This window comes from Rattus norvegicus, chromosome 17, assembly GCF_036323735.1.
Source record: "Rattus norvegicus strain BN/NHsdMcwi chromosome 17, GRCr8, whole genome shotgun sequence".
Classification (NCBI taxonomy): Eukaryota; Metazoa; Chordata; class Mammalia; order Rodentia; family Muridae; genus Rattus; species Rattus norvegicus.
In genome coordinates this window covers 88,253,054-88,485,000 of record NC_086035.1, presented here as the reverse complement: position 1 = coordinate 88,485,000, position 231,947 = coordinate 88,253,054, and the positions used below count along the sequence as shown (strand labels likewise).

General features: G+C 44.3%; 2 protein-coding genes and 1 long non-coding RNA gene across 16 annotated transcripts in view; 2 read left to right on the top strand and 1 right to left on the bottom strand.

The window, feature by feature from the left end:
• The window catches only part of Prtfdc1 (phosphoribosyl transferase domain containing 1), a 105,238-nt gene extending 78,109 nt beyond the window's left edge, over nucleotides 1-27,129 (top strand). Inside the window, exons 4-11 of one of the 13 annotated variants that reach the window (XM_063276255.1) lie at nucleotides 2,239-2,355; nucleotides 3,803-3,868; nucleotides 20,416-20,433; nucleotides 21,761-21,843; nucleotides 23,026-23,072; nucleotides 24,827-24,937; nucleotides 25,278-25,354; nucleotides 26,698-27,127. In XM_063276255.1, the coding sequence (XP_063132325.1) occupies nucleotides 2,239-2,355; nucleotides 3,803-3,868; nucleotides 20,416-20,433; nucleotides 21,761-21,843; nucleotides 23,026-23,072; nucleotides 24,827-24,937; nucleotides 25,278-25,354; nucleotides 26,698-26,745 (567 nt within the window). In that variant the 3' untranslated portion in view covers nucleotides 26,746-27,127. Of the gene's footprint in view, nucleotides 1-2,238; nucleotides 2,356-3,802; nucleotides 3,869-20,415; nucleotides 20,434-21,760; nucleotides 21,844-23,025; nucleotides 23,073-24,826; nucleotides 24,938-25,277; nucleotides 25,355-26,697 lie in introns of all 13 variants that reach the window. The other 12 variants (XM_063276257.1, XM_063276256.1, XM_063276258.1 and 9 more) reach the window with 12 other exon arrangements.
• A 37,386-nt stretch (nucleotides 27,130-64,515) lies between these two features.
• Nucleotides 64,516-76,012, bottom strand: LOC102550154 (uncharacterized). Of its 2 annotated transcripts, none has more exons than XR_001841980.3 (3): nucleotides 75,890-76,012; nucleotides 66,189-66,504; nucleotides 64,516-65,056 (listed from the first exon to the last, which is right to left on the bottom strand). It is a non-coding gene; the product is annotated as an uncharacterized LOC102550154 (long non-coding RNA). The 2 variants fall into 2 exon arrangements; XR_005495706.2 differs by lacking the exon at nucleotides 75,890-76,012 and adding an exon at nucleotides 66,608-67,694.
• Nucleotides 76,013-104,522: 28,510 nt separating this feature from the next.
• On the top strand, nucleotides 104,523-228,040 carry Arhgap21 (Rho GTPase activating protein 21). The gene is made up of 25 exons (NM_001191693.1): nucleotides 104,523-104,597; nucleotides 156,283-156,462; nucleotides 158,369-158,393; nucleotides 181,957-182,049; nucleotides 183,509-183,587; nucleotides 186,317-186,371; nucleotides 191,402-191,431; nucleotides 192,711-194,604; nucleotides 203,287-203,445; nucleotides 203,557-203,659; nucleotides 207,200-207,236; nucleotides 209,261-209,386; nucleotides 211,051-211,335; nucleotides 213,997-214,061; nucleotides 214,140-214,276; nucleotides 214,772-214,914; nucleotides 215,368-215,523; nucleotides 215,640-215,718; nucleotides 216,297-216,370; nucleotides 216,447-216,536; nucleotides 219,480-219,605; nucleotides 219,787-219,828; nucleotides 220,139-220,244; nucleotides 222,099-222,130; nucleotides 225,592-228,040. The coding sequence occupies exons 1-25, from the start codon at nucleotides 104,523-104,525 to the stop codon at nucleotides 227,257-227,259; spliced, it is 5,859 nt and encodes a 1,952-aa protein (NP_001178622.1). The 3' UTR covers nucleotides 227,260-228,040.
• The last annotated feature ends 3,907 nt before the right edge of the window (nucleotides 228,041-231,947 follow it).

The following is a 231,947-nucleotide window of genomic DNA, read 5'->3' as shown; positions in this document are numbered from 1 at the left end:
GAAGGAAAGAAAGAAAGAAAGGAAGGAAGGAGAGAGAAAGAAGACAGACTCACTTATTTTTATAGTCACTAAACCAGAGGAGTCATGGTGCCAGTGTCACTTTCAAAAACAAGCCCCCAGGGACAGGTTCTTTTTCTGCTAAGCCCTTAAAGGGTCTACTGCCTCCTCCAAGCTGGAGACCACACTGTTAACATGGTGGCAGTGCTGGGGTGCTTGTCATCCAACAATAACATTACGTGTCTGATGGGCCAAAGGCTGGCCAAATGCAGCTCTCTGTTTCCAGTGTTCCATATCAATCAATCCATTTGATCTTCAAAACAACCCACTGAAAGGAGACAGAGCAGGAGCAAAAATAGCCAAAGTATAAAACAGAAATTAAAAAAATCAAAACCCCTACTATATGTTGGGGTTGGTCTTGTGCTACAATGTATTCAAATGCTAAATTGTGTACCCCAAGATCTAGTCGTCCCAAGAAGAGCAAATTTTCATGTACACTGGTGTTTAATGTATAAACCTTGCTCTGAGCATTGACTGGTCAACAAAAGCTAAAGCCTGTGATTGGGCAGTAGGGAGAGAGAGGACTTGAGGCCCCAGTGAGGGGTCTCAGGAAAGACCGAGAGAGAAAAGAGGCAAGGAGGGGAGGAGGAAACAGTCGTGAGAGGAGATGAACCATGAGTACGTAGCTGGAGAAACGGCGAGTAGCAAGGGACATGTGGCTGGAATGGAAGTTAAAGCAGCTCAAAAACAGCCCAATCTAAGCTTTCAGCTTGTAAATCTAATGTCGGAACTGTGTGTGTTTTATATGGGCTAGCCAGAGGACATAAAAATATCATTTACAACTAGATGCTAAGACACTTAAGAACTGTGGAAATTAGAAGAATAAAGTTTTAGTATGAGGAAAGGTTAATTCACTATTTCCTATTTATAACTAATTGGAACGTCAAATTAATGAGTGGGGCATATCGGATTGACTAATACTAGAACAGGCGTGTTAGATTGGACAAATGTAGGAACTGACCCTTCCACATGAGGATAAAAATTATGATTTTTTAAAAATTGGCATTTCTAGCCCATAGCGGGGAAAATAAATAATTCAGTAAAGGGTGTCAGGGTAATTGACTATATACACACTTGGAAGACATAACTTCCAGATGGGTTAAGAACAAACCTAGTATTAAAAACATATTTAGAAACTTGGACTAAGAAAGGCCTCTGTAAACGAGACTCTCTTGGCAGCACGCTGTGTGACTTTGAGCACAGTATCTAGCTTTCTGAAGGTTGTTGTTGCTGCTGTTGTTGTTGTTGTTGTTGTTGACAAAACAAATACAAAACCAATAGGGTAGAGATAAACAACAAGGTGGCTGTGATAACAGAATTGTTTCAAGACCTGCTCTGAGCCGCGAATCTCACTGCATTGCACTTCAGCAATTGCATCCAGCTAGCACATCCCTGATCTGAAATTGTTTCTCCTGAAGCAGGTTACAACGTAGCTGACTCTAATATGCAGATCTTCCCATGTTGAACCATGTGTCTCAGTGCCCCTGGGGGTGATAAGAAAGCATTCTCCCATAGGGCTGGAGAGGTGGCTCAGTGGTTAAGAGCACTACTGACTGCTCTTCCAGAGGTCCTGAGTTCAAATCCCAGCAACCACATGTCGGCTTACACCTGTGTGTAATGAGATCTGATGCCCTCTTCTGGTGTGTCTGAAGACAGCTACAGTGTACTTATATATAATATTTAAATAAATAAAAAATAAATCTTTTTTTAAAAAAAGAAAGCATTCTCCCTAGACAAAGATTTCTTAAAATTTTGACTTATGTGTGTATGTGTTTGCCACACGACTGCAAGTACCCCCTGGAGGCCACCGAGGGTGTCAGATCCCCTGGAACTGCTGACATGACCATCTGAAGGTGTGGTCTGAGAATAGAACATGGGACCTCTAGGAGTGTAGCAAAAGCAATTGGCCACTGAGATGGTTCTTCCGCCCTCATTTGACATTTTTTTTTTCAAAGTTCTTAGCCACTACCAGATCGGCTTGTGAATGTGGCTGTATTCACCAGTACAAAACAGCCTAGAATTCTGGATGTCCAGTGTCCTTCTCTTTCAGGGATCAGACAATTTAACTTAAAAGTTCACCTTCAAACTTTCCATCCAATGCTGCTCTAAGGAGAAATGTTTCAGCAAGTACAAGTGACCCATTCATTCGTTAATTCATTCATTCATTATTCATTTATTTAGGTTTTTCAAGACTGGGCCTTTCTAGGTAGCTCTGGCCATCCTGGAACTCATTCTGTAGATCAGGCTGGTCTGGAACTCATCAGAGATGCACCTGCCCTCCTAGTGCTGAGATTAAAGGTGTGAATATTTAAGGTCTCTCTTTCTCTCCACTTTTGATTTTTTTTTTCTTTTGGTCAAACAAAGGTACTTCACTGGCCAAACTGGCATATGGGTATTTTTCCCTTTCCCAGACAGCCAGTCCCCTGACAAAGGAATTCTGTATCCTAATAGAAAGTCCTACCTGTAGGCAGCAGAATCCAATTCAACCCAGTTCCAAGAAGTTCCTCTAGGAACTAGCTTGAGAGACTTGAAGTTCTAAGGCTGGGAGTAGCCTCCAGCTATTCTCTCTGCCCTGCCCTGCCTTGGGCCTGCCTTACCCTATGGGATGACTGTTTCCAGAACGAGGGAAAACCTTTTCAAGATAGGAGACTGCTACCCTGGCATAAGAAGGTCTGTCTGCGATAACCGAGGACAGCTCCTGCCTCAGACCTCCTGCCTCAGCACAGCACACATAACTACAACAAGGATGAGGACAGGGACGGGCTTCACAGGTTTATCAGTTGGATCAAGGCATTGCGACATCACCACATTCTTGCTTTGGTCATGAGCAGACTGACTGGGTCTGGCTGCTTGAGTTCCTCTAGTGTGTGCCTGTCATTAGACAGAGGCCAAGTTCAATTTCCATTTTGTCCCTAAGTGATTCTCGTAAGGTGCACTTTAAAAACAAGTATTTGGGGGCTGGGGATTTAGCTCAGTGGTAGAGCGCTTACCTAGGAAGCGCAAGGCCCTGGGTTCGGTCCCCAGCTCCGGAAAAAAAAAAAAAAAGAACCAAAAAAAAAAAAAAAAAAAAAACACAAGTATTTGCCTGTTTGTCTGTGGGCTTGCTTGCTTGCTTTTTGAGGTTTTCTTAGGACACAGTAATGTTCGATATTTAAACATTGAAAACACGAGTGATAGCTCACTTTTAGAAGATTAGTTTCAAAAAACTAATCTCCGTGGTTCTCACATTCTGGAGCCACAGAAGGCTTGCTCACTGGTGTCAGAAACCCGTGGTCTGTTGGGATTAATCCCATCATCAGATGAGGGGCTGAATTTACCACGACAACAATAGACAAGGGCTTCATTTCCGGGAAATTGGGGTTTGCTCGTTCTCGGGCGAGAGCTTACTCAGGGCCTCCAGCTCCCTCACCTCAGTAAAGTCCAAGGGTGTGTCTTTTCCTATTCATCTGCCTCAGGATAGGTATCGTCTGGTATATTAAGTTTGCTCTCCTCTCTCCAGCTGTCCATCCCCCTCCTCAGACTTTCCTGCCAGCCAGTCATTAGCTGGCTTTGTCTCAAGAGCCTGCAGGAAAGTGGCTCTTGGTAACCATAGGCAACCATGAGCCCTTGCTAGCTATGTGTGCTGTATTTGCAAGGCACAGTCTAGCCATTAACCAAAGAGATGGGGGGAAAAATGTGCTTTTAAGGTTCTCTTGTGCACTAAAATTATTGTCTTCCTTTTCTTTCCCCTCCTCCGTTTCCGTAGAACGATCGGTCCATGGGTGAGATGCAGATCATTGGAGGCGAGGATCTTTCAACACTGGCTGGAAAGGTTTGTTAATGTAACTTCTCAGTAGGCATACACTTCTGGGGACATCTATGTGACCTTCATGTCAGGTCAGAGCTCCAAATGCATTTCAAAAGCTCTCCCGGGTTTGCTAATTCATGCAAATAGATGTGTGAGGCCCTTTAATGATTTCTCCTGTCCAAAACACTGCCTGCAGAAAGCTTCTAGGACTTGCTGCAGACCAAATCCTCCCAGCTTCCAATTCCAGCCTTCTTCCAGACAACAAAAACCCCCAGGGCCGTTATGGCTTCTTTTCTATTTGCTCTGTAAGCACCCCCACCCCAAAACAAGCTTTCTCTTTTGTCTGCCCTTCTGTGTCTGTTGCTTTGCAGCCAGCACTGTGGGAAGACATTTAAACAGGTTTTTTGAAGTGTGCGACATGGAATGGGGGACACTTCTTGAGAGCACAGTTGTTAGCCTGTTGCCGAAGAGCTAACATCACAGAGAAGGGGGAGGGTGGGGGTGAAACCTACTAGATTTGGGGGAAATATCTTATTTTAACGTGGAGTTTCCAACTTGCCCTGACTATTATGAACTGAAAGGACATTTGGATCTAACTCAATGTCTAGGATTCCCAGGGAGGACTGACTGCTTTGCAAAGCAGGTGACCGTGGTAGAGTGCGACTTGAAATGTCGATTTGCTGGGAAGGACGACAGCAACTAGAAACTGCAGAATTCGGTTCTGTCCACGTATCCTGACCAATGCTGTGGTCGTTACCCACAAACACCTTCAGCTTTCTAAGTAGAGTGTGTCAGTCTATTACACACGCTTAATCTCTCATCCTTGGCAGTTCTTACTGTTACACAATCCCCGGATGGGGAAAAATAGAACAGCAGCCACATTTAATAAAAATACATATCCTAATATCTGACATGCTAACTGGGATGCACGGACTCTGACTAGTGAAAGACCCCCAGAGAGGACCTTTCCCTCAGGAGGAGTCCCAAGCGCCCAATGACCGAGCCGAGTCCACTCGGATGCAATCAGCAAGAGGGTTTATTGGAAAACACAGGTACCTGCGGGCACACAGTCTCTTCGGAGGACTTGCGCGCCCAGCAGCTCCAGCATGGGGCTTTTATAGGGATTGGGGAAGCAGAAGCGGGCGTACAGAAGCAGATGCATAGTTACGGGGATTGGTGGATTCAAACGAGGCACATAGACATGTTCACATATGATTGGCTATTTCACATGATGAGGTAATAAGGTATAGCTACACACATTGGCAGGTTTGGGGCATCCTGGATGTCGGGGGCTGGGGGCTTATCTCTTCCTGCCAGGTGGCCTGTGAGTGGTACTCCTGGTCTGTTCTGCATTCCTTTCCTTTTATGGTCTGTTAGTTTTCACGGTGACTCGGCCCTAGGTATCTGGGCGTGCCTGGGCTCGTTCAAGCCTGTTGCAACTCTGAGTTAAGACTCATGGGGTGGGTCTTTCATTTTCCCCCATTTTCTTTTAGACTTGAGTAAAATCCTTTACTCAAATCGAATTCTAAGGAATCTCTTCCTGTTGTCTTACCCTCTGGTATTGTTGGGTGAGAACAAGCGTCTGAATGACTGAGAGTCTGTTCTTTATGAACTGCATCAATCTGTTTAGAATGCAGGGGCCAAAGAGGAAGATTAGGAGAAGGATGATTAAGGGTCCCATCAAGGTGGACACCAGGGTAGCAAACCAAGGGGATCGGTTAAACCACCCCTCGAACCAGCCTTGTTGGGAATCAAACAGCTTCTGTCTCTGGGCCAAGCGTTCTCGGAGCTTAGCCATGTTATCTCTCACTAATCCTGTATGGTCTGCATAGAAACAACATTCTTTCAGTGTAGCACACAGGTTCCTTCTTTAAGGAATATCAGGTCTAATCTTCTCCTATTCTGAAGGACTACCTCTGAGAGGGAGGTTAGGTATTCTTGGAGGTCAGCTAAAAAGTCTTTCACTCTTTTTATATCTGAGTCAATGGCAGTTCTGAATTCTCTATAAACCTTGCATTGCAGGGCAATGGCAGATGTCCTTGTGCTGCCCTTGCAGCACCTAGATAGCCTTAAGTAATTCTCAACTCTTTTTTTTTTTTCTTACTAAGTCTTTAGCATCAGGATTCCAATCTGGACACTATCTAAACCTACACACCAAGGTCATGACTAGCTTTTAGAACTTCTAAACTTATACAGATTGTGATCCCTGAGGCACAGTCCCAAGAAGTGTTAGGAGTACTAACATATGCAATGTTACATCATTTGTAATAGAAATCAAGCCTATCCCCACACCTATCTTGATAAAACCCGGGGCAAACATGAAATTAAGTCTAGGGAGCTTTTTGAAGATCTGAGTTTCCCTCTAGGTCCCAGCTCTCAGCCCCAACAGCTAGTACACGGCTGGTGAGGGTTGAGAGTTGATGGCTGTCAGGGTGGTCAGCAGAACCAGGTACGGTCCTTTCCAGTGAGTATCTGGGTTCGGTGCCATCGTATGTAGCCGAGTCTCCGACCTGGAACTGGTGAGATGTCTCAGGGGTCCCCAGGGCATAGGCTGCTGCCAGCTCTGAGCAGATTTCTTTCTGTATCACCTGTAGGTCTTTTAGCCTGGCACACAAATCATTATTACTATGGCACTATGACATGTTGGTTCAGTAACATCATCTAATACAGTCAGTGGGGCTGAGGCCCCATATAAGATCTCAAAGGGGGTAAGGCTGAATCTGGAAGGGGTATTTCTTGCTCTGAAGAGAGCAAGAGGGAAGGAGTCTCACCCAGTCTGCGCCAGTCTCCATGGTTAATTTGGTCAGGGTCTCTTTTAGAGTTCTATTTATTTACCCTACCTGTCCTGAACTTTGAGGTCTGTAAATACAATGTAATTTCCAATCGACCTCTAAATACTTGGCCACACCCTGGCTTACCTTGGCAACGAAAGTAGGGCCGTTGTCTGACCAGATTACCTTGGGCATTCCAAGAGGAAGATTTCTTCCAGTATCTTCTTGATGATTGCAGAGGCCGTCTCTCGTTTGGTGAGGAAAGCTTCTATCTATTCCTGAAAAAGTATCTACAAGCACTAGGAGATACTTGTGATTATATTTTTCTGGTTTTATCTCAGTGAAGTTCACTTCGACTTTTCACCAAACTCTCTAGGTCTCTTTGCCCTGTTTGCTTGCTAAGCATTCACTTATTGACATACCTTATACTTTCTACTGCCTCTCTGGCTAAAATCTTAAAGTCTATTACATACACTTAACTACTTGGACAAACTTTTTATCTCCTAAATGAGTCCATTTCTGTATTTGGCAAAGTGAGTCTTTTCTTTGTTCTCTGGGGAGTATAGCTTTCCCCTCAAGTGTGCCATTGTCCTTTATCTTTTAAGCAATTTGGGCCTTTTCTAAGTGAGGCCATCCCTTAGTCCAATCCTAGTTCTCAGTGGCTGTCTCTTGCAGGCCTGCAACCAGGATGGGCTCCTGCATAACCATTTTTCGAGCCACTTGATCTGCTTCGTTATTGCCCCATGTCACTGAATCTCTTCCCTCCTGATATCCTGAGCAATGAATAGTACTCACAGTTGTTGGCTTCATCAGGGCATCCAAGAGATGGCAAAGGCATCTGCGGCACTGATGTACTGGGGGGTTGAGGTTCAGCCATCCTAGATGACATTGTGTTGTCCACCATGGCAGCACCCACTTATCTCTGACCTTCATGAAGAGAACTGTTCCCGTCTGTGGACAAGGTAGCCTCGGCTTTCAGCAGGGGTCAATCAGCCAGTCGCAGAGGTCTTTCCTCCACCCATGGGCTTCTGCCAGTGCTTGACACTCGTGCTGTGGTGGCTCCAGGTCGGATTGGGCAGCAAGGTGACCAGATTGCCCCCAACAGGTGGAGAATCTAGTCCATGGCAGCTGACCAGTGGTCCCATCTTTTGGGACACTCTATTCAAAGGCAAACATCAGCCAGTCTATCACAGTTTAAGTCCTGGATTGGGTGATAATTGTTAGTGCCCGGCTGGCAGGAGTGATATGTTCCAAGTAGAACAGCGCTAAGCCATTCATCTCCCAGCATCAGGTACTGGTGCACTGAGACAGGTCTTAAGCTCCGCATACACAGTCTGTAGATATGCATACACATGGCCTCACCCAGCCATTTCAGCCCACGCAAGCCATTTTGGGGAGCAATTTTCTCATGAGCAAGGGATGGGGGCAGTCAGGGATGACTATGAACTAGTGGGTTACCCGGCCCACACCAAGGTCCACTGTTCTTCGGGCAGTCCATAAGTATTGTTTGTTGCCAGCAGGCCCCTGTACCCAAGGTCTTTGGATACTGGCCCACTGGAGCATAGGAGCACAGAGCATTGGGTCCCTGTATCCACAAAACAACTGGGCGGGCTTCCCTTCTATCTCTGTGCATAGCCAGCACCAAGAGGCTCTCCAGTGTCCCCTCTTGTTCTTTCTGGGGCAGTCCCTGACCCAATGTCCTTTTTCTTCGTATTAGGCACACTGATCTTTAGCCAGGAATTCTCTTCTGTTGCCAGGTACTATCTTCCTAAGTTCCCTAACTACTGTGGCCAGTATATGTTCCTCTCTTGTCTTTTATCTCTCTTTAGCTCTCTAATTTCCTCTTCTTTTTGTCTCTTTTCTTCCCTAGCTTCCTGCTCTTTTTATCCTCTTTCTTCCTGTCTTTCTTTCTTTCTTTCTTTCTTTCTTTCTTTTTTTTTTTCAGTCTCTCTGCATCTTCTTCTACAGCTATTAGGTGCTGTCCACTTTTCTGCACAGACCCTGAACCACGCATCAACTTATTTTCTCTGCAACTTACAATAACTCTCTCAGTGACTTAGCTTTACCCTTCAAGTTTCTGTAACTTTCTCTTCATATCCTTTCCTTATCTTAGCCAGATTGGTGGGGCATTTTCCAGCCCCTAGGAGACCCACCCTCGGAGCCTGGGGGCAGACCTGGAGCACTCCCTACCTTCAGGGGCATTGAAGTCAACAGTCAGGAGCCTTCCATCCATGTCTGGAACATTCTTTCTGGCCTCTAGCAGGATTCTGTCTTTCCTCAGTGGTAAAGAAGATCTGTAACAGTTACTAACAAGCATCTCACGTGGGATGGTGAGAAAACAAGAAGGGAATCTAGAGGAGAGAGGTCCACTGAAGAGGACAAATAGCATTTAGTCACACAGCTAAACCAGGAGGCCTTTTTTTGGACAAAAAGGCCACTGTAAATATAAGCACAAGCTTTGTCTATGAAACAGAAAGGCGAGCAGAGAGGCAGCCTAGCTGTTACCGGCTGTCTCTCTGGGCTTAGATTTTCCCTTAAGGAGTACCTACCTCCCTTCAGTGTCAGCTTGGTGGCTTTGCCTCTCAAGAGAACCAGCCTCCAAATGACACTAGGCTTCTAGTAACAACTAATAACAAAAGGATGGAGAGATGGTTAGAACCTGGGTGCTAGATACTAAGCAGCTGACAAAAGAATTGTAACCAGTTCACCTGGGGCTTTCAGGACTTTAGTAACAGCCCTTTACCAAACTGTCTCAGTGGGCTATAGGCCCATGGAAAAGAAAACATTAATCCTGACTGGCAAAACAAAGTTCTTCACAGTTGTAGATTCTTTGAAACTATTTTAGGGGCTCTTTTTGTCCCCCAACCTGGGGCATTTTAACCATAGGGGCAGGAACTGGCTGCTGTGGGGATAGGACCAAAGGCACTCTCCATGTTAATGATGATCAGTGAGAAAAGTAATTTAATGTTGGAGACTGACTCCTCCCTTGGAATAAGGACAGCAGATAAGGCAGGCTTCCTTAAAGAACTTCTCTAAATGAGCGCTCTCCTACTGTGAGCAAATGTCAGAAATTCCTTTCCTGTTCTTGTTTTCCTTATAGCCCCACTTAGCTCTCAGCCTTTTTAGATCATTCTTCCTGTAGCATTTCTAACACAGCCTGTCCTTTTTTTATAGCCTGTTAACAGCATTTCTGATCTTTTAGGCAGCTATGCACTAAGTGCCATACCGGCTGAAACTCCGCCTTTAAGATTCCTTACTCCCAAGGAAAATTTAAATCTTTCCCAGTTCATCACAGCTGGCTGCGAGCATAAGCACAGATAAAACACTATATGTTTTTGTTTTGTTTTTCTTTCCTTTTTTCAGAGCTGGGGACCGAACCCAGGGCCTTGCGCTTGCTAGGCAAGAGCTCTACCACTGAGCTAAATCCCCAACCCCCAAAACACTATGTTTTAAAAATTAACTTTGGCTATCAACCAACACACTGCCACTAGAGCGGGGTCTACAAAATTAAGTTTCTTACTCACTAAGCGTTAAGGGGACCAAGTAAAACTCTTCGACGAACAAAGCAAACAGTTTCATGATTTCAAACACAGTCGTCGGTCCAAGATTTTAAACACAGTCGTCAGTCCAAATTCAAACACGAAACAAAAGTCAAAAAGACACTAACAGACACAACACGTCCAGAAAACCACAGTCAGGTCACAAAGAAGACAAACAATTCCAACAGTCAAACAAGTAACAAGCAGACGCGCCGCGCAGCTTCGGTACCAAACTGAAACCAAAAATTCAGACGGAGTCATCAAGGGTGCGGATCCCTCCGAAAACGGACGGAGGTGCCACGGATCCGGATCTCCCTCTCCTCCAACCACCCTTGGAACGTCTTCCAGGGCTGCGGGGGAGAAGTCCGAGCTCGTCAGCTCCTTCTCTGGCCCGCCCAGATAGTCCCCAGATCTGAGCCTATTGATCGATCGTTCACAGGACAAGACACAACAGACAAGACAAACGCCGGCCGGCTTACCTCCCGGTGGGTGGTCGGTGATCTCTGGGCGGAGGGTCTCCAAACCCCGGGCGAGCCCCCATAATGAAAGACCCCCAGAGAGGACCTTTCCCTCAGGAGGAGTCCCAAGCGCCCAATGACCGAGCCGAGTCCACTCGGATGCAATCAGCAAGAGGGTTTATTGGAAAACACAGGTACCTGCGGGCACACAGTCTCTTCGGAGGACTTGCGCGCCCAGCAGCTCCAGCATGGGGCTTTTATAGGGATTGGGGAAGCAGAAGCGGGCGTACAGAAGCAGATGCATAGTTACGGGGATTGGTGGATTCAAACGAGGCACATAGACATGTTCACATATGATTGGCTATTTCACATGATGAGGTAATAAGGTATAGCTACACACATTGGCAGGTTTGGGGCATCCTGGATGTCGGGGGCTGGGGGCTTATCTCTTCCTGCCAGGTGGCCTGTGAGTGGTACTCCTGGTCTGTTCTGCATTCCTTTCCTTTTATGGTCTGTTAGTTTTCACGGTGACTCGGCCCTAGGTATCTGGGCGTGCCTGGGCTCGTTCAAGCCTGTTGCAACTCTGAGTTAAGACTCATGGGGTGGGTCTTTCACTAGAAAACAGTTTCTGCTTCTGCTGAAGACAGCCTGGTGGGTTCCAAGAGTAGTAAATCTTGTTCTACGGCAACTGCAGTGAACTTGGTGGTGTTAACATATCGGCGGGCATCATTTGACATCACTGCACTACAGCAGGAAATAGCCTAGGAAAGCTAAAATACTCAAAGTGATTTTCAGAAATGCATAGCTTTTAGCACCCTAAAAGGGTTCTTTAAGTCATTTTAGCTTAGTTTTTCCATACAGTGCCTACTCCACAAGGGCCAGATCTTGTTTGAGCTTTTACTGAGAGGACAACTCTGAAAGGATTTCTACCGGGCTTCCTCTCCCCTACTTTACCGGTTTGTTCTGAAGTGATTTCCCTCATAGACACACACAGGTATGCCCTTCAGACACTGTGGGGGGAGAGGGAAGGGGTAGCTTCTTTCCAGTGCTGGAGTGAGCAGAAAGCATGGCAGGTCTTAGCTTTGGTAGACCCTCGCAGGGGTGCATTCAGGGGGAAAGGTGGGACCACTAGGCAGGAGCGAATACAAGCAGGAGTCAACATTAACTTGCTGCTGACAAGACAGTTTCTTTCAGATTACCCAGGGCTGTCTAATTATAGCTATACCCTCCTGTTTGTGGAGAGACATTTCTGCACGTTTAAATAGGTGCACAGTAGAACTCCTTGTGCCAAGAACATCTAGGATGAATCAACAATGACTAGCCACTCATATAATATACCAACTTGATTTTGAAGACTGAAGTCCAAGTGCCTTGCTCCCAGCAGAGGGGAAGGCTAGGTGAGCCAGGGCTGACCATCTCCCAACCCTCGTTCACCTTCAGCTAGTCAGGATATTTATCCTCATTTTACCTCCCTGGTTGTCTTCCAACTCTTGACCCTTCTACTCAAAGTATAGTGTAGGCAGGCAAGTTTTTCTATGAAGAGTCAAATATAAATATTTTAGGCAGTGCGGACTAACTATTGGCGCTGTTTGACTCCCTTGTAGCTTGAGAGCAACCAGAGAGGATGCGGAAGCAGATGACTGTGTTCCCATAAAACTTTATTTACAAAAACAGGGATGAGGCCATATGTGTCCCTGGGACTCTAGTTCATTGACATGATTTCTAGGAGCTTGTTAGAAATGCAGAGTCTTGGGAGCCACACCAGAGCTCTTGAGTTAGAATCCACCTTTGCAACCTCCTAGATGGTCTCTTCCAACTTCAAGGTTTACAAGGCACTAGACACCCCTTGTGGTGGTATGAATAGGAATGGTCCCCTTAGACTCATAGGTTTGAATGCTTGGCCCATGGGGAGTGGCACTGTTAGGAGGTCTGGCCTTTGTTGGAGTGGGTGTGGCCTTTGTTGGAGTGGGTGTGGCCTTTGTTGGAGTGGGTGTGGCCTTTGTTGGAGTGGGTGTGGCCTTTGTTGGAGTGGGTGTGGCCTTTGTTGGAGTGGGTGTGGCCTTGTTGGAGGAAGTGTGTCGCTATGTAGGTGGACTTTGACGGCTCATACATTCAAGCTGTATCCAGTGTGGCACAGTTTCTTTCTGCTGCCTGAAGATCAGGATTTGATCTCTCACCTCCTACCCCAGCACCATGTCTGCCTACATGCTGTGTTTCCCTATATGGTGATAATCGATGAGACCTTTAAAATATAAGGCAGCCCAAATTTAATGTTTTCCTTTGTAAGAGTAGCCATGGTCATGGTGTCTCCTTATAGCAATAAAACCCTAAGGCACCACCAACCCCACTCCCACCCCCACTGCATTTCCCTCTGAGCCCAACTTGCTACTCTGAACTTCAGCCTTCAGTTGACTCTTGCTAACCTTCAAACCGTTCTCCACAAAGCTGCCCAAGGGATCTTCTTAAAATACAAACTGGGTTACACCGCTTGCCAATTGAAACCTTTCAGTGGCCTCTTAATTAGCAGTTGCCAGACTCAACAAAAACAAAACAAAAACCCAGTAGCCCAGTCAAATTTGAGCGTCAGATATTGAATAGATGTTCAGTATGAGTACATAGTACATATTCACTGTAACTGTGTCTTGTGTGGTATTTTGGACATACTCTAAAAATTTACTCACTGATTACCTGACCTTAAAATATAATTAGGCGTTTGTGGTTTACCTTGCAAGCCTTCCCCCAGTGCTCTTTAAGTATGATCCAAATTCCTGACTCCAGTAAATCCTGCTTGATCCATCTGGCATCCCCACCGCATGGCCATACTTGATTGGCCTCATGGCACTGCCCTTCCCTAGCTAAGCCTTTCTTGCCAACCCCTTAAACAAGCTATGCCTTCTTCTTGGAATATGCTTTCCCCTGCCTTAGGACTCAGTCTGCTCTGTACAGCACAGCTTCCCTGCACAGCTGTCAGGGATGAGAGCATGGCCTGCTCTCCCTCCTACTGTCCACCAGTTCCAGTGTGCATCTGTCTGTGAGCCCAGCTCCCTCCGAGCCCTGTCTACAATTTACAGCTTAGCGCTTACTTAGGAGTCTTTTTTTTTTTTTAATCTGCCTTTCCTCCCAGAAAATCAGTGTGAAGTGGCCAGGGACCACTGGGTTCACCACCTCATCCCTAGCATGGTACACAGCCTGTTCCAGCACAAGTTAGAGTAAATACTGAATGAGCAGTGAGTGCATCATCCTACGTAGGAATCAGAGAAATGGTTTCAGTCAGAGCGAGGACACAGGGGAAAATGTTAAAGCCAAGCCAATTTGGCCAGGCCTCTGGTGGTGAGTGATGGGATCCCAAACCAAACGCATTTGCCGCTTCACAGAGGACGGTTTGGAGGGCAGCAAAAACTGAGAGTACCAATGAAATGGCATGTCCAAGTAGCTGATTCGGGTTAGGACTGAAGGGGGAAAGGAGTGTACGAGAAGGGTACAGCTTCCATATTAAGGAAAGTTAGAAAGGAAAGTGGGGACTGGAGAGATGGCTCAGTGGTTAAGAGCACTGACTGCTCTTCCAGAGGTCCTGAGTTCAAATCCCAGCAACCACATGGTGGCTCACAACCATCTGTAAGGGGACCTGATGCCCTCTTCTTGTGTGTCTGAAGACAGCTGCAGTGTACTCATATATAATAAATAAATAAATCTTTAAAAAAATTTTTAAAAAAGGAAGTGAATACTGCATGGCTAAGGGTGGGAGTGAAAAGGAGACAGAGTGCTTGCCTAGCTCAAGGGGGCGTAGCAGTGGGGGACAGAGTGCCTGTCTGACTCTCACTCACAAGACCCTGGATTGAATGGCCAGCACTACTGAAAAAGAAAAAGAAAAATTTTCATTTAACTTTAGAGATGTACTTTTCCTTATAAAGTTACTCAAAAATTTTAGCATTGTAACAAAATACCTGGGGGAAAAAAAAACAACTAAAAGGAGGAAAGGTTCATTTCAGCTTATAGTTTCAGGCACCGCAGTGCATGGCCATCTGACTCCAGGCCTGCGGGAAGTCAGAACATCATGACAGAAAGACATGGTGATTGGTGAAGGGCTGGCCAGGAGAGGCTGGGGGGTAGGGAGGTCTGCCAAACTAGACATAAATCACTTAGGGAAGTCATGCCCCAGCCACCTCTTTCATCGAATAAGGCCCATTTCCAAGCAGCAGAGACATGAAGTTAGGTCCTCTAGCCATGGCCACCTCCCAGTAGTGCCACCACCTGGGTGCGAAGCCTTCAACATGGGAGCCTTCAGGCAGGATAGTTTATGTTCAACCTGTAATAGCCAGCTCTACGGCCTCCTTCCTTCACCTGGTCAATCTTGTCTGCCCAGGAAGACTTGTCAAGACAACAAAGAAACCCAGTAGGCAGAATCTTTTCACAGGGAGTCAGATGCATGATGGGGAAGAAGCTTAGGAAGCGCTCAGCACTTACTGGGTCCCTGTTTGAGTGGTTATAGAAGAATCCAAACTGTAATAAACGTCTGCATCAGGCAGCAGGGTCGTTACAGGTCATTCTCTAACTTCTTCTTTCTCATACACTCACCATGCAAGCCAGCAGTCCAGTCAATAAATTTGCATTTTTTCATATTACTACCCTACCAGGAATTTGGACATGGCTTCTCTCATTCAGTGCTGAGCACCTCAAGAACAGCTCACCGAGTTTTTCCACAAATCCCCTTTCTTTGCACAAAAAGAAGGAGAGGGAGGGGGAGGAGGAGGAGGAGATGATGGTGATGGTGGTGGTGGTGGTGGTGATGATGATGGTTATTCTTGGAACTGCAATGATCTTAAGGAGAAGGTGGGGTTGTGGGAATAACACAGGAGAGCGTCAGATCTACAATGGGGGAGGAAAGGGAGAGTAGGGAACTAGACAGGGCTGGATCTGATGACTAAGGAAACAAGTCAGGAACTGAACAAGGAAATAATAAAGTACCTGAAAATGTAGTTGGGTTGGGTTTACAGAGTAGACTGATTGTCTCAATAAAGAGATGAACTTGCTGAATCTGAGCAGAGGTGACATCATGGAGCCGTTTAAGGGGGGAAAAATATAATCGTGATATGTTGTGCAAAATGCAGTCAATTAATTATGAATTTTATTTAGTTAATACAAATCTTTAAGAATATCATGAACCTGACACGCGGTGGAAGGGAGTACAGGAGGGAGGGAGGGCAGGGGCTGAGCCCTCCCCAGAGGGCTGAAGCCAAAATGAAGAGGGAGCCATAGACATGGTTCTTGCATCGTTTTCTGAAAGGAGGAGCCTCAGAAAGCGTCCGGAAGCAGCTCCCCCTGGTCAGCTGTGCCCTGTTTGTAACCTGCATGGAACCTCTGGGGGCCTGGGAAGATGGCTGGAGTTCAACTAAGAGAAAGGATGTCTCCCTCCAGGTCTTTCTCTGCGCCTTCTTTCACTTTCAGGGAAGGCTGGCTGAGTCATGGCTCTAAATAGGCCAGTGCTGTTGAATGCAGCGAGCCCTCCACAATTCTCTTCACTGGGCGCTCTGCACTTAAAAGCATTTACTCGCTGTATTTAAGCTGTCTGCACAACACACTCTCACTCTGATTTTTCCCCTCAAGTTGATTTAATCCTGGCACTTCATAAAATGTGTGTATCCACTAAAGCAGGGAGATTCTAGTCGTGTCCAAGGGAAGCCCCCAAAAGGCTGGGATAAAACTGAAAGCCAGCAGGCCCAGATCGGCCGTGAAGATACACAGCTGGGCAGCTTCTGTGCAAGATTTCCGGAGACGAGCGCCCCACCCCCAAACAAGTTTCTAATCGAATGCCAGAATGAAGCACTGAAGCCTGCCAAATCGCCTCACCGCCGGCACCACCGGCTGCCGGCTGCCGTAACTTAAAGCATTCCTTTTTACTGCCGCTGACTGGACTGAGAACAATGGTAGAAATGGCCACTGGTGATGACGATAGCAATTTTGTGAGTTATCACATAAAATAAAATGCTGAGCCACATTCCTTTCCCTCTGGGATTTATAAGCATACACCTCCTCACAGCCCGCAACTGCCGTCCAGCCCATCTTTGCCAGGCCAAAACCCCGGTGCTGTTGCAGATCGCTTTGTGTTTCCAAAGTTTAAAAGTAGCTTCTTGCCTCCTTTGTTAGGAAAATTCAGTGTGATGGGCTTTGCTGAGGCCTCTGAAGAGCAGCGAAACAACACTCTGGAGTCCAGAGAGTCCCTATAGAATCTTCGCCTACAGCCCCCGCAGACTTTTACTGGCTCCCTGGGAGGAAGTGAGCTAGGTGTGAGGGGATGACTAAGACAGTAATTGGCAAACACCTCAGATTCAGCGATCATGGTTATCAGATGGGAAGTGTTCTGGAGGCACAGAGTGTTCCGAAAAAAATCCCCCAGCATCGCCTACTCAAAAAGCGGGAATCTTAGTAGACTGCTCGGCACAAATGAAAGGCAGTAGACAGGAAAGGTTGGTTAAGGAAGAACTGCAGATCCTTAAAGATGGTGGAGATGGTGTCTCATGAGTAAAATGAGCTACAGAAAGTGAAAGCCAAAGTTATTCATTTATCACACAGAGTTCTTTCTTTTTTCTTCCCTATCTCTTCCTTCCTTCCTTCCTTTCACAGAGTCTTGCTATCTACCCAGGTGACATAGAACCCATGATCTTCTTGCTTCTGCCTTCCTAGGTACTCTGCTCACATGTGCACCCCTATAGCTGGAGCACAAGCCTTCCTGGGTCGCCTTTTCCTATCAGAGCTCTGTGCTGACCATATGAGGATGGGTTACTATTTGTCTCTTAGCCCCTGAGTCTAATCTTGGTGCACGGAAACCCAAGGATTGGTTCCTTTAGATATTAACACAAGTGCCTCCAAGGTTGGGGCAATTACAACTCCTATACCATCTTCCTTCATACTATATCATCCCATGGAAGAAAGTGGAAAGATAAGAAAGAGATGAGAGACTGACAGGGGACCTGCCTCATTTTTCTAGCAATCTGCTACTAAGGCAACTAAGCCACTCTTGTAATGATGGCAATGCTCTATTTCTGAGGGCAGAACACATGGCTGGGTCACCTTTTATTGGGCCCCATCTTAATGTTTATTGGTGGTTAATTTTCCAACTTAGGAACCCCTCTGAATATATTCAAAATACAGTAGAATTCAATGTCCAGCCTTAGGTTGAGCAGAGAAATTACAAAGCCTTTTACAAGACAGCTGGCTTTATGTGATACTAAGAATTTATCGTTTTTGATAGATGGGAGGTTTTGGTTATATAAAATAGAGAATGGTACTGTAAGCTTAATCCTTTTAAAAAGCACACACAAATACATTTGAAGTCTTTCTTTTAAATACATATCCAAAGTTAAGCAAAGTTCACGGCTCGGTGTAGCTTGGTGATAGACCAGTTCCTTACCTAGTATGTTTTCAGGGAAAGGGGAAGGAAGAGGGAGTGGAGAGGGAAATCTTCAGATTTTCTGTTTTCAAATATGCTTTGAATGCATTTAAAAACCAAATTAGCTTCATAAAACGTGTTAGTAAACATATCAGGCTGAGGCTAGAACCCTTGCCTGGCATACACGGTATTCAGTCTCAGCCTTGCAAAAAAAATAAAACCCTTTTTACGTTACGTGTGTAACTTTAGAAATGCAATGTAGCGGCGTGTACGAGAAACCCTCGCCCTATAGCCAGGAAGGCAGTGCAGAGGTCACGGTGCCTGCCCCTTAAGGCAACACCTGGGCATAGGAGTGGGAGGAGGCGTCTTCCTTAAAGCCTTTCAAGCTTAAAATATGTTGGAATTATTTTGACAATCTATCTCAGATGGATACCCATCCAAGTGCCACTTCCTGGTAACAGTCTTAAAATCATGCTTAATCTTTTCAGAGATGACACCTATTTTTACATTGTTTCTAAATGTAAAAGAGAGGAGGAGTCTTCTTTTCAGGACTTCCTACTTAATTAGACAAGTATGTAAACTAACATATTTTGGAAAGAAACTTTTGTTTACACAACTGAACCAAAAAGCGATTGTGAACAGGGAAATTCAATTAACCATAGCATTCTCAAAGCATCCTGGTTAGCTGAAAATACATGGCCAAGTCACATGCTGTAGTGTGAGGTCAAAGGCCACAGTAAGCCATATTGAAAGTGCTAAAGGGATGCCTGTCAGTGTGAGTCTTAGGGGACAGGATGGCCTGACCCTCACGTATGACATTAGTGTGCAGTGCTGTGGAGAGGACACATGGGCTTTGAGAGTAAACAATATATCCCTCCATCGTGATGATAAAACTAATATTCTTAATAAATGGGTTTAATAAGAATGTCCTACCTAGGAGAAAGCACTTCCAGGAGGGCATTTCTACATGTGTGACAGGGAAATACAGCTTTACCGCGGTTCTTTTATGGGTGGGTAACTTCTTAACATTCGTATTCATTAAACCTCTTTTGTCTTAGATATGAAGAAGAAATTTACAGTCTGATCTGATAAGTCAAGGATAAATGAATGATTAGGGTCCTGGCAAGATGCCCCAGCAGGTTTAAGCACTTACCCGCAGCCTGACAGCCTGAGTTCAAACCCCAGATAGCACATGGTGAGAGATAGCACATGGTGAGAGAAGCTAAACTACTCCATAATTTATCTTCTGACCTTCACATGACCCTCATGAAAATAATATCTAGAGTCATAAAGTAAAAGTGTATTACTTTCAAGGAGTATCTCCCCGCTTGGTGACTGGAATGGTATATTTACATAGTCATAATTTGATGGGACAGCATTCGGCATATTACTACTAATCCAATTGATTGGCTGATTTTAATTCATTAATAAGCATGCTAGTCATTAGCCTTTTAAAGAAAACAATCGTTGCTTCTATATGCAGGCAGTACGGGTAGGGCCTGAGAGCACAGTAGTAAGAGAGAAAAAAAAAACTCCCCACTACACGAAGTTTGGAATTGGTAGGTGAAGAAGCTGTCTAACAAGAAAATGGGATAAAACATAATTTGTGTGCTTGGGGGAAAATAGGTGAACCCCTGGTGAGCATTTAGCAAGGGATCTGGCCATATCGGTAGAAAGGACTCAGCAGGCCCCTTGCAACACTTTCAATACCCTGTTTCCTCTGGGTTGAAAATCTGAGGGTAGACCCAGTGGGGACTTGGGGGGGTCACATAAACATAGGTTTGTCACCGCTGAGGTTGTAATCATCGGGTGAGACTTCCTCTGTTACTGATAGAGTGTGTGTTGTAGTGTATGATACAGTGCTTGTCATCCCACAGATGGGAGACAGAGGGCATGGCACTATTGAGATGTCATAACGGTGTGCACAGTCCCTTCAAAAAGGCAACAAGGTCTGACATGAGCTTGCTCCTAACCTGAGTACAGGCAATAAAATTACACCATCAAGAAATTCCAAAGGGATATTAAACTGAATCTGCAATACTTAGGCTTCCACTAAATCAGTGATTCTCACCTTGCCTAATGCTACAGTTTCCTATGTTGTGGTGACTCCCAACCATAAAACTACTTTTGTTACTCCTTCATAACTGTAACTTTGCTACTGTCGTGAATCATACTGTAAATGTTTGATAGGCATATGGCCTGTGAAAAGGACCCAATGGGGTTGTGACCCACAGGTTAAGAACCACTACTCTAACCGTTGGATCCACAGAATGGGCAAGGCCCACAAAGCACCCTGTGAAACTGTAACTGTAAGCAAAGGTTGTATTCACCCTGTGACCCGGGCTTTGTTTGTTTGTTTGCTTGTTTTAAGCATGTTCTGAAATGTTGGTTTGTTTTGTTCTTTACTTCCCTCCAGAATGTTCTCATTGTTGAGGTAAGTTGGCCTTTTCCTTTTCTGTGTTTAGAAGTTCCAAGAATCCAATGGAGAATTTTAAAACGCTGGCCTTGTTTATCAAACTGCCCAAATACTGAGTCCCCACTCTGTGTGGCTCTTCAACTCATGGTGAACAGGAGCCAACTGTAGTCACTGGCTTTAACTAATTCAGAATCAACACTTGACAGTGGCTATTTGATTTATATCCAATCTCACATATTTCTCAATCCATTCTTGTGTGGATTTAAAAGCCAGACAGTTGTAAGGAGAGTAAAATAGCTCGTAGAACTAGTCAATAACGTTCACTGTTATTTATTTAACAGGAGAACCAAGGCTAGAACTCTTTTCACCCAATGACCTCCAATGCTTTTAATCCATTCTCAAGCTTCAGAGATCTTAAATTCAGTCGATTAGCATGTCAATCCAAGGGGAAGTTATGGAGTTTTGGTAGCAGTGGGTCTTTTGTTGTTCTGTTTAGTAAGAAACAGTAAGGCCATCTTGTGACTGCTATAGGCTCCCTAGTCAATGGCCATGCTCCCTCAAGACACTTGACTCACCAGCCCTGAAAAAGTCAAAGAACCTTGTTGTTCACAGTCTACAGTCTCATGTTTGCCAGTGTGGCCTTCCGTAGGCACAGCTCTGGCTTCACCAGCTCACAAGTAGACCAGCCAGCCAGAAGTCGCTGGACCCTGGCTTCATTCAGACCTTCGTGGTTATCCTCAGCTCCTGACAACTGAGTTCTGTCAGGAGGACAGTAAATCTCGGCAGCTGATTCTGTGTAATTGTGCATCCGCAGCTCATCAGAGGCAGAGACCCTGTGCTCACGGCAGCTGAGGAGCTCAGACCTCCTGACTGTCACCAGCTGCTGCCCAGACACATTTAGCTTCCCAGTCATGGCATCCCCTAAGGAGTAGGGAGGCTGAAGAGGTGTTTATCCGTTCAGTGTATTCAGCTATACATCCCATGTCCATGAAAATTCATGTGTCTCTTGTATTGTGAAATGTAACCTCCAGGCCAAATTTAGTCCCTGACTGTGCATGCAGAAGCCTGGGGACGCTCAGTGAGGAAGGGCCCACCTCCTCCCCAGAGGCTCAACTGAAGCCTTTGACACAGCCAAAGGAGTCAAGAACAGGATTTATTCACCAGCATAGTCTCTAGCTTCCAAAATGAAATGCCCGTGAATCCGTAAGTGAAGGTGCTTCCTGCATTGACTCCTATTGGTTGGCATTTGAGATTAAAAGTGCATTTTATTAAGGAATGGCCCTGCAAAGGTGAAGTATTACGATGTGCAGATTGCCTTGCCTCACTTGTCTGCTTTTTTGCAAAGGACGTCGTTGGAACCGGGAGGACCATGGAGGCCCTGCTCAGCAGCATTGAGAAATACAAACCCAACATGGTGAAGGTAGCCAGGTGAGTCAGACACCACGGCACTGTCCTCTGTCCTTCCAAACAAGACCAGGAAGGACCCTCTCAGGAGCACTGTTCTGAGCCTTGGCCCTGTACCTGAGAGGCTATAGTCTGACCACCCTGACAAATAGCTTGTCTGACTTCTAGCCTGAGAGAGAAGGGGGAGAGGGAAGCTGTTGAGATATAAGAAAAAATGGGGGTGCTGGAGAGATGGCTCAGCAGTTAAGAGCACTGACTGCTCTTCCAGAGATCCTGAGTTCAATTTCCAGCAACCACATAGTGACTCACAACCATCTGTAAAGAGATCCGATTCCCTCTTCTGGTGTATCTGAAGACAGCTACAGTGTACTTATATATAATAAATGAATAAATAAATCTTTTTAAAAAATGGGGTGTGGGGTGAAGGCTGTGTCAAAGGCACCATAGGGCCATATAGGACTAACCTTAATTTATCTCAGCTGTGGCTGGCTTCAGTGAGGCACCATACCACATTAGCCTCACTGTCTTCTGGCCCCAGCAGTCTCTCCACTCCCATTGCTACTCGCCCTGGCCAACCCTGGCCAGCAGGGAACTCTGGTCCCAGCTACCAGGTAAAAACAAGACTCAACAAACTGTAACCCAACAACCAGATTTATATGTTAAATACTCAATGTACAGTATATCCACACAATTAGCACACAACCAACTAATAAGGATATAAACCGCCCACCTAGATAAGATAAATTTGCCTACAGAAATCCATCCCAGCTACCTTGGCAATTCAGCACCACCCAGATCTGGGTCATCCTTCTCAGTCTCCATTTTGATTCTCCCTCCTTCTCCTTCTCTCCCTCCCTACAAAAACTTTGTCCCTGCCTTATTCTTTTACTGTCCAATCATGACCTTGATCTAACTTGTGCCAGCCCTCACCGGCATATTGACATCAACCTACAGAAGGCCTTTGACGGGAGCCCTGCTTGCTCCACGTGCTTCCGAGAGCAGCTGGGTGATCCTTGAGCAGTTGATTAGCACACTTCCTTCCCTCCAGCATGACACTGTCATACTTCAACTGCAACGGCAGAAGTAGGCCGTGGTGAGGATGTCGCTCCACAGGCTTGAGGAGGAGCGCACAGCTCAACGGTGTTTAATTCTCTTTGCAAATTCACAGCCCGATTTACTGGAGCAATTTTCTTTTTGCAATGACAGTTTATTGGTGAAGAGGACAGCGAGGAGTGACAGCTTCAGACCTGACTGTACGTGTTGCAGGGTTTGGGAGTTGGGGGGCGGGTTTCCTGGCGATGGTGTCTCATGTGGGACTGAAAACCCTACAAATTCTTCCACTCCATCACCTCGGGAAGGAGGCTGGGGCTCTTTGAGAGACCATTGGTTTATCTTTGCATCTTTCACAACAACTGCATTCTACGTGTTGGATTTGTTTGGTTTGGATTTGCTGTGTTTTAAAGAGCCTCACTGGTATGTGGTTCAGTCCAGGCCACTATACCACTCAGCTATGTAGCCCAGGCTGGCCTCAACCAGGCATCTAACTGTTGTCTCAGCTTGCAGAGTGCTGGGATTACAGCTGTGCACCACACCCCGGTGCACTGGGAAGCTTCTTCTGCTACATTTTATGCAGCTGATCAGTTTTGGGGTGGAGATAGACTTACTCCCCTAGACTGATTCAGACATTCAGGATCCCTGACTGTCAGCCATTCTTGCCAATCAAAGAGGAACTACAAAGCTTTAGAAGGATTCTCCCACCCCTTTCCTGACCCTGCACATTGAGTACAGCACCTCCCTGCTACCTCCAGCAAAACTTCAGGAACGCAGAACACGACCAAGCAGAGCTCTGCCCTTGTCCTTTTCATACTTGACTTCAGACATGGGCTCTGGGGGACTTTCCTTGTCCAGAGCACTTTTCTCTCCTCACAACAAGATTGACTCTGTTGCCAGGAGGATTAAACAAGCCACCAAATTATTTATTATTCTAAGCATGAGGTGATTTTTTTTCCCTTTACTTGCATAAGGCAGACTTCAGCTAAATTTTCTCACATTTGCTCTAAAACACGTAGGATACTTTGGCTCCAGTTCTCATCAGCAAGCTGAAAAAACATCAGACAGAGAGTAGCACGGATAGGCCAAGCTCTCTTCGTTCTAAACACGTTCTCCTCTGCTGGGTTCCTAATCCCACACCAGGTCACTTCTGGACAGACAGGGACAGCCTGTTTCTGTCAGTTACTGGCCATGGGATCTGGTCAGTACATCACTGATGTTATGGGAGGCTATTAAGCAGAAATTTTGTGAGGAAATTATATTAAATGATGTTTAAAAAGACAGGTCTGAAGACACGACCCAGTGGTTATAAATATACTGCTTTTTCAGGGGATCCAGGTTCTACACCCAGCATCTGCATGAGACAACTCATAGTCACCTGTCACTACATCTTCCTGGGGATGTGATGTTCCTGGCACACACACGCACACACACACACACACGCACACGCACACACACGCACACACACGCACACACGCACACACATTTCTAAGTACTTTAAAATAACTCCGACTAACACTGTAAGAGGCTCTGAAGTTCAAGGTTCTTACAGGCACGTGGGGGTTAATTAATTTAGTCTCCACGACTCTTTAGAGCAACAACGGCTGCTATTGCTGTGCCCGTTTAACAGGTGAAGAAATGGAACACAGCGAGTTTAAAGAGTTTGCCAAGGTCCTATAACAAGTGAAGAGGGCCAGGAATGAGCCCAGGTAGTCACAACGTTTACAGACACTGCAGGAGCTGCACTCAGTCGTGAGCGGTGGGCAGCTCTGATGACATTCTCACTGTGAACCGAGTACCTTGTCCTGTAGTTACATCCATTTCCTCTCATTCTGCCCTCATTGGAGATAAGGTGCCATTGTCCCTGCATTGCCAATGCAGAGATCAGAATGGAGATAACCCCCACCAGGTCTCTCCTCGGCTGAACAAGCTCCTTTCCTTCCATCCTGTCCCTCAGGTTTTGCTTTCCAGTCCTTCAAACAGCGGAAGGCAGTGGCGCGGTGGAGGAATAGCTTCCTGGCGACTGCTGCTGAACACCCAGCTATGTATGGCCGTGCCTTGGTGCTTGGTACCTGAGTGGTCCTTTGGGCTTTTAAGAGACTCTCCTTAGGCACATATTGCTCTCTTTGAACAAAACCACTGTGGCTAGCATCCCCACTTCTCGCCACCCACTGGGCCTCCTGAACCCTTCCTCAACTCTGAACACTAGAGGTCCGTTCTGCACACATGCTTACTTTTTCAGCTTGTGTCCCCAAACTGCCATTGTGGCCCAGGCACCCACTAGGCTTGCCCTGCATACTGCCTCTCCCTTCTGACTTCTGCCTCGCCGGTTAAGTGCCACAGCAGGATATGGTGATGGCCTGCTTACACGCTCGCTCTAAACTTTCTTCTTGTCTCTTTCTGGGAAGATGCTGGATTCGAGATCCCAGATGTCTTCGTGGTGGGCTACGCCTTAGACTACAATGAGTACTTCCGAGACCTTAATGTAAGTGTTGCATGCTAAACCCCAGTCCTCTTTGCCTAAGAATACATCAATTTAACACATTACTAAAACAGTAGTACAGTGATTAGGTACACCTGGCTTATAGGGAATTCTTCCAGAACTCTACAGGGCAGGTACCAGAACCGTGGAGGCAACCATGAGAATGGGGAAGCAGGACAGTGGCCTACACTGATTTTTCTCCACAGTTATTGATGATACCCAGCCAGTTACCATAAGCAGCCATTTCATGTCTGTGTCTGATATCTGACCACTTGGGATTGTGACATCGTAAGAGCTAATTTGGGGAAGCTGCCTCAGCACATAGAAACAGCCCTCCAGCGTGGTACCCAATGATGCGACCATGATGACCCTAAATGATCTAGGGGAGGAATCTTACTCACAGTCACCAACCAATGTCTCACTATTAGAAATGAGAAAGCCAGCCAGGTGGTGGTGACGCATGCTTTTAAGCCCAGCACACAGGAGGTAGAGGCAAGTGGATCTCTGTGAATTGGAGGCCAGCCTGGTCTACAGTTCCAGGACAGCCAAGGCTACACTGAGAAACCCTGTTTCAAAACAAACAAATAAACAAAAATGGAAAGGAAGGGGAGGGAAGGGGGAAAGGGAAAGGGGTTAGGGTTGGTGGGAGCGGGAAGGGGGAAGGGGAAAAGGGAAGGGAAGGGAAAAGGAAAGGGAAAAGGGAAGGGAAGGGAAAAGGAAAGGGAAAAGGGAAGGGAAGGGAAGGAAAGGGAAGAAGGGAAGGACTTTGGGTATATAAGCTCTCTAGTAGTGATCCTTAACACAGCAAGTTGCAGTCCTAGGACCATGGTCCTTTCCCACTGCTTCGCTCTTTCTGATCCTGACCTATTTTTTGTTACCCAAAAGAAGGTTCTCAGGGTAGTGCACACTGTAGTGCCCAGTGGGTTTTTTCTTCTTTCAATTAAACAGTTGTCATTTCACCAAGAAAAACTTGTCTCCACTAGAGATAACCATATGTGACCTCAACAATTTGACATTTGGGGGGCCTGGAAAACCAGATCCTGACTAGGGCCCAAAACCAAATCACCAGAGAACCTTTGTCAAGCATTGGATGGAGACTCTATTTCTTGTGCGCCCATAATAGACACCGTGTTTAAACGAAAAGTCACCAATCACAAGTTGTCAGGCTGCTGTTACCAACTCACACTTCCTGTGCCTCCTGTCTTGTTATGCAGCCGATACTGACGGGGGAGGGGTACCCCCAAAACACACTTGTTGAAAATATCACAAAGGCATCTAACACGTTATATGCAGATCTTTAAACCAAACATAAGATTCAGATGCCTTTTCACTCTCTCTTGTTCCAGCACATTTGCGTGATCAACGAACACGGGAAAGAAAAGTATCGAATATGATGGAGCAAAACTCGTCAGTGTCTTTCACGGATAGGGCGATTCTTCTACCCTGCTCTCAGGAGGCCACAGTGGAAGTCTGTCTCCTTAGCCGTCTTCATCCGGTTAGGTATAAAAGACTGTTTTTAGAAGCAAGCTCCCTTTTTTCAGAGATTAGAATGTAAACAGCAAAGGTTCGTTGGGAAGAGAAGACTACGCTTGCCTTTGACTCATTACAAATTAAATTTCTGCTCCCCCGAACTCCACCCACTTCATTGCTCCTCCGTGAGCACAGTCAGTAAGCTCCATGACTCTTCCCAGGAATACACCCACCTGGTGACTCAAATACTGTTCACTTAACTGTTCTAACGCTGTTTAAAATAATAATAATAACATTTTACCGTAATGACCTGCGGCCCCCTCGTCCTTAGCCCCGCGCCTGCACTGTAAGAATGCAGCTAGTTTCCCTTGCTAAAACAGGAGCAAAAGGACAGCTTCTCATGAGCGTCTGTTTGCCCCGTTCTGACAGGACATTATTATCTGCTTTGACAAAGCCTTTCAGAAGTGCGGGTACAATGGATCTTAATGATGTTATGAAATGAGTCTTCGCCGCGTGCGCTTGAGTTCTGCTTCCTGTGATGACAGCGTGGATGTGTGCATGGATGTACTCAACTGTGTTTAATACTCTGCATTTTAATTAGGAAAAAACACAATGGCAGCGAGGCCTGCCCTCCCGAGCTGAGCCATGGCGGGCGTGAGAGGTGGGGGTTTTTCAAAACTCAGTACTAAGCAAGTGTAAAGCGTTCCTCTTACTTGCATGGAAGGATAAAACAGACTAAATATTGCCCTAAACATCAACAGAGGTTGAATCATTTAGCTAAACGTCCTTACACGGCTTCTCACACAATCCACGGTGCCATAGGAAGCAAGCACACATACAGAAGTTTTTGCGTGTAGCGCACACATATATACACACATGTGCACACACACATATACACGTATGGCGTGCATGCATACCCGTTATCACCACTATATGTGACATTTCCTAATTTGTAGGGTTTTAATTAAAATTAAGCTCACAAGTCCAAGTTTCTTACCTCCTAAAAGAAACAAACGCAAGATAAACAACTAAACTGCCTTTGTTTGGTTCTGAACCATCAGATGTGGTATATTGTTATATTGGAGAGTCTTTTAAGCTAATAATAAAAATGATATTGTGTTTCATAGCTGCTTACTGTTTATATACTTCTAGTCATTGAAAAGTATATGAGCCAGCAGCCTAAACACATGACTGTGTGTGCCTATGCCATGGCTAACCTGGATTAACTCCAAAATATGCACTAAGATAAGCAAGCATCAGGCCAGGACGCAGGGGTTTCCTCCCCAAACTTGCACTGTAAGGACAAGGAATTTTACTCCTGAAAGATTTCCCCATGTATCTCTGTAGAAAACAAACCATGCCCAGATTCCCCAGGGGGAAGTCACAACGGGAGTCACTTCTGGCTTTGTCCCACACCAAAGTCACTGATTAATAATTGTGTAGAACTGAATTTATTCAAGCACATATTTTATATACACTTTCCCACTATGCTATATTTCTACCCATAGGCCTAGAAAGATAGACACATTTGGTTTTGAATAGAAAACATCCATGAAATACACAGCTTGAAACTGTTTTCCTAAAATACCTTGCATTTTAGTAAGCATCCTTACCATTTGTGAGGGCTGTGTTTATTCACATTAGAAAGGAAACTGATCTATTTCACAGATTGTGAGGGCTTGTAATATTTCAATATCAAAAAGAAAAAAAGTACTAAATACAGAGAAGTTTAATCATTTCTGCAATTTTTTCCTATCAGATGATTTTGACGTTGATATACAAAAACATCATCCTGGGAAAAACCGTATTTCCTTTTCTCTTGCAAAACTCTGTCTTTGGTTTGATATCACTCCAAAAACATACAATCCTTCTATAGATCCATGGATTTATTTAGCATTTGTGAGGGACTGTTTTCCTCACTTCTCCGTCGTGAAACCCTGACAAGAGCACCTTAAGGGACAAAGGATTTTAGTTCCCCATCCCGGGCTACAGTTTGTCCTGATGGAGAAGTCATAACAACAGAGCTGGTGACATAGCGTCCATGAGCAAGAAGCACAGACATGGACACACGCTAATGTTCAACTCGCTCTCTCATTTTATACAGTCCAAGACCCCTGGGCAGGGGTGACCCCACCCACAATTAACATAGGTTGTCCCACGTCAACTGATGTAATTAAGATAATGCCCTACAGGCATGCACGCATGATTCTAGATTTTGTCAGGTTGACAGCATTGACCGTTGCAGACTTGTAATAGAGCTGGAAATGAATCTAAGGTAGTGGGACCCTTGCCTACCATGCACAGCCCCAATAGCACAGAGGCAAAAGAGTGGTGGAGAATTGTATGTGTCACATTAGAAATTTAGGGCTGTTTAATCAATAAAGTTAGTAATAATTTGGGGTTTTTAAAAATGAATTAGAATGCCTAGGTTATAATCCTGCTGGAATTTATTAGAGTTTCAGTTTCTCAAGTGCGAGCTGCAGATGGGTGTGCCCGTGTTCTCTCGCTATCTCTGATTCTTTCTGGTATTCTAGAATGGCAAGATGGCTCGTCAGAGCATTCAGACATTGCCCAGGTCCTGCAGTAGACACCCATGTCTTCCTAGTTTGGGGGGTGCGGGTGGGGTTGTCACATGTCCCCTCCCAGGCATCAGCGAGCTTTTGGACTAGAAAGCCTTTAAACACGCTTTCCACCCAATTGTCTAATTTGGAAAGTTCAACATTTGAGAATTTTGCTTGATTGGGCTGGTCACAAAAATTTCTTCAGATCCCAAGACCATAGGAGAGGATGAGAGAGAGAGCAAGCTTGCTCCAGGACAGAAGGGGACTTCAGAAGGGATGACTCTACCTGATGCAGAGGTACGCAGGGATGAGAGAAGGGTACTCATGAGGGTGACTGCATGTTTACCTGGCCCTAGCCAGTCTTCAGAGTTGCATCAGAGCCCTGAGTGAAGAAGGCTTAGCCAGGAGAGTAGTACTCTCGACTTTTAGATGCACGAGGGCACCCATGGGCATGACAAATCTTTGGTACAAAGAGGGGCAGAGCAGCAGCTACACATGAAGACCCCATAGGGTCTGTAGGGCAGGAAGGATTGTGGGAGACAATCCCTACCAGTCACCAAAGTCACGCTCTGAGGACTTCACATACTACAGACCACGGCCCGAGGACCCTGGGGCAGGCCTGTTGATGGCCACCTTTGGGGAGAAAGCTCAGGGCAGCTGGGAGTACTGCTGTGGTACAGGCTGCCTGTGCTGCCTCAGGCTGCAGAGGACACTGGGCTGCTTAGATGCCAGGCTAGCCCAGTCAGGATCCTTGCTAAAGACTGCAGTGGCCCCAGGAAGGGTTTGCTCTTACAAAAGGAAAAAAAGAAAGTCGTTTTCTTAATTATTCAAAGTTGGGCCAGTTGGTTTGCTGTTGATATTCGCCATTTCCTAGCTAGAAGTAGATTTTTTTTTTCCACCACAGCATACTTGAGAACCTAGAAAGAGAGAATGGTGGCTATTTTAAAAGATAAGGCATGGGGTTGTGGTGTACTGTTATGGTGCTTAACCCTGCCTGGCCTTCTGTTTAAACCCCAACAAAGAAGACAGATAAAAAGGGAAAACAGGAGAGACATGTGTACTTTTTTTTTTTTTTTACCTCAGAGAACAACACAACTTAGAGAGGAATAATCAGTTATTTATTGCTTTGTGTGCTGGCCAGTTTTATATTAACTAGACATAAGCTAGAGTTATCTGAGAGGAAAACTTGCATAAGATCTGGCTGTAGGACAATTTCTTAGTGATGGGTGTGGGAGGTCCCAGTCCATTGTGGATTGTGCCATCCCTGGGCTGGCGGTCCTGGGTTCTATAAAAACACAGGCCGCACAAGCCATAGGAAGCAGCACTCCTCCACGACCTCTGCGTCAGCTCCTGCCTCCATCTTCCTTCCCTGCTTAAGTTCCTATCCTGACTTCATTCAGTGATAAGACTATGAGGTGCGTCTTAGTTAGGGTTTTACTTCTTTGAACAGAAACCATGCCCAAGGCAACTCTTATAAAGGAAAACATTTCACTGGGACTGGCTTACAGTTTAGAGATCTAGTCCATTATCATCATGGTGGGAAGCCTGGTAGTGTGCATGCAGGAAGCGAGAGTGACACTGGGCCTGACTCAAAGCTCACCTGCAGTGACACTTCTTCCATAAAGGCCACACCCACTCCAACAAGGCCACGCCCCCTACTAGTGACACTCCCTGTGGGTCTTTGGGGGCCATTTTCTTTCAAACCACCACAACTAGGGAATGAAAGCCAAAGAAAACCCTTTTCTCCACAACCTGCTTTTTGGTCATGGTATTTATTTCATCACAGTAATAGCTACCCTATATCCCTAGACTAAGGACTAAAACCAACGATGGGTATCTATTTAGCACGTCTTGTCTGAGAGGAGGGTGGTCTGGCTGCCTCTGTCCTGTGAGGTCTGATGCTTCAGAGAGAAAAACCTAAAGTTTGAGAGTTTCAACTAAACGACACCAAACTGTCCAGTAGGGCGTCCATTAACTCGGCATGACTGAGTAAATGCTGTATAAAAGTAGCAGTGCGCGTCCTCATTCCCGCTGCCTGAGCCACTTCTGCTCAGTAACCTGCTGTGGCCTGTGATACCACAGTGGGCAGGGCAACATGGGACTTTTCTCTCCTCACAGGAAATCACATTAAAAACCCTGACCTAGACGGTTCCGTTTCCCTGTTGGCAATCAGTTGAAGCCTTAGCTGGGGGTATCTCCCATGTTCCCTTTCCATGACCTCTCTCAAAACATGGCGGCTGACTTCTAAAGGTAATAGGCAGGGACCTCCAGTACATTTTATATGGCAGGCTCACATCTACCACATCTGTTTGTGTAGCTCATCCTTACAAAAGAAGGAAGCAGACAACCGCAGCTTGATAGAAGAATGGTAGCATATTATAAGTTATATGGGTGTATTATATGGGTGTATGTGATTGTGACTGCCTTCAGAAAATTAATCCCCCTCAGAGAAGTCGTGTCCTGCACATTTCTTAAAATAAGATCAGTGAAGAAACTGATCATTCAATGGTTATGTGAGTAAAAACACGTCTACATGTGTGTGTTCTTTGTGTGTGTATGCGTGTGTGTAAATATGTGTGCATGAATTTGTGTGTGAATGCAGGCACCTTATGTGGGAGTCAGCACAACTTGGAGGACCAGTCCTCAACTCCCACCTTGTTTCAAGGCAGAATCCTCTTCACTGCTTTTCTACTATGTATCCTAGGCTGTCCTGCCTACAAGTTGTGGGGGCTTCTCCTGTATCCATGTCTCTTCTCCCAGTAGGAGAGCCGAGAAGGATGCTGAGCTATGTGTCCAGTGGTTGTGTCAATCTGAAAACTCTAAGTCACATCTCCAGCCACCAAGCTATATCACCCAGCCATGTATATTCTAACTAAAAATAAAATAACTACAGAATTCTATTAGCCACATATGTAAGAAAATGTGAAGCAATGAAAAGAACACCCAGCAGTACGCAGACCTTAAAGATAGATATTTGCCCGCTGACAGTTTGTAGGAAACTGTGAAGACTCTGGGAGAGCAGTTTGCATCACTGGGTTACCCAAGTTTGCAGTATGGAAGCCGTAATTTCTGCCTTCCGAGAACTCTAGAAATGTAAATTCTTTCTGAGACTCCAGAGTTAGTTTTGATTCCCTTTTTCTTTTTATATTTATTGAGCATGTGCTCACATGTGTGTGTGTGTGTGTGTGTGTGTGTGTGAGCAAACATGTAGAGGTCAGAAGCAACTCTTCTACCACACGGGTCCCAGGGATTGAGGCCAGGAGGTCAGGTATGGTGAACAGTTTTACCTGCTAAACCATCCCCTCACCAGCCCCTGTTTCCATATGAACAAATTCCACAGTAATTTAGCCAATAAACTAGTACAAGGTAGAAAGGCTTTAAAACACAGTAATGTGACTAGTCACCCTATAAAATTTATACGTTTAAAGATTTTATATGAAATTTTATATATCATATAAATATGATATAATATACATGATCATGCTATTTGAACTATCAACCTGGTCAGGCTTAGAATCACTTGATAAGAGAGTACTAATGAGTTATCTGGATCAGATTGACTGTGGACTTGTCTGAGGTAGGTAGGAGTACATTGGTAGTTAAGTGATATAGGAAGATCCCACCCACTGTGGGAAGCACCATTCCCTAGGCTGGGCCCTAAACTGTGTTACGAGTGAAGAAAGCTAGCAAGCAAGCAAGCAGTAGGGAAGATGGCATTTATTTCTCTTTGCTCTTGACTGTGGATGTATTGTGGGGAGCTGTCTCAGTATTTTGCCTCTGACTTCCCTGCAGAGATGGGCTGTAGCCAGGAAATGAGAGCCAAAATAAACCCTTTGTCCCCTAAGGTTCTTTTTGTCAGGAGGTTTTATCACAGCAACACAAGTAAAACCAAAGTGTGTGTCTGTGTGTGTGTGTGTCTGTGTGTGTGTGTGTGTGTGTGTGTGTGTGTGTGTGAGAGAGAGAGAGAGAGAGAGAGAGAGAGAGAGAGAGAGAGAGAGATATTTTCTTAGTTAGAATTACTATTGCTATGATGAAGCGCTGTGACCAAAGATAACTTAGGGGGACGGCAGGGGAAAGGGTTTATTTCTCTCACAGTTCCGTGTAACAGTTCATCATCAAAAGCAGTGAGGGCAGGAACTCACACAGGGCAGGACCCAGAAGCAGGAGCTGATGCTGAGACTGCTTAACCCGATGTTCCCTTCCCCACCACGGACAGAAATAAACCCTGATGCCTATGCGCCCTCGATGAAGTACAACGTGGGACTGTCAAAATGCCTTCCAGGGTGTTTTAGATCTGGATCGGCCTAATTAATTGCTTGTTTGTTGATTACACCCTATTCACAGAGTTCTCCTCCACTCACCCAACATTTGCTTTCAATATCGTTCACGTTTATAACGCGGAGTTCTTAAATGGTTTGGTACGGAATCTGCTGCTCCTCGCACACATCACAGCGTGCTTTCACTGATGCAGCTAAGCCCGACTCCGAGGCCACTGTTCCGTGACGTATGAGCTTTTTTAAAACTTCAGTTCAACAACATCTGGCCGCTTATATAAGGAGAGAGGATGCTCTTCACAGTCGGTGATTTTTCTGGACGGCGAGCTTCTGCACCTGGCAGCCTTCCACTTCCCTCTGAGTGGCTGCTCTCTTTGTGTCCGTCAGACATCTTCATTCTCCCCGGTGAGGATGAACACATGCAGCAACTTGGGGCAAATACCGCACCGTAAACTTCTGCAGTGATCAATTCCTGAATCTCTGATGTTAATCTGCTCGGAGTTGATCTGATCTTAAGAAAAATGAAAGCCAGAAATAATTGGGAATCATTCAATGATGATAAAATCCTTGCGTTGTGCTTGTCAGTGTGGGACGCAGTGTGCCTTTTCGTTGGCTTTGGTTGGGTTGCGATCTTGGGATAGCATCTCACAGTGCAGCGCAGGCTGGCTTCAGATTTATAACCATTCTTCCGCCTCAGTCTCCTAGGAGCTGGGGTTGCAATTTACATACCTGGTTTAGAATCCTATTCCTTATAGAAACATTTCTACTAAGAGATGTTTGTTCTCTCTGATAACTACTACAAAAAGGTAAGACTCGTGTTTCCCAAAATGCCTTTCTTTTCTTTTTTTTTTTTTTTTTTTTTTTTTTTTTTTTTTTGGTTCTTTTTTTCCTGAGCTAGGGACGGAACCCAGGGCCTTGGGCTTGCTAGGCAAGCGCTCTACCACTGAGCTAAATCCCCAACCCCCCAAAATGCCTTTCTAGATAAACTTTTTTCTTCTGCTCTGCCCAGATGTGTTTCTCGTCCTCTCTGTCTCACAGTAGTCCTGCAGACGGGAACAAAATATGCATAATATTCATCATGCTGGTGGAGCATCTAATAACCTTCTGGGCTTTCCTTATATTCGTGGTTTAGTCTCCGCTCTCTTTATCCTTTGGAATAGCAACAGGGAAAGCAAGTTTGCTGCCAGGAAGGAATTGCATACATTCGTAAATGTAAACCTTTCTACCTTTATTACTCTGGCCAGAAAAGAAATAACACTAACTGCAGACCCCGCCCCCACTCCCCACAGGTCTCCATTACCATTTTCAGGGGGTAGGGAGGTGTGTTGGGGGGTGGCAGAAGGGAGCTCAGGAGTTTAAAAAAACAGTAATAAACTTGATATAACAATGGGGTGGTGACTGGCTCAAGGTATTTAAAAAGGTCAAAATGACTTTGAAACATGATAATGTTAACATCCTGTTCAGGATGGTCATAAGTTAGTATTGATTATAAATCATTCATCCCACAAAACTACTTGATACTTATCTTTCCATGGAACTAGTCTGGCTTACTAATAAATAGATGGGCCAAATTCGGTGGTCTTAAAAGACTTTGATAAATGTCATGTTTCTACATCCTTCGAAGTATTTATTACAGAATACTTCATTAAATACTAACCACTGTCAACAAGTCCAAAAAGGAAAATGATCTTGTTTAAAATAATTTGTTTGGTTTCTGAAGGAAATGGGCATACACACTGAAGATGCTTCCAACATTCTTTGAGGTCTTGGCATAGTTTGAAGTGTTAGTGATTCCAAGAAGCATCATGAGCACCTCTCCCCTGGGCCAGATCATTCTTCCCTGGGCCACACAGTAACTCAGCTGAAGAAAGTACCATTTTCTAGAACGTCCATATTCACAGCAGCAAATGTTCTAAGAAATACAAACAACCCAATCACCCGTCAAGGGTGTTGACGGATGACTAAGTAAACAAGATATGGGAGTCATACACAGATACATATTCAACATCTGGATTATAACAACAACAGTCAAAGATGGGGATGGTGCACAGTTGACTGTTTGCCCAACATGCACGAGGCCCTGGGTTTGGTTGCCCAGCACCACATAATGGGGGATGGTAGCACATACCAGTAACTCTAGCACTAGGAGTGGAGAAAGGAAGATTAGGCATTCAAGCTGTCCTTGGCTATGTAGGGAGTATGAGAACATCCTAAAAGGGCATCGGGGTGTTTGTGTGGGGGGGGGGGGGAGACTGCTGCAGGCTGCAACATAAATGAACCATAAAGAAAATATGCCAAATGGGCTGGGGATTTAGCTCAGTGGTAGAGCGCTTACGTAGGAAGCGCAGGGCCCTGGGTTCGGTCCCCAGCTCCGAAAAAAAGAACCAAAAAAAAAAAAAAAAAAGAAAATATGCCAAATGAAAGAAGTTATTCACAGCAATTCAAATACTACGTGACTCTATTCCTACGAGAAAACACCTAGAATGGTCATTCGTCAGAGACTGGCTGTGTTTATTGGCTATGAAGTTTCATTTCTGCCAATAAAAACATTCTAGAATTTTGGTGATGTATCCCTAATGCTGCACACTGAAAATGCTTAAGATGATAAATTTTGGTATGTGTTTGCTATCAGGATTATAAAGAAATATCTCCTCAGGAAGGATTTAACTCCTTAAGTTTATTTTGTTTTACATTTTCCACAGTGGTAAGAAATGACTGGAAACCTGTTGCCTCAGGGAAACCAAAAAACACACATATGGAACCTCTTCTTCCACTGCTGAATTTCATCAATATCAAACAATTCACCCTGCCCAGGTCTGATAGAATTCTATCAATTCCCAGTTTGGGGGCAGGAGGGTTCATTAAAATGAAACTGGAAAGAAATTGAGCACATTTCTTTAAAGGGTTGTTGAAAATATGCAGTCAAGTGCATATTCTTCCTCATCTGGAGAAGGATGACTTCTTGGTTTTCAGAAAAGGGAACAGTTGGTGGTTTAGTCCCTGGGATCTCTGGGGCGTCTGGTTGGTTGATATTGTTGTTCTTCCTATTGGGGTTGAAGAGTACACATGGAGGGACCCATGGCTCCAGCTGCATATGTAGCAGAGGATGGCCTTTTCTGGCATCAATGGGAGGGGAGGCCCTTGGTCCTGTGAAGGCTTCATGCCCCAACATAGGAGAATGCCAGGGCAGTGAGGCAGGAGTGGGTGGATGGGTAGGTAGGAGAGCACCTTCACAGAAGCAGGGGCGAAGGGGAGTGGGATAGGGAGTTTGCGGAGGGGAAAGCGGGGGGGGGGGGATAACACTTGAAATGTAAATAAATAAAATAACCAATAAAAAAAATTTTAAGGGGGAGGGGGTGCAGGAAGCTCACTGGTAAAGTGAGGCACGGAAGACTGTCCCAGGGTGCCGAGCGTCTCCGCTCTTCCCTCCCGTGCTGGCATCAGTCTCTGCTGTGTGGGCGTCGAGTCCAAGTGAGTAAGATCTGTTTCAGACGATCCCAGATGCATTTAAGAACCTGGCATTTAGCTCAGCGCCTCATCTGCAGCTGGTGCTGACAGACTCCAGGCAGCCGAAGGATCCTCTTCTGCGCTAGAGTCTGTGTGAAGAGAGGAGGCCAGAGGACTGAACCTTCTCCACCCTACAACGTCGATTCCCTAGGTAGCCAGCACCTCTTCCAGCCCCAGTTCCACCTCCTCTCCCCCATCCCAAGCCAATGCCTCTCTGCTTCCTGCTTCCCTTTGTTCTTCCCCTTACCTTCCTCCTCCTCCTCCTCCTTGTCCTTCTGCTGCTCTTCCGCCCGCTTTCCTCCTCTTTGCCTTTTGTGTTAGAAGCTGAATCTGGGGCCTCCACATGCTTCCACAGCCGCTACCCTTGAGCTACATACACTCCAACCCTTTTCATTTTTTTGTGATGAAGGAGTTAGGTTTCTTAGTTGCCAAAATATATTAAGTAATTCATTGTATAGTGTCCCTAGGTTCCTGGACGTTCATAAGCCTCCCAAAGTTTAAAATTAATGATGTTTTATATACTTAAAAAATTACAGATCTTCCCTCTGAATTATTTCCTATTTCTGTGTGTTATTTAATAGCTATAGGCATTAGTCCCTTTCAGGTAGAATAGTCCTTTAATATCTTAGATAGAGACCCTTTAAGACTGATGAGGATCACAAGATTATATCGAGTTTGATTTGTCATCTTGACAACCAACTAAATACCAGCTATCTAAGGAGGCCAAACATACACAGATTTTCATGAAAACAAACTAACCAACAACCATTCAAGTGTCATTCCCCAAAGCACATATAAAGATGTGTACACAAGCAAGTTCACAAGGAACCCACTCCTTCTATTCCTCTGTGCTCCGCTCTAGTCCAGAATTTGAAGAGCAAAGCACACGGTTTCTAATTGGCCTGCTGGATTTGGGTGACCCTCAGACAGCTCGAAGCCCTGGCTGCTGTGCCCTTTGTCCCACTGTCTCGGTACCACAGACACTTCTGTGTGTTTGCCTGACTTCTGAACACTTGGACGCTTGGCCCATCTCCAGAGGCTTCTTTGTAATATCCCAGCTTTCTCCTGACTTTGTTCTGCCTCCATACAACCCCAAGCTTAACTGTTGTCATGCTGTAAGTCACCCCTTCTGCTTCTGTGCCTCACCCAGTTCATCTGTCTCCCACACCACTTCCTCCCAGCACAGCAACCTCAGCAATGCTACACAGCAGCAAACTGACCAAGTCTCCCTTCAGCCCCACTCCGTGGCCCAGCCTCTAAGTTATTAAAGCATCATTTTGCCTCTCTAGAAGTCCTACTTACAATGAAAAACCTAAATCAACCCCTTTCTCCATTAAAAGACTTCCCAGTATTTTCTGGCATAGGATGTGGAGTCAAGGGCTTCAGAAACAGGCGTATGTTTGAGTCCAGGTTTTTCACTAACTAACTAGTGGTTTAAGCCCCGGGGCTTCAAATAAATGGAGCTAATTCCTACATCTGTGTTGGTGTTGGGTTAAGTGAGATAATACAGGGGAAGTCCTTGCTAGTTAGCATTAATCAAGGACATCACATAAAATATGCAAATATATGGTCCTTTGTAAACACTTCATTCTAGCATTTTCCTTTATTAACTCTGAGTGTTCTTATTTCAGTGTTGCATTTCACAAAATGTTTTAAATAACAATTAAGCCATTTCTATGAAGGTGCTACAGTTTCAGTTTCCGAAATGTCTTCCAAAGGCTTATGAAGGTATGTTTCTTGGGTTGACGCTAATACTAGATTCTGGAAGCTTGCAATGAGACCTGTAGTGAGAATAGTTAAATTTTTGTTTCTTTTAAAAACACAGAAATATTATAAGAATATGTTTCCATTTCAATCCCAAGTGTGGGGATTGGAGCAGCTCTGGATCGCAGCAGATGACTATGATTTTCCCGGTGCTCTAGCAGGGGATATGATATTGCCAGCTGCAGACAGTTTCTGCAACTGTTTGATGTTGTAACTCTGAGAACTTTTCAGAGGGAATATAAATGCTAGGACCCTGTCTTCGTTAGGGTTTTACTGCTATGAAGAGCCATTATGACCAAGGCAACTCTTATAAGGACATTTAATTGGGGCTGGCTTACAGGTTCAGGAATTCAGTCCATTATCATCAAGGCAGAAGCATGGCAGCATCCAGGCAGGCATGGTGCAGGAGGAGCTGAGAGTTCTACATCTTCATCTGAAGGCTGCTAGCAGAATATTGGCTTCCAGGCCGCTAGGGTGAGGGTCTTAAAGACCACACCCACAGTGCCACACCTACTCCAAAAAGGCTACACCTACTCGAACAGGGCAACACCTTCTAAAAGCGCCACTCCCTGGGCCGAGCACTTACAAACCATCACAGACCCTAAAAGGTGGGTTGTTGATTGGTGGTTTGTTTGTTGACAGTGGCAGCTTGTTAAGTAGTCATGCATAAAAAAGAAACAAGAGGAAATTAGATATCTTGATGGTGAAGATCAAATTTGCCCCAAGGAACTGGACACCCATAGTCAGCAGGAAATAGTTAACAATAAACCTGGCTCCCAAGGTTAACTGGTCAACAAAAGGCTGAAGCCTGTGACTGGGGCAGTAGGAAGAGAGAAAGGCAAGACTTGAGGATCCCTTTTCCATGACTTACTCAGGGATCTCTTTTCTCTCTATTCTTTTACCTCTCTTATCTAGTGTTAGGGGATCTAAAGGGTGGAGAAGGGTAAGGAAGAAGGGCCCAGAAAGTAGCCAAAGGCTGGCTACAGGGACTCTTGAGAGGCTTTGGATAATCAGGCATACCCTCCAAGGAACTGTGAGACTCATCTCTTTTCCTTTCTTTCCCTCCTCTCCCCTCCCCTCCCCATCCCCAACCCCCTCCAACCGTGAAAGCAGGCAGTAGGATCAACTGTCATGACCTGAAATGGAACTGAGAGCGGGATAAACATTTCCCCTTATAAGGCTCATTGTCACCGGTATTTTGCTACAGTAATGAGACGCTAACGAACACACTAAGTAAGATTTCTTGAACCTTGGTTTTGTCACTAAATTACAGAACTTAAACTGGTTAAAATAGTTGTGGGGGTGTTTTAATATGAACAGATGGCCTTTTTAAAAAAGTACAAGTTGTTTTGGCAACAGCTTTGAACAGATTACAATCTCTAACTTTTTAAAAGATGATTCAATTAGAAGAAATGTGTAATCAAGAACCCAGGATGTTTTGTTACATCATTTCTACATAGAGTAGAAGCCCTGGGTGGGGGCGGGATGCTGTCTGTCCTTGCTAGGTCAATGTCACAGTCTCAGAAATAACTATGTCCATAGAACCTTCAATAGGAAAGTGTGCAACTGACCACAGAGGAAAAGAAAAATTTTAAAAGGATTTTAGATGTACGCATTTTATTTTGTATATGTTAGTTTTCTGCCTGCATGTGAGTATGTGTACCACCTGTGTGCAGTGCCCACTGATGCCCAGAAGATGGCGTCAGATCCCCTGGAACTGAGTTACAGACGGTCGTGAACTGTAGGTGCTGGGAGCTAATCTTATTCTTCCACAGTGCAACATCAGTCTAAACTACTAAACCACCTCACCAGTACCAAGAATTTTAATCTCATCACATATCCTATAAACAGTTAAGACCCAACAGGCCCCACCCTCCTTTATGAGAGAAAAGCAAAGAAGTGAAATGTCAAAGCCAGGACTCTAAACCTCTACAACACTGACACCCAACCCAGGACCAGCAGATCCCTGCTTTTTTGCTCATCCTGCTTCATTTTATTTTACCTGGAAACCCAGACAGACAAAAGGCCCTTACTGTGTCACTTCAGGGCATAAGCAATTAATAGAACACAAGCTATTGGTAAGAGCAAACTTTAAGATGCCTATAAGTAATATGGGACAAATAAGTAAAGATCAAGAGTTTTCAGTGATGTAAGTTTTCTTCTAGAACTATTGTGACAAAACATAGTTGTTCTAAAAAAACAAACATCAACATCATCATCAACAACAACATGCCCACGGCCTACCGATCATGCCCCAGAAGCCCAGCGTCATACCCGGAATGCAGTAGAGCTCTCTTACCCTCCTACACTGATCTATGTCTTAGTCAATGCCTTGGAATCACTGGCAGTGGCCAACTGTGGACTTCTAGGAAAGCAAGCAAGGAATCTCTTTGTTTTACCTACATCTGGCCTCATCCCTTACCTATCAAACCAGGGTAGATTCTTCAGTGTCTCAAATGGCAGACAGTCCCTACCTTCAGGTATGCCAGGAATGTTGTAAATGTAGGTTCCTCTTCATGAGGTCATTCTCATTGCTTGTTAGTACATGGCCTGCAGCCCAGCCACACAGACCTGTTTGCTGCCTATGATCAGGGAGGGCCCCACTTGCTGCTGCTTTGACCCCACCACTATCACCCTTCCCCACCCCGGCATGAATGGTATTTGCCACTGGATGCAACTTGCTTCCTCCAGGCTCACCAGTCCCTTCTCTGTGTGCTTCTGAGTTTCCAATAACCAGGTAGATTATCCCACAGGTTGGGTTTTCTCTGTCCTTACACTTATGCCAGACTCATGAGGGAAAGGTCTGCCTGCATTACGCCCCTCCGTGCTGGCTTGCATCTACCTGTGCCTCCAGGTTTAAATGCAAGCTTCAGAACAGGAGGAATCTCATCTTTGATTTCCTTCCTATCACATCCCTGCCAACACAGGCCCTGGGAGGCCCTGGGAGGCCCTGGGACTCACTACAATTTAGCCAAGTTCAAACCTCAGGAGCTGAGATTTTTAAATGTGCCCCCAGAGGCCCGTGTGCTGTTTACATTTTGCTCCTAATGAATGGCTCTAAGTGGGTTTGCTCTTTTAGGGAGATACAAAGCAGACCTCAGTTCTAATTCTGGCTCCAGCGCGAACCACACCATGGGTGGTATTAGTCAGGACATAGTGATTCACGATCCTTAGTCTCTCAGGACAGTTCCTGTTCCAAAGCACCATTTCTGTCCCTGAAGTATCCCCTCCATCCTGCCTTCCCTCTTCCCACTGTCACTGTTGGACCCTCCAAGACTCTCCCAACATCTAGAACATTCTTGATCCATGTTAGCCGTTCAGATGGTGACAGCAATATGGATAAGTTGGCCAGTCAGCAGTCCCCTGGGCTCATGACTTTCGTGAGGGTTTGTCTGGAAGTAAACAGGCTTGTTGGGGCTACACGTTCCTTAGCCGTCTCATCTCAGACTAACTCTTAAAAGAAACACCCTGCTAGACTCTTGTAGACTTCTTTCCTGTTCTGTGAGATCACTAGGCTTCCCTATTCAGAGCTCTCTGACAGCGATGCCAGAGCTGACCATGTCATCATAGACTTGGGATGAGTCACCCATACAAGTAGACCGATCCTCAACAAAGCGCTTTCCTGGGAGGCTCTGGGTGAGTAGTTCATGAGGCTCTTGAGAAGTGAGTTTGGCTAAGGCACTAGGGACTGATGATGGTACACTCCCAGCACTCTTTTGAAGACTTCAGGAATCACAACTGGGCCAATGACACACACATGCTCAGCCAATGCTCCTTGGCATCACGCATTAGGGAGGCAATTCTACACCAATTCTCAAGAGAACCTTCCCTCGAGTGACTGTTGAGGCTCAGCAGGGCAGGGAGGAGAGTCATGTAGCAGCCCAGACTTACTGAGAAACACAGAAGCCTGGGGGGGCTCTGCCAGGATGTTTTAAGCAGTGATGGTGAATCATGAACGTTTAGTGTCAGAAAGACTCAAAATCGAAACAGCTTCTAACACCACTATAGTATTTTTACCACATAATTTTATGTGGGCATAAAAAATACCACATAATTTTTTGTGGGCTGTGGGCATAAAAAAATGCAGTTTTAATTACATCTCGTGTTGCAGCAGAAGAGAGGAGAGGAGAAGAGAGGAGAGGAAAAGAGAGGAGAGGAGAGGAGAGGAGAGGAGAGGAGAGGAGAGGAGAGGAAGAGACAGAGAGAGAGAGAGAGAGAGAGAGAGAGAGAAAGAGAGAGAGAGAGGAAGAAAGAGAGAGACAGAGACCAACCACTTCCTACCTCTTTTTCTATGCAAGTCTTTCACTCCCAGAAGAAAATGAGCTTCTAAAATCATGAGCCCTGGTGGAGGGGCTCTTAGTCAGGTGGAGCTGGCTAGCAAAACCCACTGTTGTCACAGGAAATGAGTGCATTGTGTTCCAGGATATTTTTCGCTCCATTGTTTCCCAGGCACGGGCCTGTGTGGGAATGTTTGTCCTCTAGCACACACAGCAGCCATTGTATCCTCTGCAACATCCTCCATGCAGCTGTGAACACTTGTGCCCGGGCCAGCTTCTGGGCTGTGGAATTCACTCAGAAAGGAACTCTGGGAGCTACATACCAAGGCCCTGCTTTGCTTTGGGACTGTCCAGCGATTTCCAACATTCCTCCTTCTACTTGGCCAAGGACAACAAGTAAATAGAAGGTCTCTTTGAAGTGTGTACCCTGGGATATTCAGAGGCAAGACTTCAGGGGAAGCAATTTCCAATGCACAAAGAATCTCCATTCACAACTTTCTGACCCAAAGCGGGCACTGGTGGTGCCCACGTGACCAGGTGTGGCTTTGGCCTGAGGCAAAAGAGTTTACAAAGCACCCTTGGTGCCACCATCTTTGGGTCATGTGGTCCCTAGCTAAATAGCAACTACAGGATGCTGGTCATTTGACACTATCCCAGTCAGGAGCCTAGGGTACCGTGTGTCTCTGAAAACTTTGCAGTGCTTTTCACATTTCTTCCAGCCCCTCTAGGAGGAGTCTCCCATTTAAATCACAGAATAAGAAGTACTGGTTTTCAGGGCTTGATATGTGTGTCCAAGAAGACAAGACTGAGCTACCGGCCCTGTGGATCAGCAGTGGCCGACCTGGGAATACTGGGCTATTCTTCTTCTTAAGCAGGACACCCATGACCTTAGTTGACAAATAGTGGTGTCTGAAGAACTGGTGGTTGTTATGCTCTAGACATGAAGTGTTTTCCCACAAGGCTCGTGAATTGCATGCTTGGTCCCCAGTTGGTTGTCAACTGAGAGGTGATGGGACGAGGACGTCACTACCATCATTCCTGGGCTATTAGGAAGGACACTGAGGGCCACTGAAGTGTCCCTTTGAACGTCAGATCTTGTCTCTGGCCCCTTCCTAGGTTGCTCTCTCTGCCTCCTGTCCACCTGCAGGTAAACTCCTCTGCTTGCTACATGTTCCCTGCCATGATATTCTGCCTCACCATACGTGAGTTCAGAAGCTCCAGAGCAAAATGACCATGGGCTGAAGTCTTTGAGCCTGGGAGTCAAAAGGACTATGACACTGCGTTAGTATTTTGTTAATTTGACATAAGCCGGGGTCATCTCAGAAGAGGGAACTTAAGTGGAGGAGTTGTCTCCATCATATTGGCTTGTGTGCACATCTGCGTTTTCTTGATAAATGAATGACATGGAAGGGGACTGCCACTCCTCTGAGATATATATATATATATATATATATATATATATATATATATATATGTGTATATATATGTGTGTGTATGTATGTATATATGTGTGTGTATTGTATATATATGTGTGTATGTATATATGTGTGTATTGTATATATATGTATGTATATATATGTGTGTATGTATATATATGTGTGTGTATGTATATATGTGTGTTCATATATGTGTATAGATGTATAGATAGAGACAAACAGAGATAGACAGAACAGATAGATAGATAGATACATAGATACATAGATACATAGATAGATACATAGATACATAGATACATAGATACATAGATACATAGATACATAGTAGATACATAGATACATAGATAGATACATAGATACATAGATACATAGATACATAGATACATAGATACATAGATACATAGATACATAGAGAGAGATAGATAGTGATGTAGATATGAAACTTAGCGGGCTGTGGGAAGCGATCCTAGAAACATCATCCCTCCATGGCCTCTGCTTCAGATCTTGATTCCAGGTTCCTGCCCTGCTTGAGTTCCTGCCCTGGCTTCTCCCGATGATAGGCTAGAATGCAGAATTGTAAGATAAAGCAAACCGTTTCCTCCACACATTGCTTTTAGTTGTGGTGTTATTACAACAATAGAAAGCAGGCACACGGGGGCTGGAGAGATGGCCCAGTGGTTAGAGCACTGACTGCTCTTCCTGAGGTCCTGAGTTCAAATCCCAGCAACCACATGGTGGCTCACAACCATCTGTAATGGGATCTGATGCCCTCTTGTGGTGTGTCTGAAGACAGTTACAGTGTACTTATACATAAAATAAATAAATAAAGTCTGATGGCTGGTCACCCTGGACCCCTGGGGAGACATCATAGAACTTTAAAAAAAAAAAAAAAGAAAGCAGGCACACACATACACACACACACACACACACACACACACACACACACACACACATCAAACTGCGAGTACATTCTCATGAGAATAACTAAGAATCACAATTTATCAAAAGCTGGCAGTGAATTTGGAGAAGACATTACTGAAAGCATAACTTAGGGAAGCGTAAACATGCAGATGGAGGTTTCTAGTTTTCACTTTAGATGTGACTGGTGCTCACTACCAGGGTGAGGGAGGATTGGTGTTCACTGAGTCCCAGGCATCTTCCCGAGGTCTGGGGCCTTTCTCAGGCACATGCTCAGCTTCCTCACAGCGCTAAGACATTAAAGGCTTTACCCAGTCCCCACTGCCGTGAGCGCACATAACCTGCTGACGCTCGCTGCTTCTGAACAGTGTTGTTGACTTTGGCCGTGGATCCTGAAAACTCCACTTCTGTACCGTTTCACTCAAAGTGCCTCTCCACCTCCAGGCCCGAATGCTAGTTTTTTCTGACCACCAGCAATGAAGGGTATAAGGATGTTCATGGAAAGTCTGTCCCCACGAGACACCTTCCTTAGCTCTCTCTTTTCCAGTTAGGAAAAACATCGCTTGATAATTGAGTTCTCCATCCTACCCAGAGCTCTTCCCCAACAGGAAAGGCTTCTGCCTGCTTTCCAGAGGGTGGATGCCCAGGAGACTGAACTGCTTATAAAAGGAAGGACACACAGGACAGGCAGTGCTGGCACACGCCTCTGATCCCAGCACAGAAGGCAGAGGCAGGCAGATCTCTGAGTTCAAGGTCAGCCTGGTCTAAAAAGTGAATTATAGGACAGCGGAGAGACCAGGGCTACACAGAGAAATTCTCTCTTGAAAAACAATAAAATAAAATAAAGTACAGGGGTGGAGAGTTATGCTGGTTTGAGTAAGAAGAGCTCCCCTAGACTTAGTCACCGGGGAATGAAAGTCTTGGAAAGTGGGGTTGGGGATTTAGCTCAGTGGTAGAGCGCTTGCCTAGGAAGCCCAAGGCCCTGGGTTCGGTCCCCAGCTCCGAAAAAAAGAACCAAAAAAAAAAAAAAAAAAAAAGAAAGTCTTGGAAAGGATTGGGAAGGCCCTGTTGAAGGAAGTATGTCCCTGGAGCCCTTGTCAGGCCTAGGCTCTCTCTGCCTGTGGATTCTGATGTAGCTCTCAGCTACCTCTCCAGCACCATGCCTGCCACCATGTTCCCCACCATGATATAATGAACTAATCCCCTGCAACTGCAAGCACAGCCCCAATCATAAGAGTTCCTCTGGTCACGATGTCTCTTCCCAGCAATAGAACACTGACGACGACCAGAATAGACCAAATTATAACTTGCTAGTCGTTTGTTTCATGTTAGAGCCCATACATAGCCTAGACTGACCTCAAACCTGGGATCCTCCTGCCTCTACCTTTGAAGTGCTTGAATTACAGCTATGCACCACCGTCCTTAACCTAATCTAACTTAGTTCTCTAAGATAATTATTCTCTTTCAGGTTTTTCAATAGAAAACAAGCCTACACAAATTCATGAAATGAAATATGAAACCCATTTGTAGAAAGTAATCCACTCTTCACCAGGCATGGGGGTGCATAACTTTAAATAACTGCCTGGGAGAGCACTTCCTAGTCAACTGTAAATACTAACATTTGAAAGTAAAACGGCCTGTCACTTTTACATGTCTCTGACTGTGTGTGTGTCTAGATCAATTAGTCCCCATTTCCACCTAAACATATACTAAAATGTACAGGAAAAGTATTGTTTAATATGTAGAGGTGGGATAGCCTGTCTTTTTCTCCATTCCGTTTTGCTCCAAATCATTTTTTTTTTCCTTTTCTATTTTTTGGAGCTGGGGACCGAACCCAGGGCCTTGAGAGTGCTAGGCAAGCGTTCTACCACTGAGCTAAATCCCCAACCCCTTGCTCCAAATCATTTCTATCCTAATGAAAATGATTAACATTCTTGAAAGTCCATTATTAGTCGTGATGATATAATTCCTTGCAACGAGATAGGTTTGTGAACTGTGTTTAGGGATGAAATTTGGAAGATTTAAAAGTAGATTGGCGCCCCTCACCACCCCGGGAAATTTAGTTCAGTATCGTGCTCATTGCTGGGACAAAGCCATTCCCTACCAGCTCATCAAGAGTCAGCATCTTATCTGGGGACAAGAAAGGAGAAGAGTGAAATGGAGAACGTTCTTAGCCTTGGAAGCTCTCTTCGAAACTTTGGGAGTATGTAGCAACGTTTCGCTGGCCTGGAGTGTAAGACTATGCCCTGGTGGCTACAGAAAGGTTTAGCCCTGGATTTGTCAGGCTGTCTTTGCACAGGGAGTCACAGACACCATGAGGCTGCAGCCTTGGGAAGCAGGAAATGGCTACAGCCACCAGACCAGCTCCCTCTCTGGTGGTAGTTGCCCCAGAAGGAGAGAGAGAATGTACCCTATAGGGAGCAGCTCCATTGGCAGGCCCACCAGAAGGCTTTGGCTGTCTCAGTGTGATGTTGGCACAGCAGCTCTGCATTCAGTGCTGGCCAGTGGCTCCAACAGCAACACCAGCTCAAAAAGTGACCAAGGGTCAGTGCCTTTGCACAGATGAGGAGCTTTGTTGCAAGTTCCAAGGGGACCATTTCTAAGGGAGACAATGCTGGAAGGAAATAGCCAACATTTATAGGTAGAGCCACAGAAAACACCAAATAGGCATCTCTGAAATAACTACCATACATGCCCAAGAGCCCCAGAGGTTCCGCTACAGAGGAGTGAGCCAGGACCAAGAAAGTGTGAACTCATTTATCAGTGAACTAGGAACTAGGAATTTTCTAGTATAGGAGACTGCCCAATCAAGTTAAGTGGACATAGAATTACCAAGAGTACAAGCAACAGAAGAAAGCAGGAACAGGCATGGCAAAGCCTGCATTCTAACTCTTTTTTTTTTTTTTCCAGAGCTGGGGACCGAACCCAGGGCCTTGCACATGCTAGGCAAGCGCTCTACCACTGAGCTAAATCCCCAACCCCTGCATTCTAACTCTTACACAATCAAAAGAGTGAAGAAAAGCCATGGTTGATAGACAACCCCCAGTTCCGTTCATCACCATCCTGGTTGAAGAATACTAAGAGGCCGGTTTTAGTTATACCTGCAGAGAACTTGAAGTTCATGAATGAGAAGCACATAGGTGTGTGGGAGTATTTTACTGATGTCTAGAGCAGTGCTCTCCCATGCTCTGAGCAGAATGGGGCCATGGGATTGGAGGCTGGAGGCAGACAAAAAGAGACTCTGGGCTCCAGAAAAGGGCAACACTACAAAACAGAGGCTCTACTCCCAGCAAATCCCTAAAGTAAAAAGCCACCGGCAGCAGAGCCTGAGATGGGAAATGATCGGGGAAGACCTGTGTCTGTGGCCATGGTGCCTTTGTTTTTGTTTTCCCGGGAGGACGAGAGTCCCTTTACTGAACTTCACTGAGCACCACAAGCTTTTGTCTCCGGAAGTCAGCGTCGATCCCAGAGGCTGCCAGACCCCACCTCACACTGACAGGTACCGCCCCACACAGGTGAAGAGAAGCGCCATCAAGCCCAAAACTGCAGCACAGCTGTGCAGACCCAGCCATCGGATTCCCCTACTGCTCTGAACTGACAGGAAACAAACCTCCAGACCGACGCCCACAAACCGGTTCGGTTCTGTTTTATTGGGGGGAGAGGGGGGATGGTCCTTTCGCAAATTTATAAAGTCTTTATTTCTTCCCTTATATCCTCTGCATTATCGAGGCCACTGGCCAGGGCGTAGCAAATACTGTTAAATCCAAGTCAGATACCGGTGATTCAATTGCAAAGCAAAACAAGCCACTCCCGGGAGTCACAACAGCCCTGAAGACCTTCCTTTCTGCAGCATCTTTCACAGGGAGCACACCAGGCTATAATTTCACAGGGTCTGTGCATCCTGCTGAGGCCTGGACCAAATCCCTCTTGTTACCATAAAGTGTGTATAATTAGAAAAAAAGTAGAGAAGGAATAAGGAAGAAAAGAAACGGGAGTAGAAAGATTTGGGGTTATGTCACATTTGCATTCGCTAAATCTGCTTTATACTGGAACTCCGAGAATGCTCCAGGTCAGAGAATCTTCCCAGAACACTGCAGGTCCCCCTCTGGGAGAGGAGTCAGGGTTAGGGTAGCTGAGCGTCTTCTAGTGCTCATCGACCTCTGGCCCTGAGTGCAGGTCCCACTCTCCCATCCCAAACCAACCGCCATCACACCCTCTGCTTTCTACTACCCTCAGTATTGAGCAAGGGCTGAGTGTGGCTGGTCAGCTAGAGCAGAATGGCTCACACACTGCCACGTTAGTTATGTCCTCCCAAGCATCTCTCATCTATTTATAGAGAAGGAACCCGGAGAGAAAGAGGGCTTCCTGAAGACAAGGAAGAGGAAGTGTGGGGACGCCATGCATTTATGTTGGCTCTTGACCCATCCTGTGCCCATGTAGAGGAGAGAGAGGGGGGCTTTGATAGGCGAGCTCCAGCTTCACCCTGCAAATATAGACAACACATACGTCATCAGAAAAAGAGTCCTTTTTATTGTGGTTTGCCAAGGAGTTATCTGTATTTTGATGCTAATTCCACTGCCCCAAGGACAGCTGCCTAGTCAATACTCAGGAATCAGGTGACTTCACCAAAACTTTCTCCCCATTGAATCTGTAAAGTACAGGTGAGGGGCAGGTACAGGATAGAAGGAGGCCTGTCATTGGAGGAGAAGTAAGGTGGGTGGGAGAGAAGTTTGAAGGAAGAGGAGGAACTAGGGAGAAGGAGAGAGACAGGAGACGGAGAGAGGGAGCGAAGCCATGGCAGGTGATGTTAAGATTCTGCTCTGTGTATTTATAGGTTGTAATTAATGTTCTCAAGGGATGGATGGTACTGGGCTTTGTATGTTCAGGTGGACAATTATATCTTATCAATTGGATCTAAGATTACTGTGTTGTGTGTTCTTTTATGTGATGGTTTGAATGTAGGAAAGTGTGCAGCGGCAGGAGACAATGGGCCGCCACGGAGTTGGGATGTGACTCCGCCAAGATATCTAGCAGATATCTTGGGGCACCGAGGTGCAGACCTAGCAGGATAAAAGACACCATTACTTTTTTATTTTTATATTTTTACAACACCTTTACGTGCTGCCTGAAGCCCGATTACTGAATGAGCCACCTGTCTAGTAATCTATCAATAACTAGGACTCCAGCAGTTCCAGGTTGGTTTTGCCTGCAAGGGGCTTATTGAAAACCAAAGCAACATTCCTAAAAAGCTGTCACTTAAGGTGGAAGCAATAATCATGATACACATACATACTACTTAAAACAGACAGGCATTGTTTTATCGTTATCTTCAAGAGTGTTCCTATTGTGCCCCCATTTCACATGAGAGAGTGTCTTGTACAAAGCCATACAACTAACAAGCAATGTAGACGGGACACAGATATAGGTGTGCTAGCTTCCACATCAGACTTAGAAGTAGTGACCCAAAACAACTCATAGGGCTGTATTCCTCAGTCAACCCAGACATGTAAATATTTAATAAATATTTACTTCTTATTAACCAAGGAAGATGGAGACCTTACTAGAGGCTTGGCCAGAAGGAAAGCTTGTAGTCTGTTGATATTTGCATCATCTCCTGCCAAAAGGAGGGAAATATATATATATATTATATATATATATATATATAATATATATATATATATATATTCGCCTGCTTTTGATGTGTGAACCCCCTTCCCCCAAATTCCTTGGACAGAAAATGGTGGCCATCTCTAACATCAAAGACTCACTCTGAAAGCCCTGTAGATTTTTGGTTGCATTTAATACAAGCCACATAAAGTCCAATAAAATATCCAATATAAAAAAAAATAAAAATTTGAAGTATCAAACAAATGCTATGCTAACATTTCTTCTTAAAGTGTTTTACTTATTTTTATTTTATGTGCATTGGTTTGTTGCCTGTGTGTGTGTCTGTGTGAGGGCATTGGATCCCCTGTAGCTGGAGTTACAGAGGGTTGGAGCTGCCATGTGGGTGCAGAAAATTGAACCCAGGTTCTCTAGAAGAACAGGTGCCACTGAACCACTTAACCTCTGACCCAACTCTCAAGCCCCAACATCTCTTAAGAAAACAAAAAAGAAATGGAGAAATGGAGAGGGGGGGAGGAGAGACAGAGAGACAGAGACCTAGAAAGTCACAGCTTTTAGAATTGCAAGGAGTGGGTTGGAGAGATGGCTCAGTGCTTAAGAACACTGACTGCTCTTCTAGAGGTCCTGAGTTCAATCCCCAGCAACCACATGGTGGCTGGCAGCCATCTGTAATGAGAACCAATAGCCCTCTTCTGGTGTGTCTGAAGGCAGTGACAGTGTACTCATAAATCATAAAAGGATTGCAAGGAACATTGGAGGTGGAAGGTTGATTGAGGTTGAAGATCCAGACAGGGTAGTATCTGAAACAGTACAGAGGACAGTAGCCTCCCACCCGGAGCCCCACTCTCTGTGGTTTCCCTAATCTGCAGCAACTGTGATCACAAATCATGAATAGACTGAGTAAACAGACACAGTACAAACGAGATCCTAAAAATTTCTAGGGAAAAAAAATCAGTTCACACAAAAGTATCAGGAATCGAATGGGGCACTGGTTTGTTCACAGTAACAGAATAATAGCAACAGTGTATGCCTTCTGATCTCTCGAAAAATCTAAGGGGACATTTTTTAGAATTCAGATTTCTAGATAGAGCCAATTTTAGCCAGTATAAGATAACGGATCACTTTAGATTTTGATAGTTTACCTCTTATACCTTTTTTGTTTTAGGGAAAAGGCTGAATATTGCTCTTTGGAAACTGAGACGATCTCTAAGTGGAAGGGAGTAGGGATGCATCAAACCTCGCTGTCTGTGAAGGAAGCTTGGATGGGAACCAGGCTCTATCACACAATGATGACGACCATCTCCAGGGGCAGGGGCTCTCAGATTTAAACCTACAGCAGCATCAGCAAAGCCCGATATGTTTGGCTATATGGTGGACAGAATGATATGGTGGACAGAACCATAGGGCACGTACAGAGCTATGAGAACAATTAATGTTGATGATTGCACAAGCTAAGGAAAAGGATATTGGGGTTAATAATTCTAGGAACATTTTGAAACGTAAACCAAAAAAAAAGAGACATAATTATGTTATGCTATTTACCTCAGGTCAAAAAAAAAAAAAACCCAATAATTTGCATAGTCTTAGCAATATAAACTGTTGATTTACCCCCAAATCACTGTGGCAATTAGGAAGAGTGGGAGGTAGATAGAATAGGAAAATGAGAAACTTATAACCTTGTGTGTGACAACAGGTGCTTAAATTTCAAAAATAGCAAGTCCAAAATGGAGGCTTACGCCCATTATTGTAAATTACAGAAAGGACGAAAGACAGACGTAGCTCAGAGACGGAGTGCTCGCCAGACTGATGAGTCCCTGGGTTTATCCTCAGCCTTCCAAGAAGATAAAACTTAGAAGGAAGAGTCACGCACCGTAGAATGCATCTGCAATCCCAGCTCTCTAGAGGCAGAGGCAGGATGCTCAGGAGTGGAAAACCAGCCTGTATTATAGGATGGGACTTTGTCTCAAAGAATTATGTTAAGTGATTTAATTATGGAGGAAAATGCCACAGGAAAGTATGTTGGAATAGGTGGGTCATATGAACAAAATTAATGCTGGGAAATTTTTTTCTGCTTTCTTAACTCGAATGTTCTTTTTGACTTGACAGGATCTCACTTCATTGCTGTCCAGGAACTCCTGGGTGGAGCCACCGTTCTGCCTCGGCCTCCTGAATAACGGGATTACTCCTTTTCTTAAAAAGAACTTTGGGGGTGGGGACTGGAGAGTGGGTAAGAGCACTGACTGTTCTTCCAGAGGTCCTGAGTTCATTCCCAGTGACCACATGGTGGCTCACAACCATCTGTAATGTGATCTTCTGCTGGTGGGTAGACATATATGCAGACAGATGCCTGAGACTCCAGCACCAGAGGATCCAGTGCTCCCTCCTGGCCTTCATAGGTTAATCATACATCCCTGCTCATATACAAACATACAAATAACAAGATAAATCTTACAAAAGCATCTTGGAAATACTATCAGATTCGTAAAAATTAATTGATGAGTTATTTGATAGAATGAAAATAAGTTTACTCTCCTAGGCATCCGGGACTCCCTGATGGTGTGTCTGCAACACATGCAAAGATCATTATACAAAAACCAACATCCAAGGAAAAGGAAGGTGACCAGCAGGCTATTCTTGGCTTCATTACTGAAATAATCAGGCAATTTGGTAGCGAATTAAAGAGACAGTCAAGGGGTTGGGGATTTAGCTCAGTGGTAGAGGGTTTGCCTAGCAAGTGCAAGGCCCTGGGTTCGGTCCCCAGCTCCGAAAAAAAGAAAAAAAAAATAAAGAGACAGTCAAGGTGATTTGGAGAGTTTATACATATATACTCTATATATTAGCATATGTCCATGCATACATATTTATGACAGTTATATTGCATAGGTGTGTGTTACACGTATTCCAAATATTGGCAGAGCCTGGTATGTGGTGAATGATGCGGATATCGTGAATGATCTTGGATTTAATCTCTGTGCTATAATAGAAAAACATCGTGGCTTTTAAATGAGCTCATTTATAATGACTGCATTTTCTGTTTGTAGTCCCTCTTGCACTTACAGAGTTATGGCACTTAGAATTGGAAGAGACAGGAGATTAGATTACAATGGTTAACAGGGCACAGATGCCTAAAATTGGCAGAAGAAGAGATTGTGTGTTTTAAACGATAACCTTATAGCATAACTGGAGAACAGCAAGGCAACGTTCTGTGTGGGTCAGAAAACAAATTCCCCAGGAAGAGAACTTAGACAGGATTGCATCAATAAAAGAAGCTGTTCTGAAAAAGAAAAAAAAACAAACAAACAAACAGTGTTTTCAAATCATCTACTCCACTGGTAAAGAGATCAACGCCACAAGTTCACGGTTCTCTCGCTTAGCAAACAAACAGCAAAGGGTGATTGTGGAAAGGAGAAATTCAGTCTGGATTGCTCTGAGCCTCCAATCCCAAGTTGGGGGTAGCAGTGAGAGCAATAAAAAATTGGGGTGGGGGGAGAAAATTACTAGGAATCTAGGAACTAACAGGACGACGGTATGATGGTGGTCACGCTAAGGGCCTTGGGATCCGATCTGCATTTCCCTGTATACAGACAAAACCCACTCAGCCACAGAGCCTGGTCACTCTCTTCCTGGACAGCTCACAATTATTAAGTCCCACAGTTCTCTCAGAGAGACTCTTGCCTCCCTGCCTTTCAGCCCTTTGTCCTGGGCCTATCCTTAGAAGAAAAGCAAGCCACTTTCCTTTTCCTTAAGGACGCCTTTCAAACATTGCTTTTTGCCTTCACGGTCTTGTCTCCAATCTAAATGACAGCTCATTCACCAGCTACCTGACAGGTGGCTTTCTGGACCTTATTCTTCTGCTAACTTTACTCTGAAACTCTTTCTAGACTCTCCTCGGTATCTAAGCTGCAGGCCCTCAGAGCAGGCCTGCAGCTGCTCAAGTCTCCAGATGTTCTGTTCTATTTTTCACAATTATATTATTACTTCCTCTGATTATGTAGCTACTATTAATACACGTAAGTCCACAAGAACGGTGCCTTCCTCGAAGAACTCCAGGAAATGAGTAAGCGGGTCTGTTTCTCTAATGGTTTGTGTTGGGTTCGTTGGCTTAGTAAATATGTATTGACTGCAAGTTATACCCCAGAGACAGGACTAGGTGCTATTGGGACAACGAAGGTATTTGAAGCAGAGTCCCTGCCTACAGGGCTTATGATCTAAGTGAAGATACGAGTCTAAATGATCCCCGACATACAGCACAATGCAGATACGAGTCGTCAGGCACACACACAGGCCAAAAGCAGAAACGCTTCCCAATAATCAGGATTTCAGAAGCCTGGGGTCTGGATGCCAGAGCAGACTCCTTCCTGGACTTGGATCCTGTTCTCCTGGCTTCCGGCTCCATCCAGGCGTGTCCCAAGTGAACGACCATTTCTCCTTCCTACTCTCCTGCACTTCGAGATCAGCAGGGACGCCTGGCATTCAGAATGAGCCACCCAGCAACCCCACTTCCTCGCATAAGCCCCCAACACACATCCCAAATTGTAAGGAGGGAGTTGAAGAAGCATGGGTGCGTCCACCTCATGAGAGAGCACATTCTTCCCGTGACGAAGGTGGACGCTCCCCGAGTATCCACTAACGGACAGCATGTGGTTTCACACACAATGCGGTATTGTTGTGTCACAGCACGGAGCGTCTGACACATGCCACAGTAGGAATTATGCTTCAAGATGTTACAGGAAGCGAGATGAACCAGTCACAAGATGAGTAACACCGAGCGGCTCCACTTACCTATTATCCTATTATCCTTCAGTTCCTAGAAAACAGTCACACACTGATAGCAGCAGCTTCAGGCCCTGGTGCTGCAGGGTTCAAGTTGGGAAACAAGCCATCAGATGGGAAGGGGCACAATATCTGTCATGAATAGTGCTCTATCAATTCCTGCTGAAAGAGGTTGTTGTATTTTTTTTTAATTTATTTATTCTATGTACGTGAGTACACTGTTACACATACTTCAGACACACCAGAAGAGGGCATCGGATCCCATTACAGATGGTTATCAGCCACCATGTGGTTGCTGGGAATAGAACTCAGGACCTCTGGAAGAGCAGTCAGTGCTCTTAACCACTGAGCCATCTCTCCAGCCCAAGGTTGTTGTATTTTAATTATCTATAAGTCACCATCCACTCTAGCTGTCTTAGTCTCACTCAGTGGAACTGAGTGGAACCTAGAGCTCACCTAGTTGGCTGGTCTAGCTAGGCCAGCTTGCTTCAGATACCCCATCTCTGCCTCAAAAGGACTGGGATTAACGTGGGCTACCATGCCCCCCTGGTGTTTACTTGGGTGCTAGAGGTCTGAAGTCTAGTCCTCACGTTTGCATGGCAAGCACTTTATCCACTGAGCCATTTTGCTAGCCCCATCGGTACATCATTCTCTGTTAAGACTATTTTACCACTGCCATAGACTCTTGGGCAGCTCTGTTCAGGCAGGCCCCATGACTTAGTATCACAGGCCGAATCCTGCCTCCTCGTCCTCTCAAATTCCAGTGTTGAAGAACTGACCCCAATATTCAGACATGGTTCTACTTGCAGAGAGAGACATCAATTAAGCATTATAGTCCATTGGAACAGATATAAGAAATGCTATTGATATAACGCCCTATAAACAACACAGTTTAAAATGACTAGAAAGTCCCAGGTCAAGGGGCTACAGATTCAGGTTATATGTTCTGGTTTTGCATAGTCTCTTCCTGTGGTGCTTTCCTGTGACAGAGGGGCAAGGGTGCCCACTCAGCAATCCTCTACAAGGATATTAATATTTGTGAGGGCTTGGTCCTCACAACCTAATTGCTCATGTATTACTCTCTTTTTTATTATCATCATGAAATGCCTGAGGCTGGATAACATTATGAAAGGGAGAAGGCTTTATTAAGTTTGCAGTTCTAGAGATGTAAGAGTACGGTAACTGGAGTGTGGTTATTCACGCCTACAATCCCAGCACTGGGGAGTCAGAGGCAGATACATCTCTGTGAGTTCAAGGCCAGCCTGGTCTACATAGTGGGTTCCAAGCCAGCCAGAGCCACTACTAAGTAAGATCTTATCTCAAAAAATAAAAGACTCAAAAGTGAGGATCTAGGGCACCATACCATTGCACTGGGCTCTGGGGCATAATACTAGTGTGCTGGGGTGTGGGGCACTGGGATGAGGAAAGGACCTCACTGCCAATGAAGCATAATGGTGAGAGTGCATTTAAGAAAGGAAGATCATAATATTGAACAGGAAGACGGGGCTTGCTCTCAGGAGAGCTCATCCTCTCCAACAGCAGTGCCCCAATGATAGAAGGACTTCGTGCCACTCCCACCCCCACTGCACAGGTTCCTTCACAAACACTGTAACACTGAGCAACAATGTATCCTATGAGTGCCTAAGAGACACATTCAAAACACACCCGATCCCATTGTTTCCTGAAAACCTCCAACTCCTGATTCCACCTCACTAAGAGTTAGGCTTGACCCTAGCAAGTTGAGTGTGTTCGGTCCTTGTGCAGATCACTTCTCTTACAGTGAACAATCCCATTCCGTTCCTCCTGTGACATTTCAAGGCACACATCAAATCTAAGATATTGGGAGTGAATTTGTTAAATTCATGAAGGAAACACACACGGGGGAGGGGGATAGATAGATAGATAGATAGATAGATAGATAGATAGATACATACATACATACATACATACATACATACATACATACATACATGGGTACATAGGTAGATAGATACATAGATAGATAGATAGATAGATAGATATAGATAAGATAGATACATACATAGATAGATGATAGATAGATAGATACATAGATAGATACATAGATAAATAGATGATAGATAGATACATAGATAGATAGAATAAATCCTCCCAGCGATGCAGTGTGCTTTAGGCCAGCAATAAGAAATGGCAGAGAGTGTGTGGGTTGCACCATGCTGCAGCTCAGCGAGCTGCTGGTCCCCTGGAAAAGCACATTTGGTTTTCCTCCCATTTCCTTTCCATGTAGGAAGGCTCACTGGAGCTGGAACCACTACAGGAAGCGCGCTAATGTCCAACACCCATCATTTACTCACTGTTCACAATTCGCCTCAACTACGGAGTTTTTAAAGAAGCAAGGACATCATCCAGATGACAGTTTACAGGAACACAGACACTCTCACTCTCGTCCCAGAACAAAGATTCACCTCTGGCGTTGAGAGTCTAGTGGTTGGCTCCATAGCTCTGTGCTCCCCTATGCCCTTTTCTCCATCACTCCCAGTCAGCAGCATCCCGGGGGTCCCAATACCTTCAAACTTGGGTGTGCCTTCTTCAGGAGGCAGCACAACCTCAAGGTTGAAGGATCGCTTTGGCCTAAGCAATCTTCTCATCCAATGGTCCCAAGATACTGACCACATTTCTTTTTTCAAGATTTTGATCTGTCTTGTCAGCTGACCTCCCAATTCTGGAGGCACGAGACTTGTATGCACCTCAGTCTGCCACAGCCCGGCATTCCCTGTTTGCCCATGCGTCCTCCACTTGGATTATTTCTGCTCTTTCCTGGATAACGTCTCATTCATCTGAGCAAGCCCGGTAAGTTGTTCTAGCTGAGGGTTATGAGCCACTCCCTCATCCCCAAACTAGTATGAACACTGCCCTTCTAGACCTATTAAGATGCCTCTCCCCACCGCGCCAAGCAAACTTTTTACAGGAACCGTCTTCTTTACAGTTCAAGTCTAGGCCGCACTTAAATACCTCTCCCTTGCTCTCCAGCTGCGGGAGGAACTTTTGCATTGCACTTGAAGGCAGAATAGCCGTAGTGACTATCGAAGCTGGACAGGGGATTTGCCCCTTGTGTTGTCTTCTGTCAGATCCATCGGTCTGGCAGGCTGACAATTCCCACCTGATTTCCCATCCAAGTACACGTTAGATGCGATAGAAAATATTACTCGAGAACCATGAAGTTTAGTTGGCCACTCTCAACTGAAGCTTGTGAGTATGCTGTGGGGAAGGGAAATGCACATGCATGTACACATGACAACATGCACACATGCACATGTGTTGAGGCCAGAGGATAAGCTCAGGTATCAATCCTCCTACACTGTCCGGCATTTGGGGGTCGGAGGTGGGCGGGGCAGGAATTCTCGATGACCGGGGAGCTCCAGGGACCTGCTTGTCTCAGTCTCACTAAATGATAGGATTACAAGCTTGGGCTTCCAATACCTGGCTTTTTTTTCCCCCCTGTAAATTGTAGGGATTAATTATACCTGTGTCCTCAGGATTTGTCCAGCCTTCATTTATATTCTTTAAATGTTTTCATCTTTTTTTGTTTTGTTTCAGAGATGGGATCTTTCTCGCTGTGTTACTCAGATTGGTCTCAAACTCTGAGCCTTAAGTAATCCTCCTACCTCAGACTCCTCTCTGGGTTTTTATTGTTGTATTCTGGGAGGGTGGGGGTGGGGTGGGGTGGGGTGGGGTCATTAATGGAGTCAGCTAAGCTGTGTTATTTTGCATACTCCTAAAGCCTTTACTGGCTCCTAGACTGAACAATACACTTGCTCAGCTCATCGTGCTGCCAGTTCTCGGCTTCTAGGCAGCCGCATGCAAGCTGCACCTCATACAATTGTGCGAGGGCTTTCTTTCCCCTCCCATTTCATCTTGAGCATTCTCACCCAGCGTTTCTCCCTGTTCAAAGCCAGAGCATTGTGTGTGCAGCGCTGTTTCTGCCTGGGGCTGTGCAGGGTGTGCTGAGAGCAGAGTGGACTTGGTAACACAGAGAACTGCCCTTGGGAATACTAATTGCATGGCTGATAAATTGGGGGGTGGGGGTGGAGGCAGCTTCAGGGACAATGCCAGACCCACCCTGGCTGAGCCCGGAATCGGGAATCGGGAAGGCACATCTGCAGAACCAGCAATCAAAGAAAGCAATCCTTTTTTTCCCTCTCTCTGAAATTTTCACTTCCTCTGGCTTCCATCCTCTCTTAGGCCATTCCAGGATCAACCATTTCAAGAGCCTGAACAAAGCAGAACCAGCCAAAATTTAAAAAAAAAAAAACAAAAAACTCAGAATCAAGGTCTCGGCTGTTTTGTCAAGTTCAGGATTAGCTGAAAAAGCCCTGCCTCTCTGGTCTCTCCCCCCCCCCCCCCCCATCATGAAACTCCATGTTCCCAAGACATTCTTGTGGTACGTCATCATTCACCAATCAGAGAGCCCAGTGGGGTGATATTTAATTCCTGTCTGTCAATCAGGACACAAAGAAAAGGCCTTCAGCTGGCCGGAGAGAATCCTGGGCTCACCAAACAAAGAGTCCGCAGGGATCTCTGGGCCCAGCCGCCAACCACTCTAGGGGAGCAGACTTCACACTACCAGTTCCTCATGTGGTTTCATAATAATTGTGTCTTTGGAAGCCGAGAGACAGATGAAAGAGATTAAACCGACCGTCCCTGCGACAGTCGGGATGGGATTGGGACTCTGGTATCTGAGCCCCTCTGTCGCGGATCAGTATGTCCTTGGCATCAGTCAGATCTCTGTGTCCTATCCAAATATTTGAATTTTAGAGACAAGGCAGCAGCCTGACCCTCCCGAGTTGCTCTGTGATTTTTAAACACACATATCAGCAAAAGCAAGTCGTTTAGATAAGAATCTCGGGTATGTAAAAAAAAAAAAAATTAAAGCCTCGATTCCATGCCAGCCTCGCTGGCATTGATCTTTGAAAGTTCAAGGGATATGAACAATTATAAATTAAATGAAACACTTCCATCACGGCTGCTGGCGACACAAGTACAAGATTCAAAGCAGCAGATGGGCAACAAAGGAAGCGGTCCTCACTTTCAAAATTCGCTTACCGGCGACCCCTCCCTTAAACAGTCGCTGGGAAGTGCAGCGAGACCTACCTCTTCCTAGTGCCGTGCACTTGACCCTAAAAACTGGATCCAGAGCTGCTGCTACACCGTCTGCAGCCCAATCTCCCCTTGCTTTTTACTCAGAGGACATTTCACACTTTTTCCTTTCTAATTGTGTTTACCTTGCTCGATCATGTTCGTGGTGATAACAAATGACCCCGAGTGAGGGAGGGTAGGTTAGGGATGAATGAGGAGTGGGTGTGTCGGGACTAGAGCCAAGGCAAATGTGTGCAGCCTAGAAAAGACCAGCTTTTTGGTTCCTTTTTTTTTTTTTTTTTTTTTTTTTTTTTGGTTCTAAAAGACCAGCTTTTTAATCTTAGCCCTCCCGACTTGTGGCTCTCTGGGACTGGCAAGAGCTTAGCAGCCTTGATCTTCAATTTCCTGTCTGGAGAAGTGGGAAACACCTACTCGCAATATTCTCATTACAATTAAGTGAGATTACGTGGGTGAGGGTTTTTTGGCAGGACTGGAGGTCTTAGACACCGTAGTTTCTTCCATAGCACAAGAGAGGGTTTAGAGCAGAGCTGAATAATCAGCCTGTCACTGGGATGCCCCTGGACCACCAGCTAGCTCAACTCACTGTTTCCAGGTAATAGGTTTTGCTGGCACCATTCTTAGGCTAATGCCCTTGGCTCTTTTCTTGCTTGCTGTAGCATCAGCAGAGACCGCGGTCACCATTCCAGAAGGCTCCCTCTTTCTTATTGCTGTTCATATGATCATCTGAGGCATGAGCAATTTCATGAACAGGTTTACCCTGTGTGACAGTTAATCTCGATTGACAACTTGACTGGATTTAGAATCACCATGGAAACACGTCTCTGGGTGTGTTGGTGAGCGTTTCCAGAAAGGATCCACTGCAAAGAGAAGACAGACAGCAGCAGCGATGGATTGGGGTCCTGGACTGAATAAGGTGGGAGAGTGAAGGCAGCACACCAGCATCCATCCCTCTCTCTCCACTTTTTCACTATGGACACCACGTGACCATGGTCCTCCACATCCCTTCCCCTCCATGATGGATTGCACACTCTTGAACTATAAGCTCGAATAAACCTCCCTGCACTTAAATTGATTCTTGTCCAGTGATCGTATCAGTAATGGAAGCATCTAACACACCCTGTGAGATTCGGACGGGGCCTTTTGTGCGCTCTCTTTGGCTATCAGCGTAGACTATAAAGTTTTAAACAGCTGTCGTCGCTGCTACTTGGGGGAATGGGACAGTAAGATTATTTGAGTCCATTCTAGAGCCAGCCTGGACAACAATTTTTTTTCTTATTAAAAACCAAAAGTAGTAAGTAATATTCGGGGTAGGCATATAGCTCAGTGAGAAAACGTATCAAGCAATAAAATGAAAATGTACTTCACCTTTCGACTGTATCTACTTTATAAAGAGGGAGCTCTAGCAGTAGTGTTAAGGGGACACCGGAAATCTCAGCACTAGGGAGGCAGTGGCGGAAGTGTCAGGAGTTCCGGGCCAGCGGAGACCGGAGACTATGAAGTCAACCAGCCCAACTCCCAAGTCTTGGAGTCCTCGGTTATAAAATGAGGCGTTTGACAATACTGCTGGATTCTGTGCGCGTTCTTTATGTCCCCTCCATTTTTAATTACTGTAAAATGCTGACAGGAATGATCCTCTCTTCTCTGCTCTCTGGCTCACTGAAATGTGAGCAAACGCTCGCTCCACATGCCTGCCTCCCCGGAGCCACAACCACCATGCTTTCTCCGCCACTCCCCGTGTCAAGCTGCTTCTCGATGGATGTTTGGTCACAACGTTGTGTGGGTTTTTCTTGTTTGTTTGTTTTGCTTTTTGCTTTTTAAAGTGGCTAATGCAGGAAATCGGGGCAGAGGAGGTGGGGCTGCTGTTAGGATACCCTAACTTTGATTCCCAGGCCTTGAGAGCCAGCTTGTGGAAGGAATGTGAAGAATTGGAGCTGTGGTCTAGGGAGGTGCTAGGACCCTGCAAGCAGGGTGTAGTGGGCCATGCGGACCCCAGCCTGGAAGGCAAGAGAGCAAATGGCAAGGTAGAGAGGGGGTGAGTACATTAGGTTTCTGAGGAGAACAAGGGCTCTACTGGGAATGGGGCCAGAGACCATTCAAGTTATATTCTGGCAAAGAATCTGTGCTTTGCCTGTTTCCTGAAAATCTGAGTGAGCCTGAATCCACAAGCAGTGGACTAGCTCGTTAGACCGAGGTAATTTCAAGGCAGCATAACAGTTAGGATATAGTGTGGGTTTTACTTCATTCACCCAGCTTACAGTGAGAGAGAGGGGGAGGGGAGGAGGGAGGAGGAGGGAGAGAGAAGGGTAAGGAAGGGGAGGGGAGGGAAAGGTAAGGGAGGGGGAGAGGAGGGAGAAGGAAGGAAGGGGAGGGGAAGGGAGGAGGAGGGGAGGGAAAGGTAAGGGAGGGGAGGGGAGAGGGGAGGGAGGAGGAAGGAAGGAGGGGGAGGGGAAAGGAGGAGGGGGAAGGAGAGAGAGAGAGAGAGAGAGAGAGAGAGAGAGAGAGAGAGAGAGAGAGAGAGAGGTAATGTGAACAATAGCTAAAGGAGGTTAGGACAGGACAGGTTCAGGAAAAGTGACTATAGTTGTTAGACAAATCAGCAGCATTAAGAAGAATCTCTGACTTCCTACCGGGCCCGGCCGAAGGGAAGGTGTCTGTATGGAAAGCCGTACCCATGAAGAGTCCCAGCATGCAATGGGGCAGTTGATTTGAAAGAAACAACCACGCAGAAGTAGAAACTCTGGAGTACCGTATCGTAAAAGTTGTCTAGTGAAGTGTTTTCCCAGACATCCGCAAAGGAGGTTGTTGCAGATGCAATGCAAAGAGAGCAGGCTGTATTTAACCAGAAGCAGAACTTGCTGGTGACATCCATGCATTTTATTTTGCAGGAATGCAGCTGAGAGGGTCAAGGATGCTTCCAGCAGCAAGTCACCGAGTCTAGTGACCCTGCGGCAATGTCAGATTCCTGGTATGGAAGTCCTGAGTGAGTTGTGCATAGAACTGTAGAGGAAAAGCCAGCATTTCAATGGAGACCTCAAATTCCTGGGAATGGCCAAGTGGTGGGCGTGCACGCCTTTAGTCCCAGCATTCAGGAGGTAGAGGCAAGTGAGTCTGCTGGTTTGAGGCCAGTTTGGTCCACAGAGCAAGTTCCAGGACAGCCAGAGTAAACCTGCCTCGATATATATGAATGAAATGCCAGAAACATGGCTTTCTACTGAGAGAAACTGCGAGTGTGGAGTAGAAGAAATGAAGCACCCTAGGAAACAGAGCCCTGGGGCAGGGCTACCCAAGGCTGGTACAGCTCAGAGACACGGGACTGGGAGCTGCACGATTTGCTGTCCAGCCTGCTGGCGTCGTCAAGCTTTTATTTCTTACTTATGCTTGTCCCCTCCCCCCCGCCCCCGCATAAGTGCGTTTACTCTGCCCTTGCGTATTAGAAGTATATGGTTTAATTTTTATTTACAGTTGCTCGTAGTCAAGATTGCCTTGAGTCTTAGAGGAGATTCTGAGCTTTTGGACGTCATTGAAACTGTTAAGGCTCGGGATTCTTCCAGCGAACTAGATGCTTCTTACATCACGAGATGGCTACGAGCCCTTGGGGGTTGGGGGAGGGAATATTAGAGTTTTAAAGTGATGGGGGGTGGGATTCTGATGATTCATCTTCACCGTCAGCCTCTATGGGTTCAGAATCACCTAGGAGACACCTCTAGCTCGTGTGAAGGTATTCAGGAGGGTTAAGGAAAGAGGGAAGACCCACGCAGAGCGTGGATGGCACAAACCCCAAACAGTACCAGACTAAATACAGAGAATGGCCTTTCTCCTCCTCTGCTTCCTGGGCTGCTGAGACGGAATCAACAGTCGAACACTGAGCGAGCTGCCATACGTGAACCAGCTGCCCATTGAACCTGCTACCACGATTCCCACACCGTATTTCTTCAATCAATGAGCCAAATGAGCCTCTTTCTCTCTGGAAATGGGGAGGATAGAAATATTCCATGTACAAGATTATTATGAGTCCTAAATGAAATGGTACATCTGGTCAGAATAAATCTCAAACCACAAATCCTATCATAAAAGTGTATGTATATGTATGTACATATACGTATTAGTCGAGATTCTCAAGAGGTACAGACCTCATAGTGTACACACACACACACACACACACACACACACATGCATATAAATATACATTCATGTATATATTCTAATTATAATAAATTCCATTATATTATGTATACAAATTGGGAATTAGAATTATTATTCTGAATTACCAGAAAATTTAACTTCAGACCTTCTTGGGGATTTCCCACCCATATTCCAGGGTACAATTTCAATGTCTTACATAGATTTTGTCCCTTAATATCTACCAGGATGGTTCTATGACCTCTTGCAAATACCAACATCTATGAATGTTCAACCCCCTTACATAAAAGAAAGTATTTGCATGTAATTTCTGTCACCTTTAGGTTAATTATAAAACCTAATACATGCCTTTAATCCCAGCAATCAAGAGGCAGAAGCAGGCAGATCTCTGATTTTGAGGCCACCCTGGTCTACAGAGTGGGTTCTAGGTCAGCCAGGGCTACACAGAGAAATTTTATCTCAAACAAACAAACAAACAAACAAACAAAAATCTAATATAGTAGAAATGGCATAATACATTTTATCATTTCATATTACTTATAAAATTATGTTCCGTATATGTTCAGATTTCTTTTAAATGCCCTCCACCTGGCCATCCATGATTGGTTGGATGAGGAATGTGAGGACTAAGGGCTGATTTTCTAGCATGGACCAGGAGGTGGGGGAAGGTGAGTGTCCTGCGTCTGAGATGCCTGTTGTCTTGGCACACAGGGGTCTGTCCTTAACTCCTGAACGCTTGAAAAAAGGTCCCCGGGGTGAAAACTAGGAAGCCCAATGCCCTGCTCTCAGCTAACTCACTCTGAAGCTTAAACTACCTTGTGATGTCATAGCGTGTCTTCTCCTATGCTGCCTCCAGACGGAGTTAGCTCTTCCCCCTCAGAGCTGCCACCCAAGTACCACGATGCTGGCCCCATCTCGTTACACATCCTGTGTGAGCATCGGTTTTCACCGCTCACCTGAGAGCAGTGAGAGTTTTATCCCTCGTCTTCCGGTGCTGAACCCAGGAAGTACCCAATGGAGGTTTGGTAAGTCGATGTTCTTAACAGCAATTCTGTACGTTTAGCCTTCGCTCCTAATACGCATGTACTCTGTACTTGAACCCAAGGCAGCGCTGTGCACATACACACTGTTTAGGTCTGAGGCCACAGTGAGCACAGACTAGATGAATTACATGGCTTCCTAACGGCACATCCTGGAAAGGTTCTTGGTGGTCAGCCATTCCAACCTCTTCTCCCTCGCAGTGTAGAATTCATATATAGGTGGTCGTTGACTCTGTTATGAAATCATTTACACTAATTAGATTCAGAGGTACATCGTGGAGAACACTAGCATGTGGGTAGACATTACCGAGAGAGAACATCCTGGCATTCAGTACCTGACTCACTCTGTGGATGAGGACAGAGCAGTTCAGAACACACAGATGCTGGGAGAAAAGGACATTCTGTTTTTGACGGAGCTTATGTTTCTTTCAGATTACAGTCCAGGAAAAAAGAAAAAAAAAACAAAAAAACAAAAAAAACAAAAACCTGAGGCTGGGAGGCCCTGCTCTTACGGGCCCTGCTCGGTTGGTTGGTTTCGGCTACAATTCTACAGGTGACAGGACCAGAACCTTCTGCATACTCTTCCAGGAGCCTTCGTTATCACCACCAAGAAGTTCTTGGACTCGAACAGTTTTTGGAGATGAGAGAGGGGCAAGGACAGTGGCTCTTTGTGCCTCTCAAAGGCAGCACTGTTTCCCCAGCTGGCACAGCACCCCATCAACGTGGTGCCCTTCAAGGGAGATTGTTTGACTGCATTAGCACATGGCCTGCACAGTGCCAACCCTCATGAGGAGGAAATGCTGGTGTCTCTTCCCAGTGCCTTTTCAGAGCAGCAAATGGGAGGTACCTTCCCCAAAAGGGCTGTCAACAATTCATCATATTTCTTGTCGCTGGCATACTAGTGGCTCCTGTATCTAGTTTCCAAGAGGAGCCTTGAGCTGAAGGACCCTCTCATGGTCCTTTATTTGGAGTCATCGCACAAGGCTGTAAGTCAACAGAGTGTTAATCTGTAAAGACAGCCGTTTGTTGGCGCTGCCACAGCTTCCGGCCCTGCATTGATTCAGTCAACAAACCCTGAGAACAGAATTCATGCCACCTGCCCAAGCACCAAAGTGCACATAGACACACGTAGCATAAGAGTTTCATTTGCAACCTACCTGCCTTTTTCATTACTCTTAAAAGGGGTGAGGTCATGATGTTGAGAGAAACAGGCTAGACTCAAGAAGACAGATAGTTCATGTTTTCTCTCCTACATGGGATCTACACCATGTATGATATAAATGTTTTGGGGGAAGAGGAACAGCAGGAGAAAGGAAGGGCACAATGGAACTCTTAGGGTCCAAATATTAGTAAGATACAATGACACATATCTGTGAAAATGTTAAAGTGAAAGCCATCATTTTGTATGCTAGCTAATAATGATGACGATAAGTGACATCCCTCCCAACCTTCCCCCCCAACCCTGAGACAGGGTATCTCTGTGTAACGGTACCCTGGCTATCCTGGAACTCACTATGTAGATTAGTCTGGCCTTGAACTCACAGAGATCCACCTGCTTCTTTGTCCCCAGTGCTGGAATTAAAGGTATGTGCCATGATATAAGGTATGGTGGTGATCTGTGACTCGTACTAGAGGGAAGGCTTTTACTGGTTAGTGCTAGGTGCTGCGGGCCCCTAGATGATTACAGAAACAGTGACAAAGGACAACACAACTTGCTTGCAGCACCAAATATGTGTTTGCTGTCTTAAGCCTCTGAAATTCAGGGTGGGTTTGTAACTAAAGCATAGGCCACTTCACCCTAATTAGCATGGCGTTTATCGCACACTGACATTCGTACTTAGGTCATGGTTATTCTTTGTTTTAATTTCTGCCCTTGTTTCTATGGGGATAAATCCTGATTACTTTTCCTTTGGTTCCATACTGTTTATTGAGCTACAACAATCCTCTCCGCTAACTTTCCAGTGGGTTTTATTTTCTGCGAAATAGTCACATCACAAAAATCTTTCTTGAACAGATATCAATAGTGGAGTGGCTGGAATACATACTTGATTCATTATATTTGGCAGGGGAAAAGTATAGTTCATTGTAGCAGACCTCCACCCTTCAGCTGCAACTCATTACTGTCTACCTAAATGGCCGGAACTAGCCAGAAAGCAACTGTTTCCTATTAGAGAGGACACCCATCATCGGCTAGTCTCAGCAATGGGCTCCCTTCAATGTTCATCTATCTTGGAAGTAACAGCTATGACTCACTACTAGATCTCTTCATGCTTTCAAAGTGAAAAGGCCCAGTGGATGGTACCATTAACCTTGGCTCACTGCATCTTCTTGGGCATAGATCAGCCTTAGCATTTATTTCCCCAGTAAGATACGACTTTGGCTACCAGTTCCAGAATATCTTTCTCAGTGGCTCTGATTGTCTTTCATCTGCAGGCATAGGCTATATTTTTACGTTTTTCATATAACATATTTAGGAGTATGTATATTCTTAGAGCCCGCTAGCTTATTCTGTAGGGTTGCCCACAAGGTGAGCTATGAGGTGGATGTTTGAATAAATGCTAAGGTTCACACATCAATCCTGATTGAAATATATGAAGTACCCCAACTTTCCATGGGTTACATTCCGAAAATGTATGCTTTGCTTTCTGGAACATGGGTAGCATTTCCCAGAGGTAGTTCTGAAATCCATCATTTCTTCTACCATAACTACTCAAAGCCAATTTAACCATGAGAACAGGTGAAACGTACTTCTTTTCTGTGCTAACCATTTTGGGTGAGTTATCTGTGAAGTCAAATTATTGTTTATAAAAATGTTTGTCAATAATTAATTAGGTCACAATTACTCCAAAGCATATTTTAGAGTATACTGTAATCTAGTATCTGGCTTAAATGTGTGAAGAGGATATCAATTTTGTTATTAAAGAATTAATTATGGGGTTGGGGATTTAGCTCAGTGGTAGAGCTCTTGCCTAGGAAGCGCAAGGCCCTGGGTTCAGTCCCCAGCTCCGAAAAAAAAGAAAAAGGAAGAATTAATTATAATTGGGCCTAATCCTTTGGTGACAGAAGTTGAAATAAGACTCTAGAGATCTATTGCTCACATATGTGAAGTGGATAAATCCTTCCAGAGCTCAGGAGTACTAACTTGTCCTCTGGAGTTACTTTCCATGTATAACATTTTTCTTTTAAAACACTACTTTGGGGTGGGGAGGGGGCTGAACAGTTAGTGCTTGGCATGCAAGCAAAAAGACCCAAGTTCTGATCTGAAAGGCATATAGATATATAGATAGAGATAGAGATAGAGATAGAGATAGAGATAGAGATAGAGATAGAGATAGAGATAGATGTCCAGTTGCCACAGTGGCCCACTTTTAATTCCAATGTCAGAAGGCTAAGCCAAGGGATACTGAGAACAAGCTGACAAGAACCAAAGTCAGACCTCCATACACAGGGACACACATACCCACAACTTGCAATTATGTAGGTCTACACATGACACAGACATGTGACAAGGAAAAATAAGCACAGGGTATGGAACCCACCAGTAGTAATTTTGTAGGAAAAGGAGCCGTGGATTTATCCTCATAACTGTGAAGACCCCTCCATACCACTCATGCTTATAGAACTCAAACACCAAATGCTTATAAAGTATTTCTTTTGAGCTTAAAAAAAAAAAAAAGTTTGTCGAAACCAGTCTATTGGTATTAAAACAATTGTAAACTCTGGTTTTGGGAAATGTTTGGCCTCCTAAACCATCCATGTAAAGGGGAAGCAACATGGAATCCCCAAGAACGTATTCTGGTCTCTCACAAACATGTATTTCATACTAGGGAGGAGCCTGGACATGGTTGGTGTGTGAAAGCCCCAGGAACTCTTTGAGGAACACTGGTGGGGCTCTTAAGATTGGCTATAGTTTGAGATGAATAGTTAGGACCAAAAGGTCTTTCGTAAAATAAATACTTCTAAATTCCAAAGGTAGTTTTATACAGTAGTTTTTTTGTTTGTTTGTTTTTTGTTTTTGTTTTTGTTTTTGTTTTATTTTTAATCTTTGGACTCAATCCATATCACAGCAGCATGACTCAAATGCAAAATAACTCAAATGCATTTTTTTTGTTCTTTTTTTTTTTTTTTTTTTCCCCGGAGCTGGGGATCGACCACTACCACTGAGCTAAATCCCCAACCCCATCTCACATGCATTTGACCACCTGACAGCAATACCTAGAAATAGAACATCTCAATATGCTGATGCACCCCCCCCCACCTCCCTACCTGCCTCCACCTCCCATCAGAGATGCATAATGGACGGAGGGAGGGAGGGAGGGAGGGAGGGAGGGAGGGAGGGAGGGAGGGAGGAAGGGAGGCACAGATAGTGGGAGGAAAGGAAGGAAGGAAGGAAGGAAGGAGGGAAGCAAGGTCAGGCTTCAGGAAAGTATGTAATGACCTGGATCTTGAACCAGGAAGCCTTGGTTCTATTTTCTCTCTATTTTTCTGGTGATTCGATAATAAAGATTTAATTCATCTGTACATAGTCATGTTCTATTGGATTACTGCTCTTTCTAATTTAATGTGACCAAACTCAGCAGTTTGTCATTGGTCCACTCAGTCTAGATGCTATGGGGTAGACAACATTTGGACAGTTAAACAATAATATTAGCAACCAGCTCAGCTTCCAGTCACCAAACACTTACTGTGAGCAAGATTCTATGCCGACTGAATTCCTTACATGCCTTCTCTAACTCAGGCCACAAAATAACTCCGAGGGCTGGGGGTGTGGTGGTATGATACAGTGCTTATCCAACATAGGCGAGTCCCTGGGTTCAATACTCAGGAATGAAGAAAAAGCAAGAACAGAAAAATCATTGCATGCATGTGAAGATTAGTGCTGATTGTCACCTTAACGTCTTTAAAGTTCTCCTCTCTTCACTGCCCTTGCTTTGGGTTAGGGTCAATTCCTGCAAAAAGCAGGGAGGATGGGTTCTAGTGAGGTTCCTAAAACTATGAACTCTGCCTTCCACTCTTTTTTTTTTTTTTTCTTTTTTTTCGGAGCTGGGGACCGAACCCAGGGCCTTGCGCTTGCTAGGCAAGCGCTCTACCACTGAGCTAAATCCCCAACCCCATTTTTTTAGTATTTTAAAATATATTTTGAGCTCTGCTATTTAAAAAAATGGAGGGGCTGGGGATTTAGCTCAGTGGTAGAGCGCTTACCTAGGAAGCACAAGGCCCTGGGTTCGGTCCCCAGCTCCGAAAAAAAGAACCAAAAAAAAAAAAAAAAATGGAAATCAGGAAAAAAAAAATCACACACTGAAATTAACCAGATCTAAAGAATACACAAGTCAAAAAAAAAAAAAAAAAAAAAAAGAATACACAAGTCAATGAACTTCTACTGTTGTTGTTATTGTTCTTGTTTGGTTGGTTGGTTGGTCGGTTTTTCAAGACAGGGCTTCTCTCTGTAGCCCTAGCTGTCCTGACACTCACTGCATAGACCAGGCTGGCTTGAATCCTACGGAGATCCACCTACCTCTGCCTCCCGAGTGCTGGGATTAAAGACATGGGCCGTCTATCACTCAATGAACTTCTGTACAGTTAGTAGCCATGCAGCAGTGGCCGTGGAGCTTCACGCTGGATTTTGTATTTTTATAATATTAATATAAATAATATAATTTATGTAGTTATCCACCATCAAAACCAAAACCCCATTACACACTTGGAACTAAGAGCACCATCAGCTTTCTGCCCTTTTGAATGACTATAGTCCCTACCTGGACTCAGCCTATCCTCATCTCTAAGACTTAGCCTTTCCTCCATGCTATACCGTACCACACCCACATCTGTTTACATATATGGATTCGTTATTGGATATATTCCATATGAGGGAGAATATAGTTTGGGGTTTTTTTCCTGAGATTCTGTGACTTTGCTTAATATACATTCTAAGTCCATTAATTTCCCTGAAATTTTTATAATTTGATTTCTTTAGAAATGAATAGTACACACACACACACACACTATATATATATATATATATATATATATATATATATATATGACTACATTATACATATAATTTTCATTGTCTATTTATCTAATAGATAACTAGGTTGTTTTCATATCCATGCTATATATGGAGTTCTTGGGTATATACATATACAGATACATATATACCCAGGAGTGGAATAGCTGGGTCATATGGTAGTTCTAATTTTTTGAGAAATCTCTAAACTGATTTGCTAGTCTTAATTTGCTAGTTAAATTCACAGTGAATAAGTGTTCCTTTCTTTTCATACCCTTTCCAACATTAGTTGTCAGATTTGTTAATGGTCATTCTGACTCATGTTAGATAGAATCCCAACGTAGTCTAAATTTGCATTTCCCTGATGGGTAGAGGTACTGAAATTTAAAACTATATGGTTATTGGTCATATGTGTTTCTTTTATTGAAAACTGCCTGTTCAGTTCATTAGCATATGATTACAATTTTATTTCCTCGGTATTTACTTTCTGTAACTCTTTGTAAATCCTGTCTGTTAGCCTCTTGTCTGAAGTGTGGTGGGGGAAGATGTCCACACACTCGGTAGACATCCGTTTGTCCTGCTGAGGGTTCCCTGGACAGAAATGTGTGATTTTCACATAGTCCCACCTGTTGATGCTTGCTGTCACTTCCTGTGCTGTCACTGCTCCATTCAAAACACTCTTACCTACCCCAACATCTCAAACAGAACTTCATGTTTTATTTTGCCTTTTTTAAAGTCCCAGGCTTTAAAGTCTTGGATCCATTTTGACTAGATTTTGAGTAAGGTGATTTTGACCAGAATCTCATTTCATGCTCCTGCAGGTAGAAATGCACTTCTGCCAGCACAAAGTCTGTCGAACAGGCTTTTCCCCCAGTGAATGTTTTTGCCTTTATCAAAAATTCAGTGAGCGGGGCTTTGCTCTTTTACGTCTGGTTCCTCTATCTGATTCCACTGATCTTGTTTATGCCAGCCCCAGGCCGTTAAGTTCATGACTACCTTCCTAGAGTTTGAGGTCAGATACATAACACCTCCACCAGACACATTAAAAGATCATTGTGGATGTGGGAGAGCTCAGACCCCAGCATTTCTCTACTCCCGAGCTACACGCTTCCCACGGTCATATAAAGGCACTCCAAGAATAACTACTACATCCCAGCTTGGTGAACATCCCTGTAACATACTTCTAATGTGACATATATTTTGAAAAGACACGTTTCTTGGAGTAAATATCATAGGTTCGTTAGGGTTGACTTTTTTAAAGTTAGCAAATTAAAAATACCAAGGGGGGAAAGCCAGGTATGATGTTCTACTCTTGTAATGCCAGCATTTGGGGAAGAGAGGTGGGCGGACCAGTGCAAGTTCAAAGTCAACCTAGTCTGTAGTGTAGTGAGTTCACTGACTCGGAGTTCCCTGCTCTCCTCTGTATACATTTGGCTAATTCAGCAATCTGTCACTGGTTATAGGATTATACTATACGCCTCCCTCCCACCCTGTTACACAACCTGTTAACATGATAGCTATGACTCTAGGCCTCTGGATGTCTGTTTCCCCTTTCTAAAGTGCTCTGACGGCCTAGAGGATATACCTCAAGGTACAAAGGAATTCTCAGTTGCACTTGGAAGGGAAAGAAAAGGAGGCCTCAGTAGTCAATAGATCTATTTGTTTCCAGTTGTGGGTTCTCCAGGTTTAATAATCTCCGAGTCTGTCTATCCCACTACATTACATGAGAAACACCCCAACCTGATTCTACCTCAGATATGAAGATACAAAAGAAGAATGCACACGGGTCTGTTTATAATTTAGAACAAATAAAAATAAAATTTGGAAAGTCACAGAGATGAGTCCAGGATGTCCGGGCCAGCCTCAAGTCATCTGGCTTCTGAGTTGCTAAGGTTTATTTTTTTCCATTCCTTTCTGAGACCATTATTGCTACAAGATCCCAGAAACACCACTGCAGCGAAGGGGACAGGACTACTTTATTCCATCCCCAGTCACCAAACTGTGATTAAATGGGTGTGAAGAGCAAAGCGGCCCAAGATTCCTAAAATGTCACATATTTGCAATTTGCCCAAAATGGAACCAAGCCTGGAAGGCGGCCTGCCTCATTACTCTTTGGCAAAGGACAGGGAATAACCATGGAAATGCTCTTAAATCTGTCCTTGTTTTCTTCAGAAAAGTGGTATCAATTTATAAAATAAATTTGAGCCCCAATGAAAGGTATCAACATATCCAGCCAGGGACTCTCAAAGAAACCATCCACCCCGACCGTTAGTGCTAGCATTCTGCTTAGGGTGAGAGCCAATAGCTGACCAAGCACACATGCCCTGACATGCCCTCACCTTTATTAACTGGTTCTAAAGAGCTTTCTCTCTTTCAAAGTGGCTGCCTCTTTGAGGGGTGTAAACTCTAGGTCTTCCAGGATAATCATTGTGACTCGTCTCTGAACTAAATGAACAAGAGAAAACATTTTAATGGTCCTGGGCTATGGTTGGGTTAGTTCTTTCTTTGTAGAAACTGCCCATTAGAGAAATCAGCAGACCCAGTAATCTAACTCTCAAATTCTAACAATAGATTCTACAAACAGAGCAGTTATGGTCTTGTATGTGCCTGTGCTTGTTTGTCTAGAAGTTTCTGAAGTTGGTACTAACACATATTGCTGCATCTTAACTCTTTATTTAAGGAGGTACCTACACCTATTAGTTTAACCACTACCTATGTTTCTCTCCTTGGCTTGCTGGTTGGTTCATTGGTTGGTTTTGTTTTGTCTTTGTTTTCCCAAACAGGGTTTGTATGTAACCTTGGCTGTCCTGGAACTCGCTCTGTAGACCAGGCTGGCCTCAAACATATAGAGATCCGCCTGCCTCTGCCACTCAAGTGCTAGGATTAAAGGAGAACACTGCTGCTGGCCAGATGTTCCCGTCATCTGGATAAAAATGTAAACTAAGAAGACAGAGCTCTCTGAGCTTTTCTTGTATTCTCCACTTCAGCCTGTGGCTTCTGACAATCCCGGGGTTCTGGGCCTGCTGCTCTGAACATTACAGCATTAGAGCTCGGCTGGTTCCATTCCCTCATCAAAGAGGCAAAACATCAGCAGGAAAACAGCAAGGACAACAAAAACATAAGGAGAGAGGTGTATCTCGGCTCGAGGTTGCAGACAATCCGGACGGTCACGTCAGGGAAGGCGTGGCAGAGTTCTTACTGTTGGGATCCCACAGCTGCTCACGTCTTGGGGGATCAGGGAACTTGAGATGATCAGGTGAGTATCACCTTCATGACCTGTTCCTGAGGAGTCACTGTTGTTAGCATCCCAAAGGTTCTATGACCTCCCCAAATGGAAAGACACCCTGGGGACCAAGCGTTTAAACACAAGACTGGGGGGACATTTCCCACTCAAGCCCTGACAGTATGGCAGTCACTAAATGTTATTAATGTTAGGTAGTCTTGCATACGGCATTGAGATAAATGGTGGTAAACTATTCATTAGATGAAATAAGTGAATTCAGATGTACCTAATCAAGGTTAAAGCTCAGTAAATAAAGACCGAATTTCACTCACTTTTCAAATGTTAAGCAAGCCATCCTGTCTACAAAATAAACTAGTAGTTTCTGACCTGTTCAGGGCTGCGGAAAGGCATCAGGTTGAAAAGGGGCAAATAAAACCTTTTGGATACATTGCAGAAGAAGGGAGCAGAAGGATTACAAGAGCCAAAGAGCTGAGAGGATTGCTATGAGAGCGTCTCTGGATAGGTGTCCTAGTTGGGAGTTCTGTTGTTATGACAAAACACCGTGGTCACAAAGCAGGTCGGAGAGGAAAGGGCAGAAACTCAAGCAGGGCAGGAGAGACCACGGAGGGGTGCTGCTTACTGGCTTGCTCCATGTAAGCCTGCTTTCTTTTAGAACTAGGTCCACCACCCCAAGGATGGCACCATCCACAATGGGCTGGGCCCTCTTGCGTCACTCACTAATTAAGAAAATGATTTGCAGGCTTGCCCAAAGCCTGATTTTATGGAGGCATTTTTCTCAGTTAAGGTTCCCTCTTCTCTGGTGACTATAGTTTACATTAAGCTGCCATAAATCTAGCCAGCAGATCATGGCAGGGCTGTTGCATTCATAAACTCACAGCCCCTGCTGAAAATCAATATGAAATCAATGGGGGAGTAACTTCAACGGCCCTGCCCCTAGGCGGGGAACTTCCTGTTGTTAATGGCTGTTGAAGGCTGGAAGGGTCAGTGTTCTATAGGGGTGTGGGCCCTGGTAGGTTTCCACAGCGTCGGTGGGTGCCCCCATATGCATATGAATATGCTCAGAACTAGTTGGATTCAGTGGGTTTCGTTTCTTTAAGGTCTTGAAAGGCTGCAGATGTGGTGGTACACACCCTTAATTGTGAGGCAGAGGCAGACTGATCTCTGTGAATTTGAGGCCAGACTGGTCTACAATGTGATACCCTGCGTCCAAAAAGAAAAAAAAAATAGAAAAGAAAAGAGAAAGAATGAATGAATGAAATGTGAAATGAAAGTAAAGAAAAGAAAGGAAAAGAAAAGAAAAGAAAAGAAAGATTCCCTCCCCAAAATTTGGGAAGGGAACACGGACGAGGGATCCTAGTAGGAGGTGAGGGGATAAAAGGGTGTGAATAGACTCAAGATGCATTATATGCAAGTATAAAATTCTTAAAGAATAAATGAAAAATATATTTTAAAAAACGTTCACAAATGACATAATGGTCTATGTAGAAAATGCTTTAAAATTTATAAAAGAGTTCAGAAATGGGTCAACATTACAAAAAAATTTAAATCTTACAATGTTCTCTGAAGACGGATTTTGGATATTTCATGGGTTCTTCTTTCTCCATCCCATTTCTTCTACCCTTTCTAGATAGGAGAGGGAAAAGGATAGAGAGAAAAGGGAACTTCAAGCTGACTACCGGTGTCGAGTTCTTTAGGACAAGTTTGATCTTTGCTGTAAGGATATCTAATTTCTTCTTCTCATTGTTTCTTCTTTGTGGATGACTACTTAACAAACTGGGACTAACAACCAACAACAACCAACCATCAACCCACCCTACCTCTCAGACCATAGCATTTATAAACTGTTTGAAAAGTCTCCAGAATTCCAAACATCACACTATTGCAGAAAACAGCTGCAGCTGGTAAAATCACACCCCTGATGGAGCACTGTGCAAATCATAGTCAGCTGCTATAGACAGCCTAAAGCAGCCCCATATCCCCGCATCTGAGTTTAAAATGAAAACATATTCTTATAATACTTTTGTGTCTTTAAAAAAAAACCAAAATTCTCACTATATGTCTCAATATAATGTAATGGAAAAAGAAAGAAAGAAAGAGAGAGAAAGAAAGAAAGAAAGAGAAAGAAAGGAAGAAGAAGTGAGAGAAAGAAAGAAAAGCAAAGAAAGTTTTTTGCAACAATTTACTCCACTGAAGTTTTTTGCTCTCAGATGACCATAGGTTGTGTCAAGTTGACATAAAACTAGACAGCAAACTTAATCAGTGAGTGGTAGATCAATGAAAAATCCTGTTTCATTAAAAAAAAAAAAAGGTGGATAATACATGAAGAAAAACAACACTGGAGGTTGCTATCTGGCCTCCATGAACTCATGTATGTGTTCCCATGTGAACCTACACACACATGAACACACACCACACACACACACACACACACACACACACACACACACGCAAAATAAAACTGACAACGCCAAATGTTGGTTTGGTTATAAGCTAGCAGAACATTATACATACTGCTTCAGAAAGCAACAAGAACAAGATTTTATATAAAACTAAACATGCACATATTTATGGTTTGGTAATTGTTCTAGGTATCTATTCAAAAGAAATACAATGTATTCACAAAACACTTGTACAAGAATATATGTGGCAGTACTTGGCTTTGTTTATAACAGTCCCACACTAAAATCAAAGCAAACATATGTTAACAGTTGAATGTTTACACAAGTCATGGTATAGACACACAATGGAATATCAAGTAGTGAAAAGAAAAGAACTACTAATACACATAATGTTGATGATATTTTAAAAAACAGTATAGTAAGTTAAAACAGTGACTACCCTAGTTTGCTTTTTGTTGCTGTGATAAAGCACTAAACAAAATCAAGTTGGGTTTTTTGTTTGTTTGTTTTTTTGTTTGTTTGTTTGTTTGTTTGTTTGTTTAAAGGTTTACTTGGCTTACCTACCCTGAAAAGGAGCACCAGTAAATTTAATGCTGGAGGCAAGGCTTATGTTCAAAGAGATGAGGAGATCAAGCCAGAGCTGCATTGGAAGAAAGAAAGGGACACCCCCACTGCTAAGCTTCCTTGTAAAAAGAAAAGGCCCAAAAGGCAGAGGCAGGCAGATCTCTGAATTTTCTACAGAGTGAGTTTCAGAACAGCCAGGGCTACACAGAGTAACCGTGTTTAAAAAACATTTTTTTTTTAAATGAGAAGAAGAAAAAGAAGAGGAGGAAAGTGAATCAAAGCTGTGTTCAAATGTACTTCAGGGGCACTACGATTCACCCCACATTCGTAGTCATACTTAGCAGTGTCGTCCACATGACTCTGGCTTTACAGTAGTGAATAAAGTGGTTGTAGACTCCTTCTCTGTTATGAAGAAGAACCACTGAGGCCAGGCATGTTGTGGGGAGTCCCTGTAGAGAGGGTTGGAGAGGCCGTTGCATAAAGCCGTGAAGGTGAAGCCTGGATGCTGGAGGTTCCAGAGCTATGGAATGTCTACCGTGGGAGCTGCTCAGGGAATAGGACCAGCGTGAGAGAGAGAAGCGTGTTACAAGCAGCAGAGCTGCAAAGGAAGTGCCCTCTCATCCCCATGACACTGGATGCAGAATTTGGAGTTTTCTCTGCTGGGGTTTTGAACTTGCTTTCATTCAGTGTTTTCCTCACTATGCCCTTATCCCTCCCTTCCAGAAAGGTCATGTACATTCTGAGCCATTGGATGTTGGAAGTATATAATTTATCTTTTTTTTTTTGGAGCTGGGGACCGAACCCAGGGCCTTGCGCTTCCTAGGCAAGCGCTCTACCACTGAGCTAAATCCCCAGCCCCTATAATTTATCTTTTGATTCTACAAGGGTGGGTAGCGGTTAAGAGGTTACTTTGAGTCTTAGAAGAAAACTCTGGACTTTTAAAACAGGGTTAAGACTGAAAGACTTTAGAAACTGGACCGAATGCATTTTGCATCATAATATGGCCGCAAGCCTACAGGGGTGTGGGGGTGGGGTGGAGGCAGAGAGTGGAGTGTAATTGGCCCAGTAGGCCGATACATTTGAATATTTGATCCCCATTGGTGGAACAATAAAGGAAGATGTTTTAGAGGAGGTGACATCACCACAGGTGGGCTTTGAGGTTTCAAAAGATTCCCAGCATTCCCGGTGTTCTCTCAGTACCTCCCACTGTGAATTAATTTGTGCGCTCTCAGCTCCCTGCCTTTCTTCTGCCCTTGTGGACTCTAACCCTCTAAAACCATAAGCCCAATTAAGTACTTTCTTCCATACGTTTTATAAGTTGCTCATGGGGTTTTGTCATAGGAACAGAAAAGTAGCTAAAGACGGATGATAATTGATATTTTTTTGTATCTTGCTTATGAACTCCACACACATACCTTATAACCACGCAATCAATATTTTTAAAGCTGGCTTCAAAATCGCACTCTATAAACTGTTATACGTGTGTTTAGCTAGGCTTAAAATGTAGGTGTTTATAAAAGATAATGTATTTCTGAGCCGTTTCTTCCATTAAGAGTTGAAAGTTGGGGGGCTGGAGAGATGGCTCAGTGGTTAAGAGCACCCGACTGCTCTTCCAGAGGTTCTGAGTTCAATTCCCAGCAACCACATGGTGGCTCACAACCATCTGTAAAGAGATCCAGTGCCCTCTTCTTGTGTATCTGAAGACAACTACAGTGTACTTATATATAATAAATGAATAAATCTTTAAAAGAAATAGTTTTTTAAAAAAAAAGAGTTGAAAGTTGGGAAAACCAAACAAATAGTGCTACAAGTGTGGGCGAGAGCAATCGATTCCAAACTACAGTGAAATGCCACCACAACCGGAGGGGACAGGAAAAACAGGGGAAACAAGAGCCTTAGTAAGAGTCCCCCAGGGTGATCCACATAAGCGATGGCTATGAGTAGCCAGTCTGCTAGGATCCCCATGGAGGCGCACAGCTCGCTGCCAACCCTGCGGTGACCTTGGGTCCTGCTCTCATGCCATGCATATTTCTCATTCCATGAGACACAAATATGCCTCTCATATCAGAAAGAAGACTATTCCCTATGTGCTCAGGCTCCCGGCCATCGCAGACTCGGAGACAGACAGCTGGGCAGAAGCTATTTCTGTCCCCAAACTCGTTATTTCTTCCCAGTTCAGATAATTTCCCCCCCGTTGGACTCACTAGATGCTGTATTTGAAAACAAAATTTAATCATCTGTTTATAAAAATAACATATATATTTTTGTTTAAGAAATAAAACGTGTTGTTACTACAATCTGCTGGAATGGGTGTGTCACGAGGGCTATGGTTGTTTTATGCGGCTTGCTTTATCGTAGAGCCGTTTGACATTTCTTTTGCAGCTCAAGTTCAAACTTACAGGGGCTTCTCCGTGTCTTTGCCGCAGAGTGTTTTAGCTTGTCTGGACTTTAACAATTTACTTTATTAAAATTAATTGACTTGCCTTTCATTCTTCCCTCTCAGGGACTCCAGAGCGTCTCTGACACAAATTCCCTTCTTCCAGCTGCCCTCTTCACTCTTCTCGGTCTGCATGGAAGGTGGATATGTTTCACCCATTCACGTATCTCATCCCGACTCCTGACGTTTCCTTTCCTGAGACGATCAATCGCTAAGTAGAGAAATTGCTGGTCTGAGTCCTGCTTGCTTTACAGTTTCCTCCCAAAGAAAAGCAATAAATAAAACAGGGCAAGCAGGAGCTGTGTCAACATAGCAGACACCTGCGGAACAATTTGAGGCTGACAAAGGCTTATGCAACCCTTCAGTGGTTGTCCTGGGTCCAACAGTAAGCTTTTCTGAACCATAACTCTCTCCCTGCCAAGGAGTCATGACCTTCGAACCTGGTGGAAAAGTTTAGCATAATACTGTACTATTGCTTTGTGAAACAACAGGATAAAATATATGATTGGAGTTGGCCACAGACAGAGGCTATGTGTCGGCGAACACGAGCTAGAAAACAATAAAAATGACGACGACCAAATCGACCCAAAATGTAATAGGATTTACTGTTTGCAGACCAAGTTTGCATGCATTATATCAGGTCTCCTTACCACCAGTTTTATTTGTAAAATAAACCTCAGAGTGACTGCTGTTCTCTTCATGGTACCCAGGAGGAAAGGGGCTCTGGGCAATGGGGGGATATTTATTCAGGGTCATGAATTCATATTCCTCGTTGATATTTCTGTGTCTCAGGCACTAATCATCTAACTCCATTGGGTTTTGTTTGTTTGTTTGTTTTTTTAATAAATCTTTTTATTGAATGTATATGAGTGCAGTCACTGTCTTCAGACACACCAGAAGAGGGCATCAGATCTCATTACAGATGGTTTTGAGCCACCATGTGGTTGCTGGGATTTGAACTCAGGACCTCTGTAAGGGCAGTCGGTGCTCTTAACTGCTGAGCCATCTCTCCAGCCCATCTAACTCCACTGTTAAATGTGCCCCATTGGCCAGTTTTATTGTAGCCATCGCTCAGCTTTGATACAATGTTGTTTAAAGCTCCCTTTACAAATTTATAGCTTTCCCATTGTGCATAGAAATAAGCATAGAACTATAGTAGGGAAGGAAGTAAAGGCACCATAAGGAAAGTTGGAAGTATAACTCAGATGTTAGGTGTGCTTGACCAATATTGAGGAGAAATGGTATGTACTTATTCTGTATCAGGCACTGTGCTAGGTGCTCATGGAATCTATGGGCCTACACCAGGCTGGGGGTACAGCTTGGTGGTAGAGTATTTGTCTAGGAGCCAGGAGGCCCTAAGTTCAGTTCTCACATCACACACACACACACACACACACACACACACACACACACACACACACACGAGTCTTTCTCTGTCTCTCACTCTCTCTGTCTCTCTCTCTCTGTCTCTCTCTGTCTCTCTCTCTGTCTCTCTCTCTCTCTCTCTCTCTCTCTCTCTCTCTCTCTCTGAATAACCCAAGAATAATAATCTATGAAAATGTAGTATGAAGCCAGTGGAAAGGAATGATCTCGCTACAGAGCGCTGAAGAATTTCAGGAATCTTACAGACATCTTTACTAGAATGCCAGAAGATGCTGTCTCCATGAATAAGAACATAAAAAGAACAAGAGAGAGAAAAGACTGCATGAACAGCACGAGAGAGAGAAAGAGTAAAGGTAATCTGGAAAGCAAAATACATAAAATAAAAATATATTAAAGAAGCAAAAATGGGGGAGGGGTTAAAGGTTTTCTTGTGTGTATGAAAGCAATACAAACACAGTGAGTTTCCGGAATGAGCAGGAACTAAGAAGCACACGATGCTGACAGCCTATAATCCCAGCATGATGGATGTAAAGGTAGGAGGAGCCTGAGTTCAAGGCCAGCCTGGACCACCCTACAAGACCCTGCCTCAAAAACAAAGTCACATACCCCAAAAGTAACCAAACAGAAAACAGACTTAAAGTGCAGTGCTTCTGTCCCTGGTCATTGCTTCTATCTGGGTTACTCGGGGCCTTTTAGTCATGAACTAAGTCAAGAAGAGAAACCCATCCATGAGTCAGAAAGGACAGCAACAAGCTATGAGGGTTGGAGGCTTCAATGTTCTTTATTGAACAAACGTGCACAAGTCATCATTTGCCTGCATATAAAGAAATAATCTGACCATATACAGACAAATCACTTTGAGTTATAAAACACCTAAGAATAAACGTAATGAAGGCAGGAGGCAGGTGAGAGGGCTCAGTGTGCAAAAGTGCTTGCTGCCAAGACTGAGTTTGATCCCTGGGACTTGTGTGGTGAAAGGAGAGAACCAAACCCTGAAACTTCTCTTATATTCATGTGTGTGTTGTAGCATGCATACATGCTTGTGTAGGCATGTGTGCACACACATGCACACACACACACACACACACACACAGAATGAGAGAGAGAGAGAGAGAGAGAGAGAGAGAGAGCTTAGATGCATAAACCCGTGACACATCAGTGTTCAAAAGGCTTGAGGCAAGAGGATTACTCTGAGCTCAAGTCCAGCCTGAGCTACACAGCATAAAAACAAACCGAAAAAGGACTATGTAAGAACGACATTAAAAATTATAAAACTGGGTCTGTTGAGATGACTCAGCAGCCAAGAGCACATGTTACTCTTGTAGACAGCCTGGGTTCAATTCCTAGCACCTGCATGGCAACTCATAATTATCTGTAACTCCAGGTCTTGGGGATCTGATGCTCTTCTAACCTCTGTAGGCACCAAACACACAAGTGGTACACAGACATACATGCAATCAAAACACTCGTACAGCATTAAGTCTGAAAAACAAAACATTTAAAAAAATTGTAAAACTTCACCCCAAGTGAGAATCTAAGACAAACATCTGGAAAGAACATCTGTATTCATGTGTAGGGAGGCATCAAATGCCACCTTTACAAAAGCACATTTTTTTGTTTTTGTTTTTTGATTTATGCAATGCCATTTCAATTTAAAAATTGGTGGATTTTTTTAAATGAGTATTCAGAAGAAGAAGAAGAAAAGGAGGAGGAGGAAGAGGAGGAAGAGGAAGAGGAAGAGGAAGAGGAAGCAGCAGCAGCAACACTAGCAGCAGCAGCAGCAAAAGCCCCAAGAATCAGGACAATACCTCTGAAAGTGGAAGCTTCAACAATGAAGGGTACATGTTAAAACAAAACAAAACATATGTACAACATGTGTATATATTCACTTTTAGTTCTGGTTTTGTCTAGACATCCAGGCTCAATGTGCCAGTTAGCTGTTGGATCTAGAACTTTAAAATCAACATATCTGATCCATTCCCTCCCCACACTGTTTTATAACCTACGAGACCACAAGTCAGATGGAGTCTAAGTACACACACTTCTCTTCCACTTGCACTCCTGAGGCCTAAGATAAACTCCCAAACAGAGCTAGCTATAGCATTGCTGCCTCCTCCTCCTCTTCCTTTTCCTCCTCCTCCTCCTCTTTCCCCCTCCATCCTCCTCCCATGTTTCTACGTGACTAATCTCCATGCAGAGACTTTGGTCACGCCATTCCTTCAATCACATGCTTCAGAACATTTAGTGACACCTAATTGTCTACTAAATATAGTCCAAACTCTTTAGTTTGGAATTTGTAAAAGGTCCTGTGCTTTGTAACCCCCACTTCTGGTTCTCGGCTTTACTTCTGGAGAACTCCCGTCTTGGCAGTGAAAAGAACTTCAATCTCCTTAGCAAAAAGCCATGTCAATGGGAAATGTAGAGGGATGGGAAAAAAGCAGCTACAGAGAATGATGCGTATGGAGACCATTCATCAGAAACCTTGCATAGAGCCAGGCACGGCGGTGAGCATGCCTGTGACAAGAATGGAGGGGCAGGAGGGTCGCTAGTTTGAGATGAGCTTTCAGTGAGACCTGTTTTCAGAACAGTCAAGGGTTAGGCAAATAGATCAGTAGGAGAGAGCCTAGAACATAAAAGGCTATGAGTTCCATTTCTAAGAAAAGACTACAAGCAACACAAAACCAGAGAAGTACCCTGATGTGAAAGGGGTGGGGGGCAGTGAACACTACTCTAGAATGATCAGCTGAAAGAAGTGTGGCTTTGTTTTGCTTTGAATGGAATATTTACAAGACATTTACGTCATGTATTGGTTAACCGTTGCTCTGTGACAAACTACTCCAAAACGTAGTAATCTAACTTTAAATGGCCATTTTATACGAGGCGCTTATCTAATTCCCATATCTACAGGATTGCTGGAGGTTTTGCTGATATGAACCATGCTTAGCAGATCTTGGCTGGGCTACTGTGAGACAGCAGATGGGCCGTTTCAGTCAGTATGGCCGATCTCGTTTCATGGAATCTCTCATCTGACCTTAGGTAGGACTAGGCTTGTTCACACGGTGGTCGGAAGGTTTTGGGGAGGAGCCTAGAAGCAACAAGCCTTCTAAGTTGTAAGCATCCCAAGGTGGGTATGGAGAACTGAATTCGAGTCCTCTACAAGGACAGTACATGACCTTGACCTCTGAGCCATCTCTCCAGTACCCACACTGAGGCTTCTTAAAGCATAAACTCAGAGTTGGCACACTGTCGCATCCTTTGGGAGAACAAGCAACAAGCAGCCTAAACGCCATGGATGAAAACATCGAAACTACCTCCTAACCAGGAAAACTTCACGGTTACTTTGGAAAGAACAAACTAGAAGGAAGAGTGAGGACTTGAGGCCATTTCTGTAACTAGTAGTCACCAGTCCCTGTACCTTATACAACAGCAAGCTGAACCGGTAAGGGCTGAACCACAGCAGTCAGCCTTTGATTGACAGATAGTTGGGCCAATCTGGTTGTTCCTGGTGTGTGATCTGCAAGGATCGCCATTGCCCACTAATTTCAATGGACACCCCAAGCTCTTTGTTTCGGGATCATTAAGAAAAGCAAGATGAAAACATTAAGAAAAAATTTTACACTTGAAGGACTAACTCACTGTTTTACCATATCGCCATCACGGTTTTGCAGCGTTTGTTTAGACAACGGATAAGAGTTCCTTGTTCTTCTGACTTTGTAGTTACTGGAACTCACCCTGTGTAAAATGGGTCCCTGTGCCCTGAAGACGCACCAGTGATCCCTTCTGAAAAGACTGGCGGACCACATTTGTAAGATTCTACCCATTCGTTTCTTTAAGCCAATTACCTAGCATCAAAATAATTTCAAGCGTCTCTGTTCTTTAGAAGCAGCCTTCTTCAGTCAGGATTGCTTTGAGTCTTCTTTACGTAGCACGGTGATATCTGTATCATTATGTATCTGTTATAAACCACTATTTGTTTTAAAGACTAGTCCCGTCCATTGCAAAATGCCAGCATTATTGGATGACAGCTTTGAGAGGTTTATAGACAGGAAATAAGTCTATCTTTTCGTTCAGTATTTCAGTTTGGGCTCACCAGGAGTTACTGTAGTAAAGAGATTCTGAGAAGACTAAAGGATTCCATTCTGTGCCAACTGAGAGTCGTCCCTTACCTGAAGCAGCTTACAAACAGAAGCGCCCTTGCCAAGAATTCAGAAATCCCCTCCCAAATGAGTAGAACAGATAATAACTGTATTTTCGGCCCATTTGATATATAACTGTGCTTGTGCCCTAAAGCGGTACTATTACCTGACATTTCATACTAAATATGAAATGAAATTTAGCAGATGAATGGACTGGATCTACATGCTAACACTTGTGAATATAAATTAAAAAACAAAAAACCCAAAAGACATTGGAGCATGAAAAACGTGGACTGTCAGAGCCCCAGAGACGAAGGAGATGCCGCGTTGCTTTTTCTCTGTTGTTGACTTTCCCTTCTCTAATTTATATCAATCTCTTTCTTTTTGTTGTCAAAGAAGCCTTGAAATCTTTAAAAGTAGTGCTACTTAAATCCTTCGGGCAATATATGTAAGTATATTGAAAGTACCCTGAGTTCAGTTTTCTATGCGGTAGCAGCCAGTAGTTCTACTTCTTTTTGTTTTCTCTACTACTTCTCTTGCTCTGATGATTTGCTAAGAGATACAGAGAGAAGCTCCATGTGGCAGCACAGGTGGAAATCTCCACACTCGGGAGACTGAGGCAGGAGGATCGAAAGTTCAAGGCCTGTCTTGGCAAAATCTTGATACAAAAATAAAGCTAGAAGAGGGCTGGGGGTGGGTGGAGGGGAGAGAGAGAGAGAGACAGACAGACAGAGAGAGAGAGAGAGAGAGAGACAGAGACAGAGACAGAGACAGAGACAGACAGAGAGAGACAGAGACAGAGAGACAGAGAGATAGAAAGAGACAGAGAGAGAGAGAGACAGAGACAGAGAACTGGAGTGGGAGCCCCCACATTGGACACATTAAGAAATGTTACCTCAGAGGGGTTGGGGATTTAGCTCAGTGGTAGAGCGCTTGCCTAGGAAGCCCAAGGCCCTGGGTTCAGTCCCCAGCTCTGGAAAAAAAAAGAACCAAAAAAAAAAAAAAAAAGAAAAAAAAAAGAAATGTTACCTCAGGGGTTGGGGATTTAGCTCAGTGGTAGAGTGCTTGCCTAGCAAGCCCAAGGCCCTGGGTTCGGTCCTCAGCTCCAGGAAAAAAAAAAAAAAAGACAAAATAATGAAAAAGAAACATTACCCCAAATGTCCTAAAATCTTAAGTTTCTTTCAATGGTGAATTAAAACTTGATTTTTTTTTTTTTTTTTTTTTGGTTCTTTTTTTCGGAGCTGGGGATCGAACCCAGGGCCTTGCGCTTCCTAGGTAAGCGCTCTACCACTGAGCTAAATCCCCAGCCCCAAAACTTGATTTTTTTAGGGCTGGAGAGGTGGCTCAGCGGTTAAGAGCACTGACTGCTCTTCCAAAGGTCCTGAGTTCAATTCCCAGCAACCACATAGTAGCTCACAACCATCTATAATGAGATCTGGGGTCATCTTCTGGCCTGCAGGCACACATGCAGACAGAAAGCTGTATGATGTATACATAATAAATAAACAAAAAAAACCCTTGATTTTTAATTGCATATAATGCTAAAATTATTCAAATAGCATAATATAGACTCAATCTTAACCCCATCACCTGGCATCTGGTCAAATTCTTCAGTTAGTTTATACTTTCCTGACAATAACTGTATATCCATGAGAACACATGAATTATAGCTCGGATACATATAATCAATATTTATTGTGTAGTTCCATGGCTTGTGAACCAATCCATAAATATCTACTCCGTTCATTTTAACAATCACGCAATGTTTTTACCAATTCTTTTGTATAACCATTTAAACCAAATGTCCTTTCTTTATTGGGATAGCTGTGCACGTTTAATAAAACCATGTTTAGAATTCTGACTCCTCCTTGCTGTAAAATGTACAATTTGCTGTTGTCTCTTTAAAGATAGCTCAAAGGCAGTGGTTCTCCACTTTCATAATGCTGTGACCCCTTAATAGCCCTTAATTCTTCATGAATTAATTTTCATTGCGACTTTATAGCAGCAATTTTACTACTGTTACGAATCATAATGTAAATATCTGATATGCAGGTGGTCTTAGATGACCCCTGTGAAAGGATCCTTCACCCCTCCCCTCCAGGGGTCACAATTGACTTGTCGTGAACCATTGCTTTAAGGTGACTCACATGTGACTCATGGCTTCATTATCCTTGCTGGGTCACTGATAAAAAACTTCTCCATTATAATTTAAGGGCATAAATTAAATATATATATATATATATATATATATATATATATATATACATACATACACACACTTTGGGGCTGGCAAGAGAAACACAAATAAATAAATACATACATAATGTGTATATGCTCAAAACATTAACTTATTATAAACCTTAAAAGACCCTTAGATACAAATAGAGCCTGTTTATACCTTGCTTTGAATAGATAATCAAAACTTTCTTTACTTCGGAATGATAAAAGGAGCTCGACATGGTAGAGAATGTACGCCTTGCATGTATTCAGAAAGTCAGGGAATCTCAGTCAATCTCTGAAGACCTTGAGGATTGCAGAATTATGGGCAGTTTCAGACTGGAATGTTTAGCAAGCATTTCTCAGGAATGAAGAGAGCCTTCCTTATCCACGGACAGCAAGGAACTAACTGTACAGTCCCACAAGATACAACCCTAACTACATTCAGGGTAGAAAGTGAGATAACTGGGCTCAAAATTATCTTCTGTACTTTAGTTTTAGCTTTGAGAAACTGTGAAACACATGCAGTCTACAGAACAATTCAAATTTAACATTGTCTAAAGTATTCTGCATGAATTATCTCATCTTCAAAACAAAAGGTGAGGAGGCACATGTCAGTAATCCCAGCACTTGGGGGCCTGGGGAGAGAATTAGAACTTCAAGGTGGTCCTCTGTCAGCTGCGTGAGGAATCTGGGGTCTTTCCTCAAGATTATCTCCATTTCTTTTCCCCAAAAATGATAAATGTTATGTCCTTTTCCAATACTGGAGAATTAAGGAAAGAAAGTCTGCTTAAGTTTGCAAAATCAGACACGGTTATAGCAGCATTTGAACCATGTGAGACAACCTGATCTAACCAGTGTTCTAATCTGACTCATGTTGAAAGACAGTATAATACCTTTTCCCTTCTGCTACTTCTAAATAAAATGCAAAGCTGCAGACATCATATATAACATATAAAATACAGCGATAAAACACACATTTCACAAACAATGTATCTGTGTAGATATGGGCGTGCAAGCAAAGGTTGGGCGTGACCAACCGTGAGGCATTACAAATGGAAGCCACCGGGAGACATCACAGAGGACACTCTGAAGCTCCCGCTAGGAAACTCTTAAAGTTCCTGAGCACTTTCAGAGGGGAGGGTACAAAGCTAGTGTGAGAGGATCATAGCCTTCCTATACACACTGTCAGACACCTGAGAAAGGAATAGAAAAGCAAGCAACGAACAGGTTGGAATAAATCCGACCAAGTAAAAGAAAAGACCTGCTGCGAGAGCAACCGAAGGAAGACACTGGAAACGGAAAGATGTTATGCTCCTGGACTGGGAGAATTAATATTTGAAAAGTAGATGCGAAAGCCATTGCTACAGATTCAGTGCAGTGCCCATTGGAATCCCAACACAGAGATGGGAAAAACAATAGCAACAATAAAACCTTTAAATTCATATGGAAGCAACAAAGAGCCCAGACAGTCGGAGCAATTCTGAGCAGAAAAGAACACTGCTGATACAGAGCGTCTGATTTTTAGTTAAACTAGAGCCACATTAATGAAACCTGCGTGAGACAGGCACAGGAACAGATAAAAAGGTTACTGAGAGACAAGCAGGGACCCAGATATAAAAACCCTCAGAGCTATAACCATCTGATTTCTGACAAAGGTGGGAAAAACATACATTGAATAAAATACAGCCCTATCAACAAATGGGGCAAAACAAATCAACTTGGGGTTAACATTTTTTCTTTAAAAAAATGTTAATTGTAATTTTTATTGTGAGAATATGCACATTTCATAAATCCGCCGTTTTAAGGCATTTTCAGTGGCCACACAAACTTTGGGACTGCTGTGCGTCACCACCCTCCTTTCTCCACAGCAAACCTGAGATGGTACCTATGAAAGGGGTCCCACCCTTCCCACCTACTGTGGCCATCACCACCCTGCTCACTGCTCTGTGAATCTCACCACAAGACCCTCAGGAAGGAGACTGTGATACCCTTTGTCCCTGTGTGAACTGTTTATTTTATTTCATATAATACTTCAAGGGTTGGGGATTTAGCTCAGTGGTAGAGCGCTTGCCTAGGAAGCGCAAGGCCCTGGGTTCGGTCCCCAGCTCCGGAAAAAAAAGAACCAAAAAAAAAAAAAAAAAAAAAAAAAAAAAAAAAAAAAAAAAAAACTTCAAGGGCACCGGGCTTTGGGTGTGTTGCAGGATGTCTTCCTTTTCTTTAATGATGAATAGCCTCTCTCTCTCTCTCTCTCTCTCTCTCTCTCTCTCTCTCTCTCATCCTCTGTGTTTGTGCATGTGTGTGCATGAGAATGATTTTTTTTATGTATTCACTGATGAATGGACACTAGGAATTTCCCATGTTTGGGCCGGTGTGAGCAATGCCAATGAGAACATGAGTGCTTACATTTAAGTGTCTGCTTTCAATTCCTTGTGGTACGGATCTTGAAGGAAGATTTCCCGGTCACATGATAATTCTAGTTTTTATTTTTGAAAGCACACCATGATGTTTTCCCCCCGGCAGCCATATCGTTTCATATTCCCACTGACTATCCATGTTTCCCAGTAGCCATCATCATGAATGTGGGCATAGCCCTTGTTTCTGTACATTGCAACGATCAAGAGTCATACCTACATAAAGGATGTTGGTAAACACCCCTGAAAATCTGTAACTACCCCATGCTTCTGAGGCTGCGGTTAACCATTGTCATCACCCAATGGTCTCAAGAGAGTCAGCAAAACTGCAGACATTAGGAGAGATCGCCCTGTGCAGTTGCCTACTCAATGCTGGCAATAGCGCAGGCGCACCATAACCAGCCAGTGATGGAGACCGCATTACAGAGACATTTCTCCCTGGAACTCAACTACCTGTGGAACTCCTAATGTGGCCGACTTGGTCCTCCGACAGCCAGGTTCTGACTCTTTCTTTCAGTGTTAATATTGCTTCACTTCAAATTGCTCACTTCAATTGCCTGCCCATTGGAAATATAGTTCTTCTCCATGAAGATAAGGAATCAAGTGTTAGATTTTAATTGGTGGTACCACCTGGAAGCGAGACCTACAGAAGGTCGGTCACCGAGGGAGTGCTTTGATGGGGATTTGGGCCTGCCAGTGTCTCTTTATCTTCCCTGCCCACTACGACATGAAGAGCCTCCACCACAGACTCTCCACCATAGCCACACGGCAAAGCAAAGACAGGACAGGCTGTGGACTAAGAAACCTGCAGGGAGCCTTCGAGTTGGCTCAAGACACCCCAAGACCAAGTTCTCAGCACGAAGGAGATTTATTTGCCCCAGGGACAAAAGGTAAGGAATAAGGGACGAAAAACAGGAGAAAGAGGACACAGAGGAGGAAAGGAACAAGGGAGAGAGGAAAGGTGTATTTATCCCCAGGTGGGGGTGGGGACAAAGGACTGCCTCTGGATAGGGAGAACGTGACCCACAGGAAATGGCGGTTTATAAAGGTAAAAGGGGAAACTCGGAGTTAGGGTGAGCTGTTTGATTTTAATTGGACATGTTAATTAGGTGAGCCAAAGGGGGCTTTTGATTGCTAGACTTCAGTACTCTGTTGGCTGGATCTTGGTAGTGAGCCTCGGGAGGACAAAGTAGACAAATATCTTAGGAAATAGACCTTGGGGGCTAACTTCAGGAATGTAATCTAGCATTTTGTTTTTTTTTTTTTTAGCAAGGCAGAAGGAATGGGGCAGAAGGGCAAGGACCGCCAGAGCCACGTTTACCTTGCTCTGGATGGCTTGAGTCCCTTCAAAACTGAGCCCGAAGACGCCATTTTCTCATTGTAAGTTAGTCATCTAAGGCACCTGTTACAGGAAATCCAAGGCGGGGGAGAGAGGACTACAGGGCTGATGTAGGGACTGTGGAGGTAGATGTGCCATTTGAAAATACAGGTGTCAGGGAAGCGCTCTTTAAAGGTGACCTTTAAGTAAAAAGCGTCAATGCTATGAGGAGGCCCCTGGGCCAGGGGAGGAAAGCCTATTCCAGCCTGGGTGAGCTGCAGGTGTGGTGGGAACAGAGTTTGAGGAACAACAGACAGGCTATCCTGCAGGTGGCCCAGGAGAGCCAGTGTAAGTTATTGGAAGGATTTGGGCTTTTTATCTCTACAAAAAAAGGGAAGCCACTGAGGATTTTTAAGCAAAGAAATGTCATGATCTGATGTAGGCTCTTCTCAAAGGCTTTCCCTGGCTTCTGGGCTGAGGGTAGATTCTGGAAGGTAATCTTCTGGCAGAAGATTAATTAAAGACTGTTGCCATCATTTTAATCCAGGTGATAGATGACTTGGGTTGGGTTGACAGCTGTGGAAGTGACGGATACTGGGTATAACGAGTGTATAGGTCAGAGCTGGCTGTGGGGTGAGGGGGTGGGGGAGAAGAAGGGATCAGGGAGACTTGAAAATTTGAAGTGGCTGAATAGACAGAATTGCCACCTTTGTGGGGAGAGCAGATAGGGGTATTTCATATCGGGGATCACTGGATATAAAGGTGTCAATAGGCAGCAGAGTTTGCAGCCAGTTTTGAACAGGGGGACTGAGGTACTTCGAGTTGCTTTGAACTGCAACTTTGAATCACCCATCTGCTGTGAAATCAGCGCCAGGTTATCCAGGTGCTAAGGGTTGGGGGGAGGGGGCGGCTCGTCATTTTGATTTGCATTTTCCTGGCTACCTTGTTGCAGAGCACCTTCCTTTCGGCTTAGAGTCAAAGGTTTTGTCTCTTTTCTGTTTTACCCACTGGCCTCTGGGAGCCCTTCCTGCATCTCAATATAAATTCTTCTGAGTTGCATGTATCTTGGGAGTCTGCGATTTTCCTTCTCACTTTATGTCTATGCATTTAGTCATTAGGATTTAAAACGACCTAAATCACTCAAAGGTGCTCCTGCTGTTCCTTGCAGGCAATGAGGAAATCTGTGTCAGTAACCGTTCCCCACCTCTCCTATCTCTCCAACTCCCTTGTTTTTGTTCTGTCACAGTATATCATTGTGGTATTATTACTACTGCCTTTCCTGACAGCCATCTCCTCTCTGAATTTACCTGCATTGCATAATCGTGGCATAGCGATGGCCACAGGCATGCGACTGTCTCCATCAGTCCTCAGGTGCGTAAAGGAGTCCCTTAGTAAGTGGCACTGTCATGTGTCACTGCTTTGGGGAAAGTGATACATTTTCTGAATTTTATGTTCAAAGTGTCTTTCTACTGCTTCTAGATAGGAACAGCTATATGGTTTTGATCTTTTGAATCATTTTCTTCAAAACTCCTTCCATATTAATTAATACTTAGAATTCTGTGACCAGTCACCTTTCTTGCAGTTAAAGGTCAACAGGTGTTTTTTGTTTGTTTGTTTGTTTTTTTTTTGAAAGAGCTAGATAGAAAATATGTTAAACTCTGTAGTTCATATGGTCCGATGCATCTACTTACTGCCATGATGCTTCCAAAATGGTGGACCTTCCTTCTGGTTAACTTGCCACGCAAATGAATGAAGCACTATTGTTTACCAAGACTTACCTTATTTCATTTTGTGTTGTGTGTTGTGTGTTGTGTGTTGTGTGTTGTGTGTTGTGTGTGTGTGTGTGTGTGTGTGTGTTTGCCGACATGTGCCCCATTGATACGTGAAGGTCAGAGAACAACTTTTGGGAGTAAATTCTTTCCCTCTAGCAGGGCTTCCAGGGGGATGAACTCAAGTCATTAAGTCTGCCCTGCATAAGCCTTTAATTACAGTTCTCACTATCAGTGAGAGACAAAATATCGGCTGCCCACTTCAGTGTAAATTATAAAGAACAAATACATTTCTACTATCTCAGTTATTACATCAGGTTTATCCTAGAAAATTATTTGTGGAGATCTATGTTAATATTTTTTATTTGCCTTTTATTTGGAAGTAAAATGGAACTGGGTGCCATTTATGTATGAGAGACAAGGTTTTATGTACTAGAGACATTTATGTATTGAGACAAGGTTTCATGTAACAAAGGCTGGGTATAAAACTTATGTTGAAGGATGATATTTAGCCTGATCCTCCCTTCCTGCTTCCACCTTCCAAATTCTGGGAGTGCTATCATGGGCCACCATGACCAGTTGTGTCTAGCACTGGGGATGGAACCCAGGACATGTGTATGCCAGGCCTTAAGAACTCTACCCACTGAGTTCAGGCTCTAAATAACCCCCTTTTAGTTTTAAAACATCTGCAACTACTTTGAAGTCAGAACCACCTTTAAGGAGAGACTTCTGGAGTGACCCACAGTCATTCCGGCCCATGTTTCATGTAGTCATAAGGCCACACTTAGGAAAGCTGGGGAAAAAAAAACCCTGACTCGTTCCAATAAAACACTATTGTTATGGAAGGAGAGTGCAGACACAGGGGATACTCAGCTCTGAGCCCTTTTTACCTCCAAAACATTTTCAGTTTTGTTAGTACAAATGCTTTATCAGATGTCTTTATTTCTCCAAATTAGATTTTTTTTTATCATTTTTTTCCTTATATTTAATTTCCTCCCTTTCCTCACTCCTATTATGTAAGTCTCCTCTGAGATTGCAACATTCCATCCTGGAGGGAAGTACCTTAAACAACTCAAAATAGCTTCAGGAAGTTCCTGAAACTGACCAGATTCACTAGACCCCTCCCTGCCAGAGTAATAAAAACTGAGTGCAGGAAAAGGTGACGTTCAGATAAGCCAAACTGCAAAGAAGACTAAGACCAGACTGGCTACCTGGAAGAGGTTTAGACCAAATGAGTCACCGGGAAGGGATAACTCCTGTTGAGCTGCCTGCAGGCTGTGCAGTGCTCCGAGTTCCCAGCTTTTGTGAGCTGTCACCCATTCTGGGGTGGGTCTTGGTGATGCAAGCTGTCTTTGAGTCATTTCTGCTGCTGTAAGTAACCCCTCACCCATATCCTCGTAATTCCAATAAAACTCCTTGGTTCACCAACTTTGGACTTTGGTGGTATCTGTCCTTTGGTCTGTGGTGCTTCCTTATCTGGGGTGAATATGTGTGTTGTCGTTCCCCAGGTAAAATTTTGTCAGACAACACCCACCAATCTCTTTTGAAGAGACTGATCACCACCACCCTTCTCTGGGACTTGCTTTATAGTTCAGGCTGAACTCATGATCTTTTTGCCTGATCCTCTGGCTTGATCTTAACCTCTAACCTGCTCCATTTACATCTCTTCTTTTTCTTTGGATTTCATCTGGAAAACAGCAACAACAACAACAACAACAACAACAACAACAACAACAGCAGCAGCAGCAGCAGCAGCAGCAGCAGCAGCAGCAGCAGCAGCAGCGACCAGAGCAGCCTTCTTAGGCACCAGAGCCTCTCAGCTACCCTGCATTCTTCTGGCTGCTACTTCCTCTTCTGAGCACTAACTCAGTTTTCACTTGTGTAAAGCTCTCCTAGTAGTGCCTTTTACGTTTTTCTCATTTGCTTTTAATATACCATTTCCACTGGGGTATAAAATAGTTGTCAATTTTTCTTCAGTTAATCTTCATCCAGAAGTAATACATTCTTTTCTCTCTCCTTAGAAGAATATAGTCTGTTTTATTTTGTCTTCTGATGAATCTGCCCATCCCTGGAGAGACACTGCAGACTTTCTGTTCCTTCTGTTTGCAGATGCTGACAGCATCCACCCTCTCTTGCATTCCATACACCACAAGGCTGGCTGGGCTCAGTTTCCTTTGCATACGCCATCAATCCCAATGCCACTTGTTTTGCCACCACCAAAATGGGTTTTGAATCAACACAAAGACAATGTTGGGTATATATAGTCTAGTACATTTTGGACAGTTTCCCCCCTAATATTTGTCTTAAGAGGGAAAGACAACAGTGACTATTTTGTTTCTTTTGAAGAGATTGATCACAAACCTTTCTGTCCAGCCTATTCCTTTTTTTTTTTTTTCTTTTCTTTTTTCGGAGCTGGGGATCGAACCCAGGGCCTTGTGCTTGCTAGGCAAGCGCTCTACTGCTGAGCTAAATCCCCAACGCCTGTCCAGCCTATTCCTGTTGATGATGATAGATCCTGGGGCAGGATAAAATGTTTTCATCAGTTAAAAAAAAAGTAGTTGAGTAGGCCTGGAATAACTAAGGAGCCCTCCAGGTTGGCCTTGAACTTTTCTTTGTCTGACTTAGGCTGTCTTAGTCTCCCTTTTCACTGAGATCACAGGCCAGCATTTCTACCTCTCCACTCCCTTTCACAAGGACTACACGCACTACTTTTTCCACGTGTATATAAACAGACCTTAGAGTGGGTGAAATATCTTTGATCATCTCAGGATTTGCGATGGATTCAATCAATAAGGAGCTTTTGGAAGACCAGAGAATGGATTTGTAAAGTATGATATGAAGCCAGCTCTGCACAGTTGGATGTTGGTGCATGTGTGTTTTGTGAATCTTTTAGAGTTAAAGTATAAGTGAGCCAGGTATGTTGACACAGACCTTTAATACTAGCTCTTGGGAAACAGAGGAAGGTCCCTGTGAGTTCGAGGCCAGTCTGGTCTCTAGAGTAATTTCCAGGACAGTTAGAGATCCATAATATACACAATGGAGAGACCTTGCCTCAAATATATATATGTATATGTATATATTATACACATATATTCAAATTATATATTGGTTTTATTGGAATATATAACCATATATGTATAAACAGTTAGATTTTGTACAAGGAAAACAAAACCAATTATATATACTTGTACAAAATTGAAATAATCTTTTAGGGGAAAAGTTATGCAAGTCTCAATCTATCCTTCTTAAACCAACATGTGAGTTGCCGCATAATTATCCTGTCACGTTTCCCTGTGTGGAGGAAGAATCGTTAGTTAGTTGACTTTTGGATTAGTACAGCATGGAGGCAGTTTTAGGAATACAGGGACCAAATCTACAGAGCTAAGGAATGTGGAGAGACAACCAGAGTCTCACTGATGTAAGAAGTCAGCAGTCTTGGAATGCTCTCCCGTGCCTGACCAGTGATGATGAAAGGAAAGGCTAGGACCTTGTATTATTATTTTTTAATTTATCTTTATTTTAGTTGTGATTGGGTTGCTCTGGATCGGCCTACCGTATGGCCACCTCCTAGTTAGCATGCAATAGCTGGGATGTGGCACTCTCTTCCAAGATGACAGAGCACTCTGCTTCTCTGTCTGTAATGTGGATTTCTACCCAGACCGCATCGTTTGCACAGCCTGTTCCAGCTCAGATTAGGTGAGTGGGTGGAAACATTTTAAAAACTGGTCTCAGATCTTTAAAAATAGAATATTTCTAAATGGAAGTCACGATTCCCAAAGCAAAACGAAAGTTGTGCATAAATGTATTTAGTCTTATGATTCTTAAAGTGGAGAAATAAACTCTTGATGCTGCCGATTCATTGTCCCAGTACCCTTGAGTGACACAGACTTGATGGCTGAAAAATCACTTGAGTCCAGAAGAAACGGTTGGATCTATGATTCTGAATAAAACTGTGAGCTGAGATTTCTACACCACCCAGATTTATTACTTCTCCAGTGAAAGTGATGGTAGTTTCCTGCAGTGTATCCTGAGCCCAGAGAGTCAGTCGCAGGAGATGAAGTCAGGTAAAGAACTAAAAGCCAGCATAGGTGGAACTCGAGGCACATGTCTGCTATTATTCTCTCCAGCTTTGAACTTCTATTCCCCAGCCATTTGCATTGTTTTCTGGACAGTTAGTGTTCAGTTGGAATTTAAGATGTAACTGTTTATCAGTAATAGTGATACAGACTCAGAGGTAGAACAATTGCCTAGTGTGTATGAGGCCATGGGTTCAGACCTTAGAACTCCAAATAATAAAAGTCATAACACCACCTGGATTATTTATTTGTTGATCAATTAAGTACTGATTAGTGCGGGCCAAAGGTGTGGCAGGTATTATGGGAGTCTGAGTTAAAGCTCCAAAACAAATACTAGTGTTCTATTGTAGAATTGGGGAAAGATAAGCCAAGAGCAAGGAAATCATTCTAGATCAGTAATAACTTGTTGGTTACTATATATAAGCAACTGGAGACTGTTATCTTCAAGTTCAGAAACTAATGCTAAAAACTAGATTACCTTAAAATAGAGAAGAAGTAATGTAGTTACTAACTGCAGAATGCTAAATTAGTAAATAATTACAATATTTGTTTGAAAGGGTTTTGATGAAGGGTCCTAGAAGTTCCTTGCCTTGGAGAATCACCATCTGTTGATTTCTTTCTTTCTTTTTTTTTTTTTTAAAGATTTATTTATTACATATGAATACACCGTAGCTATCTTCAAATACACCAGAAACAGGCATCAGATCTCATTATAGATGATTGTGAGCCACCGTGTGGTTGCTGGGATTTGAACTCAGGACCTCTGGAAGAGCAGTCAGTGCTCTTAACTGCTGAGCCATCTCTCTCCAGCCCCTATCTGTTGATTTCTATAGTTAAATGCCGTTTGAGTTTTCTGTAGCTATTCAATTTAACATGAAAGTGATTTTTTTTATCCAAACAAATGTTAGGATGTATCATATCCTTTTTGAAATTATATGAATAAGGAATAAAGCACACACTGTTTTCCTAGTTAAAAAAAAGTTGCTCCTCTGATGGCATTCGGTGTCAAACATCTCAGACACATAATTTTGCAAGTGCTTCATACTGAATTACAGATTTCACTTGTGGAATTCTCTGGCAAACACTTGTGCCTCTTAGACTTGCCAGCTTCTATATTCAGAGTAGAAATCAGCCATAGATTGTCACAGAATGACCTCAGACCAGACCAGGCCCAGTCATTGTGGTTCTATTTCTGGCTGTGACATTTTTCCCTGATAATGGTTTGCCAAATAGTATTATTATGCCATCCTCAAAGCCAAAATTTACATTTTTGAGCATATTCTAGTTGCCATTTTTAAAAGTGTCTTGCTCACACTGCAAGAAATATGGTTTATGAGTTGGCTTTGCAGTCGTTCATCTAGTGCTGTATTTATTTCACGTTAGATGGTAGGAAGCCACACATTAGATATGCTCTGGGAAGGAAAAGATCAGCCTTTGAAGTAAACAGCACTAGAGTTACTGTTGGTTATCATTGATCCAAGAGACTTGGGATAAACAAGTGTCCAGGTTTCTGTCATGAACTCCATGAAGGCCATAGTTCTGTCCAGAGTTCTTTGCTCAGTTACTGTGACCCCTAAACGTTGTTTCACCAACCCTCTCAGGAGAGCTTTTAAGAGTAGCCATGTGATTGTCCCTTGGCTCATTTTCCTTTCGCTTGCCCTCCCTCTGGTGGAGGTGTTAATGAGTGAAACACCAGGATGGGCAGCTGAGATCCAAGGGCTTGCATCTCACATCCCTTACTCTATTAGTCTGTGGGGCAGTGAGTGACTGGCTGTGGTTGCCTCTTCCTAGATGACCCAAGAGTGCCTGTGTGCCCTTTGGTCTGCACAGAAGGAATCTAAATGGGAAATGAATCACTTATTCAGAGATTACCTTTGCTCATAGCTTCAGACAGGAACAGACCTACCCTTTCCCTGCTACTGTGTTCCTACTCAGTGTCAGTGAAAGAGTCAAGTTCTGCAGGCAACAAGACAAAGTCTTGCTCCATAGCAACCTAGTAGTTTAACAGCTAACACATAACAATTTGATTCTTTAATATGTTAGTAACCAACATAATGTTTTTATATTTTCAGAGTTTATATTTTTATAGTCGTGATTTCACCTGATGGCCATAGACCAACAAAATATGAGATGTACTGTTACATTACTAGATTCTAGTGGGCAGGCCAGAAGCATATTTCCCACCTTGTCATACAGGCTTCTCCATTCATTCACAGAATGAATGCACGTAAGACATATATGATGTAACTCATAAAGTTACGAGAAGCATCCCTGTGGTTTCGGGACACTATGATCATACCTGTCCTAGGAATAGGATTAAATTCTTTCTTATGGACCACAAGTCTCTAGGCTCATGGTAAGTTAAATGTTAGCTAACTGATTATTATCATTGAAAAGGATAGTGAGGTAGCTGTATATAAAAGAATGGATTCTGGAACCAGACCCTCTGAGCTTCACTTCTGCCTTCACATTGCAATCTCATTAAGATGTGCATAAAACTCTGAGAGTAGTACCCACCAGGAGACGGAGCTACAGAGATGTTGGCTGCTTTTGTTCCTAATTAGCTCTACTACTTACACACAAGTAAAACTTTGCCCCATTACATGGGAAATGAGGAAGATTATAGTATTTTAGAGACTTTATTTTTAATTGCGTGTGTGTGTCTGTGTGTGTGTGTGTGTGTGTGTGTGTGTGTGTGTGTGTGTGTGAGAGAGAGAGAGAGAGAGAGAGAGAGAGAGAGAGAGAGAGGGAGAGAGAGAGAGAGCAGTGAGTACAAGTGCCCTCAGAAACCAGTGGTGTTGGGTATTCCTGAAGCTGCAGTCAGGTGGTGGTGAGCCGGCTGGTGTGGCCCTAGGAACTCTTTTGACTGCTGACCTATCTGTCTCTCCAGGCCCTGGGTAGAATCTCGGTTCTCACAGGGTTCTTCCTTTGACTGAAATGTTGCATCTGTAGATTTTGTTATTTACCCATAATTCCGTAAGGACTTTTATTTCCTTTCAAGGCCAACTTTTTATTCTCTAGTACCAAAAGGAAACCTTTTCCTCAAACGAACATTTGTAAAGACCAGAACCTTGTAAAGAAAAAACCTTGCAGATGCCCTCAGCTGCTAGGCACTCAGTTATGCAATGCATGCACATTTGCATGTGTAAGACGTGGATGTGAACGTTTGCCTGTCTCCTCTTATTCTCTAAGCCCACTAGCGATAAATCGCTCGAGTGTTTCTATTCAGTTTTTGTTGCTTTATCCAATGGCAGGGTACAACGAGATCTGCTAGAGGAGAGCATGCTGCTACTCAGTAAATCACAGAGCAGTAGGCTCTATTTCCATTTACTATTTATCACCCTTGGCTATTGGTTAATTGGGTTAGGGGCAGTCACACCTTACATATTTCATGGTTACCGAAAAAAGATCACCTAGTTAATTTCTCTCTAAATGTTAGGATTTGGTGGTATATTCTGTCTGGATTTGGTCGTAAATTCTGTCTGGCCTCTTTCACGGTAAGGAACTACAAACTAAGGTTCAGATTCCTCTTTACCAGCTCCATAGAGTGCTCTTTTGAAAACCTCCACAAGAAACAGGACCCTAGGCGATGGGTGTGGAGAGGGGGAGGAGTCTTTAGGAGGTAATTGTAGCAAAGATGAAAACGTAACACGTCCCACAGTGTCTTGTTTTTGTTCGTTCTCTCAGGATGGTGGTGACAGTTGATCAGACACAAAAGCTGTCAGTCCCCTGCCGAAGTGAGGATCGAAGTGACCCTCAACAGCAGCAGCAGGACAAAGATCTGGAGGAGGGATGTGCATAAGACCGGGAGAGGACGGGGGTGAAGAGGTGCCAAGCACCACCGCTAAGGCTAGAGGCTCCTCTAGGGATCAGAGCTGGTGAGCTACCTCCCGAGTTGGGGTGGGGGTGGGAAGGGGCGGCTGAGGGGCGGAGCAGAAGGCTTAAGCCGGTGGCTCCTGATTGGTTCGCATACTCTCGCAGCGTCACCGGATTGGGCGATTTGCAGCGGGAGATGTTATGAGGCGCAACAGGGCGGAGTCAGCCGTTCGGGTCTGAGCCCAGTCTTGGGAGTGGGGTGTGGAGCGGCGGCCGCGGGGCTGGAGGCTGAGCCAAAGTGAGCCACGGTCGCTCGGTTCCGCTAGCCGCGCCTAATCGCTCAGTCGCCCTACAGGTTAAAAAAAAAAAACCACACACCAAAAAAAAAAAAAAAAAAAAATCTGAACGACACGTAGTCGCCACCACCCGGTCCCTGCTTACCCCAGGAAGCTACCTTGCAGTGCCGCGGGCGGGGACACTCCCTTATCTAGAAGCCCCATGTCCCGTAGCCTCTCGCCCCACCCGCTGCAGAAAAGGGGCCGCCGTCCCCCAAGACCTGTCCCCGCAGACAGCTGCAAGGCTGTGCCCGCTCTCGGAGCGGCGCACGGGAAGCAGCCGGAGTTGTGTGCCCGGCGTCAGGGTGCGAGGAACAGAGGGCTAGCGGGTGCCCAGGTTGTGGGGGGCCTGGAGAGCACCATCCCTGTCCCGGGCAGACTTCCTCCTCTAGCTTGGCTCCCCGGTTCGGGTGACTGCAGACCGAAAACTCCTCGTCCCCGACCGTCCCCCGGGAGGGGAGGGGAAGGAGGTGGGGTGGGAGGAGGTGGATCCAGAAGGAAGGCGCGAGCAGTCCGCCCCCGGGAAGCAGCTCGCGCGCCCGCCGGCCCGGCCAGTCTCGCGCTCGGCGATCGCGGGCGCGTGGGGCCCCGGCCGGCCCGGCGAGGGGAGAGTCCGGCGGCCGCCGCCCCGCCCCACGCCCTCCCGCGGCGCCTAGAGCCCGGGGCCGGCCGGGGCAGGTCGCGGCGCTGCCTGGGAGCCGACCCCTAGCCCGCGTTCTCCGTTGCGTGGCCGCTCGTCTCACCGCCCCGGGCTGAGGCGCGGGCCCGCGGAGGCCGCGCCCGCGTGTGCGCAGCGAGGGAGGCCGGGGCACAAAGGCGAGCGGCCGGCGCCGGGGTCCGGCGGGCCGCGGAGGAGGGGCGGCGCCTCATGAATATTAACCGAGCCGCGGCCTAGCGCGCCCCGCCGCGGGCCGAGCCGCCGAGCGGAGCCCTCGCTTCCCGCACGCGCCCGGGCTGCGCTTCCCGGGAACCCGCGCCGGCGACCCGCCTCAGGAAGGGGCGGAGGAAATAGTGGTAGGTGGGTGGTTTGCTCTGCGCTTTCCCCTCTGCTTCAGGTGGCCACCGGGGAGGGCGAGCCGGGGCCGGGGCCGGGGCGGGGGTCGGGGGTGGGGGCCGCAGCCGGGAGCTGAGAGTTGCCGGGGCCGCTGCTCTCCTGAAGCATGCCCGGGAGCCGGAGCGGGAGCGGCGCTGCGTCCCACCCGCAGCCGCACGCCTCCCCACCCATCCCCGCCGCGGGCCAAGGAAAACAGCCGCCTCCTCGGGGGCGCGGGCCGGGGCTCAGGGCAGGCTGCCACGGGCGGCCGGAGTCACCCGCGGCCCGGGCGGCCGCCGCCGCAGACGCCGCCGAGCCCACGCCCGCCCCGGTCGGAGCTGGCTTTTTGTTTGTTTGTTGGGGAGTTGGAGGGCGTCTGCGAGTCTAACCCGGTAAGGAGAAAACTTCGCTTAAGAGTAGGTATCCGGGTGCTGCAGAATGCACACACGGCCTCGGCGTTGCCCAGGAAATGCAGCACTTGAACCAGGATTTTTTTTTTTTTTTCCTTGAAGGCTTCATAGCAGCCGGGCGTGTTTGACACAGCCACCGGGGCAGTTCTGAGGTCTGGTTCTCTTTCTCTCTCTCTCTTCCCGACGTTCAGGCGTTTCCCTTCTATTTTTTTTTTTTTAATGTTGCATGAGAGGATTGTTTTCTTTGCAGGGTTCACCTTGGACTAATTCTTCGGATTGTGGGAGAGGGGGAACTTGGTCTGGGCTTGTGGCAAGGCTAAAGATCGGCGCCTGGGGAAAGTTCATGTCCTTCATTAACTTCTCCCTGTTCCAGGAAGGATCTCCGAAAGCTGATTTTTCTCTGGCCTCGGAGTAACACCGCCTGGAAGTGGACCTCTTCTCTCTGCACTTGGCCTCCGCCATACCTGCCAAGGAAACCTGTCGCCCCTGAACTTTAAGTCTGGAGAAATGAAGTCTGTTGAAGAGGGCATTTGAAGGGGCTTCCCGCAAGTCTTTATCTCGTATGTTTTTTGACCAGCCCTTAACCCTGCATCGCCTCAGAACTTGCTGTGGAATTGCTTCCCGTTTGGTGTGTGGTGGTACCTCTCCAATGTGGACTCCAAAGGATTTGTCCCTTTACAATTTGAAATGAAATGATGGCCACACATTGGACTGGTCTGCCTGAGGGAGATGGTGACAAACTCAAGGCCTGTGGAGCCGCCTGTGAGGTAAGCCAGCTAGCTGGGCGGTGGCTTATGTCTGGGATCATCCTAAGAGTACAGGGTCGTCTGCCATTGAGTCTGTCAGCTGCTTGGTGGCAGCGCCCCAGTTGACCAGGAGGGAGGTGAAGCCTGGCCTACTTTTGTTTCTAGGGACTTTAGCGATTAATAAGCAGGAACAAGTCTCTGTCTTACGTGCCAGAATCCTGGTTACCCTTTTGAGCGGGAGCATTCTTCCCTGCCTGGCCGAGAAGCATCCATTTTTCCTCCAGTGTTTTGGACATCGGTCTGCTTGGGGGTGGCTTTATGTGTAACTCCGCGCGTGTTACATCCTCAGTGGTGAGGGCAGCTGGTACGCTTGGTGCACCTGGAATCCAGTGTTTTCAACTCTGATGGGAGGGGATGCTGGTTCCTAATGGTGCCGATAGCAGCTTTGGGTGGGATTCGAAGGCTTCCCAAGGGCAATTTAGGCTCAGTCTTGGAAAACGCCTGTGGTGTTGAAATTCCAACCTCCTGGAAATCTTCTGGCTTTGCTGCTCTTTTATTTATGCTCAGTTGGCCCTTACACGGCTGCACAGTTCTGTGAACTGCTCTGGGTGGTAGGTGGCTTTCACTGAAGTTCAGAGAACAGCTGGCTGGGAAGAATTTACTTGTAAAAAAGAAAATTGTTTTTTGAGCTACCCGAACAGAATTTGTAGAAAATCTATTCACTTCTGGCCTCCCTCGCGCTGGTGTTCTCTTTTATTCTCCTTGTATTTGAGCTGGTTTATGTGGAATTTTTGTCCCTGGTGGTTCTGTCACATTTACTTTGTTTTGCATAGTTCCTGTAATTTGCTTGTTAAAGGCACTGAACATTGTTGCTCTTTATTGAGGCGACAGCCAGCGATGGCAACATCTCCAGTGAGCCCTCATATGAGCTCACTATTTCTTTTCCTCTGTTGTAAATTTTCTCCTCATGGTCTTTGGAACATGGCTAGTTCTAAGCATGAGAACTTGGACATTGAGTCACTTCAGTTTTGGTCTGGAAAGCATGCAGAAAAATGTGCTTCCCAGTTTTCTTCATTTGGGGATAGAAAGTTTGGGTGGAGGGGGCTTTTTGTGTGTTGGGACAGTTTATTGTACAGAGCTTCAGGTTTGCAGCTAGAACTAGTTCTTTACTTTTTTGCTGTCAGTAAACACCTGCTTGCAGGTAAATCGTGGTTAAGTCTGACACCACAATCTTCTGATCACAGTAAACCATAATGACGCCTTTTGGAAGACCTACCTACAACCTGGTGATTGCTTCTTGGGTACTGCAGTTACATAATAATGTATGCTGTGGCCCCACAGCCCTATTTGTCATTGTCTTGTGAACACTTTAATTAGCATGCTGCTCGCATTGTGTTTGCAAGAGCTAACGTTTATTTGATAATATATGTGTGTGTTGTTGTTTAAGGGTTGCTCTCAAACCGAGAATGTAGACACATCTTGTACTTGTCTAGGAAACAGTGCTTACACTTAGCTGCGCACTGCTTTGATTGACAGTGGCGGTATGTGTATTTTTAAAGGCTCCGAAATGTGTTTTCATTTGGGCATTTTGCTTGTGTGGCTATTTCTGGGTGAGAGCGAAAAACAGTATTGTCTTATTTCGCTCATTTAAAGAGTCCTCGGATTTTGTATTAAATGACTGTGTATTGGTGTTTTAAAGACTAGTCTTCGAGTCTTTGTGCTTCAGAAAACATTTGCAAACCGGCAGGTGGGGTGGGGGGGGCCGTGCCATTAATGCCTGTGGTTAGCTGTGATGTGTGTTTCTCTCCGATGCTGGGAACAGATTGTGGTTCCTTCCGAATGCTAGAAAGGGAGTTGCCATAGTTTCGATGGATAAATATTTGTCATTGAACACCTTGTTTTAGTGTCATTGGAAATAACTGTATTCTGTAATACATTCGACATTAGAGGAAGGGAACAAAAGAAGAGTCAATAGCTGTATTCCAGAATGTGTTCGAATAATAAATTGATGAATATTCTCAATCAGGAGACAGATACATAAGTCTTGGATGTAATGCTGTTTGTGAATTGACCAAAATGCCTAACTTTGTGAGACAGAGGAAACCAATTTAATAGTTGAATTGGCATTTCCTTCGTGCCTCGTCTAATTAGCTCATTTTGTGTTCTGTGGATAAGGTCAGTTGCTGTGCTTTCAAGGGAGATTTCATGTTCCTGTTAAGTAATCCATTTGTGTTGATAAGTGTATTCGTGTAGGCACCCTTCCTCAGGACTGTGTTGGAAGAGCAAAGAGCAGGTAACCAATAGCTTTCATAACTTAGAGAATTATGGTAATTCGGGAATCGTCTTGGCGTTATGCAGTCAGGACACTGCAGGTTGTGTCCAGACAAACTTACTCTATGCATCTAAATGTTATTCCCCCTCCCTCCCTCCCAGAGGCCCTGCTATGTAGCCCAAGCTGGCCTTAACCTCATAGCAGTCATCCTATGTCAACCTTCCAAGTGCTGGGATTCTAGGCAAGAGCCACTGGGGGTCCCTTTAAAGATGTGTTTTTCAATAATGGTTCTAGTCACCCTGAACACCATGTATGTCTGTGTGTTTGTGTGTCTGAGTAACTTTGGCTTGCTATTTTGCTTAACACAGACTCCTTTAAATATTCTGTGATAAGATCATTTCCCCTTACTTATTACTTAGTTTTAGGCTTCAGGGTTTAGCTTGTTGTTGTTGTTGTTTTAACCAGAAAACTGAAAAGTTTCATTGATCTACCCCCCCCAGCCCCCGCTTTCTGATTACACCTTTTAGTCTGTAGCCCCCAGTAGCCTACAATAATAAAAATTTTAGCAATTCATTATTATATTATATTATATTATATTACTTAGCTGTTATTCTTAATTTCATTAGTTCACTCTGTGTATCTTTTTTTTTTTTTTTTTACTTTAGCTAAGATTATCCTGTAACTGTAATGTATTCGTGGCTGATGAGAAATATTTGCTCATTGATTAATGGAATATGGAATACTATAAAGACTCAGGGTGTTTCTCTGAGTAGGAAACTGCATGAAGTCTTGCTTTGGTTGTCTTTTATAGTAGTACTCATTTAGCTCCCTTCCAGACGCCCTTGTTCTCAAGCTCTTTCTGTTTTTCCTTTTATCTGTGTCTATCTGTCTGTCTTTTTAAAAATAGGGTTCTTTTACTGTTTGCCCATTTCATATTGGATTAAGCCAGAGCCAATCTCTTTCTATTCCTTTAACCATTCCTCACCTTTCCCCCTAGGTTCTATTTCATGTTTTCCCATGACTTTAATTTATGTATAATTGGCACCCAGTCTGTAGCCCCAACTCAGATGGTGTGGCTGTCTTCTAGACCTGTGTAGGTACTGTGTTTAGCACTCAGTGATGTTTCAGAACATCCCACAGGCAATGCACTCCTTCCAGATGCTGCCCCGACACCAACCTATCTGTCCGTGCTGCCTGCTCTCTTACAAACTGCCTGTTTACCTGTCAAGAAGTAGGTGGTTACTCCTGGTTATTTAAAGTTGTCAGGTCTCCATGGCAGATTGAGGCCACCACTACCCGAGTGTGGGCCACTGTCTCACTGAGGAATAGGAGTGTCTTGGAAGCTCAGCTTGTCCCTGTGTCCTGCCAGAGCTCAGTCTTCAATGAGTCCAGTAGTCGGGCCACCTTCTCCTTTCTCACCCTTTGCTTCTTTCTGTAGTTTATATAACTGAGCTTGTGGAACTGTGACTTCATCTCTTCCCAGGTGTCTCTTCATCGTGCAGACCCTGCTCCTCTCCCTGTATCTGATTTTCACTTAGCCTGCAGGCTTTTCTCCTGTGTGATTCGTGGGGAAGTCTGCCCTGGCTCTCTAAGACTGCTGACTTGCCCCTAGTGTGTTAGTCCAAAATACACTGTACTTTATTGGGAACAAGTACTCACAACTCTGGTCATCTCTGTCTTCTTTGGACTGCAGCCTCCGTAGAGCACAGACCATGTTTATTTCCACACTGTTTGACACATAATAAATGCTCAGTGTTTGTTGAACAGATACCATGGAAAGGCTTTACGTTTCGGTGACTGTTCACTGCGATCTGGTCCACTATCATTATCTTCGTTACTCCATCCTGTTCCCTTCACTGTGGGATTTCTTCAACTCTCTCACCTGTGCACATCTCAGGTCTTAGTTTGAATCGCTTCCCCTCCTACGATCCCTGGTTTTGACCCAGGGTTGCCTCAGACTGGATATATAGCTGAGGGTGACCTTGAACTTACGACCTTCCTCATCCTACCTCCCAATTTCTGGAATGGCAGGCATTTGCTAGAAAGTCTGCTTTTCTCTGTTGCTTTTGCAACAAGTTCTTACTGTAGAACCAGGGTGGTCTTAAGTGTACCATCTTCCTGCCCCAGCCTCTCCAGTGCAGGGGTCAGGGCCACCACGTCAGGCTTCCTTTTATCTCTTGAGTTCAGATGCCCACATCCTACTAACCTGGGCACACAAAATCTATCTGCTCTTGGAAGTAAGCAGGCAATTCCGGTGCCAACCTGCTGATTCTCTGCCTCCCGCTCCCCTTCCCCATGTGCTCTTTCTGAGCTTGCCGGTCACAAGCCATAGTAGCCCTGCTCGCAGGCTCTGGAATGATTGGCACCTCTCTTTAGCTCATACAGGGCATGCATATTTGCTCGATGGGTTTCTCGGCTTGCTCTGCTGGTGTATTCTCCCTGGTGTACGCAGAGCAGACCATGAACCAAATCATGTCATTCCTCCACTCGAATTCCTTTAATGGCCTTTCATTTCCTTAGAAGTTACAGGGCAGAGTTCTCTCAGTGACCTTCAGGGCTTTTCCCTTTCACCTTCCTGCTCTCATTTCCGGTTACTCTTCCCCTCAGTCTGTACTGGCTATCCCAGACTCTTGCTACTCTGCAGGCAGAAACCAAACCGGGTAGCTTCAAGCCTCCCACCTGCTGGCCCCTTGTGCCGAGCTCTTCCTGGTCACTTCATGGCTCACCCTTGTCTTCAGTTTGTGTTTACAGGCCACCTTCTGAGTGACATTGCCACACACCCTGCTCAGTGCACAGTGCCAGTCCTGCACTTGGCTGCCCACTGTTCCTTCCCCAGCATCATCCCAGCATCTCCCCCTCCAGCAGGCCTGCTTAGCTAGACGGTTTTACTCTGGTTTTTTGGGGGTTGGAGGGAGGGGTGTGTGTGCAGATAGTGTAGAGTGTAAATGTTCTCAGCTTGGCTGTTTCATTCAAGTGCTCTTTGTGTCATAATGTATTTCTTACATGATTGGAGACAAGAGAAATCCCACAGTGTCAGGGAGCTTGTTCTAAGGCACGTAATGTGCAGATACCTGTTAACCTCGGAAGAGGAAGTGCTCCGTGTTCTTCAGAAGGCCTCACGCCTTCAGTTCCCTTCCATTTCCTTCAGGATTTGTGCTGAGATGTTTGAGTCACTTACTTTCCTTTGTATCTTTCTTACCTTTGGGAAGTTGGTTACCAAGTTACAGTAACCAGGACAATATGTAGTACAAATGAAGGAAATAATTTGCACCACTGGTCTGCTCTCAAACTAGAGGAATGGTAATCAGAGTGGTGGATGCAGAAGGTTTAGCGAAAGGTAATGCACCTAGAGTGAGAGGACTTGACTTAGCATGCATACTAGGTTCTGGGTTTGAGCTCTAGCACTTAAAAAAAAAAAAAAAAGAAAAAAGAAAAAGCAATGTGTCTGTATGAACAATGTTTCTTTAGTGAAAGGCTTGTCTACCACATGACATTTACTTTATATTTTTTAACACAGTAACCAGATAATCTTAACATCTGTTAATTTTGATGCCAGTATAGAAATGGTGATTTTTTTTTTTTTTATTCTTTTTAACCCCACACTGCTGTTTCCTGAGTTTTAAAATAAGTCCTGTGAAATTCTGGTTTCTAGCTTATCTATACTAACGCAGTACGTGAACAGCCTTTCAGAGGCATATGCTTTGTTCTGGGAAGTCCTGGGATTGATTCTAGCTAGTCATGATATACCATAACGCTATTTTTAAGTGTTTCTTTCTCCACATACGTGAATCCAAAGCCAGAATACCACTCTGCCAAAATCTCTTTGTAGATCATTAGGATGAAGGCAAAGCCTGCCAGGACTGAGAATAAATAGTGCTGTAGCAGAAGCGGGCATCGTGTGGGTCTGGGTGGGAATGCATGCATGCAGCCAGATCCTTCACCAGATAAGAGCCACCAACAAAGAAAACGTCTCCATAAAGAATTAGTGTTCTTCAGCATTCGTTTCTTCTAGCATATTTCGAGGTCCACTCTACTTTGATTTCATGGTTTTAATCTGAGCTACTACGGGTCAGGTGGTCTGCACCAAAGGTGATACCGTCTCTTTTGTTCTCTGTGCTGTGAAGAGCCTTGCCATCTTCTTATGTTAGCAGTGTGCTTGCTGACTTCAGGATGGCCAGTGCTAGTGTTGATGGGTGCACAGATGCTGTTACCGAGTGCAGCTATTTCCTGTTACAGAAGGACCATATGGTAGGCATTTGTTTCTCTTTCTAGTTGATGTGATTAGATTACTAAAATGAAAGGTTACTGTACTTAAAGACCGTCCTAGTATTCGTCTACTTTTAATCGACCTTACGGAATTAAATGTGTGAAGCTATTATAAATGTCATCTTTGGGGTAGTAAGACTTTGTCTAAGTAACTTTTATAGTTTCTGTGACCAGACACCTGCCATGAGGGAGCCTCAGGAGGGAGGGGTTTATTTTGGCTTGGGGTTTACCAGGATACGGTGCACCGTGTCAGGGAAGGCATCGTGCAAAGAACAGAAGGTGCTGGTTACACTGCGTCTGCACTCAGGAGCCGAGAGTGATGACTGCTGCTGCTTAGCCTTGCCTCTGGTTCTGCCCCGGTGTCCAGCTCTTAGAGTCCTTCCTCAGTTCCAGTTTCCTGGGAATGTCTTCATTAACATATCCAGAGGTGTGCTTCCTTGGTGAATCTAAGTACAGTCAAGTTGGGCCACAGAGACTGACACCATTATGGGTGTGTCACAGAAAACCTCTGTTCTGCATTATTTTCATGAAAATAATTCAAAGTGCCATCGTCTCATCAAATTGAGTATTATACAAAATAGTGTATGTCACAATGGAGCAATGGAAGACAGCATATTAGGCTTTCAAAATAACCCGGGCGTGGACCTGAAAGATGGCTCTGTAAAGGCACTGATAGCCTGAGCTCAGACCCTGTAAGCCAGGGTGGAGGGTGGGAACAGATTCTCTAGAATGTTCTCTCACCTCCGAGTGTGCACATCTTGGATGCACTCACGCCTGCACACCTCACACACAGATTACAAATGTTTTAAGAATCTGAAAGACAGGGGACTGGGGATTTAGCTCAGTGGTAGAGCGCTTACCTAGGAAGCGCAAGGCCCTGGGTTCGGTCCCCAGCTCCGAAAAAAAGAACCAAAAAAAAAAAAAAAAAGAATCTGAAAGACAAATGGATATGCAGTGCTATAACTTCAGAGCTTGACATGGGAAGGTTTTTTTGTTTTTTTTTTGTTTTTTGTTTTTTTCTAGTTAATGTTAAAAGTTCTATCCTGTCATGTTAGGAGTAAAAGAATAGGTTTTAAATTTAAACCCGGCGTTTCTGAATATTTATCTATCTTTGGGAACATAGACAGACCAGAGCAAACTGTTGTCCATTACTATAAAGAAGGCTAAGTTGAAGACTTTTGTTTACTTTGCCCAGTGGCTGGCTGCTCTCCGGCCTTCTGTTTGATGTTGGTTATGCTTGGATTCTGGCTTGGTTACTTGCTGCCTTTTGCTCTGTTGCTTATCTCGGCTGTGGATGGACATCTGGCACAGCCGTGACTAGTGCCAGGCATGTTCTGTCCTCCTCCTAACCCAGTGAGCACAGTCTTTTGACTTCCTGGCTTTTTTCCCCCCTGCATTTATCATAGTTTATAAGGACTTAGGGCTAAAATTTTGTTTTTTAAAAGGACTTATTTATTTATATATTTAACGTATATGGGTACTTTGTCTGCATGTACATCTGCACAGCAGTAGACAGCATCAGACAGTGGCTGTCGTGTGGGTGCTAGGAATTGAACTCAGGACCTTTAGAAGGACAGCGATTGCTCTTAACTGCTGAGCCATCTCTCCAGCTCTGAGGGCTTAAATTCTTAATAACATGGTCATTATTAGATATCAGATGGGATTAGTACATTTGGAAGTTTCTTCTGGATATCATTTAACTGTATGATCTTGGTCTTCAGGTAATGTGTTTGACTCTGCTAGGTCTTCTGGTACGTCAGGGTCTGTATGGAAGGTAATCGGGGTGAGTTTGATCAGTGAGACCTACTTGCTTTTCTGGGCTCTGAATATTGATTGGCTCCTGGAAATAATAGGGATCTGTATGTGAGGTGAGGGAAGGAAATGCTTGGGGCACTCATTTTAAAGTCAGGCCTTTTTTATGAAGCTTTTAGGAAGTTGCTTTTTACTTCAGTCATCATTCATTCATTTGTTCATTCATTTGTTCCTTCCTCCATCCATCCATTTGTGTCTCAACAGGTTTGAAACAGAAAAACAGAGACAGGAAAATAAAAAGCTTACAACTGTCCCCGGGTGAACACTTGCAGATTCTGATGAGGACTGACTGCTAGGGCTAGGGGTTTACCTCATGTCCCCAGTCTTCCTCCTTGGCATTCCAGTTTGTTCTTCAGTCTTTGAGGGGGCAGAAACCCAGTAAGGAAACAGAGAGAGACCGAACATGGAGGTAGTGGACTTCTCTGAGACCCACCGACTCCCACAAGGCTCTCTACCGCAGTGCTGATGCTTTCTCACGGGACTGTTTCCAGGATGGCACATGGGCCAGAACGTTGGTTTAGTGAAATGTAGTGGATCATGACGAGAATGTTTTTAATGATTTATTAATTTTATATATGTGAACTACACTGTCACTCTCTTCCGACACACCAGAAGAGGGCATCGGATCCCATTACAGATGGTTGTGAGCCACCATGTGGTTGCTGGGAATTGAACTCATGACCTCTGGAAGAGCAGTCGGTGCTCTTAACCACTGAGCCACCTCTCCAGGGGTTCCCTGCCCCCTATTTTTCTTTTTGCTGTTTCATTTTTAAAATTTTACATTTGTACTATATTTTTAAAAGTTATTTCATAACATATCACAGGCCCACGTTCGTAGGCTTTATGAATGGATCTTATTGTATATGGAGGATAAGAATCCTAAATGGTACAGGCTGAAGGGAATTTCACAGTCTGTAATTTAGAACTGACAGAAGATTCGCTTTCTCTGTCTGTGAAGGTAGAACTAGGTGGTCTCTAGTAGATGGCTTATTCCAATTAGAAACGAATAGAAGTTAAAGTTGTTCTTCAGCAGAGGTGGAAGGACCTTCAGGAATGTTCTAGTGGCGACCCTTGCCTCGGGAGGATCCTCAGTCAGGCATGATGGGGTCATCTGAGTAAACGTTTTGAACTCCAGGTCTCTCATCTCTTCATTAGTGTAATGAGAGTCCCTGGAAGTCACATGGAACCATTGATTCTTCACTGGGTTTTGTGATATCCTAGTGTTCACCCAGATTTGAGAGCAGCGGTGCCCTAGATCACATTCACAGACCTTCCCTAGATCACATTCACAGACCTTTCTGAGAAGTTTTACGTGGCCATGAACTGAGTTACTGTTAGATTGAGACTGTGGCGTCTTTTGCTGAAGTCAGGCGTGTATCATGTTGCTCTACTGAAGTGGCCTGTTTTCAGATACGGGGAGTTCTGCGTCCAGAGAGCCAGGCACGGTGGTGCACAGCACGTCTCTAGCTTTAGCTGGCTTGGAAGCTGAGGCAGAAGCATAAGTAGAACTCCAGGGTTCAAGGCAACAAAACAAAACACGCATTAAAATGTAGCACTTGCTGAGTGATAGTGTAATTTTTGAAAAATATCTGTTGTCCCTAACCAAAACTTAAACATTTTAAAGTGGTTGAATTCTGCTTTTTGCCTTACTGCAGCTGTAGCTGTTCCTTTCAGTTTTATTATAAAAGTAATTTACCTAGTTTCATTTGTAGAAGGCTGTATTGAAAAAACTATTGCTGGAGTAATTTGTAATCAGTCATTTTTACCATTTTCTAGAAAGAACAGAAAAAGTTTCAGCAAAAGAATGTATACACACACACACACACACACACGCACACACACACGCACACACACACACACATACACACACATGCACACACATACACACACACGCACAAACACACGCACATACACACAGACACACACACACGCACACGCACGTGCACACACACACTCTCACCTTTGTATGTGAATGCACATTGTGAGTGACAGAAATCATTGCAACATAAATCTTCAGTAATAAAGTGTTCATTAGTGAGATAATGTCCCCTATAAATCTGCCCCCTTTACTGCCAGCAGCTCTGCTGATTCTGCCTTTGAATCAGCCTGGTCTTTCAGTCTGACTCATAGGGACCAGCATACGGTAATATGGCGCACACACAAGGCAAACCGATTGCAGTGTCCAGTTGCAATTCTGAAGAAGAAGTGTGGTTTCTGAAACAGTGAATGTGAAGGAGAAAGCGCCTGGCCACTGACAAAGAGGCTGTGGCAGAGTGAGGCCAGCTCACAAATGGAGAGAATGTAATCAGGGTTGATAGGCATCTCAAAGGAGAGCCGTGGAGAGCATGTTTAAGGATTAAGAGCTTTTGAGAAATTGATGTCTTTGACTGTGATTGCATCTAGGAGGATGTGGTTCTTCTCCCAAGCAAAGTTTAGCTTAGACTCAGTCTTTCAGCAGCTCTGTTTGCCAAGAGACCGTAAAAAGCAGGTATGAATATATTGATGGATGGATGGAAGTAGTGAACAAATTTCTCTTACTGCTGAGAATTAATAGAAAACCCTAGCTTTTCTGGTTGACTTTCAAATGAAGCTGTTTAAAAGGAGACCCGGGATAGTGTCTAGAAAGGTTGTAGTTCTTAGATACCCACATAGTTCAGAAGTGTGAATATTTCAGCCGCACCATTTGTGACTACTACCAGCCTTTGCTGCCCAGTGTTCAGGCACAATGAAGTCGTAAGCTTAGTTTTGGGGATATGTCAGTCAGACTCTCTCCAGGTGATGGTGTCAATAGAACCATATCTTGTGGCTACTAGATATGTGCCTCTCTGGGCAAGTCTCTCCCTGGCTTAGGGAGAGTCGGGGAATCATGTGTCTCTGGTCTTTGATTGCTGTTGCCAGTCTGACCACGGCCTTTGATGGCTGTAGTCATCACAGTTACCTTTAACGTTGGCTTTTAAGAAGATTATTCAAACGATGTGTTTGGATTATTAACTGATATTTCTAGGAGAAGGTAGACAGTTATTTAAGGGCCTAAAATACGTGTGTCCATTCAGAGAGCCCGATGATTCCTCCAAACATAAGGGTTGGAACGTGTGTGCTTCACACTGTGCTGAAGTGTTAGGCGATCATTGATGGGAAAATGGTGTGACTTTTCTAGCTGGCTCTTAACTGACTGTAGACTAAATAGAAGCCTTAAGTCTCTAAATAGGACTTGAATTTTAGAAATCATTTGGTATAGTAACTAAGTGAGAAGATAGATGATCAATACTATGAATAAAATAGTTTGTTGTTCAGAGCCTGCACAGGTGTAAGTAAAAAGGGAATTTCATGAGTTTATGCCAATGAACTTGGCAAATGAAATCGTCAGGTTCCTTAAGAGGGACAAATCATGGAAATGGACACGAGGAGAAATTAAAAAATTGTAATAGTGCCATGTGTCAAAGTAATTGCGTGTGAAATTATAAATCTCTCCAAACAGAAGATTCTAAGATGGGGTTGGGGATTTAGCTCCTCGGAAGAGCGCTTGCCTAGCAAGCGCAAGGCCCTGGGTTCGGTCCCCAGCTCTGAAAAAAAAAAAAAAAAAGAAAAAAAAAAAGAAAAAAAAAAAAGAAAGAAGGCAGAAGATTCTAAGACCACTTGGTACATTGGTATAGTTGTATATATATATTATCACATACAAATGCTACATATACATGTATGTATACATATGTGTATAATATATATATTATACACTCAAGAAAATCGAAGCAGAGACAACTTTTCTGATCTCTGTTTTGTGAGTCTGGTATAAGCCTGTCCGGGGAAAAACAAGGAAAAAAATGTATTAACAGCTGTCTGCCATGTGAATGCCTTTTGAATATTAGCAGATCAGATCTAGTGAGAGGGTAATATGCCAGAAATAAGTTGGAGTTATTCTAGAAATGAAAGTTTATTGTCAAAAATTAATTATTAATGAAGTCGGAGAGTTCATATGATCATCTCGGTAGATGCGGAATGTTTGAGAAAGTAAGTAAAAAAGTAGGACTATAACAACATGTACTAAGTCTGATGAAGAAGAACATCTATAAGGAAAACAGATGCCGTACTTTGACAATCACTGTTGACATTCAGGGTCGTACTGCAGTGTGGAAGTCCGCAGAGGAATGAGAAGAAAGAAGAGAAGAGGAATAATCACGTCTCAGGCAGAATGCACATTGAAAACCACAAGGGATGCACCTTCAAACTCCCACTAGCACTACGCAGTTACAATGTCAAACTGGGATGCAGAGTGGCTATGCAGGGGTCTGTTTCTGTACACTGGCAGTAGCTGAAAAAGGAGACTTCAGAGTAAGCATCGCTTCACCGTCTGAAGGAAACTAAAATGAGAGTCAGCTCAAGGCTCAGTTTAGCTCCAGTTAAATCTAGCAGGCGTTTGGCTGTTCCTGTTGTTTGTTTGTTTTCTGAGACTAGGCCTGTCTGTCCTATGACACTTACTATGTAAGCTAAGCTGAACTCACTGAGACCCGCTTGCCTCTGCCTCCCAAGGGCTGGGACTAAAGCTTTGTGCTACGCTGCCTGGCCTTTTTTTTTTTTTTTTTTTTTTAAAGAGAACTAAACACTCTGACTAAAACAGATGTGGGAATGCAAAGGACACGCAGTTACTAAAGCTATACTGGAAAACTATGAAGTTAGACGACTTAGAGTGTCATACTGACTAAAGGCCGTGAAAGTCAAGACAGTATTGAATTAATGTACAACTGCCATGTGCAAGAACGAAAGCCAATAGCCAGTTGGGAGTAGTGTTTTCAACAAGTGGAAATACATATAGAAAAATGTTTTGTTTTGTCTCGCTGGACAGAAAAGTTAATCCAACGTTGATCACTAATGTGAATGCCAAAGCTGGTTATGAAGCTGCAGTAAGGCAGTAAAACTGGCAAAGGTTTCTGGGAAATGGCACAGATAGTACTAAGTAGAAGAGGAAAATAGCGACAATTTCTGTTTTACCAAAAATGTAATCTTCTGTTCTTGTAAGATGCCATGGTGAAAATGGCATTCTTTCTTAAACCAGACATGGGGAGAGGTTGGCAAAATATGTGTTGGATGATGGGGTTTTGTCCAGAGGCTGTGTATAAACTCTCAGGACTCAAGATAAGACAGCCTCGCTTAAAAATGGGCAATAACCGAACTCCACAAGACAAGATAAAGGAAAGGCATATGCCCACGTGTTCATCATTATCAGTGGTTAGGGAGCACATTAGTCTGGAGCATTAGCTATTCTTTGTCACAATAACATTTGCTGCTGTGATTGTTTTTTAACTGCACCCAATTGACTGATAGAGCAATTAGTGGGAACTTCTCAGTTTGGGTCTGCTTTGAAGCATTAAAATAATACTGCTATTACTTTTAAGTTTCATTTTCCAATTATTCATTACTATTCCATAGAAATAAGGGATTTTGTGTTAGCAACTATGCACCCATAAAATGTAAACTTTTCACTTGTTGGGTACCACCATCTCCCGTTAGAGAATGGCCAGAATTAGATGTCAGAACACCAAGTATTGGTGGGGAAGGAACAAGTGAGCTCTGATACATTGTAGCTCACACGATGACACAGCTGTGGAGGAGAACATTGTGGCAGCTATCAGAAAGTCAGGCATTCATTCACTATGCAGCCCACCTTGCTTTTTTTTTTTTTTTTTTTTTAAGATTTACTTATTTATTATATATAAGTACACTGTAGCTGTCTTCAGACACACCAGAAGAAGGTATCCGATCTCATTACAGATGGTTGTGAGTCACCATGTGGTTGCTGGGATTTGAACTCAGGACCTCTGGAAAAGCAGCCAGTGCTCTTAGCTGCAGAGCCATCCTGCAGCCCCAGCCCACCTTTCAAGCTTATTATTTTTGTTATTTTTGAGATAGAGTCTTGCTGGGTAGTAGTCCTAGCTAGCCTACTGCTTGCTACACAGCCCAGGATAGCCTTGAATTTAAGACAGTCCTTCTGCCTCAGCCTCTCAAAATCTGAATTTATGGGCATGCAGTACCATGTCTCTTTTTAGCTGTTTATATTTGTAACAAATAACATCTTCAAATTTGAGGTAGACTACTATTCCCCACTTAGAATAAGTTACTGATGCTTGCCACTACATAGATGCGTCTCCTTTTTCTTTTTCTTGGTTTTTCAACTGAGGGTTTGTCTGGGTAGCCCTGGGTAGCCCTGGCTTTCTTGGAAGTCACTCTTATAGACCAGACTGGCCTCAAACTTGGAGATCTGCCTGCCTCTCCCTCCTGAGTGTGGATTAGGTATACACCATCTTCCGGCCTCGGAGGCATCTCAGGCAAGAGAAGCCAGAACTGAAAGAGTATATATAATATGCATTTCCTCTCTAGGAAATCCTAGTCCTGGAGGAAATACTCTCAAGTGATAGAGAACATACTGTTGGTGGTCATGTGGAAGAGCACTGACTGCTGAGGCGCGAAGGCCTTGTGTACTAAGTAATGTTGGTTGTGCGTATACATGAGCTTGCCGAGGTCAGTTGTGCATTTGATGGGTACATTTTGTTCTGTGAGTTACACCTCAGCAAAACATATTTGAAAAGAGAAGAGCTTGGCCACATAAAATCCTAGCTGTTACAAGCTCTGATACAGTGCTGGCTGCTCTTTAAACAGCACCCTTAGACCAAAGTCTTGGTAGCCCCTTACAATTCATCGGAAATGCACTATGTGATCCAGACTTTCCATTCCAAGGTAATGCCCCAAGAGGAGTGAAATGGATGCCTCCAGGAGTGTCCATAAATGTTTGCTCACAAAAAACTGGAAGCAGTTCACCTCTGCATCAGTAGGAAAATAAATAAAGCATTGTGGTGTGGTCAGAAAGCAAAGAGGGGGTGGATATGAAACTATCCTGAGCAGAAGAAGCAGACAGACAGGCAGACAGACAGACAGACAGACAGACAGAAGGGCCCAGCATTGCGATCGCAGAACTATCGCATGGTGATCGAACACAGAGCTTGCTTTTGTGCCAGGGCATCACTAGCATGCACACAGGAAACTTCTGGGGTAGTACGAATGCTTTGCATCTTGTGTGTGTGTATGTGAGGAGAGACTTGGGTGCATGGAAAATCAGATTACGGGCTCAGGGACTTACATGGAACTGTATATACTCAACTAAAGCAGTAAATGTTAGGGTGAGAGATGGCACAGTGGGTAAAGCACTTGCCATGCAAGTATGACGATGGTTTTGGATAGCCCCACCCCCACCCTGCCCCCAGCATACAATTGTGTAAATGCTGGATGGGCATGGTGGCCAGAACCTGTATTCATAGTTCTCAGGAGTCAGCAGACACTTGTGATTATGGGAGCAAGCTGGCTAGCTAAGCCAGCCCAATCAAGGAGCTCTGGGGTCAAGGGAGAGACCCTGCCTCAATGTTGAAAGTATCTTCCTTGATTTCCTGTCCATTTGAGGTCAGCCTGTACATGGGCACTAACTTTCCTCGCATGCACTCACATAGACTTGGATTCATTGTTGGAATTTTGGCTCTCAGGAAACTGCAGTTAAACCTGTACTTAATTTGTATTTCCTGTATCCCAACCAGCTTCTCATGTCCTAATAGTTTGGCGAAATTTACCAAGCTTTGGCTTTCTCAAGAAAGTTTTTTTTTTTTTTTTAATTTCCTTAATTGCAGTCATATTTAAAAAACATAGTGAAACCGTACAACAATTGAAAATTACATATGCTATAGGTGGTTTAGTTGTAAAAAAAATCCTGATACACACACACACACACACACACACACACACACACACACACACGATTAACAATGTTTTGGAGGTGGAAATAAGTAAATAAGCTCTGACTATAGTTTGTAAAGATGGGAATTAATCTGTCAGCTATTCTGCTTACGTGCTATCTACAGTGCTGGAGTCTTTGTAGGAAAGAAGCCTATTTTGTAATCTTTGCTTTGCTGTGCGTTTTAGTGGTTCGGGTTCCTAAAACTTAAGATAGAACTGTTTAGTTTTAAACTTAGGTAATATTCATGCATGCATGTAATGCGTTTTGATCGGAGGCATCATGCATTCCCTCTCCTCCGGTGCATCTCATCTCTCCCCACCCCCAACTCCCTTTCCCTCCCAACTTCCGGTGCGCTGTGGCTGGGGAGGGGCTCATGAACTCCTATCCCTTGGTAATTGATGACTGTTGGGAAAGGTAGAGTCAGTTTTCTCCAGGAGGTGTGTGCAACCCCTTAGAGGCTATTTGTGCTCCGATAGATTGTCCTCCGCCTGTACGGACACAGAGGCGTTCAGCTTTAAAAAGAGACCGCACTAACTTGGCACACATCTTGGTATATTAAGCATGTTCATAATGCTGTATAAGCATCTCTGTCTCCTTCCAGGGATTTTCATCACAGTGAACTGTCACTCTGTCTCTGTCAGTGTGTTCTTGACCCCAGCCCTTGGTGGCCTCTATCTTAGGTACATCCACACAGTCATACAATTGGTCTGTTCCCTGGCTTACTTCACTTAGCACAGTGCTTTTGTGCTTCACCCACGCTGCATAGGTTAGAACTCCATCTCCTTTTATGGTGAGCAGCATCCTGCTGTAGGAACATACCGTAGTTTTTAATGCACTGGCTTGTTTACGGTTCCTTAGGAGGCTGTGAATAGTGCCGTTGTGGACATAAGTATCTGTTTGATTTCCTGTATTCTTCCAAGAGTAAAACTGGTGACAGTTGCAAGCAGAGAGGACAAGAAGACAGGGGCAAATGTGGGATAATGACTAATGTCTGTAATAAACAAAAATTATGGCGGAGAACTCCTGGTAAGATAGTCAGTAATACATATATTAAGTTCCAGATGAGATTGTACACTGTCAGGTCTTCCAGTGATGATGCAGGACAGGCTGAGTGTTTGAACAAGTCTTTGCTGCGTTCCGTTCCAGCTCAGACCTGTTTTTGGCTCACAGGAGCACCATGCAAGGAATCTCCTGGAGTCTGCATCCAGTATCTGACTTTTTGAAAACACCTAGGGTCTGGTTAGCAGGAGACAAGTGGGATTCTTTTTCTGAGTCAGCCTGTGTCATCTGCTCCCTCTCACAAGCGGAGTGTTTGGAGGGCTGAGGAGCTGTGACATTAGTGCTCCCTCTCACAAGCGGAGTGTTTGGAGGGCTGAGGAGCTGTGACATTAGTGGTCCCTCTCACAAGCGGAGTGTTTGGAGGGCTGAGGAGCTGTGACATTAGTGCTCCCTCTCACAAGCGGAGTGTTTGGAGGGCTGAGGAGCTGTGACATTAGTGGTCCCTCTCACAAGCGGAGTGTTTGGAGGGCTGAGGAGCTGTGACATTAGTGCTCCCTCTCACAAGCGGAGTGTTTGGAGGGCTGAGGAGCTGTGACATTAGTGCTCCCTCTCACAAGCGGAGTGTTTGGAGGGCTGAGGAGCTGTGACATTAGTGGTCCCTCTCACAAGCGGAGTGTTTGGAGGGCTGAGGAGCTGTGACATTAGTGGTCCCTCTCACAAGCGGAGTGTTTGGAGGGCTGAGGAGCTGTGACATTAGTGGTCCCTCTCACAAGCGGAGTGTTTGGAGGGCTGAGGAGCTGTGACATTAGTGGTCCCTCTCACAAGCGGAGTGTTTGGAGGGCTGAGGAGCTGTGACATTAGTGGTCCCTCTCACAAGCGGAGTGTTTGGAGGGCTGAGGAGCTGTGACATTAGTGGTCCCTCTCACAAGCGGAGTGTTTGGAGGGCTGAGGAGCTGTGACATTAGTGCTCCCTCTCACAAGCGGAGTGTTTGGAGGGCTGAGGAGCTGTGACATTAGTGCTCCCTCTCACAAGCGGAGTGTTTGGAGGGCTGAGGAGCTGTGACATTAGTGGTAGTAGCTTCCAAAGGTTTTCCTGTTTAGTGCGTTAAATCAGAGATCCTTCCATTTTAAGTACTTTAATCAATTCTGGTCTCTCTTCATTTACTTAGCCTGGTTTCTGCCCATCCCTTTTCATGACTGCTTTATGGCCTGGAATCTGCTGGGGACTCAGGGTAGGTGGCTATCTCACTTTTCTGCAAAGGGAACAGGCACAGTCATAAACACAAATTTATTTCTACCTGATTAGTCATGCGCAATGTTTAAGGTTTGTCTGCCAAGCCACTTAAACTCTTAGGAGGATGTGATGTCAGATCGCACTGCCTGTAGGTAAAGACACAGATAGAGCAGATTATAATTCTAAGAACTTTAAAAATGTATGTGTCTTGTGTGTCTCTGAGCGTATGTCATGTGTGTGTGGGCGTTAAGGCCAGAAGAGGGCAACTGGAGTTATGGACAGCCGTGAGCTACCCACTGTGGGTGCATAAACTCAAGGCCTCCTCTGGTAGGAGTGGGAAGCATCTTATCCAATAAGCTGCCTCGACAGCCCTTAGTGAGTTCGTGTCCGCAGAGGTCGATACGGGCATAGGGGCTGGTAACCAACCATACAGCTTAGGACATTTTGGTTCCTGTAAATGTATACATGCACAGCAAAGTGTAGTTGGTCTGCTCTCTAGCACGCAGTCCGTAATCGCACCTGTTTTCGGTTTGGAGCATTTCACAACCGTTCAATATCTCCTTCCTGCTGTGCAGTAGGCGTGTATGCTGTTGACATTTGTTAGCTCTAATGTGTGTTTAGTGTCAGGGCACTGGGTAGTTCTTTGTACCTGTTTCCTAGAAGTTCGCCTTGAGACAGAGAGCATTTTAGATCATTTTGTAGTGCTGAAGAGAGTATCCAACACTCGCACTCAGTCCTCACACCATTCAGGGATGTGTCACTGCGTGCATTTTCAGGATGTGGAAACTGGGGTCCAGCGGGCTTAGCAAATGTGGCCAAGGTCATGCGGATTTATAGCTGTTTGATTTTCCTCGTTTTGTTAGAGTGGTAAATTGGTAACCATGTTTTGAACTGGACCTAAACCAACTTGCGGTAGGATTAAAGGTCCCTAGAACTCTCCACTCTGTGCAGCGTGTGCTCGAGCTGTAGTTCCTTGAACTCAGGACACATCCGAAATCCATCGTGTCTGTTCATGTTCATTGTGCTGTCCCTCTCTCATGTGCTGCCATGGACACAAACCCCACTTTATTCAAGTTGCCTTGGATTCCACTGCTCTTTTGTCCTCACTGACCCCAGGTAGAGAATACTTTCCCAGTCCAGGGTGAATGGTCGTGCTTCTCTGCCTTTTGCCTTTGCGCTGTCTCTCCCTCAGACTCTACCTTATTTTAGTATTGTCTGCACAGGCTGGGACCCCTTACCTAGACCCTTCCCTCTTTCAGTTTCATACAAGTGGCAGGTGCTGCACACTTGGTCTTGTGGCTGTGTGAGTATTTGCTCTTCCTGGGATAGACGTAGACTAGAGGCTCTGGTCGGCCCTGGTCAGGTTTTACTACCAGTGTGGTGTGTATTTTCACTTTCAGGGCTGTTTGGAATTTAGGCTAGTCAATATGTAATTATAGATACACATCGACTGATGTTCTAGGAAACCTAGCTATTAGTCACATGATAGTTTATGACTTTTCTTTTGTTTTTCCTTTTTTTTTTCTTCTAAGTATTGATTACCTTAGAGATAATGTGCGTGTGTAGGTATCATCTGCTAGTTGAGTCCTCCTTAACTGGCAGATGTCAGCACATAGGTCTCGCAAAGCTCCCTGTACTTTGATTTCCCTTTTATTTCTCTCTGAACTCGGACAGTGGTAATGATATTGCTGTAGTCGTGTTACAACATCACAGACCCATTTGCTGTCTGTTTTTAAGATAATGATACTGTATGAGTCACACTATTTCCTTTTGAATCCAGGGTTTGGAGGGTGGTGGTGTTGTCCACAAAGGGTTTCCCTGTGTAGTCCTGACTATCTTGAAACTCACTACAAGATCCCCACTCACAGAGATCCTCCTGCCTCTGTGTCTTGTGTGCTGGGATTAAAGGCATGCAGGGCCACGCCTGGCAGTTTGTTTTCCTTTAACATCTTTGGTATTACATTCCATTTCCCTTGATCCCTAGGGATTTACTTTTATCCCAAACAACATACACAGTAATCTAGAAAGAAAGTAGTGGTGCCTAGAGAATGTAATCACTGAGAAGTTACAGACTTTCCTCACTCTTTCTCTACCACCCCTCCTGTTTTCTTAGCTCTACTGAATCTGCTCTGTCGAACTGTCAGGAGCCACACCGCTCCACTTGCTTCTTTAACAGTCTTTTAGTGTTGATTCTCAAATACCTAAGTGTCGCGGGTCCGTCTGTTTCCCACACCCTTGCTGCTGTAGTGTTTTGTTTTGACACAGGGTCCTACTTTGTAGCCAACACTGGCCTGCAGTTTAATCTGTAGCCCAGGCTGGCCTGGGAGTCGTTCTCCCTCTAAGACGTGAGTCACCACGCCTGCTTGCTTTAGTCATTTTGATCTTCTAGTTTGTTTTCTGATAGTTTCTGTCTTAGGATATGAGATTCCTGGGGTTCTCATGAGTTTTTCTGGATATGACAACGAAAGCTGCAGTTGTCCTGGACTCATTTTCTTAATTCCTTAGATACCTTAAATCTGATGCTGCAGACTTGGTTTTTGGCATAAAGGTTTGTTGCAGAAAAGTCAGATGGCCGTTTAATTTTATTTCCATAAGTTCTTTGCTCTTTCTGCCTCTGTTACTAAAGGTAGCTTTGTTGGTTACTTTTCATTGCTGTGGTAAAACACCGAGGTCAAAGTTGACTTACAGGCCGGGCAGTGGTAGCACTCGGGAGGCAGAGGCAGGGGGAAGGAATCTCAAGAGTTCAAGGCCAGCCTGCTCTACAGAGTGAGTTCCAGGACAGCCGAGACTACACAGAGAAACTCTTAATGTATGAATGAATGAATGAATGAATGACAGCCGAGACTACACAGAGAAACTCTTAATGTATGAATGAATGAATGAATGAATGAACGAACGAACGAACAAACAAAACAAAGTCAACATACGGAAGGAAGAATTTATTTCTGTTTGCAGTTCATGGCAGGGAGCCCATGATGGTGGAAGAAGTGTGGCAGCAGACAGCCAGAGCAGACGCTGAGAGGTTTTTGTCTTTCATTTACAACACCAAGCAGAAAGCAGACAGGAAGTGGGGCAGGGGTCCAGACTCTCACAGCTGTATTCTTCCAGCCAGAATCCCCCTCACAGCCTTCACAGCCTCTCCAAACGGCACTACCAGGAGGGGACCAAGGCTCACACCCAAGGGCCATGGCACCATTGCTCATTCCGCACCACAGTGGCTGCAGTGTCACCATCATAGTGATGGCTGTGCTGGGGCTTCCCTCTCCCTTTCATGTGCCTTTATTTCAGGAAAGCATGACAAATTATCTCCGTGTATATACTCTTTTCTGCCTCTCTGAGTTTCCTAAGGGACTGTGTTGTATTTTCAGGATCCCCACATTCTCTTGTACCTCCCCCAGCTTACTGACTACCTCTGATTTTGTTTCTTTGTCTTCTTTGGAGTTTTATCATCTCATTTCTGAGTTGTCGTAGGTTGGAAGGAAGCTTATCGGACCAATTGGTGATCGTTTTAACCCAGCTCTAGCTTGCATCCCATGTCCTATAGAACGAGTGGGAACATACTTTGAGAAGCAGTGCGGGATCCTGACAGAAAGTGGTGGAGGAAGTGAGGTACCCTGTGTAGTCCCTATGAGTAACTGGTTTAAAATATCCTTTTGTTAATCCTGTGGAGCAGGATTGTAGAGGAGTGACAGAGTGGTGGGGAGGCCAACCTGGGAGAAGACAGTCTCATTTAGGAGGAGGCCATGTAGTAAGAAAGGGACTGCTTTAGAGACGTCAGACTTGGTAGCTAGCTGGGTAGAGAGAAGGGGCTCAGGATGGCTGCTCTGCTTTGGTAACCAAGGGCTTGAATTGTGCTGTCGTTATGCAGATTAGGGGATTGCTGGGGCCAGGAGGTTGGGAGAGGGAAGATAATGGGCCCTATTTGGGGCATGTAGTGCTAGGCATCTAGGTACCCATGCTTCGCAAGGGTTCAGTCATGCAAATTGGAGCTTGGGAGAAAGGGTGGCATTGGAGAGGGTTGGAAGTAATTCATAGTCATGAGCCTGGAGAATGACATCATCTAGGGAGAGCACAAGAAGGGAGAAAGTGGGTCAAGGAGAGCATTCTAACTTAGATAAGAAGGGGAGCCAGTCTCAGGAATGTTATAGGAATGATTGGGTGTTCTGTTTTAATCTTGTTATAATTGTTCATGCTAAAAGGCCCATGCAGGTGTTAGCCATTTACAAATGAATGAGTCGGAGTTCAAAGGTTAAACCGTTTGCTCCTTGTTGCACTTCTAGCAGGCAGCCATTGAGGAGGCTGGGCCTATTCAACTTGGACCCACACTTTTCCCACCTCCTACCTGGCCTCTTGCTAGGCAAGGAGTTTCAGAAGTATTACACACAGCGGAGATGTGCTACACGTGGGGTGAGAGAGATGAAGGGTGTTAGCATGTGCGGCGCTGCTGAGATATTGAGGAGGAGGGGGCTCTGGCCCCCTTTGGACTGAGTAAACACATCAATACCTGTGGTGGAATTGGTTTGCCTCGGGATGTGGATAGTATGGTTAGTTTGTTGTACCACTTTCCTAAGCTGTGCTTTTATTGACTTAAGTAAATGACAGCTCATAATTCCCCCAAAGCAGAGAACAACAATCGTTAAACGACCAAAGTGATGCTAAATGCAGACTAAGATTGCTGTGCGACAGGCTCTGCTGCATGATGTAACAGTATCCTAGTGTTTGGGACGGTGATGCAGCTTGGCGGCTCCTGATGCTGCTCAGACAGGAAAGGGAGGGGAAGAGCCTCGGTGAGCCCTTGACTGCAGAGGGAGTGCTGCTTGCTGACAAAAGCTGAGTCAGAGGATGAAGGCTGCGCTCTAGGCAGACATGGCCCAGTTCAGGCTGCTGGACTGCATGATGAACCACAATTGGAGTTTACTCTGCAATCTCTACTGTGCTTGGAGTGGCCAGGTTTGTCTGGATACATAGTTTTGCTTTTTAATTTGAGACTGCTGTAACTGTGGGGCTGAGTGAAATGCTTGAGAGGAGAACATTGCCTTTTGCTACAGTCATCATCTGTTACTTTTGGGTTAATTAGTTGTTTTAACATGGCATATGGTAAATCTGATGGTCAGCCTTATTCTTAAACACTGCCGTTAGCTGAAGTAGCACAGCCAGTGCGGTTTGTGGAGCATTAGGTTGTGGGGGAGGGAAATTGGGACGGAATTCCTTAACTTAAGACTAACAAATGAGAAGACAGTACAGTTGTAAAAGAAGGCAGGTTCACAGCTTTTCCGAGGGGCTTAAGATTGTGTTAACAAGGTAGCAAGCAGGAGTCTGGAATGAGTCTGGAATGAGAGGCCTTAAGCAAGCATTTATTTACAATAAAATATGGTTCTGGATTTCTTCCATGATGGTACTGGATGGAGTTCCCTTCTGAGCTTTTCATGTTCCGAGCCAGGTTTTCATGAAAACCATTGTTTTGTAGTACAGAAAACTTGCTGGGCATATTTTTTAGACTAGCTATCTGTTCTTGAGTGCTCGCTAAGAAGCAAGCCTTTCTCTGCGCAACCCCATCAGCACTGTTATCAGGTAGAGGCCTCTTCATTAAGTCGTAAATCATGTTGTACATGCTCAGCCTAATGGCTTGGCTTTTCTAACCCAGAAAGCCCAGCCACGCCCAGCCATGTCTCAATTCTTGCACAGACCAGACACAAACTTCCTAGACAGAAAGACTTGACATTAGCCCCAAGCAGGATCTTCACATCTCAGTTCTTCTCTGTATGTCCTTTTTTTTTTTTTTTGGTCTAGAGAATAGTGTCATAGTTTAGCATGGATGGTAGACGAGAGAAATGAGAGAGAGAGAGAAGGTCATTTGGTGTCTGTTCCTTCCAGGTTAAGATTGATCCCTCATTGCACTTTCCGTTACTCTCTCTAATGGATTTGCATTACCATAAAAATATGGGTTTTACATGGGCTACTCAAAGACTAAAAGAAGATAGATACTGCAATTATCTTAACATTTAAAATTCATGATACCGGGAGCCCCGCAAAGCTGAACTCTGAGCTCTGCGAGTCCTACGTGCTTCACAACTATCCCGAAGCCCCATGGTCTTACCGAGAAACTTCGCTGTGTGAGGTCTGAACCCCAGAGGAGTGTTAACTGATCTTAGATGCTTCAGGGTGCCTTGGTGCAGCTACTGATCCTGAGTGCTTGGTGTGAGCCTTGGCCCGAGTGTTGCTGGTGTTACCAGAGTCGCCTTTCCCTGTGGCTTCCACCTGACAGAAGGCCATTTAGCTAGTAGCATGTCTTGTAGAATAGAGCCTAAGTAAGATGGCCCAGGACGCCATCTTCGGTGATATTGATGCCACTACTCACATATATTTAACGGAAGCCACAGATGTAGTACCCCTGAGGCCAGGCAGTTGAAGTTCGGAAGGAGACCAGTTGGTTGTGACGGCACACATTTGTAATCCCAGCACTTGGATGCAGAGGCAGGAGGATCAGCAGCCAAGGCCAGGCTGAGATTAAAAAGTGGAGAGACCTGCACAGAGGCAGTTATTAGATACTCTCTCTTCAGCGGGAGAGCGAGCTCTAGGAGACAGCTCCTGTGCAGGACCTGGTGTTGACAGATACTGCTTGTGTGTGTTCATGTGTATGATACGCATAGCTGGTGCTGGCCCAGACCACAAGAGGGGATTGAAGTCTCTGGAACTAGAGGCGGGTGGCTGTGAGCCACTGTGTTGGTGCTGGGAACTGAACCCAGCAATGAGTGCTCTTACCTTCTGAGCCGTCTCTACAGCCCCTCAAGATACTTTATTTTTTAAAAAGCTAAAATTTTAGATTTGCATGTGAACTTGTCTTACGTTTTAAACATTGATGACTTATCAAAAAATATCAAAACAGTAGGATCTGAAGCAAACACATCTGGTGGGCAGATGTGGCTCCAGGCTTCCTGTGTGCAACTTCTGATTTATCGTAAACTTAGGACAGCTCTTGGTTCCCTCGATTTCACCATTGAAACTAACCTGTGTCCAAGAATGTTGTAGAATAAAATCATGTGGCGTTGATAGTGTGGAGGTCGGGGAGGAAACAGAGTGAATGAAATGCTGGATGAGAGAAAAGGAAACCAAACTGGAGACAAGGGAATCGGGATGCCACCACAGGGCGGAATGCTGGCCGGCCACTGTGGCACATTGAGAATTCTGATCTAAGTCCTGTTAGTCGCTGAACATTTCGATGCTGTAGGGAGGGCATAGTGGAGGGGATGCCAAGTTCCGCCAAAGCCACTGAAGGCAGAGGTGGTGCTGGGTCTGGGATGGCCACGAGCTGCTAGCTTTGTTCACTCACCTGCAATACTGTGACAGACGTCAGGGATCACTGCGAAGATTAAAGCAAGGGAGCTTGGTTCAGCATTGAGCATGTTAGTTATAGTTGATCTGTGCTTATTGTTATTGTCAATGTGTTCTAGCTTGATGCAGTGTGCAAAGAGATAATATATGAGAGTTATATTAGAAGTATAAAGTTTTTAATTGTATGGATGTTGTAAAACATTGGAAAAATAAGTTAAAATATCTGATACGTATACGGCCAGTGCTTTTCAAGTGCTTCTGAGTGGTTCGTTGCTTGTAAAAACTTACTCATATTATGAACTTTACCCCAATCTTTAAGTCTTCATTAAAACAGATTTATTTTTTAATTTGTGTGTGTGTGTGTGTGTGTGTGTGTGTGTGTGTGTGTAAATGTTGAGTGCAGGTGCTCATGGAGGCCAAGAGAGGATGTGGGATTTCCCTGGAACAGGAGTTACAAGTGGTTGTGAACTGCCTTGTGTAGGTGCTAGGAACCAAAGTTAGGTCCTCTGCAAGATCAGCAAGAACTCTGGGCCGTCTCTCTGTTCCCTAGGGCTTTGCTTTAATAACTAGAATAGTCTAGCTAGAGAATCCGTAATTTTAATTGTGCTGTTGGGCGTTTAAATGGCTTCTTTGTATATTTTCAGGTGTGTCTGCGTACAAGTTGTGTGCATCTGTGTGTGCATGTGCATAATATCCTTTTCCAAGGAAGCCAATCACCTTTCAGTTTTATGTTTTATATTTTAGCAACACAGAAGGTATTTAATTATTATTGTTTTAATCAGCTAGGGACTTTAGGCAAAAATTCTAAAGGTTTTGTTTCATAGTGGGCAGAGTGCTATAAATGGGCTATACTCCTTAGCCTGACTTCCACAACAGCCCTGCTGATAGTTTTGTGGGTATGCTTCTGCAGTCTTTTGTCTGCTCACTCCCATGCACACAGATGTCTCTGTTAAGGAGATGAGTAGGTGACATCAGTTGGAAGTGGCATGGGAAAACAGGCTAGTGGGCAGGACAGATACAGTATGAACACAGGTCGGACTTGCAGGGGACGTGGGACTGGAAGAACAGAGGTCTGTCTCTTCATCATTGTTAACTGAGCAGCTGTGTGTAACCAGTGGCGCTGGAGAACTGCTGGACTCAAGCCTCAGGACTGAAGCTCTTAGGACTTCTGGTTGGGGAGGAGGGAGGAGGAGGAAGAAGAAGAGGAAGAGGAAGAAGAGGAGGAGGAAGAGGAAAAGGAGAAGGAGGAGGAAGAGGTGGAAGAGGAGAAGAGGAGGGGGAGGAAGAAGAGGAGGAGGGGGAGGAAGAAGAGGAGGAGGGGGCGGAAGTGGTGGGGAGGGGGAGATTGGGGAGCGGGAGGTTGGGAAGTGGAGGAGGCGGCACTGATTTACCATTAGCCCTAAGATTTCCCACCATAGGAAACCTGCACAATGATTAAAGAGGCCACAAGGAATTTTAGTTGAGTATTTTCAGTGTGATTAAAAATAGGTCCCAGACATTTTAAATGTTTAACCTTGTTTAGTACGTCATATAGCTCCATGGTGATGGTGTAACCGGCACATTCCTGTTTGTGCACACGAGGAACCTGGTGTGGTGGTAGGGTTAGTCACTTGCCCGGGTTCCCACAGCCGGGACGTAAGGCAGGGCGCCCAGGGCTCACTGGAATCAGGCTCAGCTGAGCGGAGACTGCAGCTGTACGTCGCCTGTTACACCGATCTGGTCCTTTTCAGGGCGTCTAAATCCTGATTCTAACAAAATAAAGCACACGCTACATGCTGCCGTTTGAGACATGATGTCTTAATTCTTCTGCTTTGTGCCATGGTTGATACTAAGTGATGGGCGATGAGGCAGCTTCCTAATGGCCCTGAGTCGAGACACTGGGCGGGAAGATTTTCACGTGGAATGAACTTCACTTGGTGCGTTTAGGGGGAGGGGCTTGGTTTTCCTGAGGTTAGTGCACACACAAGCACATGCAGCACCTGTGGACTCTAGTAACTTTATTGGCCAACGGCCCGAGGATATTTCTGTCCCAACGTAGTACGTGCTTGTCTCATGCTGTGTTTTCCCTTAGTTGAAGGAAACTGGGCTCAGTAACTCATCAGGAGCCATGACGGTGCATTCAGAGTGGTTAAGAAGCAGCATGTTCAGAACCGTGGACTAAGGCTGCAGTCGGGACAGTCTACTTCTCTGTCTCCCCTCTTCTCCTCTCCTTCCCTCTCCCCTCCCCCTCCCCCTCCCCCCTCTCTCCCTCTCCCACCTCCACACAACCCCTCCACAGCTAACTTAAGCCACTGGAGATTGGCAAAGGACTACAGTTTGTGGGAAATAAGACCCCCTACCCCTTTCTTCTCGGCCTTATTTCTAGCCTTTTATTAGGTGTGGAGCAGATCACTTCCAGCCCAGAGCAGATTCTCTGTTAGTTAGTGGAAAGTACTCTGAGTATCTTATTTGGCGAACCATGTCTTGTTCGTGCCCGATTTCTCCCCTTTCTCTGTTCCTGCCACCATCCTTTTAAGAGGGTCTTTCTCCAGGCAGACTAACCCAGCTTGTTGACCCTGGGCTTTGTACGGGGCAGAATCCTGCCCTGAGCATCTACATCACTTTCTGGTCTGTTACTTAGCCGTGTGCCCTGTGAACCTAGTCTTTCCTGTCTGGATTCCCGTTCCCTGTGCCCACATCTTACAAACTGTGTGTTCTAAGCTGGGGTGGCCTAGGGCTCATTTCATCCCTCAGGGTTCACTGCCCTCTGCTACCTGCTGATCCCTGTCATAGCCTCATAGATGCTATTTGAGTTTGGTTGTTTGTGTGGTACAGTGTTACTTGCCCATTGCCTGAGTAGCAGGTCACCTGTCCAACTCAGTGATTAGGAGAATATTATCTCAGCATCTTGGGGTGATGGTGGGGGGTAGAAATAGAAGCATACTTCCTTAGGGCTTCTTGATTGGCCCTAGCGCTTGGTTTTCTGGGGAAGGATCTGCTTCCAGACATATCCCTGCTCTTGACTTTAGTTTTTCAGAGGCTGTGAAGCTGAGGGCTGTAGTTATTTATTTATTTTTCTTTTCTCCTTAAAAGTGGTGATTACATTTTACTTACTTTATTTTTAATGTGTGCATTTGTCTGTATGCATGCATGTGAATCACACGCAATGCCTGGTGCCTACAGAGGCCAGGAGAAGGTGTCTGCCAGACTCCCTGGAACTGGAGTTACGGATGGCTGTGAGCTGTCATGTGGGTGCTGGAAACCGAATCTTGGACCTTGACAAGCACAGGGAGAACCATCTTCCCAGCCCCTCCCCCCTCCACTCATATGGTCACAGTTCTCAAGCCAGCTGCTGGGGGGAAGGCATTTTCAATTTGTGTCTTGTGCCACATGCCCCTTTCCGAGGGAGCTGCTTTTCACATGGCAGCTTGTTTCATAAAGACGATGAAAGGGCGAGAAGCAGAGACTGTGGGCAAGACCAAGGTGGCGGCAGTGCTCTGGAATCTAACCTTGGAAGTGTCATTCCATCACTTTTATGGAATCCCATTCTTCAGGAGCTAATCACTAGGTACAGCCCACACTCAAGGGAGGGGTTTGCACACAGACAGGAATGCCAGAAGGTGGGGAGATTGATTAGAGTCCATCGCAGAGTTGGGGAATGTGCTGGAAACCTCTCCCATATCCCTTGGCTTGTGAGGAGGCTCACCGGCCTGAATCTGTAGTATTCAGCTCTGGTAGATAATCACAGTGGACAGACACAAAGCAAATCAGCCAAGAGAAAAGGAAAGGAGGCTGGGACAAAGGTCAGTGGAAACCGCAGAAGGTTTCCAAGAGTCCTCCCTTGGTGAAGTCACACAGGATGTGCTTAATTGCTTCAGCAATAGACTGTTACGGTGCGTGTGAAAAGTGCACCAGAGAAACTCATTAGAGGTGAGATTGTTTCTTTTTTTTAACTGCAAGCCTTTTGCCCGGAATATACCAAATTTCCAGAATCCTAGAAAGAACGCAGGTGCTTAACATAGAGTACTGTCTACACCACACAGTTAGGCAAAGCAAGCCACTCTCATCAGCTGTGGTTGATGGGAACATCCTTCAAATCCCAACAGCATGGCACCGATGGCCACCTTGTAAGCATGTGAGGTCTGGAGCGCTAACTCTTCTGAATAGGATGGAGTCGGGAGTTTATGTTCATCTTACCACAGATCACAGTAACCAAACACTTCGTCAAAGCCGGGTGTGGTGCGCATGTGATTCTAGCTCTCAAGGGACTAAATCAAGAAGGTAGTGAGGTCCACACCAGCCTGGACTGTCTAGTCTAAAATAAATTCAATTTCTTTGAATACAGTGTTAAAAACTCACATAGTTGGAATAATGTACCTAATTTTTACTTTTTAGTAGTCTCTTTAAGTAAGCAAAATAGGTTGATACAAACTATAAGGTTTGGTATTTTTAAAGCAGTTTATAAGATCTAAATATTACTATTTAATATTAACTTTTCTACACAACCAGTGTCTACTTAGGATATAAAGAATTTTCAAGACAATAGATCCAAAGTGTGACCTAGCATTTTTAAAAACCAGTAAGAACTGGAGACCTGGCTCACTTGGTAAAGTAATTGTTTTACAAGCATGAACGTCTGAATTTGGTTCTCCAGAACCAATGTGAAAATGGTTATGGTGGTACACACTTGTATCCTGGTCCTGTGGAGGCAGGAACGGACAGACAGACAGATCATCCTGTCCTGTGGAAGCAGATTGGCCAGCCATTTTCTTGCCTGATTGTGAGTTCAAGATCAATAGTATATTCTCTCCCAAAAGAGGTGCACACAGGGTTTTGCTGTGGCCTACACACACACACATACACACACACACACACACACACACACACACACACACACACACACACACACAGGTGAATGATAGAATGCCAGTCTAACATGCTGGAGGCCTGGTTCTATCCTTGTACCATCCAGTACTCCAGAGGCAAAGCAGGACGATCGGGAGTTCCAGGTCATTCTCAGTCCCAGACGACCTGGATTATATAAGATCCTGTCTAAGAATAAAAACCAAACCAAAACACCCAAAAACTACTTGATATGAAGATTCTTGTTCTTCTCTCCTAAGAAGAAACATCTTTTAGTTATTTAAGCCTAATTTTGAAAGATACCTAATATAATCTCATCAGCAAGATATACCAAGAAATGTCCATATTCGACATTCATTGCATGGCTTCACTCCCTTAGGTCCGTGTCTGTCACATCACAGACTGGCCATTGCTAAGAGTGTAGGTTCCTCTCGGAAACACAGATTCGTTTTCTCATCTAACTATAAAGTCTGCGCAGGCCGCTTCCCGGTGTTGTGGGCCATGAGTCCTGCGTTTCCTGAATGTTGACAGGAAGAGCATGTCAGCACTCTCAGTGGTCCAGCATTTGGTTTTGGAGCCGTGCCCTGACTAACCAGCATGTCAAGCCGTGGCCCACGGTTTTCAGGTTGCACAGATGCACCTGCTCTATTAGCAGGCACCATCCTGTCTGTTCGCTGTGAGGGATGCACGTCTCTTTTATCTTCTAAGTTTGTAGTGTGTAGCATGTGAATCTTCGTAAGACTGATGTGTGCTTGAAGACACCTGAACACATTCCTAGTGTACTATGCAACCTTCTTTTTTTTTTTTATTAACTTGAGTATTTCTTATATACATTTCGAGTGTTATTCCCTTTCCCGGTTTCCGGGCAAACATCCCCCTCCCCCCTATATGCAACCTTCTTAAAGTTGTGATGGATTAGGTTGTCGCTCAGTGGTGGCAGTGCTTGCCCGGCATCTACAGTCCCTAGTTTGAACTTACCACGTTCACTTTGCGGATGGCTTCTGGGTTTCTAATTTCTCCTTTGCTTCTTTGCCACTGTTGGGTTATTTCTGGGCTTTGGAAGCATTTTTTTCTTTGTAATCTCTTAAAACAACCTGTTCTGTGTGACGTTTCTAGAAGCACAGCACACCGATAGGCAGTTGTAGAATTATTGAAACTCTTCAGTGCTTTTAAAAAGATTTACCTTAAGGTTCTCTTTATAGCAATCTTTCCCACGCTGCTCAAATGTGTTTAAAATTACTTCCTTCATATTTACTATAGCTTTTTCATGACCCAATTGTAAAATAAAATACTTCATGCCCTTGGAGTTTTTAGCAAGTTTGACCCTAAAACAATACCTTTGAAAGTGCACGGAGAAACTGTGTATTTCCACAATGGAAACGTGACAGCAGGAATCTTGGGGAGTGGGCTTAGTGGATGAGGCACTTGGCATGTAAGCATGAAAACCAGTCAGGTGGGGCATAACAGTCCATCTCTTCCCAGTATACTGGAGAAGGCTAGATCGCTGATCTCTAGGTTCAAATGAGACCTTTTATAAAGGTGTAGAGCAGTTGATGAGGACACCTGACCTCAATTTCAGTTCTCTTTCACATGGGCTCACACAGGTACACATACCACACACAGCATTGTGAGACACACACACACACACACACACACACACACACACACACACACACACAAGAACTGGAGGTGCAGCCTCCTTGTTCATCTCCTTGGTGTGTCTCTCCCAGGGCACCTTACATTTCTAGTTAACTGCTCCAAAGTCAACCCACTCTACTGTTTCTGCTGAGTGAGGGCCCATCCCACTCCACTGAGTTAGGGCCCATCCCAGTGCCGTGACTAATCAGATTATAAAACAGTTCTAACCTACTGTGGTTTGGGCATTATCTCCTCTCTGAACCCAAACGCTGCTATCTTCAGTGATAACCTTGTGTATCTGGTGCTCTTTCCAGCCCTCGGGGATTTTGTTTTGTTTTGTTTTGTTCTCTACTACCTGGAGTTAAGACATTCCTGTCATTGAGAATTGCATTCTGAATTTCAATGACGCCACATACTTTTGTCTTAAAGAGGCTGAGACTTTTTGTTCCCTCTTCTGTTATTTATATTAAAGGAGTCTAAGAAGAGCTTAAAGGGCTTAAGTCAATGAAAACCATTTTCATTTTAGCATATTTGTAAAAATTAAGAAAATCCTAATGCCGATTCAAACACAGCAGCCTCCAGCTGTGGATGGATTTCTGTTCTCTATTTTACCCTCAGCACTTTGAAAGTTTGCAGTGGAAAACAAATAAAATGTTAATATATTCACAAGATGCCCATTCTCAGGAATCTACCCCGTGTGGGTTCCTAAAGAGTGGCAGTAGTGTCATAGAGAAGCTCAGTATGAAAATGACCAAGCCTGAGAGACTGATTGCTGTTTTTGCAGAGAAACCAAGTTCAGTGCCTTGTAGGCAGCTAAAAAATACCTGTAACTCCAATTGCAGAGGATCCTATGCCTTCTTCTGGACTATGGAGGCACTAGTATTCATACCAGCACTGACATGTATATAAAGTCACACATGTATATACAGTAGCCCAGTTTGGTGGTGCATGCCTTTAAAGATTTATTTATTTATTATATATAAGTACACTGTAGCTGTCTTCAGATACACCAGAAGAGGGCATCGGATCTCTTTACAGATGGTTGTGAGCCACCATGTGGTTGCTGGGAATTGAACTCATGACCTCTGGAAGAGCAGTCGGGTGCTCTTAACCGCTGAGCCATCTCTCCAGCCCGGTGCATGCCTTTAATCTCAACACTCAGGAGGCCTCAGAATTTGAGGCTAGTCTGGTGTACCAGTGAGTTCTAGGACAGCCCAGGGCTACACAGAAAAAAAACCGTGTGCCCAAAAGCAAAATAACAACAAAAGATATCGAACAGCATATGTATCTAATTTAAAAGTTTAAATGATCAGCGTATGTTTTATTCATGCGATGAAATATTAGAGAGTTTAAAAAAATAATATAGACATGTATGTTCATATGAGAAGAGACATGTAAGTAGAAAAAAGTTAGAAAACTTCTAAAGTGTATATTTTCAAATGTAACTTGTCTGAGAGAATACATATAAACAGAATTCTGACTTAGTTTTCTCTAAAGAGGTGAGTTTTTGATTAACTTGAGTCACCTGTGAGGAGGGAGTCTCAGATGAGGGACTGTCTCCATCAGTGGCCTGTGGACATGTCACGAGGGTTTTTCCTTGACTGATGACTGATATAGGAGGGCCCTGTCCACTGTGTGTGGTGGCCTACTGGGCAGATGGGCCTGGGTTGTGTAAGAAAGCAAGAGGAGCATGTCCCTGGGAGAAGGCAGTGAGCAGTGCTCCTCTGTGGCTCTGAGTCAGCGCCTGCCCTGACTCCCTACAGTGATGGCTTGCCCTGGGTGTTGGTTATGGTGTTTACCATAGCAACAGCAAACAAAGTAGGACAAGAGGGAATGGTAGATAAGTTCAGTTACTTTCCCCTTTGCTTATTTTTATCTTTATCGAGCATTTATTATGTGTCTGATAGTTGTAAGAAGATGGTACGTCACCCACTAGCTATATGCTCATATTGTTGAGACAGACTCTGCTAACGGTGTGGTTTACTGGGAGAGTTCCAGATCAGGAGACAGGAAACTTAACTGGAGTCCAAGCTTCGCTCTTAGTTAGCTATGAGACCACGATCGAGGCTCCCTGGCCTTAGTCAGTGTGTACAGTAAGTTGGTTGGTCTCTGATTTTGAGAGCGTTAGTAGTCAGACTAAGGAAGTAAGGAACAAGGGTTTCAGAGCTCTCTGTGCTCCCTGCCTCTCTCCTTACGCAGCTACGTGTAGTTGATGATGTACTGTCTTAGTTTGGATTTTACTGCTGTGAAGAGACACCAGGACCAAGACAGCTCTTATAAAGGACAACATTTGATTGGGGCTGGCTCACAGGGTCAGTGATTCAGTCCATTTTCATCAAGGCAGGAACGTGGCATCTGAAATGCTGTTGTTCTGGGAACCAGTGTTCCTTGAGCACCAATTGGTAAGGAGGGATCACTCGACTAGAGTTATATTTTACACACGTGAAAGCCGCAGCAGCATGTGTCGTGTTACTTTTAGTCTAACCCTTTGAGCAATACTGTCTTCTGGCCTGCCCAACTGAAGTTGGACAAACCTAGTATATAGTTTACGTCATGAGTATTTGCAAAGGGTTAGGCCATTTGCTTGAGGTTTCAATGTTATACCTTCTAAATTAAAATATATATTATTAGAGCGAGTGTGTGTGTGTGTGTGTGTGTGTGTGTGTGTGTGTGTGTGTGTGTGTATCAGCATGTGCAGCTGTTGCATGTGTATGAAGGTCAGAGACAGTGTGGGGAGTTGGTTCTCTCCTTCCACAGTGGGCTCCGGGGATCCAGCGCCTCAGGCCTGCAGGGCGGTGACCGTCACCTGCTGAGTTATCTCACCATACAGGACTTTGTTTTTAAGATGCTAGATGACCAAGTTGCCTTACTTCATCTCCGAGTTACCCTTAGCCGTAAGTTTCTGTGAAGTTATATATCACCATTCCGATATTAGCTAGTGCGTTCACTGTTAGGTTAAGTTGATAATACAAGGTTTCTTTATGTAGCTTTGGCTACCCTGGAACTCACGATATAGACCAGGACTAAAGGCATGCAGTGCCACAACCAGCTGAGAATACAGCGTCTTAATATAGTATTTGGTGTTGATTTATATTTTGGAAAACTTTGGTGAACATCTAAGATGAGTCTTAAGATGAGTGTTGTTCTACAGCACTGCGATGCTTCAAGCAAAATGGGCGTGCTTCATAATGGCTGACCTTCCACATCGTCCCTAGCTGCTACCTGTGTCTTTCTGTATATGTCTCAGAGGGGGCTGCATTATCTTTTGGTAACTAGGATGACGTGAAAACTAGGCATGACTTCCAATTTGGTGATCTGAGTCTACCTAGAGAGTTAAGAGGTAACCGTTTAATCTGAAAATGCAACCCGTTCTCAGCTTGAGAAGGAAGCAGACTCTATTCTCATCCCAAAATAAGAACAATGTAAAACCACCCCCTTTATGGGATCTATGACTATTACCTCTTTAACAGAATACACATAATTGTATTTTTCAGTTTCCGGTGTTGGCCTTCTTCGTTAGTTTATCGGTGTTTGTGTACGTGTGTTTGAACATACATGTGGCAGTCAGAAGATAACTTTTAGAAGTCTCTTCTCTCCTTCTGTCACGTGGGTCGTGGGTTCCAGTGGCCGACTTTGGGACAGTACCTTCACTGGTTGTGGTATTTCTCAAGCCCAGTCTTTTCCCGTGTAATATAATGCTATATGTACTTATTATGAAAAATACAAAATATGTAAAATGGAGCAATTCCTAAACAAATCCTTAGGGCAGTTGTTTCCTTTTATACCACCCATGTTTTATATAAACTTGGCGGGACATACTGCGTGCCATTCCTGCCTGACGTGAATGTGCCGGGGCTGCTGTGTTCATGTTTATTATACAAAAGATCTTGACATTGTTTTGTAAAATAGTAGAGGCCTGTGTGCAGGGAGCGGGGTGCAGGGAGGGAAGGAGGGAGGGGGAATAATTTTGATCATATTAGGAAGCTAATTTTTTTTCTTTAGCATTGTACATTGGGTATCTTCCCAACCCTGACCGTGTTCTACACTCATGACTTTAGTGGCTCTGTCCTAATCACTGTTGTTACTGATATTGGTTTGTTTCTTTATTATCATGGAGATAGATAGCTCAGCTTGACCCATGCATACCAAGTGCTTGACTGCTGAGTCCCACACCTAGCTGCTGAACATTTACTAACTCAACTTCAATTCGTTCTTGTGTTAGGACCAAGGCGGAGGGGGCCGGACAGCAGGGGAGCCTTGCTTTTGAAGAGCATTGTTGATGAGAGGATTAGCTGAACTTCAGTAACTTCAGAAATCCTAATCAGAACGATACTGCAGACATTCATGGTGGTTTTCCTTTCTAGTTTGAAAGATATTTTAGGCAGAGTCTCAGTTCGTAATGGAGGAGATAATGTATCACTGTGTTGTAGTTAGATAGGAACAGGGGTGTTGGTTGAACTACACTTGTGTGACAAAACTTTTCCTGGAGAGAAACAATACTTACCCTGGATAGGGAGCCAGTGACAGACCAGAGTCAGGATACAACCGAAGTCCAACTTGGTGAGCCAGAGTTTTTTTGGAGTTACAGGTGTATGGGTGAGGAGTTACTTACAGGAGCAGAAGTGACTCAAAGACTCAAAGAACTGGGGTAGGTGGGAGTATGGCATCACCAAGGCCCACCCCTGCACTGATGGCACTCAAAAGCTAGGAACCTGGAAGGCACTGCACAGCCCTCTAGCCGCTCAATAGATTGGAGTGTCCTTTTCCAATGATTTTGGTCTAAACCTCTTCCAGGTGGCTCATCTGGTCTCAGAGTCCTCTTCCGAGCAGCTTTTCTTTCCGAGAGTCTGTATTGTAGCTTAGCTTCTCTGGATCTTGTTGGCAGCTCAGCTCTGATCAGAGTCTTCTTTGTAGCTCAGCTTCCTTCATTCTGAGAGGGACTTTCAACTTGCTTACCCTGGCAACGATGGGCCTAATGAATCTAGTCAGTTTCAGGAACTTCCTGAAGCAGTTTTGAGTTGTTTATCTTCCCCTCTGAAGACCTTCCCTGCAGGATGCAATGTTTCAATCTAGGAGGAAACTGTTGTTACACAACGACACTGTCCATTCTGTTATTCTATCTATGGTTAGGAAATACTTAGAAAAATTAGAAGTAATGGAATGGAAGAAAAATTACAGTGCCTGATTTTGGTAGCACATTTGAAGTTGAGGGACTGTAAATGCTCAGTGTAGTTGATGAGGCTTTGAAAGGAAGGGTGGAACTGATTGTGCCAACTGAAATTGTAGAACGCTGCAGATGTCTGCCCTGATGGAGTGCTGTGGGTAGTGTCGATGCTGGCATATGCCAGTGTGGCTGACTCTTGCTTACACTTTACAGTGAAGGTTACTTCTTATCTTTAGACCGCTCCCTGCCTGTAGGAAGTCACATGTTTGCCAAAAGGTAGGAAAGGAAGAGCAGTTGAACAAAAAGGCTAGTGCTTATTAATATAGTGCCACAGCAGGATTTGTTGAAGAAGTCAATGAAGGCCTAAAAACTGTTACGAGATTGTATTTTGTTTTTTTCTGTTTTAAACATGCATTAGATTTGGTCACTGTAGGTGGTGCTCCTTTAACAAGTAATAAGTCATTATTCATTATAAGCCATTCCTAGGTGAAAAGCATTTATTTTTGGACAATTTTTGTACAGGTATACAACATATATTAGTCATGTCCAACCCCAGTACTCCCACATTCCTGTAGCCACCTCTTCCTTTTTCTCCTTGGTTTCCTCTTCTTGCCTCCTCCTCCACTCACCTCCCCAACCCCCCTGTAGAGTACACTTGAATCCAGTCACTAATACCTGTATACCCATGGACTGAGAACCGAAATTTCTAGAAAAATTTGTTTTTTTACATTTACTTTGGAATTTTTGTTTCAAAGTTGCTTAATCCTTCTTTTAAAAAATAAAATACCTGTAGCATACATTTTAATGAGAATAATTTTTCTTTTCAAATGTGATACATGCCTTGCAACTTTCTAATAAGGTGGCAACTGTTCATTGAACTTCTGGTTTCCCACATGCTTGTGTTTAATTATGATTAATGTTTAAATATTTATTGTAACATATCTTCCAGAAGAAACACTTTGCCCTTTATAAGTAGAATTTGGGCCTTCAGTTCCTTAGGAGACCGCCCCTTACTATGCTTACCTTATTTAAAATACCTTATAAAATTTTCTTTTGTTAAAAGCTTAAGCTATAAACCATTATTTAACATAAGAGTGAACAATTTCAGTCCTCTGATGCAGTGCTAAGGAATGTTTGCTTAGTTTTTAAAAATAAAATTCTGAGCAAATCCCACACATGTCCAGAGAGTGGTGACCTCCTTCTCTTGTGCCTGTCTGGGTGGAAGATGTCAGACAGACAGACCACATTATTGTATCTGATGGGGCCACAGCCCAGCTCACATATTTCAGATTCACTGCGCATTACATTACAGAGACATTCTATACCATCTGAGTCAACTTAAAAGATATAAATACAGTTAGACACGTGTAAGTACCTTAAAGAATTCATAAAAATACCATGTAAATACCATGATTACCATGTGTGATATATTTCTGTATGGGCAGATGTTCCAACAAACATTTAAAGTTTTTATTAGTGAAACAACTGGACACCCCGTTTCCATTTACTGGAGAATGGATAAGTGTAGTCTTTTTACCGTGGAACTGTATATATCAGTAGAAATTCATGAACGATGCAGGCATTGCTGCTAGCTGCCCAGGAGACCCTTTCTTTGTGGTAAGCACCTACATCTCATGTCCTTGATTCCTTCCTTGAGTATTTTTAAGAGCAGAAAGCAATGGTGGAGGATATTAGAGCAGTGACTGTGAACAGATTGTAGATGCATTTGCATTTTGGCAGAGAGAAGTATTCTTAAACTATAAGAAAAAGCTATACAAATGGCAGAGGACAGGTGAAATTTTTTGTTCCAGGCACAATTTTGGTAACTTTATGTTTTATTTTAAAAAGTAAGTATGATTCATTGTGTGTTCGCAATGCAGGGAGCAACCATGCGGAGGTCAGGGCACTGTTTTGTGGCGTTGGTTCCTTCCGTCCATTTCTTTACCTGGGCTCCTGGGTGGAATTCAGGTCATGGTGCTTGTTGAGCCATCTGGCCAGCCTCACTTTCTCTTCAGGAAGCCAACACACTGCGCCTGTTATCATAAAGTGTGTGTTTGCCACAAGGAGGACCAAGGCAGATAGGAGCGCCTAATTAGACTGTGTCCTTACCACCAGTAAAACAGCAGAGAGAATGCCCAGAAAATAGTCTGAGGAGGAGGCACTGTTGGTTGTGAGAAGTATGTGTGAGGTGACACTGCTTGTCACCCTGTGACATGGTACTACTGTCACAAGTGTGTAAGTCTACAAGCTAATGAGAGCTAACTTTGGATATCTACCCAGTCAGAGCCAACCTGCTTGTGAAGCACTCCCGAGCGCTCGCAGGCCTGCTGCCGTTCTGGTTACTTTTGTTATTCTATAAATTTGAATTATTAAAGTGAGGCCTTAGGAATCTGTCTTTGAAAAGTTGGGACCTAAGCTTTTCAAGAGAAAGAGGGAGCAGGGACATGCCTGGGAGAGCGAAAGGCTGGCTGCGGAGGTGCGAGGCACCCTGAAAAGCAGAGGCCTCCATGGAAGGGCAGCCAAGGGCAGCAGCACTAGCCCACCCAATCATGTGTTAGTTTAAGTACAGAGACCTTGGAAGCAGGACCACAGCAAGGCAGTTTCTGAGGTGAGCTGTGAGAGAGGAGCTGTGAACTAGCGTCCACCTTACAGGAGGAACTAAAGCTCCAGCTGTTGCGACAGCACTGACTCTCAAGGGGATTCATTTGCATTGTTATCGACAGAAGTTACCCCAGGTCTTCCAGCCCCAAGCTGTGAGTTCATTTCCTCTGTCCCATGAGCTAGAATCACTGTTTAGAAAAATATGTGTAGGTACCGCAAGGTCCTTAGTATCAAAGCAGTTCTCCTGGTTTTCACCTGGATTGTCAGAAAATCCGGAGGGCTGGAGAGAGCTCAGTGGTAAAGTGTGAGGGTGAAGATCTGAGTTTGATCCCCACGCTGGTAAGAAAGCAGGCATGGCCTTGAACATCTGTATTCCCAGCTCTGGGGAAGCAGAGACAGGTGGGACCCCCTGGGGGCTCGCTGGCCAGCAGCCTGGCTGGGTGAGTTCCAGACCCAAGGGAGGACCCTGTCTCAAACAATGGATGGCATCTCAAGAATGACATTCAAGGCTGCGCTGATCTGCTGATCTGCTCACCCTCTTCCTCTTCTCACTCTCAAACACTCTCTTTCTCCTCTTAGCCTTATGAACAGTCAAACAAAAAATGTAAGTTAAGTGAAAGTTAAGTTATTAGCAAGATGCTTTTAAGCACACTTGGCATGTACGGATTATATTTTAAGAGTCTTTTAACTAATTTAGAATTTAAACTAACAGACCCCACCCCCAAATCTTCAAAATATCAGAGTATCATCTCTCTGGCACGACTCTGGAGGAATTAGAGATAAACAACATTTAATTATTCAACCCCATATTATCCTATATCAGCTAACGGTGTGTGCATTACAGAAAGTAGGCCAGCTCATCGCTTGCTAGCTGTCTAGTTTTGGGAAGTTACTCAACCACTGTAAATCCCTTTCTCTATCATACTTAGGGTTTAAACAGTTTGGGCTGGCAATGTTGACTCAGGGATGTTGAGTATGTTTGAGGCCCTGGGTCCAGTCTCCAACACTGAGAAATAATCAGTAAAACGTTTTAAATATTAAGGTCTTGTTTTTTTCTTAGGCAAGACCATGTTTTTACATTTGATCTCAGTGTTTGAACAGTGACACTTCAAATAATCTTTGTGTTGGTGAGACGTGTAATTTTATTTTACAAAAGAAACTTGTTTACTTTCGAGGTTCTATTTTCAGTGTTGTACACTTTCGAAGGACTTAAAGGTGACAATGCTCATCTGCTGTCTCAGCACTTGGGAGGCAGATAGAGGGTCGGTTTAGAGCAGGGGGTGGGGGCGTGGGTGGTGGGGGAGCAAATTCTAGGCCAGCTTAGGCTACATGAGACCCTGCCTTTAAAACATATTAAAAATATCTTTGAAATGATGGATAATAATGACACAAACAGACTTATGATATAGTTATTTATTTAGGTTGACAATTCCTTATCCAAAATTTCTGGACTAGCGTGTGCTCCGCTTCCTTCTTTCTCTTTGGTGTATGGGGTGGATGCTCGTGTTTACCCTGGTTACATACCTCGTACACAGTGTCTGAAGTGCAGCTTTTCTAGTTTCCCAAGATCTATCACACAAAGTATGGCGTTTTCTACTTCTGTTGCCTGTTGTATAAATACTCAAAATATTTTAGATAATGGAAGGCATCAGGCATTTGAGTTAGTGGTATAACTTATCATTCTCAGAGCAAATCAGTGAAGGCACAGAAATACTTTAAGAAGTTTGGTGACCACAGTCTACAGCTGTAAACCAAGGATTAGATCAAAGAGTCTAGCTCAGAGTCCTTGCCCCCCCTACCATATCCTAGAGACATCAACAAAATAGCATCAAGCCAGATGAAAGTTGCAACCGTAAAGTTAACTATTCAGAGACATAAAAGGAAAACCAGAGTTCCGTGTTTTCTCAGTAAAATCACCAAAAGACGTTGGATGGCCATGAAAAAGGTCTGGCTCTTCAAACAGACTCTTTCTTTAAGACACTGTATGACCCGTAAGTAAGAGTTACAAGAGAACAAGCTCTTCACCAGTAGGACTGTCGAGCTATTGTTAAATCAGATGACCTTGTTATAATGTAGAATTTCTATGAGGACCTTGTAAGACAAAAGGATGCAAAATGTTTTCTCAAGAGTGCATGCTGGGATGTATGACGATGACCTGATTCTATGTTAAATACAAATGAGTGCATATGGAGACATACCTGTGCTTACTATGCACTGAGCATTCTGTCCTGTTACAGCCTGTCTCCCCCTTTCCTCCTGCCTCTCCTTTTCTTCTCCAACCCCGTCATTGATCCCAGAGCCTTCCATATTCTAGGCAAACATGATTTACACACAAAAATATTCACCCACCATAGGTGTGCATTTCCATGGTGTGTGGCAAACTTACTTGTGTAAAGAACTTACCACACAGTCCTTTAGAACTTTCCCATCATTCTAGCCATGCTAACTCCCCTTTTTAGAAAGATACTGCTTTTCCCGTTTGATGCTTGGTGGCTTGCATCTCACCTGCTCTACTTGCTCTGTCTACCGTGTCTAAGTTCTAAAGCCGTTTGTTGTCTTTTCCTTTGGTTCCTTTTAACTTTGAGCTATTGTTAAATCAGATGACCTTGTTATAATTTTTTTTTTTAAGGGAATGGGGTGGCAGGCCTTGGACACAGGAATTTAATCTCTGTTATCCAGCCACAGGTAGTAGCTGGGTGCTCATGGCTGGGAAGTGAGATGTGCAGGGGAGATGTGCATCAGAGCCTAACTGGAGGGACCTGTGAGTGCTGTCTTCTCCACTCGAGGCCCACAGTTGGCCCCTGTTACTAAATCTGAAGATCAAAGGCTCTGTGGGTATGTAGGAGTGAAAGCGGGCTCATGTATGTTTCTTTTTATCTCCTCTTTGTAAACAGGCCAAAGAAAATGTAACCTTCCCTTCTTTCCTACAGGGGAAAGGTCAGAGACCAGGAGGGCTTGGATGTATTCTGGGTGGATGGAAAAATTGAAAGAACTGAACCATGTGCTCTGAAAAAGATCAGCTTGTGGAGGGCAAAAGTGAAATTGCTCGCCCACATCTATTTTTTCTTTTGTGTAAATAATGTACTAAAAGAAGCTGTAACTGACCAATCGGAGACTTAAGAGAATGGACCCATAATCCAGGAGAGGTTCCTGTGTGATTGAAAACTTGACTATATCGAGAGTATGAGTCCATCAAAAGAATATTCTAGACATGAATTTAATACACAGTTTGGGCTTTTAAAAATTTTTAATTAATTAATTATAAGTACACTGTAGCTGTCCTCAGACACACCAGAAAAGGGCATCAGATCTCATTATAGATGGTTGCGAGCCACCACATGTTTGCTGGGAATTGAACTCAGGACCTCTGGAAGAGCAGACAGTGCTCTAACCACTGAGCCATCTCTCCAGCCCCAGTTTGGGTATAAGTATTAAAAATTAGAGTCCTAAAGGAAAGAGAAATCTTGAAAGATGCTAGGCTATGTCTAAGAACAGAAATACACGTAGATCACAAGACAGAAGAGATGACAAACACACAGAGCGTACCCAGGCCTTGGCATTGGGAGCCCTTCGGTTTTGAAGGTTTCCTGAGGTGAGGCCTTGGTATGTCCCAGGTTGGCCTTACAGTCCTCCTGCATCAGCCCATTCTCCCACCTCTAGTACTGGGACTACCTTTCTTGTTCATCTTAGACACCTGGGTGTTAATTCTTGATCAGATTGTAGCCGTCCATACTAAGGGATAAATCATTGTAGAGTTGGCCTCCACATGAAAAGAGTTCATTTACAGTAAAGCCCAGAGCGTCTTTTGTTTGTGAAAATCATAGACTAGGACAACTAAACACGCTAAGGAGGTGCTCGGTGTGTATTAGCCATTAGGAGAATGCACATTAGCATCACGGCAGCCATTGCTCACCTGCCTCACTGACAGTGGGGGCAGCACATGTTTAATGATGCTGCTCCTTTCTCTGCAAACATTCTGTAATACAGCATGTTCTCTCATTCTCTTTTCAACTTGATTTTTCTTGGTATTCTTAAATCACAGTCTTTTGACATGCTTATGTGTCAGATGCAGTCAGGAAAGGGCATCAAAGCAAATAAGAACGCTGGGAAAAGAATGTGGTCAGAGAGCAGTGGGAGGAGGGGCCAGATCCTCCTTGTTTGTTGTGTTTTGAGTGAAGAGCTCTGAAGTCACCTGTGGAGGGAGACTTTGTGTATTAGAAAGTGGTAGTTTATCTTCCTCTCTCAGATTTGGGTTTTTTAGAGGGCTGGGGAACCTGGAAGTATACACAGGAGGTCACTGTGTCTGTCAGTTAAGCAACAGACGAGACCGACAGTCACAGTTGCCACACTGCAAACGCATTGCTGTGGGAGCTCCTGCACAGCCCTGGGATGTAAGCGTATCCCCCACAGGCCATTTGAAGTCCACCCTCACAAATCTGCACCCTGCCTTACAGAGGAAGGAAATGGGCTAACTCTCAGCCATTGCCCTGTGTTTTCTCTCCTTCCCCTCAGCTGGAACTTAAAATGCCAAGGCAGAGTCAGTAGAATCTTGTATTCTTAAGGAATGAGGGTAGGAAAAGTTACTGGGTTATTATTCTCCAATCTCAAATGATAGTTACTATGCACATCTATGTTTGATAATTTAAATGATGAGAGGAATACATTAGTATGTCTGTCGTAATAAACTCTAAGGGATTGTCCATTGATCTAAATTACATCACCGCTGCTGCTGAAGGAGTTCCTGTTTCCTCTGGATTTCAGCCTTGCGTTCACTTTCACATTCCTCCCCATGACAACCATGTTTTCAGTTCATGGCAGTCATCCCACTGCATCTCATCTGCTTAAGTCTCTTACTGAGGCATGTTTGACACCTAACCAACTGCACATATTTTAGGTTGTGTAATCACACGTACAAAAATATTACATGGGGCCTGGGGAGGTGGCTCAGTGGTTAAGAGCGCTGACTGCTCTTCCAGAGGTTCTGAGTTCAAATCCCAGCAACCACATGGTGGCTCACAACCATCTGTAATGGGATCTGATGCCCTCTTCTGGTGTGTCTGAGGACAGCAATAGTGTACACAATCAATCAATCAATCAATCAATCAATCAGTCTTTAAAACCAAAATGTTACATGCTCAGGATAGTAAATATACTTACCCCTCCCCCGACTGTTCTCTCTCTCTCTCTCACCCATCAAGGTGACCAGTGTGTGCGTCCAGGTGGTGTAGAAAAGTCTTAGCCGTGTGATGAGTGCAGCAGTGAGGCATGTGCTCTACCCCTAGTCTAGCTTCTCTAACTTAGTAGTTAATTCCGTTCGATGTGTCACAGTTCAGTTTGCTTTAAAACCTTCGGGATATTTTTCACTTTATAGTAACCGATGCTGTTGTGAACAAGTGGCTGTGTCACATGATAGACACACATTTGACTGTTTATGAAGCAATGACATTGTTTTACAAAGTATTAGTACCCCTTTAGATGCCTGTTAGCAGTGTATGAGCGCTCCAGGTGCTTCACTAGCCAACCCTTGTCGGTTTTCCATTGTGGCCCAGTGTGAATTTGCTGATCAGTGACAGTGTTGAGCATTTTGTAGCTTCCTTGGTAAGGTATGCTCACATTTCTTGCCCATTTTCTTTAATTATTGGATTTCCAAGTCATTATTTTTATGTTCCATTCATCAGTCCAGGATGAAATTTCATTTACAGATAATTCCCCCTTTGAAAAAATTGTCTTCATTTTCTTACAAGTTTCAAACAACAGACTTTTTTTATGAAATCTGGTTTCTTATTTTAGAAACCAGAGCATGAGTATATGGAATTTGTTCTTTATAGTTAGAATCTTAGCAGATAAGGTGACTTTTAGAAACTGTATTTTCATACAAAAATGTTTTGAGATCTTGATTGGGATTGCTTTGAGTCATTATTCAAATCTAAGTCTGTAGATAAATATGTGTAAAAAACGGCACTAAGTCTCTAAACTATGAATGTGCTCCATGTACAGTGTAAGTCTCCTTTCAGGGCTCGGCAGTGTTTAGACTTAAACCTTCGGGTTTTTAAGTGTTGCAGACATTTTGTCATCTCAGCGCACCGTGCTGTTTTGGTTGATATGGTTGGTCTTTTGGTCATACGTGTTTGTGTGTGGGTGTGTCTAAGTGATTGCAGGTTCTCCAGAGATGTGGATCTTCTGGAGCTGGAGTGAATAGGCAGTCGTGAGCTGTTCAGCGGGGACGATGGGAACCAAACTCAGGGCCTCTGAAGAGCAGCGCCATAGTTCTAGCCTGATCGATACATCATTTTAACTGTCAGTGTTCAGTTGTTTATTTAGTATGGATTTTGTACAGTGCAGTTTATTTTGACATCCCAGTTCCTCAGTCCCATTGCCTTACTACAGGCCTGGCTGTGTAATGTTTTCATCGGTCTTCTCACCTCCATACGAAGTAAATCACTGTGGAGATAGACTTGATTGTAGATGGTAATGTGAAAGGAGAGTCAGCGTATGAAAGCATTTGCTATTTGATAAAGGTAGCATTTTTTATCAGCAACTCACATAGAAAGTTACCTGTTGGAGTGCAGATATGCTTGGGAGATATGTATATATAATCAGTCAATGATATCAAGCACATGAGACTAAATGAAGTTACCCAAAGAAAAGAGTTTAAAGAAGTCTGGTTTGCCATGGAGTCGGGTCTGCAGTTTGCTGGCACCTCAGAATGGAAGAAGCCTGCTGGCAGCACTGAGTGCTGTGCTCCTGTGGGACACGAGCCGTCCATCAGTTACCCTTCTCATGCTGCACGAAACCTCTCCCGACAGCCAGACCTCCCACATCCTCCTCCAGTGTCTATCCTCATCTGCACTGGGGTCCCTGTCCAGCTGTCTGCACAGGTCCAATCATACCTGCCTGTCCTGCAACCAACCTGTAGGCTTCTACCAGGACCTGCCTTACTGCCCTGACTGCCATCATCCACGGGTCCCTCTGGCACTACCATCTAACCGTTGCACCCAGACAGATCTTCCACAGCCTTCTCCAGGGTCTAGCCTGGCCCATCCCACAATCCTCTCTTCTGTTACAATTGCTCTGTCCATATAAGATTTATAACTAACAAAAGAAGTCCACATGCCCGGATCTCATTGGAAAGTAAAATATGAAAGATCAAGTCAGTATCTTCTCTCCAAAACCTACCAGATCTGGAGAAGTTCTTTACCTAAAAGAACCCTAAGACTCAGAATTTAAAGGACAATCATAAACTTCATCAAATAATTCAAGGAATTTAAGGAAGCCACAGAGAAACAGCTCAGTCAAATTAAGGAGAAAGAACTTAAGAGAATCAATGCCCAAGTGATGCCCAGGAAAACACAGACAAGCTGGTGGAAATGGCAGAGGCAGTGAAGGACCCAAGGACAGAATTCAAGAAGGCGATAGAAACATCGGAGAAGACTCAAGCTAAAATGAAGACGGAATTGAAAACTCATTAACTCAACTGGAGCTCAAAGGAGTGAATGCCTTCGCAGTAGAGTGAATCCAACAGAAAATAGATCAGCAGGACTCAAAGACAAAGTAGAGACTCTAGACCAAATAAACAAAGAATATGAAAATGAAGCAGCAGAAGAAAGGAAATACGAGACACCAGGAAAAAGCAAACCTTTGGACTGTAGGCACATAAGAGGGAAAAGAATCTCAAATCAATGGCATAGATCAGATCTTCAGTAAGATCATAGAAGAAAACTTTCTCAAACTAAGTAAAGACATACCCCACACAGACAGAGGACGTAATCAGAGCACCACATAGATAATAGCAGGAACATCATAGTTAAAACAACAGTAAGTGTGTAGAACAAAAGAAAGTATATTGAAAGCTTCAGGAGGAAAACCTGTCAGAATAACATCTGATTTCTCCCTAGAAAATTTGAAAGCCCAAGAGCCTGGGGCAAGGTATTCCAAGTCCTAAGGGACCACAACAGCCAGCCTAGACTAATAAACCTAACAAAACTGTCTGCTTTAAATAAAGGAAAAATAAAAATTTTCATGACGGGAAGCATTGTCTTGGGCTGGAAAGAGGAGTGACCACAGTAGAGAGTGTGGAACGAAGCACCAAGCCATGAGACTGTAACAAAGGACTGCTGGGAGCACAGACAGCAGTCAGCACCACAGTTAACACCAGTCCAGTAGTAACTTTAAATAGCGTGGTCTTCAGTTCACGTTTCATTAGTAACTTTAAATATTAATGTCCTCTATTCTTGAATCAAAAGGCACAGACTGACTAGATGGATCAAGAAACAAAAATCCACCTATCTATTTGCAAGAAACATCTTAGTTTTAAAGATGGATTCCATGTTAGAGTAGAAGGGTGGACAAAAGCGCTTCAAACAAATGGACCAGGCAGCAAACAGGTCTCCGTATCCTAATATCTGATAGATTAGACTTCAAACTAAAACTAAGGAGAAGTAAAAAGGGACACTTTATTCTAATCAAGGGGACGGGTACATTAATACACACACACACACACACACACACACACACACACACACACACACACACACACACACCAAAGTCTGGTACAATCAATTTTATTTAAAAAAAAAAAGAAAGTCCTCCTGGATTTAAAGACAAGGATTAACATCCTTCTATTAACAATTGGTGTTCTTAATAGACTTTCTCTAATAGTTCATACAGACAACAAATAAAAGCATCAGGAATAATTGACACATACATCAAGTGGATTTAACACGTCTACAGAATACTCCACCCAAACAATACACATTGGTGTTCTTTTTTTTCTTTCTTCTTCTTCTTTTTTTTTTTTTTCTTCTTTTTTTCCTTGAAGCTGGAGACCGAACCCAGAGCCTTGCGCTTGCTAGGCAAGCGCTCTACCACTGAGCTAAATCCCCAACCCCCACATTGGTGTTCTTAATAGACTTTCTCTATTCCAGAACTTGACCCTAAGCTCTAAGTTCAAGCTTAAAAAATATGTCCCAGTTTGTAATTTAGAGATAGAGGCCATCCGTTGAGCTTGGCATTTATTCAGACACTAACAAGTCTGCCGAAGTTGAGCTTTGGGAGTTCTGCTAATTTAAAAAAAAAAAAAATAGACTTTCTCTAATAGTTCATAGGGACAACAAATAAAAGCATCAGCATTAGTTGACATCATACATCAAGTGGATTTAACACGTCTACAGAATCCTCCACCCAAACAATACACATTCTACCCAGCAGCACATGGAAGCTTTTCTAAAATAGATCACGTGCTAGAACACAAAACAAATGTCTATAGATTACATAAAAAAGAAAGAACTAGTGTATCCTCTATGACCACAATGCAATAAAACTTAAAATTGACAGCAAATAAATCTCTAGTAAATACACAAACTCACGGAAATTAAACAACTTACTACTGAGTGATGCATGGGTCAAAGAGAAAAATAAGGTATTTCCTGGAACTTAATGAAATATGGAAACAAAACCTCTGGGACTCACTGAAAATGACCCAGTCGGGGAACGCACAGCTCAAAGTGGCTACATTGAAAGACCTAGAAGAGCACACACAGTGGCTGAAGGAAGCAACACAAACACTTGGAAAAGCGAGAACAAAGCGAATCCAAATGCAGTCAGTGGCAAGAGATAACGAAATTTCGCTCAGAAACCGGTGCTGCGCACACAGGAGAGTAAGGCAAAGTCAGCCGACCTAAGAGCAAGAGCTCGGAGAAGGTAGCCGAGATTGACAGACGCTTGGCTCAACTAATCAAAGAGAAGAGAGGCCCAAATTAATGGTATTGGGAATGAGTGAGGAAGCATTACAGCAGACACCAAAGACACTGAGATTATACAAGGGAGTATTTTAAAAACCTGTACTTCATTAACTGGAAAATTTGGAAAAAAAAAAATGATGAGTTTCTAGATCCAGCCAAACCACCAAAATTAAACCAAGAAGTCCACAACCTAAACAGACACATAAGTAACGAGGAGATTGAAATAGTAATGAAAAGCCTTCCAACTACAAAAATATTCCAGGCCTGAACTCCCCTAACCCTTCTACGAAGCTTACATTACTGTCATACCCAAACCAGGTAAAGAGAAACAGAAAAACAAAACCACAGGTCTGTGTCCCCGACGAGTATAGACTCAGAAATGCTCAGGAAAGTACCGTGTAGATGCGCATCACAAAGGATACATACACCGTGGTCAAGTTGGCTTTGTTCCTGGAATGAAGGGACTGACGGGTCACTACATCCAAGTTAGTAAATGCCATAAACTATGTACATGAATTTAAAGAAAAAAATTATATATCGCATGACTGTCTCAGTAGAGGAAGAAAAAAGCCTTTGACAGAATCTATCATAAGTCCTAGGGACTGTAGGAGACAGGGCCTTTACAGAGCCCTGGGGTTTTCAGAGAACAGACATTTTAGTCATTGTCAGTAGAAGAGAAAACAGGAAAACATGGGAATGGTATGAGTGGGCAGGGGATTAAGTTCTCTTTGTATTGCTCTTTCCTCAAAAGCCAAAGGGGATCGTATAGGGTAAGACACTGCAATGTACCTTTGACTAAAAGCGCCAACATCAGCAACACAGTGACAAGAATTAGCTGACATTTTAATAATGACTCATTCGCTATTCAATAAGAACTTTAAATGTCCTCAAGTTTTCAGCCAAAAGGCACAGACTGACTGGTCTTTCCACGTTAGTGATCTGGGCCTTGAGGGGGGTCCATCCGCATAGCCATTGTTTCTGTGGTTGTTTCTGTGCATCTGCGTCCTCTGGAAAGGCCTGGTGAAGGCCGGCAGTGGGCAGAGCTGGGTTTTCCTGGGTCAATTAGGTGATATTGAAAAGTTTTGAAGTATCAAAGGTGAGGAAATACATTGAAGCTGCTCTTCGAGAAGCCTGAAGACGTGGGGATGGAGAGGCACAGGTCTCTTAAGTCTTAGGGTACAAAAGGGAATAAGGTATTGAGTCAATTTTTGATTTTACCCTGTAACAGATTTTTAGTGTTGGCCAGGCAAAGGCTGAAGCTCAGAGATCAAAGGACCTCAAGAAGTGGAAATCTTTTTGGATTTGATCTCTGTGGATGTGGAATCTGGTTCCAACTCAGACCCTTTCTGCTGCTGTTTTTAGTGTTTGTTGCACTGAACCATGTAGAAAGGCTTGGTCTCTTTCCTAGCTGATAGTTCTGTGTTCCATTGTTTCTCCTCTTTGCCCTCGGCGTGCTGTGGGGTTTCCTTGGTGTCATCTTTCATGCCTTCTATGAAATTTTTAGCTTTTGTGCCAACAAGTTTTAAGAATAGTCTCTCGCTCACTGGTTTTCCATGGTGTAATTAGTTTTGTAGTTTTAGTTTGGGGGGTTGGGTGGAGAGGTAGCTCAGAGGCTGAGCGCCTTGCTACATAAGCATGAGGCCTGGAGTTTGGATCCCAGCACCCACCTAACAAGCTGGGACTGGTTCTGCCTCCTTTAGCACCGTCACTCAGTGAGTACTCAGAGGATTGCGGGGGCTTGCTGACTGCCAGCCTAATCTAGCCAAACACCACATAAGGACATAGGCAGAGAATGGTGGCAGACACCAGACACCTGGTGTCTGCACACTTATGTGCACGCAACATGCAAGCGCATGCACATGTGTGCCCGCTTTTTGGTTTGGATGATTATAGTGTGTCTAACTTTGGGAGCAAGTATCCCTCCTCACCACTAGCTTCGTATTTATTCAGGTAATTATGTTTTGTATTTTTTTTTTTTCCTAAATGAAGTATGTTGTGATCTGTAGTTAAGTGTTCACTTGTCTTTGCCCTTTAGGTGTCAAAAAATAAAGATGGAAAGGAACAGGGTGAACCCGTGTCACCGTCCGAAGACGAATCGTTCTCCTGGCCAGGTCCCAAGACAGTCATGCTGAAGAGAACATCTCAAGGATTCGGCTTCACACTGCGACACTTCATCGTCTATCCCCCGGAGTCTGCAATCCAGTTCTCATACAAGGTGAGAGAATTCCCCTCTCTTCTGGGCCTCTTCTCCTTCTCAGCTTCCCTTCCTATCTTAAAATAAACAGTTATATTTGCATTTTAAATTCTTCTTTCGTGTTTTTTAACCTCTAACAAAAACTTGAACTTCTGAAATATGCTGCTGCCTGTTTTTCAGCAGCTTGTAAGCTTCCTTCTCTTTGTGATATGTAACTTTCCCAATTATTTAGAAAGATTCTGTATTCTCTGAGCAGACCAGGGACATTGTTGGTTAAATTCGCTGCTGTTACAGAAAATAAATAAGTATAGAAATCTGCTGACTCTCACATGTACCATAGGACAGTAAGGCAGAATTTTAGAGCGTGGCTGATGAGAGTAAAAGGTGTGAGTACACTCCAGTAGCGAGCATGCTTGGCTGAGAGGGGCCATGTGTGGTGTGTCGGTACAGCTGCCTCTAACTGCCTTTAAGATCTATTGATAGTAAAAGCTCGGGTAATAATACATATTTGCTAGATACATCTTAGAACTGTCCAAACTTTGTCGGTTTAGTTTATAACACAAAGAGCATGTAGATGATATATCTGTAAAATAATCTACTTAGGCTGGAGAGATGGCTCAGCGCTTAAAGAGTACTGACTCTTCCAGAGGTCTTGAGTTCAATTCCCAGCAACCACATGGTGGCTTGCAACCATCTGTAATGGAATCCGATGTTCTCTTCTGGTGTGTCTGAAAACAGCTAGAGTGTACTCATATACATAAAGTAATAATAAAATAAAATACAGGTTAAAAAATATATCTGAATTAGAAAGCATTTGTGGACTCTGCAGAGTCTGGGTCCCCATAGTTCCCGGCTCTGGCTCTCAATAGCTTTGTGACCTTGAGCAAGTCACTAGTCACACAACCGTAGTGCCTTGTTCCCAGGAAACATTTGGAATGGGGCTTGGGGATGGTAATGCTCGGTATGGCCATGTAATCCTGTGGTTTGGTGCAGATATTCATGCAAATAGGTTTTGGTCTTTATACGCTTTCCGTGTGAAATATATATGCATGTTTTTACTTTAATGGTGAAATTTTATTAATTCACTCAAAGATTGTGTGTGTGTGTGTGTGTGTGTGTGTGTGTGTGTAAAATAGACCTGGAGCCTTACACTTGACACTTGCTAGGTTAGAACTGCACCGCTGAGCTATATACCCCCAGCCTCCAAAGAATTTAAAACCAGTTTAAGTGTTTTATAGTTTTTAGAGAGTGTAGGATTGATAGCAACAATGTCTCTATTATGTCACTTAGCTGGCAACCGATTAGTCTCAGAACTGAGCTTATAACCAGAAGAAGAAAAACAACATTTGGGCAGCCAAAATAAAGGTCAAGAGTTATGTAATAAATTACCAGCCTTCAGCCAAAGCTCCGTTTGCATTTCTGCAGTGCATAGGAGCTTTGATTCAACCAAGGCTCAGCAAATACTCACCTCAACGTGTTTTCATACTAGGTTTTTTTTTTTTTTTTAAAGTCGCTTTCCTAATTTCTCAGCTAGATATAGGCAGCATGGAAGAAGAACCTATAGATACCAAACAGATGAAGTTCCAAATTGAGAACAAGAACTTAAATATGCGGCTGTTAGCCCATGAAAGTTCTTGATGGTTACTGCAGAACAGTAACTAATGAACCAAGTGCTGTTTGCTGCCTCCACCTAAATACCGCAGTTAGGGGCCCCACACTCACACAGCGTTTCCGAACAGTACTGCCAGTTTCCTTCTGCACCGGGCTTCACTCACAGCCTTTCTGTCTCGTGAAAGTTCCCTCCTTCTGGCAAAGGTCCTTCTAGTATGAGTCCGGTTGGTATTTATTATATACCAATAATTTGTTTGTTTGTGCTGAGCTAAGAGTTGATCGTTGGTGCTCAAGTGTGTCTTGTTTTATTTTGCAGGATGAAGAGAATGGAAACAGAGGAGGTAAGCCATAAGACCACCACTTTTTCTCTAAACGACCCCACTGTACGCAGTGTAGTAGGTAAGGTGACCTTCTTCTGAAAGCCAAGTGGAGAGCAGTTTTTAGGTGTTTAAAGGATTTAAAGATTGTGCCGTCACTTCAGAGCTTTGTGAATCCCATCACTTCCTTGCAGTGAACACAAATGCTTTCCTTGTCTATGCTTTGGACATCAAAAGATACTACGGAAGGTGTTTATGTCAGTAGCTTTGTAAACTTAGTGACCCATTCAGGGAAGAAGTGTGCTGTATCAGGTGGCTTTGGTTCTTCTTATTTCTAATCTCACTCTTAAAATAAATACACTTAAGGAAGATCATGAGCTATTCAGATGGAGAAGGGATTAGTTCTTAATAATTCTGATTTGGTTTTCTTTTAATTTTCAATCAACTTTAATGAGTTAAAGTTTCCATTATAATGAAATAAATTCAGAAAAATAGTCATTTATTTCTGGTGTTGGAGAGTTGGCTCACCAATTAAAAGTAGTTACTGCTCTTTTGGAAAACGTGAGTTTGGTTTCTATGACCCACATCCAATGGCTTTGAACTGCGTGTGTTTCCAACTGTCGGGGATTCTGTGCTTTCTTCTAAAAAGTATACATAACTGTGATCCAGTGAGCACAACTAAGGAGTTACCACTGGTAGGGTATTAGTAGATTAGCTACAATGTTTCACATCAATGTTTCCACTAGTCCTGTTGGGTTTTGTTGGGTTTGCTGTCGTTGTTACTTTGAGTTCAGTATCGATACTTCCTTAAGATCCCCGGTGGTCTTCATCTCTCCCCTTTGTTCTTTTTGGGTCTTGTGACCTCAGCATTGTTCAGAATCTGCGAGTTTTTTGTCCTGTAGGACATCCAGCCCCGCAGTTCTATCTGCTGTTTTCTCACCACTAGTTCAAGTTTAATGCACCTTTACCAGTAATATCACATTTGTAGTAATGATAAGTATAACATGTAACATCTAGTAAACGTTTAACCCATGAATCTTCCTTCCATTCTCCTCAAGATATGATATTAAAAAAATAAGCATTCCATCATTTTGGAAAGTTCTGTGTATTCTTTTATAATGCAATTGGCTCTGAACAATTACTCACAAACTTGTCAATACAGAATTTTGCATTTTCTGGAACTTCTTGTCAAGCAAAACAATACAGAATAGTCTTTTTGTGTCTTTTGCCTTATTTTTAAAAAATGTATTTATGGGTACCAATAGTACAATATTTTTTTTCCTGAGTAATTTCATTTGTATGAATTCCATGGGTAGTCCATTGTAGTCCTCAGTGGTCTGGGTGTGTGTGTGTGGGGTGTGTGTGTGTCTAAATTGTCATGCTTTCATTTGACATAAGAAGGAAATAATTTCTTTCAGCACTGTCCAAGATAATCTGAGGGTGTAGGTCAGGTAACACAGATCATAGATGTCACCTGTGCAAGATGGACCACTCTTGTCACCATCTGGTATTCACTAGGGTTTAGGATAGATTCCAAATGCTTCTGGTGTGACAGAAGCAGAGGCAGTTGACAGGAAAAGCACCAGCCTGAGGAAAGGGCATCTGAGTTCTCTGTCATCGTCCCATCGTCCCCTAGGTGGAAGTGCCGGGGCAGATGCTGAGGACACACACCAAGGATGCCATTCATGCCTGTCACGGGGGAAATGCACGCCTAGTAAATACAGCTGCATGTGATGGTTATCATCCGTCTGGCTTGTTGAACTAGTTGGATGGAGTTACATGCTTTGATTGAACCCTTTGAGGGTCCAGGTCTGAGAGAAAGAAACTCAGAGGAAAGGGTAATTTACCTATTTCCACCCTGCTCTATTCAAGACAGGGGCTTATCCACATACAGAAGTACTGTGTTGTGTTATACAGTAAGAAATTGGTTAATGAATTAAAAGGACCTGAAGTTAGATAGGTAGGAACCAGGGAGTGGTTCTGGGAAGAGTCTGAGGAGGGCGGATTATGATCAAAACATGAAATGCTTCTGTTTTGGGGTAAATGTTTAGGGTGAAAATATTAATTGGATTGCCAGAAGACTAAAATAAATGTTTGTGCTGTGGCTCTAACACCATTATTAAAAGTAAGATAAATTTTGCTTTTGAGCTTTCCAATAGTCAAAGAATCAAGTAAGAATAGTTAGGGCTATACCCTTCTGTAAAAAAAAATGCCATCTCATTTTCACTTTTTGCTAAGGCCAGTCTGTCTTTATGTGTCCCTGTCCTAGAAAACAGTGCAGCCAACAGTAGCTTCAACAAGGGTGCTCCAAAAGAATATCTTTTCAATGAATGTATGACCCCAGGATATAACTCCTCAAGGGTTTCTCTGGCCATGCCTCAGGTTCCCTGGAGTGATTACCTCTGGGCAAGTTTGCTAACTACAGTGATGCTGCTGGTATTTCACAGGTCCGCAAGGGGCTCTGAATGTCCTGTGTGTCCCAGTGACTTAGAAAGTCTGGGCCTTTGTCCCTTCGAGGAGGGGGTGGGGGGAGAAGGTTTGAGAGCACCTGGAGAAGTTGGTCTGATTTAGCATGTACTTGACATTAATCCAGACCAGACATGAGAGTGTGTGTTAGGGATCTGTTTACCCGGACAATGAGGTGATAGCCCTCTTCTGTAGATAAAGAAGCTAAAATAGCTCCCCCCGATCACATGACTACTGTGAAAGCGCTCAATGTTCAGATTAGTTATGTCGGGTACCCTCTAAGTTCATAGTTTTGTTTTTGTTTTGTGTTTTCTTTTTCTTTTCTTTTTTTTTTTTTCAGAGCTGGGGACCAAACCCAGGGCCTTGTGCTTCCTAGGCAAGCACTCTACCACTGAGCTAAATCCCCAACCCCCGCATGTTATGATTTTTATTTCAGTCTTCTTTCCATTCAAAATGTATCTCCGAGTCTGTTGAGACTATGAAGCTCTTTCGTGTGAGCTTCGTTTAGTGTAACAGAATCCCCGCCTCCAGTGTTGTGGTCAGAGTCAAAGTGTAGTGTCCCTGGGAAAAAGCTAACTGCTGGACTGTACTGCAGGACTACCCTGCTGTGATGCCAACGTCCTGTAAAGCAATTGGAGACTTTGATTCACATCTTTTCTTGTGGCTATTTAGTGAAATCTCTTTTGGCATGTAATTTTTTAATAACTAAACGTATCTAGCTTTTGTATTCTTATATCCTGTACGTGGATGTAATTTTATGTTTCATCAAATTATTTTACACTTCTTAGTTTGTTTGTACAGTGATGCAGTATAAGAAAGGACCATACGAGAGCAGGCTAGTTTGGAGAGAGCAGCTGTTTTCGACAGTTGATACCATGTTGACAGCCTTTAAAATACTGGAGTAAACACTCACAGTCCTGAGCATATAGTGGCTGCTGTTGTTTCCCTCCCTCTCAGTTCCATTGACTTTCCAGTTTTCTAGCATGTGGTGAGGGGAACCTGGGAGTTGTGTAAACTGTCTCAGTTGTGACCTTTGTGATTCTGTTATCTCTGTCTGCATACCTCTATAGTTCCTACTAGAGTGTTCCAACAGTGGTGAAACCCAGGACTGGCCAGATGCAAAGGAAGGACACTAGCTGCCCCAGAGTGACATAACAACAGCACTGTAGAGTGTAAGACTCCACAAGCCAAAGTACTTGAATTTAGGGCTGCCGCATGTCCGGGAAATCCTGGTGAAACTCCGTGTTCATGAGCTTACCTCTCTGTATAAGGTCCAGCCTTCACCATGCTTTCTGTCCGCCTTCTCTCTCATGGCACTTCTAAATCCTCCGGGAAGGAATTAAATTGAACCAATGCAGATGTACCTCAGTCATTGTGTTTGGAGAATGAGTGGGCTTCAGTGAAATGCAATTTTAGTGATGAAAAAAATGTTTACAAAGCTGAGAAAATGGAGTGGATTTATGGTCTATTTCTATTCTTTTCTGAAAAACACATTCTTTTAGAATAATGTAACTAAAACATGGGCCTGAAATTGTATTGCAAATAGTTTTTCTGGGCAGGCCAGTAATCGCCAGATATTTGATGGTAGAGGGTCCAAAGCATATTTACAGTGCTTTGCAAATGCAGCTATTCTGACTGAGCTCTGTGGAGCCCTTAGCTGGATCCTGTAATTCCTATTTAACTGGATTGTTTTTAATTAGTTTAACCAGACAGGTATTAATTAGTTGCATATTTTCTGTTAATTTTTGGTGCTGCTTAGTGCAACAACCATAGGTGTCTTGGTCGTGAGCATGTTTTAGGAAGTAGGGGAGAGAGAGAGAGAGAGAGAGAGAGAGAGAGAGAGAGAGAGAGAGAGAGAGAGAGAGAGAGAGAGAGAGAGAGATACATACACAGAGAGAGATACACAGAGAGAGAGACAGAGAGATGATTGGTGATGACAGCAGTGTTCTGGGGCTTAGGTCCTTAATCCTCAGCACGGCTTTCCAGGGAAACAGTTATTGTCTTTAGGTTCAGGTGATGTAGTTGGAACACGGCATTTAAGCAGTTAGCAAGGGGTAGAATTGTCAGGTTCTGACCATAGCTGTGGCCTCTCAGAGCTTAACTCTTGGAATCCACTCTTGAAAGTTTGGAGAAAGAGGGCCATAGTCTCTTGAATTCTTACACTATTAACGGGTGTCTCATTCAGCTTCAGGGGCAGATTTGGCTTGTGCAGGGTGGCATTTAACAGGTGTTCTTTTCTTTTCCTCATCCTGACATGGCTTTTATTTGCTGAGCCTCTGCTTAAGAGCAAGAAACATTTACTCCCTTGATGTCTAAATTTGCTTTTCGCTTGGTTATAGTTTTGAAACCTGAATTGCTTTTGCCACTTTTATGAGATAATAAGGAAGGTCTGTGTAGTATGCATTAGCACTCAACTTTCTATGCTTGGAATATTTCATGTGTGTGTCTACACACAAACATACACACACGCACGCACGCACGCACGTACGCACGCACGCACACGGTGTTGTCTGCTTATCCATTTGCCCATTAGTGGACTTTTGGACTGTTTCTTCCTTATGGCTGTTATGGTTGGAACTGTGAACATATATGTACAAATATATGAGTCTGTGTTTCCGTTCTTTGGGATAAAGACCTAGTGGTGGGCCACGCTGTTTTCTACAATGCAGTGGTGGGAGGGCTTCATGTCTCTGTATTCTCTCCAAGTACTACTCTGTTTTTATATTAGAGCCAGCACAGTGGGTGTGAAGTGGCATCTCATTGTGGTTCTGCTGTGTATCTCTTTAACTGATGGATTCTTCTAAACGTCCTTTAGTGGCTTATTGGCCACTCGTGTAACTTATTTGGAGAAATAACTGTTGATGTCTATTGTTCATTTTCTAATTTATTTTAAATTACTCTTTTGTTACTGTGTATAGATGGGTGTTTCGCCTGCATGTAAGTCTGGGCGTCGTGTTTGGAAGTCTGGAACAGGGACTGCAGTCACAGATGGCTGTGAGCCTCCGTGTGGGTTTGGGAACAAACCCGTGTTCTTTGGAGAAGCAGCCACTGAGCCATCGCTGTCCTCGCTGCCTTTTTTTTTTTTTTTTTTTTTGGTTCTTTTTTTTCGGAGCTGGGGACCGAACCCAGGGCCTTGCGCTTCCTAGGTAAGCGCTCTACCACTGAGCTAAATCCCCAGCCCCCTCGCTGCCTATTTTTAAAATGAGGTTTGTGTTTTGTTCTTGGGTGGTAGTACTTTTTTTTTTCCTTGAAAACCCCAACTTTTATGTAGTTAGGGTTCTTAGTGTGGGTTTTACACTCTCAGTATGTGGTTTCCCATTCACTTATTTTGTCGGCTCTTTTTATGTTTGAGATTTTTTTTCTTGTTTTTCCCCCTTTTTACAGGAGGGGTTAAAACCAGGAAATTTGGTTCTCTACCTGGCTGTGCTATCTGTCACTCCAGTCTCCTGACGGTGTAGCTGGGGAACAAATGATTTTGAGTAGGATTGGGTTTATCTCCTTTTTATTACCCAGGCTTTTGAAAGGCATTCTAGTGAATTTTTTTTCTTTCTTTTTTTTTTTCTTTCGGAGCTGGGGACTGAACCCAGGGCCTTGTGCTTGCTAGGCAAGCGCTCTACCACTGAGCTAAATCCCCAAGCCCCTCTAGTGAATTTTTAAAGAGCTAAGTATAAGAGAGTATATGCTGTCTGATTCTACCAATACAGACTCGTAGGAAAGACAGTTTGAATTGACTGAGGAAAACAAAGACTGTTTTCAGTGCTGCTTGTGGAAACCGTGGCTTTGCATTTGGCAAATCCCCTAGATGGAGCAGTGTCCTCAGCCCGAGGGAACTCAATATTCAGGTTATGCTGATGCTTATCTGGGAATATACATTTGTTAAGCTAATTGAACCTTGCACTGGCGTATTTTATCTCAGTTGTAAGTTACAGTTGAATCTCAATAGGTGATGTGAAGAACTGTTGGATCGGTTCACTCCACTGTCTGTGTTCAGGAGTGCTGGCCTGTTTTGGACAGCACAGCTATGAACCTTCCTTTACCTGATGTGAGTCCAAAGGCGTGTGCACGAAGGAGTGGTGCTGCTGAGTCATCGCACACACAGGGCACTGCTGGTTTCCAGTGTGCTCACATGCACTGGCTCACACACTAGCAGCACAAGCATCCAGTCGCTCTGCGGGGCGCTCTGCTTCATGTTAACCTGTTTTCAAACTTTGGTTACTGTAATTGGACCAGGCAGTGGTTTGGTTTATAATTTTAACTTACGTTTTCACAAGGCAAAGTTGATTGCACGTCCAGTTTAATTGTATACTTGTAGGCGTTCTTTGGGTATTTCAGGTGGGGAATTTGGTGACTAGAGAAATAGAGTGGGTGCCCATTGACCTTACCTTTCAAATTCTTACCACCTCTGACGAGGTTCTTATTTTAGTGCAGTCTGAGTGAGTGATACTTTGTTTTTAATACTTTGAATTCTCTAAGAATTTTCCTATATTGTTAAGATGCTTTTCTGATTTATCAGTCATAACCAAAGCTGCAGTTTGCCCATCACTGTTTTGGCCCTCGGTTTGAGTCCATGGTTTATTTTGAGTTACATGGTTCTTAGCATGAAGTCTGTGCCTTTCCAGTTACTGTATAGTAGAAACCAGCTCACTTATGGTGTCTGTCTCCGGTTGATACATACTAAACATGGCTCTGTCCTGAAGTTGGCCTGTGGAAGCTATGCAATGCTTTCCAAACCTAGAATGAGTTTTATATTGTTACGGGTTTGTTTAAAAAGAAAGAACACACCAGATCCTGTAGGTCTTACGAAGCCCTAAATACTCACCGCTGGTTCTTTATAGATGCTCATCCTGTGTGTTGGTCGTTTGTATGGTTGCTTGTGTTTTTGGACAGGGTTTCTCTGTGTAGCCCTGATTGACCCTATGTAGACTGGGCTGGGCTCAAACTCCAGAGATGGGCCTGCCTCTGCCTCCGAGGGCTGGGATTGAAGGCTTGTGCTACCATGCCCAGCCCATTGGTGGTTTTATTTGCATCAAGCCAACACTGCTTTTGATTGCTGTGGCTTGATAAGTGGTTCTGTCTGCAGTGTATTCTTCATTTGCTCAAGGTGCCTGGCTTCCACTGAGGTCTAAGAGTACTTTGTCATCGATCTGCCATGCATGAGGCTCCAGGTTAAACCCACAGAAAGAAGGGGAAAAAATCCTGATGATCTTTGTTCACTGTGCAGTATCATCAAAGCTGTAGAATTGGGATTTTAGTTACTAGAATACTTACTGTATATGTGTTACAAAATCTAAATGTTGAAGAATAATGGTCTTCAGGAGGCAGAGAGGTGTGTCCAGGGTAACCTCGACTGTGAGAGATCAGTATCTGCTCAGGATCCCCAGTGCCACTTTCTCAGCATAAAGCAGGTTTGTTGGCCCTGTAGGGACTGAGCACAGGAAATAGGAGAGAAAGCAGGAGACAGAGGACAGGGAACAAGGGAGAAGGAGAAGAGGTATTTGTCCCCGGGACAAAGGACTGCCTCTGGATAGAGAGGAGACAGATGTGGCCCATAGGAAAATGGCAGATTATAAAGGTAAAGGGGAAACACCCCCCCCCCCCCCCCCCCCGCCCTGTAAGGATGAGGCATTTGATTGGGCATGTTAATTAGGTGAGCCAGAGGGGCCTTTGATTGCTGGACTCAGTACTTTGCTAGCTGGACCTTGGGGGTCAGCCTCAGGAGGAGGAAGTGGCCAGATAGGGAACAGACCTTGGGGGCTGGCTTCAGGAATGTAATCTAGTGGTTTTTAGTAAGGAAAAGGGAATTGGGGAGAAGGGCAAGGCCTGCCAGAGCCGTTTCGCCATTCTCCAGGTGGCCAGAGTTCCTTCCTGGATTACATAGTGAGCTCTAGGACAGCCAAGGATACACAGAGAAACCCTAGCTCAAAAAGAAAAGCATATGAACAGAAAAACAAAACAAAACAAAACAAAACAAAACAAAAAACCTAAAACAAAACAAAAAAACGCTTGCTATGCTGAGTCTTGTAGTGTATGTCTGGGATTAATTGGTCTGCATCAATCGGAATACCCCTTAGGGTTTTCTTGTTCACCTTCTGATAGACTGAATATATATTGATTGGATTTTAGATGTCAAACCAACTTTGTGTCCAAGCCAAGCTTGTTTGCATGGTTGTGCTCATCAACACATAGTTTGGTTTGGTTTTCTACTTGAAGATTTTCTCCATGCACACTGAGCAGCAGCAGCTAAGCGAGGGGATGGGTGACTCATGCAGAGGTAGCAGGGATGATCGAAATGGATAAGCACTGAGAGGACTGGGAGAGGACGGTGATAGGGATCTGGTCCTCGGGGAAAGCGTGACGGAAGATTTGTCAGGAAAGCCTCACTCACCCTTCAGTCTGGATCCAGGGAGGCTCAGCCAGGCCATAAAGCAGTGGAGGAGTGGGGTTGAAGAACCCCACTTTGGACGACCGTGGGGACATGTTGCTTAGGGTAGTCATGGCAGTGGGCTGAGCGCTGGCGAGCTGCTACCTGCAGAAGGTTCTCAGAGGGATGTCTGGCCCAGAGCCGCCATGATGTTCTCCTGCCTGCCTTGTTGGCCAGCCCCGAACACTTTGGCTCTCTCAGCCTTTGGAGACCTTGTCCAGCCTGCCTGTGGTTGTCTCGAGTAGGAGTTTGACTGTGAAGCCAGCTTTTACTATACGTATTTAGAAACTTTTGCTTATCAATGAAAATCTTGATTTTTTTTTTGGTTGTTTAATCTTCTTTAAATTTATTTTTATTGGTATCATGTTTGCCTGCATGTGTGTCCGTGTACCACTTTCAGTCCTGGTGTCTTCAGGGGCCAGTATCGGGCATTGGAGCAGTGGTTCTCTGCCTTCCTAATGCAGTGACCATTAATACAATTTCTCATGCTGTGCTGACCCCCAGCTAACTATAAAGTTATTTTTGTTGCTACTCATAACTCTCATTTTGCTGTTATGAATTGTAAATATCTGATATGCAAGATATCTCATGGTAGGACCCCGTGAAAGGGTCTTTACACCCTCAGGTTGAGAACCGCTGCCCTAGAACTAGAGTTACAGATGGTTGTGAGTTGCTATTTAGCTGCTGGGAATTGAACCTCTGTCCTCTAGGAGAGCAGCCCTCGCTCTGAACCACCATCTCTCCAGCCCCCTGTGAGAGTCTGACTCAGATTTCCTTACAAGTTTGGTTTTTGAGATGAAGAAAGCCATTTCTCCTTCATGTTTCCTGTTTGGTAAGTAACGCATATTCACTCTTTTTTAGTACTTACTGTGGACATGATCCTTCTCTCCCTACGGCTTGCATAGCATTGTGCTGTGTTGGAATTTAGGTTTCATTTAATGAAAAGCCTTTGTTTTCCTCCCACTTTTGGTCTGTACATTTTTCACTAATCTCGGAGATACAGCTCTGCTCTTACTTGGCTTCTGCTGTTGCTAGTAAGACATCATAATTTGGTTATACTGTTTTTGGAGGTAGACACAGACACACGTGCACGTGCGCGCTGTGAGGTTTCCTGGTACCTTAGGTGCCTGGCCGTTTCCTGGCAGTGAGAGTAGCCGAGGGCTCCGGTCAGTGGAGCTTCTTGAGACTGTGAAGAGCCTTTCCTCCTCATACCTCACCGCTGTCTGTGTAACCCCCAGAGGGCTGCAATTCAGGATTTTCATTTCTTAGAAAGATGACTGGATTCTCATACTTTTGCTTGAGATAAAGAAGCTAATGGAAAAGTGGTAGCTAGTTTCAATTTTTGCAGGGTTATTTTATAGGAAGTGTTTCACAGTTAGTAAAAGATTGAAGATATGTTCATTAATAACACTGTGGAAAAAATCCCTGCTCCGAGAAACAGCCTGTCGACGGCTCATGCCTGTGGTAGGTTAGGTGAGAACTCCTGCCTCTTGGTTTACCTGTTTAGAGAACCTGTGGCACCAGTGCAGATTTGATACTGGGAAATAAGGAGACAATCAAAACCTGGTTATTAGATTATGCAAAGTAACTACCTAGTTATTCATTTGACTTCCCCTCCTCGCTCCCTCTGTGTCCCGCACCCCCACCCCACCCCCTTTCTTGTAGAACCAGGATCTCTTTGTGTTGACTTGGCTGCTCTTGGACTCCTGAGCTCAAGCCATTCTCTCCTGTCTCAGCCTCCCAAGTCAGGGGCTGACTGCAAATCCACTCCATTTAGGTATCAGTATGTTTTTGAAACAATTTCTATATTTAGGTATCAGTATGTTTTTGAAACAATTTCTATGAATTCTTCCCAGAGCAAAGATTATGAAGGATAGGAAATGCCTTATATGGCTGGGTTTTCATTAAGTAGGTATCTGGTACATAGTAGGAGCTCATGTGCACAGCGCCTGGTGGGTAAACAGAAGGACACTAACACCTGTGGTGGTGGCCACCATGGTCTGTTCCTAAGCGACCGTTCCGTGTGTTGCTGAGTTTGGTTTGTCAGTTTCTGTTTGCTGTTGGGGGTGCGGGGGAAACTTACTCCCCACAGCCCCTGTAACTCAGAGGTAGTGGTGCCTAGAGATTTAGAAACCATATTTCTAATAATTAAGAAGGTCTATAAGAAAATAACAAAATAGGACAATATTGGGCTTACATAGAAATTTAGATACGTTCTGTAAAATAAGCCAGGAGGTGAAAACTTAAAATCTTGATACTACTTAAAAATAATGAATGATAATCTGTAATGAAAGAAATTGAGCTGGGCCAAAGCAGACGTCAGAATCCGCTCTTTAGGAGAAGACTAAGACTTGAGAAACAGAACACGTGAAGTTAAGATGGCAGGTAACAAACTAGATGCGAGTTCAGATGTCTTTAAAAGTTCTAGATGCTTCATTATGAAACGTTTTAATTCGAAAGCCAGCTTCAGAGAGTACTAGTCGGAGGCCGCTGGCAGAGATAAGTAACTGTGAAAGAACTAGAGGGAGATTCGCACTAGGGTTTGAGCAGTCTCCAAGGCATGGCTCTGCCCGGGCTTTCTCTTAGCAGTGTTGTCCGAGCAGCCCTCTAATCACGTGGTTTTAAGCTGTCCTTTCCTAGCTGCTGCACAACCCACAACTTGGTCACAGCCACCGCCCTGCTGGAGAGCCTGGTCTTGTCCCTCGATGCTTCCCAGCTAGCCTGCACAGATTGCAGCCCCTCCCCTGCTTTCGATGTTTAGCAGATAACTTCTCATCTCTGGCATAAAAACAGAACAGAAATATTTGCAGCTAAGTGTGAGGACATTGAGAAATACATTCTGTTTGTTCGTTCACTTAGCAAACATCTGTGCAGTGTGTACAGTGAGCCAGACACTAAGCCGACTGTGTGGAAGGAAGCCACGCGGCCTCTAACCTCACTTCCTTCAGAGTGTTGAAAAAATGTCACCCATGCAGTACACTTCCTCCACCGGCTAATGAAAACAGCCTGCCTCCGCGCCCTTCCACCGGTCACTCACACCAACATCTTCACCGGCTCCCCACTCAGGTGAAGTGGAGGGCAAGGATTTTTTTTTTTCCCAAATTAAAAATAGTTTCTGCCATACGTTTTTTAGAAACCTATAGACCCACAGATTCACACATAAGACACCGGGAGCTGGAAATATGAAATAAGGCTTAAAGCACAGAAATAAAAGTAAGTACAATCATTACATAATTATGGCGGAAGCCATCATTTTCCTGCCAGGGAAGAGTCCGGTTCGTAGGATGTTTGCCAAACTGCTGCTGGGCAGGTGAAACTAGGATGGGAGGAACGGACGGCAGCCTCTCAGGAGACATTTCTGAGACGTTTATGTGTAACCTTTGCCTAGACTTTGGAGAAGAACAGGTGTGGGGGTGGGGTGGGTTGTGTGTTACTAGTTGTAGGTTACTGATGCATGGAGAGTCATGCTTAGATTTTCTAGGGTGAGGGATCGAGTAGATGAACTCTGTTAGCCCAAGAATGCTTGAAGAGCAGCATATCCTGTCCCTGGGGAGCGGGGCTGCGTTTCCCATGTACAAGATAGAGTACCTGCTCTGGAGCTCTTAGGGAGAGGAGGGGCCATCTACAAGTCATGAACAGATGTGCCAGCAGTCTGTCCCAGCAGTGAAACCAGAGAATAAATGGAAGATCTGAGGGCAAGTCACTGTGTTGATTAAGAGGTAGTAATTGTAAGGTGCCTGTGAAAAACGTTTCATTTGTAGTAGTGGATATATCACATCTAAAAAGATACTTTCTTACGTGTAGCAAATTATTGAAGTTACAGAGCTCAGTGGAGTTTGTGGAGGGATAAGGAAAGCAGGTATTCATGAGTAGGGACATTTCTGGCATCAGTACACGCCCAGGGACGTGTAACATGGATGAGCGTATATGCCTGTCCTGGGGATGCCTGTTCATTCAGAAACCCCTGCAACACAAGCAGCTGGAGATTAGTGAGGGCTGACAGCCCTGGTGAAGGGTGTGCAGTAGGCAGAGGCACACCGCCACTCATCCGCTGCATGGTGGGGAGGCAAGGGGACCTCAGAGCTGTAGCGTAGAGTATGTACATGAGAAGTGCTAACTAGCTGTGGACCAAGGCCCCAAAGAAGGCTGTTGAGGACTAAATCCTTACTTGAGAGAGGACACAGGAGAAAGAAAAACTTCAAAGTGAAAACTAGACATTAAAACAAACACAGCAAAGCAAACAAAAGAGGCCAGAGCAGCAGAGATTCAGGGACCCGGGACAGATCCAATGTGACCCGCAGCTGGGGAGAGCAGCTTAACGTCACCAGGATTTGGAAGAGCCGTCCTGAGGGAGCAGGGGTTGGGATGCAGCAGGAGCCTTTCCTGAGCATTTCAGGAACTCGCTTGCACATACAGAGCAACTCACTGTATCACTTAGCTTCATTCAGCCGAACTAACAGGCTGAGAACCGAGGGCAGAGCTGGCCTGCGCGTGGCGTTCTCTCTAGTTAGATGGGCAAATTGTGTACTTGGAAAGGCCTTGGGGAAGGAGCGTGAAGTCACTGGTAAGTTTTGTTGAAGTATGGGTGCAAAGGCGATCTTAGGAAGCTTGCTGAGGGAGGCTGGTAGTCTTGAAGGGGAGAGCGCACAAAGGGCGGATGGCCTTGACAAGCTTATTGGCCAAGGGGTTGAGCAGTGGATAAATTCAGAGATGGGAAGTTGTTGCTTACAATTAACAAAGTTGTCTGGGTTGCCAGAGAAATTGCAACCTCGCAAAGCAAGAACAACAGGGCAGTGACTTATATACATCATTTATGAAACTCCTGAAACGTGAGGGGGACGACTAACATTACTGAACTTCAAGTGCTCTGAAAGGCAGTCATGGACTGTTCATTCAAAGAGAACTAGGGGGAAGTGTTGGATAAGGGCTCCCACAGTGTTTCTGCCTAGCTATAACTTTAAACTGATCCACGCCTGACACCTAGTGGTGCTGCGCTCACACTGCTCTTCTGGTGCCCGCCCTGTCCCAGGACTGAAGAGGCCCACAGGAGCATTCTTCTGGAGGCAAACCTCAGAAGTGCTGTTTACTGTTAGCATTTTCCAGGGTGACCTTTTGAAGTAGACAGAAGGTACTTACTGAGCATCCATTACATGCCAGGTACCGTTCTGTACACTTGAGATTTCCATGCAGTGTGTTTTCTATAAACCCACAGGTCCACTGTAAACATATGGGATTTGAGTATATAGCTAAGAAGATTCACCATAAACTCAAAGACTTTAATCTGTAAATGAATAGGTCCACTGTAAACTCACGGGATTTGAATATATAGCCAAGCAGATCCACAGGAATGGGTAACTTGTTTATAAACTTAACATGGGGCTGTCATGTGATTTCCACATGTGAGACCTTTCTGGATTTGTCTCATAGCTTTAGGGCTGTGTCAGTTCTTAGTGGTAAGTAGATATTTAAGGATAAAAGGTTGGTTTGTGCTCAGCTTGTACGTGAAACTCCATTGTGCAGAGTACTCCCTCCTGTGGAGACCCAGAGAAGCTTTTTGCCTTCACCTGTGAGTCAATACTAACGTTCCTTTCCTTCAGATGTGCCTGCCAGAGAGTTTACAGCATTTATGAATGAATTGACATCCGAGACTTAACTTTAAAAGCTTTATATGGGTGTGAGTGGGCTGAAATGAAACATGATTTTCATGGTTATTAGTCTCCTAGGGTTTAGTGCTGTCAGTCTCTCTGGTTCTGAGTGTGTGAAACATTCCCATGGCAAAAAAAGTTTGTAAAAATTAAATGTATTTGATTTGAAAAAGCTTAACATGAGTAATTTCAAACATCGTCTACTTTTTAAGTTTTTAAACTGATTTTACTCCATTTCTTGAAGGTCAAGCTGCATAAAGAGAGTACGTGTTTGCTTCTAGTATATGTAATTGTGATTGAAATGTGACAGGTCTCATCTGGGTCCCTGAAGTTGTCCGATCTGCAGATTGGGTGGTAAAACTTGAATGTACTAATTAGCTTTCTGAAAATGACCGCACTTTTTTAGTTAGGGTTTTACTACCTTGAACAGACACCATGACCCAGGCAACTTTTATAAAGGACAACATTTAATTGGGGCTGGCTTACAGGTTCTGAGGGTTAGGCCATTATTGTGAAGGTGGAAGCAGGGCAGCATCCAGTCAGGGATGGTGCAGGAGGAGCTGGAGTTCCATGTCTTGTCTAGAAGATAAAGAGAAGACCTCTCCCATGTGGCTAAGAGGAGGGTCTTAAAACCCACACCCACAGTGACACACTTCCTCCAACAAGGCCACACCTCCTAATAGTGCCACACCCTGGGCCAAGCATACAGAATCCATCACACTTGTTTTGATTAGAATATGGAGAATAGCTTAATTTAATAATTTACCTTTTCACACTCTCTCTCTCTGTTGATTTTGTCCACACCATAAAATAAGGGGGGAAAAAAGGCTAACAATTAGATGTAGTGTTTTAATGTTTGAGTATATAAGACTTGCTTTTTGTTTGTTTTTGTTTTTGAGTCAAGGTTTCTCTGTACAGCCCTGGCTGTCTTGGAACTCATTATGTAGACCAGACTGGCCTCAAACGGAGAGATCTGCCTGCCTCTGCCTCAGCCTCAGAATGCTGGGATTAAAGGCATTCCCTGCCACACAATATTTTTAACATTAGGTAGTATGTCTCTGTTAGGGTCTTAAAATAGCTTTTATAGCTGAATGTGGTAACTGATGACTGTACTCCCAGCTCTTATGAGTCTGAGACAGGAGGCTTGCTGTAAGTTTGAGGTCAGCCTGTGGGTGCATTCCTGAGCAGTCTGAGCTGTAGAGTAGGCCAGGGCTTCGTCCACTGACTTCATTACCTTTGGCTGGATGGCCAGCAGGGATGCTAGAGGTTGTGGGAAAATTTTTTTTGAGGAAACTGTACTTTTCTCCATAATGGCTATTGTGTTGGTTATTTCTACATCAACTTGACATTTGCTAGAGCCCTTTGGGAAGATGGTATGTGTAAGACTTTACTCAGTGACCCATAATCTGCTGTGATCTATTGTTCTCAGTTTGTTTCTCTATGTATAACAGTTATTCATTGTTTGCATTGATCTTAGTTTTGAAAAAAGAAAAAACAACCAAGAAGTGGACATTTCTGTAGGATCAGTCTCCAGTCTCCACTCTTCCCTGAAAGAACAACCAAAGAGCCCTTTTGCTAATTTCCAGTCTTAAAAGTTCCTTATAGTTAAAAACTTGGTGAAGAAAATGAATACATAAAAGGGCATTAGAATTTTTTTTACAAACTAAACCTTACAGATATTATTTTTACTTTTTTAATTTGTATTTTGAGATTATAGTATAATTACATCATTTTCCCCTACTGGTCTTTTCTTCAACCTTTCATATATATCCATGCCCCTTCCTTCTCAGATTCATGGCTTCTTTTTTCTTTGGGATGTCTCTCTCTCTCTCTCTCTCTCTCTCTCTCTCTCTCTCTCTCTCTCTCTCTGTGTTTGTGTGTGTGTGTGTGTGTGTGTGTGTGTGTGACAGAGAGACACAGACAGAGAGACACAGACAGAGAGACAGAGAGAGAATGTATGTGTATTTCTTCCGTAATCTACAAATGCAACCTGCTTGATCTGCCCTATCACTTGTAAGTGTGTGTTTTCAGGCCTGACCGTGTGGCACGGGACAGCCCATGGGCATCTGCTCATTGAGGAGGGCTGGTTCGCCCACTTGCAGTATTCCTTAGTTGCTTGTAGTTCTTTGTCTGTGATAGAGGACTCACAAGTCATCCCCCACCCTGTTTTCATGTTAGCATGTCTGTTGGTGGTGCCCTGGCCAGTTCATGTTAGTTAGATGTCATGGTGTAGCTTCTCTGACATTTCTAGGAGACGATCTCACAGCAAACATCCTGTTCTCTGGCTCGTACAGCCTTCCTGCCTTTCTTGGGCAGTGATCCCTGAGCCTTACATGTAGGAGTTGTTTTGCAGATGTGTCCACTGGAACTGAGCCTCGCAGCTCTGCATTTTCTGCAGCTGTACTCTTCTGTAATGATCTCCATCTGCCGCAAAGAAAAGTTTCCTTGTCGAAGGATGAAGACTACCTTTTCTCTAAGTATAAGGAAAAATACTTAAAATATAGTGTAGGGTTATGCCTACTTGGTAAAGGGGCAGTTATAGCGTCTCTGCCAAGATCCATGACTTTGCTAGCTAGATTTCCAGCACCAGGCATGATCCATCTTGTTGAGCTGGCCTTAAGTCCAGATAGAGAAAGAGCTGTTGGTTACTGCCAAGGCATGTGTGCCACTGTTGTCCCTTAGGGTTATTGTGCCTTGCTGGTTGCTCTGGTTCACAGGCATACTTAGCAGGGGAGCACTGTTGCACAGGCACACTTAGCTGGGGAGCACTGTTGCACAGGCATACTTAGCGGGGGAGCACCATTCACATGCATACTTAGCTGGGGAGCACGGTTCACAGGCATACTTAGCCAGGGAGCACTGTTGCACAGGCATACTTAGCTGGGGAACACGGTTGCACAGGCATACTTAGCGGGGGAGCATGGTTCACAGGCATACTTAGTTGGGGAGCACGGTTCACAGGCATACTTTGCCAGGGAGCACGGTTCACAGGCATACTTAGCTGGGGAGCACTGTTGCTTGCTTCACCCATTTGGAGGCCTGTGTGACATCTTTGGGTATCGTCAGTGCTAGTCCTCAGGGAGGAGACATTTAAGTCAGGTCCAGTTTAGATCTTCAGGGTCCTCTGTCTGAAGTGCACAGTGTCTTAGCAATGGGGTCTTACCTTCCACTTCCTGGAGGCAACCAGGGGCAACAGCAATAGCCTATAATGTGCTGGGACTCTTTTTGGACAGCTTTGACCAACAGTTCAAAGGAGGGTTTCTCATTCCTGCTGTTAGTGTTTTGGTTAAATAGTTTATGGCTCTTGAGGAGAGCGTCATCAGCCCAGATGGGATAAATTCATTTAAACTGCATGCGTGTAATTCAGGTGGATAATAGTATGGTTCTTATGATGTTTTCCGACCTCCTCCTCCTCTATTCATCTCACACCTGCATCTCCCTTCAGGTCAGTTACATTCTGTTAGAAGAGAGACTGTTCATTGAGAAAATTCTTCCATAACTTCAGTTCTTCCTAGCATTTTCTTGATTAATGATTGATGTGAGAGGCCCTAAACCACTGTGAATGGCGACAGCCTTGGACAGGTGGTCCCAAGTGGTTTAAGAAAGCAGCTGAGGAAGCCATAGTGAGCAAGCCAGTCATAGCACTCCTCCGTGGCCTCTGCTCCAGTTCCTGGGTTATTGCCTTGAGTTCCTGCCCCAGCTTTCCTCAGTGATAAGAGTATGACTTCATAGCAGACGTGGGACCTGAGGCCTGTGAGCCGAAACAGCCTCCCCAGCCGCTCCCGGCTGTGCTGTTCTGTCAGGGCAGGAGACAGCTATGTCACTTGCACTGCCACCACGTGGATAGGGCTTCCCTTCTGGGCCTTGCCAGCACTTGTCACTTTTTCAGGACGTGGCATGTCTGCTGAGAAGTGTCTGTATCTGTTGCCCATTTTTATTTGGGTTGAGTTTTTTGCTATTGAGTTTTTGTAGTTCCTTAATAATATGATTACCAACTTTTTTCCAGATACATAATTTGCAGTATTTTTCTCTTGTTCTGTGGGATCTCTCTTGACTGTAATTTAAGTCACTTCCTATTTCTATGTAGAATTGTTGTAGGGTTTTATTTTCTTTTGCTTGCTATGTTTCTGAAGCAGTGTAAGAATATGTGTACAAGTGTTCACACATTTGTGTATGCAGCACAATACGGGTTTTTTTCAGTCTGTCCATTGATAGATTTACTTTGTTCTGGAACTAGGATTCCCTGGCTGTAGTGATATGTTGTTCTGTTTCATAATTGGCATAGGTCAAAGGTTGTTTCTTTATAATCTGTTGGCTGTGTGTACTTTATACTTAAAATTGTCAGGTAATCTAAATGCTGCAGGTGATTTTAACCTTAGCGTTCTTCAGAGAAATTGGTTACAGATTTAAATCATCTCCTGACTCTGGAGATCCATACTTCAGTCAAAGCCAACAGTCTCTTGGAGATGGGAATCAAGTTCCCAGCAGAACCACTGGAGCCTCTGTGCCTCTTCTCTTGCACCTCTGTTCTCTTTGGACTCGTCTTCAGCTTCCTTCTAATAGGACAGTTGAGTTTAATGGATATTTTCCCAACCAGTGTTTTCTGATTTTCTGCAGGGATACAAGTTTGATGTCTTCTATTGTGGCCTGCCTTGATCTGTGTAAACCTTGTTTACATAAAACGAGCATAGTCACGTGTATTAAATGCCAGTATATTAACCCCCACGGCAGCTTTGTCCAGTAGCCACAATCCCTATTATTACCTCATTGTAGTGAGCAAACCGGCATACCCAAGGATGTTATGTAAAAGTCACGGGGAGATGCAATTGCCAGGCAAAAGACAGAGTATTCAGTTAACTTGATGTTCATATAAATAACTAATAATCACTAGTTAAAACATGGATCAAATGTTACAAAATTTGGCAGTCCGTTTGGAAAGTAAATGGTAAAGGTGGGGATTTAAACCCTGTGTTCCAGCTGTAGGGCCTAAGGTTTTTCATAAATTCTCCACTATCCTGGACACAGAATCAAACTCCTGTGGACATTCAGTATTGGATGGCACCTCTTCCTGGATGTTACTAATTCTTCTTACTCAAGGTGAACTTGATTGAGTTATTGTGAAATAAAGTGTTCTCTGGGCTGTGAGTCAGTTCAGGTGCGTCTCAGACCGTCTCAGTCAATCGCAATCACGTCAGCCTCAGCACTGGCGTAAGCCTTGTTCATTTGCCTATTTTTTCTGTAAAGACAAAGACTTAGTTATCCAGATATGCTCGAATAAGTATTTTGAGAAGATCACTGGAAAGACACCTGAATAAGATACTTAGCCTTTAAAACATGCTCCATGTGTTTTCAGAGTCAGGAGGTGGTAGAGTGAAGGTAGTCAGAAGTGACTGTCTAAGAGTTGCCAGGGCAGCTGTCTGGACGCAGAGGGAGAACTCTCCCTGTTGAGGTTTTAGTACTTGGGATTGGGTTTTTCGTTGTTTTGTATGTGGAGAGATTATCCTACAAGGACTGTGGGGTTGAATGGTACATTTTATTTACTTATTCTCTTAATTTTTTTTTTTGATTGTGTGTGTTGTTCACGTGTACGTATGTGGATGTAGGCATGCTTACTCATGGAGAAATGCCACAACTGTGGATATTATCCTCTCACTTTCTACCTCAGGGTTTTGAGACAGATACCACACTGAACCTGGAGCTCATGGTTACAGCTAGGCTGGGCAGCCACCGAGGCCTGGATCTATCTGTCTGGGGCTGGTTACAAGTGTGCTGCATGCATGCCATTTTCCACAGTGTGGAGACCCAAACTCAGGTCCTTATCACAGCAAAAAGGGCTCTACCCACTGAGCAATCTCGTCAACATACTACATGCATGCATACATATGTAACACACATATATACATACCTACATACATACACACACTTACATACATACATACATACATACATACATACATACATACATACATACATTTGAGACAAGCTTTTCTCTGTAGCCAGGCTGACCTCAAACTCAAGATCCTAATCCCTACACCTTCTGAGTGTTTACATTATGGGTGTGCACTACCATTCCTGGCTTTATACATATCTGAAATTTGATTCATTTGTGCCCAAGTTCAAACAGAATTTTAGACACTCTCTCTCTCTCTCTCTCTGTGTCTGTCTGTCTGTCTCTTTTTTCATCCCCCTTCTCCTGTGTTTGTGTTTAATGTTAAAATTAGTGAGCCAAATGTTTGACTCAATATAAAGTAAGAGTATAGAAACTGAAGAAAAGTAAACTTCCTCCTGAGACTTCAAGGACATTTGAGGAGCAGTTTTCTTTTTAAAAGAATTAGATTGGAGCCTAACAGAATTTAGGAGAGAGTCCATCAAGGCAAATATAAAGAACCCCAAGACTACTCTCAGCGTCCATGATACTCTGCTGGCTTAGCTGACCTCTTTTACTTTCTCTCCTGTACATGAGTTCAGGCATCATGTGATGCAAACTTGTCAGCAGCGAGGTGACCAGCTTTACAAGAGAAGCCATTGCAGAAGCCATTTACTAGACATTGAAATTGTTTTGGATATCTCTCCCGTATAGTGAACTTTTCTGTCAGAATTTTTAGATGTCACCACATTGCTACTCAGCTAACTTTTTGCTATTTTGTAGAATGTATCAATAGTCATTTGCGTTTGGTACATATTCACAGCAAGTTCTTGTATTGGTTTATTTTAACGTTTTATTTTATGAATACGAGTATTTGCCCGTATGTGACTCACATCTGTTCCTGGGGCCCAAGGAGACTAGAAGAAGGGTTAGATCCTCTGGAACTGGAGTTACAAATGGTAATAAGCCACCATGTGGGCACTGGAAATCAAACCTGGGTCCTCTGAAGAGCGGCCAGTGCTCTTAACTGCCAAGCCACCTCTCCAGCTGTTACTTTACATTCTTGATGACACAGATGAGAAGTCATGAATACGAAAACAAATGTCTTATATTCTATAAAGCTTCCTGTGAAAGCAGTGTCTCAATAAAACAAAATATTAAATCCTCAGATCTTTAGCCAAAAACATAAGTGGTTTTCCTTTAATGCTAACTTGTAAATATTGGGTTGGCCACACAGGGATCCGGCCTGATTAGAATTCAGTGTTTGCATTTTGAATGACTTAAATTGATAAATGCTTTTTTTCCCCTTATAAGTGCAGCTGTGTATCACATAAAATGGCAGTGTATTATGAAAAGATGTCCCTAGGTGGTTTAGTCATTGAGTTAGTGTTGTGGCGTGTATTACACAGACATGGATGGGGATATAAATCATTGGCTAAGCACTCGCCGAAAATGCAAGCCCTAGGTGCCTCCCAGCACCGCCAGGAAAAAACAAAACTAAAACTGTGTGACCTTTACATACCGTGTGTGTGTGTGTGTGTGTGTGTGTGTGTGTGTGTGTGTGTGTGTGTGTGTAACATATGTACATATATATTGTTATGTGCCTCCTGACTGTAATTATAAGTTGGCTTTTATCAGTAAAGCTTGACCAATGGATTAAGTCAGTTACTGAGAGTACAGCATTTGAGTTCATACCTGGCCTCAGATCTCTACTGTCCCTCGGCCGATGGCTTAGTTTCTCATTCTTTCAGCCATAGGACAGTCACAGTGCCTGTCTCCAGAGCCTGCGAGGGTTAAACTAATCAGCTCAACACTTCCATAGAAGATGCTAGCTCTGTGCCAACCCTGGTTCTAGGTACTGTGAATATCAGGGGAAAGAATACATTTCTTGCCTGTTAGCTCCACGGGAGACACATACAGCAAATAAACAAGCAAGTAAGAACACAAGTTTTGTAGTAATAGTTTCTGTGAACACAAGGAAGAACAGAAAATGTCAAGTGAGAAAGGAAATTGAGCCCATGCCTACTGAGTTCTGAAACAGCTGCTTCTGTACTGTGATGGCTTGGGTAGCCGAGTGGTCAGTTACAGTTCCTCTCCAAGCTGGGAGTAAACAGGAGTGACCAACTGATGGTTTGCTACTGAGCAACGTCTTTTGAGCCTTCTTTAAAACTATCGTGAAAACGATAGTTTGCTGTTTAACAAATGGTGTTAGAAATGCCATGGTGACAAGTGAGAATGCAGCAGACAGTGTGTGTTTGGGCACTAACCTCAGAGTGGAGCAGTCCATAGGTCCAGAGTTCTACCCCAGCCCCAGGTGATGCTGATGTCACTGTCGGGACCTTGAGAACTGTGGGGGTTCGGTTGTTTGTTAGATTTGGTTCTTTCTTTCTTATTTATTTATTTATTTTTATTTATTTTTTGCATGGTATTTATTACTCAGCTGACCAGCTCTCTCTGGATCTTTCCTTGACATCCATTTCACGGAACCTGTTATTCTCACATTCTATGAAATTCTATTAGGATCACACGTGATACTCGTTAACAAAGCAGACCTCTGTTTTGACTCTGGAACACTCATTTTTCATGAGCACCCTGGGTCTCCATACAGGTGGATCTGTGAATGGACCACAGCTTGCGCAGTACTGACTGTGTCCAGACTGATTGCATTCGCACTCTCGCCAGGGCATTCCCTACTCCTCTTAGCCGATTTTTATAGTTTTGCAATTATTTATGTCTTTCTTCCCATCAGCTTTTAGAAGAAAGAAATGACTTCAATGTTTAGCGCAGATCAGGATTAGAGAGCAGTAGTCTGGCGTCGCTGTGTAACAAGTTTTAGCATTTGTTGTGTAGCTAATTCTTCAAGACTTCAGTCCTCTTATGCTCACTGTATTGCTGTGGGAAGTGGGAGTTATAAGGTATGTCTGCCATATAATGTAGTCATTAAAATACAGACTGTGCTCAGTAACGGAATCAGCCAGTGTGGTTGGCATTTTGTTACGGAAGAAGCAAGCAAATGCTTAGTTAATAAAAATCAGAAAGTTTCATGTTAGCATCAAGATTCGGGATGCATTTACTACTTTGTGAAAAATCTCTGCTCTCATTTTAATTAAATGCCATTTTATGTGTGGGGGGTTTTAATAAGACACTATAAAGTAAAGCGATGCCTTGGGCTTATTTTTTCTTTCCTAGGAAAGCAAAGGAACCGATTGGAGCCGATGGACACCATATTTGTTAAACAAGTGAAGGAAGGAGGGCCAGCCTTCGAGGCTGGGTTATGCACAGGTGCTGGGCCTCTTCGGCTTCTACATTTCTGTAGTTTTTCCTTTTCTCTCCTTCTATGTGCCCTCCCTCTCTCATTTCTATTGTAACTGTTTCTGAGATACAATCTATCCTTCTGGAAACTCAGTGGATATAGCTAATCAGACATAACAATGTAACTTGATAAAGTGTAACACTTTTAGTTATCGCACAGACTTGCAGTCTCTCTTTTAAAAAAAATTATCTTTTAAAGTTAAACTTTGACAAACGGCTTCCGAAATAACAAACTGATAAAGACATTTCTTTAGTAAAATGGAGATTTTTTGGATCCCCAAGTCAGGAAGTACTTGATCTGGCAGGTAGCTCACAGAATGACTGAGGTTTCCTGTGAACTCGCAAGTCCCCTCATTTCCTGGTATCACTGGGGTGCTCTACTGAGGTAGATTTAATACGTGTTTGATACAAAATCCTGTTAATTTAATTTGTGATTTTAATATAATTAACTCAAAGTCAAAAATTAGCAAATACTTCAAAATATTTTTCTCATTTTTGTGCATAAAACAATTTAAAGTAGGAATTGACAAAACTCCTTTTAGTGCACTTTGGGTAAACTGTACTTTCAGCCACAGATAAGTAGTGAGTACCAGGATACAGTTTAATTATCTTTATCGTCATATTTACAGTAACCTTTATTCTATTATCATTAATATGGACAATGCATAATGAATTCTATTAGAATGTATCACCTATCATGTTCCAAGTGTCTCAGTTTGAGAAAATAAGTTGGAGGCGATAATGATAAGCACAGAAGAAGGACTTCATTTCTGTGTCCTCTGTGCTTTTGTGGCTTTTCATTCCTCTCAGTTTTTCTGAGTAATCCAGTACTTTCCTCCATTAAATGAAGAATAAATTAATAGATATAAAGTTTTTTTAAAAAACCACATACACATCCATATTTAAGTTTTATAGTACACTCATCAATTAATTAGATATGTAGAGTGGAAGAACATTGTAAAAAAAAAATCAGTGGATAAAAATCAGCTGATACTGGTGAAATGTGTGTAGTCAGCGTTTGAAGCATGGCGGGAAGTTTTCTTTAGCGGAATGGTAAGGCCAGTGGAGGAGTAGTTCTGTGGGTCTTCCAAGCTGATAGAAGTAGAAGACATTTGGGGTGTGCAGCTGAAGGGCGTCGGTGTCTGGAATTCTTAGAACATTGCTATACTTCATGAGAAGTTGGATGCATTGAAAGGAAGATTTATTTTTGTAACAGGTACTTTGAAAATATGCAAATATATTTTGAAAAATCAGGGCTTATTTGGTCTGGGGGTGGAGCTCAGGCAGCAAGGGCTTTTATCCCAGCACCATGGAAACAGAGTAAAGGGGAGGGAACAGTCTTGGGAGTTATTTCAAAGCTACTCAAAGTGGGTTCCTTCAGGAGTTCCTAATATGTTGTGTGTTCTCTCTCTCTCTCTCTTCTTTGAAGGTGACAGAATTATAAAAGTCAATGGAGAAAGTGTCATAGGAAAGACCTATTCTCAAGTAATTGCTCTCATTCAGAACAGGTAAGATTCCTGAAACCTGATTAATTTGGGCTAAAAACCCTATAGAACAGGTAGGTTTCATACAGCGCTGTGCTCTTAGGACTAGGATGACACAGAATTTCCCCAGACACTGCTAGTTGTATATGGTATTGCCAAATGTTAGCTCACTGATTGCTGAGTGGGTTTGCAAGTTTGTAATGTTCACAATGTAAAGTCCTATGGGCTTAGAGAACACTCATTAGAGACTTAAAGTATGACTTTTCTGCTTTGATTTAAAGGGATACGTATATAATTTGTTTAAATATAGAAATAAATGCACACTTGGTTTTCTAAAACAAGTCTTACTGAGATGCATACTTTCACTGTATTTTACTGAGCAGCCTTATTGAATAAAATCATTGGCTTATATTCTTTCATTTGTTTTAACATTAAGATGTTATTTTTAAATCCATGTGCCTATAATCTGCAGAATGACAGCATTTTTAGCTCTAAAGGTAAATACGTATTTATAGAATGAGTATTGATAGGACCACAAAGGTAATATGGTCTTAACTTTCATGCACACAATCATAATTTAAATAATATTCTTTAAAAAAAAATCTAAAGTTAAAGAGGTCACAGTACTGAGTTTCTGTCAGGCATGTGCAGTGAGTCTGGCTCTGACATCCAGTTTTATCTCAGTTTGAAGAGGTTCTTCCCAAATTCAAATTCAAAATGTTGGATTACAGAATGATTCTTTGTAGCTTCATTCACCTGTTTATAACTCAGTTGAAATTCTTTATTTTCTACAAGGTGTGTGTGTGTGTGTGTGTGTGTGTGTGTCTGTGTCTGTGTGTGTGTGTCTGTCTGTCTGTGTGTGTGTGTGTGTGTGTGTGTCTGTGTGTGTGTTCACCATGCCTGGAATTTTTAGGTGGGTTCTGAAGATTCACCCAGCAAGCACTTCGCCAACTGTGCCTATCTCTATATCGAAAGCAGTTCGTGCTGTTAATTTGAGTTATTTAACACCAATGTCCTAATGCATTGTGATATTTTTACAATTAAATGACATGATCATGATTAATTGGTCTCAGAATATTCTCTTCTATGTTTCAATAATTAATGAAATTCCTAGAGAAGTCGTGAGTGTAGTGCAGGAGGTGGAGGCAAAGCCTCTGTAGCAGCAGCAGGAGAGACGTGTGCCTCGTTCCTTCCCCAGTGACCGAGATCACCACCACAGCAGCAGTACACCAGAATGCAGCCTGGTCCATTTCTCCAAACCCACACAATGGCTTCCTCAGAGTAACCCAGAAGTTTTCAGCCAGTACAAACAATTTTAAAATCAGTGAAAAGCTGTTTATGATCCTACTTTTCCTTTAGAAAGTTTTGCTGCAGCGATGAGGCAGCTGAAAGCCAGGGGCTGTCACTGCAAAGGGCTTTTCTGTGCACTGTGTGTTTTCAAGCAGCTCTAACTGCTGAAGTGCACGGCCTCCCCATGTCATTAATGCCTTAGCACCTGTGGCTTTCATTGCTTTACCATCTTGGAGTTTATCAACTGAACAGACACCGGAAAATTACTGGATTTTGGAATTTTCTTTTCATTTTATGTTGGCATTGTTTCAAAGTTGGGATTATTTCTTAATCTTTGAGGGAAGTTAGGATAATTGTTAGATGGAGATAGCCCCACTATCTTTAATCTACCTCAACATGAATCTAGGCATAAGTTAAATTCAGTTTCTCCTCTTGACTTCTTCCTCCCCTGGCTTCTTTCCTGTGCTGGAGATCAAACCAGGGCCTGGTAAAAGGTCTGCTGCTGGTTCTCTCCCACGACCCACTGCCCCGGGCAAACTCGGGACCGCTTCCACCACATCTAAGAGAAATTTGCAGTGTTAGCATAAAAAGGCTGTAAGCTGAACCTAGAAAGTTCTAAGATTAAATCTTGGGCACTAAACAAATAACTGAAATGAAGCTGGAAACTGACTTGTTCCAGAAGCATGTGAACTGATGTTCTTCTGAGGCAAAGGTAGCATCTTCAACGTTAGGAGGTTTAAAGGTGCTCAGAATGTTACATTTGAGGGCCTGAGGCATAGCAAGCTACAGTTATTTCCTAGAACTTGAAAACATCAAAGCAGGCTAGGTATGGTGGCACAGGCCTTTAATCCCACTGAAGGGGCAGAGGCAGGTGGATCTCTGTGAGTTTGAGGCCAGCCTAGTCTACAAAAGGAGTCCAGGACAGCCAGGGCTTCACAGAGAAACTCTGTCTCAAGATGACAACCACTTAAGTAATCCGTAAGACAAGTAATCACTCTGAGATCCTTAGGAGTTTTGTCCTCCAACTATTTAATGATAGTTTGTATCTCTGAATTAGTGGCACACTGTGATGGGTCGTGAGGTTATGTGGGGTGCTGTCTTTCGTATGCCACCAAACCTCTGTCTTTCTTTTTTTTTTTTTAAATGTTTTTTTTTTTTTTTTATTCATTTATTATATATAAGTACACTGTAGCTGTCTTCAGATACACCAGAAGAGGGCATCAGATCTCTTTACAGATGGTTGTGAGCCACCATGTGGTTTCTGGGATTTGAACTCATGACCTCTGGAAGAGCAGTCGGGTGCTCTTAACCGCTGAGCCATCTCTCCAGCCCAACCTCTGTCTTTCTTATGGTTTGGTTTTGAAAGTGATGATCTTAAAAGAAAAACTCTTAACCAAGGCGTTCTGAGTTACAACTTCTCGTTCCGTCTCCTGCCTCCCTGACAGTGTTGTGTTCCGTTTCAGTGACACCACACTGGAGCTCAGTGTTATGCCAAAGGATGAAGACATTCTCCAAGTGGTAAGTTTTCTCTAAACAGACATTGTTTTGTAGACACAAATAGTAAGAGAACTTTGAAAGGAAGTGAATTGCATTTAAAAAGGATTCTAGAAAAAAACAACCTCCTGGTTCACGTAACAGAATTTGGATTTCTGTACATTGTATTTTTAAGAAAGAGCCAGAGCGTCCTGTCCATTATTTGGAATTAAGTGACATGGAACTGTTGTATAATTCCATCTCTAACTGCCCTGGAGCTGAGGGCTGAACCCAGGCCCTTGAGCTTCCTAAGCAAACCATTGGCTACTTCCCCAACCTCTAGTTCCACAGCAGACTGTTGATTTGATTCATGACCCACGACACTTACTTTCTTTTTTAGATATTACTTTGTGTGTCTGAGTGTTTGCCTACATGCATGTATGTGCACCACATGTATGTATGTGTGCCACATGTGTGCCTGGTGTCCAGCAGGTCAGGAAAGGGTGTCTGTCAGATTCTCTGGAACTGGATATGTGGATCACTGAGCCACCGTGTGGGTACTGGGACTTCAAGCCCAGCCCTCTGCAAAGGCAACACGTGCTGTGAAGTGCTGAGCCAACTCTGGCCCAACCCACGGTGTTCACACACCTATCTGCTCAGTGTTCTTGGCTACGTCTGAGCAGCCTTCATGGCCCTGGAGACACTCACGCGTGCTAGATGTCCGGTCCTGGGAGTCTTTTCTGTGCTGTTTTGTGTGGAAGCCCGTAAGTTAGGCAGCTTGTCTAATACAATAGGAAAGAAGAGAGCATTGGTCTTAACACTTGGACTGAGGCTGGTCTGAAACCAAACCACCCTTGGAACTGCCACCATACATAGGCATGCTGGTCATGGCTGTTCCTGTAACTCCGCATCTCTGAGACCTGAGTCCCCTGATCTACCTTGCCATCCATGGCTATGAGATATAAATGGAAAAATTGTTTTAAACTGTAACAATTTTTTCTTTAAATTCATTACTATTTTTAAAGTACTCATATGTTCTGTAATCAGCATAATATTCTATTTAAAATGAAATATACATTTGTCAAAGGTCAGTCAAATTTAAGGGAAATAAGAGTAGGAATTCCAGAACTTTCCTTTGTGTTTTGTAAGTTAGCATCAGTTACTTTAAAAAAAAAATCATTGTTGTCACAGTCTAGGCTTCCCACACATGAGCAGGCGCTGCAGCCACTGGGAGTCGGTCTTCGAGTTACGGGGAGAGGCTGTGCTTTGTGAACTGTATCGATAAGATAGGCAATTACATAAAGTGAGTGTTGTGCCACCGGTGCCAGCCTCCCCTCCCATACTCAACAGTTGCCTTGTCAGCTTGCAGTTTATTCCACACACAGCCTGCTACCCTGCCCTTCGCAAAGATATTGTCATCGTTAGTAAACTAAAGGTGAGCTTGCATAAGCAAGAGTTTCAGTTTGTTTATTCTACAGAGCATTTAATTTGGTTTGGGATCTCATGCAGCCTTGACTAGCCTTGAATTCACTGTGTGGTCAAAGCTAGTCTTGATTTTTTTGATTTTTCTGCTTCTATTTCCTAAGTGCTAGGATTACAGGCATATGCAATTGCACCCTGCTTTTTTCTTTCCTCTGTTTCTGTCTTCTTATTTTATAACTAATAATGGTAGGTGTGATTTTGGTGGGATTGCTGTGATTTCTCTGGAAAGTTCCTGCAGGTCTCTCTGGATGTTCTTAGTCTTGACACCTCCACTGAAGACCCAGATTGCCACAGTAACACATGTTGCTTATAGGGTTTTTGCAGTGATGATCTTGGCTGAGGAATTGTCTGACTTGTCTTTCTTACTTCCCACCCTCTTAGCACATTTTGTTTTAAAAGATTTGGTGTCTGGTAGGCACTGTAGGATTGATTTCTACTTTTCTGTTTTTATTATGTTTAGTTTCAGTGTGAAGACACAAGCTTTTAAACTACTGTGAAATAAAATTAAAGAAGTACAAGAGTAAAAAAGCTAAAGAATGAATATAGAATGTTCTAGAAATAGCCACCCAGCAGTTAGCCACCCAACAGTTAACCACCCAGCAGTTGGCCACCCAGCAGTTGGCCATCCAGCAGTTAGCCATCCAGCAGTTGGCCATCCAGCAGTTGACCATCCAGCAGTTAGCCACCCAGCAGTTAGCCATCCAGCAGTTGACCATCCAGCAGTTAGCCACCCAGCAGTTAGCCATCCAGCAGTTGACCATCCAGCAGTTAGCCATCCAGCAGTTGGCCATCCAGCAGTTGGCCATCCAGCAATTAGCCACCCAGCAGTTGGCCATCCAGCAGTTGGTCATCCAACAGTTGGACACAGTTTTTTGACGGTGTTCTATTTTAGGAAGATGTCACTGTTGTCTCTGTATCCATCAGAGTGACTTATACACATTTTGAAGTTGAGAGCACTTAAGTAAGGGACTGGAGAGATGGCTCAGTGGTTAAGAGCACTGACTGTTCTTCCAGAGGTCCTGAGTTCAATTCCCAGCAACCATATGGTGGCTCACAACCATCTGTAATGGGATCTGATGCCCTCTTCTGGTGTCTGAAGACAGCTACAATACACTCACACACATAAATAAATCTTTTAAAAGGATACTTAACTAAGCATTCTTAAGCATATGATGGCAGTGATCATATGATCCCAGGTAAATGTCTTCATACTGGATGACTAATACCATCGTATAAGAATATAAATTGACACGGTTATATCGGAACGTAATTGCTTTGTTTTGCTTAAGGGATATTTTGTGTCGTGGAATTGATGCCCTTTGATAATTTAAAGGTTCCCTGGAGGGTACTTAAAGCATTAACATGTTGGACCGTGATTACTCATTGAAAGATTTGGTGCCTAGTAGCCAGGCACAGAGAGAAAGCACCACACAGTTATAGACATTGGCATGATAGAATTATCAGTCTTGTCTCAGAGTGTAAAGTAATGTTCTCATATCCAGTGCTCATTCACTGCAAGAAAGTGCACGTTCTGATCCTATCCAAACGACCTGCTCTTCTGACTCTTTAAATGTCATGGGAGGAAAGAAACATTTTGTAACTGCATTGTCGACTCCTAACTTGCTTCCCCAGCATTTCTTGGGACTGGTCTGTCATATATTATGCTTGTCAGGATTGCCGTCTATAGCCACTAAATGCTTGTCACCTGCCAGTGGAATAGAGGTCGAGTCACCGTGACCTGAGCACTATTATGACTTCTCCATCGGTGGTAATTTGGGAGACAGTTTGTTCCCAAATTTGATCTAGAATTTCTATTGAAATTTTAGTTCTATCTGAAGACTATAAAAATTTAAAGCGTTTTATAGATAATGTTTCTCCTCAAATTTGAATATGTTACTTACCTTTAAATCACCACAGAATGGCTTTTCCAGCGTGTTAAATCTGGTGGGGATAGATGTGAGCTCGTGGGGAGTGAGCTCGCTTGTTCTCAAATCTTGAATTCTCTGGTACAGTGGGGCTGCTGGAGCGCTCCAGCTCCCCTGACATTGCAGGCTGTAAGGACCTGCCCTCCTCTGCAGGCCGCACAGGAGATTATGCAAACCCATTGTAAAAAAATACTGCAAGACCGTCCACAATGCTCTCTTCCAGACTATTTTTGTCCCAAAAAGCAGTGACTTGGACATAATTAGCATGAAAAAGCTAGGCTTGTTATGCCCAGGTACATACCCAAGATGCACACTTCATGTTCAGATGGACAATGTTTGTGCTAGTGTGTGTGTGTGTGAGAGTGTGTGTGTGTGAGTGTGTGTGTGAGTGTGTGTATGTGAGTGTGTGTATGAGTGTGTGAGTGTGTGTATGTGAGTGTGTGTGTATGAGTGTGTGTGAGTGTGTGTGTGAGAGTGTGTGTATGTGAGTGTGTGTGAGTGTGTGAGTGTGTGTATGTGAGTGTGTGTGAGACTGTGTGTGTGAGTGTGTGTGAGTGAGTGTGTGTGAGTATGTGAGAGTGTGTGTGTGAGTGTGTGTGAGTGAGTGTGTGTGAGTATGTGAGAGTGTGTGTGTGAGTGTGTGTGAGTGAGTGTGTGTGTGAGTATGTGAGAGTGTGTGTGAGAGTGTGTGTGAGTGTGTGAGAGTGTGTGTGTGTGAGTGTGTGTGAGTGTGTATGAGTGAGTGAGTGAGTGTGTGTGAGTGTGTGTGAGAGTGTGTGAGTGTGTGTGAGTGAGTGTGAGTGAGTGTGTGTGAGAGTGTGTGTATGTGAGTGTGAGTGTATGTGTGAGTGTGTGTGAGTGTGTGTATGTGTGTGTATGTGTGTGAGTGTGTGTATGTGAGTGTGTGTGAGTGTGTGAGTGTGTGTATGTGAGTGTGTGTGAGTGTGTATGTGTGAGAGAGAGAGAGTGTGTGTGTGTGTGTGTGTGTGTGTGTGTGAGTGTTTACAGATTTAGCTTTGGTTTCTCATTGCATTCCAGACTGTGTTCTGTAATTGCCATCACCACGACAAGTCTGACTCTGGAAGTGATATTTTCATGTGCAGTCAGTAGTTATTTCACAAACTAATAGAACACTATAAAGGACATTGTGTTGAAAGATCTTAATTTTTGAGGAAAAATCTAAACCAAACAGTAGTCACACAGTGAAATCGCCCATAGTCGTCTGACAGCTTGTGGCTGTGCTCTGACCTACCAGGGGAGGGGGAGGCTGCACTGCTTTAACACATGATGGAGCAGAGATGGATGGAGCTCGGGGGAAGAGAGGCAGTGATGCTGTTCATCTCACGGGGAAGGGAGCCTTGTGGGAGATTATCAGATGGCAGTGCACACTGGAGAACATGCCTGCCTGTCGGTGTGTGTCCTCGCCATATTCTGCTTCCAAGAGTGGGAGACAGGTGCAGTAAGAACCACTTAGAAGCCCGAGAACGAGGTGCTCGATTGGATTCTGAAGTTATTCTTCCGCTCCACTACCCTTTGCCTCTCTCGGTACCTTCCAGCGGAGTCAGTGTAGATGTATTTGTAGCTTGCTGTTTCCAGCATCAGTGTGACAACATGATTCTGTCTTTATACCAGTAAGCAGCCTCTGCTATGTTTCCCATTTTCTGCTAGCTACAGTTTACAAAGGATGTCACAGCACTGGTAAGAGACGCTCAGTAGCCATTTCCTTGCTTTGTGAGTCGCGTTTCTTAGAGATTTGTAACAAGCCAGTCTGCTTAACTGTACTAATGTGCAGAGGGCGCGTGTGATGTATGCTTTCCTTCCTCCTCTCCTTGCTTTTGTCTGTACCCTCTGTGGTGTTGATGCCTATTTATCTGCATCTGTATTTTCTTAAATATCTCACCCTCGCTCCCGAACCCTTTGCCATTGTCCGGTAGCTGCACTTGGGCTTTGCAGGCTGTGTACTGCAGAGACAGCAGTGCTGCGTCCGCGCATTAGCCTGCGTGATCAGGGATGGCATCACCACACCTACTGCCTTGGAGCCGAGCACAGTCCTGCGTGGCACCAGGACCTGTTTGTGTGGATCTCTTCCATTCATTTCAGTGCTTAAGTTTTCACAAGGATTGTTAGATAATTCTATAAATCAATGGTTTTTAAAACTTGATCTGCATGCATGCTTGCATGTCTAAAGTAAAAGACAAAATAAATTTATCAAGTAATGTTTGCATTAGTTTAAAGTAAAAAAGTTTATATCGGGAAGATGAATAGATGAATTCCTCTTTCTTTCTTTTTTTTTTTTTTTTTTTTTGCTTTTAGTATGTGCTACTTAATTTTCCTAAACATGCACACTCACCGACTTGAAATACGAAGATATTTTGTGTGGCTCTAGGGGCTTAATTTTTAAAGACGGATTATTTTTAATTCTGTAGTTAATTGGCTGGTCATTCCAATACATGTTATTAACATGTTTAATCGGTTATATATTACTGACTTAAATAACAATGTATTTGGGTAAGGCTTTTAATAGTTTGACCTTACCCCTTGTAAACATTAATGATCTTTTTTGGTGGGATTTAATAGGCAGCCATTTAATCTATTGACTGCTGGAAAAGGCCGTGAAGCTGAAGGGGGGGTTAGAAGTAGCATGGCTGTGCCTGGTTGGTTAGGGTGGTCTGTTCTGTCTCCTGAGCCTTTCGGAAACACTAATGGTTGCAGTTTGTGTGTGTGTGGCATGTTCTACAGTTTATTCCACTTCTCTAAGGGGAAGGGAGATGGGGAGGGACTCTGAAGGAGGACAGGGGCGGGGAACATTCCGGATGTAGACAGACAGACAGACAGAATGATTCGTAAGAATGCACCCTGTGCCGTGCTTCGCATGTATGCCATAGGCAGCATCATTGGGCATTAAGGTAGGGTAGTCAGAGGGTGAACGAGAAGCATGGAAGTCATTGTGTGACACTCTGCTGTGATTTCTGTACAGGCGTACTCTCAAGATGCCTACCTGAAAGGCAACGGAGCTTACAGCGGCAATGCCCGTGACATTCCCGAGCCTCCACCAGTTTGCTATCCCTGGCTCCCGGCTACTCCGTCAGCCACGGCACAGCCAGTTGAAGTGTCTCCTCCCGACTCGTTACTGAATAAACAGCAAACCAGTACACCAGTCCTGACACAACCGGGCAGGGCCTATAGAATGGAAATACAAGTGCCTCCATCACCAACAGATGTTGCAAAGTCAAACACGGCCGTGTGTGTTTGCAGTGAGAGTGTGAGGACCGTCATTGTGCCTTCTGAGAAGGTGGTGGACTTGCTAGCCAATAGAAACAGCCCTTCAGGCCCTGCACATAGAACGGAAGAGGTAAGGTATGGTGTAAGTGACCAGGCCTCTGCAAAAGCAGCAGCCAGGACCACGCCTCCGCCATCTGCTCCCACTGCCCGTCTGAGTCATCAGACCATAGGCTCCAGGTCACTGGAACCTTCTGGAATTTTACTTAAATCTGGAAATTACAGCGGACATTCAGAAGGAATCTCAAGTAGTAGATCACAAGCTGTGGATTCTCCCCCTGTGTCTGTCAATCACTATTCCGCAAACTCCCATCAGCACATAGACTGGAAAAACTATAAGACTTACAAAGAATACATTGATAACAGGAGATTGCACATAGGTTGTCGGACAATCCAGGAGAGGTTGGACAGCTTGCGAGCTGCATCTCAGAGCGCAGCAGACTATAACCAGGTGGTGCCCGCCCGCACCGCCCTGCAGGTACGACGTCGAAGCACCTCTCATGACCGGGTGCCCCAGTCCATTCAGATCCGGCAGCGCAGTGTATCTCAGGAAAGACTGGAAGATTCCGTGCTGATGAAGTATTGCCCGAGGAGCGCATCTCAAGGAGCGCTGACCTCCCCTCCTGTTAGCTTCAGCAACCATAGAACTCGCTCGTGGGATTACATCGAGGGGCAGAGTGAAGCCACTGCCACTGTCAATTCTGAAAGTCAGACGCCCGACTCAAACGGGGAACGAAAACAGACTTACAAGTGGAGTGGCTTCACCGAGCAGGATGACCGACGGGGCATTCATGAGAGACCCAGGCAGCAAGAAATGCACAAACCTTTCCGAGGCTCAAATTTGACTGTGGCCCCCGTTGTTAATTCTGATAACAGGCGACTGGGTGGGAGAGGGGTGGGACCTGTTTCACAGTTTAAAAAAATCCCACCGGACCTAAGACCACCACATTCCAACAGAAATTTTCCAACCACGAGTGGGATGTCACTGCCACGAGGTATTGCACAAGACAGGTCTCCACTTGTGAAAGTCCGAAGTAATTCTCTGAAAGCGCTGCCTCCACCTGTCCCAAAGCCATCCTTCAGCCAGCACTCCCTGGCCTCCACGAAAGACCAAAGGCCTGTCAACCATCTGCACCAACACGGCCTGCTGAGTCAGCAGACACGGGGCCGACCCGAAAGCACCTTCCCTCACCTCGAGCTGCAGACCGACGTCTCCCCGAGCTTACCAGGAACCTCTGCCAAGACCAGTCCTCAGCTCAGTGAGAACCTGGGGACGTCAGACTTAGACTTACATGCCAGTCCACGGAATGGAGATGTAGACTCACAGGAGGCTGACGTTCAGCCGTCAGATGTACCAGATAATAAAGAGTCTGTCATCCTGAGAGAGAAACCTCAGCCTGGCCGCCAGACGCCACAGCCTTTAAGACATCAGTCTTACATCTTGGCAGTGAATGACCAGGAGACCGGGTCAGACCCCACCTGCTGGCTGCCAAATGATGCTCGCAGAGAGGTCCACATCAAAAGAATGGAGGAGAGGAAGGCCTCCTGCACCAGCCCTCCTGGCGATTCCCTGGCTTCCATACCTTTTATAGGTGAGCTCACGCAGAGGCGCTGCACAGCACTGGCTGGGTGAAAAGGGGAGACTTGTATTCCACAGGCACGGAAATCCTGAAGTGTGCATGCATTGACAGCGTCTTAAGTGTCCTGTGCCTGGCATTGACCCCAGGGCCCCGTGCATGCTAGGCAAGCGCTTTCCCACTAAGCCACAGCAACTACTCTAAATGTGTAAGTTGTGCTTCAGTCAGAGCGATTTGCTTTTCTCCTTCTTAAATCTATCTCTGCTTGCTATTTTCCTTTAGAGGTAAGCTTGCATCTAGTGCGTACTTGACACAGGGTGCTGTAGCTCAGGATTTGAGTATTTGGGCTCATGGGTTACACGTGACCCTCTCTGTCCTCTTTTTTTTGTAGTCTTGGTTAAATCAGTTCCTGCCATTTGTGGTCAGGAGAATCAGCAGAGCCTGGACCTAGTTGTTGATCTTCCTGGATCAGCAGCAGCCAGGCCCTGCCCTTGGTTTGTCTGCAGTAAACGGTTGCTGGGGGAAGACTTGGCCAGGGTCTCCTGGGTTGTCACCACACTGGGGTGGGTCTTTTGATGATGGGACTGCCTTTCAGTCACTCCTGCTCCTGTAGGTAGCCTGCACCCTACAGAAGCATTCATGTAAGTGACCGCGGGGGGGACTCTGGTGGCTCACTGAGGTTTAAAACAAACTTTGTTTTGTACAAACAAAAACACGAGGAGGCAGGAAAGCTTAGGTTTTCCTGCTGTGAACAGACACCATGACTAAGGATGACATGTCATTGGGGCTGGCTTTCAGGTTCAGAGGTTCAGTCCAGTATCATCAAGGCGGGGGGCGGGGGGAGCATGGCAGTGTCAGGAAGGCATGGAGCTAGAGGTGCTGAGAGTTTTATATCTTGTTCCAAAGGTAAACAGGAGAGGGCTGGCTTCCAGGCAGCTAGGATTAGAGTGTTAAAGCCCATGCCCACGGTGATACACCTACTCAAACAAGGCCACACCTCCTAATCATGCCACTCCTTGGGCCAAGCGTATACAAATCATCATAAGAGCTGTGACCATTAGTAATGAGTCCTGCATTTGAGCAGTGTCTCCTCCTTCCTGGGCTTATTCCTCTAAAGATTTTTCTTGTGTATTGACTTTGTTACAGGGATAATAAGGGAAAGGTGCACACCTCAGTCTGCGTCACCTGTCACCTATGAGTCATTAGCCTCTCCCTTTATCCTCGTAGTGTCCTCACACAGCAGCCAGCGGAAGGTCACACCCTCTCGGCCCTCCTGTTTCCCTCCCATCTCACCTAAAACAGACATGAACTATGGAGTCTGCTGCGGCCAGCCAGGCCACCCTGCTCTGGCTCTCCTCAGTGATCTCGTTCACACTAGGATCTTTCATGTGCCTCCCTCCCGTCTGCTACCTTCCCAGCTTCCTCGCTGTCTCAGACATATGTCAGACATGCTTGGGACAGCACAGGTAACCAGAGGCTCCTCTGCTGGGCTGTGTCACTGCCCCGTCAGATATCCTTGACCTAGTTAGGCTTTTCCTACTGTGTCCTACTTTTCCTTCATGTGCGCTCAGCGCGGCAGTCAGTGCTCCCCGCTTCATGTGCGCTCAGCGCGGCAGTCAGTGCTCCCTCCAGAGCAGAACTCGTACACTGAGTGCCTTGGCCTCACACCTGGTTCACACCACTGTTCCCTGTACCTGGAGCACTGCCTGGGTGGATGGCACTCACTGGGGAGATGAGCGCTAACACAGCAGCCAAATGATGATTAAATGTACAAGAAAAAGGGAGGGGAGAGAAAGGAAGGAAGATAGGTAAGTGTGTCATAATGATGTGCAGTCCCGAGACATAATCTACAACCACAGTTTCCATAGACCCATTTAACAGCGTCTCTGTTTTTATAAAATGAGAAGTTTGTGGAGGTTTTTCACAGAAGCACTTGGAAGGGAGGGCTCTAGGCTAGCTTGACTCCGTGCTGGCACACTCCAGGGGCATTGTTTTCTACAGAGCATACTGTAAAGACAGACCTTCATCCTGTGACAAGGCATCACCTTACCAGTTTGTGAAAGATTCCCCTTCACGCTGAATGTAATGGCTGTCAGCGAGCAGTATTTCTTACTCCTTTCTCCAGAAACTTAGCTGTTGAACTGTGAGGTGTCAGTATCCAAATCAGCTTAAGAGGTGGAGTCTGCATGGTGTCAAAGTTTTATAAATAGGATATCATCGTCTTGTCAACATCGTGAGGAGTGCTTCAGCCAGACTGATACCTGCACGCTTGTTTGAAGCCTTCTGCCAAGGGTTCCTGTTGTACATAGAATTTAACACCTTATTTCCACAGACGGTAACTCCGGACTGATGATTGCGGTGTGTGTTTGAAATTCTAAGTCCTATGCTGTATTTCACAGGCCACTAAGGTCTCACCACAGTGACAACATCACACTTTCTTTCTTCATGGTGAGAATATTACAATCAGATGACATTGGAATGGGTTTTAGTGCTGGCTGTTATCTGTGGATTCTGTTTAGTCCTATGAAGTGCAGAGATAAAATAAAAATCAATTATTTCATTCAAAAGTAGCCATAACTAAGATCGAGAATAGTGATCTGTATAATTCTGTATGCAAGCAGACTCATGAAATGCACCATGACAGAGCATTGACAGCCTTACAGTTCCTCTTATCTTAATAGTGATTTTTCTTACTTGAAAACTAGATACAGGCACCCCCAAATAACCAAGTGCCTTCCCAAAATACCAATGTGGGGCCCATTCACTTATTCAGCGATTCATCAGGCAGAACTAATGTGGTGCAAGCAGAAGATTCCTCTTACATTTTATTACACACTGGACATGTCACATCAATCTTATCTATAGTAATGTAGACAAGTTCAGCACCTCACTTTTAAATCAAGAATATTACTTACGAGCAGTAGTTTGAAAATCTGTTGTATATATATATACTTTACAAGTCTATCTATGTCTTGAGAAAACCTTCAGATTCCTTTTTAGGCAAACAGAAAAACGGAACTGATTAACCATTTGTAAAGTGGAAACTGAGTAGCCTAGAGAACACAGACCCGTCTTGGTAAAAACAAGAATGGAGCTTTACGTATACCTCTGTCGATTTAAATAAAAAAAAGGGATATTCGCTGCTTGAATGACCTTTTGAATATTTGTGTCACGACTCTGTGTTTTAGAAGGTTGACCCTCTCTCCCCACACTAGATCATCCTGCTCTAACACAGGGTGTTGGGTTCTAAGAGGATCAGAACATTGGCAAAGCGTGTACGAAGAAAGTTCGTTCCAGTTTTATTTAGAAAAACAATCTGTAGGGTCTTTTGTTTCCATGTAGGTCTGTGCAGCATATACGTGTGGTGCCTGCAGAAGCCAGCGGAGGGCATTGGGAGCTACAGAAGCAGCCTTTCCTAGTTGTAGATGCCTGAGACCTGCCTGTGGGTGCTGGGAATAGAAACTGGTTCCTCTGGCAGAGCATCCACTCTCTTGACCACTGAACCATCTCTCCAGCTCCAGCCTCTTGTTTAGTTTTGTTTCTTCCTTTTCTTTTTCTTCTCTCTCTTCTCCTCTCCCTTTTCTTCCCCTCCCTACTTCCCTACCCCTCTCTTTTCTCTTTTATTCTTTTTTGAGACAGAGTCTCATGTAGGTCTGGCTGGCCTGAAACTCACTGTGTAGACGTAGGCTGAGCTTGGAACCAGACATCTACCCGTCCCTGCATGTGCCCCTGTGCCCAGCTCCCTTAGATTTTAACTGATTTTTAGTTGACAGTTTTAATGCTTATGGGATGGATACAAGGCGACGTTTTTTTAAAGATTATATTTATTTTATATGTGTGAGTACAGTGCAGCTCTCTTCAGACACCAGAAGAGGGCATAGGATTCCATTACAGATGGTTGTGAGCCACCATATGGCTACTGGGATTTGAACTCAGGGCCTCTAGAAGAGCAGTCAGTGCCATCTCTCCAGCCCCACAAGGTGATATCTGATCAGATGAGGTGATTAGCGTTTCCGTCTCCTCTCACATGTGTTACATCTTTATGACATAAGCACTGAAACCTCTTTCTAAGTATTTGAAGACACAATTTATTGCTAATGCTGTCCTGGTGGTGAAATTCCAGATTCTCCTCCTCCTGCAAAGCCAAACTTGGTGCCTCTGGCCAGTCTCTCCTCATCCCTCCGCCTCTTGTCCAGCCTCTGATAACCATGAGAGATAAGTCACAGCCTTTGGCCTTCTGTCCCTGCCTTACTTCACCTAGCAAAACACACCCCCAGATTCACTCATGCTGCAAATGGTTGTTTTAAACGTCCTTGTGGTATTCTGCTTTATATGTGTTCTACATTCTATCTGTGTCTTGATCCCAACCATGGACACTTCAGCCGATTCCCCAGTGACTCTTGTGAATAACACTTGGTACACCTGGGATTTCAGACGCCTCTCCAGCGTGCTGACATCGCTTCCCCTGGATGTATCCAGTCGTGGGGTTGCTAGATCACATGGGAGTTCTGCTTTGGCTCTGAAGAATCCTCCTCTGTTCTGCGTGTTCGCACTACAGCATGTGAGGATCGCCTTGCACATCCTTGCCAGCACTTGCGACCTCGGTCTTCTGGGTGAGGCTGAGGTGAGGTGGTAGGGCAGGGCAGTGGCAGTTTGTTTCCTGCTCGTACCTGTTTATAGACCTCTGGCAGTGTGTGCATCTCCTTAGAAAGGTGTTGTCTTTTCAAATCTTTTGCTCTAAGAATCAGTTTATTCAGTCAGTGATTGAGTTCCTTAAAATTCCAGACATTTTGAGCCCTTGTCAGGTGTATAGTTTGTAAATGTTTTCTCTCATCTTATATATTCTCTTCACCTCATTTTATTTTCTTCCTAATTCTGATATAGTCCAGTTTGTTTTTGCATTCATTGCCTGCTCTTTTGGTACCTTGTCTCGTTCTTTTCTGGTCGTCCTGTACATGGAAGACATACGTGTAAGACTGCCATCCTTTTGAATTGGCTGTTGTATATGGAAAGGGTCTGATTTCTGCTGGGTATTGATGCATTCCCCAGTAGCTGTGTCTTGAAGAAACCACCCAGCCCTCATCACCCAGTCTTCCTACCTGGCCTTTTGGCTGTAAGTGGGTGGGTTCATCTGTGAGGCTGTTGGTTTTTCATAGGACCTGACGGGTAGAACGGACATTCTCACAGCGTTCTAAGCCTCCCTAAGCCAAGGCATCCTGGTAGCCACTTGTCTTGAATTCTTTCATTGGTGCTTTATGACTTTTGTACAGTGACCATTTATCATTTGCTTCTTTCATTTTTCAGGATTCTCGTTTTTGTAACTAATTGTAAAGGGGATTATTTTCACGACATTTCCGAGTAGCCCATGAGCTACTGATGAGTTGATGCCAAGTTTTGTATGTTGGTGGTGGGTTTGTGTCCTGAAATTTGACCAAATTTATTTATTTGTATTAATAGTTTGTTGTTACTGTTTTTATTGTTATTGCTGAGTTTTATTTCCAAGATAGGGACCCAGGAGCCCAGGCTGAGCTAGAACTCCACAGCTGGGAATGAGCTCGGCCTTTATCCTCCTTCCTTTATCTTCCGGGGCTGGCAATGTAGTTGTGTTCAGCCACACCTACTCATGAAGAGCTGGGCTCCAGCCTAGGCCTTCATGCATGCTAGGCAGACACTGCCAACCGAGCTTCTTCCCAACCTATGTCCTGACGATGGAGTTTTCATGGCAGAGGGGTCAGACAGCGGATCACACTGTCTGCAGAGGGGAAGCAGAGAGACATGGAAGGCAGTACTCAAGGGTCAGTCTGGCACACCTCGCCATCACTGTGCTGCCCACGTTAAGTTACACCTTTCTGGGAATACTCTTAGACACACCCAGAGAGTGAGTTTCCATGATGATTCCAAGTCTGATGCAAGTCTGATCGGGTTGACAGTGACGTTAGTCATCACAGTGATCATGCCATCTGCAAACAAAGAATGTTACCTGCCCCCACCCCAACCTCTCCCCCATCCCCGGCTGTAATGGCTCTCTTGCTGGCTTGTAATTGGGTCCTGTTGTTGCTTAGTGTAACTAAGGGTTTCTCTCACTTGTTTATTTTTTTCAGGTGTTAACTCTTTGATTCATTGGTCGTTAGTATTTTTTTCTTTCTATTTAATTTCTTCTCTCATCTTAATTATTTCTGCACAGTGCTGGCAGAAGCCACGAGAGGGCATTGAAGCTGGAGTTGTAAGCTGCCTTGAACTGTCCGATGTGGGTGCTGTCTGTGTAAGAGCAGCGTGGGCTCACTGTGGTACTGCCTCCAGCTCTCTGTGGCCTCTCAGTGTGGGAACTCGGGCTGTAACCAGACCTCTGAGGGCTGCTTTCCTTGTAGCCTATAGGTTTTTGCAAACTGTGCTGTCACTTTGATTTGATTCTGGGAATTTTCTTTCCCCTTCTTTCTTTGGTGACTCATTCATCATCCTGTCAGGTTCCTGGCTGTTCTGCAGTTGTCAGATGAGTTCAGGAAATGCTTTCCACAGCTCTGTGCTTTAACACCTGCTTTGTGTCCTAGTGTCTGATCTCTTCTAGAGCCCCGTAGTCTGCTGAGAAGAATGTCTGTCCTGCAGTGGGAGGAGGAAGTGTTCTGTACATACTATTAGACCATTTGGAAATGACCTTTCTGTTGGTGAGACCCAGGGTTCTGCAGTCACCCACTCTTACTGTATTGGGATTACTTTGTGTCTTTATACAGAGTAGTATTTCAAAATCTGTATCTGTAACATCATAGAAAAGTATACATAATTTGAAAGGGAATAAAAATTGTACTTATCAGGGAAATCTACATTTGAGGGAAACAAGTTATATTTTTAAAAATTATAGCCTCTTTTTCAACATACTGGTTAGAGATGTATATTATAAAAAGTGCAAACAATACTGCAGTGATTGGGACAGTGTTTCTCCCACTGAAACAGATAATTACCCCTCTTCCTCCCTCTTGGAAACGTACACTTGGAACTCAGGTGGGTTATACCCCGTGTGTTTCAAACTCGTTTCCAAACACCAAGGTAGGTGGCAGAACTTGCTTACACAGTTGTCCTCTGACCTGCACACACGTTTTAGCACACATGCCAACACGCAAGCATCATTCACAGCCTCAACAGTAATAATTAAGATTTTAAATTATTTATTTATGTGCAACAGTGTTTTGCCTGCACGTATGTTTGTGTACCACACGTGTGCCTGGCGCCTGTGGATTCCCTGGGACATATGGTGGCGAGGCGCCATGCGGGTACTGGGAATCAAACCTTGCTCCTGTGAACCAATAGCTAGCACTCTTAACCTCTGAGCCATCATTTCTCCAGCCCCTAGATTTTTAAAACTTACTTTATGTACACATGATTTGATTAAAAATTCATTACATTTTCAAGAACTTAAATCCTAAGTACTACTAGTTCTTGTAAAATTAAACTTTTATTTCATTAAGATTCTTTAAGCAAGTCTCCTTGCTTCTGAACAAAGAAACAAGTGCCGATTCTCAGTGCTTGATACATGATAACTGTCATGTTTAGTCAAAGTAGCTGAGATATGTTTTCAGAATCATTTGTTTGGCTAAAAAGTTAAACGGCTGCTCTCAAAAAAAAAAAAAAAGCAAAAGCACGATCATCAGCGTTTATTGCTTTTACTCATAAAATAGAAATGTTACAATTTCTCAGGCTCTTATGCTAAAATACCTATCATTAAAATGATAGGAGATAGTTACAATTTGTTTTTGACCTTCTGAACAAAATAGTCAAAATTCAGTTTTATATAATTATAGTTTATTGGTAAAAGAGTTCATGGTGGGGCATGTAATCTTAGGCTTTATAGTGCTGGCCTCTTATTCAGTTATATTCTCTTATTCTAAAATATTAGCATGTAAGTCATTGATGTTTTTCCAGAAGTAGGAACTTAGAATGAAGCCATTGCTCACTAATGGGAAGGCAGCTGCTGACCAGGACTCAGTGTCAGGCTTGCTTTAGATGCCACTGTTGAGTTAGTCTGCAAAGGCTCACGCCTGAGGCTTTTGTATTACAGGAAGTGGGACATGGAAACCATTATTACATGTAATATTGGGCACCAGTAATGTTAGCCGTCATGCATGCATACAGATTTGTCTGACAGATGATGAGAGACTGGGAGATGGTGAGAACTCATAGCACAGAATCCCCTGTCCCTACACATACATCTGCACAAAGCTAAGGGGGAATCTTACGGCTGTCCTGGCTAGGGAAGAAGGGACCTTTTGTGATTTATACAAAAATCCCAACAGAGTAGGATGTCTTGGTGGCATGCAACTTCTGGCTGCTAGTGATGGGGCTTCATTATCTTCCTACAAAAATTCAAGGAGGTGAGGATGGACAGACACATGATGGCATGGGACACATGAACTGAGGGACTTGAAAGATAATTTTTTGTATATTATCTGATTATTTTCTTTAGTCCATTTGGGTTCTGAATTTCTATATTTTGCTATGTTTTTATTTACTAATTGGGAGAAATCACTCATTTTCTCATTTTCAGAGTTCTTGCGTCGCTTGAGTCGCGGTTGTGTGAGGTGAACACACACCGCTGTGTCGTTTACTGGTGCTTTGATGGCTGTTAAACCTTTATTTGCCTCTTGTAGTAACAACAGTGGAGTCTCAGGTTTCTCAGGTCCCTGTACTTGTTTCCCTTCCTTCCAGACGAACCGACCAGCCCTAGCATCGACCACGAGGTCGCACACATCCCTGCCTCTGCTGTCATCTCTGCCTCTACCTCCCAGGTCCCCTCCATTGCAACTGTTCCCCCCAGCCTCACCACCTCTGCTCCTCTGATTCGACGTCAGCTCTCCCATGACCAAGGTACGTTTCAAGTGGTCTGCACGCCGGACCTCACAGCGCATGCCCAGCCGATCTTTTCCCATCAAAAGAATCTGCAGAACTTGAAACTGTGAATGCTGGATTTAATTGCAGAATCTGTTGGACCTCCCAGCCTGGATGGCCAGCACACCTCAAAGACAGAAAGATCAAAATCCTATGATGAAGGCCTGGATGATTACAGAGAAGACGCAAAGTTGTAAGTCTCAGATTACTGTTTTAGATGTTTTATATGAATGGTATTCATAGTGAGTTCGGCTTATAAACCCTGAACGTAAGGTGGTCATATTTTCTAACCTTGACATTAGAAATGCAAATCAAATAGTATCAGAGTAACATCCCGTTGGATTTAGAAGTCATATTTTATATAGTAATATGCTCTTTTATATATGATAGATACAGTATGCTTCTCCTACCCTAGACTTGTAGCTAGGATATGTTCTATTATTTTTATAAGCAGATGGGTAGCTTGGTGTACACACGAGTCACGAGATCATGGCATTCAGATATCCTTGCCACGTTGTTTTCCGTACTTGTTTAATATCTCATTGAATAATCACACTGTATATATTCTATATTCTACAGTTGGCATGTAGATTAGTAGACCTTTGGAATTGTGCCCTCATAAACACTACTTCATGACTATTTTTACCCAGTACACGTATATAGTATATGTGTGCATATAATGGATCAGTACGTTTCAAAGGGTGACATTTTATTTTAATATGTATGTGTGGTCAGTGGCCCTTCCTTCCTTAAAGATTAAATTGTGCTCTTCCCAGTAATGTACAGACACCTCGATGTACTGACTTGTGAGTCTGTTTTAGAGCAGGTGAAGCTGGTGCAGTTCTGTGCTGGGTTCCATGTCTAACACGTGCCAGCAGCTACTCGGGCCGCCCGCCCATAGCCGCCTGCGCTGCATTTCTGCAGCTGCATCCTCTGCTCTGAGAGTTCGAGGGAGAGACGAGGAGCTGGGGTGGATTGCAATTCCTTTCTTAATATTTTTCGTTTGGTTTTCTTTAGTTTTTAACTTTAAAAAAGGTTTAAAATAGTTGTATTCAGTAAAAGTTGGAAAATACTTTCATGGCGTTAGGGATTTGAATCACATTGCAAAAGACGTTATTTCTATTTTAAAGTAATAATTCTCCCTGTTTACTTGTAAGATTTGTCTTTTTACTTACAACTTTGATTCTTCTGTAAGCGAGGCATTTTAATGAATGAGGGAAGTGCTAACGGTAACTTTTTTTCTTTGCTACTCCACAGCACCTGGCGCCACCATTTCCGGTTACAGATTATCTTTACGTGTGCTGAGTTAGATGTAATTGTTGATTTGGAGGTTACATTCTGTTCAGTGGGTTTATTACTGTTAATTGTGCCAGTTGCTACTTAGTGTTTTTACAGTGACGCAGTGCTGTACTCATCACTATGTCTTTCAAAATTCTGCTAGTTACATTCATTTTATTATTTAAACCTTAAAGTGTTATTTTTTAGTTGTTTTTGTGTGGGTATTTTTATTGACACAGTGTCTAATTTATAGGTTGTTAGGAATGCTGAGAGCTTTTAGAATAGCGAGTCTATTATCCAGGGACAATGGTCTTTCTTACTTGTCACCTTTGTTGACTAGCCTACATTTCCATCACATTGTCTTTTATATTCTAACTAAATCAGTTCTTCTAGGACTAGTCGGGTAAGAGCGGTTCCTGTGAGATACGGCCAGGGCACAGTGTTCCAGCTCAGTAGGAGTTTCCCTAATGATACCAGGTTGGAAGTGTGGCTTGTCTGAGCCCTTTGCTCCCTTCACTAAAATGTGTCAGTAACTGCTGAACTTCAGGCTCCTCCCTGCACAGGCTGTGCACAGCATCCTTCAAAGATTGCAGCACCATATGTTTCCTCATTTAAAAATATTTAATGTATATACAGTGTTTCCGACTATATTAACTCCCTGTGGTCTTCTCTTGTCCCCTCTGCCACCTGCTCAACTCCTTCCAGAGCCCGCTCAACTCCGTGTGTGTGTGTGTGTGTGTGTGTGTGTGTGTGTGTGTGTGTGAGTGTGTGTGTGTGTGTGTGTGTCTCACTGAGTTTAATTAGGGAAGCTTGCATGAGCATGAGTGGAGTTACTTACCATGGCATGACCAGCTTACGGTACCCGTGAGGAAAATGTCTCCCCATGTGCCTATAGGCAGTGCTTCTCCTCACTTCCTCCCTCCCTCCCTCCCTCCCTGCTGCTGGCTGCTGGCTGCTGGCTGGTGACTTTCTGTGTGAATGGGGAGGTTGGCTTTGATCTCTCAGAGGACAGTGGGCTGCAGTGTTACTTGAATTAAGCAACCAATGGCGTCCTTTGCATTGCTTTTAGCCGCTCTTTGTGTGGGGTTTTCCTTTTCTTGAGAGTAGTTAGTATATTTTACATGGATTCTTTGATAATCTCAGTGTCCAGGTTATTTCTGTGCCTGGTTTTATGATCTTCCATATCTTGAAACTGGGTTCCTCTTTCTTTGAGCGTCTTTATTAACACTTCATTTTTACTGAAAGTGAGGCTCGGCAGGTAGACAGAGATTGGGGCTAATACTGTAGTATTTATTCCCTGAGGTGGGCATAAATCGTGAGACAGGCTTTCTTTCTAGCCTGTCTCCTGGTAATTCTTAGGATGAAGTTTGTATGCTTGCTTCTAATTACCGTCTTGTTTGAGTGGCTTTTGAGAGAACAATGACAAATTTAGTCACATCTTAAAAGTTGAATTATTTTGAAGAATTAATACAACCCTGTCCTCTGACTGACAGCATTTGTTTCTCCCCTGGAAAGCACTCAAGAGTATTCGTGGATACATGTGCTTACGGGGGTGGGGAAGATGGGGGGTGGGGGAGTCTCTGGCCCTAACAGGCCTGCAGGGAGATAATCCACAGGCAAGAACACAGCATGACTCAGTAGCCACTGTTGGTTTAAACTTGTGGAGTCTAACTCCGAGTGCTTTAACCATAATTATTTTAGGCATAGCACGATTAGATGAAAACTTTTCTGGTGATAACTCAGTCTCGCAAGAACAATATCCTTTGAGGAACAAAGTAGGCTAAAGATTGGACAGGATGACATCAAAACCCTTTGTAAGGTACATCTGACACTTTCCATAAAGATAGGCTCTGTAGATTGACGGAGAAAAACGGGTTTATAAGAAGGGTCTAGAGGAGGGTCTATCTCCAGAAAGTGTCTAACTACACAGATGGTACAAAGGTCACTGTGCCAGGACGCACGTCTGCGTCATCTTTCTGGGCAGAGGAAGGTTCCTTCCCTTGAAGGAACAAGTGTGGCTCAATTCCAGATTCCTCCGGTGCTCAGCAGTGTATACCCGTGTGGCCAGCACTTCCTGTCGGCTCTCTGACTACTGTGTCTCCTGCCCTGCATCTCAGGGGCCCCCCAGCTGGCTGGGGCAGTCCCAGCTGGGGTAAAAAGCCCATCGGTCATCTTGAGTAGATTTCCTTTGATAGAAAGGTTTTTAAATAGTAGCACACTTAAAGCCAAAAGGGCAGAAACTGCTTTGATTTGCCAGGTCAGCTAAGAAAGCTGCTATTGTTGAATGGAAAATGTGCATAGTTATACCTTAGCTGTTCTCACTTACATTGGAAAATAAAACATGGGTTACATGGTAATAATGAAATGTCAACTCATTAAATGAAAGCTTAGTTGTAGTCAATTCTTACACCAAGAGTTTATATTTACTACACATATTTATATACTTTTCCAACAGATCCTTTAAGCACGTGTCTAGCCTGAAGGGAATCAAGGTTAGTATTTAATATTTTAAAGATGTCAAGTAAATGATAAATGTGGTTTTTTTTAACCTTAGTTTGTTTTAACCCTTCAAAAAATATGTATTTTCTTTTGGATATTTTGTTTTTAAATGGTGTAACATTTTAGTCTGTACCCACTACATTTGAAAAATTGGAGTAATATTTTTAATTTCTAAACATTTTGATCAGGTATGTAATTCTCATTTCCAACCCAAGGTCCAAATCAACCTGCTTAGCAGTCTTTCTATGTTTTCCCAAAAGCATTAGCTCGTTCCTTCCTCCACCTGAGCTTATAGCCACATCTGGACTGTCTCCTTCACACTTCCTGTATTTCACTGAAAGACTCTAAATGTCTAGGCAGGAATGTCCCTACTTACCACTCTAGGAAATGACCGTGGCTACGCTGTACCCATATTCCTTACTTTCTTGCTCTTACCATAACGTCTTTGTACTAAGAACATGACCCTGCCGAAAGCCAGTGAGCACCAGACTTCTGTGGCACTCATGGGCACTCGCCTTCCCAGCACCCAGGTTTCGTGATGGGCATGCTTCTCTCTAGCCCCGCCCTCTTCTGCACTCAGTCTTCCCACGCTCAGTCTCCGTCCATGATCTGTGTTAAACAGAAACCTTCTGGACTCTACATTTCTCTCTGCTACTCCTGTTTGTCCTTTTTATAGTGAATCTTCCTGAAAAAGGATTTAGCGTACTACATACAACCTTTCGGGAATAATTGCACGATTCCTGTCCCCGTGAAGTACCTCTGTACCCTTCCTCCACGTCTTAGTCAGCATCTAAGTACAACTGTGGCTCCTCTGCCCGGTCTTCCACACTATTAACAGTTTGGAATGCCCAAAGCTAGTTTCAACCCGTTTCTGTACACGGATTTCCTCGCTGTCTACTTCGGAGTCCTCACAGAGTCTATATTGCCAGCCTGGCTTCCTCCCAGAGCAGCAGCCCACGTGAGCTGCTCTGCACCGGACGTCATCACCCGGATGTTTACCGAGCAGCAGGCTTGCGTAGTTACCTTAGGTCGCTTTATCCCTTCTCTCCGTCTCATTGGTTCCACTTCCGTTCTCCCATTTGCTCAAGCCAAACTGTACAACTTAGTTCTGTTTTTGTTTCACTCTCTGCGTATCGGACTGGTCAGAGTGTTCCACTCCTTTTCCTCTCACGGCGATTGTCCCATTCTCTCCAGTTACTCCACTCATGTCTTCATGTCTGCCCCTTTAGAAACCATTCTCTATGTGACAGTGGTCGAATTCTTCACTTTGTGGCTTCCCTTCCCCTTCCTACCACAGACAAAGACCAGATTTATCTTTCCTTAGCTCTTGCATTCCCATTAACTGTAAATTACTGAACTGATGAATATGTGTTCGCCAGCCATACGGTCTCCCTGCACTTTACATCTGACCTCTTAGGCTGGCTCCTTCCCTGTGGAAAGGCACTGCTGTGACCAACAGCTAGTCATTGTGTGTTCACTCTCACCATGCTCCTGCTCCAGAAGCACAGATCGAAAATGTATCACTGAGATTGTGTTTCATTTTGTCTCAAAGCAAGATCTCACTGTGTAGGGTGGGCCGTCTTTGAACTCACTCTGCAGCCCTGGCTTGACCCAGACTGTAAATGAGGCACACATTCATTATTTATACACCTCAAGATCTTCCCATTGTGGCCTCTTGAGTGCTGAGGTTACGGGGGTGTACCGCTAGGCCTGGCTTCTTGTTTGTCCCCATCCTACCCCAACCCCATCTCCAATTCTCTTTCTGCCAAAATGTGAGTCCATGAAACCAGGGAAGTCATGCTGTTCTGTAGGTGGCTTTTGAAAAGCAAAGGGAAGCCAATTTCACGTTTTAATAAGAAGGATTAGAAGTGTTTCTGGTATGAATTCTAAACCCAGAACTTTTCTGCAGTATTTTAGATAGAACATTAAATATGATATCTTGTCAACACCATTTCCATGTATAAATATTTATAAAAAGAAAAGCTGACATTTACTGTTTTTTTGGCCCTTCCTGTAGATTGCAGACAGCCAGAAGTCATCAGAAGACTCTGGGTCCAGAAAGGATTCTTCCTCCGAGGTCTTCAGTGATGCAGCCAAAGAAGGGTGGCTCCAGTTCCGGCCGCTCGTCACCGATAAGGGCAAGGTAGTGCACCCTCTCAGCTCATGTGACGTCAGAGATCCAGGCCTAACAGGCAGTGCTCATACGTGTGAGAATGTGAGGTTCCTGGGTACAAGGTGCATTCCTAACGAAGGGAATCTGATCAGTGGTAGTTTCCTGCATTTTGTCTCAAAAGCCAGCTCCACGTGGAGTACCCCACCTTCCAGTGTGCCAGTGTGAACAGAGAAACAGGGTATCTAGGAGGGAACCCTGCTTCTCCTATTCACCAGGATCGGCTGTCACAGAGGCTTTGAGTCACTGAATAGTAGCTCTCCTTATTAGTCATCTAAAAATATTTAGCCTAGTTTTTAATTTTTAGTCATTTTAATTTACAAGCACTAAAGGATACAGACGAGTAGAATGGTATCAGCGTGTGCTTCAGCAGGTGGAGTCCAACACAATAGAGTTTGCATAGGAAGATTTCAGTCAGTGTCACCAAAGAATTTAAATTTGCGCACAGATAGGAAATGGACAGTCCAGCCTTTCCATGCAGAGCTGATGACGCTGGTGATGTCATTTCCTGTCAGTACATGTTCTCTCCAGAATTCTCCTCCTGGAGTGTTTTTCATGGCCCTGATGTAAAACTTGACTTTGCTCACTGGTGGGGGTTTTGGGTTCTGTTTTTGTTTTGTTGCCAGAGACACAGCTCAGTGTTACAGCGCTTGGCTGATACCAGCAGTACTCGGAGTCAGTCCCCAGCACCAGGAAGAAAAAAGAATAGTCAGTGGGTCTCTTTCTTTATTTTGTTTTGTTGTGGGTTTTTTGGTCTTTTGCCTGTTTGGTTGGTTTTGGTTTTTTGACACAGGGTTTCTCTGTGTAGCTCTGGCTGTCCTGGAACTCACTTTGCAGATCAGGCTGGCCTCAAACTCCCTGAGATGCGCCTGCCTCTGCCTCTCGAGTGCTGGGATTAAAGGTGTGCACCACTACTGCCTGGCTTGGATTTTTTTGTTTTGTTTTGTGTAAATTTCTTTACTACTTTTGTATTCATATGATTGTTGTTAAAAACAAACAGAAAAGCACACAGTACTAGCAGCCTCTTGCCATGCATCTCTGTGGCGTGTATTTTATCAGGATTTGATACTCAGTTTTGCCCTCCCATCTGTCGTTGAGGATTTCACTGTCTTTAGCATTGGTGCAGATACATTTCCTAATTGGCATGTGTGACATTTAAAAACAGTTGTACGTTTTAAAATTTCATTTTTGGTTTCCTTATTTAGACAGGATCTCACTGAGTTACCTGGAACTTGCTAAGTAGACCAGGCTGCCTCATACTCAGAAGCTCTGCTTTCTGTGTACTGGGATTAAAGACATGAATCACCAGGCCACAGCTACATATTTAAATTTATCTTTGTGTGTATCGAGTGATTGTCCTGTGCCATGGACAAGGACATGGAGGTCAGAAGATAGCTTGTGGGGATTGGTTCTCTTGTACTTTGTGGGTCTCTAGGAGCAAACGCAAATCAGGCTTGGCAGCATGAACCTTTACTGACATCTTTTTATCCTTCCTCTTCCTGTGATTGCAAGTAAATGACACATCTGCTATAGCAGGTACCTAAGTATCCATGTAAATGTCATTACTTAGTGGTCCTGACACAGAGTTCTAGCCTTGTATTGCATATTGACCAACATGACCAATTACTGTTTTCTAGAGAGTCGGTGGCAGTATTCGGCCATGGAAACAGATGTATGTTGTCCTTCGGGGACATTCACTTTACTTGTACAAAGACAGACGAGAGCAGACGACGCCATCAGAAGAGGAGCAGCCCATCAGTGTCAACGCTTGCCTGATAGACATCTCGTACAGTGAGACCAAGAGGAGGAACGTGTTCCGACTCACCACGTCCGACTGCGAATGCTTGTTCCAGGCTGAAGACAGAGACGATATGTTAGCATGGATCAAGACTATTCAGGAGAGTAGCAACCTAAATGAAGAGGTGTGTTTTCCAAGGGACGTGGCTGAAATGTGCTGCTCCCACAGTGTGTCCCCTAGGCTGACTGAACGCATCGGGTAGATTATTTTGATAAGAAATAAGAGACTGTGTTTTCAGTCATTGAAAAGGAAAAAATCAAGTATACCTGCGTTATTTTTACTTATGGAAATTACTATTAGTGAACAAGAAGAGAGGGTATTCATCGTCTGGTGTTTTCAGACACAGCAAAGTACAGGGAGGAACCCCATGTTATCTTCCTGATCACGGAGGCCCCTGAGATCTGTGGGGAGGGTCGGGACACCCGTGGGTGCCTCAGCTTCTTACATGTGGCACCTTTTTGACCAATGATAATGAGATTAGTATTGTCATTACAGGCTACAGTACAAACATGACAAGTGGCTCGCAAAGGCACTGTCCTTTGTTTTGTCTTGTTTCGATGGAGTTGTACAAGCGAAGTACAGTATACCCTGATGTAGCTACGTGCTTCTCAGAAAGCATGTGCTATGAAAAAGCATGTTATAGGCCTTTTAAAAAAATGAACAATGCGTTGCACTCTTGAGATTCGCTGGCTCACAGCGTCACAGAGTTGGCTTTTACAGCAAGGATTTTAGTCGTCAAGACATGGCTTATGTCATGAGGACGCTTACTTTCGTTCTGTAGCTGCTCAGTGCTGGGTGTCAGCTGAGCTGTGTGCGAAGAAGCTGAAGGGAGATTCAGCTTAAGAACTTACGTGGGTTTTTAATTGGCATGCAGAGTAATAGGATACCTTATGGCAGTTTTATATGGACTCCCGTTGATTCTTCTCCCTCACCCCCTTTTCTGCTGGACCCTTCATTCTGCAGGCAGCCTGCCTTCCCATGTGGGTTTGCTGCCTCCTTAGTTTTCCCTTCCCTCTCCTTTTTCCATACTCACAGTCCTTCTTCTAATTCCATGACCCGTACCCACATAGACATGCACACATACAAAACTGAAACCTAGGGTGTGCTTATGAATGTGCAGTTTGTCTCCCTGTGCCCAGGCAGAGTAATAGTCAGAGGTGGAGAAGAGATGTACTCAAGTGATGACACTGGGGAGAGGGACAAGGAGGCCGAGTGGGCTCGTCAGGCCTGTCTGTGGGAACCTGCGTGAGGGTTCGATTTAACTAGAGGGCAGAAAGGCATGCATAAGTTATCAGTCTTGTCAGGGTGTGGTCCTGCCCACCGTCATTTTGACTCGGGTTTGACAAGTTACAAAACGGAGTGAAGGCTCTCTCCAGGAGACAAGCTCCTGTAACTGACACCATTGCTGTGAGAGGGAGCCTTTCCCGAGATTCCTGGGAGAATTCCTGTCGCGTGCCCAATGTCCCGCCAGCAAGAACGATGCGTGGCAACAGGATTCTTCTGCGAACAAGCCTTTACTGTGTTACAGCTCTCTTGAACAGGGACCCCCGAGCGGCAAGTCGCTCGCCTTATATACACAACAGTATGCTAATTATCTCTCAGGGATTGGTGGGGCATGGATCACCCCACTATCACCCCACTACTTGTCCTCCAGGGATTGGTGGAGAATGAATCATCCCATTAGCATGGTACCGCCCCTCATTAGCATATTAACGGTCAACTGACACCTGGTGCAAAAACCGCACATGTGCAGTACCGTTGTTCACCACTGGAGGGCGCCCTACATCTCATTATCATATGGCCGCCCTAGCAAGGGGACAAGCCTGCACATGCGCAGTAAGTTGTTGACATCCAGACAAGGCTGAATGTCTGCGCCATCTTTGTTTCGCCCCGCCGCTCTCTACAAATTCCAACTTCCTGAGAGCCATTGTTTCAATAATCTGATAGCCAAGAGGAGTAAACCTCTTTAAGTATTTTCATTCCTGCCTGTGTGGCGACGTGTATTTTATTAAACTCAAAATAAGACATATTTTTTTAAAAAAGCGTTGCAGACCCATACCAGTATGTAATTACAATTGCCACAAACAGAGTTGTTCCTGTTTGCTGAGCTCTGGGTTCAACTCAGGGCACAGGACAAAGCGGGCTCTTGATGAACTGCCCCTTTAATACCTCCTGACTCCTAGTTCACCGTTCCTGAGTCAAGTTTACTTTTAGCAGATTCTGGTGGAGTTTTCCACCAGTGGTATCCTTTTTTTTTTTTTTTTAAGATTTATTTATTATATATAAGTACACTGTAGCTGTCTTCAGACATAGCAGAAGAGGGCGTCAGATCTTATTACAGATGGTTGTGAGCCACCATGTGATTGCTGGGATTTGAACTCAGGACCTCTGGAAGAACATTCAGTGCTATTAACCACTGAGCCATTTCTCCAGCCCCACGAGTGGCATTCTTACCAAATACTGATCATTTTTCCTGGTATTAGAGAAATTAGCTTTGTGTTCCCAGTCACACATTTTGCGTAGCATTATCAATTCAGGAGGTACTGAGTCTCTGAGGCCTAAGAATTATCCTCCGTGCTGCATAAATACAGGAAATACACAGCAAACTCCCTTGCAGGGGCAGCAGGCAATTGGACCATCTGCTGCACAGCGGCAGCTCCACTGAGAACAGGCTACAGCATTCGTATTAACAGCTTGGTTCAATAGCGAGCCTCAAACTCACACTTACCCTCGGCCTCTAATTCTAATAACCCCTTCCCATTGTCACCTTCTGCTCCTTCTGTAGGACACTGGAGTGACCAACAGAGATCTAATTAGTCGAAGAATCAAAGAGTATAACAGTCTGCTGAGGTGAGAATCCCACCATGCCTGTGGCTAATGTAGACGTCTCATGTACCGTGCTTTAGAAAAGTTTCTTTCTCTTAGCAGCAAAACAGAACAGTTGCCAAAAACACCTCGCCAGAGTCTTAGCATCCGGCAAACTCTGCTCGGCGCTAAATCAGAGCCAAAGACTCAAAGCCCACATTCTCCAAAGGAGGAGTCGGAGAGGAAGCTTCTCAGTAAAGGTAATGGCAACAGGGGGTTAAGCTGGAATCATGAGGGTATGTTCTTGCTTTATTGTGCTGTTTTTACCAGCAGATGCAGCGTTAGGTCAGCTAGCTCAAAGCTCACGGTAGACAAAACAAGCTCAGTGGACATCTTCCTTTAGGGTGAAGCCAGAGTCATCTGTTTCTTTAATAAGAGACAGGGCAGGAGAACACACAGTCACGTGAAGGCATCCTTACAGACGTGATGAGAATGGCCAGATATGTTGCTCTAAGACGGAGACAGTGCTTCCCTGCCTCTTACAAAGAGGACACACTGCTTCTGCCTTCTATTTGAAAGGGAAGAAATATGGACAGATTGGAGGCTTGACAGTAGGAAGAGACTAACTGTGGTGAATGTAGACCGTTTATAATGTAAGACTATAGTTAATTAAGCATTGATGAATTAGACTTTAGACTTAAATAGTCTTATTTCCATTTTTAATAACATCATCTTCTTTCACTAACAATCAAAAGATGATACCAGTCCTCCGAAAGACAAAGGTACTTGGAGAAGAGGCATTCCGAGCATCGTGAGGAAGACGTTTGAGAAAAAGCCGGCTGCCACAGGGACCTTCGGAGTTAGGCTGGACGATTGCCCGCCTGCCCACACCAACCGGGTAGGAGAGCCCAGCCATCTAGCTGGATGTGTGCACCAGTGTCTGTGATAGTGACCTCTGTGCACCAGTGTCTGTGATAGTGACCTCTGTGCACCAGTGTCTGTGATAGTGACCTCTGTGCACCAGTGTCTGTGATAGTGGACGTGTGCACCAGTGTCTGTGATAGTGGACATGTGCACCAGTGTCTGTGATAGTGACCTCTGTGCACCAGTGTCTGTGATAGTGGACGTGTGCACCAGTGTCTGTGATAGTGACCTCCATGCACAGCCCTCCTGCCCTGCCCATCTAGTGTGCCTGCCCTTCCTTAGGATGGCTGAGTAGTTCCTGTCTTTAAGCTTTTTATCTGACATTAACTCTGAGCTAGAGTAGTGGTTTAATTGGAAACGGTCAATAGGAATTCGTTTTCAAGCTTTGGTACTGTGTTAAATAAAATGCTGGTTTCTTGTTTTGCAGTATATTCCATTAATCGTTGACATATGTTGCAAATTGGTTGAAGAAAGGGGTCTTGAATATACAGGTATTTACCGAGTTCCCGGCAACAACGCAGCCATTTCAAGCATGCAGGAAGAGCTCAACAAGGGGATGGCAGACATTGACATACAAGATGACGTAGGTTCCTTTTTACTGGACTAACAGATCCAGTTTTCCCTTCGTAATATTGACATACGCAATATGTATATGTAATATGAATATATAATATTCGTATTTCTGTTTTGCATATCCAGAAATGGCGAGATTTGAATGTGATCAGCAGTTTACTAAAATCCTTCTTCAGAAAGCTCCCCGAGCCTCTCTTTACTAACGGTGAGTGAGCTCCCACACCCACGCCCGCGGAAAACCCACGCCAGCGGAAAAGCCTCAGCCTGTGCTAGAGACCATAATCAGTCAAGCCAGGAAAGCGAGAGATGGAGGAAATGGCACTTATCTCGAGTCTTACTTAAATGAAAAGCATATTAAGAACCGGTTTTGGTCATTTATAGTCTTTTCATAAATTCCGGTGAAAATCATTTGCTAAATTGATATGCTTCAGTAACATGAAAATAAGATCTATATTGGCCTATGTTTGTCATTAAGCTAAAATTGTTGTTTTAGTCAAGTTCTCTGGACGTAAAGTGTAGTGCAAGGATCCTGTTCTAGGTGCTACTGTTAGGTAGGGATAATGGACCGGCTGACCAAATGCTAGACCGCAGCTTCAGAGGCCTCCCACTAGGAACTGCTCTGATCGTTGGGAAAGCTCGGAGATTATTAAGAACCATCTCCAGCGTGCACATTTCAGAGATCTACGTTTAGAGATGCATTTTAAAACGTGGTTCCTTGAACAAAATGAGACCACATTTCGGCGAAGCAGTTTAACCTCGCTGTCTTCTGTCTTCTGCCGCCAGACAAATATGCTGACTTCATCGAGGCCAATCGCAAGGAGGACCCTCTAGATCGGCTGAGGACGCTAAAGAGACTAGTAGGTATTACTTTTACTTGGGGAGGCGCAGCTCCAGTGCAGCATTTAAATCCATCTTGCAAATAATATGTTCTAGATTCACGATCTGCCTGAGCATCATTTCGAGACACTGAAGTTTCTCTCGGCCCATCTGAAGACAGTGGCAGAAAACTCAGAAAAAAATAAGGTACGTCAGGTACAGCCGAAGTGAACTCTGGGTGGCCTCAGTCTGAGGTTGGCCTCCGTGGCTCTGGGCTGAAAGGCCTTTATTTCACAGAAGCCGTAGAGTGCCTCGGACTGGGCTGGCTGGGTCTCTCTGGAGATCACCCCACTGCAGAGACTCCATGGGCAGCAGCTGTCCTCTTGCGAAGGAAATCTCATTTAGAAATGTCTCACTTTTACATTCATCCAGCAAGAAAGACGCAAGTCAGCATTTTATTTTTGTTTTCAGCTTTGTGTTACTAGTTTGAGTGGGTGGTGTGTGTGTGTGTTTGTGTGTGTGTGTGTGTGAGATAAACCAGTCAGAGTACCAGACGAATACGCTGAAACGTTTTTAGTTTCCTATTACACAGGTGTGATTCCTTTCTTCTTTTAATACCCCATTGTCACGCACCACAATTAGCTGTTCTAAGGTGTATCAAAAGTTCACTTCATATTCAAGTTTTCTTACCCCCCCCCCCCCCCGCAGTGCAGTTATTTCTTTAAGTATCTAGATAAGATTTACCCATTGTATTTCACCAGTCTGTTTTAGTCTTAATCTCCCATCCTTTTGCTTAGTCAGTGATGATTGTTACCCGAATCCCTTCTGTCAAGAGCTTAAATGATTCTCCTCCTAACTCAGGTCATTCATTAAAGTTCTCTGATGATTATATTGGGCTTTGGAGGGAAAACATTAGAGAAAGCTAAGGAGTATGGCTTACACTCCTCTTCTAAGATGGCTTTCTGCCGGCAGGCTGCAGGGCTCAGTGGCCCAGCAGTGCGTCATCATCTACTTGAGAAGATGGAGAGGACCACACATTGCCTCAGTTGGGAGAGCTGTGGAAGGTTAAGAGGGGGGAAGACCAAACCCAGAGACATTAGTCTCTAAAAGTTTGTCCAGAAAACTCAAAGTTTCCCCAATGTGATTCTACTTTGTTTTTAAGTCAGGTTCTCTGTGTAGTCCTGGCTGCCCTGGAACTTGCTCTATAGACCAGGCTGGCCTCAAACTCAGAGAGACCTCATCTACCTCCTGGGTGCTAGATTAAAGCATGAGCCACTACACCTGGCTCAGTTCTCTTTTAGTAATCTGCCCTAACATTTTACTTACCTAGGGATGTTTGTGAGAAAGGAGCTCAGCTAGCTCAAGCTGGTCTTGAACTCACCTTTGTGGAGCCTGTGTGTCCTTAAATGTATTATCCTCTGGCCGTCTCCCAGCACACACTAGAGCCACAGGCACAGGGGGTTTTGCTAGATGGGTCTGAAGACAGTATGGTACTTTATTTCCTTGACTTTCTTTTTTTCCATTAATTAATTTCTTTATTCACCTTAGATTCTGATTGCAGCCCCCTTTCTCTTCTCAGTCTCTGCCTCACACAGCTGCTTCCCCCACCCCTCCCCTTTACCTCTGAGGGGTAAAGGGGGAGGTCCCTGAGTACCAACGCACCCTGGTGTGCCTCAAGTCACTGCAGGCCTAGGCACATCCTTTCCCACTGAGGCCAGACAAGGCAGGCCAGTCAGGATCCTCAGGCAGGCAAAGAGTCGGGTAAGCTCCCTAAGTTGTTAGGGGACCTGAGTGAAGACTGTGCTGCAGGTCTGCTGTGTACACACGGTGCGGGTAGAGGGAGCAAGGTCCAGCCCTTGTATATTCTTTGGTTGGTTGGTCCTTGATTTTTTTTTTAACCTAATTTTTTGGAACTTAAATGCACAATTCAAACAATTACCAGAAACAAACAAACAAACAAACAAACAAAAAAAAAACTAGGCCCAGTGCCATCTTTTATATGTAGGAGCACTAGCTAAAGATTACTCACACCAGACGAAACGTTTCTGCACATAAGTATTAATGTGTATCATAGTCTAAAGACTTAAATGAAGCCATAAGCCAGAGTCTGTTGCACGCCTGACAGGAGTGTGTGATGTGGTGGACCTTTGGCCATGCTGACCAGCATGAGATGAGTTCAGAACAAGACAGAGATGCTGGTGCCCAAATCCTTCCCAAAGGTCACATTTTATTTAATAAATGACGGTTGTTTCAGTGGAGGAGAAAAGCCGCAGGCTTTTGTCTGGTGATTGTGTGCGCACGCCAGTGCCTCACAGATAATCTACTACTGTGGGTCCCAAGTGACGGATTCTTTCCAGTATGGCTTTTTTTGAGATTTGTGGTATTTTTAATTTATTAAATATCCTGACGGTTTCTTAAGATTTGTTTAATCAAAACTTAAGCTCAAAGTAACATAAAAGAAAATAGGACCCATGCCCTCACTGCCATAATTGGACAGAATATTATGTCAATAAATACACAAACCAGTCAGAAGAATGTCATGCTAGGAATGACGCAAGGCCAAGCTCAGAACTTAGGAGATTCGGATGGGGTAAAAGTGAATAAAAAAGGAGTTGGGGATTTAGCTCAGTGGTAGAGCGCTTGCCTAGCAAGCTCAAGGCCCTGGGTTCGGTCCTCAGCTCTGGAAAACAAAAACAAAAACAAACAAACAACAACAACAACAACAAAGTGAATCAAAAAGTTATTTTCAGACTGGTTTTCCTCCGTTAATGATTTTGATACGTGGCATGAAGAAGAACCTGGACCCGTGCATATATGTCTTAAACCCTTTGTCCCTTCCTTCCAGTTCCCAAGGGACAGAACTTCTTCAATTTCACTTTCCCCTTTCTTTGCCGTGTGATCCTTCTTTGTTAGTTAAGAATGGTAGGTTGATTTGACTCAAAATTAATCAAAGACTTTCTTGGGAAAGCACGAATGTCACTTAGGCATTGCATATTGTCACTCCTGAGAGTGCGACTTAGGAAGAGTCTACTTCTCTTCATCCAGTTGTATCTTTTCATCAAAAAGAACTTCCCTAAATAAATTTCAGCAGCGAAAGCTAAGCCTGCCATGGAGATTTAATCTAATTTTCTACTTTGATCTTTCTTTCAGATGGAACCCAGAAACCTAGCGATTGTTTTCGGTCCAACTCTAGTGAGAACATCAGAAGACAACATGACCCACATGGTCACACACATGCCTGACCAGTACAAGATCGTAGAGACCCTCATCCAGCACGTAAGTTCACACCGCGCCTCTTCCTGCCAGTTCATTGTTCAGCTGACAGCTGGTCGGACAAAAGTCGTCTCCACTGTTTTTTCCCCATAAGACGTGTCCCTTATTTCTGTGCTGTTCCCTAGGATAGAACGACACTTCGGGGTTATTTAATTATTCTCACCTTGTTTATTTTAAATTTTAGCATGACTGGTTTTTCACAGAAGAGGGTGCTGAAGAGCCTCTCGTAAGTATTGTCCGCCAGCGCCCGGCTGCTTTCATGTGGGACACAGGCTCCTTCTTGATGACACTGCCATCTTGGCCTTCTGCTTTGTATGCTGTTAGCAGCTTTGCACCCTGGAAGCAGGCGTCTAGCTCCTCAGTTGCTGATCTGATAAGACTATAACTGTGGTGCCTACTTTTCCCTTAGTGACATCTAACCAATGCAAACTGACCTCTTGCTCCATGTAATCATTATCTTTACTAAATGTTGTTTGAATTTTAAAGAAAGTTGCCTCTGGAGAGATGACGAAGAGCTCTTTGTTTGTTAACCATAGACAGCAGTGCAGGAGGAGAACACAGTAGACTCCCAGCCAGTACCAAACATAGATCACTTACTCACCAACATTGGAAGGACAGGCGTGCTCCCTGGAGATGTATCAGGTAACTCTTGTCGGGGCGGTACTGACCTCTAGGGGATCTGCCCTCCCTATCAAGTGAAACAGCGAGCGGCCATGAGTAACACTCCACACGGGTTGTTCTCTTTTCCTCCTTGCTGTTCCTTTCTACTAATAACACCCGAGATCCGCCTTTCCCGACGGTGTCACCTACCTTCCGGCGCTGTAACACATCGCCAGTGCATGGAGTTGTGATGTGTGTCAGAGTGGGAAGCTGAGAGCATGCAAACCACTGTTCTGTTTTATTTTCTTTAATCCACAGTTTCCATGTAATAGTCATCACAAGGTAAAACAGATACATGCTACTGAGTGTGTGGTTGCTGTGACGGCAGAAAGTATGGTTAGACTGAATGCTTAGTTCTGCTTGGGACCAGTTCTGTGCGGGCAACAAGCTACGTATGCTGAGCTGCCCCGCAGTCCTATCTGCCCCTAGAGACGCCGCAGTCAAAGTCATTCTCCCTGACTATGGTTTTCCTCTGTCTCCTCCTGCCACCCTCACGCTTGGTTAAGTACTAGTATTTACTAGGCTCTGTAGAAACCGTCTCCTGCCAAACTGTTGCACTAATCCGGCATGCTATTTTACACGATGTTCTCCCTTTGTCTCTAGCTCTTGTTTTAGCCCTAAAGGGTTTTTTTCAGCACTTACTGACACAGGCTAATCTATACTGATGTTGCACAGGTGAAGTGGGAGGAGTCTATCACACGGTAATGTCTCTAGTGGATTCTGTGATGTCCCTGATGGACAGCTGGAGCTGTAGGAAGAAGGAGGACTGTTGTCCACACTGCAGCTGCCTTGTCTGCAGAAACCCCCGGTTCTTGTAAATGCCATCCTAGCTGATCTGTGGTGTACAAGTCTCTCCTAAGAATATTGTAAACAGATCACTACTACTCTCTTAAAAGTTTTTCTGCTGTCTCTTGTTATTTCTGAAGCAGACCCTGAGGAGAAATAGCATGGTATGGTCAAATGGTTCTTAAAGTCATAAAGCATTTAGCCATGTGTTAAAAGGGGCGTGGCACGGGGCCCAGCTTGTTAATTTTGAAAATCATTTTCCCAAAGTTCAAAGATTAAAATTCTAAAATCAATAACTTTTCTTCCCAGTGCTGGCCCCTTCCTACCCTCTTTATACTTGTATAATCTGAGTTTTTGCCAGACAGCAAAATTATGGTCTCCATTTCTCCATTTCCATATAGCATTGTTAATAGCTACTTAACAAACCTGGTAGCAATGTGACCAAACTAACCAAAAGGATCCCTGACTGCACAGACGTGATGCTGGGGTCAAGTACAAAAACTAGAATCGTCTAAAGAAACCAAAAGTGACCTGGAAGCAAGGTCATCCTGATGCCTTTGTCGCATCCATTCCCGTCTGGGATACGTGCGCACAAATTCCAATCTGACAGTCTGACAAAAATCAACACGTACACCAGTTGAGTGTTTCCAATTCGTAGCTAGGGCAGCCGACAGTCTGGAAAGTTCTACATTGTGTATCAGTTTCAGATACAAGATGTGGGACATAATTTTTAAGGTCTTCAAGCTTCTCTATTGCTAGATTTACTATTTAGAAAGTAAGCACTGGTATTTCTGTTTTCGTTTAGCACAGGGCTCCTTTGCCATTCCTGTCATTGAGCTGGTTCTGCCTACAATTCACAGCATCCTTTCATGGCGGTGGCTTTCTGTGGTGCAGCTTGCATCTTTGTGAGCTCTGACTATCCACTGTGTTCTTGTTTTCAGTTTTGCTTTCACATTTGTTCTGTGCCTGTCCTCCTCATAAGTTTTGCATCGTTTGTTGAAGGCAGCGAAGCTTGGCACCCACTAAACACACTGTATTTACTTCCCACAGATTCAGCCACTAGTGACTCGACAAAATCGAAGGTGAGTTGTTCTGCAGCTGGAAAACACTTCGAGGTAGCTTTGGGGCGTGGTAGCTTTGGGCGGGGGCTGACTCTCCTCGTTAACGTACAAGTGTCCTCCACACTGGAGCCAGAGGAATAAAGTCCAGTATGCAGAGAAGGTGATTTGATAGAAGAAGGCTGGACAGTACAAGATTGTAAGTTGGAAAAGCGCAGTTACGGGAACGGTTCAGCATAATACAGACAACAGTGATTTTTTGTTTTGTTTGTTTTGTTTTTTACATTGTCAAAAATTGACCAACATAAAAGCAGGGAGAATGAATCTCCACATGAGTCAGGATGATGGCATGGGCTTGAGACAGGAGGATAACCAGTTCTGGGCCAGGCGTGGCTGTATAATGAGACTGTCTCAAAACATACAAAGCACAAATACAAAACAGGTGGGTGAGCGTATCCACCAAGTCGTTTCTCACCGACTAACCCTCAGAGTGTGCTTCTGTTGCCATGGCACATGCACTGACCAAGAGCAACTTAGAGAGGAAAGAGTTCATCTCTCCTGGACTCACAGGTCACAGTCCGCCATTGAAAGAGTTCATCTCGCCTGGACTCACAGGTCACAGTCCGCCATTGAAAGAGTTCATCTCGCCTGGACTCACAGGTCACAGTCCGCCATTGAAAGAGTTCATCACCTGGACTCACAGGTCACAGTCCGCCATTGAAAGAGTTCATCTCGCCTGGACTCACAGGTCACAGTCCGCCATTGAAAGAGTTCATCTCGCCTGGACTCACAGGTCACAGTCCGCCTTTGAAAGAGTTCATCACCTGGACTCACAGGTCACAGTCCGCCATTGAAAGAGTTCATCACCTGGACTCACAGGTCACAGTCCGCCATTGAAAGAGTTCATCTCGCCTGGACTCACAGGTCACAGTCCGCCATTGAAAGAGTTCATCACCTGGACTCACAGGTCACAGTCCGCCATTGAAAGAGTTCATCACCTGGACTCACAGGTCACAGTCCGCCATTGAAAGAGTTCATCTCGCCTGGACTCACAGGTCACAGTCCGCCATTGAAAGAGTTCATCACCTGGACTCACAGGTCACAGTCCGCCATTGAAAGAGTTCATCACCTGGACTCACAGGTCACAGTCCGCCATTGAAAGAGTTCATCACCTGGACTCACAGGTCACAGTCCGCCATTGAAAGAGTTCATCTCGCCTGGACTCACAGGTCACAGTCCGCCATTGAAAGAGTTCATCACCTGGACTCACAGGTCACAGTCCGCCATTGAAAGAGTTCATCACCTGGACTCACAGGTCACAGTCCGCCATTGAAAGAGTTCATCACCTGGACTCACAGGTCACAGTCCGCCATTGAAAGAGTTCATCACCTGGACTCACAGGTCACAGTCCGCCATTGAAAGAGTTCATCTCGCCTGGACTCACAGGTCACAGTCCGCCATTGAAAGAGTTCATCACCTGGACTCACAGGTCACAGTCCGCCATTGAAAGAGTTCATCACCTGGACTCACAGGTCACAGTCCGCCATTGAAAGAGTTCATCTCGCCTGGACTCACAGGTCACAGTCCGCCATTGAAAGAGTTCATCTCACCTGGACTCACAGGTCACAGTCCGCCATTGAAAGAGTTCATCTCACCTGGACTCACAGGTCACAGTCCGCCATTGAAAGAGTTCATCTCGCCTGGACTCACAGGTCACAGTCCGTCACTGAGGGATGCCAGGGCACGAGCAGGAAGCAGAAACCACAGAACAGTGCTGGCTGGGTGCTCATGCTCAGCTGGCTTTCCGTCACAGTGAGGACCACCTGCCTAGGCGTGCTGACTACAGTGGCCATCATAACTCAACACTCCCACACACTTGCCCATATGCCTGTCTCTGCTGAGTAACCCCTCCGCTGAAACTTCTTCTTCTAGCAACATCTAAAGTTAATTAACATATCCACTGAGGTTTTTTTGCTCACTTAAACATATCGTTTTATAAGCCTTTTACCTTAAACTCATTAGCCGGTAAATTCTCATACACACACACACACAGTTACCTAGTTAATTATAGTACTGAGGACACTACCCTAAATGATGTCATTTCTCCCATGAGCAGGGACATTCTTCTACATAATCACGGTCTAATCATCATAGTCAGGATGCTAAAATGAGCATGATAAATATTCCTTTAACCCCACCCCTAGTCCAGTCCCCACTCAGGAATAATCAGGAGTCATTGCTTGCATTCAGTTGTCATGTCTCCTTGGTCTCTGTAGATCTCAACCACTTGTCAACCCTCCTCATTGTTTGAAATGGTCTCAGTGTGTGTAGCCCTGGCTAGCCTGGGACACAATCTTCTGGTCTCAGCTTCCCAACTGCATCGCTGTACGTTGCTGAAACCAGAAAGACATGCCTGGGATTCCTACTCCCTCCACTAGACACCCACCCTCCCCTTGCCTGCTCATCTTACACTGCTCTGTACTGTACCTGTGGGGCAGTGAGTACTCAGATAGCTAACAGTTTCCAAGTTGTAGAAAAGCAGTCATCTTCCCCAAATCACAGAATTAGAGGATTTTAAAGATGATATTCTCTAGGTGCTTCTTTTGTGAACAACAAAACAGATGCATAAAGAGAATCCGCCCTCCTATATGCCCTGCAGAGCATGCTGGAGACCGGAGACCAGCATCAGCCGTGGTTCCCCAGGGAGGACATGGAGGAACAACGTAACCCATAGGAACCCATTGCAACACATAAGCACAGTCCTGTGGACCTGTGACTCACCCGTCACTCAGAAGGCCTTAGGACTGTAGTTCAACTATATTCTCAAATCTATTACTCCACATGTCTTCTGCTTGACCCTTTACTCAAGATTGTTCTCTAAAACAAGGACCATTCACCTGCCCACCAACTGACTGCTCAGCAGTCAGACTTTCTGAAACTCACTAAATGGTTGTCATCAAGAACATCCAATAAATAGCAGTGATTAGCGTAACAGTGCACTGCAGTGGTTCATGGTGAGATTCACAACCTTTTCCGTAGTCTGTGTCATTTCCATCCTCCACTTTTGCTGTTCTGTGAGATGGGTGAAGTCTTTACTAGCCTGCTTTACTCAGGCAAATCCCAGAAGGTGCCCTCTTGGTGAGGTAACAGGAGCCAGACTCTCCTTAGCTGCATGAGTGTCTCAGGTACAGTGTCAGTACCAAATGTCATCCACAATTAGAAGACTGACTTCACCGTACGGTCCTAATCATGTCAGAATATTAAACCGTGTCGGAATGGTGTTTACCGAATGTATCTGTGATGATGTGGCAAGCATGGGACTGGTAATTAAGTTGACTTTGATATAAGTTCAGAGGGGAGTATTAAAAATACACTATGCTGTGGTTGCATCTAGGACGTTGGTAGACTTTAGTTCTTCAAGTAATATCTGGGACAAGCCAGCGCTGGACAATGTTCATAGCCTTATTTTTCTGCTTGTTTCCTAGGGCTCTTGGGGATCGGGGAAGGATCAGTATAGCAGGGAACTGCTTGTGTCCTCCATCTTCGCAGCCGCTAGTCGCAAGAGGAAAAAGCCCAAAGAGAAAGCCCAGCCCAGCAGCTCGGAAGACGAGCTGGACAGTGTGTTCTTTAAGAAGGAGAACATGGAACCGAGTCACAGTGAGATTAAAGAAGAGTCCAAAAGAGAAAGTGAGACACCAGGTAGAAAGCAGAGGGTTGTCGTTGCCAAAGACAGTAACACTAAGAAAGACACGGGTACAACGAAGGAGGAGAAGAAGATGCCATCGGACGAACCATCCCCACCACACAGCTCCAAACGCAACAGGTCACCAACGCTCAGCTGTCGCCTGGCCATGCTGAAGGAGAGCCCCAGATCACTTCTGACACAGAAGCCCCACTGTGAAGAGACAGGGTCTGACTCGGGCACTCTGTCTTCCCAGGCTTCACTAGCCAGGTCCTCCACTAAAAAATCCACCAGTCCAGAAACCAGGCACACTGAGTTTTTGTCCAATGCTGGTACCATCACCTCAGACTATTCTACCACATCATCCACTACCTACTTGACCAGCCTGGACTCCAGCCGCCTGAGCCCTGAGGTGCAGTCAGTGGCAGAGAGCAAGGGCGACGAGGCTGATGACGAGAGGAGCGAACTGGTGAGTGAGGGGCGGCCCGTGGAGACGGACAGTGAGAGCGAGTTCCCGGTGTTCCCCTCCGCCCTGACTTCAGGGCAGTTCAGAGGAAAGCTACAGGAGGTCGCCAGGTCGAGCCGCAGAAACTCGGAAGGCAGTGAAGCCAGCTGCACCGAGGGAAGCCTCACACCAAGCTTAGACAGCCGCAGACAGCAGTTCAGCTCCCACAGGCTGATCGAATGCGACACGCTGTCCAGGAAGAAGTCTGCTCGCTTCAAGTCGGACAGTGGGAGCCCCGGAGACACCAGGACGGAGAAAGAAACGCCTGCCCTGGCCAAGATGTTTGATGTCATGAAGAAAGGCAAGTCGACGGGGAGCCTCTTGACACCCAGCAGAAGTGAATCCGAAAAGCAGGAGGCCACTTGGAAAACAAAAATAGCAGATCGCTTAAAACTGAGACCCAGGGCACCCGCAGATGACATGTTTGGAGTTGGGAATCAAAAACCTACTGCCGAGACAGCAAAAAGGAAAAACATCAAACGCAGACACACGCTCGGAGGCCACAGAGATGCTACAGAAATCAGCGTCCTGAGCTTCTGGAAAGCGCAAGAGCAGAGTGCGGACAAAGAGTCCGAACTTTCAGCTGTGAACCGGTTAAAACCCAAATGCTCAGCCCAGGACCTCTCCATCTCAGACTGGCTGGCCAGGGAGCGCATCCGCTCCAGCGCCTCCGACCTCAGCCGAAGCGAAGGCTGCGAGCCCCAGGCCGAGAGCCCCAGCGTGCTGGGAACACCCACCAGCACCCACACACCGCCGCCCTCTCAGCAGCCTGAAGCTAGGGCTGCTGCCAGCACCTCGGCTTCAACCAGCCAGCCCCCTCTTTCCACACCACCACAGTCACCTGACCAAATAAACGGAGACAGCTTCCAGAACACGAGCCAAAATGCTAGTTCTGCGGCCAACGCCCACCCTCACAAACTGTCTGAAAGTCCCAACACTAAAACAGAGTCTCCTCCCTGCCTTTAAGCTGGGTCTGTCCACTCTAGCAAGAAAAAACTACTGTTACACAGTCCAGTAACTCTGTAAATATTTTTCTTGTACCAGAATTGTTATTATGCAGCCTTGGTTTGGGCTGGATTCACCATTTTGCACTGTGGAATAGCTTTACAGTGCATCACTGCAGCCAGGAGAACACACACATATATTTAAAAGTATATCGGATAGTTGGCTACAAGTAAGCAGGGTATTTGTCGCAACTCACTACATAGTATATTCCCCAAATTACTGAAGAAAGTTGCTGCCTCCCGCAGCCCAGTTGTTCTTTTGGTTCCTCACTAACAAAAGTGCCTCATGACAAAAGTACATTTGATTTTTAGGGTGCCATATTGTTAAAATTAGATAACGTACATTGAATAAATGAATGCATTTTATCCGTAACAGATTCCCTTACATTTACCAGTTAACACAGGTGGATACAGAACTCCCATTCCTTAGTCATTCCAGGCGGATCTGAGTTTTATATTCGAACTTTTAATACAGTTTTTGAGTTTTGTGTGACTTGAATTTTTAATCTTTCTGTAAAATACGTAATAACTTAAATGAACATATTCTATGTGTATCTTTTCTTCAGATACCAGATTTGATATAAATGTTGTAACATAGGTGTGTAGATAGTGGATCCTGGATGGAACTGGCTTCTTACTGAGAAGAATATAATTCTGCATGAGGACTTTATCCAAACCTGTGTCATGCCTCTGTGCATACCCAATTAAACACTGGAAATAAAATTGTTTTGGTGAACTTTGCACTGTTGGGAGCTCACTCTGTTTTACAGTGCTATGAATTTATATATTATCATTTCTTACCTTTTAAACGTTAACAGTCCTTTCTTCCACCTTTCCTTTTCCTTGAGTGGCTGGGACGATCTCTCTGGAGCCTGCAGGAGCCTTACTTCTGTGCATGGGGAGGACTTAGTAACTCCAGCTACAGCTGCTCGCCTTTTCCTGAGGAACATTAACTCGGTAGTTAATGGCTTTTTAAATTTGGAAGTTATACTTTATTAGATTTGAAAAGACTGAAAAAATAATAAATATTTAACAATATGCTTTAGTTAATTCTAGGTATGGAGATAGGGGACTGCCTCGTTCTCTAGCAGAGACGTGATTTTACAGCTGCAGATAGTTTCTGTGATTGCATGATGTTTGCAGTTATGGGAACTTTTCAGAGTATATAACTACTATAGCGCTGTAGGCCCTGTAGGTGGGGTTGGTGTTTGTCGGAGGTTCAGCAGGATTGGCTGCAGTTTGTTATGCTAAAGAAGAAACAAGAAAGAAATCAGATTCAAGGATCTTTCTCTTTCCCCTCCCCTATCCTTTCTCTCCCATCTAGTGATGGGGGTGAAACCAGAAGGATGAATGGTAGGAAAATCCACAAAGTAGCAAAGACCAGCTACGACTGGTCATAAATATCCCCAGTTTCTATTTATCTTACGGTGGAATTATATTGCTTTTCATTCTTGAAAGTCCTGTGCTACTGGTGTTGAAGTAATAGGTTGACAACGGTATTCTCTCATTCGGAGATGCCAGTTATCGTTGTGTTGCTGACCGCCTTTCAAGGTCGTGTCTCTGTCAGTCTTCCGAGGCTGTGATGCAGTGTGGGTGAATCACGTTATCTGACTGAGACGTGTGGCTTTGGGAACGGAGGTTTGGTATCTTACCAGTTCCGTGCTTTCTCTGTCATCTTCCCTCCTGTTCCATCATTTTCCTTCAAGAACTCCCTTCAAATGTCTCACATTCCTCTCCTTCCCGTCTCCCAGTGCTTGCTCCGCCTGAGCTCCTCACAGTTACTTTCCACTTTGCTGCTTTATCTTTAGCTCTGTCTAATCTGCAGCTGAATCTCTTCAAGTCTCAATTTTCACTTGTTTCGTCTCTCACTGAAAAATAACACCACTTTTTCAAAATGACCTCATCACCTTTAAAATACCACTTACCATATTTTAACTGCCTTCTGTAAAAATGAAAGTTCTATTTTAGCATGAATTCCAGAAGAAGACCACCTGCCTACAAGGTCTAAATCTTGCCGTTTACAAAAAGGGCACGTTTCCTTACGTGAACCCTCCCGTGGTTCATGGGTGTTGCTAGTAACATAATTCATCTTTAGTAGGTTCGATACTTGTGTCTGAGTCTTGCCGATAGAGACCATTTTCTCTCTTGAATCATATGTCCAAGTTCTGCTGTTAGGGGTCAGAACACGTAAACGTTTACCATCGTCAACATTTGTCATAGAGTTCAGTGTACCCAAATCATGGCTGTCCTTTCCTGTTTGAAGATACCCAAAGGCTGCCTTTATGGAGACCAACAGGAAGAAGTATCCATGCAGACATTTGAATTAGCAATTTATGCAGAGGCCTGGGGAGAGTCATGCAAGATTCCCTGGGAAGATGCTCACAGTGAGAGTGGAAATGTTTATCAAACTCTAAACCGATCCAGAGCTGCTGTGGAGCCCGGTGACCAACATTTTGTTCTTCTGTGGTTGGTTTGTTACCCAGAAACCCCTCACCTTGCCTCTGAGCATCGGGGTTTTTAGGTTAAATATTGTTGCCTCCTCCAAGAGGTAGCCTCTCTCAGTTGGAAGGAGCCAGAGAGAGCCACATCTTACAACTTGTCTGTTATCTCTGTTTTTTCCAAGATGTCTCGAAGAAGCCTGCATTAGAGTTTCCTTTATGGTATGTTGACATTTTTATAACCTTCTAAATTTATCCTGCTCATACATTCTTAGAAGGAGAAATCACTCATAATATTCCTTTTCACTTTCTATAAGCAACTTGCCCTGAAGACCTAATGGAGTCCCCAAAGGATTCCCTAGCTGCAGAATGAGGAGGACAGCCATGGCTTGGGTTACAGACCCCAGTGGTCCTTCACAGTTGACCATTGTCTGGCACACATTTCCCAGCCCCTCTTTGGGGAAATGGTGTTTAAACAATGGAATATGTCCCCAGTCAAAGCAGAGATGAGACAAATAATCTCCGTCATGCTGTTAGGTTTCTCATGGGATGAGTAGAGGTGTTGAACAGCAGGAAAACATACTCAAACCAGGCCCAACCTCAGCGTGATATGACTTTGCTGTGTTTGAGAGAGGGTCTCATGTAACTCAAGTTGGCCTCCAACTCACTCAGTAGCTGAATTCCTAATCCTTCTGCCTCTACTTCTGAGTACTGGGGTTGTAGGCATGAACCAACACATTCGTCTCGGTGTCATTTTAAATGGAAACTATATAGTATTTTTAAATGATTTATTTATTTTCATTTTATGTGCATTGGTGTTTGCCAGCATTTATATCTGTGTGAGTGTGTTACCCTGTAGTTAGACATACGGACAGTTGTGAGCTGTCATGTGGGTGCTGGGAATTGAACCCAGGTCCTTCAGAAGAACAGCCAATGCTCTTGATCTCTGAGTCATCTCTCCAGCCCAGTATAGACTTTAAATATTGGGAAATAGCAATCGTTCCATCCATCCAGCTCACTTTAGCAGACACCATGCAAATGAAAACTCTCATATCACAAAATTCAGCCTATTTCCTTCCTTGGGGTCCAACTGAAAGGGGGCTACAGGCTGAGGACCTCTTCAGCTCAGCTTTCATAAATCGTGCCCTTGCCGTCTTCCCTGTGGGCACACACCTTACACGATGTTACAGTCGGGCCTCCAGCTGCAGCTGATTGCTTTTCCAGCCCACTCATACCTCATTTTCAGTCTCATGTGGTCTCAGCAGACTGATTGCCTGCCCGCGGCCATAAGAAGACTGAGTTCAGAGTGAATAAAAAGGATGTCATATTGAAATAACCCCAAACTGTTTTAAAGCCTGAAGTTCTGGCAGCGCTAGTCTTAAGCACCCGCCCTTAGAGAGGATTTTCCAGGTCACTCAGCCCCTCCAGCCCGAGTTTCCCAACTGCTACTATTATCTTGTGTGTTGATCCCCAAAGCACTGTCCTGACTCTTGGCTTGACTGAAACTAATGCACACAGGGAAGAGTTTTGCCCTCTCAGCCTAAAAACCTCTTATCTAAGGAGAGGTAAGAGCTACTGTTAGGAGTCCCACAAGAAGACCAAGCTACACAACTAACGTGGGGAGGGCCTAGGTCAGTCCCATGCAGGCTTTCTGGTTGGTGGTTCCGTCTCCGTGAGCATCTGTAGGCCTAGGTTAGTTGATTCTGTAGGTTTTCTTGTGGTGTTCTTGAACCTTCTGACTCCTACAACCCTCCATACCCCTATTCCACAGGATTCTCCAAGCTCTGCCTAATGTTTAGCCATGGGTCTCTGCATCTGTTTCCATCAGCTGCTGGATGAAGCCTCTGGTGAAAACTGAGCTGGGTACCAATCTACACGTTTAGCAGAATATCATTAGGAGTCATTTCACTGATTTCCCTGGGTCCTGACCCTCCAGGCAGTATCAGAGGTGGGCTCCCTCTCATGGCATGTGTCTCAAGCTGGACTAATTGGTGGCCAATTTCTGCACCACCTTTACTAGGTTTCTAGTCCATCCCCAAGATGCACCCCGATTCCAGGGGTCTCTCCCAGTACTTTCTCCCTCTACCCTTCTCCAACCTGATCCCTCCTGTTCCCGTCCCCCACCATCTCTCCTCCAACCCCACGTCTATTCTGTTTCTCCTCCTCAGTGAGATGCAAGTGTCCCCTCCTGAGCCCTCTTTGTTGCTTAGCT

Excerpts from the sequence above, each read along its gene's own strand:
- Arhgap21 (NM_001191693.1), top strand. The coding sequence starts at position 104,523 with ATGATGGCCACACATTGGACTGGTCTGCCTGAGGGAGATGGTGACAAA. Across the intron at positions 215,524-215,639 it reads ACATTGACATACAAGATGAC|AAATGGCGAGATTTGAATGT; the intron begins GTAGGTTCCTTT and ends TTGCATATCCAG. Across the intron at positions 216,537-219,479 it reads AAAACTCAGAAAAAAATAAG|ATGGAACCCAGAAACCTAGC; the intron begins GTACGTCAGGTA and ends TCTTTCTTTCAG.